This window comes from Gobius niger, assembly GCF_951799975.1.
Source record: "Gobius niger genome assembly, chromosome: 17".
Lineage (NCBI taxonomy): Eukaryota > Metazoa > Chordata > Actinopteri > Gobiiformes > Gobiidae > Gobius > Gobius niger.
The window spans coordinates 15029899-15305982 of NC_136868.1; the positions used below are offsets into that span (position 1 = coordinate 15029899).

General features: G+C 41.4%; 6 protein-coding genes across 7 annotated transcripts; 3 read left to right on the plus strand and 3 right to left on the minus strand.

Annotated features, from left to right (window-relative positions):
• Nucleotides 1-1098: 1098 nt before the first annotated feature.
• ncanb (neurocan b) lies at nucleotides 1099-172238 on the minus strand. Its single transcript, XM_079574668.1, has 15 exons — nucleotides 172160-172238; nucleotides 155893-156122; nucleotides 155631-155799; nucleotides 150572-150746; nucleotides 146863-146990; nucleotides 139895-140188; nucleotides 136243-136992; nucleotides 126612-127658; nucleotides 86933-87049; nucleotides 46544-46657; nucleotides 19665-19823; nucleotides 12844-12926; nucleotides 12001-12145; nucleotides 2451-2633; nucleotides 1099-1250 (listed from the first exon to the last, which is right to left on the minus strand). The coding sequence occupies exons 1-15, from the start codon at nucleotides 172230-172232 to the stop codon at nucleotides 1114-1116; spliced, it is 3804 nt and encodes a 1267-aa protein (XP_079430794.1). The 5' UTR covers nucleotides 172233-172238; the 3' UTR covers nucleotides 1099-1113.
• Nucleotides 172239-247717: 75479 nt separating this feature from the next.
• nr2c2ap (nuclear receptor 2C2-associated protein) lies at nucleotides 247718-248886 on the plus strand. The gene is made up of 5 exons (XM_079574810.1): nucleotides 247718-247762; nucleotides 247853-247943; nucleotides 248028-248133; nucleotides 248202-248269; nucleotides 248603-248886. The coding sequence occupies exons 1-5, from the start codon at nucleotides 247725-247727 to the stop codon at nucleotides 248723-248725; spliced, it is 426 nt and encodes a 141-aa protein (XP_079430936.1). The 5' UTR covers nucleotides 247718-247724; the 3' UTR covers nucleotides 248726-248886.
• Nucleotides 248887-248931: 45 nt separating this feature from the next.
• Nucleotides 248932-251253, minus strand: rfxank (regulatory factor X-associated ankyrin-containing protein). Its single transcript, XM_079575399.1, has 9 exons — nucleotides 251182-251253; nucleotides 250902-251001; nucleotides 250705-250800; nucleotides 250557-250622; nucleotides 250388-250488; nucleotides 249551-249676; nucleotides 249417-249483; nucleotides 249254-249334; nucleotides 248932-249159 (listed from the first exon to the last, which is right to left on the minus strand). The coding sequence occupies exons 2-9, from the start codon at nucleotides 250972-250974 to the stop codon at nucleotides 249107-249109; spliced, it is 663 nt and encodes a 220-aa protein (XP_079431525.1). The 5' UTR covers nucleotides 250975-251001; nucleotides 251182-251253; the 3' UTR covers nucleotides 248932-249106.
• Nucleotides 251254-251255: 2 nt separating this feature from the next.
• Nucleotides 251256-254255, plus strand: borcs8 (BLOC-1 related complex subunit 8). 2 transcript variants are annotated; one of them, XM_079575400.1, is made up of 5 exons: nucleotides 251256-251414; nucleotides 251600-251712; nucleotides 251895-251959; nucleotides 252039-252146; nucleotides 253870-254255. In XM_079575400.1, exons 1-5 carry the CDS (start codon nucleotides 251378-251380, stop codon nucleotides 253922-253924), a joined length of 378 nt encoding a protein of 125 aa, XP_079431526.1. In that variant the 5' UTR covers nucleotides 251256-251377; the 3' UTR covers nucleotides 253925-254255. The 2 variants fall into 2 exon arrangements, with proteins under 2 accessions (XP_079431526.1, XP_079431527.1); XM_079575401.1 differs by lacking the exon at nucleotides 253870-254255 and adding an exon at nucleotides 252394-252453.
• tmem221 (transmembrane protein 221) lies at nucleotides 252949-256166 on the minus strand. Its single transcript, XM_079575398.1, has 3 exons — nucleotides 255097-256166; nucleotides 254389-254474; nucleotides 252949-253647 (listed from the first exon to the last, which is right to left on the minus strand). Exons 1-3 carry the CDS (start codon nucleotides 255399-255401, stop codon nucleotides 253106-253108), a joined length of 933 nt encoding a protein of 310 aa, XP_079431524.1. The 5' UTR covers nucleotides 255402-256166; the 3' UTR covers nucleotides 252949-253105.
• Nucleotides 256167-259888: 3722 nt separating this feature from the next.
• Nucleotides 259889-272668, plus strand: mef2b (myocyte enhancer factor 2b). The gene is made up of 10 exons (XM_079574693.1): nucleotides 259889-260034; nucleotides 264213-264261; nucleotides 266517-266589; nucleotides 267596-267799; nucleotides 267980-268108; nucleotides 269219-269402; nucleotides 270593-270729; nucleotides 271195-271309; nucleotides 271418-271517; nucleotides 272101-272668. Exons 3-10 carry the CDS (start codon nucleotides 266536-266538, stop codon nucleotides 272399-272401), a joined length of 1224 nt encoding a protein of 407 aa, XP_079430819.1. The 5' UTR covers nucleotides 259889-260034; nucleotides 264213-264261; nucleotides 266517-266535; the 3' UTR covers nucleotides 272402-272668.
• The last annotated feature ends 3416 nt before the right edge of the window (nucleotides 272669-276084 follow it).

Sequence of the window (276084 nt, forward strand, 5' to 3'; positions counted from 1 at the left end):
TAATGGTACCCAGCCCTAGTTTTTACTGTGTTGCCAAGAAAAGGGTTAGTTTACAAGAAATACCCTTTCAGTCATCCAGAGATGTTCCATAAAAACAGAGGTTGTAAAAAGTCAATGCAGACAAAGCCTCCTGGTTGAGGGGTGAAATTCAAAATCACTTAGTCGAATCCCTCGCCTCCTCCTGTCACCCACTGCTGGATAGGTTTTCATTTAATACTGTTATAAAGCAACACATACTGTTACTGCTGCTAGGAAACTGTGGTATTTGTCACAACCGTTGTAGCATAATAAGCTAAGTCAGAATCAAGGTTAAAAAGAAAAGTCATGATTGCAAGTCATCCATCCAGATTCTTACTCATTAGAAAACCATGGCTCATTCACAAAACGACGTGGATGAAAACAGAAAAGGGACTGCTGTAACGACAAGGTGCTACCATGAGGAAAAAAACCTATGCAAATCGGAGAACTTCTACGGTATAAAATATAACGAGGAACGATGAAGGGATGAGACATAACATTGTCCATTTACCTCCGGCGGCTCGGCCTCTGATCTAAAAGCAGCTGTCTCACACTGACATGAAAAAACACATCGCTACGAACACTCAAAGAATTCAATCACGACTGCCTCTGATTCAAAGCAAATCTAAGTTACAATGTCTTACGAAGAGCGAGAAAACCTAAAAGCAGCAAAGTCGAGGAAAATCAACATCTAACATTTGTAAAAATAGGCTCGAAACATGGACGCCTCCGGTCGACGTTATAGCGATGTTGTCCCTATTTACAGTCCAAGCATTGGTCTCCCAAAGAGCGTCCGGAATGAGGAGATATTTTCGTCGAAAGCAGGAGAATACGGTACAGGCCCGTGTGTTGGAGGTGGCATGGAGCTCCAGTGGACGGTTCAGACTTGAAGGATGGAAAGAATAGAAATGGGTTGTTATTGTCTGGTGACGCCTGCGAAGATCAGCAGGGCAAGAGGGCGGGGCCAAGAGCAGTGATGGGCGGAGGTACGCAGGTGAGAAGGTGTCGGAGGTGGGAAGGCGGCCGGCAGCAGGAAAGAGGAGGAGGAGACAAAGGAGTGAGCGGTTGAGTGTGATTGGATTATTTTGTTTTGGTTCAGAAATGGCCGTGGCCGTGGCTGTGGCCTTGCTCCGCCCCGTGGTGCCCGCCCTCTCTGTGCCCGTGCTTCTTGTGCTTCCTGCGCTCCCTCCTGCCCTTGTGGTGGTGGCGTCTGTAGCGGTGGGCCCTCCGCGCTGCACACAACGGACGCACAGAAGATTTATTAGGCAGAGATGAAAGCCCAAGACGGGAAAAAGCAACAGGAAAATCAATCACTGACAAGATGTGGGAAGAGGTGAAACAAGGTGACACAAGGATAGTAAAACAACATTGGTTATAAGGATCTATAGTATATTCACTTAATGACGGAATTTCTTATCCACCCACACTGTAGCCATGAGCCTGTTTTTGTGCTGGCAAATTTCCTGTTCCCTTTCTCAATTTTGCCAACAAATACTCAGCCTGCAGAAAATGATAAGGGCCACGGGTTTTTCAAAATACAAAACATTTTTATCATATACAATAGGGCGATGCTTTTGTATTTCATCAAAGCTGTGGCAAATAGAAGTGAAAGAAAAAGACAGAACAAATTACTGAATATTTTGAACATAAATCATATCTTAAAACCTGTTTATAGGATTTGTCGGCACATTACAGATGGATTGGACATCTTTTGTATTCAACGACCCTCTAACCTGTTGTAAAATTTAGCTTCCACTAAGCTCCCTCAAGCAAAATACTTCAAAGGAGCCCCAGCACTTTGAATATCCCCATTTTCAATGGGGCTCCCATTGCTGAAGACTTTTGCCTGCAATTATTAATAATGAGACAGAGACTGAACGTGAAGAATCCTCTGTTACTTACAGGGATAAGCGTATAGACGTTTTAGACTATACTGAGCTATGCACACAAACGACAAGTGACAGGACTACCCAAAAGCCTTACATTTATTCGATTAGCAGCGTTTTACACAAATGGGTAAATATTTCAAGACTATGTGGTGGACAGTGGCATCATACTTCCCAGGATGGAGACTGCATTCGTAAATGTAGGTGTTTTTACAACTTGTGTGTATTGTCTGTTCATTCCAAACTCGGGGATGGTCATGAGGTTGTGCAGCTCTGTATTTTTAAAGTTCAGTTTCATATATTTGTATTATTTTACTCAAATTTCCATTAAATCTTTTTTAGCTTTATGTAAACTGCTTCACCCCCAAGTGACAAATCTAGGCGCTTGCTCAGAAATGAAAAACACTGCTAATGTTTATTTACATACACTACCGTAATTTAAATAAACGTGGAAATAAATAATGTAACAATATGGGAAGTGTCTCCAAAAGAACTTTAAAAATGGAATAATTCATAATATATGACCTTTAAGCATATGGCACTCACATTTTAGACAGATGATTTTGGGACGGTCCCATTTGCCGTTGGCGCGACACTTGGCGGTGGGAACATGGCGCTGCAGAAAGCCGTCCGCGCACTGGTAACGCACGACGGAGTGAATGTCGTAGTGAGAGCGCTTTCGACCAATGAGGAAGGCGTTGTCCACTGGGGGCGGGGCTCCACATAAAACTGCAGAGACAAAATGGAGACATGAATAAATAATTCAGAAGTTTGATCGGGAGAATAATACAGCATCCAAGTATTGTTATTGTTGACAACTTAAAGGGTTCATTAGTTACATTTAGCCGGATTACTAATTCACAATGTTGGAGAGATACTTAGTCTGAGTTAGTGAAGGGAAGGCAAGAGACAGTTTCAGGCTTATCATCATCAAAGAGCAGTCGACAGAGTATAGAGATCATCTCATCAAGTCTGATGATGAAGAGGGTTTATTAACCTCAGCTGTGCATTTATATTACAGCACCAGTACATTGCACCAAACAAAATTTAGTACAATGTAATGTGCTCTGTAACAATCTGTAATAACTTTTACCTATGAGTTAGATACACAATGGAATAACTTGTATTAGTACTTTGTAGGTACATAATATAATAGACACAAGGAACCCTGCATTCTGAAATCTGAGGACCGGACGGTCTGCGATCACGGCCCGTCTGCTGAGGGATCCTTCTAGTCCATGGGAGTGGATCTCTCCTTCTGTGGTTCTCCCCAAGGTCTCTCTTTTCTCCCGCCGGGTTTTTGAGTTTTTCCTTGCCGTGCTCGAGAGTCTAAGGACGGGGGTCACCCGGGCTGCTCGTCGCCACCTGCTGCCAACACTTATTGGACATTATGTTTGCCTGGATACTTCATTCACCTGAACTTTACATTGTCATATTTATTGCTCTGTTTTATTGCCTTAATGTTCGGTGCAGCCCTGTGAGGCAACGTCTGTTGTGATATTGGGCAATACAAAACCATTAAACTTAAACTTAAACGAGACCCTTAGGGTTAGGGCTTAAGGCTAGGGTTAGAGTTATGTCTTATTACATTATGTACCTACAAACTACAAATACAAATTATTCCATTGTGTAACTCATAGGTACAAGTTATTACACATTGTTACAGAGAACATTACATTGTGATAAATTTAGTTTACAATGTGTCAAAGGTAGTGTAAAATAAAGTGCTATCCAAAAGCAAAGTAAAAGATGCCAATGAGTCAGATGGCATAATCAGATCACACAAGGCGTGGATAGACTGACAACATTTCCCAGGAAAACTAATTCTCTATCATATTATGAAATAGGTTTAGACTTTTATTGTCTCATCCAATTGCAGTTTTCTTTCTTTTTGTGTAAAATCTTTAATTTAGCTAAAATCAGCATGAATTAACTACTTGTAACCAGTCACAAGAAAGTTAAAGGTAAGGTCAAGGTGTACGTTATTGTCCCCGTATGGAAATTTGTCTTCTGCATTTGGCCCATCCTTTGATGAACCATCTCCAGATGTGGAGCCCGGCTGATGGTCAGGAACACCTGCCTGGAGGATTCACCTATTGTACATGTTTTAGTGGTAGGGGAAGCCGGACAAGCACAAGCAGTCTAAATGCTGCCTTGTTTTGGGGGGTTATGGCCAAGAAGAAGCTGTTTCCCCAATGAATGAGCAAACCATCTTTAGAATGTAATCTTTTACAGCCCGACATGCAAATAGTCCGAGTCGCATCAATAATTACAGCTTGTTGGACTCAGTAATTACAGCATTCAGATGTTTAAAAACAGACGTTATGAAATGCACCGCAGATCCACAACACTAACAACATGCCGTTTCCCTGTTTGTGTTCGCACTTTGTATAACCCCGGCCTGTTTAAAAAGTGACTCAAATGTCTGGAGGCGAGTGAGGGCTGTCTGAGCGCGTGAGTGAGTAGGAGGTGGTCAAAGTCCAGGCTCTTTTTGACACATAACAACTCCACGACAGAATCAGATAAATGTTCGCTCCGAGCTGACACACACACACACAGACACAGAGCCCGCGGTATGGCAGGCGCTCTCTCTCACGTCTTCACAGTTTACAGTCAGCGCTGCCAGCCTCTCAGCGGAGGTGCCAGGTGGGCCCGCAGTACCACCGCGACCTGCAGATGGCACTCCTGCACCTGGGCCCTCTTTAGCATTGTGTGCCGACTAACATTATGTAAACTCCCACAGCCTAATTGACCTGCTTGTATTTTCATTTGTGCCTTCTGACTTGACATGACACTGAACCTGCTTTTAGAAGAGGAAGCAGATCTCTTGCTAATTCAGGGCTCGCTAAAAAGACAAGGGGCAATTTGGAAACCTGAGCTGGTGAGAAAAAAATCGTTGGAGGTGAAAAGCTAAAAGGGCTTTTGAAGGATGCTAATCACTGTGCTTTAATGAATGACCGTGTTCTGATGTAGAGAGTGAGACACAAAGGCCCGCCTAGATAAACAAAACATCAAGCATCATATTGCTTGTAAATGGTTGGTTCCATCACAATCAATTACTGCTTTTCAGCTTTCAGTATCACAAATCCCTCTGGTGTTCCCGGGGAAACTAAGGATGTACAAGTATGGCAATTGGATGTATGATGTACGCAGACTGAATACTTGTCTGATGGTATTCACTGTCAATAAGTGGCTTCCATGAAAATAGTGGTTTCAATTCAACACCGTCCAGCCCAGTCCCACCTGCCCACTGTCGTCTGCATCATTCATGTCTCTGTATCCAGATCACCCCAACAACTACAAACATGATGTACTCAACGCTACTTTCTTGTTACTCTCAAAGACCTACCATCGGCTAGTGGTATTGTGCTATACAGTGTGGAAATGTACATAATGAGAAGCGCCGGTGAAAGTGGAATTATTTTGTGACATTAGTTGAAGGCAATGCACCAATTAGTGGGTATTAGTTGCAGTAGTGTTGGATCGGCTGTGACAAAGGCAGGCTGCTAATTAGCTCGCCATTAGCATCATGTACCTGCTCCCCATACAAATGCCTGCTGATAGCACAATGAGCCATGACATCCTGAACAATGGTTCTTGAACAGACTTTTCCTGGAAAGGCACCGTTTCTGTGTATGAGGAATTGTTTTTTGTAATAAAAAGTTGTGCCATCAATGTTAACAAGTGGCAGAGCATTTCACAACTAATTGTTAGTTTTCAACCTTTCAGGATTTCTGGACAATAAAAGAGACATAAAATAATCAATTGACTTCACTTCAGTTTGTTAACATGTGGTTGTCGTACTTCGTCAGTTCTTTCTGATGAGAGAAAGCCCAGACTTTCGGATTTCAGCAGGGCCGGCCCTAGCCAATTTGCAATGTTACATGGCTCCCCAGAGGCATTGAAGGACCAAGGAAGGGTCATTTGGAACCTTGAAATTTCAAGTTTTCGACACAAAAAATCTGCAAAACTCTATCTCTTTCTGTTCCAAAGTTACAGCATGTCCGAAAATGGGTGATGTTGTAAAGGAGCATGAGGTTCAAAAATTAAAGTGCAATTTGGCACTCCTCCAACAGATGGCACCCTAGGCGGCCGCCTGTGTCGCCTATGCCCAGGAGTAATCCTGCCTGTATTTCAGACAGCGCAGGAACGTTTTGATCTCCAAGCATGTCACATTAAAACTCTTGTTTTATTCTGCAGTGGTATTAATGTTAATGACATTACACTATGTCACAAGAGCGTATTTAACACAATTACCTTTAGTTAAAAATGTGACCTATACTTTTTCTGCTGTATTGTTTATATTTTGCATCCATCAAAAAGACACAGGATGTGACATAAGAAAAAGGGTCTTCCATGGCTGTCGCCATGGAGCCATACTGTATATAAGGGCCATACGTGAGTCCTAGCTCTATTCTACTGCAAATGTAGACCTTTATACTCGACACATCAACATGATCCACCTAATAAGCCATTCTTTGTGGATCTGTATTTTACAAAAGCACATTTTTAAATTGAGAAAAATGTATTTTCATGGAAATGCCCACTGCGTTTCTTTTCTTTCTTGTGTCTACGCCGGTTACGCTGTGATTTCTCTTTCCACAATCAAAGGTGTGATGCTAGTGTTTAGAAAATAATCCTCTCTCATAGAAGAGGCCCATCACCTTTCCCCTCACAACAATCAGCGGCTTAAACCAAAGCAGAGGCTAAGAGGAGCTTTCATAGGTGCACTTGCTCCGTGATTTGGTGGGAGGACTCAAGTGTATTGAAGAGGGGATAAAAGAAAATGTCACTAAACTTGGGGGATGTGAGTGGGGGAACGATTTTATGGAATGGAAAAGGTGTTTTGTAGAGAAAAAGCCGTACAAGGACAGCGCTGACAGAGGGGCTTATAGTTTTACCAAAATCCACTTTGGGAAATGCGGTTGCTGTATCTTTTCTGAAATGGCTTACAAACTGGAAAGAGGAGGCAGCAACAGCAGCGCATAATAAATACATACAGCACATGGAAAAAAAAAACAGCTAATAATAATAATTATAGGAGAAATCGTTTTTAAGATGTGGTATATGAATAATAACTACAATCACTAGTAAAGGTCTGTGAAAACAGTTAAATTCTCACTATAGAAAAAAGTACAATTCTTCTTTAATGTTGTCATAAAAATGGACCAAACATCACAAATGAGGGTTAAAGTAGTTGCTGTTCCTTCAGGCCATAACAATAAGCTTGTGAACATCCATGCCAAGCTTACATGGCCTTGAGACAAAAGCTGCAGTTCAAAACTAGCACAGATCAATAACTTGTCGAAGACTAAAATAAATAAAAAACAGTGAAGACAGAAGCACTTATTTATAACAAAACCTTCTTGACACAGCGCAGACTGAATATTTAACAGTGTGTGAAATCAATAGGGCATGTGTAGCCATAACAACATGTATGTTCTATAGCAATGTTCACATGTAATTATGCGGCTTATTCTGAATTACATGGTTTGCCAGAGGGGAAAAACCAGTCAGAGAACAGTAGACATTTAAATGTTTTTAGATGGTTCTTGGGGCAATTTGAGGTAAAGGCAACAGAGGTAGCATCACTTGGAAGCAGTGCTGTGTTATTGACTATAAAACTAAGGGGAGGCAGTGGTTGGCTTCAGGTTTTGAATGTTTGCTGCAGAGTCAGTGGCTGTGAGGCTTTGTGATGTCTCATAGTGTCAGTGAATAGAAAAAAAAAGCTAAATTTAACCTTGAAAAGCCACGATGAGAACAAAGTAGTGGGTGAAAGGACAAATGTCATAATGTTTTGCATGAAAAGATCAATGCAAACAAATCTATGGTTAAATATTCTGTTTTTGTTTCCCAGACTCCAATGCACAAATGAATCAAGGTGCTGCATACTCCTTACAAATCGAAGCACCTAAAGTACCTAAACTTCTTGCAGCACTTGAAGCTCAAGTTCAGAAAAAGAGATCATGTCCTTAATACGTATTTAAGGATCATGTGGATAAATCTCAGACAGCGACAGTGTTGGCTCCAAGTGCTTCTCTTCTCTATGCGTCCTGAATAATAATGTGTTTATGAGGAGCAGCAGCACTGTTCTCACCATGTAAACCTACAGTGGAAATATTCAAATTTGACCTAACAATGACTTCATGCATCAATGGACCTGCTTTACCAAAACACATGCAATTTCTCGATATGCATAGTAATGAGAGGGACTATTTCTGTACATCAAAACCCATTTAAACAGTTGAATAATTCCCCAAATCCGCTCTTAACATATTTGGTTAAAAATACAGACTTTATTTTGTAGAATGACAAACCCACTGCCCATTGGATTTAAATTAAACAGTAATTAATTAAACTGACAGTCTTAGGTACACAGCCATTCCAAAGATTAACGACACCAAGCAATTATATTTTCTAAGAAAAGCCTATTATTGGAATGACTGATTCATGACATCCTCTTGTTTATTTGGATGTTTTTATAATATATTTTTTATGTTATTATAAAACCTAAAGCTTGTTTGTTTGTTTACTCTGACTTCAGAACATAAAATAGAACTTGCATTGCCGCCTTAAGTAAAGCCAGGATTAAACCCAGGCCTTTTATTTAAAAGCAAAAACATGGTCACAAGCTCTTGGAAAGATCACGCTAATGGCTCACACTTGTATTGTGGTTTACGAGTTTGACTCAATCGATTCACACAGTCATCAACCACCTTGGTCTTGCCCAAGGACACAACTACAGTCTGCACTACAAAATACAGTTTAAGGCTCTAACATCTGAGTCACTGTCTCCATTTCATAGTTGTAGGACCAGGATCAGTGCTCATCCAACATTAGTTATAAATAAATATAGGCCTCTCTATTTGCACTTTCACAAATGTGTCCGGCTTTAACCTCTTAACCCCCGCCTTAACCAAGTGCATTTTCTCCGTTTCAGCTTTTCCCAAATCTGAAAGGTTACAGGCTTTTTCAACATTTCTTTTCATTGCTTTTCTGTTGCTCTTTTTTGGTCACCTTTTCATTGCTTTAGAGTCACTTTTCTGTCGTTTTTTTGTCGCACATTTTTGTCACTTTTACATTGGTTTTTTCCCCTCACTTTTCTGTTGCTCGTTTGCAGCGTTTTTGTTGCTTTGTCGACACATAAATCCGTCACATTTCTGTTTTTCTTTGGTCTCTTTTGTTCTCGGCTCATTCTTGTCACTTTTTTTCAAGAACCTTTTAGATTTAGACTGGAGAAAATGTGCTCGATTCAGGTGGGGGGTTAAGAGGTTAAACTAACTTCTACTCCTATTCCACAAACGTTAATGGACAGTCACTCCAGTTAATTCAATATATCAAGAAGCCGATATATGTCAAGTCTCTGGTTACAAACACAGAGATTTCAAAGCAATCGTGTTTCATACAACTCCAGCCCACTTAATTTTCAAAGTATTTCCGTGGCGAGCTCGATGTTGCACCAGCGTCGACGCTAAATGTCCCCAGTCCCTGTAGAGTCTTCAGCCTTCTCCTGACCCTAATCAGTCAATTACAATCAGCACTGTCTTTTCATCTCCCCCACTCCCCCGGGGCGGCCTTCTTGTGTTCCTCACCACAACCCCATGTAACGTCGGCTGTTATCATCTCAGCTCTACGGCACCACGCTGGCTCCCCTCTGCAGTCTCACGGCCCGTCGTGTGTTTGCGAGCTCATCAGACACCCACGGGCCTGATGCGGAGATAACTGCGCCGTGTTTCCATACAAAGGCTCATGTAATCATCTGATAGAGAAAGGAGAGACGGCCCAGCGCCATTTATATATCTCTTCAACAAATGGATTCACGGTATAATGTTATTGCAAAAGTTTTCATAGTTATTATGAAGTGCAACTTTCTCTTGCCTATAAATGTAAATGCGATACAGCCACAAAACTTTTTAAACGGGACAAGTGCTGCTCCCAATTTATTGCAATTAGCTTGAAGGAAATGGCGGCACTTTCTGAACTTCTACTTTCATTGATTATATATGGTGTTGTTTTCAATCAAGACTTACTGTGTTCACTACTTCAAGGAAAGGCAAGGCATGTTTATTTATACTGCGCATTTCGTACACAGGGAAACTCAATGCGCCTTACAAAAGAAGATAAAAACGTATTAAAAAACATCAAGACATGTGACATACACAGTACACCAGATCAGGTGTTGGGAGTTTTTCTTTGGGGACATTGACCGGGGGGGTGGAGCTGAGGAAAGACGCAGAACGACGGGCACGTGGTTGGGGGGTTATGTGTGTGCGGTTGTTTACGATCCTGAAAGTCAATGTTATGCAAAATATGAGCCAAAGGAGCTCAGTCCTTCTCTGGTTTTGCTCCGTGGCCTTGAAGGGAAAGTGTTGACAGCGTAGGAGAGATGACAGGTCCAGCTGCTTCAAACCTCCTCTCTCAGGAGGAAGAGAATTTCTCCAGTAATAGTTCATACATTTATAATGAATTAGCTTTTACCTGGCCTCAGCTCATTTGGTCTCGAAGGGAGCTATCTGTTCTCCAGAGCAGGTAGCTCCCTTCACAGTTCACCCCTTTTCCTCCTATAATATGGTCCAACTATTGTCTCCAAAGCGAGCAGCCAGGTCAAATACAACAGTTTACTTTCTGGTGTAATTCCATCACTTCTATTTCAGCATATTTATTCCAGATTTCTGTTGTATTTACTCTTTGCTCCTCGTTTTCAGCCAGCAGACCCTCGTATTGCTTGCAAAGTTCCAGTATCTCCCGGCGAACACACAGTGGGTCTACTGCTGTCCACCTAATTATTAATATACAGTATCCATTTTGTAGCCATTGGTTTAAATCTGACATGCATGCAAATGTATTGCCCAAAGAGGCTCTAACAAGCTCTCAGAGGGGCATGTCGTGGCCTCACTACAGATCTGGAGCTGAAGAAGGGGGGCATGAGTTTGTTTCTGCTTTAACTGTTTTTAAGAAAGTGCTATTACCATTTCTAAGGCTCATACTAGTCTTTCTAGTTGTCTCACTGTATCCCCTCCTCATGACATCATTTTCTTTCCAACTCACCAACTTACCTCTCTACCTTCTGTTTTACAATAACGGTTTTAGGTAATTTTGGGTCACATCACACTGAGCTATTAGTGTATGCATGAGGGATCTGTGCCGAGAGAACATCGTGTAGCATGGCCAATGCATTGTAAAATGTCCAGTGCCCTGTTATTTTATACAAATCAGTACAATACCTCTGTGACTACCTCAGAATAAGAATCAGGATGGATTTCATTGCCATTGTCAGTCAAAGTACATATAGTAAAATTAGCAAACTACAAAGAGCAAATGTGAATGTGAACAACCTGCAGATCACATTGCTAGACAGCGTATGGTTTGATCCAACACTTAGAGAGGGTTCGCAGATGATGTCACAACATGGCGACACAGGCCAATTGAGTGTTGAGTTATTAAATTTGTTATCATTTGTTTTGACACTCAGGGGCTCATTTGTCAAGACAAGTGCTGAATAGCGAGTGAAATCTGGGAAAGAGCTCAATGACAATTTGACATTATGCAAACGAAAGAATGCTGCGTGAGGAAACAAAGCGCAAATGGCTCTGCCGCAGATCCACTTTTGCACGTGCCACTCGTTTTGCACATGAGCAAATACTCGGTACGCGAAGCACCTCAGTCCAGAACATTGAGTGTTCATTTTTAGAATGAAAATAATGTAAGTGCACATCCTCTATCTATGATGATCACAAAAGGAACAAAAAAACCTGATGAAAAGATGACTGTGCACAATGGAAGCAGCAGTGAGTCTGAAGTTCAAACACTGATTGAAGAAACTAAAAATGAATGCCTTTAGTTCTATCTGTTCTATCTATTGTTCCAGCCTCAAAGAAGTCCGGCATTTTCAGGAAACGGTCGTACTCCCTAACTACGTCTTAGCCCTTCCATCTTTGTTTTTTTAAGTTCACTTGCACGGATTTATACCCCGTTTTTGAGTTATGCCTCCCAGAGTCTCTTGCCTTCTGCCTGTCAGTCATCCTAATCACTTATAGAAGCCTCTCTCCCCCTCTCTCCTCCCTCTCGCTCCCCTGTCACTCCACTCCTCTCTCACCTGTTCCCTTTTTGCACACGTAGGGCAGATTGTAGTTGCAGGGCACGTCGTTCCATTTGGCGTTCTCGTGAGCGATCATAACCACGCAGTCTTCTCCTCCAGCGAAGAAGTTGTCGGGCTGGTTTTCACGCCAATTCTCGTATTGCTGCCAAAGCATAATACAGAAAAATACATGAATACTTGCATTTTTTTTGCCCCAACGGATTTTACGCTAAACTTTGGCAACAACAAACTTTTAAAACGGCAACACTGGGAGAAAAAACAAGTTGGCACACAGAAACAGCAGCTAAAATACAGCTTCATCTCCATTTTCAGTAAAGACAGATTCTTGCACAAGACTAATAGGACAGTTTTCAGAAAATGAAGTGAAACCATTGACAGTATAAGGTTGACCTTATACTGTCAATGTGTGAAACCAAAAAGCAACCGATATGCAAATTACTTAAATGTTCTCTCAGTACTCACACTTCTGTTACTTGGAGGTCTGATTCCCCAACAATTTGAAAACTGCTCTAATGTATATTCAGCACACAGACAGACAACAATCTGGACTATTCTTTGTATCCACATAATAAACTAAACATGGCATTTTTCATCATGGACGATAGATAAAGATATACAGTAAAAACAATGTAATCATAGGAATTTCACTAGAGACTAAACAAAGAGCGCTCTGGCACCATAATAGAAGAGTAATTAATGAATTCATTTCTTTCTCTCCGTCGCAAAACCCCTGATGAGATAACGAGCGCCTGCAATCTCTGTTTCTACATCACAGATTCACTCGATTAGAAAGAGAGAGTTTAAATGAGCGATAAGCAAAGTTTTTAAATAGTGCTTTACCAAGTCCATTTTGTCGGTCCACTGGAAGTCATCCTCCACAGTGCGGTCGTTCAGGCCGATCCACGTGTTGTCATGGCTCAGACCTGCAAGACACAGCGGACAAATGTAAATGAGAAAAAATCATCTCAGTTTATGAACAAAATAGCCCAATATAAAGTTTTTGTGGAAACACTTCCTAATAACGGTACATGAATTAATGCATGATTTCATGAAACATTAATGCATTACTAAATCATGACGTCTCAGGGTCAAACATGATCACATGTCAGTTCATGGATGACTTCATCCCTGAATCAAACGTCTAACTAATGTAATGAATGCACCACTTTAGTTTGATTGGACACAATCAAAATGAAGTGATGAAGAATTAATGATTTATTCATAATCATGAAGTATAAATTACATTTATTTTGGTAATACTGTACGGTATATTATTTAGTTGAGGGACACAATCATGAAATCATGAGGAATTAAGGACTAGCAAATGATAAATTCATGATTTTATCCTGTAAAATCATACTTTGTGTTCTTGTCCATAATATGCAAGTAGATTTCTGTCTTATGAGTCTTTATGTTCATGTATGATCCTCATGATCATGATTGGTTGATCATTTTATAGTCATTTCATTGCCGTTTTAGTGAATTCATGGGATTCATGACCCTCATGATCATGATGAATTATGTTAAGATTTTCATATACATTCATTACAGTTAGATGTTTGATTCAGGGATGAAGTCATCCATGAACCAACATGTTTGTTTCTGAGAAGTCATGATTTAGTAATGCATGAATGTATCATGAAATCATGCATTAATTCATGCATAACTTCATGAAAATCATGCATGAACTCATTTAGCATTATTATAAAGTGTTGCTGTTTTTATTTGTTTTATCTTATACTTGTTTTGTTTTGATCCATAATCTTGATCAGCATCACTTATTTGGACTTTAAGTCCACTGTACATGTTTTCAGTGATAGAGGAAGCCAGAGTGCTCGGGGGAAATCTACACAGACTCCACATATACTATACACAACTCAGCTCGTGAATCAAACTCTGAGCCTTCTTGCTGGGATGCAAGAGCCCTGACCACTGTACCGCTGAGCTGAGATTACACAACACTTCATTTTGGGACTACAGCAGATGGGAAAACACTCAAGAGCTACAGTCTGAAAGATGTTCTGACCCAGTTATCGAGCCATCAACATTTTGTCCTTGTCAATCCCAGAGAGACTAATAGCAGCAAGTTGGTCCAGCCCATTCCTTTCTGCTTGTCATAATTTAAGTTGATAAAGTGTTGTCTTTGATGCTATTGCTAACGGACTTAATGCTAGGATTAATCAGTGAATTTCAAGTTATTAGGGAAATATATTGTTGTGATTCTATTGAGCAACAAAATAAACTAGAAAAACTAATTCAACCAAAGCCCCTGACAGCTTATGTAGTATAAGCGTGTCTTGAGCACAGTTTTAACACAAGCAAACAGCTCATTATCCTCCAGTGGACATGCGCTCGTGTGTGGGGCTCTAACAACGGGCAGAGCAAGTGAAGCAGGGAGGTCGCAGCACTGAGCGATCAGCCTTAATGACTTCCACTGTTTCTGCTACTGACGAGATCCTTGTCTGAATATAGCACAAGCTCAGTTTCAGGACAAGATACATTTTGACAAACACATTCTGTTTCATTTTAGTCTTACCATTTAAGAGTTTTTGTTTGTTTTTTCAATCATTATATACAGTAATAGATTTAGCTAGTGTTACAAACAGCACTATTCCAAATCCATGGCATGTTGAACCCTTTAAGACCACACCTGGGATGTTGAATTTGAATACTTGAAAATGATACAATGCCTGCCAGAATAAACAGTCATCCCAGAAAAAGGTCACAAACTCTAGTATTTGGTTAAATCGCCTTTAGCTGTGATTACAGCACCGAGTCGCTGTGGTGTTGCTTCAGTCAAGCTTTTGCAATGTCAAAAGATCCAGTGTTGCATTCATTTTTCACCAATATCTTGTATTGACGATGGGAGAGTGTGACTTCTGTGCAAAGTCTTCTCCAGCACATCCCAAAGATTCTCAATGGTCAAGATCTGGACTCTGTGGTGGCCAATCCATGTGTGAAAACAATGTCTCATGCTCTTGTCATCCTGGAATATGCCCGTGCCATCAGGGAAGAATAAATCCATTGATGGAATACCCTGGTCATTCGCGATGTCCAGGTAAATCACCTTCTTTGGTGTTGCTGATCCTCAATGTTAAGAGATACACGGGTGTCATCTTCTGCACTAGGATTTCCCATCAAACACCAGTGCTCCTCCAGGCCGTAAACAAAACAGTGAAGATGGCGGCCACTGTCTTAAATGAGCTGGACTTGTCCTTAAAGCCACGGCAAGAAGCTGCTCTGAGGAACATTTACTCGACTGGACGTGTGGACTACAAACAATCATGGCAATTCGTAGGTTGTTTTGTGTTTGAATGGTACGCTCTCGTTCAAACTGCGATCTTCTTGAGTCTCGATTTGGAAATTGCGTCCTATTACCATTCCAGAATGTCTTTATATGTATTTATAAATACATAAACAAAGTAAGTCTGGCTTTATGCTAGGCTAGTGTTGCTGAGCCTCGACTTGACCAACTGCAGCAACCCCAGATGATAACACTGCCCCCACAGGCTGGGACAGAAGGCACAAGGCATCACTTCACCTGCCTCTCTTCTTTACCCGGATCACTCTGGAACAGGGCAAACCTGGACCATATCACCCTCTTCCACTGCTCTAGAGTGTTAATGCTCTCTTGCAAATTAAAGCCTTTTATGCAGTTGGGTTTAAATTCCGCGTTGGCAGCTGAAAGACAATCATCCATGGAGCAAACATCCGATAGGAGGCTCGTACCTGTTTGCTTCGGTAAATCCAGGTGGCGACTTTTTTTTGGTCAGGCAGTGTATGATAAATTCCAACCGTTTCATTTGGAGCTTGGATCTTGTTTATACATTTGATTAGTTTATATTAGTCCATTTACAAATAGTTTCTCCTTAAATGACTGTTGTTTTTGTTTAGGTTTGTGAAGAAAACCAATATATTATTTGGCAAAAAGAACACAGTTTCCACGTTTCTGGCTAAATCGTGTCTTCTCTCTGAGCTGCGGAGCCGTGCATGTTTCCTCTCTCACATATGTAAGGGAATTTCAATCATAGTCTATCTGATTAACATTATTAGCAGGCCCATTAATCCCCTTAATGGCTTCCAGCGCCTCATCGCGGGGGCGGAGTCGTACATTTTCAAGGCAATTACACACACTTTTGGGGGAAACTGTGCTTGCGTTGAAGAAGAAAGATGGCCAGTGGATGGATGGTGGCGGGCTGGCAGCTGCTTGAAACAGAAGGTGGGGCTAGAACAGTGAAGCTGCCGGCCCTAGCGAAACACAAGTGGCAGTGGATCAATGCCAGGGGGTAAAGGCAAGAAGCTTTACGGGCGACCAAAGAAAATGTTTGCGGATATTAGCATGCTAATGTCGTTGGCACTGACAAACAGCTATCCATTGCCAAACATTTAAGTCCAGGGGATAACAGAAAGCCGGCAGTAAAACATAGGCGACAACCCGCTTCTGTCACCAAGCCACTTGGAAGCAGGATCTTTTCAAACACAAATCAACAACAATTTAAATCTAACAGCTCTTTGTCCGACATAGTCACTTGGCAGAAACGGAGCTACATCTCGCTACGGCGAAGGAGTCACCTTTTTCCGCAACAAATTGGATTCGAGGAAATAATGTGACAGTGTATTAAATGCAGTGTCGGAGAGGCCCCTGTCAGTGCCTACAGCTACGTTTAGTGACACAAAACGGATACACTAATACCTAAGTACCTCGGGGTATGTTTTTACTCTGGAGGAACTACAATAAATGCATTTGAGAGCAAAAGTCATTTATCACAGGGTTAGAGGAGGCACAAGAACCAAGTGCTGCTATTGGGAGAGAAGGTAACGGTACGCAGTGAGGGGATCCCTGGGGGTTATGAGGGAATTACTTCAGGTTAAAAAGAATGTACTGAATACTATTTCATTACAAGTTTCAAGAGAATGTTGTTTATTATTTTTGTAGGGCACCTTCAAACTCTAGGTAAATTAGGAAGTAAGCAGCCAACAAAAACATTGCTAATGGTTTACTTAACCCTGTATAGGGCAAGAGACTATTCTTGGTAATTTCTGCACACTTTACATATGGCCTCCCTGCTGCACATCAGTAAGGTAAAGAATCATGTAGTCTGAATCAGCCAATCAGAAGAGATCACCCTACATCACTAGTCCCACCTCTGTTGCATTTGACCAATCAGTGGAGACCTGTCGCGCTCTCAACTTCCTGTTTTCTCTGAAGTCTGAAAAAGTCTGGCTAAATTCATGGTACATTTCTAACGCAACTTCAAAACTAGGGTGATGAAACTCACACATTTTATTGGTGAATAATTGTGCTAAGTGATGATATATGTGTTGGTTTTGGAGGACGTAGTGAAAAAAAGTGAAATTACAGCATGAAAAAGGCAGGCACAATATTTGATCATAGCCCTGTTCACTTATACCTTAAGTTCATTCGTTTTGTCCGAATTTAGACATGCCCGTTGCACCTATTATTCATACTTACAGTGTTTTCTTGACAAAAAAACAAAAGTTATGTTATGTTGCCAAAAGTTATTTTTAGTAGAATGTTTGTAGCAATTGGAGGTGACTGACCCCTCCCTCTGCTCGTAAAGCACAATCACATTACAAAAACTCTTACCTATGACAGGTGTGATCCTTCAAACCAAAATTCCATTCAAATCCATATCACAAAACACAACATCTACTGAATACCAGGACCCACCGAGACCTGAAAGTAGTTTTTGTATATTTTATATATACACCTTTTGTATTTTTTTAACACTAAATGGGCAATGAACCAAATATGGTAACTTTGCTCACTTTTTTTTTCTGCATGATGTAGAAAAATGTTGAAAAATGTTATATTATGTCCCCCAACTCTTAATTTGAAATTATTTATTTCAAAGTATTTCAATGAGTGCCCTATAAAAGGTTAATATTACCTACTTGCTTTACTTAATGTAATCGTTTATGTTCAAAATCATCAGGCAAAACTTAGTTAAAAAACACTACAACACACAATGAAAGAGTAATATCAAAATAGTATTCAGATATCTAAAAAAAAAAAAAGTTCCCCCTTGTTTAGTGCTAATGTCGCCCTAAGGACCTATGCACCCCCTGTTGTGTAACACCGCTCTGTAGAATGTTTGAGCATAAAACTATAGACTTTTTGTTTTGAACTTTACAAAAAGGTTAGGCGTTCCTGTGGTATGGCATGAAGCTCATGCAAAATAACAGGTCGGGACACAGACACACTATAGGCAGTTTTAATGCACAGGCAGCAGGTGCACAGGGGACAGACAGCTGCTCACAGAATAAACACTCGATTATTTTCATTACTCAGATGATTGGTGGCTCGGCAGACTGTCACTGAGACTGTTTGATGGCTATGTATCATGAAGTGGAAGGGCATGTTTGTTTCATTTTGTTTAATAAAAACGTCAAAAGCTTTGTTTAGTCTTTCGTTGCCCTTTTCTGGCAGCTTCAGATACTGTACGCTCTGGTGCCAGCACAGTGGACAATTTGATTTTCTTCACTCTTCCATAAAGAATAAAGAATACTACTATGGTTCTGCTTTTTTTGCCATGTTGTCTATTCATTGATCAAGAAATATCCATGGAAATTAGTTATTTAGTATTTATGAAGCTTATGCGTAAATTCAACTTGGAGGACCTACCAGCTGCATTCATTCATCACCTCATCACCGGCAGCGCACTCCAATCATCCAATCACGGACCCCGCTCAAGCCGCCCCTTCACAACAGCCAATCACCGCAGCTGCTCATCCCCTCATCAGCCGTTCATCGCTCAGGATTCCCCTTTTTAAGCTCCCTGGTCAATCACTCAGGCCTCTGCCAGCCGTGCTACGACCCTCCTCCACTCCTTTCTCCGCCTGGCTCCTCCTCGGCTCCGCTCATCAAGTGGCCAACCCAGGTCTCTTCCACCACCACCAGCGTCCAGGCTCGGGGGAAGATCATGGCTATCATTCGTCAAAGCCACGCACTCCATATCGTTCGTTCAGTCTTCCGCCGGGGTCTGAGCCCCAATAATGATTCATGTTCGTTAATAAAACACTCATACCGTCATTCCGTTTCTATGAGTCTTTTCAGGTTGAATTGCTGTTATCCCCAAAAACTCAGAATCCCAATAGATCGACACTGAATATGTACTTAAAAAGACAAAACAATGTCTCTAGCAAACATGATTTTCAATTGAACCAATACTGTATTAACAATAAAACTGATACTTGTTTGTTCAGGCTTAATTTGAGGCATATTAAAGATGATTATGCCAATGCCACCTTTCATCCGCCCATTTCCTCTTTCAGAACTTGGCTGAGAGCGTGAATAATAGCACAACACCCAGAGCCAATAGCCAGGATTTGCATTTTGTTTACACATTCAATTTAAATGTCAAATCTATTCAACCTTTTAATAATCTGATTTAAATTCAACCCACACATACGACGTGGAATAACTTGGGAAATGTAGCCGTCTTGTTCTCAAAGTTTGTCACCTTGAGCGCCCTCTCCGTCTTCAACCCCCCAAAAACAACTCCGTCTCTGTCTTAGCCGCCTGATTGGCACTTTATCAGGCTGATTAATTGAACACTGCTGGGCTGCGCAATCACTTTAGAACAAGGCGTTTAGAGACATTTCCTCAACTTTATAAAGTGTGATGTAGAGATCGGTACCTCTGATGAAGTTTTGCTCGGCGGCGCTGTGGATGCTGGCCAGGTGCCCGCTGTGCTCCCTGCAGTCCTTCTCCGCGTCCTCCCACGTGTGTCTGCGGCTGAAGTACCGGTAACAGTGGCCGTGGAACTTCCTCCACGAATGCTCACAGCCCTCCGTATCTGAAATGAAAGACTGTTCGTGAGAACGCTTTATCTACTGTGTATAGATCGGGGAAAATAAAAACTGGTCTTTTGATGTGTGCCGGCAGTCACGCATCATTACATTTGATTGAGGAATTGTTGAAGAGGGGGTGCAATCCATTTTCCAGTTATTTGGTGATAATCTCAAACACGTCATTATTACTTTGTGGGATAGAAAATGCAATATTGATCTCAAACAGCTGAAACAAAAGATTCAGTTGTTTAATTTCCTGATTTATAACCGATCCCCATATAAGCCCCTCCCACCCTCCTGCTTTCGCTTCCCTTTGCTGCTGTTTCAATGAAGAGAAAAAGGCTGTAGTGAAGCCATGGCGAGTGTGTTTAGTCCGTGAATTAAGTTTGGCAAGAGATCAAGCGGTGAGGAGTGCATTTCCTAGATATGTAGGACCACAGGAGGAGCTTGCCCTGCAGCCGCGATACTAAGAACAGCCTCTGGGAATTCAAAGATTACTCAAAAATGTACAACTGGATCGAGGAACAGCTATAAGTATATTTTTTTATGAGAGAACAACAATGTAACAAGGTAAAAAGCTTTAAGAAGTCGATAAAGCCATAGACCCTTTCGCGGCTCACATTGGGAATCGCCCATATATGGTCATGTTTGAAAACAGTTAAGGGGGAAAACAATTTTGAAAAAATGTAAACTTTCTCTAATTATTCAAAAACTGCTTTAACAAACGCTGAATTATAAATATAGTTTTCTACTAAATTATGATACAAGGACATGGAGAGGAGCAAAGTAGTTCTACAGCCCATAAATACATAAAAAAACGGAGAATGCTAACATGATGCTACATGTTAGCATCGGGCTAATGCTAACGGCTAGCTACAACTGCCGTTTTTTCACTTCTACTGAACAATCTGCTGTGAGAAAATATCCACATGGGCCCGATTTACACTTGACTTTATTTATATGTGATAAATAAGTTCATATTCCACCAGAAAATGGCTAAAAAGAGTGAAAATTGTGTTCCTCTAAAGATTCGATTTTCCCCCTCGGCAAGGCCACGCCCCCTTCTATGACAAGATGCCGTCTGCATCTATCATCAGTGACATCAGCTGGAGGCAGGAAGTGATCCAGAGAAATAAGATTAAACTGAAACTTGCGATGATAAGTGTAAAACTACAACTAAAAAATGTGGTCCTGTTGTGGAGGAATGACATTTGAGACGATAAAACAAGGTTTATCTGATATTTTCAACAACAGTTAGACATTTGTTTATCGTTACTATGGCAACAGCTACAATGGAAATAGATAGGACTCTAGCTTCCTGCCTCCAGCTAAGCCCAGAATGTTTACAAACAATTAAAGGGTCTATACTGCATAACATTTGACTCATTGAAAAGAACATAACAAGCATTTATTCAACCTTCAGGTGCTTTTATGGGTGAAAAATACCTGAAAAAACATGCATCTTAAGCTCTGCCTTAATAACTTTGCTGGGAGCAGGTCGTCACCAGCTCGTCTCCATGGCAATGTTTGAAAAACCGAATTGCTGGGTTGCAGGTTCTAGAATGTGATGATGTCATCGGGCCCAGCGGGGGGCAGGAGCCAGTTTTTCCTATTAACAGCATTACACTTTCAAAAGTCATAGCTCAAAAGAAAATGTATGAATTACAAAAAGGATCATTAATATCATTCACTGGGTCCGTGATCTCTCTGTACAAGACCAAAAATTTCCTCAAAAACAAAATAATTTTTCCTCCATACAATAGTATTGGCCTTTAGAACGCTGTGATGTCACCTGCAACCCAGCAATAAAGATTAAAAAAATAGGATTGTTGATGTCTATTGTTCATTCAGAGCATGTTTGTATAGCGTGAATATGTTGCGTTTTACACAGTTTCGTTGATCTTGTAATGTAATGTCCCGCTGTGTAGCTTTAAGTGCATAAAGTGACAATTTGTGAAGCTGTTTTGTGTTGCTGCACCACATCCCCTGCCTCTCACAGTCAACCAATCACTGTATGCCTCATTTAAATCTCTCTTCTCTCTCTACTGTATTTTTTGGCTTCCATCTCCTCCTCTTAACTACTTCACCACATCCGAAAGTGGTAGCGGTTGTCACAGAACCAACCGTAGCAATAGTAATCGAGGCGGTACATGCAATTACTTCGTTCTTAAGTCTATCTAAGGGTTCGGAGTATGCATTACAAATCAGTAATGTCTCTACGCTCTTGTCCTGATCAAACACAAAACTCACTTCTGGTCGCTCACACTTTGTTCACATCACCACAACAGGAAGTTACCATGACTCCATTGACTCGAACAGAGAAAGTAATAGCTTTGCACAATAAAGCAATAGGCTGCGAGGCTAAAACGCAGACATACCCATTACTTTTTCTCTTGCATCACAAATAACACTAAACTTGTCCCGAAGCAGTCGCTTGTAAAACCTCTCTTAAGTGTCTCTTCTCCTCCCTCCTCTCTCTCGCTCGCTCGCTTTGATTCCACTTTTAAGTCATAGCACCCGCAGTGAGACAGCCCCAGTCCGGCGAAAGGGCATTTTAATCTATTGAAATGACAACAATCCTTTGAAATATCCTTCCGTTCAGTTGGTAATTAAGACCTGTCAGAGTCCTGTCAGCTTCCCCCTCTTTTATTACATCCCCTATGAGGTACAAGCACTAAGTGACACTCTCCCCACATCCTCCACAGTGACTGCTGCATATACGATATCCGCACAGTATGTAAACTAGACTGGTTTTCCTGTCGGCCCGGGTGTTGCGATCAGGGAAAAGGACTGAAGCTCCCTCTCTCACAAATCTAAAGTGACACCAGTAAATTGGCCAGTGCAAATGGTGCCGTATGGGGCAGTGTTTAGTATGCAGCGGGGAATGCGTGATTGGCCGGAGAGTCGTCCATTAGAGAAGGCACCTCTGCATTCTCTGTACATTGAGGAGCTTCCCATGAAGCCACTCCAGACTATTTCAGATTATTACCAGTCCTTATCTCAATTTACAGCTTCAAGGACCTTTTTTAACTCTGTTTCTATGGCATTTTAACAACGAAAGAGCAGAGTTTTAAATCAAGCACTTACATTTTAAAGTGGAAAATATTGCAAAAACTAAAAACTAAATCCTGACTTTTTTCCTGCACAACTTTGAAGATATAAATACGCTTACTTTGGTGGACAGCCACAATACAAAAACACTCTAAACCCCAAGATGCGTCGAATTGAAAGCTGTGAATGAAAATCCTCCCAGACACTTCCCTCTCCACACAAATCCCACAGTGATATGCAGCTGAGGAGTGTATATGTTATTGTGTTACTGTCTCCACAGCTGACGGTCCCTTGACACTTTAAAAAATAGCTTCCATAATATAAACGCCGGGGTACAAGCGCTTCACACCGCACGTATAAAAAGCAATTCTCTGAACATACAGTGGCGCCATGTCACAGTCACACCCAGGAGACGGCGTGTACCTGCACTGTGTGTTCAAATGGGAGAGATAGAGAGATGCAAATATGCTGGGGATGGGTGAGTGAAGGTCCAGTGTCCCATCGCACTAGTTTAAATTCATTATTCATCTGATGGCCTCTATGACACTTCTCTCTTCGCTCGCACGGCGCTGATGGAAACGCTGATCTATTTTCAAAATAAAGTGTCCAGCAGCTATTCAAGCCCTGAAAGGCACCAAATGGCATTATTAGTTTCCAACCACGTCTGTCATGCTCCCACAAAAACACACTGCAGTAAAAGGGCAAAGGGCATCGAATAAAATAAATAAGGACGCCCCCATGTTCCAAATATTCTCTCCTTTTCCTGGTCTTTGTGAGGTTTGTCCATGTGATACTAGGGCATGTAGTATGTTCTTCCTCTGAGTGTGTTTTCTCAATTCAAGTTTCCCCCATTAACCGTCCTAAAACATGCACAGTAGGCCAAATCCTCCCGTCAGGTGATCCTGAACAAGATCTGCAGATGTGTCGCCCCCACTGCTCCTGACAGGTTGCCCTGAGGCACTTGGTCGAATGGAGAGAACATTATTTCCCTATGGGGACAATAAAGTCCACAAATATAAGTATAAGAAATGAATAAATAAAATACTGTATGACTCACGGCGTGATTTTCTAAGGAAAGTTACGTGCTATTCATCTTATTCCGCCCCGCCCACTTTTGCCACTTTTTGCGTTGTCTCTGCACCTCGTTTTCCAGACACTTCCGGTCGAGCGCGAACGAGGGAAAACATTCTCCGCTCAAATCTGATGTTTAGTCGATTGATTTGTGTAAAATGGCCAATGTTCATTTGCACCAACATGTCAACACTGCAGCGTTTCTCTGTGCGGCCTGAAAACGACTTTGTTTTCGTGTAGTGACTGATTTTATGTGGACTTCTCCAGTCCCATGTTAACACATAGGAGAAAAGGGGCGGGCACAATTCATGGTGGCACCCATGCGAACGTCCGGAATAAGGTGAATAACAGCATCCCTTGAAGGTTAGTAACCATGGCAACACACAGAAAACACTCCAGGCAATCCAATCCGGAACAAACATCCAATATTGTCTGAACTGTGATTCATACAAGACTATGTCCTTCTCCTTTTTAAAAAAAAAAAGCCTAGAACTTAGTGAAAGCAGTGCTTCAGACAGTACAGGAACATGGGTATATGTGGAGGTGGAGATATTCACTCATGTCATAACTTTAAAAAAGGCCACATGAAAACTGAATGTGCTGTTTTGCGTCATAGATTTTTTTTGTTCTCAGTTCTGTTTGTGTTGCTTAACCTTGTATTATTTAGGGATTGGGTAAAAGAATGCAGACTAGCCCTGTCAAAAAATAAAAGTGTATAAACCACAACAACATGTTTTGGAATGGGATTTCAGGAATGGCTGACGTAAGCTGCGACATCTTAAAACAACTGAGTCATTTACATCATCGGGATTCACGACATGCAGATCACAGAAAACAGGACCAGGGAAAGAGCTCTGCACAAACATGGATCTACATATATTTCCTGAGTAAAGTCTCGCAGGCCTAAAGCTTTTTGCTCGGAGAAATGCCAAGTGAATGACGCTAATCGGCTGCATTTTCATAAATTATCAAGTGAACTTTCCATAAACTCAAGAGTGCAGCAAATACATGGCATTTTACAATTCAAAGTGGCTTAAGTACCTTCTTTCGTTCTTCATGTTGCAGGATTACACTCCTGCATTTTATGTCCAAGATTATGTGCAAAACTAAAGCTAAAAAAAAAGAAGCTCTTTTAGCATGCAGCAAAAATGTTCATACTGTTCATTTCATATCAGATAAGTTACATTGAGTGGATTTAAAGGGTAAATCGCTTTTTATTCATTGACTCGCAAAACCCTCAAGATTTCACAATAATGAGGAAAAAAAGAAAGAAAAACAGTACTGCATGAAAGCATTTTCTCTCATATTATTCCTTAACACTGTCAATTTGTTTTATCTCGTCGCCAATTTCAAAATACAGCGTGACCTTGTTGCGTTCGCTCCCTCTCTTCGTCTCTGTCCGTTGCCATGGCGACCATTCACAGGGGTTTGAAAATTATGTCATTACTCTACCCGCACTGTTCCGGTCAGGTGGGGACGGCCCCTGATGACCTTGAGACACTAATGACACTAAAACCTATTAACCACCTGAGTTTGAGCGTGGGATGTGTTTGTGGATGCAGCGTAATGAGAGTGTGTGTGACTCAAGGGAAAAGCTACACTCAAATCGCACAATTTTAATTCACTCAGTGGGATGAAATTAGATAAACTTATCACAGTCTGTTTACAAAAATATTAAACTAATTATTTTCATAGCCACCAGATGATTCAGACGAGGACACTAAAACAAACTTTCTATTAAAGACAAACATCTCTAAGTGAACATACGCATAATTGAGGCTTATAAACCTGCGGGGAAATGTTAGAACTTGAAAGGGATGGGAAGGGAAATCTTTTTTGTATAGCGCTTTTCACAAGACACAAATCATCAAAAGTCATCACAATGGGCAAATTTTAATTCCCTCCATACCGTAAGGTGAACCATGAAAAGTCGCTCAGAAAATCGAATCTCGTTCAACGGAAAGGAGACAGGAATTCATAAATAGAGTTATGTTAAGCTACCAAAAAAAAGTTGGTGGCAAAATATCCTGCCAATTATTCATACCAAAGCCTAATGGAAAACTACTTTCTTCAGGTGTAATGCAATATTGGTGGCATGGTCCGTCCCGCCAACAAATAGAATCAACAAAAACATCAACATAAAATTAATCAATTAGAGTAAAAGGCAGGAGTGCAGCTAAAATACTTTCAGTCATACGCATGGGCAAATAGAACTGTTTTCAGCCTGGATTTGAACATTGTCAGAGTTGAGGCCTGTCTCACATCCTCGCGAAGACTGTTCTAGATTTTAGCTGCATGAAACTGAAACGCAGCCACACCGTGTTTATTATTGATTCTGGGAACCACCAGGAGGCCCCTCCCTGAAGTTCTCAGGGCCCGAGATGGTTCATACGGCTCTAACATGTCAGAGATGTACTTTGGTGCTAAACCATAAAAAGACTTGTACACAAGCAGAGCTGTTTTAAAGTCTATTCTCTGAGTGACAGGAAGCCAGTGCAGAGACCGGAGCACTGGACTAATATGGTCGTATTTCCTGGTTCTTGTCAGGACTCGAGCAGCAGCGTTCTGGATGTACTGCAGCTGTCTGACAGTGAGCAGCCGTTACAGTAGTCTAACCTGCTGGAGACAAATGCATGGATACGGATAAGTCTCTCTCAGTCTGGTTTTGACACTATTCCTCTGATCTAAGCAATGTTTTTCAGATGGTAAAAAGCTGCTGATGTTATTACTTTGATGTGGCTGTTTAAGTTCAGCTCTAGCGTTGTCGTCACAAAGCAGAGCAGCCAGCGGCCATTTGTTTCCTCAAGCAGCACAGAGGACGAAGAACACTGAAGAAAGTAGGCAAAACTCAAAAGCAAGACTCCATAAACGATGCTACATGAGCATTACTTCAGGCACGTATTACGCCTAAAAAAAGTAGTTCTGTAATAACTGCTGGGGTATGAATAATGGGAAGTATATTTTGCGACAAACTTTTTTTTTTGTAACTTAACATGACCCGTTAATATGTATTTATGGAGTAGAGATCGTGTAGTTCCCTTTCTGTGGAACGGGACAACACAAAAACATGGTTCCCCTTACAGCCTAAGACTCAGTGGTGGTAACCTGTGTATGTAGCCGCAACTGCCCTTGCCAAGGCTGCCCACATCTGCGCCAAAGGAAACTCTGACCATCACCAACTACTTGCGGCCCCTCAGAAGCACAGTGAGATGCTGATGAAGGACAAGATCATGAAGTAATTGTTAAAGCTCAACAAATCACATTTTGTTTAAAGTATGAAAGCTCTGTTGTGAAGTGTTTTGTAAATCCACTGGAGTCTGGCGAGTTCAATTCAGCAATTTGCAGCTTTTCACTATGCAGAGGGTGGGTTAAATGAAATGTTACAGCTGTATCAAAAACTTCATGGATCTAGAGTCTGGCCTTTTATGCTAACAGGCTGCTTCCCTTCATCATCCCAGCCTCTCAAAGTGTGGCCGATGCATGGAGGGCGCAACATTGTGTTAGCTCTGGGAGGCGGTCCAGTTTTGGCTGTGCGAGGTGCAGAAGGGCTTGTTATCTGCAGGAACAGGGACAGCCGAGTCTGGGTGGGTTTCACCTACAGCCACACTCCAGTGACTTCATAAATAAAACACGCACACACCTTTTGGCCGGGGGTCCGCCGCTTTGGATCCTGGCCCGGACTGTGCAGAGCCTAGGCCTAAGTCCAATTTTATTAAAATGTAAACCAGTCTTCAAGGGAAACAGGAAATTCAATTCTGAAAAGTTGGGTGGAAAGGAAGTAGAAATAGAATCAACAGCTCATCTTGAACATCTTCTCCCGTGAGGAATTCTTGGAAATGTTTCTGGACCTACACAGTTGTCTCCCACGTACAGTCAGATGAATAACTTCTTGGGCTGACTGGCAAAACCTGCTCAAACAACTCCAACAACCAGCAATCACACCCACACAAAAGCACAAACATATGTAAAGTGTCTTTCCCACAGACACAATGAGAATCAGAATCCACTGGTCAAAGCTGGGATTGAACCACAATCTTTCAGGTTTAGGGGTGTATTGCTGCTCCACACAAAAATAGATTTGTTGCTATCAACATGCTAATAAGGGACACAAATAAGTATTATTAAGTACCATCAAATGATATTTATCAGTATGTTCATTGTATGGTTACAGAAGATGAACTAAACACCATACAGTGGGAGAAAAATGTATCACATTTCTGAATAAATTGGTCATAAAATGTGGTCTGATTTTTATTTAAATCACAAGAATGTTTAAACAGTGTCTGCTGAAACTAATACCACCCAAACAATTACATGTTATCATAATCTATTGGTTCTAATATGTAAACATTCACAGGACAATGAGGACAAAGTGAGTACACCCCCTGGCTACGGATCCTAAGAGCTAATGAGACACATTTATGCAGACATTTAGAGTCAGGTGTGACCCAACCTGAAGTCCAATCACTGAGGTGTGCCCTTGCCCCTGAAAAACAGACACTGGTTAAGAATTGTCTCTCTGTTGAGAAGCATTGTCTGATGTGCACTGTGCCTCATTCAAAAGAGGTCTTTGAAGACCTACGATCAAGAATTGTTGATTTGTATAAAGGTGGAAAAGGTTACAGGACCATCTCTATAAGTCTTGATGTTCAAAAATCTTCAAAGAAAGTTTGGCACTCTTGCAGAAAAGCTTGAGGCCATCTGTCCAACAGTTGAAGCTCAAAAGAGGATGGGTTCAGCAACAAGACATTGACCCAAAGCGCAGAAGTAAATCAACTTCCGAATGGTTTCAGAAGAATAAAATACGTGTTCTGGAATGGCCCAGGCGAAGTCCTGACCTAAACTCGATTGAGATGCTGTGGCATGACCTCAAGAAAGCCATTCACACAAGACATCCCAGCAAGTTTGTAAAGAGGAATGGTCCAAGATTCATCCTTATCGTTGTGCACATTAAAACAACTACAGAAAACATCTGGGTGAAGTTATTGCTGCCAAAGGAGTGTCAACCAGAATTGAATCCAAGGGTTCACTTACTTATTCCTCTCTGTCCAGTGAATGTTTACATGATAACATGTAATTGTTTGGATGGTGTTTAAGCAGACACTGTTTACTCATTTTTGGGATTTTAATAAAGATCAGACCACATTTTATGACCAATTTAGGCAGAAATGTAAGAAATTCCAAGGGGTTCCCATACTTTTCCCCCTCACTGTAGATGGTGGACGTATTGTTAAAGCATTAAGCCCTGTTTTTAGGCAAGGCAAGGCAAGGCAAGTTTATTTGTAGAGCACAATTCATACACAAGGCAATTCAAAGTGCTTCACAGTTGCATAAAACAAATACAATCAATAAAACATCAACATAGAATTAATCAATTACAGTAAGAGGCAAGAGTGTAGATAAAATACTTTCAGTTATATGCATTTTTAAGTCTTGTTTTGATTCGCTCTGTCTTGAGCACTATTTTTAAGTCTTGTTTTGACTCGCTCTGTCTTGAGCACTATTTCGCTCTGTCTTGAGCACTATTTTTAAGTCTTGTTTTGACTCGCTCTGTCTTGAGCACTATTTCGCTCTGTCTTGAGCACTATTTTAAGTCGTGTTTGGACTCGCTCTGTCTTGAGCACTATTTCGCTCTGTCTTGAGCTCTATTTTTAATTCTTGTTGTGACTCGCTCTGTCTTGAGCACCATTTTTAAGTCTTGTTTTGACTCGCTCTGTCTTGAGCACTATTTCGCTCTGTCTTGAGCACTATTTCGCTCTGTCTTGAGCACTATTTCGCTCTGTCTTGAGCACTATTTTTCTTGCTCGTTCAAAAGTAAGTTACCTAACCTCTGTTTTTGTCGCTCCTTCTCCTCTGGACATCAATATAAAATTAATCAATTACAGTAAAAGGCAAGAGTGCAGATAAAATACTTTCAGTCATATGCACGGGCAAACAGAACTGTTTTCATCCTGGATTTGAACATTGTCAGAGTTGAGGCCTGTCTCACGTCCTCATGAAGACTGTTCCAGATTTTAGCTGCATGAAACTGAAACGCAGCCTCACCGTGTTTATTATTGACTCTGGGAACCACCAGGAGGCCCCTCCCTGAAGTTCTCAGGGCCCGAGATGGTTCATACGGCTGTAACATGTCAGAGATGTACTTTGGAGCTAAACCATGAAATGACTTGTACACAAGCAGAGCTGTTTTAAAGTCTATTCTCTGAGTGACAGGAAGCCAGTGCAGAGACCGGAGCACTGGACTAATATGGTCGTATTTCCTGGTTCTTGTCAGGACTCGAGCAGCAGCGTTCTGGATGTACTGTAGCTGTCTGATAGCTCGTTTAGAGAGGCCAGTGAGTAGGCCGTTACAGTAGTCTAACCTGCTGGAGACAAATGCATGGATAAGTCTCTCTAAGTCTGGTTTTGACACTATTCCTCTGATCTTAGCAATGTTTTTCAGATGGTAAAAAGCTGCTGATGTTATTGCTTTGATGTGGCTGTTTAAGTTCAGGTCTGAGTCCATGATTACTCCTAGATTTCTAACCTGATTTTTTGGTTTTAGAGAGAGAGACTCAAGGTGACTGATAACACTTTGTCTTTGTGCCTGTGGGCCAAAAACAATGATCTCAGTTTTGTCTGAGTTTAGTTGGAGAAAGTTGTTTTGCATCCACAAACTGATCTGTTGGATGCAGTGACAGAGAGTATCTACAGGCCCATGTTCACCAGCCGTCAGTGACACGTAGATTTGAGTGTCATCTGCATAGTTGTGGTACGACACATTGTTGCTGTTTATTAGCTGACCCAATGGAAGCATGTACAAGTTGAATAAGAGGGGTCCCAAGATTGACCCCTGGGGGACTCCACAGGTCATGGCAATTTTGTCTGAGACACAGTTGCCAATTTCAACAAAGTATGTCCTGTCCTCGAGATAGGACTTAAACCAGTTTAGAGCAGTGCCAGAGATTCCCACCCAGTTTTCTAACCTGTGAAGTAAGATCCCGTGGTCCACTGTGTCAAAGGCAGCGCTCAGGTCCAGCAGAACTAAAACTGAGACCTTACCTGCGTTGGTGTTCATGCGGATATCATTTGTCACCTTGATCAGAGCTGTCTCAGTGCTGTGGTGGGGTCTAAATCCTGACTGGAAAGTATCAAACACATTTTTAGACAGGAGAAAGTAAGTGAGCTGCTGATATACTACTTTCTCTAGGACTTTTCCTAAGAATGGCAGGTTTGATATGGGCCGGTAGTTGTTCATTACCTTGGCATCAAGGCTGCTCTTCTTTAGAAGAGGCTTGATGACTGCAGTTTTCAAGGCCTTTGGAAATGCTCCAGTCTGGAGTGAGATGTTAACTAACTGAGCAAGTTGTGGTAACAAGCTGTTCAGCACAGACTTCAGAAATTTAGTGGGTAATTCATCAAGGCAGCATGTACATGAACTCAGACCGGAGATAACCTCTTCGATTGTTTTGTCAGTAACAGGTGTGAAATGTGTCAGCTCAAGGTGTTTATCTGGTGGCAGAGTTTCTATTTGTGTTGTGGAGATTATGGCATTTTTAATGCTTTGGACTTTGTCATAGAAAAATATTGCAAACTCATTACACTTAGATGTAGAGATTAGTTCTAGGGGCAGTGAAACTGGAGGGTTAGTTAATCTGTTTACTGTGGAAAACAGAACGCGAGAATTGTTTCTGCAGTTTGAGATGATTGTAGAGAAGTACTTCTCCCTTGCTCCACGCAAAATCTGGTTGAACACACAAAGCACTTCTTTGTAAACCTCAAAATGAACCTGGAGCTTTGACTTGCGCCATTTCCGTTCGGCTTTTCGGCACTCCCTCTTCTGTGTCCTGACCGAAACTTCACTTCTCCAAGGTGCCTTTTGCCTATTGTTAACCATTTTAACCTTGACAGGAGCAATAGTATCCAAAACATTTAAGACCCTTGATGTGTAAGAGTCCAACAGATTATCAACATTAGAACATGGGGCATTTTCAAATCTGATCATCTCCATAAACTGTGTCCCTGTTGTATCATTTATGTGTCTTCTTTGAATAACTCCAGGCCCAACCACTGGATTCGGTGTAACACACAGGTCAAAGAAGACACAAAAATGATCAGACAAAGCAACATCAACAACATTCACATTTGATATATTAACACCTTTTGTAATAACTAGATCTAGAGTGTGGCCTTTGTTGTGAGTTGCCTCACTCACATGCTGAGTTAAACCAAACATTTCAAGGACAGCACCGAGTTCTATTGCATGCCTGTCGTTGGTCACATCCACATGCACATTAAAATCACCTGAAATTACTAAACAATCGAAATCAATGCATATAAATGACAGTAATTGAGTAAAATCTTCAATAAAACAGTTCTGTGGTGGTTTGTAAATAGTCATATAAAGTATGGAAGATTGTTTTATCTCCATTTTGAATGACACGTACTCAAACGTTGGAAAAACCCCAAATGACAATTTTTGCAGGAGTAAATTGTCCCTGAATATGGCACAAACACCCCCACCCCTCTGGTTTTGGCGTGTTTCAGACACAAAATTGAAGTGAGATGGACTACACTCAATCAAAACTGCATTACCAGTGTTTTTGTCTAGCCATGTTTCAGTTAAAAACATAAAATCTAGATTATAAGAGGAAATAAAACTATTTATTAAAAAGGACTTGTTTTTTAGCGATCTGACATTGAGTACAGCATGTTTGAGATTTATCTGTGTTTGAGTGGATGGAATCTTTTTGCAGGGGACATGGATTAGATTTCTTTGATTGGACGGTCTGACTGTCCCTCTCTTATCTAATCTATGTTGTTTGACGGTACTAATTGTCTTGTAAGAACACACTCCCTCTATGGACCTCTGGTTGGTTTTGAGTTTGCTATGCATGGTAGCAACGCAGAGGCCCCTAATGTCCTAGACAGCAGCAGTGAAGCTGCTGGAGATAACAGCTGTGGGCGCCGGTGGTGGGGGCCGAGCTGGGGAGACCTTGGTTTGTGGATGCAAGTTTTCAAGATGGTTGGAAAATCCCATAGGTGACTCTGGGGATGGGAACGATTCAGAAAAGTCTCTGGAGGGTGTAGATGTAGTAGTCGGGCTCAAGGCCTGTGGTGGAGTAGGTGAAAGTGCTCCTTCGGCTGAATCATTTAATAAAGGTGCAGGTGGTGCTGAAGCTGAGCTTTTCCCCGGAGATGCAGGTGGTGATGCTGCTATTGTTGAAACGCTTTCTGGAGATGCGGGTGGTGCTGGTGCAGCTAAATCCTTAACTGCAGCTGAGTCCACCGGTGCAGATGGTGCTGCTGTGGCTGCTGTGGCTGAATCCTTAACTGTGGCTGATTCCATAGGTGCAGATGGTGCTGCTGTGGCTGAATCCTTAACTGTGGCTAAGTCCGTAGGTGCAGGTGGTGCTGCTATGGCTGAAACCTTTACTGCAGCTGAGTCCTTTACGGCAGATGCAGATGACGCATCTGCCGTAAAACATTTTAAAATGTTTTATGTGCATTTCTAAATCTGTTTGCCTAAATTTTGTCCTGGTGCATCTAAATGAAACACCTACAGGTGCAACCAACCAAGTTTAAGCCTGTAGCCCTGCACGGAAGAGAACAGAAGATTGCGCTGTGTCCACAACCCATTACCCTGAGGGTGCCTGAAGTTCAAACCACTTTGCTGCCCTGAAATAACTCCGCTCATTAGAAGAAAAAACTGATTATGTCAACAACCATTTTGCCATTTGTTTTCTCTTACAAATCAAACATGGCATTATGAGATTTGCAAACATTCACATTATCCTCGAGCAATTTTGGGGCGGCACACAAGCTGTGATTTCCACTTAAGGTTTCTGTACATTTATGATAAATCGCTGCATGTAAGAAGTATAGACGAGAAGCCACTAAGTGCACGAGTGGGAGGCAGAGGCACAGCAACAAAGAGACAAAAAGCCAGGATAAAAAGCAAACAACGTGTTTCTGCGGCTCTGAAGTCGCAGCTAGTCTCTGCTGATTTGCCTTCCCACTCGCTGCCACTGCGCCTCAAAGCCTGACATCACATCAACTTCTTCAAATATTTAGACATTGCTCAAGACGCCTGCTTTCTTACCCGCTCTCTATCTCTCTTTCACTGTCACGCTGGGGCTGGAGTAGGGGGTACGTCGGAGCGATTAATATTCCCGCAGTCTTAGTGAAAGGCAGTTAGGAAATAAAAGGCCATGCGCTCGAGGCTGACTGATTGGGTCATTTATCCACATCCACCCGTGATATTTCTGCGCCTTTAGATCTGCGACATGATGAAAAGGGCCTGATTTGAATGGGGAGGGCGACAGATCCGTGCGCCATTTGCAAAGAGGCCAGAGACGAGAGACATGGGCAAAGAGAAGAAGAGAATGAGACTTTGAAGGCAGAATACAGACGAGGTCACTTTTATTTTGATCAATGTGGGAAAAGTGGGTGTTGCATGACTGGTTATATATTGCTCTCACTGTTTTTGAAATGGCACTGTTAAAATAAAGACAAGCTTAACCTGTCATATATTTCAATTTCATTACCAACAGGTTTGATCTGGCAAGCTTAAGCATGAGACTCCATGGGCGTTATGTAATTTATGCAATAGTTACAAACAAAATCATACTTATCCTACATTTAAAGGGGCTAGATGCAAGTTAGCCATTTTATAGTCACTACTGCCATCTCAGGTCAGACGTGTAACTGCAGCTTCTATATTAAGCTTGTGCATGACGGCACTTCGGACCCAAATTAACACCTTTTTGAGTGACAGTGCAGGATTTTAGAGGCAGTTGTGGTGAACAGGTCTGGGCTCATTCTACACCTTAGGACATTGTTGGAACATGTAGGGGGAGGAAAACACTTAAAGCAGTACTAAGTAACGTGTTTACTTTAATAAATCCTTTTCGTAGTCCCTGTGAGGGTAATACAAGTGTTTATGGGATGATTGGAGGGTCTTTCATCTCCCCCTGGTGTCTCTGGCCAGAAAACCATGTTTGCAACCTGACTGCCACCGGTCCGGAGCAAGTAATACACACTAATGGAATCACGAAGAAGAAGCTAACATGCTAACGGTCAAAGCTAACTGCGGGCTGACGTCACTTTAAACAGTATTTACAGCCAAGTTTGAGTGAAAAAAATAATTTCCATTGTATAATTGGATGCACAATATCCCTCTCTCCCTTCACCTTTCCTGTCAGCGTAGTATTTACTCTCCAAGACAATGAATAAGTTAAAAAATCGTACTACACATCGCTACTACACCTGCAGTTTCGCTTATGGCCTCTAGGGGGAAGAGGTACTTAGTACTGCTTTAATTTTAACATTTTTAAACTCTGTATAGTCCCTTTAAAAAAACACGAAATAAAAGACTGAAATAGTAAAGGTTACTGTAACAGACATTTACATTTACCCGATGTCATTTGAACACAGCACATTGAAAAAAACTATCTATAATTTATCTCAAATGATAATGATAATCTTTGGTATACATTTGCGACTTACAATATTCGCTTGCTTCTAAGAATGCTTTGCAAATGGTATTTCCTTGGACAGCCACTGACAAAAGGTGAAAATCTCTGCTGAAGTGGCTGAAGAACTGCTAATAGCTGTTATGAGCGCCGCGCTGATTAATGGGACATGGTAATAGCGCGATTCTCACAATTAGCAGTAATGGATGTTACAGTAAAACAGCTCCGGAGCATCGTGCATGAGTGATGCAGGCTAAGGCTGTAATTAGCCGTAGAGGTGCCACTGCAGATGCTGAACACACCGGGGTAAAAGACGGGGCAGCAGGGGAAAAGGCAAAAAACAAAACCTGAAGGACATGTGCAGACGGGTTTGTAATATCGTTAGAAAGATGTTAAGCCAGTCAAGGTGATATCGAGTGTAATGCAGCTTTATCTACTGTACTATTTCTCATTATTCATCAGATCAGTTGGTGGCTATCATCGAAATGTAATGTAATGTAAAGTTTGAGTATCAGTATCAGTAACACTGAGAGTAACACTGAGGTTAAAAAGATACAAAAGGTAGGGATTATGTTTTAGTTTGCTTTAACACTGAGGTTAGTCTGAGGGTATTCTGACAACACTGGGACCAAGCTAAACCTGCTAAGAGAATAAAAAGGTCACCTGTTAAAATGTGTGAAAATTGACATCTGCGAGACTCCAAATATAGATGGATTTCACAGTAAGGCTGTCACTTCACTTAGTTCAAGATGTGACTTTGAAACCTTATGTTTTAGTTATTCAGTGTATTTGCATAAACAACTTCAGTATTTTTGTCCAGATAAAGGTAGAACTATTGGCACTGCTAATGGTACTAATATCTTACATTAAGTCACTAAGTGTTTCTGTTATTGTGCGTAACCTTTTATGGTTTCCTCTGAAAATAATAACGGTACAAAACATACAGCACTTAATTAATAAGATCTAAGGGGCTAAATTGTGGACTAAAGCATCTTCTTTTTTAGCTGAGTCACAAAGCAAAGTGGTGCCCTGACAAAGTCTACAGCCTCACTGTGATCCCCAGTGTCCACTTAACAATTTAGAGGCTTTGTTTCTTGAGACACGAAACACAAAAGCGGAGGGGTTGGGGTTTGCAGTCACTGTGCCGGGTGGAGTGTGGTCTTATAGAAACGCGCAGGCTAAGTAAGGAAGGCATAGAATATTGTTCTCAAAAGCCTTTCGAACAACACGAGCCTCACACTGTATTCCATTTATAACCACAAGCTAAAGCAGAGTAACGGAGCTGAGATTCGAAAACTAACTTGTAACTGCATAAACTTGCTTTTTCTTTGCCAAGTCTGTGATGTAAGACCACAAAAAAATGACAAAAAAACACAATCTGAAAACTATTATGTCACTCGCCAATCAGAGATGAACCTTATTCCCAGATGAATTACTACTGCGTCTCAACAAACATGTGCAATCATATTAAAGGACGAGGCCACCGTTTTTACATACTGAGAGATGTCTTTACCTGAGCTTATAGACGAGTTGATGTGTAACTGTCTGGTCTTTGTGCGTGTGCTCAGTCACGCAAATAGACGTTGCTAGCATTTAGCCTCTCCCAGCATAATTATTCCTATAGCTCCAAACGGGGGTGAAGTTAGAAGCGACCAAACTGTTCCACATTTTCCCCATTTAAATACAGTTACGTGAAAAGTTACATGATCAAAGACTAGTTGCACAAAATTAAACGTAATAATACCTTAGGAGCACTTTACTGCACGGACGTCGAAGTGCTCCTTACAATATAGTGCCCCTTTAAATCCGCTGAGAAAATCGACATGTTTAATTTTGTGTTGCTAGACTTGGATCGTGTAACTTTTCACGTAACTGTATTTAAATGGGGAAAACGTGGAAGAGCTTGGTCGCTTCACTTCACCCCAGTTTGGAGCTATACCTATGCTGGGAGAGGCTAAATGCTGACGACGTCTTTGGTCTATTTGCGTGACTGAGCGCACACAAGACCAGGCAGGTACACATCAACTCGTCTAAGCTCAGGTACGAACATATCTCAGTATGTAAAAACAGTGGCATGTTCCTTTAACCTCTTTACTCCCGCCTGAACTGAGTACATTTTCTCCTTTCGACTTTAACCAAATCTAAACATGAAAGAGTGTCAAAATAGCAAGGAAAACGAGGATGAAAAAGTCACAAACAACCAACAAAAAAGTGGCAAAAAGCAATGAAACAAAAGTGACAACAACGCGAGGAAAAAGATCTGTTTAGATCAGTTTTGCAGGTCTTAGCTTTCAAATGAGACATTACTCTGGCCTGTAGGCTTCAACCATTTAGATTCGGGTAAAGTTGAACGGGAAAAATGCCCTTGGTTAAGTACTGAGTGCATTTTCTCCAGTTGTGCATTAGAGAGTAACCTCTCATTTGAAAGCTAAGACCTACAAAAGATCTATAACGAAGCTTCGTCCTCGTTATGATTATCACGGTTTCGTCCTTTTTGGCTGTGTTTTCCTCGCGTTTTTCTCTTGCTTTTTTGACATGTTTTGGTCACATATTTGTGGCTTGATTACAGTTGCATTACACACACACACAAAAATGAAATGCGACCTGAACGCAACAGAAACCGTGTCAAAAACAGGATGAAAATGCACTCAAAATGACTAAAACGTGATACCAAAAACAAGAAAGAAGCTTACATGAGTTTTGTAAGTCTTAGCTTTCAAATGAGGCGTTACTCTGGCCTGTAGTCGAGAAGCTTTTAGATTTGGGTAAAACTGGAGACAATGTGCTTGGTTAAGGCGGGGGGCAAGGGGTTTACTTGAAAATACTCAGTCCAGGGCAAAGGCTCGATACAACAACGGAAGAAACACTTTCTGGCTAAGTCATCTTCATGAGGGTTTGGAACGGTTTTAAAATATACGATTATGCACGCAGAATGACAAATGGGGAGGCATTAAGAGTACAGAACACATGGATCAAATTGATATGCAAAGTACTCCGACAAAAAGGCAAGGGCTGAAACAGAAACAGCACTAGCCAAAATCTCAGGCTGTATTAACTTTCGTCATTCATCGCGTGCTGTTAATTCAGGCATGCATCTCCATATCAATACCCAGTCGTTTTGTAACTTATTATATCTTATTGAATGGTTTTCCTTTGCTCTCTGATGTACTGCGTTGCCACTGGAGCTCGTACACAGAGCTGTGGGAGTGTGAGCGACACTGATCCGGCGTGTGCAGTGACAGTAGCATCTGCTCTGCTCCTCATTAGTCTCACTGTGCAGCCCTCACCACTCCAGCTCATGTAGTCTCTCCCCAATCTGCGTCGCTTCTCTTATGTCTCCGATGTCCACGTATACAGCAGAGTCCCCACAGCTGCCCCAGAATCCAACATTGCTTCCTCAATCTGCAATTTGTGGTCTAGTTTACTTTTAGGTTGTCGTGTTGTCCAGTTTTTTTTTTTTTGGTTTTGTTTCCCTGTCAAGCTAAATGAGCGTGCCGTGGGTGAGTTTGTGTGACGAGAACTCCCCCATGGCTCAGTCTCGCTGCCCGGAACAATTTGTTTCATGCAAGATTTGTATTGGTGACAATGGATGCTGTGGAGGGATGTCAGGCATGTACGAAACTGCAGTAAACATGTTTGAGAGAAAGTCGTAGGTGCTCTGCATGAACGCCACCAGAAGCTATAAACAAATGTGGAGACTAACGAGGACACACTACATGCACATTTAAGCAAAGGATGAGAATATGAGGATATTATTGTTATTGTACATGAACATTGTAGCATTATACATTAGGTGCATGTACAGAAAAGGTAAATTTACCAAACATAATGACAGTTATGCTAGGGGAAAATACAGCTGTTTCCTCATTTAAATTTTGAAACTAGGCATTTTGTTTTGTTGTTGCCAAAACTGAAAACTGAAAAAGTTGAACGGATTGAGCCCAAACTGTGTTGTGAATGCCAACCCAGGCATATCCAGTCTGTGTGCACTTGGCATTTAATTATTGGGGCTTTATTTTAACCTCTTAACCCCTCCATCCTTAATCTAAAAGTTTCTCGACTGGAACTTACAGCCCAGAGTAATGCCTCATTTGAAAACTTACTAACTTTTTTGTTGAATTGTTGGAGCATTTTTGTCTTTTTTTGTTTTTTTTGTTGTGTTTTCATTTTTTTGTGCCGTTATTGTTGCTTTCCTGGCACGTTTTTGTTGCTCTTTAGTAGTGATGTGTCGGTCTCGATCGATCCGGCTCTTTTGAACGAGTCTTTTTTTTCCCCCGCCTGTTTGCTTCGGCTCTCCTCCGCTCTTGGAGATCGAGAGCGAAATCACCGCCCACTGCCTCCTCTTCAGTCCGACCCGATCATCTCCGCCATTGCTACAGCCCCATGGACAGTGTACTGCAGCCCCACGAGGAGCTCAACGTGAGCACGCACAAAGCAACGAGTTTGAGAGATAAAAGTCCGAAATGAAATAACAAACAACTATTTAGGGGCAGACGAGCCATAAACTCCGTTACAGAGGAGATCGCATTGAAGCTAGGAAATTCTCTTTCACTTTCATAAGTTTTATTCTACCCTCCTGCGCGAGGGAGAGAGAGGGGCAGAGAAGAAGTTACGTGAAGGAGAGCAATAGAAGCTTAATCGGGTCATGTGCTTGTTTTTTGTGATAACAAACTCCAGAGGGAAATATCGATGCTATATTGTGTGAAATAGTGACATTTTCGTTAAAATAAAGTCAGTTCGGAGGGTATTTACTTTTCCTTAAAAAAGGCATAATCGCTTTTTCAAGTGAACGGCTCCCGAATGAATGGCTCCCTTGAAAGAGCCATAAGTCCCATCACTACTCTTTAGTTGCTGCTTTGTTGCGTCACTTTTTTGTCACGTTTTCATCCTCGTTTTCATCGCTATTTGCAGCAGATGCTTTTTCAAGAAGCTTTCAGATTTGAGTGAAGCTGGACTGGAGAAAGTGTGCCCGGTTCAGGTGGGGGTAAAGAGATTAACTCAAAAGACTGCCCCTCCATTTTAATCGGCTGGAAAACAAAGCAAAGCATTGATTTTCATTATAATTCTCATGGTGCTGTGATTGATACTTTGTGTAGGACTCCATGCTCTTATTTCAAAACAGATCCGGGATTGTGTTGCAACTCATTTGTGAAATGAAGTGCCTGGTTGGCTTCAGACCGAGCTGCTGTCCATTATGACTGAATGCCCTGTGAGTGCTACATGAAGTTCACTTATAGTTGAAAGAATTGGTGAAAACATATAGCTGCAAACACGCCTCAAATACAATAAGCTGATGTAGAACGCCTGAAAACTCAGAGCGATACAGTCGAACGGAGTCAGAGCGCGTGACAAAACCTCCCGCAGAGCCTCACAGATGAGAGGCGTCTGCAGATGCGAGAAAAGATGCAAAAGCAGCGACAGGAGTGACAGCGCAGAGAAGGATAAAAAACGGCACGCTGACATGAAACAAAGGTGTCTACAGTGAAGGCAGAGCAAAGGAACAAATACAAACTCTAGCGGCTACACATTATTGTGCCTTTCTCCCTGGAAAGAAATGCATGGAAGAGGCAGAAAACGCATGATGAAAGATAAAGCCCGCTCGCTGTCAGTCCAGACTTCAGAGGCGTCAGGGAGGGGATTTAGTTTTTGCAGCTCCACTGATGAGGCAGCGGGCCAAAAAACTGCAGGACACACGCTGCAGTGAATGCCGGGAGTATAAAGCCCACAATAGAACAAATGAGGGAGATTGTTATTTTCTATTCACTAAAGTCTGTCCGGAAAACTCCAAATGCATCAAAAACCACAAAGGCAATCAAGGCTTAAATTTCCCAGCTGCCCCATGAAATTATGACAAATTGGATTTTTTGGCAGAAAAATAGGCAAAGTATTTAGTCTCTTTGCAAGACTGAGAGTACATTTGGAACTGTGTCATTTCCACCATACGCCACTAATTGCTACAGTGGGAGGAAAAAATATGTGAACCCTTACAGTACATTCCTGCCTAAATTGGTCATAAAAAGTGGTCTGATCTTTACGAATATCACAAGAATGAGTAAACAGTGTCTGCTTAAGCCAGTAATAAGTAACTTGTTTAGCTTAATAAATCCTTTTCATAGTCCGTCTGAGGGTAATATAAGTGTTGATGGGATGATTGGGGGGGGTCTTTCATCTCCCCCTGGTGTCTCCAGAAAACCACAATTGCGGCTTTCCCTGCTCCGACCCGGAGAACCAATACATACTAATGGAATCACGAAGAAGAAGCTAACAGGCTAACGAGCAAAGCTAACTGCGGGCTAGTGCCACTTAAGCAGGATCTACAGCCAAAAAAATATCTCCATTGTGTAATTGGATGTACAATATCCCTCTCTCCCTTTGTCTTTTCTGTCACGGACAATTAATGAGTTAAAAACCGCAACGTGCTACAACACCTGCAGTGGTGCTTTTGGCCTCTAGGGGCATGAGTTACTTAGTTCTACTTTAAACTAATGCCACCCAAACAATTAGATGTTGTCATATCTTTATTGGCCATAACATTCACAGGAGAAATTCCAAAGGGTTCACATACTGTTTCCTCCCAGTGTATGTTTTCATACAGGTTGCACTTATGGGTGGGATGCAAAGTGGGGAAGCTGCACTGGAAAATAAAACAGCCTTTTCTTCACCCTTCATTGAGAAAATGACTGTACTGTATCTCACATGAGGTCTTTCCTAGCGCCAAATAAGCCTAGTACACATCTATTGGCTGCAAAAATAGAAGCAATCTCCCTAAATACATGCACTAAAAGCCCCGTCAACTTTCCTATTGTTGACTATAAGATGGGATCTCCATGGTAACAGCAGGAGCCAGCACTGGACCGGATCTACCAGGACAACCAGCTGTTAGCGCAAAATGCACATCTGAGCAGCAGAAAGTCAAATGAGGCTGAAAAAACTGGGAACACTGCCTTCGTGTGCCAATCAGGCAGGAGCTAATTCGCACTGGCAGGTGTAGTGAATTGCTAAGTTGCTCATCCATTCTGTAAGTGAACATTTCGTCCCCATGTGTTCGGAGGAGGAGAAATAGGCAAGTGTAAGGATTTCAGCAACCTTTGCAATGGAGTGCAACAGTCCCCACAACCACCTCTGATCGGTGAAGGAGATTTCTCATTTATTTTCCCAATAGACAATTTAAAAATCCAGATATTAAGAATTTAAAAGAAGGAAGGCTATTTGAGGTCAATGTATTTCTGAGGTGGTGGTTCTGAGTCATTTGGCCAGCTGACAAAGCTGTACACGCACCCGATCTTGTATTCAATTGATCGACATAAAAAAAGCTGGAAATGAGTTAGGGCAACAGTTTATGCGGAACTACCTACTTTCACTGACTTGTGTGGAAGAATATATAAGAAAGTGCAGTGTTTTGACATAATTTGTGGGCTAATCTCAAAACTTTTTTTTATAGTGTAATTAGAGTGTTTGTTTTTTTATGCTTCCCACAAACTTCAATATAGTGGCTAATCCTTAAAGGCTTGTCTTTCTCTTAGGCTGCTTCAATAACTGAGATCCACAGTGATTTCTGCTCCTTTTATTCCCCCCAAACGTGTCTGGGATATCGCCGTGAAAACAGGCAGGAGCGACACATGCATGAGTCTGTGTCACTGATACAAGCAGCATAAGTGTGACAAGAAAAAGGAGTGATTCCGTTTAAACAATCAGACCTGCTGGTCCCAATCAGCCATGAAGGCGGCAACGCAGCGGGACATAACAGCTCTGGTGCATGTCAAATGAGAGACACACGGTTACTTTGTGAAAGAATGAAGTAGTAAAATATATGAGGTGCTAATGAAGGAAACAATGTTAGAGCTGCATCTATTAGTGAATGAGATTTCCATTTTGAGGGCATGGGAACTAAACCGTTACTTGATTATGTGGGTGTATAATTTATTCTATTCTTGGACATAGAATAAATGGGAAATAGGTACAGAAATCAAATCATATATCCATTTGTGTGATACAAAGAAGAAAAAAGAGAACTACGGTGTATTGTTGATAAATACAATTACGCAGAGGATGATTCAAGTGGTCAAACATTGAATTCGGTCAGAAAGGAAACGAGCCCACTACACTTAAGAACAATAACATATAATTTGAACAAACAATTCTTCACAAACCTCTTCTATGTTTATAAAAATAAGATCTAGACGGAAGCAATCACACAGTGTATAAACTACACATTTGCGGCAGCCTCAGCAGATTGTGGCAATGTTAAACGCCGTAAAATGAAGCTCAAACGAGTCTGTGTTTGAGCCTGTGCACCTGAGCACACTGAAAAGAGTTGATGTTGTTATGTGTAAACAAACATGCCCTTGCTGAGCTTGAGTTTTGCCCAAAACAGCTGCAAAAGAACCTCTGTTTTATAGCATTTACTCTCCCTGCTGCCTTTTCCATTTGTCAGAGAGAGTTTGTCCCGAACGTCCCCAAACCTGCGGCGTAATAAAATTCACATAGTGAGGAAGAAGTCACAATATTCAAAGGCACAACTCTTCGGAGAAAAGAGGTCGAAGTTTATATAAGGGCTGTAAAAATCCCGGTGGTTTCGGCAAATTCTTTGTAAACCAGCACAGTGCAGATAACCAAACACCCCTCCTCTGGTCTTCGTCACTTTATCGCCATGTCCTCTGCCCCCAAAATATCTCCTCCTTGTCAATCTTTAAATTTTAATAGCCCTATTTTAATTCTTGTTTTAGGATGTGTACGCTTTGCATAATTTACTCAGAGTACTCAAAGCTTCAACATCCTGCTGGCCTCTATTTTCATTGTGTTGGGCACATTAAAGGAACAGGCCACCGTTTTCCCCACACTGAGATATGTTCTTACTTGAGCTTAGACAAGTTGATGCGAACCTGTCTGGTCTTTGTGTGTGCGCTCAGTCACGCAGTAATATCTTCACTTTATTGCGCAGACGTCGGAGTTATTACACCTTTTCTTGGATCGTGTAACTACTCACGTAACCGTATTCAAATAGGGAAAACGTAGAAGACTCGCTTCTAACTTCACCCTCGTTTGGCCCCATAGAGGAGAAGAGGAGAGGCTAAATGCTAGCAACGTCTTTGGTCTTTTTGCGTCTCAGTATCTATCTCAGTATGGAAAAACGGTGGCCTGTTCCTTTAAAGCTACCCTCAGATATACTCCTGGAATGTATTTATGTCAGTAGGTGTTGATAATAATAAAGGAAAGGCTGGCTCTTTATTCCATACTATATAGCCAAATGACAGTGTTAGAGATTTGCCTGGTGAGGGTAGCTATTCACTTTACAATAACAATGCTTGGAGGTAGATGATTCATGTAATTGTGTTATATTTTAGAATAGGAATAATCTTATGGACATGCAGTCTATACTCATTTGCAATACCGCTAATATGCCTTTATGATGATGTAATTTCCGCTTAAGTGCTGCATCCCACAAAGATATAACCCTTTCTTGGACAAATGGGACACAATGCATTAAGTCCTCACGTAACGATCATATTTACAACAGCGCTGAAGGGTGCTTAAGCCTAAAAAACAATGAGCTCTATTTAAACAACAGCTGTGGGCGCTCCTCGCTGCCTAGTGCTCCTCTGACACAATGGCCATGTTTTCTGTAAGGTGCGGTTCGTGAACAGGCTTCTTGTCGGCCCCTGGCGCTCACAGGGGAGTTCCCGTAATGAGAGGCGAGAGCAGCTGGACGCAGGTGTGCAGATAAAAACCAATACATAATTCCACTGGGCCTCCCTCAGACAGCTCCAACCTCCACTGGCTTATCTCCGCTAAGCCTCTTTGTTTAGTGCCTGTCCGGTCTTTGTCTCAACCGGGTTTAGGTCCATGATGAAGCTCTCATAGTTTTGGCTTTGTCTTGGTCTGGTCCTATAGTCCTACTCCTCCACTGGCATATCATCTGTACAGCTTCTTTGTCCATCCCGAGTCTAGACCTAAGCTTGTGTAAGGACTAGTTTAGTCCTGTTTTGTCCTAATCTCATTCTGGCTTGGATCTACAATTATTTGGCTTCAGCTAGTCCTAGTGTATTCCCTAGGGCACCTCCAACCTCTACGGTCTTTTCGTCTGTTTATATGCTTTGTTCAGAGTGTCTAATCCAGGTCTAGTCCATGTTTTAGCCCTGAATAATCTAAACTAAGCCTATTTGTTTGGTCAGTGATTAGTACTGGTCCTGGTTTGGTCTGGCTTTGACACATTTACACACATTTAGTAATAGTAAATTAGTCTCGGAATGGCCCAATGTTGGTTTATTCCCTGTTTAGAGCTATTACCGTATTTTCCGGACTATAAGTCACACTTTTCTTTCATAGTTTGGCTGGGAGGGTTAGGGTACTGTATCTGCAACTCCTGTACCAATGAAGACTTAAAAAACGGTAATCGAGAAGCAGAAATAAAGCTAGGAGAGAGCGAGAGACTTGTGAGGGACAGGCGAAAAGCAGAGGTTACTCTTACTGCGATGAAGAAAACTGAAAAAAAAAAGCTAAAGCTAAATGACCACAGCTAGCGGAACGAGTTTGCAAATGAGAGCTTGAACAACGTGATGCCGGGAGAGGCTTGTAAATGGTGCTGTTTTGCCTCCATGCCCAGGTGGTTCCCAAGGCTGGTGCGACTTATACTCCGGAGCGACTTATATATGTTTTTTCCTTCTTCATTATGCATATTTTGGCTGGTGTGACTTGTTCTCCAGACCGACATACAGTCCAGAAAATACGGTATTTTATTTATCTTGTACCTTGTCAGGGTTCAGTTCTAGTCTAGTTCTGTCTTAGATCTACTATACAAAGTCTTGGTCTCGTCCTCGTCTATTTCAATTGAATCCTTGTTCAGCTTTTCTCTCCTTTCAAGCCCCTCTGTCTGCTCTCAAACACCCGTTTCCTATCTCCCAGCACCTTGCCCTTTCTCCATTTCCACGTCCTTATTAGCTTCTCCTCACCCCATGCTCCAATGGAATCATCCCATTCCCCGGGTAACCATCTTTTATTCCTACAGCGCGAGCTTCACCTGGCCCCGCACTGTCACCTCTCCGTGTCTCATCCTTCTACCTCCCGTCGATTGCTCTTTCCACACGCCATAATCCGCCGCTACTTCCATTCTTCACCGCGACAGCCTGCTTTCTAGGCCCCTATAGAGTTACCTTTCTCGCATGTGGCTCCGCTGTAGCTGGGCAGACAAAGGCACACAAAGGAGTTGATCTCGTCGATGCAGGTTCCTCCGTTCTGGCATGGATTGGACTGGCAGTCGTCGATGTCTGGCGAGGGAAAGGAGAAAAAGACAAGTTGAGAAAACAAATCTTTTTTCAGCAGTATAATGGAACTCTTAGCGTGTGTTTAAGTCTAAATGTTTAAGTCTGGCTTGAGTTCAGCGCGCATGAATGGCTAAAAAAAGTCCAAGTATATGATATAGATGCAGTTTTAGCAATGTCTTTGTATTTGTGTACCACTATAACAGTCGGATTTGTGTTTGGGCTGAGAACTCTGCTCTACAAGCGCTTCCAGGTTTGACACCTCCAACTTTTCGTAGATTTGTGGAACATTTTTCACTGTTCAAATCCTTTATTAAAAACCAACCTCAGGCAATATTGCACCTGCCATCCGCTTGTTACTGAATGAGGCCCTGGGAGTTCAAACTTTTGCAGCGATTAGTGAAGTTTTTTAAGAAACTTATAATTAAACACAATTGATTGAACTTCAAATGTGAGTGGTTTGGGATGCACTGGAGCGTATCAGGCTAATTGTAATGTGTTTTCAGGGTCCGCTGTCAAGCTACAGAGCTATGGAGGGTTTGAAAATGGCCATAGAGAAAAGCAGATAAGGCAAACAACACAAAGTTGGAGAGCATTCTTTCTTCTCGTTCAGCTTTTTCCAATTGCAAATACAGAACAATATGCAATCAGAGACGTTTTACAGAATGCATAAACACTTCCATTCCCAAGCTCGACGAACGCGGGGACTAACCATCACACATCCCAAATTTCAACTATACAAAAACATTTTCTGTCACTACACAGACCATGTATAAGCACACAAAATGTGGATCTGGGCCGGGGGGGCAAAATCATTAAAACTACAGCTGGTATCTCACAATCCCCTGCTCCCTTGTCATCACAAAAAAATAGCACCTCTTGCTGGTGCCATGGAAAGAGGTCACCGGAGCACGATTACGAGTAAAGTCTGAAAATGCTGCTGCCTAAAATCATGAAGCCGTTATTATGAAAGTGCTGGAGAGTCCTGTGGGTTTGGCTACTGAAAACCGAAGGTGGGGTTTTGACAAAATAGCATCAGGACAGCTTCAATCTTAGATACGGGTTTGAGATGGACAAAAATGTCAAGCCAGAAAAGAGCAAAATAATATGTGAATAAAATAATATGTTTGCCTGAAGTATTCCCACGTATCAAATCAAATCTAATGTGTCATGTAATCTAAAGTAAATTCCTAGCTCTTCTCATGTTTTACTTTTTAAGTTGTGGGGTAAATTGTCAGTGGTATTAAATATAATTGGGACAACTTGTCAGGTGTGTGACTGAAGTATAGACCCCATGGGCACAGCTCCAGCGAGGTTTGTTCAGTTCTACCATGAATCCAAACCAGACACTTGGGGAATACGCAAACTCAGCACCGAAAGGCTCCACACGGTTCTGTGAGACAAGAGTGTGAACCACTTCCCCAAAATTATATGAAATCAAAGGAAACAATTTGTTGTCATTGCATAATGTGCTTTCCTTAATAACACTATGAATGTGAAACTTGTGTGTTATTCCCTATTTGCAGCCAAAGTACAACAGAGCCGGTAGCTGTGTTTCCTGCTGAAAGGCCATCTGTCCACAGTGGCAGCGAGACCTATCCCTGTTGACCTATACATTAAGATGATGTCTTACCTGTCTGGCCTTTTCAAAGCAACCATAGCACCCTAACACAAACTATCAACAGCGCAAATCGCTGACACTAAATAGATGGACAATTGTAACCAAATATGCAAAACATGGCGTATAACTCTCAGAATAAGACATGAACTGAGATCATCTCCAAGGCATAGGAGAGACGTTTTGTGATGAATGACAGAGAGGGAAGCCTCCTCAGAGCAGGGCCAGATGAGCAGGCTGCTTCTAAAGCTGTCCAAGGCACAAACTCACTGAGAGCCGGATGTAATACCAGCGAACATCTGTTCTCATTAGACGCTGGAGCAAGAGGCCAAAGAGTCCAGGAACACTGCAGTAGGCACACACAGGCCTGATCCATCATTAGAGTTTTTAATACAGACACTGAAGGGCCGCAGCCAGCTGCCCCCTGCCCCCTCCACCTCACTCAAATCTGAGATAATGAGCGTGCAAATACATGAGCAACACAAGAGAGAGCAATCTTTACCTCGGAAGAAGAGGAATATTTATCAGACTGGAGTGTTTCCCGAGGAATTGTGAGGAAAAGCTTTGAGGGAGTTTGATGTGGCAAACTTTTGACGAGCAAAGTCCGAAAATCAAAGCAGAAGCATTATTGCCTTTGTCACAAGGATGTCTTCTGGAAAAATGTGGTCTTAACCATTACAAAAGAAACATTCTTCTTTCTGTGGTCATTTCAGTTATTTGTTATATATAAACTTGTGCTTGGTTCATTTTCAGAAATATGTAATCTTAAATATAATACAAACATATCTGCCTGATATCAGTCTGGGCAGGCCGCCCGAGCTTGCCGCCAAACTCAAATGGATCTGTGCAATCTGATTTGTTTACATGTTGTTGGCGAGCGGCGCCACTCTTGAGACGCAGACGTCCCCTCAATAACAATCTACGGATAGAGAGCATAGAGATTAATCTGCGGTAATGACCAAAAACACATTGTCCGCAGGTGATGTATAACCCTGGTAGGAATATGACCGTGCAACAACAACATGAGTCTGACCTTCACTTTACTCCGCTTTCTGTTTGCTCGCACATGTTCAGCTCTAGAAATGTACTTGCCAACTCTGACCTGAATCACTGGTACAGCAGTGAGTCTGGGTTTTTAAATAACTGTATTGAATATTGAATTAACAATATTAATGCAGCTGAACTAAGTTATGAAAATGATCAGTCATGCTGAACTTTAGCACATTGGTCAATTTAAGGTTAAGATATACTTTATTGTCCTCAAAGGATTATTTGTCCTCTGCATTTGAACCATCCTTCCATGCCACTGGGGAGACCCGTAAGGAGCCGTGGGCGACAGCAGTACCGTATTCAGGGACCATATGCAGATAAGGAGCCAGGCTGATAGTCAGTATCAGCTGGCTGGAGGATTCACCCATTATACATGTTTTTAGTGGTAGGGGAAACCGGAGTACCCGGATTAAACGCAGACACAGGGAGAGCATGCAACCACCATACAGGTGGGAGTCAAACCCCGGACCTTCTTGCAGTGAAGCTCAAGTGCTAACCGCCGCGCTTACAGCAGGTGCTAAACAGCGGGTACAAGCTGAAAAATAAAACATGCTATTTACTGGCCATGATGCACCTAAATTAATATTGAAATTGCTGTATTATTAGAGCCCAAAATCTGATATGTGAAAGAGAGAATGCTGTAATACAATGATTCTGCTGCTGATCCACTTTTGCTCGTACTACAGTACTCGCTGAACGCTTGATTAAAAACCCCCATAATGTTTTTGTTTTAAATCTCAGTCAGAAGGGAGACCTCAGTGATTTTGTGACAGATTGTGGCTTCTTGATATAGATTGAGCATCTACTAATATTATTGTGCTGAACATTATCGTCTTTTATGCATATAGTCCCAGTTCAAAAAATAGTCACTATAAAACAAATACAAATTGACAGTTAAAAGACAAATTTCTACCAGACTCCTTAGCTGCCTTTCACTTCAAAGTAACTTCATAGAACAATGGCTTCTTGAATTTAAGTGACGCGTTGCAAATTTGTGACTTGGATTTGGATCAATAAAACCTTAAACAGAAAGTAGGATTTGTTGTCTGGCAAGGCTACTATTCTCCCCAGTTGGATAGTAGAGAAGAAGTGGTAATGTAAAAAATGTTTCATGTCTATTTGAGTATACGGTCTGGACAGGTGCCATGACTGATCGATGTAGGGTATATCTGCAGTGTTTAAGGACTTATGGAGACAAAGAAAGATGGATCTGTGGGTGGACAGAGTGAGAACGTCCCGACATGGCGGGGGCGGTGTCAACTGACTGAATATGTGGAGGCTCGCTGGAGGCAGGAGTCGAAAATCGCAGCATGAATAATTGAGGAGGGGCAGTGTACGTGATATAGAGGCGTGGAAAGAGACCCAGACAGCAAACACAACTGGGACAGCTGCACCCAGCCTAGGGTCAACCTCTCCCAATCTGCCTCTTGGGGTGATTTGTCAGCCCAATACATCACAATATATCCCAGACGCCACATCACTTTATTCCCACAACATACTGCTTTACCATTCAAAGTCCCACGCCCGTCTTGCTCTGTTCAAAGAGTTCGATAAAGTTTTTAGGGACCACATAGCACACACATTTTTTCTTTTTTTATTAGGAATGTGATTCACATAACATGTAATCTTTTACGTAAAAACAAAGATTTTGTTTAAACTGCACAATAAAGTGTTGAACTGTTGCACTGATCCAATGTTTTGTAACTTCAAAGGCTATTTTCTCAAGATGCATCAGGACCACAATGTGTCCAACAAAGTAGCAGGCACCAAATTTTCCATTCCTGTACATGACAATATTTTGACAATATTTTTTCCCCCTCAAAGATGTGCTGATATCTAATTCCTCACCTGATTTATGGCGTTTATGGTGCGTTCCAGGCAACTGATAACTGGTATCTAAACTGATGACTTATGCTACAACAGTTAGCTCAGACAATGCTAAGGTTAAATTAACGTTTTGCCAAAGCTAGAGGGTCCGGGTTCGATTCCCACCTGGGCCTTTCTGTGAGGAGTTTGCATGTTCTCCTTGTGTCTGTGTAGGTTTCCTCCAGGTACTACGGTTTCCCCTACTACGAAAAATATGAACAATAGGCCTGGATGAATGAGAGTGTGTTTGAGAGTGCGCAAGAGGGACGGCGGATGGAAATTAGTCCAAGGCTTCAAACCGGTGTAGCTTGTTCATTAACATGCACTGTCCCTACCAAATAAACCAATAAACTAACTAAACTGATCATTAGTGATGCTCCTCCACTGGGGGCCGCCATTACTGTCTTGATCTCGTATACGAACTCGGAGCAGTCTGGAGGTGTCCGAGTGGGAGTGGGAAGTTGGAAATTTACCAGTTTCCCCGGAACACACCATTAGAACCTCCAGAAAACAGAAGAAGTGAACATTTTTACAGATATTTTACAGCAGAAAATAGTTTAATAAAATAATCCAAATTCCCCATTGAATTTTTTAAAGATAGAATTTGTCAACAAAGTAGTGATGTTATCACTGCTCGACTGATCAATCTGATGAAGCGAGTGATTCAAGCAGCGTGTCAGTTAAACGCAAGTGTTTTAAAGTGGTTCATGCCTCATGAGTTCTCAAATTCACCGTCTCTTCAACAAATTAAAGCCATAATTTTAAACCTGGCTCAATCCATTATTTTGATTTTGTCACCACAAATATAGATTTTTACGCTAAAATTGCAGCTCGTATATAGGCTACTGTACATGTATACAAAATACAAATAACATTTCAGTGACTACAGGAAAGGTTTTAAAAAATATATAATTTAGGAAAAGTCTCTAAATTATATATTTTCCTATTCACCTGCTACGTCTCGCCTTAATTCTTGTCACAGCCGGCATTGTAAAAACACACCAGACTGCTTTTCTCGTGATGAGCCATTTCGCAGCTCCAAATGCATCGAGTTCAGCCAAGAACGGTCCAGCAGAGTCCTCACTCTGGGTAATAGCGGCTTGGAGAGGAGAATCGATCTCTCAGCCAAAAGCTCTGGCATTTGTCAAAATAGATCCATTGTAAAATCTAATAGGACCAGCAGTAAAAGAGTGGCACAGCCTGGTTGTGTAACTCAAAAAGTCATGCATTATTAAGTGAGCAACTGTCAGCTATGTTTATGCCTCGAATATTAATCTGCATATGTAAATGTACAGTAAATGTTTCCCACGGGCTAAACAAATAAATCTGAAGTGCAAAATTAATCAATGACTTCATCAACATTGGGCAATAACGACACGTAAATATTCCTATTAATCTGTAAACTGTAGACCAGCTTCTTCAATTAAAAAGCTACATTTCAGAGCATTAGATGTTTAGGCGTTTGTTGAAGATGAAAGGTTGCGTTTCTGTACAAAACAAAGCGCTTGAGACTAGTAATTAGCCTCCATTAATATGTACAAACAATACTGCAGTGTCGGTGGATAGCATTTTCTTGGTAATAATGTTCCGTGTTGTGTCCAAAAAATATTGAATAAAGGAATGGAATGACAAAACACATTACCTTGTTCTCTCACAGACAAGTCTGATATACTATTTCAATTCAAATATCTTTAATTATCCCCAAGGGGCAATTTTAAGTGACAATATAAAGCACCATACTCTAAAAAGCCATTAATAAACAATAGTCTTAGCGAAACCCAACAAACGCGTTAATAAGTAGCCAAATAAGTTACCCTACACTGTAAGAAATTGCTGTAAATTTACAGCCAATTTTCAACACTAAAATACCGTTTTCATGTTTAACAGGGTAGTACTGTAGTTTGCAATGCATTGTGGGTTGCTTAACTTGAAGCAACAGGACAGATGCCATTAACAGTATGATGATGTTAAAATTACGGGACACTACAGTATTTTTTGAAAAAATGCGTACTGACGTGGGTATTTGGAGCATGGACAGAACAGAAGCCAGACGTCGTTCAAACTGAAGCTAGCCTACTGCTTTTGGTCAAAAATATAGGTACAACACAGAAATTATTTGCCATCAACATCTGGAGGGATCATCATTCATGAACCATCATTTGGATCAGAATTTCCAGGAGGACTTTGTATGCCATGTGCTACACATCATCGCGTGTTCTTCAACAACATCCAGTGGGTCTTGCATCTACAAATTAAACGGTAATTAAACTCTTATTCATATTAATGTTTGATATGAAACTGGTGGTCAGGAGTTTGCTTTCTAGTGATTATGCCATATCAGTGAGGCTTGGATTTAAATTAGGATTGGATTTTCATATTTTTTTGTTTAATTCCGCTAACATTAGCCTGTGCATCGGAGGAACAGCACTTGTTAACGAGGTACTTTAGACTCAGCACTTTTACCAGGGTATTTTTTCTACCCTAGTGTCAGTACTTAAATACTGAAGTCATGTCAAAACTTGATATCTCTGCATGAAATGGACCTACCACCAGGCAGCAACAAAATGTTCCCCTGTCAGATCTGTTGTTATAACTGTGCAACCATAGTGGCATATGTTAGGCACATGAGAATGCATTAAAAATATGCCTGGCTTGTAATTGTGTTTTATCAGATTGAAGTTGGACTTTTCAAAAGTTTTCAACATTTAAGTGTCACACTCACAGACATAACAATCGTATAGTTTAGCCCTACTTTGCCTTAAAAATAGAGAGGTTGCACTTTCAATTTTGCATGCCAAATCTGTTTAGCAGTTTGACTCATATGCTCTATTTGTTGACTAATTTTAACCTTTTTCATATTTTTTTTCTTGTTAAAAATGCTAAAATTGTAATGTATTTGTACTCTGCAGGTGTTCACCACTGCATTTGACGTTGAGACAGCTCTTCCTCCAAGTCCTTGTCTATTACTGCCAGGTAAAGTAAATATTTCATTTAGATTAATTGATAGACACATAATTTATCATATTGGCCATTGATTGTCAGGTAACATACATTCCCTTGTTGCTATGACTTGAAGTCTCAGGTGCAACAGGACAAGCTACATTTAGAGGTTGGATGATCACCTTGGAGGCCTGCGTAATCTGTGAGGGCATCACACCAACATTTGCAACTGGACTTGCTGTTGTGTTCGCAATCTACTACAGAGGCAGCATGCACGCTGGAATTCATTCAGAGGTAAAACACCTTCTTTGGATATACAATTAAATTAGTTTGGAGTGTACACTGAGCATTGCTGATTGAATAGTGTATTTATTGTAATGATTATGATTGTTGTTGTTTGACAGTGGAAACACTAATAACGCTGCAGAGAGGAACAGCGGCTACCAAAGTGAGTGAACAAGAAGACGTGAAAGTACAAGTCTACCTCACTGGACTATTTTTCAGAAGTAAAACACATGCCAGTACCTCACAGGACATTTTAAGAGGTAAGCTGCAAGTCTAGCTCGCAGTGGCACACCTTACAGTTTCATCTATACATGTTTTATGCTTATTGATGCATAGAGTCAAAATGTTCTACTCTACTACCATAGTTTCAAAGTAGTCTTGATGCACATGTTGAACATTTTGTGCTGTTAGCTGTTCTTAAGGCTTCTCCCTTAACATCTTCATGTTTGTATAAAAATTACAAAATTTACCCTGCAAGATGCTTATTTTATGATGTCTTGTCCGAGAGGGAGCTTGAGGTAATTGGAAGTGTCCTGCACAAGGGGCTCAAGATGATGCTACATATAATCCAAATATGATATTTTTCTCTGGGAGACACTTGCTACAAAAGATCGGGGAAAAGACTTTCAATATTTTAATTTTTTTCATTTTTTTTCAGAGGGATTTTTTAATATCTAAATCCCAGTCTTATTTATTGAGTTTTGAATCCCCAAAACAAGATTTTGTCACTGAAAATAAAGACAATTGTGGCCATTTTGTTAATAAAATATAAAATAACAGAAAACTTGCAAAACATTTTTTCCTCATATTTACAGTATGTCAGTAATGTTCAGCAATTTTTTTTCCTATTCACATATAGCGTCTCGCCTTAAGTTTGTTTTTCAAATTTTGACAATATTTTGCATAATGTTCAAAATGTAATAATGAATGCATATCTTCATGTGCAGCAGAGAATACCTTGCAGATTACATTATATGAATCTTAAATGTATATTTTTTAAGTTAGCTCTTTAAGAGGACATTTTAATCAGAGTGTTCTAAGACAAAACCACTGAGCCTGTGGACATTTAAAAAAAATAAAAATGATTTCATCAGTTTATTGCTATGGTCTAAAGCAGTGGTTCTCAACTGGGATGCTGTCAGGACCCACCATAATCCTAGTGACCCAAATAATAATTAAAAATGTTGAATATATAATGAGTGATGAATAATTGTTAAATAAATCTATATATAAAGCTGACATTAAGACCAAAACAACAGATTCAGATGTCTCTACACCCACTGAAAATGTTTTTTGGGTCCCGACACACCAAGTGAGAACCACTGTCTAAAGCAGATGTTTGAAGGTTGTTTCTGTGTGACTAGAAAGTCAGTCTAATCAGCATCACCCAACAGGGTTTACTTTCTGTTTTTTCTTTTCTTTTGTTCTTTCTTTCCTTAAAGTAGCAATATTGTTAAAAACTCAACATTGTTCTTTGAAATAAAGGATTCTATTTTTTATTGATGTTTTTTGTTGTTTATTTTGCTTAATTAGACTGTGATCGATCTGTGATTTACAGAATACTACTGTAAAGTAATTTTACCTATGAATACCGTAAAATAACGGTATACTGCAGGCGTCCTAGCTGCCAGCTCTTTACTGTAAATTGTAGTAATACAGAAATATACCGTTTTTGTTGTTTACAGACTACTACCGTAAAGTCATTGTACGTTCCAATACCGTAAAAATAACAATAAAGAGCTGGCAACCCTGCTGCCAGCTCTTTACTGTTATTTTACAGGAAAATTATTTACAGTGTACGCTAAACTTGACTAGTACTAGAACCTAACAGGACCCGCTGCGGTTCCACATAACACGCTTGTATCCCGCACGCCTCGGTCTATGTACTCGCCTTGTCACATCATCGGCTCAACCCAGTACACGCGAGGGTTTCCACTACCCAAGGCCTGGTGTGAAAAGTTTTATAAGCCGTGATGAGAACAATGTGGACAAATGCTGCCTGCCAATGGTGGCACGAGGCAGCTGCCACCCCTAGTAAAGGTCTTGCAACCCCAGCTGCCACTGTACCCCATTGATGTAATGTAATGTGTCAAATCTGCTCTAAAAGCTACTTGGGTGCTTACAGAGGCTCACGCTCAGTACTTTTTTGACAGGGCAAAGAATAACAACAACTTTATAGCTAAATAGGGAGCCACGTGCCAACTCCTGTGGCCCCCCATTTGTTTTGTTTTTTACAAAAGTTTAAATATTACTTGAGTTAGTAACCCCCTACTTATATTATGGACAATGCTACTATTTGATCATTTTGGGGAGGCTTGGCCTGCATCTAAACAGAAAAATTGCCTTGCGATCAAGCAAAACTAGCCCCGTACCCACGCTATAAACATTCAACATTGTAAATGTGTTGCCACTCCAGAAATTATGCCTGAACCTGCTTGCCACCCCGTGATTTATTTTCTAGATACGCCCGTGCCACCAGCTGTTGTGCTAACAGTGGCTAAATGCTACTATCGGCAAAATCACCTTTTTCAACGGCGATATGATGTTGTGAAATATTAAATCCGTATGACCTGCATGTTAATAGTGAGGGCTGTCCTCTCTCTCACTAGTTTGTTCATGTCATGTTAGGCTTGGTCCAGCGCGTTTACGCCACAGGTAGAGGTTGGCCTCAAAAGTTGTGCCTGGTCAGACCGGTTTGGCCCTGGCCTCGGCAGTGGACACGCTCGCCCCATAGGATTGACCAGGCACTGGGCTGTGTAGGGCCTGGCAGTGGAGACACCCCAAAAGTGTGACAATACTAAGCTTACACAAAGCCATTTATCCTTAGTAAAAACAATTAACAGTCAGACTGCCTCATCCTGGTCTAGCCTTATCAATAATTTTCTTCTGGCACAGATAAAACAAACTGTCTGTTCTCTTCCCATCGCTGACGCCTTTCAAATTGCAAACTCATAAAAAAGTTGTTTATCAAATGTCCCATCACGCTGTCCTCACACTTAGAAATAATCACTCCTAACATCAAACAGAATAAAATGTCATCCCAGACGCGCCACAGATATTTTTACTTGGCATTTCTTTGCTTTGTCATAAAAATAGCAACAACTTAAGAGGATCGTAATTTCAGCGATCACTATGTCATCTTTTATATCTTCTATGAGGCTCTGAGTGCTTGTAAAGCCGTGCTGTGTCCATTTAAAAAGCCATAACGACTTCAGATACCTATTCAGTGCATCAAAGCACGAGCAGTTTTCATGTCAACATTTTGCTACAGCTGTCCAGACAGTTTTGAGGGACCAATTATGCTTTATTCCGGAAGTTTACTACTTTGGATATCTTAGCCATGGCATAGTTCAAGTATAACTAATTATAATTCCAGAAAATAGTTCAGTTTAGGTGTAAAAGTGCAAGCAGAAGGTAAAAGAATATAATTGGATGCACACACAGTGACTATTGTCAAACATGCTTAACCATTTGGCAAAGCTGTTTGGGATCAGCAGAGGAGGGGATGCAGGCGAAGCTAGGGCTGGGCAATTACATTTCAATCTAATCATGATTATAATAATGGTCGATCATGATATTCGCGTGCGTTTTAATCGTGGAGAATTTGCCAGTCCTGTCGCTGTCTGGGGAAAAAAATGGACAACGCAATGCGGCAGCGCCTGTCTGGTCAATCCCAGGGAAACACTCGGCCCAAACAAACAGGAAGCACAGGATGGCACATGCGGCACAAAGAGGAGAGGACCAACAAAGTTGCGCTAACTCGTCTAATGGGCAAAACAGAAACACGCAAAATAAGTTGTTAGTGCTTCACTCCATGACGCCGTGGCCATTTGAGGCTCCGCACACAAACATACGCTCGTTGCCTGCTTCTGACATTCTTCAAACATTCCCATCTTTTGCGTCTCCTTTGCAGATGTTTGTGTGTTGCTTGGTCAGGTGAAAGGGTGACATGGGGATGTTTTATTGTGACGCTTGAAGTGTGGTGTTTGTTTTTGCTGATGAGTTAACTGCAGTTTTCAGCTTGGCCACAGCATCTGTTTACATGCTCGTCCAGGAAAGACCACATTTATTGTTTTTTTAGTTTAAAGGTACTATACGGAGTTTAAAAATGTTAAAATTATGTGTTTTCCTCCCCCTATATGTTCCAACAATGTCCTAAGGTGTAGAATGAGCTCAGACCTATTCACTACAACTGTCTCTAAAATCCTGCACTGTCACACAGAAAGGTGTTAATTCAGGTCCGAAGTGCCGTCATGAACGAGCTTAATATATAGACTGCAGTTACACGTATGGCCTGAGGTGGCAGTAGTAAGTATAAAATGGCTAACTTAACAAATATGACAAAAGGTCTGCACAAATATATGTTTGCAAGCTACCAGGAATGCTAAAATGTAAGGGCTGATTCTCAATGATTTTTTTGTTTGTTTTTTAAGTCTTCAGCCCCCAAGTGAAAAGATAAATAATAATCTGGACACGCCCTTGCTTTTAATCACAGAGAAGCTCCATATGATGTGTATTGGGAGGAGCTTGTGTGCTAAAGAGTGGAAGAGGAAGAAACACTAACTATGCGGCATCTACTGAAATGTGCAAGGATAAAGCAAAACAGCGCCCCAGCCATGTTTGTGATGAGAAAGAGCCTGGTTTCACAGGCTCTTTAAAGTTAAAACCTTAGAACAGGGATGTGAAGGTGTGAGGGAGACGTCTCAGGAGAAATTTCTTTTGGCAAATGGTGAAAAGTCTTAACAAGAAAGAGCTTTATTAAGTGGGAGGTTGAAGGCGGCAGACAAAGAGGGAGAGAAAGGCTTATGGGGAAAGGATTTAATGAGCAAATGAGGACACACAGAATAAAGAAGAGGACGATATGTTTGTAAATAATTCAATGGAGACATATCGCACTTTCAGAGTACAGCACAGTCATGACCAAGAACAGGCTCAATGAAAGACTCTAGAAAATATTAGCAAAGGTTTTCTCATTAAGGTCGGTAAATGTGCTTATACTACACTAGCGCCGGAGGGAGTTGGAGTAAAACGCTGATCTTCGGGTGCAGACTAAATGCCAGACGTACAGATCAAACAGCGACGCGATCAATTACATAGACGACCTTTGAACTGGTAAATGCCACGCAGAGCCGTCTCCGCTGACAGGGGTGGGCAGAGGGCACCGAGGGCACAAGTGATGCAGCTCCAGGAAGACAACAGGGCTATGTAGAGGAAGGAAACCTGAAGCCTTTCCGACCTTATGAGGAGACAGCAGTGGTAGAATTGCAGTCTCCGTTTTACAAGACATTAATTGCCTGGAAGTGCTGTAAAACTAGGCCACAATTGAGCCAATCCAGCTTTAGTATAATTGAAATAATCAGCATAACAACCAATTAGACTCAAAACTAAATCAGAACCATTGTGTACAAAAGCTTGGCAAGACAGGCTTACAGAAGAACAGAGCACGCCTTAAAGAAGACGAAAACATGTGGCAAATACTGACCTGCCAAGCAACATTACGATCGTGCCACAGCAATTAGCAGTTCAAAAAGCTTTTTCCAAGAGTTGTCGAGAGGGCAGCAATAATAGGGAACTGCCATGTTACTGAAACCCGTAGGATAAGTTTAGATAGGACTTTATTGATCTCACAATGGAGAAATGCATTACATCAGCTCTCAAGAACACTCAGGGGAGGCAAATAGATAATGTGCAAACAAGTACTAAGTAATAGTAAATAGAGGAAGCTTATGAACAATTAATACTAATATAATAAAATAAAAACATTAGAGATTGAAACAATACTAAGTAACTTGTTTACCTTAATAAATCCTTTTCATTGTCCCTCTGGGGGTAATGCAACTGTTAATGATATGATTGGAGGGTCTTCCATCTCCCCCTGGTGTCTCAGGCCAGAAATCCACAATTGCAACTTGAGCATATACACTAATAGAATCAGTGTATCAAAGCTAATCAAAGCTAAGGCTAGCGTCACTTTAAACAGTATTTACAGCCAAGTTTGAGTAAAAAATTTTTTTTTCCATTGTGAAATTAGATGTACAATATCCCTCTCTCCCTTCACCTTTTCTGTCAGTGTAGTATTGACTCTCACAGACAATAAGTTAAAAAAATCGCATCTTGCTACGACACCCGCCGTTGCAGTTGAGTTACTTAGTACTGCTTTAAACGTATCAAAAAGTATCCAAAAAGTCAATGCAGTGCACAAGGACACAACCAAGAATACTTCCAAATGAAACCAGATGTAAGGAAAGCTAATCAAGCTCTTTACTGCTGTACACTGCACTATTCTTTTTTAGACGTCACATTGCAAGACGTGAGGATTCTAAAATTGTGAGCCTGCACTCGACTCGACTGTGCGACGGTTCAAAGAGAGAATTGTACGACCAAAGTTTGTCGTAGTGAGTGTCAGACTCTCGACGGCGTGTGTTTAGCTGAGACAAGTGCCGCATGCCAGCCGTGTTTATTTCCACAGAAAATTGCAGGACAAGTCAAATGTGGACCCGTTCATGCCTGGCCTGTGTTGTGTGTGACTAGCAGTGCGCTGATGTTGTATTTTGTTGCCGAGACACTTGACAGAGATGCTGTATGTAGTAATCAAGGGATAAACAGGCTTACAAGTAAAACTAAAGCAGCAGAGATCGCTCACTGTACAACTGATTGCCACAGTTCATGCATCAACAGCAAAACCACTGGCAACGTGCACGAAGCGGCCCATCCCTGGTCACTTTCCAAACCCTCTTATCGTCTGACAGCAGTGACAGATCAGGTCGCCCATTTTATATTGTCCTGGTTCCGAACCACAACCGAATTTGAATAAAAATAACATGACATGACGTTGAAATGGAAATGTTGACACACAAAGGTTTGTGGCTCAGAGGTTTTTGTGTTTGTCAGCTCTTCATTGTGCGAGACCTCAGATGAAGCTTCCTTGAGCACGCTGAGGGGCACTGACATTTCTATGGCCTTCAACAAAGATGGATACCCTTCTGTTTGGGGCGCAGCTCATCCAAACAGCGTGCCAGCTCAATGGTCCGTGCTGTTCTGTGTAAATAGCCATGAAAACCCACTGTGCTATGTGCCAGCAACTGCAGAAATTATATCCACATAATGCAAGGGCTGCACAATTCTGAAGAAAAAACAACATTGAGATTCACTGCCCACATTGGAGATTTACATTTGAGAGAAGACTGAAATGTGAAACAGCTCAAGACATACAAGCATTTCAGAATACGTTTGTAGCAGGTCTAATGATGATAATAATACCCCATAAGAAACATGTTGTAGTTACAATTAAATTTTACTTTGAAGATAACTGTAATCTTGCCATACAGCTAATTGCCACCATTCAAAGGGTGATTTCAATGTAATGGCACTTGATTCTCATCTCCATTGCTGCGCATAAACACGCATCAGCTTCTCTCTCCCTTGGCACAGCGGTGGTTTTGCCTTTTTCTACAAACTTCATTTGCAGTTTCTGTGTTCCACATTGTTGAAGAATCCTTACTGGCCATGAAGGAAACAGATATTTAAAAAGTACACAAACAGCTAGCTGATGCAGTGGTTCCCAACCTATTTTGTACCATGCATTGATTTATACTCCGAGTACCCCCTAACTCAAAGATCCTGCCAAAATCTTAACAAATTAAGCAACTAAACATAGATTACTCAGTAATTAGTAGTGTTATATTCAAAATATAGCGAAAATACTCTCAACGTCAAGCCTTTTACTTAAAATCATAATTTTCTTTGAAAGTAATATTGAAATTATACTCACTTTCACCACTTTTAAAATCTGAGGTAATTCCAAGTACCCCATGCCAAGTGCTCAAGTAGGGGTCCCTGTAACACTGAGCTAAAGGTAAAGCTGCATTTGAGACCTACATATCAGCAGATTTCTTCTCCTGAAACACTGAAGAGGAACCAAGATCCTCCCACACCAGTAGCACAGTGGAGACGTCACAAGAGGCGCTACAGGAATCAAGAAGGGGCAAACGAGGAGGTATCCGGGGCAAGACTCGCAGCTAAGTCACATCAGCTTTCTATCCATTGTTCTGTCTAATGTACGTTCACTGGAGAACAAGATGTGTTATATTTATCTGCTATGCTCTTTCCAGAAGATGATGAAAGAAAAATGGCGTCAAAGCCAGGGTAGAGGGAGAGGACAAAGACGAAGATGAGAAGGAGAGAGAAGATACTCTGTGGGAGTGGAGGGAGAGGAAGGTTTCCCCTTCATGCAGGTCAGGTTAGCCCACAATGACGGCGCGCAGAGTCACAGTGGCTCAGAACTAACCTTCCAGCTGACCTACGCAATTTTGCAATCAGGCCAAATTTGATCACTCAAGTCAAGAGAAATGTATGGCTCTGTTCTATGGACCACATTCAATAGATAGAGCCAGAAAGACCACATAAGTAGCAATTTTGGCTGATGCTTCTTTTCACACGCTGCCTATTACAGTATGAACCACCAAATACCAGATGTGCTGACGTACACAGTAGAATGGCGATGGACTAAAGCTGAGCACAGACTACACAATCATAAAAGATTTTGTGAAGAATGGGGGGGTCCACACATAGGGGCTGAGAATCATGAGAGTGGCCGAACTAGACGAGTCTGCTGATGCTGCTGTATTATAATATAGCGGTGTGTCCAGCGTCTCTGTCCTCTCTCCTGCTTCATTTTTCTTTTTGGATAAGAAAAACTGACCCCAGATCAGCAAAGATATGCCACTGTTTGGAGCGTGGGAAATGGATTGGTCAACAATGTCATCGGATCACTGTCGGCATAACACAGTTCAATGGCGCAGGTTCTGGACTTGTTTATACACGAAGAAGCGGGATGTATTGACAGGGGATTTAATAAGAAAAGGAGATGGACAGACACCAGCCCCATGACACCGGAGACAGGGGAGAGAAGTAGCAGATTTGTCTGAAGAAACAGTAGGTGCCACAGAATTCTGTTTGGGGAAAAAGTTTGTGGTCTTTGTGGGGCGCGATGTGGCTATTAATTAGTTGTTTGTGCCGCTGTTACGATAGAATAATATTGTATCTAACTCCCTTTTCATTTCTCGGTGTGCATTCTGCTCTGTTGTTGTGCACCACCTTCTTGTTTGTCACTTTTGGATTGGTAAAATCATCCACGCTTCTCCATGTTTGATTCTAACGCAAGTCTAGTCTTTGACCCTTCACACTATGAGACACGATTCTCTACAACTACCTTCAACTTGTCACGACTCGAGACGACTGCACGGTAAAAAAAAAAAGGCAAAATCTCCATCTCCTACGATAGGATTGTGTCATGTTAAGACAAAAATGACAATAATCCGGAGCCTGCCCCCATTTCCTATTGGGCTTCAGCAGCTAATAGCGATGTTACGCCCATGTTTTTCCCGGTCTGTTTGGAGTCTGTATTTCTGTGGTCATAATGTTCTGCCTCATCATGGAAGTCTGTGAGCACCCACTATTTTTTAACAGGTATAAGTCAATTGCGCTATTTTTTTTTTTGCATAAGTAATTCCCTGTCATCATGAGAGCACATCTGCCAACCGCCTCAGGTAACGTTCTATTGATCCCAGTCTTGCATAGATGAATACAATCAAGAAAGTGCTTAGGTTTATAGCTTGCACAAACAAAGGTGAACGTGGGAGAAGAGACATAAATGAAAAGTGTCTAGATCAACTCCTCTCTGACATGTTTATCCCTTAAGCAACAAAAATGAAGCTACTGCCTGTAGAATCTGCTAAGGGGGAGCCCATTAAACTGTTTTCGATTTTCTTTTTGATTTGTGGAGTGCAGAGCTTATGGTTCATATAAAAGATCTACAAAGTTCCCGAGCTCAAAGCCACTGTGACATGGAGGAAATGAATCTCTACAATTGTTTTTGTGGCAAGTGTTTTCCCAAGTTGACATGCACAAGAGAAAGACTAATTGTTGCTAGAGTGGGCAAATTATGCAGTCAAGTCAGCGAATGCGAGCACATTTCTGTCTTAATACAGCCAATTTGGAGCCCAGTCCCAGATTTACTGTTTCCAAAAGCTTAGGTTTTGTCCATACATCCCACAGCAAACACACACATCACTTTTAAACAGGTGAGAACAGCCAAGACAAATGAGAATACGTGAATGATCAATGAACATAACGTTGTTGGCTGCGTAAGTGCTGCCAATTAACCGCAAAACACATTTTATATGAAGCATCATTCTAACAATAAACCTCATTATCCAGCTGCTTTGACTATTTCTGAAAACATCACTCTGAAGTATGAGGGAAATTCACACAAGTAGCAATTAACATTAGTTCAGCCCCCATCAATAAGACGAATGCTTAAAAAGTGAGAAAGGGGTACGTACAAACTTTTTAGAGTAATTGCTGAAACCCATCAAGCCACGGACTGTGTGTTCAAAGACACTGGCTCTAATCCAGGAGTTTAGTGTGAAACATAAGACTGCTTTACATTTTGATGAGTCTGCTTTACTCTAATGCAAAACCGACTGCAGGTGTTCCAGCAGCTCAGACAAGGCGAGCACAAAAGTACAAATATGAGTCTTTAGCACTTTTTATCTTAAAGCCGCAGCATTTTTAAAGAACCTATTATGAAATATATTCATCCTATCAGAGTTTATAGCTCCATGCGCCAAACACTTGGTAAGACCTGGCAGAACAGCGAAAGGCTAAATATACTTAAAGCCTATGTAGCACTTTTGATGGTACCACATGGGCATAATAATGGCCCAAAACTACAGAAAGTAAATGGATCTTGTGGCAGAGTGAGTTTAAGGCAGCAGTTTCCTGAGTCAATAATGGTCGCGATATCCAAGGGGAAAGGTTTGACATTTCAGGAAATGTGCTTATTGACTTTTTGGACAAGAGTTACAAAAAAGATCAATATTAGTGTCATATCTGAGTTATTATTTTCTATAAAGACACTTGTGTTGATGGCTGGGCTTAAACGGTGCTTAAAAGTTGTAAAAAGCATAAGCGTTTTACTCCACCAGCCCTGGCAAGGACATCCCTTTTAAAGACCACTCACCGAGAAACAATTGTTAAAGATTCAGAACACTGCTTTCGGCAAACTTGTCAGTCTGGGATGGTAAGCTTCTGTCAACATACGATAAGTATAAGGGCCAATAAATATAGAGTTTTGATAATAAATATAGAGTTTTGATAAGACATAAGAATTTCAATACGTTACCTGAATGAATAGGGGTGGGAATGAATGGGGGGGGGGGGGGGGGGAGCTAGAATTCAAATAAGTCAGCTCGAGTACTGAATGGGATAATAGTTCAGCACACTGCAGTTGATTCTAGCCTGGTTTTACCATACTCTCACTCACTGCATTTCGTACAAGGGTCTGGACCTTCACAACTCCGTTATCAGGTGGGAGGGGTGAACTCCTTTGAAACGATAGGATCTGATATTTGCTAGCTTTTGGTATGTAATGCGTCTGAGTGAAGCAGCTATCATAACTCTTGGGGGTTTTCCTTGCGCATTCCAAGGCCTTGGAGCCAAGCCAGAGCGGAATGGTAGCTCGCTGAATGGTAGGTTGAAATTCAACCAATGTAGCGCGGCCACTGAGATCAGACCCAGACGTACATGTAGGGAAATTATAATTAACCGGAGTTTACGGATGGCTAAAGCCAGGCTAAGATGATTCATGTTGAGATATGACTTCACTGATTTCAAAATGGAGATGTAATTGGTCCATATGATAGCTGTTTTCAAAGGTGTCAACTGGACAGGGTTGATTGATCTCTTCTCAGAGGCTTCTTCATGTTCATCTGAGCAACCTTGATAACTAAGCTGGTCTATACACTCCTAAAGAGAGGAGTCATAACTGTTACCAGTCAGGGTCACTTTAACCAAACCATTGGCTGTAGTTGGGGGACAGCCCAGGGTTGTTAGATCTCTAATAGCCTTTTTCCACTCTGCCAGCACGGCTAAGTGGAAAACAGCTAAAAAGCCCTGTTTGAATTAACAAGGCGCTGCTACTTCTGTGATCTAGATCTGAGAGGACTATTGTGGAAGATTAAGTCTCAATCCACCAAATTTGTTAAAAGAAGTCTAATATGTTTCAGACTTTCAGCTGTCTCAGGCAGTATCACAGAAAGACCTGAGAAGAGTTTTACTCCACAAGATCTCCTGTAGAGCTGAGGGCTGTGCTCGTCCCCTGGGTGCTCTCTGCAACCAACCACAAGCACACGCCGCATCTGGAGGCAAGCGCTTGAGTTTTGGCTGTGCTAAAACAAGACTGAAAAAGTCTACTCTCCTTTTCTGGCAGTAAAGATTTCGGGATCTACAACCCCCAAATGCAATTACATTCTGAAGCCCGGATGATGCACAGAAAGCCATCATGAAGGCACACATCCAAACAAGCTTTGCCATTTCTCATGTGGGGGACAAAGTGTGCCAAAACCCCTCCATTTTTACCCCCCAAATCACAGCGACACATGAAATGTAAAACAGCGAGCGCTAGTGTTAATTCGTGTGAAAACGGCAATGTGCGTTTCGTGCGCCAACAATGTGTCTTGGACAGGTCTTCAGTTTGGTTGACGGGGGCTGCTGCAAGGTTCTGAACAGCCGGGGGAAAATGTAATGAGGTAAGGTGTCACAACATCTCCCATCGCTCGACTAGCCTTCAGTTCTGACAGTTGGCGTGATGCTCGGCAAGGGTGCGGGCCGTTCATTGGCTGCCTCTTGCGAGTCTGTTTATATTTTGTGTGGGAGGAGAAAGAGAAAGAGAGATAGGATGTGGTGGTGGGGGCTCTGGCCAAGGGAATAAGAAGCCATGCAATCTGCCACAGTGCCACCACTCTATTTCCGTCGTTGCACAGAAGGCCAGAGATTCTGAGTTTTTCCCCCCCCTTTTACATGACAGCCTATACAGACGAGACAGAGCACTGGTATTAATAGATACTCCACTCAGTTTTACTGTCTTTTTTTTCCTCTTTTATTTTGTGCTTCCTGTGCAGTCATTTCCCACACTGCCTCGCATACTTCATTAGGCACTTCCGACTCGCTCCTATACTTTTCTCTCGCAACCTCTGGGGATCTCAACATGGCACCTCTACCCCTCTCGTCTCCTCTTGTAGCTGAGAGGTGCTGGTGAGTTAATCCCTTTAAGTCCAAGTTTTACAGGTGTCCCTTTAGGGAAGGGGCTGTTAGCAACCACCCTCGGAAATTTGGCCTCTGCCCTGACAGCAATACTGTGAGCATTTTAGTCAACTCAATGCAAAGGGGAGACACAGTTCTATGTGCTAAACTTAGTCAGTGTCTCTCCTTTGTCCTAAGGTGTACGAAATTAATGAAAATATGCCAATTTTTAGATCTAATCTGTAAAATAAAATAGTCAGAATGTTTTTATTGAAGTATAGCCATTTTCCTCTACTTCTTGTTTGCTTCCACCAAGACTCCTTTACCTGGCTCCCTCGTTTCTTAGGGCACTTAAAATACATTAAGTATGCTCTTAAAGTGGAGCACATCCCTTGGGGGCAAATGACAGCCTTTCTCTGTGTCTCGTCGCTATTCCTGACACACTTTAAAGCCAAATGGCTCGGCAACATCATCTTTTTTTGTTCTGTCAAATGATCACCAAATGATAATATGCATTAGTCTTATATCGATTTTCCAGATGCTCAAAGTCGCTTTACAATTGTGTACATTATTCATTCACACCAACCTTGGTGATGGTAAGCAACAATTGTAGCCACAGCTGCCCTGGGGTAGTGACAGAAGCGAGGTTGCCAATCTGTTGCATTGGCCCTCTGCCCACCACCAACCACTCAGTAAACACTACATTCACAGGCCCTACCATGCTTAGCTTCCAAGATCTGTTTGTGAACTCACAAACACTGTGAGAATTCAGCTCTCCGGCAAGGTAAAAAGAAGATTAATGAAAACATTGATTCAAACCCCAGGTGCATTGAGTTGCCTTGTGTACGGAATGCACACAAGACGAGACATAACATGATGTCTCCAAAATTCTGTATGAAACGCTCTATAAATAAAGTTTTGAGTGACTGATTGATCAAAAGTGTGATAGACTATACAGTAGCAAACTACAATGATAGAAACAGGCCCAAACAACAGCTCTTTGGGAAAGTTTGGATGTGTTTGGTGCAAAAGTTTAGATTGAGGAGGCTGAATCAGAACGAATGGATTAAGAGAGAAAGGCTACGGCTGTTTTATGAGAACAATATCTCAGATGCGTAACGTAGATATGGTTTGTCATAATATGCAGCAAGAAACGGCTTTTGCTGCTAAAGTAAGGATACAAAGAAACCTATAGCCAAAGACAGAAGCAGCACTATAGTAGGTAGCTGCTTTATTGTTGTTAGTTCTGAGCCGCTGCGATTGAGCCGCGCCACATGTGACAATAAACAACATCATTAATCGCGATGTTGCAATTAATCGATCGATTAATCGATCACCACATTTACCAGTGCCGGTAACTTTACCAGGAGTGTGTACGTCTCCATGGAGATGTGACTAAAGTCAGCCGTATTTAAGGTTTCAGTGGGTTAGTTCCTCATCCAAAGCCATTCATGGACCACCCACTGCAGAAATAGCACTTTCTGTGTCAAGCTGCTCATTAGCTGCATGTTTTGTATTGATAACAACAGTATAGATATATACTGTATATGCAATTTCTCCATCTGTGAGATCAATAAAGTATCATCTTATCTTATCTTATCTTAGTACAACATTTTACACAGTGTGCCTTTAAATACTTGCTTTATGTCTCACTCAATATGATATTTACAGCAGACAATGAAGAGGAATATTTAATAGTTGCCCAATCCCTCATTTTTGTAGTTTCAGTGATTTTTTAAACCATTGGCAAATATCGTGATAATAGCGTTAACTGCAATTATTTTGGCCAAGATTATTCTGACCACAAATTTCATTATCGTCCCATCTCTACGCGCCACCACTGTGGGCCAACCTGACCGGGATGATTTTGGAGGTAGGGGAACCCATAGCTCCCTCCACTCCACAACAGTCACCATGTTCTCCTTTGTCCCTTCCTTGTTTCCTGTAGCACCTCTTGTGACGCCTCCACTGTGCTGCAGGAGTGGGGGTTCTTGGTGCCTCTTCAGTGTTTCAGAAGAAGAAATTTGTGGGTCTCAAATGTCTTTAGCTCATAACTTAGCTGTTTTTAAAAAGCTGTTTTTTCAGGACCATTATCGACAGTAAAAAAAAAATTGCGGAATCCCACAAAACACGGCAAAGACGTACAAAAGCATCCAGCAAAACACTGTGGAACACAGAAATCACAAATGCAGAAAAAGGCAAAAAGTATGAATGATTCAGTGTAATTATAACATTGTTATTACAAATGTCTGTTAAGAGTAAATTATTGACGCTGCTTATCCCGTTGGAATGGAAATATCCAATATCCTGGTAATTAAATGTTTCACCCATGTCTCAAGGTAATTCTTACCCCGTGCAAAAAGAGCTCATGCCATGTATTGTGTAATTCTCAGTTCAATCTGGAGCCGTCTGCTGTGGAGAGGGGAAACTTTACAATTACTTTCTGCAAGACTGGATTGTGCAGTTTTTTCAAAAATTCTTCAGGGATGAAATGGGCAAATCCCAAGAACAAACTAAACAAATAACATGCTGTCTCCATCAGCGTCTTGAGAGAGTGCACGTCCTTCAGCTCAAGCACCGCCTCATGTTCTCCACAGACAAATGACCCAGGAGGCTGATTCCCACATGTACTGCTATTACTGTATTACAACACAAATGCACCCCCACAGTTCAAAAGCTGTTGTGTGTTTGGGGGCTCAAAAACAGTTTCTACCCAAGGCTATGTCAATAACTTAACATAGGCTCACCAGCATTATTTTGCAGACTGACCATGTTAGACAGAGTCGTAATATCAAATCAACGTCCCTTATCAAAACATACAGTTCAATATAGCTGTTCAGCCCCATTCATGGTAATGGCACACATTGCTCCTACAAAGCATGTTCCTAAAAAGGGTAAAAAGGAGGAAAGCCCTGCACTCGCGGGGCAGGCAGGCCGACTACAAGCCTCTACTGTGCTCCAGAGCCTGTCAATCAAAGCCCCAAGCTAAAACTTTGCAATTCCACGTAACAAAAACTTCCTTTTGGACTCACCCCTGGCCACCAGGGGCTGTGGTATTGCAGTAATGAGGACCAAAGAGAAGCGCCATCCTCGCCCATTGGTGTTTCTTAAACAGCTTTGTCATTTTGATTGAAACAGCACAGTGGATTCTGGGTAATGTAGTTTATTTGTTCTGCATAAATATCACTCCTGGTTTCTCCTGTTATATCACTTTTCCATCACACTGCTAGCCTTCCTCTAGTCTTCAGTGTACATTTGTGTGACAGTCCTGACAGAAAAGGGCCATCAGAGATGTCAATCTCCAGTTTCTTTCTGGAACACTTTCTATATTCTTGCATCATGGTTTATATTTTCTGAAGTCTGCGTCACAAGTGGGTGAAGACATCTTCACTCACAATGAGTTAAATTGCCAGTGAAAATATACTCAAGTGTTAAGAAAGGTAAAGGTGGCAGTTAAGTCCGATCACAAACGGTACTGTATGTCACATATGGTCTCTTCAAGGGACTAGAGGGAAATTGTCATTTATTTTGCTCATGACTGCCAAGTCAAGTCTTACGTGTAACTGCAGTCTCTATGTTAAACTTGTGCATGATGAGGAAGATAGTTGGTATTTCGGCCCTAAATACCAATTTTGAGTGACAGGTGCAGGCTTTTAGCGGCATGTGGTGAATAGGTCTGTTCTCATTCTACATTAGGACATTGCTGGAGCAAGTAGGGGGTGGAAAATACATACATTTTAACATTGCTGAAGTCCATCTTTTGAGATCTACAAACATCTTCTTCTGAGACACTGAACAGTGAAGAGGCACCAAGAGCCCCCACACCTGCAGCACGGAGGAGGCGTCACAAGAGGAGCTACAGGAAACAACAAAAGGGACCAACGAGGAGATGGTGATAGACTGTGGAGGGAGCTGTGCAGGAGGAAGAGGAAGGACGAGGTGGAGCTGACCAGTGCAGGACACCACGCTCTGAGACGGGGACAAGCCCAGGAGGCGGTGCACCGTTTCAGATGATCAGAGGAGACAGAGGGCAGCTACAGTTTCTCCATCCTCCAAGGTCACGCGGGTGGAGTGGCTGAAGGACAATGAGATCATCGACCCGGCCGAGGACAGGAACTTCTACATCACCGTGGACCACAACCTGATCATCAAGCAGGCGCGTCTGTCCCACACGGCCAACTAGCCAACTACACCTGTGTGGCCAAGAACATCGTGGCCGAGCGCAAGAGCTCCACCGCCGTGGTCATCGTCTACGGATTTCCCATCAACCAGTGCTCCTCCTGTGACCAAAACAGTAAAGATGGCGGCCGCGACACAACGATCTTTCACCAAAGAAAAAAAAGAGTGGTGCGCACTGAATGGGTGCTGCTGCCGGATGCTCTCTCATCAAATGCAATTTCTCCATCTGTGAGATCAATAAAGTATCATCTTATCTTATCTTATCTTATCTAGTACCTGTCACTGTAACGCCACACATTCCTGTAAGATCCCAACAATCGGATCCGATACTGTATTTGGTCTCCACCGGTTACCAACCTTCTTTGTCACTAACAATGCATTCTTTAAAACAATCTTCACTGCATTTCACCTCACGAAAACCTTTTTACTACGCTGTAGATAATTCAAACACATCTAAACAAGCACATATGTCAACTTTACATCAAACTGACAACTGTCCACCTTTAATATTGCTATAACCTGCATTTGTCAAACTTCAAATCAATTGTGCTCTCCACGTGCCCAGCCTTTTCAAGCCTCACAGCTGTCACCCAGAGTACACGCTGTCATTGGCCCTATCCATCCAGCAGCATCACATAGTGGGAATACATATGAGCCATGCATATTCAGAGACTACACTCGAGCTGACGAGTCAATTACAAAGTGCTAGCTGTAAAGAAGGGGCGTCTGGGGGTGGCCGCGTCATTGTGGCCTGTCAGTGTGTGCGTATGAGACGGTGAATGGAGAACGAGGGGAAACAGAGAGAGTCGGAGAGCTCATTAATCCGCAGGTGTGTTGACGCCACAGAGAGGGGGTACAGCGCAAAACATGCAAACTCTAAATCCCTCCACCTCATTCTCATTCCACTGCGCGGCTGGACGTCCTTTGTCTCTCATTGTCCGCGGAGTTTGGGAGCGAAGTGTCTGTGCTGATTGGAAATGGGAAAATCGTCCTATTCGAGCCCATTATGCGAGCAGTTTAACCAGAGAATATGAAAAAAGTTAAAGTCCCACATGGTCACACGTTCAGTGATGGTGTAGTTCCTGCTTTAGTTCTTTATTTATACCAGTGCTGTTTGATATCTGCAAGGATCTTTGTGCATGCTCTCAGTTGTCCAGGATTTTCTCAAATAAGTTTACTTTATTGTCCCTGTATGGAAAATGTGTCCTCTGCATTTGACCCAGAGGAAGAGCTTTATTTGTATAGCGCCTTTGACAGACATGGTCACAAAGCGCTTTACATGAGACAATCTTACATTCACTCCATACTCGGTGGAGTAGCTTTGGTTTCCCCTGGGGGAGTCTGACAGAAGTGCTTTCGTGATAAACAAACACACATCTGCGCCAATGGTCCCTCTGACCACCATTCATTCACACACACCATTCATCCTGGCCTATTATACATGTTTTTTTTGTGGTAGGGGTAACTGGCTTGTTAGAGTTCTCCTAAGCTTCTATACTCATAACTCAAATGAAACTCAGGTTTGTGTATCGTTTCTAAAATAAAGATGTCATGTAATCACCAATCACAATTTACTTTAAAGGTTTATTACTTGGAGAATGTAACATGTAAAATGTTTAATGAGGTGTGTCTCAAGACCAGGCCGGCTCAATTAGTATTCAGCGCCCACCAGTACACGGGCGAGAGGTCTCTTCTCTCTGTGTCCTCCTGCTCCTTTTGGCTGCTCTTCTGCAGTAGCCTCTAACTTTTTGACCCCAACATCTCCATGTGAGAAGTTCTACCAATGACCCTTTCTTTTCGTAGCTTAGCGTGCTGAAAAGTTTAGGCTTTTCTGCATTTTTTCTTACACTTTTTCCAATGAGCGCTCTCATCGCAAAGCAATTTGTTATTTTGATTGCAATATTTTAAACGTGCTTCAAACCAAGCTGAAGAAGACATCCCCAAATGTGCCTGTTTAAATCCAGCACAATAGAGAGTTGCCACTTGTTTTCCTGAGCAGAAACTTTTTACCCAACTTATTGACTCATCCAGAACTCTTGACTCCGACTCAAACAAACTTTATCCATAAAATGTAATAAATACCTGCTGGCATTAAAGCTGAACTAAGTAACTCATGCCCCTAGAGGCCATAAGCGCCACTGCAGGTGTGTAGCATGCTACGTTTTTTTGAATCATGAATTGTCCGTGAGAGTAAATGCTACGCTGACAGAAAAGACAAAGGGAGAGAGGGATATTGTACATCCAATTACACAATGGAGATCATTTTTTTCACTCAAACTTGGCTGTAAATACTGCGTATAAGTGGCGCTAGCCCGCAGTTAGCTTTGCCCATTAGCCTGTTAGCTTCTTCTTCGTGATTCCATTAGTGTGTATGTTCTCCGGGTCGAAGCAGGGAAAGATGCAAGTGTCGTTTTCTGGCCAGAGACACTAGGGGGAGATGAGAGACCCCCCAATCATCCCATTAACACTCGTATTAAAGAGATTATATTGACTACGAAAAGGATTTATTAAGGTAAACAAGTTCTTCTTTAAGTCCAGGGTGCATTTAATTTCTTTATTGCCAATGAGATAAGGATTCACTTTTCACTTTTCAGGTAAGTTAGACTGACCTACCAGAGCCGATCTAGCCATATATGGCCCTGAATTCATCCTGATCAAGCAGTCAATTGACTGGTGCCCACAAGAGGTTCATCAGACTCCATTTACTTCTTACCTTCATTCATATTAAATCATAAAAATCTCCCCTTTAATTATTACCACAGGACACACAAAGTGGTACATGAGCATTGATATTTTACGTTTTATAATTTGAAATAATGTTTATTTAAAGATTAGACAGTGGCTCTAAAACATGGAGGCTATAGGGCTGGCGAGGAATGACTTTGCAAAGACTAACATTTACTCTGATCAAACAGTGTGCGTAGGCAGCGACTCATTTATGAATCATTTGGACAAGCACAAAGAAATAGACTGGATTCAGAATTTGTTTTCAACACCTTTTGTCATTTTTGGAATAGATCAACTGAAACCATTTTTTTCAATAGTCTAATTTATGTTCATTTCTATCACTGGAAATAAACACTTTGATTTTCCTCAATATTTCTTTCACAGAATCCAGCCCCGTGCTTTGCGAGGCTCCTCTGCAATCTGGCATGCCGTGTGGCGGGATGGGGTTGTCAGTATGGGCGCTGGCCAATCATAATGCTGATTGAAGGCTCCAGTGCCTGTGTATGAATTAATGAGGCATGGGAATGGGCGAGTGTGTGGCGGCGGTGGCAAAGGGGGTGATGGGGGGGTAGACTGCACCAGCCAATCACGTCGCCTGAAGAGCTCCCCAGAAGCAGAAGGAGTGCTGTCCATCAATCACACAAGAGATTAGACTCTGACAGGCGCGTTGTCAAGTCACTGTGCTGACTCATTTGTTGTTCTGTCTCTGTCACACTGCAGTAGTTCTCACTGGAGCGGTGGATCATGGTGTGATCAATGCAAAACATTCACTTCTGAAGAGAAACACATTTGTTGGTAAATAGCAAAAAAGGAAGAAAGACAAAACACATACAGTAAATATTTGCATGTCTTGTAAGCACAATTTTTGACCTGGTATAGTCCTGTTATAGACCTGGTTTCCAGCAAATCTTTGAACACCATCTCTTAGTGATACTTAGTGTGGCAAAGTTGAGAACTGAAAGGAAAGGAAGAGACTATTGGAGACCACTTTATGTGACACATACAATATGCATTAGGATAAAAAAAAGGTTTAAGGGATGAATGACAACCAAATACTTACAAGTGTTTGCTCTTATCAGTGAATGAGGATCCACCTGACTCAAGGCTTATACTAGAACTACATATAGACCTAAAGCTATGTTTATGGTATATACAAAAACTTCTCCCAGAAAACAATGCTTATGAAACATTCGGTACACCATTGCATCCACCTGTCAAAAGTCCTATAGTGTTGAGAGTGCAGCAAAACATAACTTTTTATTCCTTGTTTCTGTATGGTTTTGTCAGCATTGTATAACATGTAAACGCCTCCCCGCACAAGCATTATCCAACAAAAGTTTCATTGAAAAGTGTGTCTGCTGGTGAATTTTTCCTCACCTTTTGGCCAGAGCTGCCTGCAAGAGCCGAGGTGGAAGCAAAAGCCAGGGGGGAAAACCAATGAAAGCCAAGAAGCTGTAAAACTCCACAACATATTGACCTAACTGTGCAGAGTCGGAGGATTGGAAGCCGAGCACATAAATCCATTCTATCATTAATGAAGGAATAAATGGGACGTCCTGAGGGGAGCAGCGCCAGCCCCTCTCCATCTGTCTTTCTCTATGAACTCGAGCATCTCCACCCTCCCTCTCACACTCAAGCACTAAAGCTGTATTTCCCAACTTCACTTCCACAATGCTCCTCTAATACCTTGCTATTTGTTGACCTTGAGGTCCAAGTACCTGCGTTTAGCTGACAAATACCCGACTAGGCCTATGTATGTGCAGTAAAATGGACGTTTATTCTGGAGCTGGCCATTTCCTCTGTCCTGTCTGACCTCATTTCTCATGTGTGGACACTCTTAGGTGGGTTAAGACCCTGTTATATTAATAGCCTGGGCTTCATAAATGTTTTATACTGGATTGTATGAGAGCGTGTGATATAAGTGAGCCCAAGTGGAAGCATGAAACTAGAAAACCCAAGGGCATGGTCTGTCTTTGCTTTATTCATTTTTATAACGTCACAGAGTCCTTTTACCAATCAGGCACCATGTATTCGCTATGATGGCTTAGAAGATAACACTCTTCCCTCACAGTAAAAAGTTCTACTGTCGGCTTATTCCTGCCATGTTGAGATGGGACCTATAGCTTATGATCTAAAGAAGGATCCCTGGGTGGTCGTAGCCCAGTGTTCCTGACAGGTTTCCTCTGTGGGTGGTCAAATTTTACAACAATAAAAGACACCATAGCACAACAAGCTCTTGATCCACACATTTGTCACCTGTTGCTATTTCACTACAATTCCTTATTTCTAAGACTGACAATAGTACTCAAGAGTAGCAGTTTTGGATATACTCCTGAATGTCTTGCCATAATAAATTGTAAAAATTTTGCATTACTTCTATGGCAGTATCACATCAACCTTGCAGAGAAAAGGTTCACTTGTCCTATAACTCATCCTGTTTCTTATAGTAGGCTCTCTATGAGTGTATTTACATACGCTCAAGTAACCTGGTTATTACCCATAATCCGGTAATGGCAGTTTTCGGGATATGGTGTTTATATGAACACTGAGAAATCGGGAAATGATCAAATAAGAAATCCCGGCTTCCCGTATTGAGGCTACATCATCGCAAGTGGATAAATAATATTTTTGAGCACAATACGGCAAAACTATTAAAAGCATAAATATGATTTTACCGCTGTGGCTTATTTAGAGGCTCGTTCTTTTGAATGGCCACTTTGTGCCAAATGTTCACTTCCTCCTGACTCTATGGCAGACGACAGCAGCGGCAGATTGAAGGTAATTCGTTCCCTTTACTCGTCCTGGGTCGGTCTTTGTCATCGACGTGGACCAGCGAGCACTCGGGGACGGTTTGACGTCGGGACTGGAGGGAGAGAGTGGAGCGGATGGAGTTCACTGACAGCCTCTTGCTATTGTTTTTTTTTTAAGGTTTTCCATTGTGAACGCCCCTGTTTGACAGTGCAGAGGAAAACCAGTCACTTTAACGATCGGTGATGGTTTGACGTAAATCCGCATTTTCTTCATCACTAAAATAAAAATAAAAAAAAACTTCAATCTCCTCTTGAAATACCACCATGTTTGTTCAAGAATTAATGGTGCATGAGCCAGAAATGGAAAGTTTATAGAACTGGGAAATAGAGTGTACATGTACCTTTAAATCCCAGTTACTGTTAGAGAATCCAGGTTTCTCATATTAAAAACTCCCCATAGTAACCGGGAAACTCGAGTGCATGGAAACATACTCTATAATAAGAACAAGAAAGAAAGTCAAATACTTTTGCACTCAGCCCTTGTGTTCGCACTTTGTGATGGGAGCGTTCAGGTGAGCGAGCGTGTGAGCCTGAATAAGCTTCATTTTATGCATGAGTACGGAGACATTTCTGTATGAATACATGCACTGGCCTTTGACAGTGGACCGGCGAGAAGGAAGCACCGGGAAGAGGAGACGGGGGAGAGGCGGGGAGAGGTTCGGGGGCGAGGAGGAGTGTGCGAGTGCCGCGGGTAAAACGAATTGTGCACCTGTGAAAGTGACGGGTTGGTCACACTGTAATCTCTGCATCACAAAGTTATGTCAATGCAGAGATACCGAGGTTCGGCAAAAAAAAGCCCATGGGCGATGTACAGAAGGAGGAGGCGGGGAAAGATATAGGGGAAGTGCTAAAGGGAAGTTTGGAAGGGCAAAAGTGATTGAAAAGCGTGAGGCGGAGATGGAAGTAGGCGGAAGCTGAAAATTTAATCAGCCCATACCTTCTGTAAGGACATTGCACTGTGTTCGGTGTAAGTATGTTTTCAATTTATCCTGTAAAGTTTGGCCAAGGATGTTCAAGAAGTCCAAGTGCATCAGACTGTGCCGCTTGAGAGAAAATATCTGAAAACGGCTAGTCTGGGTACAACTCAATTGAAATTACAATCGCTTCGGTGTAATTAAGAGTTCATTTACTTCCCAGATAACGTGAACGGAGTAAAACGGTGCCAAGTCTTATTGTATTTGATGGAGCAGGCAAACTCTCTCCCATGCCACCTCCAAAACAATCAAAACTTATTGCCTCCAGATTATAAAAATACACTTCATTTTCCCACCAACACTGTACAATACTGACAGGCCCATGTCATTTTACATAAGCTAACAATAAAAGAATATGATCTTTGTGATAATGCATTGGGAAATCTAAACACAGTGAGCCTGCTGATTTCCATACAAATGAACACCCTTCTCCCCGGTCTACCTTTTATTTGAAGTGCCTGCTGCTTCTGCGCTGTTTGTATTACGAAGCGAAGCTCCTGAAAGCTCCTGATTGAGGGCTGTCCGCGCCGTCAAAGCTGCACCACTTTCCCCAACTCCAGCGTCGTTTAGAGTCATTGTGATTTGTTGACCCGAACACAGACTCTGACTGGGAGAGGTTAATGCATTTTCTCCAAAACAAACCACAGCGAGAGAGCAAAGGAAACGGAGGATAGCACTTTGAGTTACTAAAGCGGAATAGACTGGCACAGGAAGCGAGTAAATCGGGAGAATGTTAAACAAACAAATCAAAGCAAGTTTCTGCAGGTTTTCTATAATCTGATGAAATTATCAAAGAGCTAAAATTATCAACAACACATGGTTTATTTACATCTTATCTTAATTCCCTAACTTCCCTCTACACTTTCTCATGAAGTGGTGTAGAAACTTGAGTCCTTCTACTCCCCAGCTCTGATACTGTCTCCCTCCAAACATGTCTGTGAAGAAGATTCTTGAGTCATCATCTGTACTCTGTACTGCGGAACGTTTCGCCTCTCATCCAAGAAGCTTTGTCTCCTTCTTGGATAAACCTCTTCACATTCACAACACTGGCCCACTCCCACAAACTCCAATCCATCTGTTTAGACCAGCCCAGTGGTTCTCAAACGTTTTACTCCACCTAAGAATAATTAAAAAGAAGGCTTGATACCACCAGATGGAAAGCAGGTCTATCTAATACAGGAGGTACTGTAGTTCACAATAAGGAATAATCCTATGAGGGCAAAATTATAAGCAGAATGTTCATTTAAATCATCTCACGCACTACGAGTGGTGCGCGAACCACGATTTGAGAAACCCTGCTCACTACTCAGATAGCTGTCCCTTTAGACTGTATGATGTTTTTGCAAAAATGGCACATCTGGGTATAGGTAAATCCTCCCGACAGCGGATGAGGACAGATGAAGAAGCAATATCGGCTCTGAAACACCAGGTGCTCAAGAAGCAGATGTTCATTACATAAAAGATTTTTACTCGCATTAATTTACTCAGTTCATGCATGCTGACTTTATATGTGGGAGTTTGCTCACATTCCTGCTACAGAACAACAACAACAACAACAACTACAACAACAACAACTACAACTGACTTGAAAGAATTGTCACAACTGTCAAAATTCAGCATTGCTTTTGGATTTTTTAATCCTTAACAGCAACCTCACTCATACACATGTTAACTGCTTAATAAGGCTGCACGATTTTAACAAAAAACCTGCGATTTTTCTGCCAGATATTGCAATTGTCAGAAAAAAAATGCTTAGTTTTAATCATTCTCTAATATGTGGTGCACTCACAGTCCTTCTCCCTATTCAGCTTAATTAATGCCTTCTCTGTATCACAAGCTGCAATGCGTGGCTAGTTTGACGAAAATCTACCTCATATTTACATGAAAATGCTGTTAAGATGTTACATTTATGCTGCCTTCATGTGCTCTGGTAAAGATGATCCTTTCCAGTTGTGAAGTGGAAATTACGAGTGCATGGTGTTCAAGTGATTTTGTGTTATAGCAAAGTGAAACATTAAAAAAACACCCATCAATACACCACTATAAACAAATAAATGTACGTGAGAAGAATGTCGTCTACAAACCGCTGACCTACTGCTACTTTGTATCTGCTTTGATCGAAAAAACATGAGTTTGCCCTTTTTCTTTTTACAAGACGGTAAGTGCATAAAAAGATACAAGACTACAATTGAATAGCTAAAAAGCTAAATGCAGTGTCGGCTTCAACAATCTAGCTAAAAACATAAAAACGTATTATCGCTGCTACCTGCAGTGAGACAGGTCAAAGGTTATCTCAGCTCAGTTTCCCAGTAGAAAATACAAGAGGTGGTGTTCATGTGCAATTTTCCACTCGACAAGATTATTTACCATAATTACGAGACCACATGAAGGCAGCATTAGTAGTTTAATACAATGCTCTGCGCGTACGCCCCCCTGACCCGCTCCGCGAACAAATGATGACTCCGTGACACAACCCGACCTGCTGGCCACGAAACACTTGTTTGTTACGAGCAGTGAGAATAGTTTGCAGTCCGGTCAGTGCGAGGCTCGATCATTCTGATTGGCGAACATGTCTATCAATTAAACATAAAAAAAACCTCAGGGCCTTGAGGTTAGGTAATCGCAGGAGCTGATACCTCAATTTTGATTCAATAAAGGTTAATCGTTCTGCCCTAATGCTAAACAATGACTGGAGAGCGCACACCATTTTACACAGAAGGGTAACTAACCTAAACATCTCTACTGTCAACACACGCTATTGGAGTCCTAATTCATCTGGTATTCAATGCATGGAGATTTCCAGCTGTGTGAAAGACAAACATGTCTCTCTGACGTTTGAACACATGGCTATCACTGCGTCTGGCTGAGCACTGCCTCATTAATCACTGATTCCGCTGCCGCTGGATCCAGACTTTACAAAGCGCTGATGATGATCAATGGCATCCTCAAACCGAGCCTCGGCCTGTGACGCTTTCTGACGCCGCATATAACACGCGGATTGAGTCGTCCCATTGAGAATACAGATGAGGATTGTGCACACTTCAGCCCCTCTCGGAGCCCTGCCCTCATAAATATTAACCAGGGACCAGGCCATCAATAATGCAGCGCTCTAAAACGCTGCTCGCCAAATAATTGCTACTAAAAGGCAAAATCCTACAGATGAGTTTCGAGGTTCTGCAGCTGCTTTGGCAAAAAGGTTCACCGTGCCTATAAATATTTGCATCACAAGTGGATACCGGCTAATAAACCTCTTTCCACCAACGAAAGCCAAAATCTCAAACTCAATTAAAACTTAATTAGAGACCTTCTTTAGGGCACTAGACTGTGAGTAGCAAAACACAAGGAAACAAAAGAAAGAAAAAGGTAGATGCTGTAGCTTTCCAATTCCTCGAACAGAGCACTATGTTCTTGTTCTTAGTGTGGTCAAGTGCTAGCCGTAAGTAGCAATTAACCTTTCTGCCACGGGCTGTAATTAATATAAAGCATGAGATAAGCAGCCGTTAGCAACATAATCGATGATTCAGGATTCGAGTCACTTTCCACAAAAACAAAAACATTTTCCAACAGTTTAGATGAGCCAAGTGGGAGGTTAGTAGGTTAATAGCTTCTAAGAGCAATAGAGATAAGGGCAGCAAAACAACAATCAACTATGAACAGGAAAGGTTTAGAATCTCCTAAAGTGTCACACCTTTGTTGCCATAAAATGAAAAGGTGAAATTTTTTCTATAATGACAATCCAGACCAAGTGGAACTGACTAAAAAGTGCAGTTTCATCCACCAGGCTGCGAGGGAGCTGAACTCTCCCCTTCACTCCCTCTGCTGCCCATTTACTTTTGATATTGCTCTCTATATAAATAGTCACTGCTGTTGGTGGCGTTGGTAGAGCAGGTCGTCTCATGATCAGAAGGTCGGGGGTTCGAATCCCAGCTCCTGTTTATGCACACTGTTGTTGTGTCCTTGGGCAAGACACTACACCCAGTGTCTGCATACACTGGTGTATGAATGAGAGAGTGAATGGGTGACTGGTTCCTTGCTGTAGCGCTTTGGGCCTGATGAAGGTAGCAAACCTATATATATAAGTTGAGGCCATTTACCATTCTCTTTATGTATGGTAGAATTTTCCATTAAGCAAACTGGACTGAACATAACATTTAGGTTGTGGTTCATCAATAGTTTGCTTTATTCATCAGTGTTCATTTCTCTTCACTTAAAGGAATAGGCCACCGTTTTTACATACTGAGATATGCTCTTACCTCACTTTAGTCTAGTTAATATATCCCTGTCTGGTCTTTGTCCGTGCGCTCTACCAGGCAAACGGAGCACATACGCAGCCTCTCCCACATGTCATATAGCTCCAAAAAAGCTCACGATAGAAGCTACCAAGCTCTTCCACGTGTTCCCTATTTAAATAAAGTTACGTGAAGTGTTTTCATGCGAAGTATATTTACACAGAAATGTAGCATGTCGATTTTATAAGCAAATAAAAAGGGGAACTATATTGTGAGGCGTAATGATACGAGGAGTAAAACGTCCGCGCAGTAACTCCTAAAGGTTATTGACGGAAGTGAGCGGGGGAAGTCTTTAGGAGTTACTGCGCGGACATTTTACTCCTGTGCATTTATCACGCGTTATCGACCCTTCACCAACGTGTTCATCGATCTCCAATCATATCGATGCACAGACGCGGATGAATGTTGCATAATGTGCGGTTGAGATTTGAGCCTTTAAAGGTTATTGATAATTACACAAAGAGCAATGTGGTTCGGTTCGACCTCCGACCTCTGATCTTTGACCTCCTTCCATAAGTAATGACCCTTAAATGATCGGCGCGGCCTATTGTCCATGTTTGAATAAACCAAATACACAAGGGATGTCAGCAGAGCACTTAAGGGATAAGGAACATTATAAAATACAACGTTTAATAGACTCCTAAAAAGAAAGTAAACATTAATCCATGATGTTTTCATGCCACCAACTTAGTGCCTTTTGTGGGGCCTGTTCCACTCACATTCTCAAATGCACTCAGTGGAGATGGAGAGAATATACATTGCCTCAAGGATAATGTGTAAGCCTTCCTGAAGACCTCCAAGCAAACAGGCAGAAGTGCTGAAACAACCACCGCGCCCTTTGTGAATCTTTTAAGCCGTTCATACTCCAACTATGCAAAATGTTTTCCATAGCATCTAATCTCGTGTTTACTTTGGAGCAACGCGATGATACGATCTTATTTGGAAATGGAAAAACATCAGGGTGTGATTCTGATGCAGCAAACTTTGATGTCTTAAATCTCCCTTGAACCTCGAGGGGCTTAAAGCTCGCGCGTTTCCACAAGTCTATTTCGGATGTGAGAAAAAAAAACATGACTTTGATATTCTTTGATAAGTACATGCAGCACATTTCTTCAGCCTCCTGCCTGAGTCACATGAGGCTCGACTCTGACGCTTTAATCAGCCGCTCCACCTCTCGCTGTGTCCCGGCCTCTCGTTCGGTCTCTCTCGACTTTCTCTCATTCGGTCTCTTTCTCTCTCCGTCGCAGACAAAGGATGCTGAGTTGTCATCTGTACTGTGTAGTTGAAGTGTTGGACGTTCTCGGCTCTCATCCAAGAAGCTTCGGCGCGACACAAATGAAAACTGGCAGCAGGAGAGCTTTATAAAGACCAATGGGAGGGGTTAACTTGTTCTCGTACATGGATCTCCCAACCATTTCCACTTACTCCTGATGAGTCATATTTTAGATGCATTTCCTCTTGTTGATCATGCCGGACATCTACCATCCCCACCATAAACTGTGCCAGTGGCTTCCCTTAGGTATAGCTAAAGGGGCTATGTGGAGTGTCAGTTTTGTACTCGCTATGACTGGTAGAAATGCTACTTGGAAAAGCCAAAATCGTCTCTTCAATTCCCTGGGCCCAATAAAGGTAGTGTCGCTAACTCGTAAACTATGCTTGTAAACGGCCCCTAAACTTTGGAACAGCCTTCCTCTACATGTGCGCTCGGCTCAGTCTGTAGAGGAGTTTAAAACCAAATTAAAAACTCATCTTTTTGCCTTGGCCTTCGGTTCCATGTAGACCAGATACAGTTTGTGCCTTTATATATTACCTGTGTTTAACTTTTATTGTGTTTATTGTACATATTGTTACTGTTCTTGTACAGCACTTTGGTCGACAATGGTTGTTTTTAAATGTGCTTTATAAATAAAATTGACATTGACATTGACATTGACATGTCCAATGTTAATTTTTTGTAGTCGTTTCACTACTAATCCGTGAACACTTTTTCCCCACATATTTAGTAATAATTTCTTACCTTTCAAGCAAAAATGACGCCAGCTGCGAGTGTTTTGTCCTACCCAGTGATTCTCTCAACATTTTCCGATGTTTACTCTTTTGTTGTTCCCCTACGCTGATCAGACTCGACTTTCGCCCTTTTTGTCACACTCGAATAAACTCTTTCTTTTTGTTAGTTGGGGTCTGGGCTGGAGTTTCGCCAGTGCTTGAAGCCAGTCTCTTCTTATTCTCCACTAAATCCATCCTTCCAAAGTTACCTCTCGCTCGAAGGCTTCAGTGTTTATGATGAAGATAACTAACGCTGCAGCTGAGCGTGAACGCGCATGACGTCATTACACTGTTTGTTTGTTCGCCCCGAGGCACTCTCTATTCAAGTGAATTTACAGGCATATAGAGGCAATCGCGGTGAAAAGGCCAAGGTTCATTCTACTCACCAGGGCATTGCTGGAGCATGTATGGGGAAGACATTTTAAATGTGTATATATTTATTTGTTGTTAAACTTATGTATAGTCCCTTTGAGTATAAAGAGAAAAAAACTACAGAGTCCAGATGACAGCTCAAGATACTTTGTCTACAATGGACAACAAGCTCACACAAACATCTCCCTTCATCACCTTTCCTCGCTCTCTTTTCCATTCCGTTTCCCTTTCCTGTATCTCCTTGACTCCCGCTCTCTCTACCCCTTCCCTCTCACTCTCTCACTCTCTCAGTGTAACAGTACGCAGCCTTCCTGACAGACACATTTTCCTATCACACAGCTGAATGGAGAGATGAGCGGCTCACAGCTCCAGAGGCTGCAGCGCTGTGTCACCACTGACTGGAGCGCATGCACACGCCACATTCGCTTTCCCAACTTCATCTAAAACCGTACACTTTTCAGCCCCCCTCCAAAAAAGACTATTAAGTTTCACACTGGAGGCTAAAAAAACACAGAGATGGACATGATGATTGATTAAAGCCATTATTTTTTGTAAGAATAACACTCAATTTCAGGTTAAAGATATTTCACATGCAGTAAATCAAGATTCAGCCTTCAGCATCTTTACAATAACGTGCTATTAACTATAAAACCAATACTAGGCAAAATGATGGGCTCTAGACATCCATGACCCACTGATATCTATGTCACTTGTCATAGCTCATTATAAATTAAGTCACTGCAAAGATGTGCAAAGCCAGCGCGTTAATGAGAGCGATCTTTGTTAAACGAAAGGAGAATAGCTTTCCTTTCATCAACTCAAAGCAAAGAACTATCAGCCACACAGTCATAACATGGAGAGCAGAACAAATGTATTTTCCAGCTCTGTTCCACATTATTGTCAAGAATATTAGACAATATTATGTCAGTATATGTCCTTTGCGTTTCTTTTTCTGCCTTTTTAAAGCAGAACTAAGTAACTCATGCCCCTAGAGGCCATAAGTGCCACTGCAGGTGTCGTAGCATGCTGCATTTTTTACTCATTAATTGTCCGTGAGAGTAAATACTACGATGACAGAAAACACAAAGGGCTGAGAGGGATATTGTACATCCAATTACACAATGGAGATACATTTTTTCACTCAAACCTGGCTGTAAGTACTGTGGTGTGGTGCTAGCCCGCAGTTAGCTTTGCCCGTTAGCCTGTTAGCTTCTTCTTCGTGATTCCATTAGTGTGTATCAGAGCAAGGAAAGCTGCAAGTGTGGTTTTCTGGCCAGAGACACCAGGGTGAGATGAAAGACTCCCCAATCATCCCATTAACAGAGGGACTACAAAAAGGATTTATTAAGGTTAAGTTACTTAGCACTTCTTTAAATCAGCACAATCCACTTATGGGATGATTTTGAGGCAGCATATATGGAATGGTATTGCCCGCAATTCCTAAAAAACACATTGACTGGTATTTTGCTACCAGTCTTTTAGCATTAAGCTGGCTGAAGCATCCGCGTTCACTTCCAAATCTACCGGAGCCGACAGCAGAGCCAAGATCTCGAACAATCCCATAATTTTGGAAATCCTGTCAAGTCTAATCTCACTGTACAGCTTGTGCCTGAGACAAGAATGATGTGCCTTTCATGGCAGAAGAAAATATATTGAATCTTTAATTCTTTTTCATGTGAACAACTCAAACCAGCATTTTAAACTTTTCTTTGTAATGAACAATGACTCAGATCCCTTGTTGTTTCAATCAAACTTTCTGCCACGGTGAAAGAAAACATGCCACAGCAGCTAAGCCAAATCATTTTAAGAGCCACGAGTTTTCACTTCTGCCGTTATCTTGTCTTTGTGCATGTTCAGTCCATATTTGCGTAAAATTGCATGAAAATGGCAAAAAGAGATCGGTCTCTTCTCACAAAGAGATCCATTCAAAATATGAAAGAGGTGTTCTAAAGATCTGATTTGGTCATGTGCCAGTGTAGATCCTCTCTTGTGAGCCCCAGCTGCAGATTGTGTGAGGCCTGACCCGCTCTCAACCCACTCACCGATCTCACAGCTCTCCCCGGAGAAGCCCTGCGGACAATAGCAGCTATAACCGTCGCCCTCCTGCAAACAGCTGCCGCCATGGAGACAGGGGTTGGTCTGGCACGGGTTGTTCTCCCCTGCAAACGCACAAAAAGACACATGAGGAGAGGTTCTTATGACAGTTTTGACAAGGGAAGAACATTGTAAAAGGCAGCAACATTGTGCAGTATAAAAATGAACAAATAAATGGTCCCAATGTGCTTCATCTTTAATCAAAACCGACAACAAAATGCCTGAACAAACCCCTGCTGCTCCTGACCCAGTGGTAATGAAAGATTGGTCAACTGCAGGAGACACTTCCCTGCAAGAACAATAAAGTGTATCTTGCCACGCTGACTTCTGCACACAGATTGTATAAGGAAACACAGATATTAAGTGCTGAATTAGAAAGTTGTCTTTATGGCGTTCAACCTCTTCCAAGGGGAGGAATAAGGAAGATTTAGATCAGAAACAATGGCGTTTACCCCTTTTAACCCCCACTAGAACCAAGCGCATTACCCAAATCTAAAAGCTTTCTTGACTGGCTGCCTCATTTGAAAGCGACAAAACTGATCTAAACTGATCTTTTTCCTCGCATTTGATTTTTTTGACTTTTTATCATCACTTTTTTGTCCTTTCATTGCGTTTTCATCACATTTTACATTGTGTTTTTGTCACTTTTTACATTATTGTTGCGTTTTTGTTTCTCTTTCGTCACATTTTTGTCGCTGTTTGGACGCTTTCATCAAGAAGTTTTTAGATTTTTTTAGTATTCAGTTTTTAGTAGAAGAAAATGTGTGGTCGGTTCAGGTGGGGGTTAAGAAATTAATTAAATTACAATGTTGTGTGACACAAGTGACGTAAAATGAATTGTTATTTGTTTAGTGCTTTACTCAAGGCACAAGTCACTCAAAGCACTTAGGTTAGTTTAGTTTATTTGTTTATTTGAGCAGTAAACATTCTGCTCAAAAGGAGTGGACCGAAGCGAAGAGCTTATAAGCGCCCACCCCAAAATCAATAAAATAAAATTTCTCATTTCACAAGGAACATAGTGGAACAAACAAAGGAACAAAACAACAAGGAAACAACAGAAAGAAAAAAAATTAGATACACACTTGCAGTTTCTGATCATGGCTGAAATGACCATTTACAGGTGGCATTTACATTAAAGGGATACAGAGTTTAGAAAATGTTAAAATGATGTATTTTCCTCCCCCTGCATGTTCCAGCAATGTCCTAATTTGTAGAATGAGCCCAGACCAGTTCACCACAACTGCCCTGTCACTCAAAAAGTTGTTAATTCAGGTCCAAAGTACCAACTTTAATCTGGCCACTTTAAGGCATTACATGACTGAAACTCATGTACTGTGTACATTCCCCAAAAAGGAGTAATACTGATTACAAAACAAAAATGATAACGATATCATATTTTGATTTGCCTCATTGGCAAAAGAGAAACTGTTACACTTCAAAGCGGCTATTTTAACACAGACCAAAATTTCCAAGCACTGTTGGAAATGTTCGTATAGATAACAGAAACGAAGCACAACTACAACAAGTTCACAAAAGACAATCATTCATTCACTTCATACTTGGTGGTGGCAAGAGACATGTAACCACAACTACTCACTCACCAACAACTCAACCAAGTTCATTTCCACACGGTCTCCAGTCCTGGTGCTAATCAGGCCCAACCAGCCTCCGAGATCAGACAAGATCGAGCACAAACCCAAAGTACTGCTATTGTTACACCAGAACTAAAGCGGTGGTGAATGAAAGTGAAAGTTTGCCTCACTATATAATGCCACAAAGTTATAGCTTCTATACTTAGCTCACAGACTTTGATACAACAGCACATAGAATGGACCCAGTCAGATTTGGCAGCCCGCGTTTCCAGCCGACTCTGGCCCGTAGAACATCCTCTTCTCTATGACTTTGTACACAGAGACAGATTGGCTGTTCATACATCAGTCATGGCCCTATTCATCATCTCTTGATTCTGCCAAGGCGAAGGACAGCGCTACCTCCAACTCGCATCTCTGCTCCTATATGCAGTGCCAAGGCCCTCATAAATTACCCAATCAAGGGCCCGGTTATGCATACTTCTTTTACAGCGAATGCCATAAACATTTTTAATATCATCTGGCTGTAACTCAACGCCGCTTTATGGGGAAACGCTTTGCAGGGAGAATGGGGGAGATTGAGGAGATTAAGCAGTAATTATTGCTCTTATATTTTGCAGCGGGACAGAGGGAGGAGAGGGGATTTTGACAAGGACGGTTAGACCAGGCATTCGCACCGCTGCGGGGAACAAGCTAGATTAAGTGTTTTTTTATGACTATAGTCCTGATAGGATTGCAGACGCTGACACAATCTCCCGGGCCATCGAATACACTGCGGCTTCTTCATAATAACGGATTAATGGTGTGTGGGGCAAAAGCCTATGTGTGTGTTTATGGACAGGAATATGTATGTGTGCACCAGCCTGACCCTGACTCCCGACGACGTCCAATTTCCTGCTTAACATTGCGATCGACTGCGGAGAGAGACCAGCGCGGAGGGGAACGTGATGGAGAAGCTGTCTTTGAAAACACATAAAAGTGATTCCCGGAATGAGAAACGCCATTAGGGACAGGCTCATTCCTTAAATCAACAGCGAGTGTGGAGAAAACAGCAGCGCATGTGATTTGAATATGAATACGGTCTAAAGGTTAATGATTAGCTGATAGATATTTGCTGTTTGCTGTGGGAGCCGTGTTGTCTAAAAAATAGGGGTCAAACTAACTATTGGCATGAAGAAGAAAGGGGGACAGGACTTGTACAGCCAAACAATCATATTTTCATGTTAATACTTTTGGAGATTGCTTCAGCTCTCTGCAATAATAGCAGTTACTAACAAGAACACAAAGGACCCGAAGTCTGTTTTCATTATCAGTTGAAAATGACTTGCAGAAACCAAAATATTTTTAGACAACTTTTGGAGTCTGTGTCAGAAGGGGCAACAGGGGAACGATAACAAGGATTTCATTTTGTACCATGAAAAAGACACATTATTATTCCTTTAGAGGGAGATTCAAATAATTAGCTGCTTGGAGCATATCATTAATAAGAGACATAATAATTATCAAAACAATGCGTGAATACAGAAGCAGGTCAGGGAGCTATTGGTCATTGTGTGTTGCCTGATAACGCTCTGTTCTGCAGCGCACAGAGAAGACACATTTAAAGAGAGGTTTTGTATGAGCTGCTAAACAGACGAATCACATGTATTTCAGAAAATGTCTGCAGATGTCGGATAAGTTTTACTACAAAAACAATATTTTGTGGTTGAGGATGGGATGCTGAAGTGGCTTAATCCAATACCATTCAATTTGTGTTTTTTGTTAGACTGCGATTAATTGTACAGCTCTACTTTACACCAGATGCCCTTCTAGACATCCCCAGGCTTAAAGGGATGTGTCAGGATTTTTGACATAAGGCCTCCTTTCTTAGAGAGTTGTTGATTTCTGGAGATACATTTTTTAACTCATGCAGTCCTTACATTTGAAGAGTTCAGTGGTGCTAGGCTAGTGCTCGGCTAGCGCATCTCTATGGTAACTAGTAGCCTGACATTAAAAATCAGTCTGACCCAGAGTGCACCTGCAAATCACTTACAACACCAGACTACCGATATAAATGTCTGTGTTGACTGAATCATTTTTCAAATATAACCATTTTGCATTTAAAATAACTTATATTTGCGCAGCATCAGCTTCCTGGTTGTAGCTACGCAGCGGCGGAGTGATCTGCTAGGTTACCGGAGCTACAGTAGTTTGTTTACCTGCGGCCGGCATTACTACAAGTGGAATTCACAAAGGAGCTTTCTACAAATCAGATATGGCAAGGTTTTTTAAAGAGGTTTTTAATGCAGGCTACAAGTTACCATAGACATGCACTAGCCCAGCACTAGCCTGGCACCACTAAACTCTTCAAATATAAGGACTGCATGAAAAAAAAAAAAAAAAAATCTCCAGAAATCAACAACACTCTGGATAACTAGGAAATGAGGCCCTATGACAAAATCCTGAAATATCCCTTTAAAAAAGACCAGTCTTCCACACCGACACAGCGTGCCCTACAAACCACCTTAACTACAGAAGCACAAATGTACACTAAGCTACGGTACTTATAAAACTTACTTTGAAAGAACAAGGTGACTCTTCCTTCAGTCCCATACAGTATATATCCTTATTTGAATATGGCAGAGGGTTATCATACTCTATGGGAAAGAGCATCATTTGAAAGTTATACGATTATCATGATAATATTTTGAGTTCAAAGCTAAGGACATCCAGTTCCTATATTGCGCTGCCAGCCTGGAGAGTGTGAAGAAATTTATACAGCAACTTTGGCATTAGACCATTTAATATAACAGCGTGTCCAGTTTGAATGAGAGCCCAGATTGGAGCGCGGTAGATCCAGAGGCAGTGGTGCACTCAGCGTGTCTGACAGCCCAGGCCCAGGTTCATCACTGCCGCAGCCAATAAGCCTGGACACCAAAGTGGTTCTCATATCACCACTTGCTCCTTTATTACGCTGATTCTTCTTTATTGCTAATTTCTTTTCTGTTAAAAAGCGTTTTAGTAAGCTCTCAATCTGAGGCAAAAGGGAAGAATACGGTATGTAATCATTAAACACCGAGATACAAATCCCACAAGACTGAGACTGAGATTGGGTTCACGAAAACAAGACGAGATTATGAAACAATTTGCAGTTTTCCATTGTATTTCCATTGTAATTCCATTGTAATATGTAATACAAACATATTACTTTTTTTTTTTAAAACTGTAACTACTAACATGGACTATATTACAATTTGAAAGTAACTTGCCCAGCATTGACAATTTTAGGATTGTAAGGGAAACGGAAGGGAATTCTATTTGTACAATGCTTCACAAGGACACAAGTCACCCTTAAGTCACCGAGTGCTTCTCATGAGACAATTATTCATCTACTCCAAACTTCCAAACTTAGACGGTACTTTGAAAGACCAATATCTTCTCAGCAGCAGAATCACTATCCTTGAGTCCGACCCAAGTCAAGCCCGGGTCTGTTCTGTTTAGGCATGCATGAGTTTCATATCTTTGCATTTCTCTCTATAGAGGTCTGCATACTGCCAGTCCTAATAATGAGATAAGAGGGTCTCTCTCTTCAGCCTGTATCTGGGAGCATTGATAAATGGAGGCTGCTGTGTGCAATGTGGGCAGGGCTGCTGAGCTGTAACAGAGAGAGGACATTGATCCAATCTCCAGACAATTAGTAACGACTTATTAGCCACAAATAAGTACCTACCGTTCCCATCTGCAGTGCTGGTGACGTAACTTGAGGTGAAAAGACTGAGCCAGCAGTTTTGAACAAAGCTCAAGAACGGCACACTTTGCGGATGGCCAGATTCAAACCAACAAACGGGTTCACACACTAAGTCACTATCATGTTAGTAGCTGAATTAAAAGATCCTGCATTATGCTTTTGAAACTATTTTCCGACAGATTAGCCTTGGTGTTGGTTCTTCGTACTCAACGCTAAAATCACGTCCATGTCTACAAAAAATCACCAAGTTATTTTAGTTAAGTTTCATCACATTGAAAACGGAATAGGCTTGTTGCTGAACTAAATGTTGTTTGCTGTCATAATTAGCCTTAGCGGGATGCAATTGTGAAAAAAGGGGATAGGAAAAACATTTAAAGCAATGGGAGGGTATGAATTTAACTCAAGCAAAGAGAAGCATAAGAGGAAGCAGTGGAGGATAGCGAGTTAAGAGAGAAAAATGCCAACTCGGGAGAGCTGAGAGTCACACAGGGAGGCTTCATACATTTCCTGCTCTCATAATGTTTGCTCCTGCCTTATGATTAATTACACAGTGCTTTTAAAATAGGTCGCCTGTTCTTTTATAATGAATGGAAAGAGATCGGATTGAGAAGTCTTTGTAGTGCGTTTAGAGAGATACAACGATATTATTGAAGATGGGTTATTTTTTTATTGCAGTAGCTGTTTGGCTGCACAGATTTGTCATAATACGCTACTGACATTTCTCAGCTCTTTGGGGTCATCCTTAGATTTTTAAGCCTTTTCCGGAGAGAGATTATCTTCACATTTGTGACACATTTGGGAAGCTACTCCCCAGTGTTGATAGTACATCCGTCCAGGATTTAAACCTTAAAAGAGGATTGCAATATAAAAATGTCTTAGAAGTCTAAAGCTGTGGAGTTGGCAAAACGTAGGCGCGGGCAGAAACAGGCATGTCAATAAAAGCGGTTGCACACATAGAGTTTCTGTACCTACACCTGCTTATCGCCTACTGTGCTCAAACGCAGTCAGCCTTGTAATAGCTTTGCTGAGACGGAGATCATGGTGCAGCCTGTAGGAGTGTTCCCCTCCATGAGCACGATAAGCCATCACTGGGCACTGCTGGATCTGCCCCTTTAAAATTTAATGCGATACAGGAAGTCCTTTAAAGGCACCCGGGTGCGAACCACGGTTATAGCCATTTGAGGGGAAATGACAAAGAATCGACAGGAGAACATGCGCATTACAGTACAGTACATTGTTGTCATATAATGACATGCACTGAGGAGTCTAGTGTGAAATATTCATGTGGACACTTGGGCGACAGCTGTGGTGATCATGTGTTTCCTGCATTTAGAGATCATATGAAACAAGAGATGCCCTAAATTATTCATCGGCGCATCAGTCAATGTCTGTAAATGTGAGAAAATGCATCAAAATTGTCTGGAAAAGAGACGTTATGAAGAGGTCAAAACGGTGTTACAGAATAAAAAAGGACTGCTTTGATGTCTAAACAAAATAATGAGGCAAAAATGCGAACCGATGTATCCATCAAAACAAACAGTTTTACAAGGGGAATGCTCGACAGCGTTTGCGTAGGACACTTTGTAGAAGACACTTGTATTTACTGTGGATTAGATTCAATTCTCCGGCCATATGGAGCCATTTGCATGTTCTCCCCATGTCTAAGTGGGTTAACTCCTCGCACTCTGGTTCCCTGCAACTCCAAAAACAATGACAGTAGACGGAAACCACCAGCTAGGTATTCCTGATCAAGATCTGACGATGGGTCCAACTGCTGCCAGCCTGCCCTGAGTCAATAGGGGAAGGGTCAAATGCAAAGAACAAATTTCCCAATGGGGACAACACGTAAATGGTAAATGGACTCAACTTATATAGCGCTTTTCTACCTTTATCAGGCCCGAAGCACTTTACAGCAAGGAACCAGTCACCCATTCACTCTCTCGTTCATACACCAATGTACGCAGACCCTGGAGGCAAGTTGGGTGAAGTATTTGCCCAAGGACACAATGACAGTGTGCATTTGTGGGAGCTGGAATTCGAACCATGACATACTTACTTATTAATAACAGTTGAAAGTGAAAACCATCAGTTCATTGTAATTGAAGTCCCAGACCATAAATGCCAACACTAAATACAACTATTTACCTGCATGACTTGATTTACAGTCTACTGAACCGGGTGAATGCGAACAATAATATGATGTACACAATTACAGCTGTGACAAGGTAAAGTTTAACCAGACATTAATCTGTTTTGCAAAAGTAGAGATCTGAAATCAATTTGCACAAACAAGCAAAGGTCATAGAGGACACAAAGCAGAGAACAGCTACTTTTAAAACCCGCTTTTTGCTGTGAAGGGGAGAATAGTTAGTTTGGAAACACAATCTGCCGTGTGCACAAAGTGTTGGAGCAGGGAATTACACAGTTTGAGCCCAGCAGTGGAGCAGGTTACAGCACAATGAGCAGGTCAGACTACGCAGCCTGCCTCCTGAAACCACTCTGAATTATTTCTCCATTTATCTCACCTGTGTTACACCTGCCAGCCCAGCGCTCGGCAGGACAAAAAGGGTGCAAAAACAAAACAAAACCCGACAAAAATAACAATGTCCATTCACCTGCATGTTTGGGAGCTGACTATTATAAGAGGATTAGGGACCTTGAATGAGAGCGGTACATGGTTTTAATTAGCACAGAGGAAAACACTGAAATGACTGTGGTGTGAAATTATTTTTGTTAAAGGACTTGTGACCTGCCTGAAAAATGCTAGTTATATTATTCCCTTGTTACTTTCCATTACAAATAATACGGTAGTAGAGTAGTTTTAGTTCTAAAAAATATATTGGCTAGTATAATCGGTTACTGAAGGATCCATGTTGAATGCAGGTTAGATGACGCTGATCTATCGACAGACAAGACTGATACAGCGTGGCGTAGTTCCATCCCATTGTGATCCTTCAGCATCCAGTCCCTGAAAGAGACAAATGTCTAATCTACCTGTCTAATATGTCTAATCTACCTAACACTAACAAACAAACACCACCAGGAAACCTCAAGATATAAACCCAGAGCTGAACTGTCCTTTTGCTCTTTTAGGACTGCTTTGAAACATCAGAAACATCCTGAAAACTAATGAACTGAGCTATTTAACAAGCTCAGGGGTGATAATTTGCATAGAACTAGAACACCCACTGATGCGGGAGTTAAAACTTTTACGCAGCCACTGAACTCTCTTTTTCCAGTTTTTGTGGCCGTCTCATTGTAACTCTCACGTTTGCCTCCTGTTCGAATTGGAGAAAGTCCACTCGGATGAACTTCTCCTCCCTCGTAATTTATAAGAAAAGTTTTGTTAGAACTTCTTTTTTCCTTTTTTTTTCTCCGCATATTCCTGCCAAGAAGAAGCGTTGGGACATATATTTTTGTAAACATTCCACGCACTTTTTGGCTAGCCCATTGCTGCCGGCTTGGCCATGGCCACTAAACCAGCGAAGCACCTGATGTTATGGAGCTGAACCCTGCACAGACACACCAGGGAGCTAGATCCGGAGACGTGTTTGGTGGCCGAATTACCCCAAGGAGCTGCTGCCCACAGACCCTTAACACCCTTTCGGCCATCACCTGTGTATCACCGCCAACTTGCCCTTCAAAACAGTAAGACCTCAGAAGTTGGTGTCTTGCTGAAAAGCGTTCGATACCTTTTTGTGTTCATATGTTCACTTCCCAATCTTTCACCCGTCCTAAGTTTGATAAAGAAGTTTTACTCCGCCTTTTATTTACGCTCCAAACTCATCAGGGAATGCACCTGAAACAGTGCTTACTAACCAAATGTTTAAGCGTTAACACTTTATGTGTGTAATCACAAATAAACAAAGTAGCATGTACATATATTCCGTGTGGTTCTTACGTATGAGTTTTTATTGAAAATGAAAAGGTTGAATTCACACATTCAGATTCTTTTCGGTCATAGTGAGCGCGGGCATTGCTGCGATACCACCCCCTAGTGGCTACGGGCGACTCCAGAAAGGCGCAATAATGTGGAATCCAATGGGGACTTCACAAGTGTCAAAAACAATTTAAAAGCCCGGCTCCAAAGACTTCTATTGCTTCTGAAATGAGTATTTCCTCTTGTGACATAATGGATTCTGTCTTGACTGGTGTTATTAATGCAAATGAAGAGGGGTGAGGAATCACGGCCTACAAATAATACGTCTATGTGCATGTGAGTGAAGCAGCAGAATTGGAATATATGCTTGAAGTCAATGTTTAGTAATTTAAATTTAGGTTTAATTGAATAAATGTACATGACATTCCTGTAGACTAAAGTAGAAGTAGTATACAGTACCTTAACATGTGCATATGTGGTTGTATAAGTCACACTCTATAAAATCAGGCAAACTATTACATTATCTCATGTATGATTGCCTTCCACATGAAGAGGATGGGTGTCAAGCTGAGTGACAGGCATAGTGCACTCGTGGGATCTCAGATATGAAAGACTGTGTGACGTCACCAATGGGGTCATGCTCACACACTTATAATGGAGCAGGTGTAGTGATGAGATTACTGCACTGGACTGAGCAGATTGATGGAAACAGCAGGGAGACGGGGCTATTTCTGACTGTCTGCAGCATGTGGTGTGACCTGTCTGCTGCTAACACACCTGAGCGAGCCTGTGTGTGTGTGAGGCAGCCTGACTGAGGTGAAGTCAAGTCTATACTCAAACTACTCAGAATACCACGCAGATGAATAAGTTCAGACAAGACCAACTAGGAAAACAACAGCAAAAACATCATGATACTTAGTTCTGTTTAGTTTACCACCAATCAGCCCAATTCTTGATGTCCTTTCCTAAAACTAGATTACTTATTTTGTCACTTTCTTTTCTTCAAAGCAGTGGACATGAGTATTCTCAGAATTAATTTCATACTCAACTTCAACTCTAAATGAGGCTGATGTCTGCAAACTGGAGTTGAACAACTTTGGACAAATTTGACATTGCAAACCTCCCTCTCTCTCAGTACAGCAGAGTTTTTTGCCTTTATCTGCAAACTACATTTGTGGTTTCTGTGTTCCACATTGTTTTACTGGATGCTTTTATACGTCCTTGAGAACGCCTTGAAGAAAGCAGCTTTTTAAAAGCAAACAAACAGCTAGCTTATGAGCCAAAGACATTTGAGAGCTGCAAATTTCTTCTTCTGAAACACTGAAGGGGCACCAAGAGCCCCCCACACCTGCAGCACAGTGGAGGCATCACAAGAGGCACTGCAGGAAAAAAGGGACAAAAGGAGGTATCTGGAAAAGACTCACAGGTAAGCCACACATGCCTTCTATCCCTACTATTGTGCTGACTAATGGACGTTCACTAGAGAATAAAACAGATTAACTGCCAAGCTCCTCCCGGAAGATGGTGAAAGACTGTTGTGGAGCGGAGGGAGCTGCGCAGGAGGAAGAGGAAGGAGGAGGCAGAGCTGACCAGTGCAGGACACCACGCTCTGAAACAGGGACAAACCCAGAAAGCGCTGCACCTCTGGATCAGAGGAGACTAAAGGCAGCCAGCCAGATTTATTTCGGGTGCTTTCCTGTAGCACCAGCGGCTTAGGACTAACATCTGAACACAAATTCTTTGCACAGTTGTATAATGACAAATAAAGCACTTATTTACTTACATACTAACTTAAAGGGGCTAGATGCAAGTTAGTCATTTTATGCTCACTACGCCCACCTCAGGTCTTATGCGTAGCTGCAGCTTCTATACTAAGCTCGTGCATGATGGCACTTTGGACCCGAATTAACACGTTTTTGAGTGACAGTGCAGGATTTTAGAGGCAGCTGTGGGGAACAGGTCTGAGCTCATTCTACATATGGCTGGAACATGTAGGCTGATGAAAATACTTAGTTTTAACATTTTTAAACTCTGTATAGTCCATTTAAACTTTCTAACAGATATTGTCCTTAGAAAGCAAATTATGTTTTACAATCAATATACAATACCCATTTAAAAAGGTACTAACATTTGAGAGAATATAAACAGCTAAGCACACATGTCTAATCTACAGAGTTGGAAGGTTTCTCCCTGCAGTCATTTTTATTTGTACCACTCTACATTCACAGTCACCCTCGACCTATTACAGAGCTAGCTGATCATTCCATTAAAACTTGGGTGTATTTCCATGCAAATTCTCTCACTAAATGCAAGCTTTTCCATTCCAACTTCTGTTTAGCAGCATAAAATATGTCCCTGCCCTCTGCACGCAAACAGACCAGCAGCAGAGGAGTGTGACACTTGCAATTAGCCACAGTGCCTACAGTCTGTAGCAGCAGAAAGCACCCAGCTCTACCCCACTGAGCTCTGTGTGAATGAACGAGCCAGCGGAGGTCCAAGAGCTGAGCCCCCCAACTATTCAGCACTGGCAGAGAAATGGAGAGTCTATTGTTACGACGGCGGCACTTGTGGCGTCTCTGTCCCATATAAATTACATTATCTGCCCTGTCAATGTGGAGGAAAAGAATCCATCCTGCTTTATCATCACAAACACATTCGATCCACTTTCCGCTCTTCGCGTTTCACAGTGTTTTGAAATAAGGACGGCGAATCAATAGTACCCTGCTTTTATTATGTGTATTATTATCCGCCAGCACTGCAAAATCACAGTAGCAATAGAAACATGTTAGAGTAACTGGTATCAAACATGTTGCCTTCCTTTATAGCTTTCAAACCTATATAGTACAATGTCATGTAAGAGCTGTGTAGAGGAGAGTTAATTAACAGTCTAGCACTAACCGCAGGAAGTAAAAGTATGTTGAGACACCTCTGAAGTGTTGAAATCAGCCGTATGCGGTTCTGGTGATAATTTGAAGAATTAACAGGGAAAATTTAAACAGAGACTCTTTTTTACCGCTTTAAATTGCAGACACACTGACTAGTGTTGATTATTTCAATAGAAAGAGGATTTTCATTCTTAGTAATAAGTACATTTATGGGTAAATGAAAAGCTTGGTACTAAAGAAGCATATTTCCAATTATAGATTTACATGAGAGTCATTTGGTGTACAGTACATCTGCAAATTCCCACCCGCTCCTTCTAATGGTCAGCCTCCATCATGTTTGAATGACAGGCAGTTTTAACCAATCAGAGCAAAGAAGGAAATCTTAGAGGAAGCATGGTTCATGCTTTACATAGAAGGAATACAACTCTGTGCTTTCACTAACACATAACTGAGGGCTGTAATGAGGACTGTGACTTAATGATTATTTGCGTAAATATACAGTAAGATAACGCACTACTCCCACACAAGAGTAATTAGCATGTTGTATAAATGAATAATGCAATCACTGTGGTTATGTCTGTGATGATTGAATTGACATTTACATAAAACAGAAATAAACCTGTGCCTTTGGTTTCACTAAAACCCATTGAGGTCATTTGAACTTGGCAGTGAATGTGGGGCTCGGCTGCTGAAGCGTCTCTCCGGTTCCTGCTGTTACTTTTTGTTGTGTTGGAGCTAATTAGAGAAGTGAAGCGGACTTTTGCACATTAGAATCCCTCGCCTATAAGTTTGTATTCCACTGGGTGACTATCAGGATGCTGCGCTGACAACACCGCAGCGCTATTAGCAACTGAGCTACGCTTAGGACACAATGCTTTTGCCTAGAGACCTGTTTAAAACTTAGCAAAGAAGACAAACTACCTTGCTGTGCCCTTGCTGAGTTAGTCTAAAAAGCAGCACTCATGAACATCCGCTGGGCCTCTGAGCAGAGAATTACAGTTCGCAAACCAGATTGTGTTATTTCAACAAGCGCTTTATTGTGCTAGGAAAAAGAAAAAAGTTTTCACTGCACCGTACAATACCAAAGGCCAGTCACACACAGTAGCGCCATTGGAAAAATGTGATGCAAAGCCCATAGAATAAGCCAAAATACAGTATAATAAAAAAGGAAGCAAGAGAGTTCTACACTTTATAATGCCACAATACTTTTGCGTGAATGTAACTTGACTACATTCTCCATCTGCTCAGTTTCATTGTGGCTTTATTGTGGTCTAACCAGTATACATTACCCCTCGTTCTCCGTTTAAATAAACGGGCTTCGCAATCTTACGGAAGTGCCGAGACAAGGCAAAAAGAGGCATAGGCAGGCGGGGCGGAAGAAGGTGAATAGGTTGCGATCATGTTCAGTTGGAGGGCAGGTGAAAATACAACTCTATGGGAAAGAAACTGCCCAAATGTTTTCCCTAATCATTATTTGACAGTGATTCATAGGCACCGATTTTATGTTCTTCCCAGTGGGTGTCCTGTCAAAAAAGAAAACGAAAAACAGACGGCAGTATAATGCCACCGCACATACAATATATTAATGTAATGGACCAGCATGTGCTCGTTTGCAGAAAAGGACTTGACGGCTTGTGATTTACAGATTATATCTATTGAATCATTGTGTAATTAGGGAAAATTCCCAAAGATGATTGGATTCACAAACCTGTCATATTTTTCTTATGGCTGAAAGTCTTTTCTACTGGCCAACATCACACACATGTTTTTTATGTCTTGTCACCTCTTCTGGGCCCGTATTATGTTAAGTTTATTATATCTATGCACAGTCTTTTTCATATTCACAGTTACGCCATCCTACTTTCCTGTTTACCCTGTAAGAGGATTCAGCCTCCTGGGCCCTCAAGCTAAGCAGGTGTGTGCGGGACGTGTCTTGTATAATACTGCCCCTGTGTTCCTGTCCCGCAGGACACTGTCGAATGTGACGTGACCGGGGCCAAACTGTTTTGTCAGGACTGAGAGGAAACCAAGACAGTCAGGCAAGCCCCAGCTGGGCCCATTCACTTTCTGCTGCCACTCCTCCAGCTCAACAAAATCCCTCCATCTGAAATCAAACATGGGGATGTTAACCTCGACAGTGTGGCAGGCTGACTGATAAACGAGTCTGTGTCGGCAAATGGTGACTGAAAATGTAGAGTGAACAGCTATTGAGGTTATATGCATAATGCTCCCATCTATTTCCACTACCGACTATCAAGTATGTCCTTATAAATATCCCAGCACATCCCTCTTGTTTAGAGCTTTGGCGATGCATGGAGGCAACAGTGTCTTTTGGGTAAAGATGAAAATGATCGTTTCAGAGCAAGAAGGTCCTAGGTTTGAAACTTTTAGTAGAAATGGGTACTTTTCAAGTGTATCTATTTTTAGTACTTAAGTGGTACTTGTTTACAATATCAATACAGGTACATCAGTCTTTAGCTGGACTCATTAAACAGAATGGTAATGTACTACTGTTGCCATCAACACATAACTTGCACCTAATGATCAGCTCAACACAGCAAATGCTACTTCTGCAGTGAGTAATCAAAGAATAGATTTGGATAAGGACCTAACCTAATCTCCATGGAGACGAGCTGGAGACGTACCCACTCCCAGTAAAGTTTACAGTCATATTGTAGGAGAGCTGAGCCTCATAAATGTTTCTTTGTAGTTTTATGAGGTATTTTTTAATGATGAAAAATCTGTCATAAAGTAAATGCTTGTATTTCAATTTTATTTATTGGGTAAGATGTTACTTGGCGTGGCTTTAAATAACGGAGAATGAGGCTTCATGCCGATGCCATCTGTATCTATAACTCTGTATCAGGTTTATGAATGGAATAACCTTTTCCAGCCATTTTGTACTGATCTATTGCACTATGTGGTATGTCCACACTTAGATCTGCTGCTAACACTTAATGCACCTGCACATCTGTGAATACACTCACACTGTTGTTCTGTGTCAAATTGTTGTTATTTATTTAATACAGTTTAAATTTAATCTTCTTATGCATGCCCTTGTAGTTTTTATAGTTTATTATTTAACTAAGTTATGTGTTATATGTTTCATGTTGCACGATTGGACTGAAAAAAAAAAAAAAAGAAAAAATCCTACATGTGAACCTAACAATGGCCAATAAAGTAATTCTGATTCTACAACGGTTTTCCCCCATCAGGCTTGACCTAACCTAGCTCAAAATCTGGTCCCCAAGTGCTGCACTGCCTCCCAAGGGACACAAAATTATACCATAACCTTAACTTTGAAACATCAGTCAAAGAAAGCAAGCTCAAATAAAGTTGCGAAACAAGAGTTAATTCCTTGTTTTGTCTTCTACTTCCAACTCGAACACTCCAACCCCGGTGTTTGTGCGATGCATCTCACACACAGCACCGCCAGATCTGGACAGACAAGTGCTATAGCCTTTCATTAACAGGAAGCACATTGTTGACAGCTTATCTGATAGGGCCTGAACGCTGCTTGTACAGGTTAGCCACCCAGTCCCGATAGAGCTGCTCTTTTCTCCGCACACATTGGATTATACTCTCCGTGGCCGCGCTCTTTCTAGTGCCCTATCTCAATCTATCTTCTCCAGCCATTCCCAATGGGTGGCCCAACAAGGTGATGTTTGTTACTCTGATAAAATGCTCACTGACCCCTAACCTGTAGCTACATGCAAGAGACAAAGGCAAGAGTGGCAAACATGAAATGAAAGGTGTGTGAGACATTGGTGAGACTGTTATGAGGTTTGACGACAGCAAGTGGCAAATAATGAAGCGCAGGAGGAAGTGATGGAGGCAGAAAAGCTAGTGTTGAGATCTTGAAGGTGGAGATAGAAGGATTAGGATTCAGTGGTTGAGATGAACAACTCATTTTTAACATCTATGAGACTACGCCAAGAGTCAGTCCTCCCACTTTGAGAAAACATTCTGATCTCATGTGATCTTGGAAGGTATAAGACAAAGGAACAATAATGACAATTTATGTAATGCATAGAGGAGATATAGTGAATAGAATAAGCTGTGATCTATTAGGGGGCAAGATTACAATAATATAGTAAAAGTTAGTTGTAAGAAGATGCATAGAATAGAGTGAGTTCCTGTAAAGAAAGAAAATGTATAAATAATTATTTTTAAAAAGGCTTCCGTGAGGCTCCTTGTATGTTATGCAAAAGATGTGGTGCTACAAGTAAATTTACGTACACTGGCAATGAATCTGCTGAAAGGTGCTGAAGGTTTTAACTGTTATACCTATTATAACTGTGTCAATTTCCTGCTTCATTTACAGCTATTCTATTCTCCAACGTGACAGCTATGCCATAAAAAGAACTCTTAACGCTTTGGGACAGATGTTAATTAGGCTAAAACACGAGTAAGATGCCTGATTGCTAAGCACTTTGAATCCAATAAAATAGCTGCAAACAAAAAGTACAAGAAAAGCAGAGTAGCAAAAGAAAAAAAAGACAACTCTGCAAATACAGAAGTTAACGCGCCACGTTTGTCTAATCTTTGGGCAGAAACAAGATAAGAAAAAATTCATAAAAGAACAACAAAACTTGTTTTTTCAATAGCGCTGCATTTCCTTGTGCAAGAAACACTGAGGAGATTTCATCATTCATCATAATGGGAGCTCTGGGTCATGCCAACTCCAGCACAAAAGCAGCGCCTGTGATGGGGCTGCTCCAGGCTGAATAATCTCCGGGTTTTGTTGTGGCAGAAAACATAATAAACTACTTTTATGGTGCGATAAAAAGGCCTGTTTAAGACAGCTTTCTGTGTGTTTCTGGGCTCTGTGCGGAATATAAAAGCATAATTCAGAAAGCTTTTTCTTTTTACACAAAAGTGTTTTACATTCACTGCAGCAGTTTTAAATCAAGGCTTTTCACAGCCCAATATGAGCATTACTTTGAAAACAGATACTCGCCTCCACATCCTCGCAACATAAAAACTCTGAATTATTTAATCAGCGGTTCTTGTGCTTTAAATGTTTAAAACTGCTAGCACTTTCCAGATGGCCAAATATTTCCCTTTGATGTTAGGAACTCCAAAATGAACACAGAGAAACTTATGTACTTTCTCTGTGGGAAACCCTTATCAGATCATTGGCTCCTGGTGTGAAGTAAGTTGCCTATAAGTCTGACTGAGATGTAAAAAGATGGATTCAGAGAAATACATTAGGTTAATGAGGGGTGACAGTGGCTCAGATGGTTGAGCGGGTCTGACCGCACCTCACTGTGTGTAATGTAGTTATTTACACAAATGGGAACATTTCATTATTTTATGTGGGGCAGCACTGAACAAGAGTCACATTGTTCAAACTACCATACTTGCTTCTACACAATTGCATGTCTAAAATGTGCTGCCTAATAACAAATCTTCAAATGAGCTGCTCTCAAGCCACTCATAATAGTTTTTCTCTCCCACAACAACGCTTCCTAATTATCAGCACAAATCAACATATGTCCCAGCGTGCATTTCACTGCAGAGCTCATAAGATCTTTTTCAGCACGTCTTTTTTCCAGAGCTTAGCTCAATACAATGAGTCTTTGCTGCGTCTGCACTCACTCATCACATCCAGAGCGATGAGCCCAGTGTCCCTTAAGGCACTCTTTAACAAAACCCATTCTCTTTATAAGTAGCAGCCCATAGCTCATGATAAGACGCTGAAGGAGTGTTTGATATTGAAAAAGGTAGTATTACACAGGGGAAAGAAATGAGTGGAAAACACTAAGGTACAGGGTCTATACGACAGGTGAGTGTCAGAGAGGCTCCTATTGATGTGGAATATTGAATCTAGTACAGAATAGAGTTATATCATTACTGCATCAAAACATGAGCTGACACGGTGATGGATGTCAACTGGTAGCAACAGAGGAGGCTCTAGTTGCTTGGTGTTGCTACATAAATAGTGAGATCCCTTCAATTTTGCACCCTTTCAAGACCCTAATGTAAAAAAATTTACAGAATGTATAGAAGTCCATGGCATGCAATTCAATTTCCATAAAAGCTTATGATGAAGTTGAATATTGAATGAAGAGTGCTTTTCTTGACTCTCGTGCCCTGTGCTGCACAGAGTTTTAAGTATAAATGTATAAACATGCCACACTAGACAGCCACAATAATTACCTGAAGACTTTTAAAAGACATCAAGTGACAGATATTAAAAGGGAGTAGGCTGAAATAGAGACTAGAAAAAACAGAGACATATCTCAGTTTTTACATACTGAGATATGTTCTTACCTTAGCTCAGACAAGTTCATTTGTACCTGTCTGGTCTTCACGCGTGCCTTCAGTCACGTAAACACAGCACGTTAGCATTTAGCCTCTCGTCCTCTCCTCTAAAGCTCCAAACCAGGTGAATACAGAAGCTACCAAGCTCTTCCACGTTTTCCCTGTTTAAATATGGTTACGTGAAGAGTTACACTATAAAGTATAGTTACACAAAATTAACAATGTGGATTTTCTAAGTGGATGAAAAGGGGAACTATAATGTAAGGCGTAATAATACCAGGAGTAGTTCGACATCCGCGCAGTAATATCTTCACTTTACTGTGGAGCTTCTATCTTCACCTCGTTTGGAGCCATAGAGGAGAGGAGGAGAGGCTAAATGCTAACGCCGTCTGTGCTGTGTTTACGTGACTGAAGGCACGCGTGAAGACCAGACAGGTACATATGAACTTGTCTAAACTAAAGTAAGAACATATCTCAGTATGTAAAAACGGTGGCCTATTCCTTTAACATGTCTCCACAGACCAGTGCTGAAAACATGCAGACCCCGTCAACATCTATCTATATCTCTACACAAACGAAAGGTATCTAACTCGCCTCCTATACCCTCTCATTTGCTTTGGAGCAGGCTGCAGGACTTATGTATGTGCCATGAGTCAGATCCATCTTCTGCTCCGGACAAGGCTTTTGGTCAAACGCTCATAACTCAGAGGGATGCTGCGCTCGGTGCGGAGGCTGCCTGACAGAGGATGAGAGGAGAGGGGTAATTTACAGGCTGGACAGACAGGGCGCATACTGTATCTACTGCTGGGATCCGGGGCAGCAAACATATGGGTGTCAAGGCTGAGGAGAAGGATGGGAAGTTGTTTAACAGGTGCAGGAGATGGAACATGCACCTGACTGAACCTGCACAGCGGTAATTGAAGTTTGAGCAATAAGGCGAAGCTTTCAGGTCACTATGGGCTTGTCAGGTTGTAGCCGTAAAAAAAGGTTAATAAAAAGTGGGTTTATCAGACAGATGTTGGTGTAGGGAGGTCACTAAGTAACTAAAGACGCACATTCATGGTTATATGTTGCTACTTCAGAAGTGAAACATATAAACATGTCAGTTAGGGCTGTGCAATTAATCGGAATTTGATTACGATTTTGATTATTACACTTAGCAATTACAAAATAAGTTAAAAAATGTTTCTTTTTTTTTTTTAAATGTTGTTTTAGTATTCAAAAACCCAAACAAAGACAAACAATATGTAAACAATTTCAACAGTTACAAAACAACACTTCAGCACAATGCATTCCAAAAATAAAAAAAATAGTAGTAGCTTTAGTAAATGGTTGGTTGACGATGAGGATATTCATCTTTTTAACTTATTATTAAAAAAACAATGATTAAAGGGACTATAAAGAGTTTAAACATGTTAAAATTAAGTATTTTCCTCCCCCTACATGTTCCAGCCATGTCCTAATGTGTAGAATGAGCTCAGACCTGTTCACCACAACTGCCTCTAAAATCCTGTACGGTCACTCAAATTGCCGTCATGCACGAGCTTAATATAGAAGGTGCAGTTACACATATGGCCTGAGGTGGCAGTAGTGAGTATAAAATGGCCATCTTGCTTCCAGCCCCTTTTAAGGATGCTCTCCCGCTTGTCCATCCGAAGAAATCTCACGAAGCAAAGCAAACTTGCTTTATTTCAGGCCGCTGGGATTATTTTCCCTTCGCATTTCACGTGCCACGGCTCATGCGTTTGCTTGACACAAAAACAAACAGCGCTATGTGATGATGCCATCAGGCCGCGCTGCTCAGTGTATTTGTGCAGGTGTGAGGGCTGGCCAGCAGGGGGCAGGTGTGAAACAGGATCTCTCCTCCATCGAAGCATGCTTGAAATCATTTGTACTTTTTTGACTCCTCAGAAAACAGATAATATTCAGCATAGTTTTTTGATTAATAAACACATAAAATAAAAGGCAACAAATAATCATTTGAATAATTGTGATTTCAATTCTGACAATTATCGGGCAGCGCTAATGTCAGTGATAACACTGACCATGCTACTTTTTAGTTCTAAATAATTTATTTGGAAGAGGACCTAACCTACTATATCAAACCTAATGCTGGCTATGAAGGATGGAGTCATAGCCCGGGGAGAAGGAGGAGGACAAGATGAAGGTAAGAAGGAGAGAGAGGAGGCAGGAGCGAAGGGAGCTGCGCAGGAGGAAGAGGCAGGAGGAGGCTGATCGACAATATTTTAAACCAACAAAAATCATCCAGAATTATTTTTTTTAATCTTATCTATTGAGCATAATATCATTCAGAATGCTTTAATGATTAAATCTGAAGGATAAGTTTACCACATCAAAAGCGTTCTTGTGCAGGACAATGACATAACGGAGTTACGCAAAACGGATTATTGTTGATATACTTTTTTATCAGCCGTGTTTGTTTGGGGAAGGGTATAGCTGGGGGTCTTATCAGTGTGATAAATGACGACATAGTGGAAAGAGAAGCTGCGGCTCCTCTGATAACGAAGGATGAATGAAGCTACAGGGGGGAAGTAAAGAAGGAAGTAAGGAAGGAAGGAGAGATTAGGTGGAACAATGTGTTCGGTGAAGGCTCGCGGGACTTTGTTACTGCAGAGTGTGATCATTGATTAAAGAGCTTTATGTGCTTCTACCTACAGCGCCGGGGAGGACACCATCACCTCTGCCGCTCCACCTGTCCATCCTCCTGCACTCGCTCTCCCTCCCTCCTCTGTCTCCATCGGAGCCGACAGCCAGGCGAGCCGCTGTAATTTTCACTCAACTACAACTGACAACCACGAAAGGTCAGGGGGAAATAGAGGGGGCCGCATACCTCTAATCACTCAACAAGAGAAGACCACTTAGTCCATTCAAATGTCATCACAAAGCTAAGCCTGATAAAGACTCGAATACACTCGCGTCCTCTGTGTCCGCCGCTTCATTTTCTCATTTGTTTGACTGCCGTGATTCATGGCCTCTGAAGTTCAATTGGGGAAAGTTGTGTCATTCAGAACTTTCTTGAGATCACACTGGGAAAACTTCACAGCAGTGTAGTAACATGGCAGTAGTATGGAAATAGCATGGCACCTGCGATAACTCTGTATGTATGGTCATTTCATGGAAAAAGGCCACACACATTTATTTCTCGGGCCAACATTTAGAACTAGCTTGCAAATAATGGAAAGAAAAAGGGGAAAAAAAAGTGTTACTGTATTGTAGCTTAACAAGATGGCTGTACATTTCTTCAATACACATCTTAAAGGGACTATACAGAGTTTAAAAATGTTAAAATTAAGTATTTTCCTCCCCCTACATGTTCCAACAATGTCCTAATGTTTAGAATGAGCCCAGACCTGTTCACCACAACTGCCTCTAAAATCCTGCACTGTCACTCAAAAAGGTGTTAATTTGGGTCCGAAGTGCCGTCATGCACGAGCTTAATATAGAAGCTGCAGTTACACGTATGACCTGAGGTGGCAGTAGTGAGTATAAAATGGCTAACTTGCATCTAGCCCCTTTAAATAACACAGGGCAAATCCAATAGCTTCTTACAATCTCTACCTGCCACCAACATCACTTAAAGAGTCTAAAAATGAAGACGTTGAATCCTTAGAGACCAGCCTTGACAAATGCTCTGAGGCAACGTTTTATAAATAGTTTGATACAGTCTCCAGCAGCACTGAGCACACAATGAGTTCAGTGGAAAAACACAACAAATGTAGTGAATGGTCCTCCTGGGCCAATATCAAACAATGACAAATCCTTCTTTTTGCAGGGTTATGGCCACAGCAAGCTTCTGCAAACAACTGCGAGGATTTTGCAATGTACCACATGCATTCTCATATCACCCACAACTAGGAGACACAAATGAATCAACAGACCATTCAAGCTCCTGTATTATTCAGGCAATAACAAATAAACAATAAACAAAACACCAAGGGCCCCACATCTCAGCCCACGAGGACGGCAACCAAAGACGAGGTGGGTGGGCAGAATTAAGGACGATTTTAAAGAAATCCAGGCCATCTCTGGATGGGACAAAACGGTGCTGTACTACAAACACTAGAAAAGGAGAAGGCTCTTTAAATGCAAGAATTTAACTTCAGTTATACCATGGTCTGGGTGAATACTCGATTCTGATTGGCTGGTGGGTGCTAACAGGCGTGCATTATTTTCGTATAACCGCACACGTAGTCCGGTAGTTAAATCACGTTAAAAACGCTTAATGAGTGACTGGCAGGAACGAATGAGATGGATTTGTTGTTAATTTCAACGATTTTGGCCAAAACTTTTGATTGGGAAGTGGAGGAGAGTACGCTATGTTAGCCTACTGTTAATAAAATATGAGCTTTCCATTTCTATTGAAAACAGTTAAAGCAGTACTAAGTAACTTATTTACCTTAATAAATCCTTTCCGTAGTCCCTGTGGGGGTAATACAAGTGTTTATGGGATGATTGGAGGGTCTTTCATCTCCCCCTGGTGTCTCTGGCCAGAAAACCATGTTTGCAACTTGACTGCCCCCGGTGCGGAGAAAGCAATACACACTAATGTAATCACGAAGAAGAAGCTAACATGCTAACGGGCAAAGCTAAGTGCGGGCTAACGTCACTTTAAACAGTATTTACAGCCAAGTTTGAGTGAAAAAAAATATTTCCGTTGTATAATTGGATGCACAGTAACCCTCTCTCCCTTCGCCTTTCCTGTCAGTGTAGTATTTACTCTCCAAGACAATTAATACATTAAAAAATCGTAACTTGCTACTACACCTGCAGTTGCGCTTATGGCCTCTAGGGGGAAGAGTTACTTAGTACTGCTTTAAGGCACTATTCATTATTTTCAGACGTACATGAAATGATCCCTGCACTTAAGCATATTTGGATGGATTAGTAAAGTCAAACATAAAAGTTTCCGATATATTTTAATTGAATATTGATCTATATCAATATTCAATTATATATATCCCGATATTTTATTGTATATTGTATAACAAAGCTCCGCACGGTGCACATGTAAAAATAGCCTAGAAAATAAAATAGGGCAATCTTTTTCTGAGGGCATAAGGGATAACAAAATAAAGTGCTCAGTTTAAGATAAACTTTTTAAAATCGGCTTGAGATGACCTGTTTCTTTTTGATAACTTAATAGCTTATCTGAATTTGAAATATCCCGATATGCGATATGGTCTAATTCCATATCTCATTTAAAAATATATCGATATATCTTAAATATCGATATATCGCCCAGCCCTAGTATACACGTGTACTGCAGAAGGTACCCGTGATGACACTGTATTCCGAACATGGTCATTTAATTTCTGGGAGACAGCCATGGCTAAAGATGGGAGAAATATACACACACAGGGACCCATTTTCTCAAAATGATCTTCACACTCTTGCAACAAAATCTCCACTTTAGTAGCTCCTACAGACTCCAAACTTTCCAGAGTTTTTTTTTTATGAGGGACTCACCACAACTGCCTCTAAAATCCTGCACTGTCACTCAAAAAGGTGTTAATTCGGGTCAGAAGTGCCGTCATGCACAAGCTTAAAATAGAGACTGCATTTTGGGTTGGGTTATACAATTCTATGTCATAGCCAACCCCGCCCGGCCCACATCACAGTCAGGAACGATAATGTGGCCCCCAGAGAAAAAAAAAGGTTTGAGGACCCCTGCCCTAGAGAGTTATTGCATTGTGTTTCATTTAACTAATGTTGACACTTCAGGTCGGCCTATACAATCAAAACCTCACATTAATAAAGCAAGTTTGAAATACACTAATCTACTTAAAGGGCCTAGACGGAGTTTTAAAATGTTTAAATCATGTATTTTCTACCCCCTACTCGCTCCAGCAATGTCCGAATGTGTAGAATGAGCCCAGACCTGTTCACCACAACTGCACTCACTCAAAAAGTTGTTACTTTGGGCCCAAAGTTTAATATAGAAACTGCAGTTACACATAAGACCTGAGGTGGCAGTAGTGAGCATAAAAATGACATGTTCCATCTAGTCCCTTTAGTTACCATGGTGATCGTTGATATGGCGTCACTGCTCTAGAATGCTTCTCTGATTGGTTGGAACTTCACTGGGACGCTTAGATGTTCCGAGCCACAGCTGACGTGTCTCACTTTGTCAAAACCTTTGCTTTGAGAGACACGTGCGCTTCTTTGCTTTTGACAAAAATCTTCCAGAAAGATTGTATTTCGCAAAACGATACAGATCTTTCATCGCGTGAGAATGACGGAGACGATGGAGGCCGGAGGTGAGTATCTTTTTGTGGAAAACGTGCATGTTTAAACTGGTTTTGTGCTTTTACAGTCGGTTAACATGTTATCTTGTGTTTTCAAAGCAAAAAAGCGTCAAATATGATCTAATTTGCTATTAAAGGTTAATTTGACAAAGTAGTTACGGTCTAAATGTTGTTTTAAGTCATGAAGCTGCTGTATTTGTGGGCACGGGCATGTTTCCTCCAGAGACTGGTTTCCCCCTACCACTAAAACATGTACAATAAGCCAGGACTAACATTGAAGTTTCAATGTTAGGCCATATGAGCAAGAAATCAGAACAATTATTTGTCCATATAATGTGTTTTTTTATGGTGCTGTGTCGCCTAATATCATGGCAATGTTCTTCAACCTTTCTAAGTGCTTTTGGAGTGAACTCTTTGTGTTTTGGTTCTCATTGCAGATATAACCGTGGGTCAGATGCTCCGTGGACGCACTGCCACGTACTCTGTGGTGAGGTCTCTTGGTGAGGGCTGTTTCGGGAAGGTGGTGGAGGGCCTTAACGTGGACACGATGGAGAGAGTGGCTGTGAAAGTGCTGAAAAATCCAGCAGCCATTCGGGAAGCAGAGGAAGAGGTAAGATCACACTTATTTACCAACATCGTATCTTGGTTTAGCTTTAGATCGAGTCAACAAAGATTAAATATAAGTTTAGTCACCGAAATGGAATTGGAAATGCTCTGAAAACAAACCTGAAAGGCAGAACTAGGGTTGAACGAGGTCCCCTTAATTTTCTGTTGACTATGTTTGCAGTGAATCATCGTGATGGACGCTGATATCGTTATAAGACGTTGGCATAGCCTACATATAGACTGCATATTATTTATGTTAGGAAAAATGGATCTAAACTAAAAATGATCTTTGCAGAGTCTTGAAACACCAATTTGCCAACAGAAATGTGCATAAACGCGTGAGTAAAAGTGTCAGAGGACGACTTATTCAGAGCACCATCTTCATCAAGGCTCATATTTCATGAATACAAATGTAAATCAGAACTTATTATTTGCATTTTCTCAGTTTTATCGTAATGTTTAAGAAACAGTTGGACAAAATTTAGCACTTTGCATCATAGCTTATGTTTGTTGGCAGAACTCAACTTCTCTTTCATACATTATAAAATAAAAACATTTAATTACATTGCATTTTTATTTTGTCTTTATTAGTCAACAAAAATGTCTAAAGATTTGATTTGTTACTTTGACCAAAATGATGACATAGTATTTCAGTTGGTATAATTAACACAGGTTTAAGCTACACTAATGAATGCTGGACACGTCTAATGGTGGTTTTGCAGGTGCGAATGCTGGAGAGGATCGGTGAACTGGACAGTGACCGCTGTAACGTGGTCAGCTTCAAAGAGCGCTTCGATCATATGGGCCTCACCTGCCTCGTCTTTGAGATGCTGGACATCAGTCTGTGGGACCTGGTCATCGAACATAAGTGCGCGCTGTCTCCCACTGAGATCCGGCCTATAGCGCAGCAGCTCTTGGTGGCCTTTGACGCCCTGAAAGACGTCGGTGTGATCCACTCCGACCTAAAGCCAGATAACGTGATGATGACCAACAGGAGGCTGGAGCCGTACAGGGTCAAACTGATCGACTTTGGCCTGGCACGACCCATCGCAGAGGTTCGACAGGGGCAGAAGAAGCAGCCTGCTGGATACAGGGCTCCAGAGGTGACTCTGGGCTGCGAGTTTGGTGTTCCCATCGACATGTTTGGCCTGGGCTCCACACTGTTCTTACTACTTCTAGAGGAGCACCTGTTTCCTGCCTCTGGATATCAATCCATGAAGATGATGGTGGACCTGCTGGGAATGCCTCCTGACGACATGATTCAGGACGGACTGTTCTCTAAGTATTATTTCACAAAGGAAGAAGATGACCAGGGGAGACCAACTTGGAGACTAATGACGCCTGAAGAATTCACCCGTGTTACCCGTGTAGACCCAGGGCAACCATCTGAACTACAGAAGCACATGAGGACTTTCGACGATTTGATCGATGTGAGTGTTCAAATCCATGACATTTACTGATGTTACTTTAATATGAGTAAAATTGTATTGTAAATGTGTAAAGTAGCAGCATCAGCAGTATTTACAGAATGATTTAAAAACAATGTGTGGCTGAAAATCTAACTCGTGTCTTTGTGTTTTCCCGTTGCAGATATTTAAAATCGACGACCAAGAGCACCTTGAGGACCTCCGAGTGTTTGTGGACTTCCTCAAAGGGCTGCTGACCGTGGACCCCAGACTCAGACTGACCCCAAAGCAGGCGCTGCAGCACCCATTCATCACCATGACCCACCTGACAGAGGACAGCGATTAGTAAGTTTCACGTTTCAATCAAATTTTACTTCAGTTTTAAAGCAACATTAGTATAGACCAAATCTATGTGTTTCCCTCATCTTTTAATTTCAAGTTTTAATTTAGTCGACAAATAATTTTCACTTTCCCATTTAATATAATCTGCTACTATAATTTACTCAACTAAATCTAAAGTAGACTGTGTAACCAAGTTTAGTGGATGTAAATTACAAAGCACAAGAATATTTAAGTGTTACCTTAAAAAAATATAATATTTCTGGTTATTTTGTGCAAGATATTAATTTCTATATTCTTTGTTTTTCAGCTCAGCGGTTAGTAAACTCGCGATGCAGCGTTTTGTTTCCACTGAGTCTGACGTCCACCACAGAGGACAACCAACCGCATCTCCAGACAGCGCCCAACGCAAAGGTTCGAGTGAGGATTCCTGGACCTCGGCCACTGCGTCGTCTGAAGGGATTTTCGACAGAGCTGTGGAGCCATTCGCTCTGGACTTGGGATTATGTGAAGATGAGAGTTCTTTCAGCTCAGAAGAACTGACCAGTCTCTCTACTGATCACTCTTCTTCACAGCCAGAGGAGGTTTACACCGTCCACATCAACCAGCATTTTGAAGAGGAAATTGAAATCAGTTCAGTTGAAGGGGAACTGTCTTCTAACGCTGATCTGGACATTTCAAGTGACGATGAAGCTCAATCAGGTTCAAGTCAATGGATCATGAAGAAAGAAGACGGCGTAGAAATGCTATTAAGGGTTTCTGAAGGGGAAATCTCAGATACAGATGACATGTCACAGAAAGATACAGAAAGATCAGTACCATCAGAAAGTACTGTCCCGCATGAGGTTTACCCTGTCCACATAAACCAGCATTTTGATGAGGAAATTGAAATCAGTTCCTCTGAAGGGGAACTGTCTTCTGACGCCCAAGAAGACAGTTCAAGTGACGATGAAGCACAATCAGGTTCAAGTCAATGGATCACAAAGAAAGAAGACGGCGTAGAAATGCTAATAAGGATTTCTGAAGGGGAAATCTCAGATACAGATGACATGTCCAAGAAAGATACCTACAGATCAGTACCATCAGAAGGTGTTGTCCCGCATGAGGTTTACCCCGTTCACATCAACCAGCATTTTGATGAGGAAATTGAAATCAGTTCCTCTGAAGGGGAACTGTCTTCTGACGCCCAAGAAGACAGTTCAAGTGACGATGAAGCACAATCAGGTTCAAGTCAATGGATCACAAAGAAAGAAGACGGCGTAGAAATGCTAATAAGGATTTCTGAAGGGGAAATCTCAGATACAGATGATATGTCCAAGAAAGATACCTACAGATCAGTACCATCAGAAGGTGTTGTCCCGCATGAGGTTTACCCCGTTCACATCAACCAGCATTTTGATGAGGAACTTGAAATCAGTTCCTCTGAAGGAGACCTTCCACAGAGTGACCTCCGAAACAGGACCGGCCCGGACAGTGGATATGTTTCTGATCCACTAGTAACATCTGACTCCTATGACGACTCTCCTGTGATACGGGTGTTTTCACAGCCTGATGACGTCTATGTGGCCAGTCCATGTGAGCCCCTGCACATCCAGCAAAATGATGAGGAAAAGACGACGCGTCTAGAGGTTTCTGGTGAGTAGCATTTGTGAAAATGTGCCTCTTTAATCAATTTTGTTTGTGGAAGTAAAAGTAAAGTAGTAAAGAAATGTTATAATAAATGATCTATTTCGAGTTTAAACTTGAATTTGATAACGAGGCCATGTTTTAAATCTTGTTGTGAGTTTAGATATGACTGAGGTTTTGTGTGTGTGTTCAAAATCAATTTGGTTGTTAACTTTGTTCTTTTGTTCTCATTGCAGATGTAACCGTGGGTCAGAAGCTCTGTGGACACAACGCCACGTACTCTGTGGTGAGGTTTCTTGGCGAGGGCTCTTTCGGCATGGTGGTGGAGGGAATGAACGTGGACACGATGGAGAGAGTGGCTGTGAAAATGCTCAAGAATCCTGCAGCCATCAGAGAAGCGGAGGACGAGGTAAGATCGGATTCATTTTCAATAATTTATTCAGAACCGGTGTTAATTTTGACTGAAGTTAATTTGGCTTTAGTTTTAATCTTGTGACTATTATTATATGCAAAAAAAAAGACATTTTTATTTTGTCTTTTTTGTTCAGCAATAAATATCTGGAGATTAACATCATCAACGTCCATTACATTAGTTCTGTTTATTTAAAGTCAGCAAAAACATGACTTTGCCAAAATGATGACATAATATTTCAGTTGGTATAATTAACACAGGTTTAAGCTACATTAATGAATGCTGGACACGTCTAATGGTGGTTTTGCAGGTGCGAATGCTGGAGAGGATCGGTGAACTGGACAGTGACCGCTGTAACGTGGTCAGCTTCAAAGAGCGCTTCGATCACATGGGCCTCAACTGCCTCGTTTTTGAGATGCTGGACATCAGTCTGTGGGACCTGGTCATCGACCAGAAGTCCATACCTTCTCTCAGTGAAGTCCGGCCTATAGCGCAGCAGCTCTTGGTGGCCTTCGACGCCCTGAAAGACATCGGTGTGATCCACTCCGACCTAAAGCCAGATAACGTCATGTTGGCCAACTTGAAGCTGGAGCCGTACAGGGTCAAACTGATCGACTTTGGCCTAGCACGACCCACCTCGGAGGTAAAGCAGGGAATGATAATGCAACCTGGTGCATACAGGGCTCCGGAAGTGACTTTGGGCTGTGTGTGCGACGTTCCCATCGACATGTGGAGCCTGGGCAGCACATTGGCTTTTCCACTTCTCGAGCAAAACCTGTTTCCACAATCCAGCTATCAGTCAGTGAAGATGATGGTGGACCTGCTGGGAATGCCTCCTGACGACATGATTCGTGATGGAGTGTACTCTAAGTACTATTTCACAAAGGAAGAAGATGACCAGCGAAGACCAACGTGGAGACTAATGACGCCTGAAGAATTCAGCCGTGTCACCCATCGAAACCCAGGGGAACCATCTAAACTACAGAAGTACATGAAGACTTTCGACGATTTTATCAATGTGAGTGTTCAAATACATAATAGATATTATTTTAATTATTGTATTGTGAATACATACGGCTTAAAATCTAACTTGTGTCTTTTTGTTGTCTCATGGCAGATATTTATAATCGACGACCCAGAGCAGCTTGAGGACCTCCGAGTGTTTGTGGACTTCCTCAAAGGGCTGCTGACCGTGGACCCCAGACTCAGACTGACCCCAAAGCAGGCGCTGCAGCACGCATTTATCACCATGACCCACCTGACAGAGGACAGTGTTTAGTAAGTGTCACGTTTCAATCAAATGTTACTTCAGTTTTAAAGCAACATTGCCCTGAAGTCCTTCATGTGGTTATTTTAGGCCAATGTTTTGTTCTCTTCTTATCTGGGATTAATAATAATGAATAATTTACTCTTTTCAGTAAGTATAATCTCACTTTTGCCCAATATAACTAAATCCGAAAGTCACACTTTAAATGACAAAGGGCCAAAATATGTCGCAATGTTGCCTTAAAAATAATTACATATTTATAGTTTTTCAAAATGCTGTTGCTAATTCATCAAATCGATTTTTTTTTCAGCTCAAGGTCTGCTAAATCTGTGATGCAGCCTTATAATCCCGCTGAGTCTGACGTTCATAGAGGAGAACAATCGCCGGGGGCTCCAGACGACGCCCAACACAAAGGTTCAAGTCGGGATTCCTCGCCCTCTGCGTCGCCTGTTGGGATTCTCGCCAAAGCTGTGGAGCCATTCTATCAGAGAGATGGGCTACATGAAGAAGACAGTTCTACCAGCCCAGAAGAACAACCGTCGAGTCAGAGGAGCACGAAGCTTGACCATCCAGTTCAGCAGAGACGGGAGCCTCTGCGCAGACAGCAACATTATGATGAGGAAATTGTAATCAGTTCCTCTGAAGGGGAACTGTCTTCTGACGCCCAAGAAGACAGTTCAAGTGACGATGAAGCACAATCAGGTTCAAGTCAATGGATCACAAAGAAAGAAGACGGCGTAGAAATGCTAATAAGGATTTCTGAAGGGGAAATCTCAGATACAGATGATATGTCCAAGAAAGATACCTACAGATCAGTACCATCAGAAGGTGTTGTCCCGCATGAGGTTTACCCCGTTCACATCAACCAGCATTTTGATGAGGAACTTGAAATCAGTTCCTCTGAAGGAGACCTTCCACAGAGTGACCTCCGAAACAGGACCGGCCCGGACAGTGGATATGTTTCTGATCCACTAGTAACATCTGACTCCTATGACGACTCTCCTGTGATACGGGTGTTTTCACAGCCTGATGACGTCTATATGGCCAGTCCATGTGAGCCCCTGCACATCCAGCAAAATGATGAGGAAAAGACGACGCGTCTAGAGGTTTCTGGTGAGTAGCATTTGTGAAAATGTGCCTCTTTAATCAATTTTGTTTGTGGAAGTAAAAGTAAAGTAGTAAAGAAATGTTATAATAAATGATCTATTTCGAGTTTAAACTTGAATTTGATAACGAGGCCATGTTTTAAATCTTGTTGTGAGTTTAGATATGACTGAGGTTTTGTGTGTGTGTTCAAAATCAATTTGGTTGTTAACTTTGTTCTTTTGTTCTCATTGCAGATGTAACCGTGGGTCAGAAGCTCTGTGGACACAACGCCACGTACTCTGTGGTGAGGTTTCTTGGCGAGGGCTCTTTCGGCATGGTGGTGGAGGGAATGAACGTGGACACGATGGAGAGAGTGGCTGTGAAAATGCTCAAGAATCCTGCAGCCATCAGAGAAGCGGAGGACGAGGTAAGATCGGATTCATTTTCAATAATTTATTCAGAACCGGTGTTAATTTTGACTGAAGTTAATTTGGCTTTAGTTTTAATCTTGTGACTATTATTATATGCAAAAAAAAAGACATTTTTATTTTGTCTTTTTTGTTCAGCAATAAATATCTGGAGATTAACATCATCAACGTCCATTACATTAGTTCTGTTTATTTAAAGTCAGCAAAAACATGACTTTGCCAAAATGATGACATAATATTTCAGTTGGTATAATTAACACAGGTTTAAGCTACATTAATGAATGCTGGACACGTCTAATGGTGGTTTTGCAGGTGCGAATGCTGGAGAGGATCGGTGAACTGGACAGTGACCGCTGTAACGTGGTCAGCTTCAAAGAGCGCTTCGATCACATGGGCCTCAACTGCCTCGTTTTTGAGATGCTGGACATCAGTCTGTGGGACCTGGTCATCGACCAGAAGTCCATACCTTCTCTCAGTGAAGTCCGGCCTATAGCGCAGCAGCTCTTGGTGGCCTTCGACGCCCTGAAAGACATCGGTGTGATCCACTCCGACCTAAAGCCAGATAACGTCATGTTGGCCAACTTGAAGCTGGAGCCGTACAGGGTCAAACTGATCGACTTTGGCCTAGCACGACCCACCTCGGAGGTAAAGCAGGGAATGATAATGCAACCTGGTGCATACAGGGCTCCGGAAGTGACTTTGGGCTGTGTGTGCGACGTTCCCATCGACATGTGGAGCCTGGGCAGCACATTGGCTTTTCCACTTCTCGAGCAAAACCTGTTTCCACAATCCAGCTATCAGTCAGTGAAGATGATGGTGGACCTGCTGGGAATGCCTCCTGACGACATGATTCGTGATGGAGTGTACTCTAAGTACTATTTCACAAAGGAAGAAGATGACCAGCGGAGACCAACGTGGAGACTAATGACGCCTGAAGAATTCAGCCGTGTCACCCATCGAAACCCAGGGGAACCATCTAAACTACAGAAGTACATGAAGACTTTCGACGATTTTATCAATGTGAGTGTTCAAATACATAATAGATATTATTTTAATTATTGTATTGTGAATACATACGGCTTAAAATCTAACTTGTGTCTTTTTGTTGTCTCATGGCAGATATTTATAATCGACGACCCAGAGCAGCTTGAGGATCTCCGAGTGTTTGTGGACTTCCTCAAAGGGCTGCTGACCGTGGACCCCAGACTCAGACTGACCCCAAAGCAGGCGCTGCAGCACGCATTTATCACCATGACCCACCTGACAGAGGACAGTGTTTAGTAAGTGTCACGTTTCAATCAAATGTTACTTCAGTTTTAAAGCAACATTGCCCTGAAGTCCTTCATGTGGTTATTTTAGGCCAATGTTTTGTTCTCTTCTTATCTGGGATTAATAATAATGAATAATTTACTCTTTTCAGTAAGTATAATCTCACTTTTGCCCAATATAACTAAATCCGAAAGTCACACTTTAAATGACAAAGGGCCAAAATATGTCGCAATGTTGCCTTAAAAATAATTACATATTTATAGTTTTTCAAAATGCTGTTGCTAATTCATCAAATCGATTTTTTTTTCAGCTCAAGGTCTGCTAAATCTGTGATGCAGCCTTATAATCCCGCTGAGTCTGACGTTCATAGAGGAGAACAATCGCCGGGGGCTCCAGACGACGCCCAACACAAAGGTTCAAGTCGGGATTCCTCGCCCTCGCCCTCTGCCTCTGCGTCGCCTGTTGGGATTCTCGCCAAAGCTGTGGAGCCATTCTATCAGAGAGATGGGCTACATGAAGAAGACAGTTCTACCAGCCCAGAAGAACAACCGTCGAGTCAGAGGAGCACGAAGCTTGACCATCCAGTTCAGCAGAGACGGGAGCCTCTGCGCAGACAGCAACATTATGATGAGGAAATTGTAATCAGTTCCTCTGAAGGAGAACAACCTCCTGATGGCTATGTGTACAGTTCCGATGGTGATGAAACTGTCCCTGTCCCACCTGTAAGCCAAACCACCAGGTCCTTGGGGGAAGTTGCAGACTTAGATGTTTTGGGCAGTGAGGTGTTACTTACTGTAGAGCTCAGGGATATTCTTAAATCTCAGATTGTTTTGTCGCTCTTTGTCAAAGACCATAATATCAGTTTATCTGACAAAGATGTTGACGTGGATTCAGGTCTAAGCAGTGACATTGCTCACCAGAACTCACCTTTACAAAATATTACACCAATTAGAAATCAATCTCATCCATCTCTTGAAGAAATCGCTTTTAGTCCAGTTCCACAGTTACAGGAGAAAAATGCTTTTGACAAGGCCATTGCCAAGAATGGTTCAATTGTCAAGAATAGTCCCATCTCAGATTCAGAATCCCTGCCTGCTGATGGCCAGGCCACCAGGTCGTTGGGTGTAAATGCAGACTTAGATGTCTCATGTGGTAAGGTGCTACTTACCAAAGCCTTGAGGGACACAGCTAAATCAAACTATGTCAAATCCCACACTGCAACCAGTTTATTTGGCGATGCATGCATTGTTTCAACTCTTGAGGGCTTTAGAGAAAGTACTGCAATACTAGAACCAAAGAAAGTAATTAATGACTTTTCCAACACCGAGGAAATCCGCCTTAGTTCAGTAAATGTTGATGCATGCGGTGGTTTCTGTGGAGTATGTGATGAGATGGAGAAAACTGATGCAGCTGGTCCAAGTGGTTTAAGTCGCCAGTCTGACAGTCCTATATCAATTGGGACTTCAGAGAAATCAGTCTTTAACAAAGCCATTTGCATCACCTTAACTTATAATAGCTATATGTCCTGGCCTATGGATGTAGTGACAAATGAAAAGGATGAAACAGAGGAAAGATTAGGTAATTTAGAGGCTCCACGGTTACCCAATCAGGATACAGTCCCAATGCTCAGCCCTCAGAGTCAGGATGAAAAGACGAGCAGAATAGTGGATGTTGAGTGTCGATTAGTCGACAAGGTGGTTCATGGCAGAAAATTGGACTTGGTTGTGGTATTTGTGAGGTTTAACTTATCATGGCTTCAGTCTGGAGTTGTTGCTAGAGTCTTCGTCATCCTCGTCTGGGACCCAGGAGGATAATGGTCTTAGGGTGCATTCACACTTGGTCCATTTGAAGCGAACCCTGATGTGCTTACCAGGAAGATCCTGCTTCTTTTGAGCAGGTCATTCCCAGGAAGTGCAGCAGGACTCACTTCAGATGGACCGAGTGTGAACGCCACAGAACAGAGTCACACCTCCACACAGGTGACTGTTGCATCGAGGCCCCGACTTTCACACGGAGAGGATAGCTAGCTGCTTGTGTTAAGCAGAATGGCATTTAAAGATGGGGTTTAAAGATGTGGCATGCACCTGTCTCAGATGAGGCTTTGTTCTGTGCTTTGATTTGCTTCTCTTCATGGGTTGGCTTGGACAGTGACGGTCGAAGGGTCAATATCTCTGGAAGTTTCTTCAGCTGAGGGCCATGCTAATAGTCATACGTTTGGGGACAACACTCTTCCTCTAAGATAGGAGTAACAACATACACAGCCAAATCATTTCAGACCAAACCAATACAAACACTTACGGGTAAATTAATTGAAGCTACAGGGACCAAACATGTGAACACCTAAAAACAGAGTCACACCTGATCCACAGGTGACTGTTGCATTGAGGCCCCGACTTCCACACGGTGAGGATAGCTAGCTGTTTGTGTCAAAAGCAGAATAGCACTTGTCTGATCCATTGTGAGATTAGGGGTTTGAAAAATGTGGCATGCACCTGTCTCAGGTGAGACTTTGTTTTGGGGGGAATCCATGTTGTATGATTTTCTAAGGTAGGGGTAACATACACTAGATACACAGCCCCGGGTAGAAAACTACACAACTACACAGTCAAGTTCAGTACTTACATACTTGTAAATTTACTAGAGCAGTCTGTTGTATTTGAACCACTGGTGATAACTGGCTTGTTCTGGTGGCAGTCATCTGTAATTTTAGACTTTTTTGTTTTAATTAGTGATAATCTCTTAGAAATGCCTTTCAGGTAGGTGCTATTTCTGGTTTAGTTGTGATTTAAGCAGCTCCACATAGGTCTATTATAGGACCTTTGCCGACATGGTTTAGTCTTGATTTGATCGTGAGCTGGGCCTGGTGGTTCTTGGCGGGGCAAATATTTTAATAAACTAGCAGGGGCTAAAAGTCCCTCAAACCAGTGTTAATTTTGTCGACTAAAATATTTATTGACCTTTATTTAACCAGGATACTCCCACTGAGGTTAAGAATCTCTTTTTCAGGGGAGTCCTGGCCCCAGAGGGGAATCTATTGTGTTTTTAGTGGTAGGGGAAACCGGAGTACCCGGAGGAAACCTACGCAGACACGGGGAGAACATGCAAACTCAGAAAGGCCCCGTCCAGGTGGGAATCGAACCTTTTAGCTGTGAGGCGTGAGCGCTAACCGCTGCGCCACCGTGCCGCCCAATTAATTTTAATTAATTAATTTTAGTCAAAGTGACATTTTTGACGACTAAAATTGGACTAAAACTAGATTAAGAGTTTCTCATGAGACTACAACTATGACTAAAATGTCCAGATATTTTAGTCGACTAAAATAAAACTAAATAAAACTGAAAAGGAGAGACTAAAATCATCCAAACATCTATTGACAGTCTGAAAGAGCCTCATATCATTTAAATTCACTGCCAAATGAACAGGTTTGTGCTTTACTCATGTGGAAGCAGCCCCATGAAGTTGAGGACCTTGATTAAATATGATTATAATGAGTATTATAAATGCAAAGTCTACTAAATTAGTCTTAAATTTAGTCGACTAAATTGACATGCAATTTTCGTCGACTAAAACTAGACTAAAAATGTTTTGTTTTTTTTGGACTAAATCTTGACTAATTACATTTTAGTCAAAAGACTAAGACTAAAACTAAAATAAAATATGTTGTCAAAATTAACACTGCCTCAAACATCTACAGAGCCAGTGTAGTGGCTTCTGTTCTTTAATAAAAATCTTCAAAGATGATTTCGACTTCTTGTATTATGTTTTCATTTACACACAAAAAAAAGGATCTGACTGATTTTTCAAGTGTATGTTTTTTTTTTTTTTTTAAGCAAGTATGTGATTAGTTTCTGTAAAATGTCACATCAAGCAAAAAGTCATCAATCAAAGCTTTGAACTGAGCCGTCATTGAGCTGATAAGCTAAAGCCATGTGAGAGCCATCTTACAGTGTTTGTCATGATTGTCTCATTGAGTCAGGGGTTGGTTGTAGCATCTGGTACAAATGGAGGGTAAAAAAAAAAACTGTTAAAATTAGTGGAAAGAGCACATATGGTAGGGGTCAGATAGTATTTTAAAACGTGTTTAAAGCAAGTGAACTAAATTTATGAAAATCTACCCTGCACATGGGCAAAGTGTCACAATAAATGATCCTGTTTTCGAGATGTAAGAAATAATGTATGTATATATTAAGGATCTATGTAATGGGTTCTGGGTTACGAGACAACCAGAACTAGTCTTCCACACATTTGTCCTGCATCATTGATATTAACTTCATCTCTATTCTCATTGCAATCATTATCATCATCATCATTAGTCCAAAATCCTCAGCTCCAACATGTGTTAAAGCCACACCGCGCAACATTTAACCCAACACACATGAAATACAAGCATGGGTTTTATGAGATATTCTTGTCTTGATAAAAATACCTGAAAAATGACCTTTATTCATCCAGGAAATTATTTATGCAGTGGTCAATGTTGAGGTTTTCAGATAGGTTTCTACATTGACATCTTGGGCCAGATCTTGTGAGTGGCGCAGTCCGTGCACAACTCTAAACGCAATGTGGTACATGTGGCTCAGGTTTTGCGCTTAAGGCTGCGCCACTAGGAGAGGGCATTATTTGAGAAAAAGAGGCCGACTGAGGCGTGGTTCATTACAAGCAGCCCTCACGCTACTCTTCTATGGCAACCGTCACATTATGTTCACATTACTCTTTACATCGCGCTGCTTTGTCTTCTTCCTTAGAATCAACGTCAAATTGAAAACAAAAGCAAAATTGCCTTGAAAAGTCTACTTGAGCGTAGGTTATGCACCGGCTTACTTCCAACGAGCACACCCCTAACACCAAAACAACAACAGTTTTCCATAAATAAACCACACATGCCTTCAACTGCCACAACACCACATCTCATCTGCGTTTTAAGGAGACATTTCCATCGTGTGTCAGTCTTTACCTCCTGATGATGCTCCTTGTGTAGCCACAGCTCAGTCCAAAAGAAAGAAGCGCATTTTACAGGGCGCATAGCAATTTTTTTTATTTTTTTTTTCAATTTAACCGCTCCAAGAATCCTGCAGCTGTAGCTCAAATGTTCCAATACGCTACAGTTTTCTTGCAACTGCTGCATAACTCTGCAACTCCTGCACAGCCAATATGACAGTTTCTGATCAATTAAATCCTGTACATTTCGTGACTTTGCGCATTCGAACAGTGTCCAACGCGGAGGGACAGTTTTATTTCTTTAATCTTTATTAAACATTGCGCGCTGCATCATGCATGTTACGCATGTACAAGAGAACCCCCCCCTCGCAACCCGCCGCCTTCCGCAGGTCTGGGGAAAGCAAGGGGAGGGGGCGGCACCACAACATCGCAATGCGAGTCTGTCCACCCCCCGTCCTGCCCACTTTTTGCGCCAGGTAAGTTTTAACGTCAGAGCATAAAAAAAGATGAAAGTACTCTTTATGATGATGATTCTGTGACGTTTAGTCAACTAGTGAGCCAGAGATTTCAACACCACATTGCACCAGCCAGTTTCCCTAAGCTTATTTATACACAAATATTGGCATGTTTGGTATACACTAGGGCTGGGCGATATGGACTAAAAGTTATATCCCGATATATTTTGGTTGAATATTGATACGCGATATATATATCCCGATATTTTTCCGTTAGTTAGGTTAGTCCTGTTGTGTTGTGATTCTGGCGATGCAGCGTGTGCTTATGCTGTTTTGTTGAGAGAATGGCTCGCTCTGAGACGAGCCTTCAGACAGTGTAAGACCGGCTAAAAACCCACATAAAATAGTCACAGTAGTTTGGCATATTTAGTGAGTTTGTAAATGAAAAAAAAACATTTGTTACAAAATGTTAAATTTGTGGGACGATGGTACAAATTAAACAACTCGGAACCGTGCATTAGATGGTTATAATGCACCAAAGTTTTACAAAGAAAAAATAGGGGGGAAATGCTAATAAATGTACAGACAATAAATATCGAGCCCAAAAGTATAAACGATAAGTCGATGTAGTAATATTCGTGACAGCCCTTCTCCGAGGTGTCCATTATCAGAAACAACTGGACTCCGCGGACGCATTATTTCAGATAATGGACACCTCGTCGTGCATTATCCCTTACATAAAAGACATTTCAGCCCTTACAGGATATTTTGGGGGGTACAAGGATCTCTCTCTGTATCTCGTCGCCGCTCGCCTGAACATGCAGTTGTTGACCTACTAATTACTGAACTAGGCCCTAGTTGCTCTGGCTGTATGGAGCTGTCTGAGAAACGGCTCAGGGCAGGAGAGATGGAGGGAGAGAAGACTGGATTAAGAACACAAGATGAGCACTGGCCCATGGAGCAAAGGTGTTGTAGACTCAAACAGCTAGAGACAGGCACAGTAAAGCGTTGCGTTTTCTGAGCTTCAGCTAGTACAGGAGCAGACTACAACCATATGACACTTCTCCCCGGGACACTGTTAGCATAAATGACAGTTCAAAGCGCTAACATGAAAATGACACAAACTGCCGCTGATTAGATAATCACTTCTAATCAAGGAGCTATTACTGACAGTGCCTTACCTGAAGGGATGAGTCCGAACGCCCAGTTGGGGACCAGGAAGCCAAACGGACCGCTGCTCGGGTCTTTTTTGTCGGTGGTCGTTTCAAGCGTTTTCTTCTCCTCGGATTTTTTAAAAGGCGTCCACTTACTCCCCACCACAAACGACTCGGACACGGCGGATCGCGACTCCATTTCGGTGAAACTATGCCGCACTTCCGATGCCTGCGTGGTGAGCTGGATAATGTCCGTGCTCGTGTCTTGGTCAGGGAAGCGCGTGCCGTCCTCTGGAAGGACCCATGAGATTGATATAGCTTCCTCTGTCGGGACTCTTACGGCAGGGTTGGGTGCCGTCGTAGGGTCAGTCCTCTCCAGTTCTCTGGCTGTGGTCACTTCTGTAGTCGTCAGAACATGGACTTCGGCAGACTTGCTTTGGAGAGTCATTGTTAATTTAGTGTTTTTCGGATTGAAAGCCGTGTCTGCCGCACTGTCTTGCTTGTGTTGTTCAGTCGGTCGACGTACAAACAGGATCTCTCCCTTCGCCTCCTCAGACGGGGGGCCCTCAGGTGCTGTGGTGGGCTGCTGAACTTGCCGCCAATGGGACACCGTGGTGTGTTCGGCCACGGTTACAGCATCATTCATGTCTTCACTCAGGTCAGACTCAGAACTTTCATTGCCTTTCAGCTCGAACATCTCAGCCAGAATGTCCTCTCTTGCGCTCCCCTCGGTGTCTTTCTCCTCCTCGGACGGGGCGCGATTAGCCCCTTCTTCCTCCTCTTCCTTACCTTCGCCCGAGTAGTTTTCCGGGTTGTCGTGTTGGCGCGATATGGGCAGGGTCATCATTTCTAAGGGAGCGGCTTTGGCTTCCATAGGCTCCCAGTGGGGTTGCCGTTTCCCCACATAGCCCATATTTCCGGGGGGACCTAGTTTAGAGGCACGCACCGACTTGATGGCCCAGCGAAACTGACTGCTGGGGCCCGGGCTGTAGGCGGGCGCTCCCCTGGGACCCTGTGGGCTGGACACTTTGACAGAGTGCGTTGGTGGTTCAGTGGGGGCAGATGTGGAGAAGTCTGTAGGGAACAAAGACACAGAGAGGGCATTTATTACTCTGGGTTCATTACAGAAGAGCAGGAGCGGGGGTGGCTTTAATTTTATGCATGGGTAATAAGCTGTGAGACCAAAGACTGGTTTACACTGAATTCATGCTACAACGAGTCAACGTTTACTGTACAGAGCTCCAAAGCAACCATTGGGGTAGGTTGCTCTGGTGCACTTAAGTTTTTCATGTGAGTGCTCCAAGACTGAAGTATAGACTTAGATGCGTCCTAAGTAGGGCTGGGCGATATGGCCAAAAAATAAAATCTACATTTATTTACTCAGTTTGGACGATTACTACTTTAATCGATTTTATTTTAAATAGTCCTGCTCATTAATATTTCATAATGTAGCCTACAATTAGGCCCATTAAGATAACATAACGCTTTATTTAAAAATTGTTATTTCTGTTTTAGATATTGTCTGCTCTCAAAAGTAAAACCTCTTAATAAGCCCATGGAGTTTTCAAAAGTGTTTAAGTTTTATCGTCTTAATGCCTCTGCTGTGATTGACAACCGTCTCCATGGAGACTCGAGGGAAAGGGGCGGAGTTAAATGGTCCGCTCAGAGGAAAAAAAGCAACAAGAATGTAAACAAAAAAAGCAATGAAGGTGACAGAACTCAACAAAAAAGTATTAAAAAGTAACCCAAAAAAGCCACAAAAATGTGACAAAAACAAAACAAAAAAGAGACAAAAATTTACCAGAAAAGTAACAAAAAGATGACAAAAACTTAACCAAATAGTGGTAAAAATTCAATGAAAAAGAAAGTGAAAAAAGTGACAACAACATGGCAACAGCGCAAGGAAAAAGATCTGTTTAGATCAGTTGTGCAGGTCTTAGCTTTAAAATGAGCCGTTACACTGGCCTATAAGCTGTGAGCGTCAAGAAGCTTTTAGATTTGGGTAAAGCTGAACTAGAGAAAACACTTGGTTAAGGCGGGGGGTTAGAGGTACAGCCCTTATATCGCAACTTATATTAGTAAAATGGGTGTGATTGAAGCTCCAGTTCTGAGTGAATGGTAAACCTACTGCCCCGCTCACTCATACTGTATCTGCCAATATATAACCAGCAGTGAAAATGATATCTGAAGTTATATAACTGTAGGAAACCAAAACATTTCACTTTGAGATTCAGTTATGACACAGTGTTAGACACATTGTGTGCATACAAGGTGCTCTACATACAGTATAGGCTGACTTGTAGTACACCCCTGGTCATTTCACTCTCCTCTTCTCCTCTGTGCCTGTTCTAATAGCTTAAGGATTCTTTGCCCAAACAAACTCCTCGAGGAACACTGCGGTGTGTTGTGAGGGAAGCCGTGTGGAAAAACGGTAGACCACTTGAAAAGCGATAAGCAAAACAACTCTCTCCCACTCCATCTAGACTTGTTTATTTAGATAAAGTGGGCCGCGGTTTCTGCTTACGCCGTTAAACCAGACACTGTCGACACCATCAATAATTCAGCCTTTTCTACATGTAAGACACATCAATTTTGCGTATTTAGAGCAATCTACTTTCTCCCATGATCTCTTTGCTTTGTGTATGAATATTATAACATTGCCAAGGGGGAATAACTGCATTAAGGCATGACATACTGTACATACACATACTGTATGCATTAAGTGTTCAAATACATTCATAATTTAGTATGTCTGGTGTTCGCCTTTTGCCTAAGTAAGGTTTATGAGCACAAGGTTCATTTCCATGAAACTACGCAGAAGGGAATAATTGTCCAATTAATAATCCAAATGGCTAATTACATGCTGTTACTACACACACGGATTGTAGGCAGAATAATTAAAAGCATTAATCCAATATTCAATGTAATGACCCATGTAAAAAATTAAATGGGACAATTAGACACAGGTTGGGTGAAACAGGGCTTTTCATGGTGAGCAGTTGGTAATCTGTTCAGTGTACTGATACAGTATACAGTTAATTAAGAGAACTTTTATTATAACAAATTATACAAAAGTTCAGACATAGGCTATTTTTTTTCTTCTTTTTCTGGTTGTTGCTTTTGTTTACTATTTAACCATGCAAGTATTTATTAGTATCTTCTATAGGAGTGTTGTTTGGTTTATCTTTAAACTAATCTGAAAATTAGTTATGGGGCGTAGGTGCACAAGGTGAGAAGAGGAGAGAGAAAAACAAATGAAAATCTGTATACGAGTAATATGAAGGAAATATCTGTTTCTGAGTAATATGATGAGAGAAAAATCAGTTTCGGTTTTTGTATTTTTGGGGGGGTAATGTGAGAAAAAATGTGACAAAATAGGAGAAAATCGGAGAAGGGGAAGAAAGAAGGAAAAAAGAAAAAGATCAGTTTGTTTTGATCAGGTGTGGTTCCTTACTTATTTATTTTCTCTCTCTTTTAAAAAGTTAAGACTGTAACAATCCCTTGGGTATTTTTTTTTTTTTTTCTTTATCCTTGTTTACCTTAACAATTCCTTTCCGTTGTCCCTCTGGGGGTAATTCAAGTGTTAATGGGGTGATTGGGGGGTCTTTCATCTCCCCCTGGTGTCTCTGGCCAGAAAACTACACTTGCAACTTTCCCTGCTGTGACCCGGAGGTCCCAATACACACAAATGGAATCACAAAGAAGAAGCTAACGGGCTAATGGGCAAAGCTAACTTTACAGTATTTACAGCCACAGTTTGAGTGAAAAAAATATCTCCATTGTGTAATTGGCTGTACAATATCCCTCTCTCCCTTTGTCTTTTCTGTCAGCGTAGTATTTACTCTCACAGACAATGAATGAGTAAAAAAACGCAACATGCTACGACGCCTGCAGTGCCGCTTATGGCCTCTAGGGGCATGAGTCATTTTCCATAATTTTCCAAAATGTATTGATTGACTGAAGCACATTGATTCTGAACCTCGAAGACAAGGTGATGATGATTTGTCTCTGGAATAGGGGTCCCCAAAACTTCACAGGAGGTCCCTAGAGCTTCTATATGAACCACTGGTTTGGTAGATTCGTCTGTGTATATCTGTCTATATAAGATATAGTGTCATTTAAAAGAAGTAGTTTGCCTGTGAATTATGTGTGCATCATGTCCCGAGCTTTAGAGGTGGAATGCACTCCTCCTTGGGTCAGTTTTATCAAATGGATGAAGAAGGAAAAACAACATAAACAAAAAAACGTCTGTTGGTCTTTTGTCAATAGTTCAAAGTGTCCAAAAGGCACAGAGAATTTAGCGAGAAAAACGGGTTCTTAGCGGTAGCCTGCAGAGCAACATTAAGGCTGGTAATTCATTCCACTGATGATACCGTAAGAGAAAAAAATAACATCGCTTGGGCACATTTCCATCACGCCAACATAAAAGGACATAAAAGAGCACAGCGTCATCTCTGTTCTCCGGCGGCTGCGCTCCTCCTGCCACACTCATCATTACAGAGCACCTTCAGAGAGCCGCCTCCTAATTGGCTCAGGCAGAGACGGAGGTGAGCACGAGCCCAACCTCCGCCGTAATTGGACACAGGCGTGAATAATGCATGGGGGCTAAAGCTGGGGTTTTTATTAATGCTATTTGAGAGCGGCGGGCAGGAGGGGGGAGGGAGGGGACACAGCGGTGAGTGGTCGAGTTACGGCGAGTGGCGAGAGCAAGCTGAGAAAATCAGTCAAATTAAATCAGTCTTTTGGTTGGAGGATATTTTCATCACAGGTGTTAACAGGTTTAAGCAAGTTAATATTGTTGTAAAATTCTGCAAAATCTAAAAGGACTGGTAAAACCTTCAGATGCCCCGGAATACTAAGCTTTCTACAACTGACTAAATCAGTAAAATATGGATTGTAGAATTGTAAAAAAAAAAACTAAATCAATAGATCAGTGCACACCACTAAGTCTGTAAGCTAAACCAGTATGATACTCGCTGCAAGGCAGAAGCAAAAAGAGGATTTGTTGTTGCATCCACAGAAAAGAAGGCGTTCACCCAGTAAGATGGTTTACTTTGTCATTAAGGAAAAATGAATCAATACTTTCCAGTGACCAGTGACCCAAATATCAGATACCAATGTGAAAGAATCGTTTGCATTAAAACCTCTTAATGCAAACGCCTTAAAGGGGGGGTATTATGCAAAATGGACTTTTTCAAGCTTTACATCATGTTATTAAGTCATTCCCTCATTAAAAACATGCCTGAAGTGTTGCCTTAGCACATTCACGTATTTTCGAGTAATCTGTAGAAACTCTGATGGCGGCCATTTTAGGGATAAAACGCCTGATTCCTTCAGGAAACGCCCTCGACCTCCAGGATACGCCTCCGACCTTTCGTCACCAGCCGAGTAACCAACCACTGCTCCTCAGCAGAACCCCCTGCCCGCAGTGTCTAGCCCTAAGATGTAAACAGAGTCATCATGGAGGATTAGCTTCATGTGTTGTGAACCGGAGCCACAGCAGTTCTGAAACTTTTACAAAGACACACATCAGTGTTTCTGTTACCGAAACACCCAGGATTAAAACCGGTGACAAGAACACTTATTTCAGCGGCTGGTTCTGCGCTGGGCCTTGATGATGCACAGAGCCTCCGGAGAAAGCTAATGCTAAGCTAAACCTCGAGTCATCACGTGAAAACGAGAAATATGCACACATTAAGTCAATAAAACCACCACACACATAAAGAACCGTTTAACAATGATCACACACGGAGCCTGGCTTGTTGATTTGGAAGTTTATTGCTCACATTTCATCTACAATGGGTCATAGCCGAGTGGTTTTCTCCCGGAGCTAACAAGCTAGCCGCGACAAGCTAACGGGAAAATTCACTGAATACAAGCAGCATATTATGCATTGAAAACGTCACTAAACAGGCAACTGCTTGAAGCAGCCTTTATGATGATCACACACGGAGCCGGGCTTGTTGATTTCGTAGTTTATTGCTCACATTTCATCTACAGTGAGTCGTAGCCAAGTGGTTTTCTCCCGGAGCTAACAAGCTAGCCGCGATAAGCTAACGGGAAGATTCACTGAATACAAGCAGCATATTATGCATTGAAAACGTCACTAAAACAGGCAACTGCTTGGAGCAGCCTTTATGACGATCACACACGGAGCCTGGCTTGTTGATTGTGTAGTTTATTGCTCACATTTCATCTACAGTGAGTCGTAGCCGAGTGGTTTTCTCCCGGAGCTAAGGCACTATTAGCCGCGACAAGCTAACAACCTTCACCTTCACAACATTCATTGAAAACAGGCAGCATATTATGCACAAATAACGTCAATAAAGCAGCAACTACTCGAAGCAGCCTTTACGATGATCACACAATGAGCCTGGCTTTACACATTTGTGGTTTATTGCAGACTTTTCATCAACAATGAGCTGTAGTCGATTATAACAAGCTAACGGGTAACCTCGAAAAACCACTGTCCACCTGCACAGATAATGTCCGTCTTTGAATCGTATGGGCTCCTGCAGATCCTGGTGTCGTCCATGGGGGTATAGTTAGAGATCCATAGGGCAGATGCAAAGAGAAGCCTCCAAACAGCAGTTATTTTTCAGGCAAGAGCCTCTTCCAAGCGTCCGGTGTGGAAGGTTCGTCTCCAAATAATATCCTGTGTGGCCATTGTTCACAAAGTGATAAACAGTAGCTCCTTTCCAACAATAAAAAATAAAATGCACCGATCGTAGTTTCAATACTGTGGAGACGAGCGGAGTGTTGTGATGCCACAGACAGCGTGTGGAGGGGGCGTGTCGGAAAGGGTCAGAGGTTCTTAAAGAGACAGGGGCCTATTTCAAGTCATTTGCAACCGCCATTTTGAAAGAGCAATTTTATACAAGGCAGTTATTCTAATTTACTGCATTTACAGACCAACAGAAGGTTTGGTCATCATTGTAGTGTGCTATAGACTGGTGCTATGTGGCTGAAAAAAGCATAATACCCCCTCTTTAAAGGGGCTAGATGCAAGTTTGCCATGTTATGCTCACTACTGCCACCTCAGGTCATACGTGTAACTGCACCTTCTATATTAAGCTCATGCATGACGGCAATTCGACCCGAAGTAACACCTTTTTCAGTGACAGTGCAGGATTTTAGAGGCAGTTGTGGTGAACAGGTCTGGGCTCATTCTACACATTAGGCCATTGTTGAAACATGTCGGGGGAGGAAAATACATAATTTTAACATTTTTAAACTCCATCTAGTCCTTTTAACTGAGTGCATTTTCTCCAGTTCGATTTTATCCAGATCTAGATGATTTGAAAGCTAAGACCTACAAAACTGATCTAAGCTTTTTGCTCGCGTTGTTGTCATATTTTTTATGCTTTTTTGTCGCTTGTTATGTTGCATTTTTGTCGTCTGTTTTGTTACCTATTCATACGTTTTTTGTCGCCTGTTTTCCTGCGTTTTTGTCACTTTTTGTTGCACTTTTGTTGCTTTTTCGTCACTTTTTCGTCGCCTGTTTTGTTGCTTTTTCAGAAGTTTTTAGTCACTTGCTTTGTTGCGTTTTGTCGCCTGTTTTGTTGTTTTTGTCATCACTTTTTTGTTGCCTATTTGTTGCGTTTTTGTTGCACCTTTGTTGCTTTTTCGTCCCTTTCTGTCGCCTGTTTTGCTATTTAGATGCTTTTTTTTTTCAAGAAGCTTTTAGATTTGGCTTATTTGTTACACTACTTCATTGATTGAAACTACATCAAACCCATTGCGAAGATGGAATTTCTCCTCAGAGTAATGCTATGTATGTCCGTGAGAGTTGAACCTTCGTTTTGTAACTCAGATCTTTTTATATTGCATCTACTAGAGTTCACCTTCTGAGGCCATGTTTCTTTTTGTTTAAGCCAAAGCAGCGCAGTGAGAGGAGGACCCCACTATTATCCTGAAAATAGACAAAAATTGATACAGAAGGAAGTCTGTGAGCTGAGAGCTGAGAACAGTGACCTGCTGACCTGCCTCTGCTTGGGTGTTATCAACGTGCACTATTTCCGAAGAAAATGCAGGGTTTTTCACACAGCTGTAAAGCAAGGCTCCTGTACGGCACGTCGAGTCAGACTTTTGAAAAAACCTTCTCAGTTACTTCAAAACCAGGGAAGAAGAACTGAGGAGAAATGGAAATAATTTTAGGACTAATATTACAGTGTTTGAATGTACTAATAGGTTGTGTTTACGATTTATAAGATAAGATAAGATAAGATGGTACTTTATTGATCTCACAGATGGAGTAATTGCATTCGATGAGAGAGCATCCGGCAGCAGCACCCATTCGGTGCGCACCACTCTTTTTTTTTTTCTTTAATGTGATGATGTCATAATGTCAGGTGGAGGGCAGGGGCCAATACAACTCTATGGGAAGAAATACAGTTTTTACAAAAGAAATCTCCAAAACGAAAATTAACAAATGCTTGTCCTCATCAGTATTTGATAGATGATTGGATTCACAAACCTGACACATTATTCTTATGTCTTATGTCCTTTCTTCTGGCCAACGTCACACTCTGTTTTTGAATATTGTCTCCACATATGGACATTAGTTTGTATGTGCTGACAGAGAAGACAATGAACGTCATTCAAAAACTACTTTAAAGGGACTATATGAGTTTAAAAATGTTAAGATTATGTATTTTCCTCCCCCTACATGTTCCAGCCATGTCCTAATGTGTACAATGAGCTCAGACCACCACAACTGCCTCTAAAATCCTGCACTGTCAGTCAAAAAGGTGTTACTTCGGTCCGAAATGCTGTCATGCACGAGCTTAATATAGAACCTGCAGTTGCGCATAAGACCTTAGGTGGCAGTAGTGAGTATAAAATGACCAACTTGCATCTAGTCTCTTTAACAAATGCTGAATTAAGAATAGGAGGGGCTCCGGGGATTTATAAGCAGGACTGACAGTTTGAGCCTGTGGGAGTGAGGGCAACATCTGGTAAAGTGGTAAAAACCAGTATTGGCTGGAGATTTTTGTAACATTTTTTGTAATATCACAACTTGGGGAAGACGAGAGGAAATTAATCATCATAAAATGTAAATTATCGAGGCCATTGTATTTGTGAACAGAGCCCACGACACAAGTTTAGCTTCAATTTTAAGATCGTTTTTGATCAATAAACAATGTCTTATTTTGGCCCTTGATGGCACTTACAAAGCCATTTTCAGAGGTGGTGCTTTTGGAAAAATGTTCCGAATCACTTGTTGACACTAATCCAGCTAAATGTTGCTGCTGGTGAAAAGATGGATTTGCAGATTTCGAATTTGCTCACACAGCACTTAGACAAAATTACTGTTAATCTTTATGATGCGGCACGTTCTGGACAAAGCTCTTTGTCAATAAATCTGAAAATAGAGGGAAAAACACTCTGGGCTGTGACAATTTGTCTATTCCGGCCTGTGCTACCGCTCTGGTGTTTGTTTGCAATTACAGATTAATAAAATTGATGGCTCTACTTCAAATTGCCCAGCGGCAGAATATATTACTGTGACCTCGAGGGGAAGAGACGAGAGCGCTGAATCCGGTGTTTACAACAGGCATGTGAAGGCACCACATTACAAATTAATCTTTCCACATTATTTGCTGACATCACATCAATATTAGGCATTGACATAAACAAGGTGAGGAATCGGACGTACCCTCAGCAGTGGTGCTAGTCGCCCTCTCTTCAGGTTGGATGCTTGTATCTCTTTGCTCTGAAGTTTTCGCAGCAGACAAAAGTTTCATGAGCGGCATCACCTCCCTCTCCTGCTCAGACAATCCCTCTTCTGAAGTTTCGAGCCTTGTAGAAGGAGGGAAAGAGAAACTCCTATGGTCAAGTATTGCGTTGTCCAAACTCCCCTTGTCAGCTTTTGGCTCGCTGAGATTGCTGCTGGACATTTCTGCCAGTACGTGGTTCTCCGTTACTTCTTCCAGGGGAATTGATGTGCTTTGTTCAGCATCCTCGGCCGGCTTGCCTCCGGTCAGGTACCTTAAAGGCTTCATCAAAGTGTGGACAAAGTCAGCCAGCACACTGTTGCTGCTGTGGGGCTGAGAAGCTGAAGACGCAGTAGAGATGTTAGCAAAGCCTCTGTCTTCTGCACTGTCCTCTTCTCCGGCAGCGCCTCCCTGGCTTTCCATATCGTGCAGATCTGGCAGGCCTAAAGCATTGGATCTACGACGGCCTTCAGAGTCCGGCATTAAATGGATAACAACGTGCTCCTCGGAAATCTCGGAGGAATTGTCCGGCCCCACGATGGAGTTGTCCAGGTTGAGCGGCCCGTTCCAAGTTGAGGTTTCTGAATATGGAGAGCGTCTGTGGCCTTCGCTGACTGACGCCGTCGCTTCTTCCTCTGGGTTGGACGTCTGGTAAACAGCCTCCACAGCTTGGACGCCAACTGGCAGGTGGTCTGGAAGCATAATAAACAGTGTTTTACCTCCAGCAAATGTACTATTTCACTTGACCTCCTTTATCCGCCTTAGCTCAGCGGAGCGCTAAATCCCACTCTCTTCCAAAAAACTTGTTATTTCTGCAGGGCAAACTTTACGCATTTATTATTATGCGTTTGAAAGTTTCACCACTTTCAGCAGTTGCGCCAAACTAGCTCCCACACTCATCACCTGTCGATACTGACCATGACAACTTGATTCTGGCCAAAAAAGTTTACACTAGCTTCCCAATGTACTATATCCTATCACTGTCCACTTTCACAGAGTTATCCAACCAATTTGGGGGATATAAATAGCTCTCCTACACACCTTTCCAAGTGCCAAGCTCAACAGAGACCCACAACACAACTTATAAAGAAAAACATGCTGCAAGTGCCATAATGTTAAAGCAGAACTAAGTAACTCAGGCCCCTAGAGGCCATAAGCGCCACTGCAGGTGACGTAACCTTTGCGTTTTTTATTGTCAGGGACAGTAAATACTACGCTGACAGAAAAGTCAAAGGGAGAGAGTGATCTTGGACATTGTGCCACAACTCAATGACACAATGGAGATAATGCTATTCACGCTAACTTGGCGGTAAATACTTCTAAAGTAGCCCTCAGTTAGCTTTGCCCGTTAGCCTGTTAGCTTCTTCATGATTCCATTAGTGTGTATTGGTGAATCCGACCCAGAGGCAGGAAAGTTGCAAGTGTGGTTTTCTGGACAGAGACACCAGAGGGAGATGAAAGACCCCCCGCCCTTGCATTACCCCAGAGGGACTACGAAAAGTTCTTCTTTTATGCATGACTTACTTTACTAGTCAAATGTCTTTAAAGGGACTAGATGCAAGTTGGCCATTTTATACTCACTACTGCCACCTCAGGTCATACGTTTAACTGCACCTTCGATATTAAGCTCGTGCATGACGGCACTTCGGACCTGAATTAACACCTTTTTGAGTGACTGCAGGATTTTAGAGGCAGTTGGGGTGAACAGGTCTGAGCTCATTCTACACCTTAGGACGTTGTTGAAACATGTAGGGGGAGGGAAAATACTTAATTTTAACATTTTGAAACTCCGTATAGCCTCTTGAAGCTAAGTGTCTATATTTATTTCCCAAAGTGAAGAAAATTTTAAAACAGCATTAGGGACAAGAGACTATTATGGACCTGTTGTTGTTTCCTGTGAGGCGTTGATGGTTTTAAATATTTATGCAAATGTACGAATAACATCACTGAATGCGTGGAGAGCTTTATTTATCATGTTTGTTTTCACAAATGCGCTGCCCCTCCCCTCCTGCTGCGTCTGTTTGCTCTAAGTGATTAGGTTATGCAGATGTTTTGCTTCAGTGAAGATATTACGGCCTGACAGCCTGAAAGATGAAACTGTCAGTCTATCTTTACAATTACCATGAGCAGAACTATAGGTTTTCAAGTGGGAGTGTGATTCTGCATGTGAATTAGTAGTAAAAAGTGTTATCAATCAAAAGGAAGCAGTTGGACACATTCTCGCTTTGTTTTCTTACAGCAACATGCAATTTAGAAATAACACACTCCGGCAAAACGTTTGCTAATATGTTGAATTAACCCTTGACATTATAAAATGCCCATAGATTGATAATGATGGGAACATTTGCCATTAAACTGTCAAAATGGAGATGTTTTGACCTGGTTTATTACAAAGATACTGGTACAAGCTGTTAAAAGGTTGTGGGGGTAAAAGGGATATGCACTTAAGCCATGTGGTGTTGCAATGCTGTAACATTGTCTGCATACGCTCTATTCAATCATACAGGTGCGACTGTTGTCAGATAAAATGCCAAGTTTGTGAACCGAGCCACGAACAAGCAACGATGAGGTACAACAGTTGTGGATTTTTTGTTGTTTGGATATTTCATCAAATGCAATATTTAATTGCCCACAGAGCTTTAGAGGCCTCTGCCCTCCATCTGAAATTAATTTGAAAATGTCATGAACGCAGCTAGGTCCCAGAATATATATTGGCAAATTATTATTATCACAATATTAGGTGACATATGTCACACAAGATTCCACAATATACCACAAGATGACTGAGGTTTCCCATCTGACTTTCCCATCAGATTTAAAAATTAAAATTAAAATAAAACGCTAACACTTTACACTACCCTTGAAACATTGTACCAAATTTAGTTCAATGTGTCGGTTACATGGGCAGCCGTCCCCTACCCAAGAAAAGATTAATATTATATTATGATTATTATTATTATATGTATTTCCCATGTCTTGACGTTTCTATGTGCTTTGCCTTAACCTAATTTGATAATGTAATTTCGCATTTCTTCTTTCGTAAGGTGCATTGAGTTGCCTTGTGTAAGAAATGCGCAGTATGAATAAAGTTGCCTTGCCTTGTCTTACACAGTGGAATAATGTGTTTGGAGGAACATAATGACCATAACTCTAACCCTGAGCGAAAGCCCTAAACCGTAAGCCCTTAAGTTTACCCCACTGTGCCTTGTACTTTATTTGGTCAGGTTCAATGTATATCTAAGGTAGTGTAAAATAAACTGTAACTACTTAAAGTACATATGACACGTTGTAAAGTTTTTGTAATTCTTCTTGATTTGGTGGGATAATACCATTATTAATATAGAAATGTGCAAATGTTCTGTTCCAGTCATGATTTGTCTCATTTGGTTCCATTTTGGCCTTGTTTTAGTATTTTTTTTTCTGTCTTGTTTTGACGCAATATACAGAAAGCAGGTCTGTGTCTAAATGGTTTAGTTCAACTCAAGACCAAGACAGTTATTGAACGTTGCAATTCTTTCCTCCTATTGTTCTGCTGCAATTGCACTCAAAAATGAAAAGAAAAACCTGAATGCTAAATCAAATACTTGATTTTACCTCCAAAGCAGAAGGCATCAAACAGCGCAGTGGTGTCAGGGAAGCCGGTTCTGTTGGGATTGCTGTAGACTGTCCGTACACCAGGCTCATCTCCTCCACAGTTTTTTCGGGGGACGTTGATGGGATATCGGACACTGCCGTCTGCCAGCCAGCCCGGGTCGCACTGGTCCAGGCCGGCCTGCCACGCCAAGTACAGCTGCCCCACTGTTGCCAGCTGAGCCCCCAAAGAGTGACAGTGAGTGGAGGCTGTGGCCAGGTTGAGCTTCTCTGGGACTGAGGTGTGGAAGACATCCCCTGTCAAAAGAAAATTTGTATTGTTTAAAGCGGGGGTGCTATACTTTTTGTCTATTCTTAATCTATTTCCGTTTCAATAGATTTTCTTGCGACTAAACAGATTGTGTCTTGTTATTATGGTTGGCTAATGTTTTTAAATGAGTAGTAGTAGTTGTGCCAAGTTTGGACAGTCTTTCCTTAAAATTGCAGTCTCTTTAATTCATCTATCGGCTTTGTGAAGGATTGTGAAGGATGTAGAGACTTACAGAAGAAATGAGATGTAAGTAAAGTTGCTTGCTGTGTTTTTTTTTTCTTTTTGGGATGGAATAATACAGACATAAACTTGTAATGATATCCAAAGAATAAAACACTCTGAGAAAGGCTAATGCAAAACAGGTGAGGAAAAACAAAACACAGAAGCTAAAAAATAATGAAATATGAGAACCATTGCCCTGGCATCACAGAGAAAATACAAGAATAATATGAAGAAAATGCTATAAAATAAAACATTTTTATTTTCACTGTGAACATATGCTACAATGAATCTGCTTCAGACTTGATTTCATTTACTGAAGCCTTCAAAGGTAAAAAAAAAAAAAACTGCCAACAGCTCAAGAGAAATCAATTCACTGCACAAAGACACATCCTACATCCAGCAACTTTACCAACGCACAGATTGTTTTTTAAGTAGTTTTTATAAGCTGCTACTTTTTTCCTACGCCTTGAACCCTGCGGCCAATATGACGGTGTGGACAATATATAGCCGCCAACAGGCACTAGAGGCACTCTCTAGCAAAAGTGCTCTTGGCTGAGGAACGGTAGATGAGTAACTTTTAAAATGATGAAGGCTCACTTTAGCCTAAATGTGGAAGGGCTTTGCTCGCCTGGGGAGCGGTCTGAGCTGGAGATGTGGCCACAACGGGTTACACGTTACATCCTTACACTTCCACATTGAGGTAGGCTACACTGGCCATTTCTGCGTGCCTTTACGCATTTATCACTGCTGTCCCTCTGCCCGCAACTGCACCTTTCTCCGGGATGAGGTGTCTCTTCCTCCTCATCCGTGCCATGGGCTGCTCTGAGCGGATACACAGCATTATGAAAACCTATGGCTTATATTCGAGTGCGGCCTGTATGTGTACAAGGCCGCCAATTTAGCTGCCGCGGCTTATAGTACGATGCGCCTAATTGGCTGAAATTTACGGTAAGTAGGTAAGTGCTTTATTTATCATTGTACAACGAAATAGTGTTCAGGTGTTAGTCCTGAGCCACTCAGACTGAGCTGCGCTGCCATTGTGGGCCAACCTGATCCGCTGATTTTTGGAAGTAGTGGAAACCGTAGCACCTGGAGGAAACCTGGCTGGCTGCCTTCAGTGGTCCTCTGACCCTCTGAAACGGTGCAGCGCCTCCTGGGTTTGTCCCTGTTTCATAGCGTGGTGTCCTGCACTGATCAGCTCCTCCACCTCCTCCTTCCTCTTCCTACTTATACTCTTGTGCTAAGATCTTCAGCTGCTGGTCCTCACCATAAACTTAGTGACGGCATAATTTCAGCTCCTGGTTATATTCAGTCAAAACAACAGCCATCAATGAGATTGTCATTTCCCATCGTTAGAGGGTGATTATCTCCTGATTACTTTAATCAGCAGCTTAATTGCACAGAGTGTAACAAACACAAGCCTACAGGTGTCTGAATCACTGTCACAGAGGGGGTTTCATCTCCCTGAGAAAGAGATCTGTATCAATAACGTTAAACATTTAAAGCAAAACGTTAAACAAACCCTCTGTGGCTTTGGTAGAATCAGTCGGCGCGATAATGTGCGGTTTTAAGAATGGAGCAACATGTGAAGATGCTCTTTTGTAGTATTTTTTTGCTAAATTAAATTAACTTTATTTATACATTTAAACAACAAAATGCTGCACATGAGAACATAAAAACAATAAAACCAAAACAAAACAAATGAGCTCCACCACTGAATGAGTATAAAACAATAAATAGACATTAAAACACATTCAAAACAATAAATAAGAATTAAGCTGTTTAAAAGAATAAACAGAAATATAACAGATAAAAAAAACTAATAAATATCTCCATCCATCCATCCATTTTCTTCCGCTTTATCCGGGGTCGGGTCGCGGGGGCAGCAGTCTCAGCAGAGATGCCCAGACTTCTCGATCAATGCACACCTCCTCCAGCTGTTCTGGGGGACCCCGAGGCGACACCAGGCCAGCTCGGAGACATAGTCCCACCAGCGTGTCCTGGGTCTTCCACGAGGCCTCTTCCCACTAGGACATGCCTGGAACACCTCCTGCGGGAGGCGACCAGGAGGCATCCGGAACAGATGCCCTAGCCACCTCAGCTGCTCCTTTCGATGTGAATAGAGGAGGAGAACAGGGTCCACTCGGACTCCATGTCCCCAGCCTCCCTCGGAATCTGGGTGAAGCTCTTCCGGAGGTGGGAGTTGAAGACCCCACTGACAGAGGGATCCGCCAGACGTTCCCAACAGACCCTCACAACGCGATTGGGTCTGCCAGGTCTGACCAGCTTCCTCCCCTGCCAGCGGATCCAGCTCACTACCAGGTGGTGATCGGTTGACAGCTCAGCCCCTCTCTTTACCCGAGTGTCCGAGACACGCGGCCGGAGGTCAGATGACACAACTACAAAGTCGATCATCGACCTCCTGCCTAGGGTGTCCCGGTGCCACGTGCACTTATGGACACCCTTGTGCTCGAACATGGTGTTCGTTATGGACAAACCGTGACTAGCACAGAAGTCCAATAACAGAACACCACTCGGGTTCAGATCGGGGAGGCCGTTCTTCCCAATCACTCCCATCCAGGTCTCACTGTTGTTACCCACGTGGGCGTTGAAGTCCCCCAGTAGAACAATGGAGTCCCCAGTCGGAGCACCAGCAAGTACCCCTCCCAGGGACTCCAAGAAGGCCGGGTTCTCTGCACCGATGTTGAGCCTGTAGGCCGAGACAACGGTGAGAGACCTGTCCCCGACCCGGAGGCGTAGGGACGCGACCCTCTCGTTCACCGGGGTGAACTCCAACACGTGATGGCTGAGCTGGGGGGCTATAATAATAAATACATCTAATATAATAAAATAAATAAAAAGGGGACCACACAACAAAGCCAGAGAATCAAAGTGAGTCTTAAGGCGAGATTTCAAACACTCCACAGTGAGGGCCGATCGGACGAGGAGGGGCAGAGCGTTCCACAGCTTAGGGCCAACAACAGAGAACGCTCTGTCCCCTCTGGTTTTACGGTTCGTCTTAGGAACCTCAAGCTGGCCCGCTGGGGGGTCGGTACATTTGGATGAGGTCTGCGATGTACTGAGGGGCCAGTGTATTTAAAAACAATTCTAAAACTAACAGGAAGCCAGAGCAAAGATGCAAGTATTGGGGTGATACATATGTTCACGTTTTTTTGGTCCCTGTTACAAGTTGTGCCACAGCGTTCTGGACCAACTGCAAGCAGGAAAGAGTTTTATGGCTGATGCCAGAGGAAAGTGTGTTGTAGTAGTTCAGATGACTTGAAATAAAAGCATGCAGGTCAGGACTTGCTTGAAAAGATTAAAAGATAAAAATGGCTTAACCCGATTGAAAAAAACGCCATTGATCTGTTTGTCAATGGTGATGCCAAGGCTGGAGACTTAAGTCAGTGAGGGTTGATCCAAATACCATGATTTCTGTTTTTCCCTAATTCAGTTTTAAAGTTTTAAAGCAGAACTAAGTAACTCATGCCCCTAGAGGCCATAAGTGCCACTGCACTTGTCGTAGCATGTTGCGTTCTTTTTTACTCATAATTGTCCGTGAGAGTAAATACTACGCTGACAGAAAAGACAAAGGGAGAGAAGGATATTGTACATTGTGCCACAACCCAACGACAGAATGGAGATATTTTTTTCCAATGAAACTTGGCTGTAAATACTGCTAAAGTGGCGCTAGCCCACAGTTACCTTTGCCCGTTAGCCTGTTAGCTTAATGTGTATAGAGCTCAGCAGTCCCACCCACTCCCGGTCACATGTCGGGGTCCAACATAAAGAAATCCCATGTATTATTAGCATTGACTTTTCGAAAAAGTCAACTACCCCGACACGTGACACGCTTCCGACCCGGTGGCAGGGAAGTTGCAAGGGTGGTTTTCTGGCTAGATACCCCAGGGGGAGATGAAAGACTTCCAATCATCCCATCAACACTTGCATTACTACGAAAAGGATTTATTAAGGTAAACAAGTTACTGAGTTCTTCTTTAAATAAAAGCTGTATAGGCTACTGTGAGTGCTGCTAGGAATCTTGTAGCATTTAATAAATTAGTTTAATTATTTGTGTGGGCTCTCGGGACTTATCCATCGCAGTAGAGGTTATCTATCGGCGATATAAAAAGAACTCTGGAACTATCCAGACATATCGCTCCTGGAAGACTATACGCCAAGCATTTGTCATGACGATAAACACAACACCATCTGGCTCCAGGTCACAGACTGTTCTCTTCCTCACGGCAGCACTATGTGAAAACAATATGATTTTATATGAAGGATTTACACTTATTCACTGTTTGCTAATGTTTTGAAGGCACAGCTGTTAGGAGCAATGATACTATAACAAGAAATTGCAATGAGAAAGATACAGCATATCAAAGGGCTATAGTCGGAACACGAGCTGCAGGAAAATGTGTGACTGAAATAGAGCCCGGTTTGTCATACATAATTGGTTAATTGGGTTTAGTGGTCAACAGTAGAAAGGGTGTAAGGTTTAGAAGTATTGAGACCTATGGCTGTCAAAATAAATTGGTTTGGATTTTGAAAAATGACACCATGTCTATTTTTAAATTCAATCTTAGACATGATTGATCGGGAGTGACAAAGTTACCCCACCCGCTGAACATTGTGTGGCTGAACTTGCGGTGACCGGAATGCAACTAAGAAAGCCCAGAGTAATAGGATCATCGAACCACTTTGTCCCTTTTGGCTTTCTCCTTTTTGAAGATTTTTTTTAACCCCCGACGGCCACACTATTCATGGGTTCTTTCACATGACTTTTGTTACGGACCAAGAAGAAGTCATGCTTTGAGGACCAAAAGTCTGTAAAGTATTTTGAGGACTTTTGGTCATTTAAAGCAGTGGTTCTCAACTGGCGGGTCGGGACACAAAAGTGGAACCGTTTTCGGTGGGTTGCAAGCCTTTCCCTAAAAACATTTGTTTTTAATATTTATGTACAGATAAAAGGATAGAATCACAACTTGAGTCTGTTAAAATTACTTATTGGGTGTTTTTTATTACAATTTCAGCGTTTTTGGCTTATTTAAAGGGACTATACAGAGTTTAAAAATGTTAAAATTAAGGATTTTCCTCCCCCTACATGTTCCAACAATGTCCTAATGTGTAGAATGAGTCCGAATTGCCGTCATGCACAAGCTTAATATAGAAGGTGACCTGAGGTGGCAGTAGTGAGTATAAAATGGCTAACTTGCGTCTAGCCCCTTTAATGCTAAAGAAACAAATATTTTACATGATATTTTCCAAGTTACAAGTCTTCAGTCGTATTTGGGTCACGGCTAGTCATCCCAGGGTGATTGTGGGTCCCGAACCCATACCAGTTGAGAAACAATTATTATTACCGCCAAGCCAACACAGTATGAATGAAACAGAGCAGAGGAGAAGAACAAGTCTAATAATATCTGCACCTTTTGTTACTTCACACTTTACACTTCACACTGTTGTCTTTAACATTGATTTAAAGAAGAAGTAAGTAACTTGTTTATCTTAATAAATCCTTTTTGTAATCTGGGGGTAATACAAGTGTTAATGGGATGACTTTCATCTCCCCCGGTGTCTCAAGCTGAAAAACCACAATTGCAACAATCCTGCCTCCGTGGCAGAGGTGCCATACACACTAATAGAATCACGAAGAGGAAGCCAACAGGCTAATGGGCAAGCTCCAATTTAGCAGTGTTTACAGCCAAGTTTGAGAGAAAAAAATGATCTCCATTGTGTAATTGGATGTACAGTATCCCTCTCTCCCTTTGTCTTTTCTGTCAGCGTAGTATTTACTCTCATGGACAATTAATGAGTAAAAAAAATGCAATATGCTACGACACCTGCAGACTTACGCTTACGCGCCTCTAGGGGCATGAACTACTTAGTTCTGCTTTAAAGGACAGAGCAGTGTCGCTTTGTGTTGTTTACTGCTATGGCAGCAATGTGTGTGTAAGCTCCCAGATGTTCAGGAGATTGGCATCGTAGTGAAGAATTTAAAAGATGTCAACTGGACTGAGTTAATTGAGATGATAGTCACCTCTCTCATCAAAGGTGCCATATCCTATCCTAAGTCCAATGTCAACACACAAGCTGGAACTCTCAGTATAAATTGGAATCTAGATTGGTGGCCTTAACATTTGATAGATGCAAGGCTGTGAAATCCTTTATTACTGCGGCATCAATCCTATTTCTTACATCGCTTCACACACATGAGTTGGTTATGAATTTGAACTGCAAGAGAGAGTGCACAGGTTGGAGGAATTTGTACACTGTGCAATTATACCAAAACAACAACTAAACAGTGATTTAGGAAGCTGCTGGCTTCCATGCACCCGGTGGCCAGAAGTAATACGTCTAAATGTGGACGGTTTCATCTCCGTCTCTCCGTCCTCCACAGATCATTGAGTTAAGGTTGAGTTGCCGTGACTCATACCTCGCAGCTGTTTAGCGAAGCAGTAGACATCGAACAGCTCGTCGGGAGACCTATTGCCGTAGTTTCGCACTCCGGGTGAGTCCTCTCGATCGCCATAGCAACCGGGCCGTGGAGACTGGATGGGGTACCTGTGAGAGAACAAAAATCTTAAGTCTATCAATCAATCAAAGTTTATTTCTATAGCACTATACAACTACACATTGGCAGACCAAAGATAGAATAGAAAAACATCAACATTAAATGACATACAAAGTAAAAATACAGGCAAAACAGGAGAAAGTACGGCATTAGGCATAATGTAAGGCCTGTCTAAATGAGAGGGGCATGGATAGAGAGACAGGCATGTTACTCTTTTCCAAACACATAAATGGCTCTACAGTAAAACTAAATTTACAAAATATGGTAAATGGACTCAACTTATATAGCGCTTTTCTACCTTTATCAGGCATAAAGCGCTTTACAGTAAGGAACCAGTCACCCATTTACTCTCATTTACATAGCAATGTACACAGACACTGGAAATATGGAATAGAATTAGAGGCAATTCAGGCTAATGTACTTTGTTTTAAGTTGTGTATGTATTAGTTTTGTTTCTGATCCACTCCCTCAGCAAACTCCACACAGAAAGACCACACCGGGCCTGGGAATTGAACCAGGGACTTTCTTGCTGGTAAGTGAAAGTGCTAATCACTGTGCCATCGTACCGTATTTTCAGGACTTTAAAGGAATAGGCCACCGTTTTTATATACTAAGATATGTTCTTACCTCACTTTAGTCGAGTTAATATATCCCCGTCTGGTCATTGTCCGCGCGCTCTGTCACGCAAACGGAGCACATACGCAGCCTATCCCATATGTGACATAGCTCCGAAAAAGCTCACGATAGAAGCTACCAAGCTCTTCCACGTGTTCCCTATTTAAATAAAGTTACGTGAAGTGTTTTCATGCGAAGTATATTTACACAGAAATGTAACGTGTCGATTTTATAAGCAAATAAAAAGGGGGACTATATTGTGAGGCGTAATTATACGAGGAGCACAGCGTCCGCGTAGTAACTCCTAAAGACTTCCCCCGCTCACTTCCGTCAATAACCTTTAGGAGTTACTGCGCGGACGTTTTACTCCTCGTATCATTACGCCTCACAATATAGTCCCCCTTTTTATTTGCTTATAAAATCGACACGTTACATTTCTGTGTAAATATACTTCGCATGAAAACACTTCACGTAACTTTATTTAAATAGGGAACACGTGGAAGAGCTTGGTAGCTTCTATCGTGAGCTTTTTCGGAGCTATGTCACATATGGGAGAGGCTGCGTATGTGCTCAGTTTGCGTGACAGAGCGCGCGGACAATGACCAGACGGGGATATATTAACTCGACTAAAGTGAGGTAAGAACATATCTTAGTATATAAAAACGGTGGCCTATTCCTTTAAGTCGCTCCGGAGTATAAATCACACCAACCTTGGCAACTACCTGGGCATGGAGGCGTAACTGCACCATTGACAAGCCTCTCCCGGCATCACGTTGTTCAAGCTCTCATTGGCAAACTTGTTCCTCTAGCTGTGGCCATCTAGCTTTTAGCCCGCGAATAGCTTATTTTGTTTTCTTCATTGCAGTAAGAATAACCTCCGCTTTTCGCCAGTCCCTCACAAGTTTCTCACTCACTCCAAACTTTCTTTCTGCAGCTCGATTGCCGTTTTTAAAATCTTCAGTGGTACAGGAGTAGCAGACACTGGGGCACTAGCCTACGTAGAGCGCCCTCTAGCGGCTGTCAGTATGAAAATAACAAACATGTGGAATTATATATTTTGATATAGTGCACCTGAGTGTAAGTCGCATCCCCAGCCAAACTATGAAAAAAAAGTGTGACTTAAACAAACACAGATTTTTAAAACTGGTTTACACTTTGGCGCTGACAAAATTATGAGTAAGTTTGAGATGGCAATTAGAAGCCAATCCCACAAATAGAGCATTTTGTTCTCATTACTTTGTGCTCGGTTTAGACTTCATGCTATAATTAACCAACTGTTTTTTACTTTTAAATTGGATCTAAAAGCATCTAATTCTTGCCTTATCTGCCATGTAAGTCAGCTTCTTGCAGTTTGGGGACAGAGGGAAAAAAAATCCAAAGAGAGTTGTTGGGAGAAAAAAGGTGAAATGTGGGCAGTGCTTTGAGTGGCTTTGTAAGGGCTGAGAAAACAGCAATCTATATTAAGTCTCCAACTGAGCAATTATTCGACAAGTCCATCGATTGCAGCGGCACTGGGCACAGGCAAGGAGGCTGATTAAAAGATTACACCGGGCATGGAGCAGCTTATGAACCACTACAGGCAACACACAGGCGACACGTAACTACAAATAATCTCCGCTCATCTTATGTGTGAAGTGACAAGATAGTGACTGATGTCTGTATTTTTGCCACAGACTTAATTGGACGTTTTTCTCAGGCCCGATTTAAACTCAAAGCCTCCTGGATCCGCACCAATTAGGCGCCTCCCGAGTGAGAACAAGGGGAGCGTACAGCAGGAAGAAGGGGTAAAAAAAAGAAAACAAGAAAGTGAGCCGCGGGATGGAGGAAAAAAATTGCAACAGAAGAAACAGACGATTAATCTGCTTGGCTACAATGATTTGAAATTTAAATTTTGATGCGGAAGACAACATAGACAGTGCAGATGCTAACGGGGGCTTAATGGAAGGTGGCAAACTGAAGCCAGAGCATTTTGACTTGAAAACAACCAATTAGGTTTAATTGTGTGCTGTGGCTTTTCGTTTAAGAAAGGCTCATTATATAAACAGCATTTCATCCAAATTAATTTAGATTATTGCACTCTTGAAAATCTGATGGACAACAGAAAAGGGGCAGTCCGAAAGTCTTCGGAAATAATGGAGTCAATTCAGAGCAATCAGCTGTCAGGAGAATGCGAACCACAATCCCACACAATTTATGGAGCTTATACATGAAGATCAAGCAATTTATAAGGTTCAATTGTATCCTATACATGCTGACGTCGATGAGTCAAACTGTTCAAACGTGAGCATTAGCCATCAGTTAAATGTAAACAAATACATATTTGCAGGTTGATATTACTTGCAACGTAGATTTTTACAAAATGATAAACGGACAGAGATTCAATATTTGGTCAGATTGTTATTAATAGTTATTGATTATTTTTTCTTCATGTACTTAAAAGGAACAGGCCACCGTTTTCCATACTGAGTTATGTTCTAACCTGAGCTTAGACAAGTTGATGCGTACCTGTATTGATACTTGGATTGTGTAACTACTTAAGTAACCATATTTAAATAGGGGAAACGTGGAAGAGCTTCTTTGCTTCTAACTTCACCCCATTTGGCCCCATAGAGGAGAGGAGGAGAGGCTAAATGCTAACAACATCTTTTGCTTTTTGCGTGACTGAGCACACGCACAAAGACCAGACAGGTACGCATCAACTCGTCTAAGCTCAGGGAAGAATATATCTCAGCATGGAAAAACGGTGGCCTGTTCCTTTAAGTGTGGCTTATAAACAAAATGAGAAAATTGGGCCTCATCCAAAAGTAATTTGAACTCCTGCAGTTTTTGGTTTAGAAACAACATATTGGAGTAGCAAATAGCTGAAGTTGGTAGTTACACCTTTAGATGTGTGTTCTTACACATAGCATACCAGTTATAGGCTTTCCAGTCTCACTGATGATAGTGTATTTCTTACCGCACGCTTTGGTCTGACAGCCATCCAGCATCGCAGTTGTCGTAACCATCGGCGAACGTAGCCTGCAGCTGACCGGGGTTGGCAATGACAGCGGAGTTCTCCACACAAACCCGCTTGGCATCCTCAAAAGTCAGAGCGTAACGGTCATGAGGCGCCCTGTAGTGAAACACCACACCTGCAGCGGGAAAAGGTGAGAAGATTTTACAATTATTTCTATGTCAGATTCACGTAACCTTGAACTATTACGTCGCATGCAAGCCCTCGAGACATTATCCTCGTGTAGTGGCATAATTCCATCTGCGCGGGTGGAAACAGCAGTATACAGGTTCAAAAGCCGAGCTGGTGTGTTTCATTTGCATCACACAGTGGCTGGGCTCATCATTACAGAGAACGAACTGTTGCCCTTGGATACAGTGGATGGCAAACAGCAGTGATGTTTATCTTATTGCTTTAAAAGATACAATATAACAGTTCTCTACAGTACTCATAACAGAGAGACCGCAAGACAGAGAATCTTTAGACTACAATGAAGCAAAAGATGGCATTTAAGAAAGAAGTTTGCATGGTGTAGATTGTGCACTATTGAGGTTTAAGGGCATTGTTTATATAAGATCACCACGGAGTCCAGAGCTTTACAAGTTGTAAGTTGAAAAGCACAAGATAAGTGAAGTTGGCAGACTCAATCCCTCGTACAATTTGATGTTTAATTACACTTTCTTATCCAGATAGAGCTGTATGCTACTCGCTACTCTTTTACTACTTTTAAAAGCTATTACTCACTGTAAAGCAGGAACACAACACAATGCTTGACCCAGTTTGTGATACTTCAGGCTTCTAAGACATCAACTTGAATGCAGAGTGTTCACTTGCTGCCAAAGTAATGATGAATAAATAATTATGCACTTTATCTGTCTGGCGTTATAATGCCTGTCTGCAGTGTAACCATCTCATATTCAGAGTATAGATTTCAAAAGTGTCTAATGTTATGACACCCAAGACTGCCAGTCTCTGCAAGCTGCAGTGAGATGACATGTAAGCCCGTGGGTGTCTGGATACAAAGCCTACTATCTCCTTTGGCTTGGTGCGTTAGAGCAGTGGTTTTCAGTTTGTTTAGGCGACAAACTTCAACCTGTTACTAAGAACCACGGCCCAAATAAAACTATTAATTTTCGCGGGATCACATTGTCTGATATCATACACTATCTATTTTGAGTTGTGTTAATTTGATGGAATAAGCCACCGTTTTTCCATTTTGAGATTATGTTTTTACCTGAGGTTAGATGAGTTAATGCGTCCCTGTCTAGTCTTTACACGTAAGCACAGTAATGCAAAAACAGCGAACATCTTGTTAGCATTTAGCCTCTCCTCCTCTCCTCTATGGACCCAAATGGGGTGCAGTTAGAAGTGACCAAGTTCTTTGACGTTTTCCCTATTTAAATACGGTTACATATTTAAATAGGGATAGTTACAAAACGACCCGAGTATAGTTGTGTAACTACACTTGGATCGGTTACACGATCCAAGTATAGTTACACAAAACTAAACAAGTTGATTTTCTAAGCAGATAAAAAGGGGTACTATATTATGAGGCATAATAACACCTTAGAAGCACTTCGACATCCGCACAGTAAAGTCGAAGTGCTCCTAAGGTGTTATTACGCAATACAATAGAGTAGTATGTAGCGTACTATATTTTCTAAGATTTTCCTCTTAGAAAATTGCCATGTTTAATTTTGTGTGACTGTTGGATTGTGTAACTACTACTGTAACCGTATTTAAACAGGGAAAACATGGAAGAGCTTGGTCGCTTCTATCTTCCTCCCTGCTTGGGTCCATAGAGGAGAGGAGGAAAGGATTAATGCTAAAATTTAGGGGAGCACGCGTAAAGACCAGACAGGTATGCATCAACTCGTCTAAGCTAAGGTAAGAACAAAGCTCAGTATGCAAAAACGGTGGCCTATTCCTTTAAGGCTGAAGCAAAATGTCCACAACCCAAGGAAAATTGGCCTCGACCAGCTTGAAGTGGAGAAGCACAGCGTTAAAGTGGAAGCACACTTTATGTAAAGGACTGGGTGGCAAGTTAACAGCTCGAGCAAATGGTGCAAAGTAATACAAACACACTTGCCCTGAACTCAGTGGTGGATCCCAGTGGTATAGAGTGTGTCCAGCGGCCCTGCCTTCCTCTTTACAAAAGTGTAGACCAGAACTCCTGCTTGTTTTTGTCCTCCGAGGTGTTGATGTGTATGAGGCCATGGGACGAAGTGCAAATAGAGATACTAGCAGGCTGGCTAATGCGCTCGCAAGAGACAAATGGGCCTCTTCCATGCTGTTTTTTCACAGTATGGGGAAGCCGGACTGAGGCTATACCACAGGAGACCCAAGTAGCCAATAGCTCATTTCTCTATTTTTACCCTGAGCCTCTTCACATATTGGTCCAGTCTCCAGAGAGGGAAGCAGGAAGGTACCATTTATGACTGCATGATGTCCTCATTGCAGCCCACAACAATCTGGTGGCTCTCAGATAGAAGCAGAAATGCACTGTGCTCCACACTTTACAGTCATTGTGCCGTTTATGGCAGAATCGCATCTGAAATCCACAGGGGTTTACTGTGGTGGCAATTCAGGGGAAACAAGGGATTTGGTCGCAAATACGCATTACTACTAATGTGCTACACTTATTAACTGGCACACAATGATAAGGTAATGATCACCCCAAAAGAGCATCATTAAAACCAGTATAGGAGTTACCCAAGTTGTTAAATTGTTTGTAAAAGTCCAGAATATTCCCTGAATATTAACGTCACTGTGCTTTAGCACTGTGCAACATAAGAAACAATAGTGTTGCAGGATATCAACAGAATAACAATGCAACTTGCATTGATGTAATTTTTTACATTCAGAAATCCAAAGGCAACAATGTATAAATATTAAAAAGCCATGATCAATAGTGTCCAAATACTATTATGTGATCGATAATAACAGTATTCAACCTTTAACCTTTAAAAGGTTAAAATCCATGTACCTCACTTTGGTACTTTTTGTAGGAATTTTCATTGTATGGAATTGAATAACAAAATCATTCTGCAATATTATATACTGGGCCTAATGTTGTATTTCTAAACGCAGACTGTAGACAACTACCAGCAAAAGCACTGGTGCACCATTAACTGTATGCAAGATTCCAACTTCATCTTGAGCAATGCTGCTGCTGAACCAGGCAAAAGATCGGGCCCGTTATCTTTTATGGATTTGCTTTCCTTAATGTGATAATTCATACTTTCTGTATAGCCTAGCCATGCACAAAGACAAGAGATACTGTATTGCGCAAAAAAAACATTAAATCGAGTGTGGTTGCCAAATGTAAAAAGATGGGTTTTGTTTATAGCAGTTATGACAGGGCTTTATACAACTGCGATTGCCACAATTAATGGGGTCAGAGGATCCATCTGTTGTCCTTACACCAGATAATAGCTGGCAGCAATACTTCAGCACACTCCCATCTGACACTTAGAATCAATGCCTGTGTATTCTAATTGGAGAGACAAAGCCAACCCATGGTCAATATATGGTAGAAGATAATAGCTTCAGTATAACTGCAGCAGACCGCAAATGTCAGGTTTATGTGACTGCAATGAGAGTATAACACGATATTGATATAGCTAAGGAGTATCAATATCTGTTAATTAATACATTATGCACTCAGCTGAATTGGTGTGGGCGTGTTGCGTTCTGCCGTGTAGCGAGTCTGCCAATTAAAACTAGGCTCAGGAGATGGCCACTCCTCACCACCAGCGTAATTGGTTTCCCCCAAAAGGAAAGGTTTCTATACCGAGCTAATCGATTGGCCAAGAGCGGATGGACGCAGGGTCTGGGTTGTGAAATATAAAGTGCTCTCATGAAGAAATCCAGGCATTCATGCCGTTTTCATGTAGTGATAACACACAAACTCATTTTCGATGACTTATTTAGTACTTGTGCATTATTGAATAGAAGATGATGCAGCTCAGCCTATGTTAAAGAATGAGGTTGAGTGCTTTTTACGCTTTCTCGTGCCAGTAACATTAGCCCTGGTTTGATATGAGCCAAAAAATGAGTGTCCAAGCATAGCACAATTCCCTGTGGCCATTATGAAAAGAGATTATTATTATTATAAATAGTGTCTGACCTGGAAAAAAGCAAATGATTCGCACTTAAAATACTCATCTAATTTTACAACGGCAAATATATGGTGTCCTGGATTCAGATATTCAGATAAATGGCGGTAGCATACAGCGCTGCTTATCCACCTTATTGGTTTCATTAATGGTTCAGTGCACAAGCCGCGCAGACCAGGCCAATGATGTTTAATGCGTGCTTGCTCTGCTAACCTATTGCCCATCTTCATATATTTTGCAGAGCCACTCGACTGTATGCAAAAACTGTTTAAGGCGGACAAGGGGAAACAGGGCGATTATTATTCATTGTAGTGCAGTGTGAGAGCCATAAGGGAGCTGTACACATGCAAGGCGAGGGTCCTGTTTGCTTAGAACAGCCTTTTTTTTGTGGATAAAAACACAGCTGCGTGGCATTTGAACAAGGTTAATTGGGTTGTTTGACTCCGGCATTGTGGTTAGAGCAACTGGGTACGCTAACAGATGAGAAGGCACAAAGGAAGTGGTTGTGCATATTAAAAGCATTGTATACGGGGCTCTTATTGTGCTTTCTAGCATTTTAAGAGGGTAATCAACATTTGACAAGTAAAACAAACTTAACATACATTTCTACTACTATGTAAAAAAAAAAAACACTATTAGAAACATACGTTGTAAAGCAGGGGAAATGCACAAGCTCATGTGTGTATCCTTATTGCTTTTCTACTGTAATCCTCACAAAGAAGCTCCATATTGCTCTATATTGATTTGGATTTCAATTGCTGGAAACAAATGGCTGCTGCTACAACCTACTGTATAATCAATCGGAAAGACAAAGCATTTTTCTATAATCTAAAGCTGGGCGTGTATATACCGCTAATATGCCTGAATGAAGAGAGTGAAAAGGCACGTCTATTGACTGCTTTTACCTGTGACTTCGAGAGGTACAGTGTCCTGCTCGTCATTGATGCCCACCACGACCTCACAGCGGTACAGCCCCGAGTCACTGGACCTCAGCCCGGTCAAAGCCAGAGACGCATTGTAGCGGTTCTCGTTGTAGCCAGGCAGTGACACGCGGCCCTGGAAAGCCTTTTTTACCTGAACAGAAAAAAGACGCATTGGTGAATTATTCAAAACGAGCGACCACAACACATCAATACACAAATCTCAACATCTTTAGGATCGCCATACCTTGACCACGTTGTCTTTGGCCACCAGCACCGACTGCTCTTTCTGCAGGCCGTCCGAGCCGCGCTGGCCCCACACCTTGGTCCACTTGATCCTCGGGGGCTCGGCGGAGGAGCTGGCCCCTTGGCGCAGTGTGAAGAGGCAGGGCAGGAGCACCGTTTTGGAGAGCTCCTCGGAAATGGTCTTATGGGTCACCGTCCTCATGTTCACCACTGTGTCGCCACTCATTACGCCTGAAGAAATGAATGACAAATCAATTAGCTAGTTTTTCAAATCACATTTTGCTGATTGGTCGTGTGGGATTTTGCAGCAGATTTGCATTTTAAACGGATATTTCAGGATTCTTTTTATTATTTTTTATTCCTGCAGTCCTTAAATTTTAAGAGTTTAGTGGTGCTAGGCTAGTGCTAGTGCTAGGCTAGTGCTAGGCTAGTGCTTGGCCAGTGCTAGACTAGTGCTGGGCTAGTGCATGTCTATGGTAACCTGGTAGCCTGCATTAAAAAATTCTTCAAAATCATGGGGTAGTCCTCCAAACGTTGCCATATCTGATTTGTGGAATTCCATATGTAGTAATGCCGGCCGCAGATAAACAAACTACTGTAGCTCCGGTAACCTAGCAGATCACTCCGCCGCTGCGTAGCTTACAACCAGGAAGTTGATGCTGCTCAAATATAAGGTATTTTAAATGCAAAATGGTTATGTTTCAAAAATGATTCAGTCAACACAAACATTTATATCGGTAGTCTGGTGTTGTAAGTGATTTGCCTCAGGTGCTCTGTGCTTGGGTCAGACTGTTTTTAATGCAGGCTACTAGTTACCATAGACATGCGCTAGCCTAGCACTAGCCTAGCACCACTAAACTCTTCAAATATAAGGACTGCATGATTAAAAATATATTTACATCTCCAGAAATGAACAACACTCTGGATAACTAGGAAATGAGGCCTTATGTCAAAAATCCTGAAGTATCCCTTTAAGGAGATTATTCCCATTATTCATGACTAATATACAGTTGAGCCTCTCCTTTACTACCACAACTACCATCGCTCCCAGGTTAGTTAACAGTTAGGTTTGTGGAGAGGAGAGATAAGACCGTTCACAATAAATCTGCATGTTTTTGTTGTTTATTTTTAGATATGTTTCACCAATAAAAACACCTGTAATTTAATTGATGTGCCAGGCTATTGAGTTTAAACTTACGTAGTATGGCTCTAACTGAGGTGCTAGGCTTGTGATAGTCATTAACTGTGGTTGCCATGATTAGACTTAGGTTTGTAAACTCATACGCTGTTTTTTGCCTTTTAATAAATGAACCATCCTTATGGCAGTGTTTTTATTCGTGGCGGCAGGTGCTTCCCTTCTCTGTATCTCAGCATCTTCCTGCTAAGACTGCAAGAGGAAAAGAGCACATAAGCTCACGACGACGGCCTGATTATTGGTCATTGATCGGGCACACTATTACCGCGCTGGCTCAACAGTGGGAGGCAGGGTTACGCCGAGGACGCGAAGATATCAAAAGCCCTTTCATAAACCATACATCAAACCTGAATAATATGCATTCTCAAATCAATACCTCCTCCAGCTCTTTGTAGCTTTGAGCAGTTCGTTCACAGACACAAATATCACATCCACGGATACACAAGACAGTGAGAGGGAAAGCAAATCCAAGTTCCTTTGAGCAGATTGCAGCAATTGCAATTTTTTCTGTTGTTATTCCAAAACCTCACAAAGCTTGAATATCCTTGGCCCTATCTGATTCTGAGAGTCTACAACTGACTTTTTCCCCTTATCACTTGTACTTTCTTCTGTCAAAACAACCAACTTCCCGCGCTTATTGAGATCGCTTCACATTATCATTGCATATACATTTATCAGTTTCCTATCATCACGGAGGCAGAGGAGAAGCATTTCCGGAGACTGTCTCAAAATAGAAGCAGTGGAAAGGATAATGCTTTTAAGGCTGCATCAAGCAACTGCGGAAATGTGATGTCAAGCTTTAAAGAATGAGGAAAATAGAAAGAAAAAGAAACCAGCGCAGTGTATCAAAGCGTGAGAGTCTGTAACAAGACGCTGCTGCCGAGCAGACAGTGAAGTCGAGAATTAGTCTGTTTGGCTTTCTGTTCATTAGTGTCAGTCCCCGACGCGGCAACACTTCCAACATCCTTCGTTCACAAGCTTCTTTGGACCTTTCCCTGTGTAATTCAATAGCCACTGAGAAGAAGTTGTGACCTAATAGTTTTCATTGCTGTTATGCTGTTCACTGACTGCCAAATACTGAACATCATTAGTTACAGAGGGATTTCTAAACTTCATTTCCTGTTTTCAATTAAACACTGTACTGCAATTTTCATATTTAGTTGCCATATCAGCATCCAAAAAATCTGTGCATGTTTCTCTGGTTTCTCCCATTTTTGATTGTCATTAAATGTCCCCGATAGTGTAGCGCATATGCTGACTGCACAGCTGTGTCATCAATAATGCAGTCGTCTCCACCTGCGCTCTTCTGCTTGATATGCTTATTAAAATCTAAAGCAGCATGGCACAAGATACATCCAGTATTTCCAACTTCCAGTGTCGTAGACTGACAACTTCGTGAAGTTATTGCTAGGTAGCTTTAGTAGAATTAATCTGATTTGACAGTGCATTTGAACTCGCTGCACAAGGTGTCTGAATATTTATATCACAAGAAGCCGTAATGTGCTGCAAAATCATTCCATCAGATTTACAAAATTTCAAAACAGTCTTGAATAAAAACCCATTGTAGCACATGATTTTTTATTTAAATGTAATGGGACATATTGGAATGATTAAGTAAAATATTATCTTTACATTCGAGACAGTAATTGGATATTCTACTTCAATAGCAATCACTATATCATTAAAATCTGAATTCGAAAGACCAATTTGGTTTTCTGTTGCTTTGTACTTGGCCAGCATGTAGAGAAACATAATTCAGTTTAATTTAGTTTAAAACTTATATGAGAACAAAAAAAAAAGCCAAATGGACCTAAAGCATTAACCTCTTCCCGCCCTAAACCGAGCACATTTTCTGCATGCAACTTACTTTCTGAAACTTAAAAGCTTAATGACTGGAGAAGTTACAGCTACAAAACTGATAGTAACTTTTTTGTCGCTTTGTCACATTTATGAAGCGTTTTTGTCTTTTTTGTAAAAGGTTTTTTTCCATTTTAGTTGCTTTTTAATCGCTTTTTTGTTGTGTTTTCGTTACTTTCTGTTGTGTGTTTTCATTGCTTTTTTTGGTTGCTTTTTTGTTGTGTTTTCACCCGTTTTTGTCACTTTTTTTTGTCACTTTTCTAATGTATTAATGTTATTGTTCCTGCACGTATTTAATGCTTTTGTGTTGCTTTTTGATCCCTTTCTGATCCCTTTTTAGCCATATTTTTGTTGCTTTTTTGGGCACTTTTTGCTGGTGTTTCCATCCACGCTATTTTGATTTTTTTTTTTTTTAATTTTCAAGAAGCTTTCATATTTGTGTAAAGCCAAACCGGAGAAAATGTGCTGGGTTCAGGTGGGGATTAAACATAGATTAAACATAAACAGATCCATTGTACTTGTATTTGACTGTAGAACTAATCAACGTGTTCATTATTCCGACTGAGCTTTGTCTGCGCTGTCTTTTGCGAGGTGTGCACTCGGTAATATGCACTCTGGAGTGAAAACATCTCATCTCTCATTTTTTATTCATGGGACACTAAACCTTCCGCATACACTCACCTACAGACGTGTTGCTTAATGCCGCCATTCTTCAGTGCTTGCTAATGTCCCTGTAAGCGCATAGTAGGCGTGTGATGTGTCAGCGCTCACTCTACACACCACAGCTTTTACACCATTTCACGGGAGTGAGATGAGAGCCGCTTGTTTTATGATGTTGAACATGACATTTCTCTCCCTTAAGACAAACACATACAAAGCTTCCTCCTTTCTACGGCTGCATGACTTTTATTCACACAGGTATGGCAAGGCTGATGAGATTTGAGATCTATTTTTAGAAATCAATGATCGATTTTAAAGTGCACACTCAGGAGCATTAAAGTTTGAGAGAAGCTGCTAAACTAATACAAGGATCAGAACATATTTGAAGAACTCCCTCCTCTACCATTCACAGTTCTCTTTGCTGGTCCAACAGGCAGCATCAAACAAGATTTGTACTCTGAACAAGGCCTACGTTCGGCACTTGAAAGTGGTTCAGGTCCATGGAGTGTAGTGACCTGTAAAACTAAATACAGGCGGGCTATCACAGGATTAAGAGGCAGTAAGAGACGAGGTGAGGTGTATACAAGTAAAGGGGACTGAGGAACAATGCGTCCTTCATGCTGACATTAAAAGTTTACAAGGTTCGGCTCGGTCTTTAGAGGCGGACATGATTGTTCGTAATAGTTTTTGTGCATGCGAGATGTAATTGTAATATATTGCTGTAGCAAACTCTTGACTTTTCCCTGGGTTAAAGAGTCAATTATTGGTTAAACAACAATGATAACTTCCCGCCAACTCAGTATTGTGCTCGGTGCTATGAGTAGGTGTGCAAAGATAAACAGTGTAGCAGCACTATCAATTTCCCTTACTGACAAACAGACGACCGCAGGATCAGGAAACGGAAACGAAAAATACTGTATAGAAAACACATAAAATAGGAACGTAACAGAACATGATCATATAGTTCATTAGGCTGCCTTTACAAGAAACATACACGTTTCCACAACACCATAAAAAGGTGTCACACGATCAGCCAGTGTCCACATTTAACTGATTTAAATTAAGAACTAAGTATCTTGTTTACTTTAATAAATCCTTTGTGTAGTCCCTCTGGGTGTAATACACGTGTTAATGGGATGATTGGGGGGTCTTTCATCTCCCCCTGGTGTCTCTGGCCAGAAAACCACAATTGCAACTTTCCTGCCTACGGGTCGGAGCCACCAATACACACTAATGGAATCATGAAGAAGAGTCTAACAGGCTAACGGGGAAAGCTAACTGTAAACAGCATTTACAGCCATGTTTGAGTGAAAAAAAAATCTCCATTGTGTAATGGATGTACAATATCCATCTCTCCCTTTGTCTTTTCTGTCTAATGAGTAAAAAAACGCAATGTGCTACGACACCTGCAGTGGCGCTTATGGGCTCTAGGGGCATCGAAGCACACACTGTTAGCTTTTTCCGGATCGTGATTCCATTAGTGTGTATTCGGTATTGGGTCGGAGCAGTGAGTGTTGCAAGGGTGGTTTTCTGGCCAAAGACACCAGGGGGAGATGAAAGACCCCCAATCATCCCATTAACACTTGTCTTACCCCCAGAGGGACTACGAGAAGGATTTATTAAGGTAAAAAAGTTACCTAGTTCTGCATTAAAGGGACTGGATCCAAGTTGTCATTTTCATACTCGCTACTGCCACCTCAGGTCTTACACATAACTGCAGTCTCTATATTGCACTTCGGACCCAAATTAACAACTTTTTGAGCGACAGTGCGGGATTTTAGCGGCAGTTGTGGTGAATAGGTCTGAGCTCATTCTACACATTAGGACATTGCTGGGGGTGGAAAAGACATCATTTTAAATTTTTTAACCTCCGTCTAGTCCCTTTAAGTTCGGTGTGATTATAGATTTATTTTACAGTAATGATTTTGAATTTCCTTTCACCTCAGAGTGTTGCACAATGAATATATGAGAAAAAGAGCTATATTCAAAAGTTGTTTTTGCAATAACAATATTACAGCGATGTTTAATACTGTATAACGTACTATACGTGGCCTTATACGTGGCCTTTGCTCTGCCCAATCCCGTCAGACCTTGGAAGGTAAGCAGGGAAGGGCCTGGCAGGACTTGGATGGGAGACCGTTTAGGAACACCAGGAAGCCTCGCGAATGGAGTGTGTGTGAGTGGTTGGTTGTGGTCGGAGGGGCCGATGACGCAGACTGGTTGCCTCGCTTCAGTCAGTCTACCCCAGGGCAGCTGTGATACAATAGTAACTTGCCACCACCGAGTATGGAGTGAATGAATAGAGCAATGTAAAGCGACTTTGAGTGTCCAGAAAAGCGCTATATAAAACCAATGCATTATTATTATTATTATTAATAACCATTTCAACAGTATACGTTTTACTTGATTCAAATTTTATTGAAATTTTAAGAAATGTGTTCATTTCATCATGTCAAAGCAACAAAAATAAAACGCCGTCGAATCAAAACAAGTTTAACAAAACAATAGGAAAAATTAATTAAAATTAAACTTTCGCACATGTTTAATTGGCCAACCATGCAAAGCAATCAGTCAGACTGAAGACCTCAATGATTTTGTGATACGGCTATTGCCTGTCTCTGAAAACACACAAAAAAGTGCCTTCTCCCCTCACAAGGAGCTGGTCCACACAAAAACAGGCATATTCATTCTTCAGCCGAGAGACATCAGTAATGCTCAGAGTGGGTGCCAGTTTCTCTCCAGGTTACACCTGAACGACCACCATTTGGGTAACATTATGCTCCTTTTGTTGCCAAGTGCAAAACAGTCGCTCAAATGAAGGCGGCCAAGCTTTACAAGCACACTCCCATTCACACTCTGTCCACTTTATTTGGACAAATGTTTATCTTGTTTTTCTGGCGGCGCCTGCGATTTGCACAACTGAATCCAATGAATTCAATTGTGGATCCCCCGTTTGAATCAGCTCAATTACATCTTAAAGAAAACCTGATGAAAATGAAAAATACACTGCTGTCTCTCCCTCGATGTAATGAATACAATTGCGCAGGTGCCCCCACTGTCACTGCTCAAATCTGCATTTAGATAGAATTGTTATCACATCTCAATCCCCCAAAAGACGGCCTTTTGTTTGGATTCCTGTTTGTGTTTCATAACGCGCATCGACCTTGTTTCCCCTCAAGACACTGCTCATCTGACGCTTGTATAGAAAAAGTACAGAAATGACACGTGACTAGGTAGGAAAAAAATAACTGTTGTTGGCTAATGTGGCTGGTAAAACAATAAGATATACATTTGTAGGGGTTTTTGTTCCATAAGCCTCAATAGACAGGACAGATCACATGACCCCCACGGACTTTCACTGTCTTCTGCTTCTTCAAACCAGGCTTCACCCGGGTTTACTGCAGCCCAGGTGTTTGTTTCACCTGAGCCGACATTTCTTAACACAGTGATCAAATAAAGGTCCGGGGCGCGTGTCAGACAGCTCATCTGCTCTGATTTACGACCTGCGCACACCCTTGCACCGGCGTATCATCGCTGGACTGGAAGTGGCAGCCGTGGAGAGGATGCACTCCCGTCAGTGATTTAGATCTTGACTGTAGATGTGTGTGAACCGAAAACAACGGGACCTTTATCTTTGTATAAAAACCCTCACTGCACCAGAGAGAGGCCCGGAATAAGGAATGATGTTTGCAATTGTGTTCCTATTACAGTGAAAATGCCATTACCGCCCACCTCGTGTCAGTGTGCTGCTCAGTGCCAGCCGCATAAAGGGCTCTCCGACTGTGTTTAATAATTCGAGAGCACCTCTGAGGCACAGACAGATGGGGTAACAATGATGATCACATACTCGCCACTGTGAACCAGAGGACGGAAAATAAGCAAATGTGGGATGAATGTATTATAAACAAATGTTGGATTAGGCGTCCGGTGGATAGGAATATTGAGTCTAGATTTTCCGCTCTGCACAAGAAGAAGTACTTAAAGGAGGAAAATCGACTTTTAGAGCTTTTTACAATGGTTTACAAGGCTTCTTCATTGTTTTACCATCATCAAAAAGATGTATCTAGAGTTGTCTTTTGAGCCACTGTTTGTGATATCTTTGAATCTTCCGTAGCAGCTATTCAATGGGCGCCTGATCATACAATGATCCTCAGAATTCCGCCAGAGCTCCACCCTCAGTCCTACGCAACCAGGACACTCTCCTCTTACTTCCCACTCATCTCACCCTCCATAGTAAGCTCAACTCTCCTCTCAGAGCAGTGACAGTCGAAGAAAACCGATGTCGGAGAGTGAACTGCATCCATTGGCCAGGAAGCGAGGTGATGGGGCTCTTAAAGGAACAGGCCACCGTTTTTTGTTCTTGCCTGAGCTTAGACGAGTTGATGCGCACCTGTCTGGTCTTTGTGCGTGCCCTCAGTCACGTGAAACGACCAAAGATGTTTATTAGCATTTGGCCTCTCCCAGTATATTCCTATAGCTCCAAATGTGGTGAAGTTAGAAGCGACCGCGCTCTTCCACCGGCACTCACAAAAACCAGACAGGTACGTATCAACTCGTCTAAGCTCAGGTAAGAACATATCTCCATATGGAAAAACTGTGGCCTGTTCCTTTAAGGAGGCAGAGATGATTTAAAAAAGGGAACTTTAAATAATTTTACTTGGCAATAGACTTTATGTGTGTTTGTTTGTGCTGCTGTCAATCTCTGAAAGAATTGATCAAATTTAAATGGTTTTCGCAGAGTACATTTTTGGCTAGTTATAATCAAGTCCCTCTCGTGCAGACAAAAGGAATTTTTTTCTAGAAAATAAAACATAATTTGATAAAGGATCACAATGTACCCAGTAAATTGTTGGTCATTTTCATTTATTCATAGATGACTGGACCACATTTCATTCTCCACTTAATGTCTCGCTTTGACTAAAATCAGTCAAGAAAAGCAGAATATTAAAGAATAGTGGCAATCCATGATCAGAAAAACATTGATCAATATATTGCTCATGTAGTATGGAGGTACAATGTCTTCAAAGGCAGCTTATAGATTGAAAACATCATTTTAGATCCATCACTTCTGCTCCATCCTGTGCCGGGTCACAGAGGCAGTAGTCTAGACTTCCCTATTCACACACACTTCCTCCAGCTCTTCCAATGCAATCCACAAGATGTTCCCCGGTCTGCTGAGACACATAGTTCTCCATCGTGTCTTAGGTCTTCCAAGGGCCTTCTGCCTATGCAACGTGCCTAGAACACCTCCATAGGGAGTCGCTTGAGACACCTCAGCTGGCTCCTCTAGATAGGTAGAGCAACAGCGGCCCTATTCTGAGCTCACGCAGCGTAACTGACCACCTACCCCTAGGAGCGGGCCATGTCACTGTGCAGAGGAAACTCATTTTGACCGCTTTTATCCATGATCTTGTCCTTTCGGTTAGGATCCAAAGCTCAAAAGTTCCCATTCAGTTATTGTCACAATGTCACCACAACTTTCTGTTTACTAATTACTAATTTCAGTCAACAGTCGTAAATGTGGCTCTGCCTGACAGCTCGCAACATAAGACAGTTCAATTTAATGCTCTGAAAACCAGATGCCGCTCGACATGAAACAGATGAAAAAAAAAAGTCGACTTTTAGAAGCTTTGTGGAGGAGTCGAATCATTTCATCTGGTGTTGAATAAAACATCTCTGGGAAGGACAAGGACAGACACTGTGGGTTTGCTGTTGTGGGACTCAACGCACAGACAAATTGCTCTCTGTCTCCATTGTTTTGTTGTGGCGTACGGCTGGAGACACACACAACATAGTGACAAAACTTCAAAAGGACTGGGGAAAATATAGGTAAGAAACACGGTTCCATTTCTCCAAAGCCCGTTAAAAACAGTGCACAGCTCTACACCAAGTGATATAGATGTTTGCAGCTCTTTGAAGCACATGCATGTCAAAAATGTCTGTGATACATCATTGTATTGCATATGAACACAAGAGGAGCATCTCATATCTTCTGGTAAAACTGAGTATACTGTATACTTGTTTCTGTCCTATTATTGCTGAAACGGACAGAGAAAGATAAGTGTAATATCTGAACTTAAGCAATAGCAACCATAGTAACAGCAGTGAGAGCGGGAGTTCAGGGCGCACATCCGCACACTGCTGCGCTTTAGGGGCGACCTCTTCAAAGCTCACATCTGAAGCTATATGTGCTGTGTAATGTAAATTAAATGAGGTAGAACTCGTACCACTTTTTTTTCTTTGCACTGTGTTTGATCAGTGGGTTTACTGCGGTGCTCGTCGTGTTCCCCCGCAACAGGACGCTATGTCAAATATACGAAATACACAAACCAATAGACAAGCAAACGGAGACACACAAACAAAGGCACACATTGTTAAGTGAGCAAACATTGTCCGTTGTTTAGGGTTTGGGAAAGATCCGTGTGCGTGCGGATACAGCTCTGGAATTCTCTCCCATTTTGCACAAACACATTTCTGGTTTCTCTGCTAATAGTAACAGCTGCTGTAGCCAATCACAGGCATTCAAGTTCTCTGTCCTTTGTCTTCCTCTCCTTCACTCTATTGCACCTTCCATCAATGTAATCATCTTTGATTAACCCCCAGTTCTAACTATGTGTCCAAAGTATCAGGGCTGAGCAATTAATCAAATTAATTAAATCTGATCAATTTTAATTAATGGCTTTTCTAATCAAAAAGTCAACTGTCAATCCCAGGGTAGTAACAGAGAATTGTGTGAGTGGAGTTTGGATGAGGAGTAAACTGGAGTATCCTACTAAGGAACTTTTTTTAACACATTTTAAAGCAGTACTACGTAACTCTTTCCCCTAGAGGCCATTAGCGCAACTGCAGGTGTCATAGCGAGTTGCGATTTTTTTACTTATTAATTGTGTTGGAGAGTAAATACTACGCTGACAGAAAAGGCGAAGGGAGAGAGGGGTATTGTGCATTAAATTATACAATGGAAATATTTTTTTTCACTCAAACTTGTCTTTAAATGCTGTTTAAAGTGACGCTAGCCCGCAGTTAGCTTTGCCCGTTAGCATGTTAGCTTCTTCTTTGTGATTCTATTAGTGTGTATTGATTGCTCCGGTCCGGTGGCAGTCAAGTTGCAATTGTGGTTTTCTGGCCAGAGACACCAGGGGGAGATGAAAGACCATCCAATCATCCCATACACACTTGTATTACCCCTACAGGGACTACGAAAAGGATTTATTCAGGTATACACGTTACTTAGTACTGCTTTAATTAAACAAAACAATATTATAACATTTTTTTGCCATATCAGGCAACCACACAAAATGCAGCTTTCATTTTTGGATTGACTGAGCAGGACCTCACATGACCTCACTCCCTATGCAAATTTCAGATTTAGATTCCGATGCTTCAATGTATTATTCATTTCCTAAAGTGCATTACGTTCTTCTGTTATGATTAATACACATTTCTGTGTAAAATAATAATAATAATAATAATAATAATAATAATAATAATAATAATAATAATAATAATAATAATAATAATAATAATAATAACAATAGTAATAGTAAAAACATGCAAAAGAAAATACAAGCTTATTTTTAAACGTCGCCAACAGCCCACACCTACAGCCAATCTTCTTTTTTTTATTTTTTACATTGACTGAATTCCCAACCTTTTTTTCCTTCAATCAAAGCCTTCTAGATATTGACTGCCCCTCATGCCCCCCCCCCCCAACCCCCATCCTGTTGTGAGATATGAAGCACCCCGCTGCAGCTCTGTCCCCTCTGGAACAGACTCGTCCTGGGCCATCACACGAGGCTGTCCCTTGAGGCTGCTGCTGCCGTGACTAATTCTGCACCTTCTGAGGCATAATGATACATTTATCACAAGTGGCACGTGGCCCACAGCTCAAATTCCTAAATAAACGCTCACAGGCTGCAGAAATCCTATCAACATGGCACACACGTGGGTAAATACAAAGCATCTTAACCCCCGCAACGGGCCTCCTGCCACAAACCGTCACTGTGTGTCAGGAGGTGAGCTTAAGCAACAAAGATATAACTCCTGCTGACTATTTCAAGAGTGATACAAAAGACATGCATGTGCCTCTTATAGTGATAATAACTTGTAAAAACAAAAGTGTAATGCAAATACATGTTTGAGCGAGTGGCCTATAGTAGTCAGCTGAATATTTGCCAGTCCAGTAGGATTTAACTTGCTATGGTACAACATATATTTTTATTGAACCCTATGCCCCATTCCGATTCAAAGAAGGATTCTTCTTTGTCATTTCGCATCACTAGTGCTGACAAAGCTTCTTGGATGAGAAACGAAACGCCCACACTGAAGCTACAGAGTACAGATAACTGCTTAAAGGAACAGGCCACCGTTTTTCCATTCTGAGATATGTTCTTACCTAAGCACAGACGAGTTGATGCGTACCTGCCTGGTCTTTGTGTGTGCGCGCTCAGTAATATCCTATAATCACACCTCCTAAGGTGTCTATACTTGGATTGTGTAACTTCTCACATAACTGTATTTAAAAAGGAGAAACGTGGAAGAGCTTGGTCGCTTCTTAATTTGCCCTCGTTTGGCCCCATACAGGAGAGGAGGAGAGGCTAAATGCTAACAACATCTTTGGTCTTTTTGCATGACTGAGCGCACACACAAAGACCAGACAGGTACACATCAACTCGTCTAAGCTCAGGTAAGAACATATCTCAGTATGGAGAAGATCTGTGTACATTGGTGTATGAATGAGAGAGTGAATGGGAGACGGGTTCTTTGCTGTAAAGCGCTTTGGGCCAAATGAAGGCAGAGAAGCGCCATGTAAGTTGAGACCATTTACCATTTTTACCATAAGATATACAAAAGAGTGAAATGCCCCGTATGTTGTGATGCTTTTGAGCTTGAGCAGATATTTTCACAGATGACATGAGCAAAGTGTGCACCACCTGCCACTGGATTTATTACTGAACCACAGATGATAACTAGACATCCACAATCTTTACAAATCTTTAGCTTTTTATTTAAGTCACCCAAATACATATGGTCTAAAGATGAGTTTATCCGTTTTTTCCCCCCCACCATAATGTTACACAGAATCATTGCAAGTCAATACAGGAGACGTCATTTGGGGTATTTGGCATGGCAGTCACTTGGATGGTCTTCAGAGAGTGTGTGGGCAACAACAGTTTTGGATGCCTGGTAAACTTGGCTGTGCAGACTATGTGGCAGATGTAACCTCAGGGCTTGCACGCACACAGAAGAGAACAAGGTTTTCATCGTCTCTGCGCCTCTGAGTCCACCGTCGCACACAGAAAATCCCCTTTGCCAGACCCTGACACTGTTTTTTTTTTTCGCTCTGTTATCTATACTATTTAGCCGGTACGATGCGCAGAGCAGCAGACGGTCAGGGAGGCCAGTGCAGCCTGTGAGGGGGCGTGCCTTCTGTCCAATGGTCACATCAGAGCATGAGTCTACACATGGAGAAGCAGCGGGGAGTACAAGCCCAGCTCAGAGGGGCCAACGCTCAGGCCAGAGATGTGACGCTTAGCAAACCGCATCACAAAATTCACAAAGCTGACAGGCAGCGGAGTGGGAGATTTTGAAAATTACCAAGGCTAAGTACTACAGAGATTTGACAGTGAAAAACAGACGGAAGTGAAGGCTTCTTTGGGCTCCGAGTTTGACAAACACATGCAGGTGCTCTTCAGGGATAAGGCAATCGACTACAGAGCTCCTTGTTTTTGCCTGACTGCTGCTTACTATGCCTTTTGGTAGAGCGAACGCAGTAAGGTTTTTTCTTACTAAGATTAATTAAAATAGTAAACTCAAATAAAGCAACAGATTGCTGTTCCTTGAACGCTGTCTGGAATCATAAAAATAAAAAGGAGAAGCAGCATTTGATCCAAACTCATGCCGACAGTTAGCAAGTCCTGGAAACTGTATTATTCCTATAGCTTTTGACATTTACCATCCAAATATCCAAGTTATGAACAATCCAGATGGTGTCAGCACTTGTTAACACATCAGCCACACCAAAGCCTAGTTAGAAACGATTCATAAAAATACAGACCTTTTGAGATTTTCAGTGGTGACTCTAGGTGGCGATGCACGAGGTGTTTTTTTTTCTATCAGATCTACTAAACGTATTTACTACCACTTGTCAGACTAAAAAGAAGCATGTAACCACATATCAGCAAACACCCACGGAACAAGCATGATAAGCAATGCTTATTCCCAGAGCATCAGACCTACAACATGGCAAAAGTTCACTCTATAGACAGCAGTCAAACAGCTCCAAAACATAATTTAAACAGCAGATTACCTAACAGTGCATTTACCCTCAGCACAATGATATGAGAACATAAAGGGGTCGTTTATGTCCTGCTAAAGTTAACAACAGCGCTGAACCCGGACAGATTTGAACTGTGGTGTAAACATGGACTCCACTGTAGCATTGAGGAGCATCGCTGTTTGAAACTGCATAAACACACGGCAACATGTGTCGCCAGCAAAAAGTTCCGTTGCGAGGAGTCGTCCAAAAAACTAAGATTATCCGAGTAATCCACCAGTGTTTGCTAGTTTCCCAGCTAGTGTTTACAGAGAGAGCGTGAAATTTAAGTGAAAGTAACCAATGAGGAGTCTTCAGTGAGCTGCTCTGTGATTGAAGTGTATGTGTGTGTATGTGCTGGAGGCGGGACCTGAGGCACTGTCATCTATTGATCACTGTCACATTCATGTGCGTTCTTGGGTCTAATCCCGTTTTGTTGTTCTTGTGAAAAAATCGTGATCAGATGTATATCAGATGAGTGGCCACACCGCCTATGCTATGCCCAATCCCGTCAGACCTTGGAAGCTAAGCAGGGAAGGGCCTGGTCGGTACTTGGATGGGAGACCGTTTGGGAACACACCAGGAAGCCTAGCGAATGCGAGTGAGTGAGTGAGTGAGTGAGTGAGTGAGTGAGTGAGTGAGTGAGTGAGTGAGTGAGTGAGTGAGTGAGTGAGTGAGTGAGTGAGTGAGTGAGTAAGTGAGTGAGTGAGTGAGTGAGTGGTGGTGGTCGGAGGGGCCGATGGCGCAGACTGGTTGCCTCGCTTCTGTCAGTCTACCCCAGGGCAGCTGTGGCTACAATAGTAGCTTACCACCACCGAGCATGGGGTGAATGAATAGTGCAATGCAAAGCGTTTTTGAGTGTCCAGAAAAGCGCTATATAAAACCAATGCATTAGTATTATTATTATAAAACTACAATGATTTTACACAGACATTAGGGAATTAATTTTGATATATATTTTTTATATAATTGTTTTTCTTTCTTGAGCTTTATTTAACCAGGAAAGTCCCACTGAGAATAGGGATCTCTTTTACAGGGGAGTCCTGGCCCCAGATGGGAACCTATTGTACATGTTTTTAGTGGCAGGGGAAACCGGAGGAAACCTACGCAGACAAGGGGAGAACTAACTCCACACAGAAAGACCCCATCCAGGTGGGAATCGCTAACCACCGTGCCATTTATTAACTATAATAAATGAAAAATACTTTCTTTTGTCAAAAAATTACAGGCGGGGCTTAGCCCACCTAGCCCATTGATAACCAGCCATCCCTGGAGATTTTACTTTTTATATTGGAATTAGCTGTGTTTCTGCTTTTTGTGGGTCCGATACACATCCAGTGGCGTACGTAAGAAAATATGGCAACATCAAACAGTTTATACATCTGTCTATTTGATGCTCAGTATGTAAAAAAAAAAAAATCAATGCTAGCCAGACGTTGTGTTTGTACAATAGGTCCTCCTCCAAATGCTGTATGTTGATATTCTTGGTGCATTAGGAGCACGTTTGGTATGGATGGCAATATGGCAAAATATAGAAATAAAAAACAAAAGTGGAACTGAACAGGGTTTAATTCAGGCTTCCCGACCAAATGGTAATAAAGTTGTATCATGAAAGTAAGTGTATGCACAATTCAGCATGGGTTTAGTGTCTTGGTTGCCATATATCAAATGGAAATAATTAACTGTTTATTAACCCAGTCCTAGTTTATAGTCGTAGTGAATAACTGGAGCATTAAATCACATCTATGAACCTGACAGTCACTCACAAATAATGTACAGCTGTGTTTCACCACTTTCAGTCTAATCAATTAGCAAGCTCAGTGCCATCACGTGGAAATAAGGGGGTTGTGGAAATACAGAACATGACACTATAATCATTCCCTTCCATCGTTTTCTATTGTAGTCGGAAAAAATGATCACTGTCCTAAACTGTGCTTTCTCTAGGACTTCGGGCCCATACTTTGTGACAGGTGAAAGATTGACTTCTATGTGGATGTCATTGGCACAAGTGGCACACATTACATTTTCCAATTGAGGATCTAATTTGTGATTATACTTTAATTTTTATCAGTAATGACAACCATAAATCACAAAGCGGAATAGTGGAGGATAATAGTGGAGGATATTAGCGGAAAGAGCGGCAGCTTTAACTGTAATTTGGGCTGAGACGGACTGATGAAAGGTTGAGGGAATTGGAGTAATGTATTGTGTGCGACTGCCAATGGTTTAATGAGGACTTACCGCAGACCACAGTGTGAAGCAGAAGGAGGGCCAGCAGGGGCGCCAGTGCACACGCTCGCCGTCCACCCCGCATCCCGCTGCACCTGGATACAAGCACATACACAGAGGACAGCACGTCAGCCGGGCAGCGCTCAACTCAACTCTGGGACACACTGTGAGGAGGATGACTCACTCTGAATGTCACCTTTGTCAAAGTCATGGATTTTGGAAAACATATACACAGTGCTATACAAGCAAACAAGTCGACACAGCCAGTCCCGAGACAGTAACAACTCATTGTTTCGAGTTTGAACTTGACAGTGGAAAGCATTCATTTATTGAACAAGCTGAGATTTATTTTTGTCTCCCTCATGAAGCATTAAAGTAAGATCAACCTCTTAACCCCCACCTGAACTGAGCACATTTTCTCCAGTTTGGCTTTACCTAAATTAAAAAGCATCAAAATAACAACAAACGTGCTGGAAACACAACAGTAACACAATGAAAAAAACACAGCTAAAGAGTGATGCCACAAAGCCACAAAGAACTGTCAAGAAACATGACAAACATGACAAAAACGTGACGGTAGCGTGACAGTAATGTGACCGTCACGTGACGAAAACGTGATGAAAACGGACCAAAAAAGCCACAAAAAATAGTCAAGAAACCTGACCAAAATGGACAGAAACATGACAAAAACGTGACAGTAACATGACAGTAACGTGACAAAAACGGACCAAAAAAGCCACACATTTTTTTCAAGAAACATGACAAAAACGTGACAGTAAGGTGACAGTAAGGTGACAGTAAGGTGACAGTAAGGTGACGGTAACGTGACGGTAACGTGACCAAAACGGGGTGAAAGCGTTACAAAAAAGCTACTAAAAATTGTCAAGAAACATGACAAAAACGTGACGGTAGCGTGACAGTAATGTGACCATAACGTGACGAAAACGTGATGAAAACGTGATGAAAACGTGATGAAAACGTGATGAAAACGGACCAAAAAAGCCACAAAAAATAGTCAAGAAACCTGACCAAAATGGACAGAGACATGACAAAAACGTGACAGCAACATGACAGTAACGTGACAAAAACGGACCAAAAAAAGCCGCACATTTTTTTCAAGAAACATGACAAAAACTTGACAGTAAAGTGACGGTAACGTGACCAAAACGGGGTGAAAGCGTTACAAAAAAGCTACTAAAAATTGTCAAGAAACATGACAAAAACGTGACAGTAACGTGACAAAAAAGTGACAAAAATGCAATGAAAAAGCAACAGAAAAACTCTTCAAAAATGTGATAGAACCGCGCCAACAACGCAACAAAAAAGGATCAGTTTTGCAGGTCTTAGCTTTCAAATGAGGCGTTACACACTGGCCTAGAGTCTGTAAGCTCCAGTCGAGAAGCTTTGAAGGGTAAAACCGAAATGGAGAAAACATGCTCGGTAGGGTAAGAGGCTGATATTTATTGTATTAGAGAAAGTGAATTGAAATGTGAGAACCCTCATCCAGCCCTAAAACATGAGATGAGCATATGGTATAAAACCCATGCCAGATCACGATGTTAAAAACAGCATCAGGATGTACTTGCTGCAGCGACCAGCCTCAAACTATATTACCAACTTTGTCTCTTGGCAGCGTCATCTTCCCCAGGCCTTGAGTCAAATCACTTCGTTACTTTGTTGTTATTCAGGGTCACCGGGGGGGTTAAAACTATCCCAGCGTGCATTGGGAGAGAAGAAAAGGTGTTGCTCGACCGGGCTGGCACATTTCCCAGGGCGTTTTACAGACAGATGCTCGCTTTATCGCCGCGCTACAACACCACCTGGCTCACACTGCTATGGACTCAAACATACACTTACCACCAGCCAACGGTGTTATACAGAGAAACACTGCTACTTTAATGGACATCATCAAGGTGGTTAGAGTCTCGGCAGCCTTGTCTTTTCAAAGTTGTCCGTAAAAAAGATGAGAAAACGTTGCCAGGTGGACTATAAAGCCGCTATGTGATGGAGGGCTTTTAAAATAGCATAGCAGCTTATGCAAAAGTACAAAAGTTTTTTTTCTGTTTACAAAGATAGACAATGATTCTGATGCATTGTAACACACACAAAAAAAATAATTGCAGAAGAAAGACTGTGAAGCCAAATCCAACAATATGGACATCTGGGTCCCCTTCCCACACTGCATGCTAAAAATTCCCCAGAGCAGAAAGACACCAAAGCAGCGTTGATGCTGCCACATAAAATATTGAAAACTATCGGTCTGCCAAACATGTTGACAGAAAATCTCCATAAGATGTCTGTGGAGTTTTGACAGGACAAGGATTTGTATGAAATAGTTTTGGAAAAGTCAACAGCCACCGACAATGCCCCTTTTTCATCTTGTTCAAATTTGCTATGGAAGGGATTTTGTTTTTGTTTCAGTGATAAAAATGCAAGCCCAGATTTGAGGGAAAAAAAAGAAAAAAAGAAGACTGCCATGGCATTAGAAATCTACTTTATCATCCAAATATATGTTTGCCAAATTCATTTTTTTGTTTCATTTTACTCAAACACTGCTGTATCATTCAACATCAGCACTGTGAAGACATTACTGCGCGGATGTTGAACTACTCCTGGTATTACTACGCCTTATAATATAGTTCCCCTTTTTATCACACATTGTTTAATTTTGTGTTACAATACTTTATAGTGTAACACTTCACGTAACCATATTTAAATAGGGAAAGCATGGAAGAGCTTAGTAGCTTCTACACCTCGCTAAATGCTAACGTGCTGTGTTTACGTGACTGAAGGCAGGCATGAAGACCAAACAGGCACAAATGAACTCGTCTAAGCTAAGGACAGAACAAATCTCAGTATGTAAAAACGGTGGCCTATTCCTTTAAGCAAATTTGGATGGATAAGTAAAGTCAAACATAAAAGTTTCAGTTCGTGGTATAAGCGGACTCCACCAAAGCTGTTTCGATAAACAATTGAGCTTCAGGTACCTAGCTAGCTTCAGATTAAACAGCGTGAAAGCTCCTGCCCAGGAGTGCCGCGTACTAGCAGTGTTTACTTCCACGTAAAAGTGCTGGGTTCGTCCTGTTGTGATTCGGGCGATGCAGCGTGTGCTTATGTTGTTTTGTTGAGCCTGACGGAGATTGAGCCTTCAGACAGTGGCAAGACCGGCTAAAAACCCACATAAAATAATCCCGGATCTAGCCAGTTTAGCAAATAAAAATAACATTTGTTAAAAAGGTTTCGGGACCGTGGTATAAACGGATTAAACAACTCGGAGCCGTGCATTATAACCGTCTAATGCACGGCTCCTCATCATTTAATCCTTACATGTATTTCATTTACTTTTATCTTACATGTCACATAAAGTCATGCGTTTTTAATCTGGTGGGTTTATAAAAGCTACGGTGTATGTAAGTGCCAATTCCATGCTATGCGATGTAGATAAAAAAAAATCCCAATCTTTACTCTCGCCTTAAGCCCTGTGCACTGGTTTTATTGTACTGTCATTATGTGGCGGGAACAACAGCCTGGGGAGAGTATGAGCGAGGTCAGGTCCAGCCACAGAGCAGCAGATACACTGGTAATGAATACAACCCCTCCGGAGACACAGCGGGCGAGTGGGGAGGGAGGGGTGTTTGGGGGGTGGCCATAGGGCAGAGAGCGCTGGAGGGGAGGATTCACCATGGCGAGAGATGCTGGACACAGATAACCAGTGTCAGTTACAGCAATGCTTGGACTCAATCTCTGCTGCTCAGCCAAGGACAGAAGCGCTGACCTCGTACCAAACAGCACTGGGCAGAATGGAGCAGAATTAAAGGCCACTGGGGCTGGAGGAGGTCCACCATCAGCGTCCGCACATCTGTAGGAATGAATACTAACTAATTACGTCTGGCGATGTAACTACACAACAGAGACATGCCCTTGGGAAATGGAATAGTGTCGCAAACTCAGATGGGGTTGGTCGTTGGAGAGAAAGTGAAGCGGAGGTAAAAGCCATCCACAGTCCATTGTTGGAGAAAATGGAGTCAAAGTCTAGTGAAGGGCATTTGTACTGGAGGCAAATGGTTCACGCTGCTTTTTGTGAAAACTTTCCAAGGACTATATCAACATCGTAAACCTGTGGTCCAGGAGTGGCACTTAGTTTTTATAAGCGGGCACCAGACAAGCCTTTTAAAGCTTCGAGTTAAATTTTCAGAACCAAGCACTCGAACAAAATAGGGCATGAATCAGCATCGCATTAATTGTCATTGTCAGTGGAAAAGGGTTCACAAACACAGATTTCTGAAGGCTTTTGAATTAAAAACTATTTGCTTCTCAGGAGTGCATGGACTAAGCATCAGAACAGCCCGGGTTCCCTCAGGTCAGACCACAGAGGGCCAGCTTCACTGCGCCTTTGATTACCAGATTGTAGGAGAGTATGGACCTGGTTTGCTGTAAGAGACTCTTATAATCTCTTATGGGATTGTAGCAAAGATGCCGGAGGAGTGGATTTATATATTGATAGGTCCCTCTTGAATTGAAAGCTCTTCAGTCCGCGTTGTTCTCTCCTCCACACTGAAGGCATGCAGCTGAGCACAGATAAGGCTGCCCCTGAGAGCCTCCCTGTGGAGACCCATGGGCCGACCCGGGGCGAGCTGTGGGCCAGATCCTGCAGGATGGACAAGAAAAACCTGGAGAAGGGAGGACTATGTTTTTTTGCTTTGTGTCTGATACTGTGAAATGTTGTATAGACATGTATTATATCAAAATGCTCATACAGTTTACAATGATAAAGCATAATCAATTCAATCAGTTCAATTTGCATCAAACTTTTTGATACATTTTAGGATCGATTAACCTTTGTGTTTTAGCCACTCTAAAATTGTTCCGTCACTTTCTCTTGAACATATTGCATTACTAGGCAGGCTCATAAATCACCCAGGCTGCTGTCTGTCACTCCATCACCCTCTCCCCGGCTGTTCCCACGGCCCACATGTTCAAACTCAGCAGCCCCACAATAGCTTCAGTCTCACATCGGGACCAGCACCAATCAAAGCATGCGCCCCGGTCCCTTACAGTGAAAAATGAGGCTTCCCTTCAACGGACAAAAGGGCCCTCTTTCTTTCCAGGAGCACATTACTGAGGTTTAGGCAAGAAACCTGCCAGGCTGAGTTATCCATAAATGGTTCTGGAGACTCGCTCCTCTGCACAGCTGCAGCTGAGAGTGAGTGTGCAGCAAGCTTTTTGCTTTTGTCGATCAAGAGGGAACTAAATGGAATCAGGAGATGAGTGGGTGGGTTATGAAACCTGCATGAGGTGGAACAAGCAACACGACAAAAGCAAAGTTGTTCTTGAAATCTGAAAGCAGGACAGGAAGAGTATGATCGGACAAGAAGACAATAAAAAAGGAATAAAGCATTGACGGACCCGTGTGACAGGATGTTAATATGCACAAGTGTGATAACAGGCGCATAGAGTGACATTCAGAGATGTACCGAGCGAGATTATTTGGGGCTCACTCAAATGTCAAGTCTGAGTAGAGGCTCATAAGTAAGAAGATGCTTTGCAAGGCCTTTGCTGTGTGCGACTAGATGTAGTCAAATATATTATGTAGAAAATGTAGAAAATGTATTAAAGATCTCTCCCAAATTAGCAACGTGATCAAGAGATTTGTGAGTTGGACCACAATAACTCAGGCATGAGCTGTAACGGTGCCAAACAGAGCTGTCCAATCAATCGCATATTAATCAAAGCAGAAATAAGTCTATGGTTAATCGGAATTACATTGATGTGGTACTTTTTAATCGCCAGGTGCACAGCCAACCCGGAGGCCTGAACCCTTGATGATTGATTTTCATAGATTAAATTAAAAGCTCACCACACTCACATCTTTCCCTCTTGCATCAAGGTAAGTCACTTTTGGAAGGTTGTTAGAAAGTAGTACAAATATTATATATATATAAAGCCTATATATAAATACCTAATTGCCCATATCACCCAGCCCTAACCACACTTCTGTTAAGTAAGTACAGAATTGAAATATTTAAAGGTCTGTCTAGAGCTGCGTGGCAAATAAACTGAGAAACTTGCATAAATCAGACAAAGATACTTTAATTCCAAAAACTAATTATGTAGAGGATACTGCTGCTTTCCATGATAAACAATCCGGTTATGAAGAATATTGAAAGTGCAAATGCTAAAGACCCATGAGAAGGTTTGTAAATGACATGGACAGATGTTTGTATGAGTAAATTAATTCATCTCAGCGCCAGCTTACTTGTCTTATTCTGAGCAGATTTTCACTTCGATGCCATCACTTTAATTCCATTGTTTTTCTACCACTCATCACTGCTTAATGTCACCGCCTTGGAAAAAGCATTGTTTAAGTGGGGGGTATTTTTGACAAGTGTTACAAATAAGTTGGTTATTATTATTGAGCCCAGTAAGATATGACTGAAGATCTTCTCTTCCTGAAAGGTGTTGTTAAGGAAGAGTTCGGCAAGTTAAGGAAGAAAAGGAAATGAGGATATCGTTTCACAAACAATAAAACACATGCATGATGGGATGTAAAAATCAATTGAAAAATTTGACATATTTTTTAAATGGCTGATAGTTTAAAAAAAATAATGAAAGCATGTACTGTATCATAGCGCATGATGCTGACCATGGTTGAGATGGTTGAGCACCTTGATGGTGTAAAGGGGAATCGGCTCCAGGCCTGGGCCTGACTGAAACTATATAGAAAGCTATTACTTAAAGGTGAAAGCCACCCAGGTCTATTCTATCCACACAGTGTGTCCAACAGCGGCTGCTCTGAGGCTCCACATTACCTCACTCCCCAAGGCCACAAAGGGTAAGCTGATTGTCCTGTACATGTGGATAAAACTGTTTAAATGAGAGGTGGAATGATGAGAATGAAAGTGTGGAACCAATCGGAGGAAGAAGAATCATTTTGCGAAAGTCGAAGCACAGATAGTGCCCGGGACATACAATACGATTGGGCTGAAAAATGAGGTGACGGAGAGCGTTTTACGTGTGAGAAAGAGAGGCCAGGCAATTTTCGAATGTCTGAGGCTTCTCATTTACTGGCTGCAAAGCCACTTTATACGGTGCAAATGCTCAGCTTGTTCTGGGAACATCAAGGTCCCCTTGGCCCATCGCTTGTCTCGGACAAGAATATAAATGTGCCACAAAAAGTAAAAGGAAGAAAGAGTTTTGACACATAGTACACAAGCATTTAAGACGGCTGTGAGTTACTGGCTCAATGTGCGACGTTCACTTACAGCTGTGCTTCAATCTCATTCTCCACACAGGCTTTTTCATACAATGTCAAACTGATGTAAAGAAAACTTTTACTTCAGAAAACAAATGTTTAGAGAAGTTAACATATCTCGACAGTAGACAGCATTGTGTATTGTCCACATCACAAACTTATTCTCACTATTGTTTCTCAATATACAATAATATTTCATGCAATAATGTTTTCTTATTTGAGACTGGTCTTTCCAACAGATCTTTGAATCGATGGGGTCTTACTCACTACATCGGTAAATGCCGGACCACAATCCCACAGCAAACCTATCATTTCCAACTACAAACATCATCTTCAGCTCCACAAAGGTGCTGAGAGGATCTTATCACATTATTAAAGGAGGTCTTCAGCGGGACGTTCACTGGGACGCCTGCCAGCTCTCCTCTTCCCTCTCTGTTTCTCTCTCTCTTCTTTATAATGTTCCTTCCTGCATCCTGTCTCTATTTCCTGCACATTCTCTTTTGTTTTACAGTCTCACATATCTATCTGTCGGCAGGTTGCAGCATGGGATACAGTAAATCCTGTGGGCTGCAGGTTGTAAAAAACTCCTCAGTTCATCAAAGTCAGCACATCAGCCACACTGAATCATGGCAGGGGAAAGTCAACACACTCCTCGCAAGCGCACCATTACTACAGCACTTCAGAGGAGATATTAGCAAAGGCATGGCCAAGAGCACAAAATCACTACACTTTGAAAAACATTCATTAGATTGGTCTTAGAAGAGGCTATCAAATATCATGGACTAGACTGGGCATGATTTTTTCTTTTTTATAGATTTCTCTGTAAACCACCTCACCAGTGGACCTCACAGTAGAAAGCATATGCCTGGCCTGTCTTTTCCTTTGGCGCTTTCTCATAGCCTTTAGCTACACACACACACGCACGCACGCACGCACGCACGCACGCACGCACGCACACACACACACACACACACACACACACACACACGTCCCAGTGGTGATCTGCCGCTTTGATGGGCAGTTAAATCAGTCTGCATCTCATCACTAAGCCTGCTCCACTCACTGCCAGACACCAACTCCATCTGAGACGCCTAGAAGGACACACGCGTCCACACAAGCCTAAGTGACCGTGATTCGAACAGACAGATGGTGAGTTTGTGTCCTGTCCGTGTGTGTGTGTGTGTGTGTGTGTGTGTGTGTGTGTGTGTAGTGGAGTTGGGGGTATGGAGCTGTTAGCTGGAGCCACCTGAGATCCGCATACTGAGCCAATGAGGTCCCACACTGACTGGCCCGTGTCCTTTCACTGCTGCTACTTGACCGACAGCCAGCAGCTAAACAGTTTGGCTCCTCGGCACACAGACTTCTGAGCCTGTACTGTACCGCCGACCAGAGCAGGATGGCGCGAAGAGCCAAAGAAGAGAGCAAGGGATATTTGGAGCTGCTTGGCTGGTAATTTCATCTTGTGCACATCCTTCCAACTGAAATACAAATACATCGAGACCTTTGTGTAAACTGCAATACAAACATACAATTCCATGACAAGGCTTAACAACACAATTACCCACAATAAGCAACAACTACGCACTGCACAATGTTGTTTGTATATTTGTATGTCTGTTATCCATATTGACTATTTTTAAGTAACTCATGCCCCTAGAGGCCATGAGCGCCACTGCAGGTGTCGTAGAATGTTGTTGTTTTTTTACTCATTAATTGTCCGTGAGAGTAAATACTACGCTGACAGAAAAGACAAAGGGAGAGAGGGATATTGTACATCCAATTACACAATGGAGATCATTTTTTTCACTCAAACTTGGTTGTAAATACTGTTTAAGTGGCGCTAGCCCGCAGATAGCTTTGCCCGTTAGCTTCTTCTTCGTGATTCTATTAGTGTGTATTGCGCCTCCAACCCGAAGGCAGGAAGTTGCAAGCATGGTTTTCTGGCCAGAGACACCAGGGGAGAGATGAAAGACCCCCACTCATCCCATTAACATTTGTACTACACTCAGAGGGCCTACGAAAATAATTTATTAACGTAAACAAGTTAGTACTGCTTTAATTCTGTAACGTACAATACCATTATGTATATTTTAATGTCTAATGCTCAATTGGTAAGAACTTATTCACAGAGTGCTGTCGAGAATTGATCATTAGGCTAACTATCAAAACTATTTATCAATGGTCGTTTTTGACAAAGACCTACGACCAACTAAAAATTGTCTTAATCTCTTAACCCCCATCTGGATCGAGAACAAACTAAAAAGTGATGAAAAAAACACAAAAAAGAGCAACGCAAAAGAGACAAAAACGCATCAGAAATCGGACATAAGAGCAACAAAAACGTGCGGCAAAAGCAACAATAATGCAGAAAAATTTTGACAAAAAAGTGACGAAAAAAAGCTATGAAAAAGCTACAAAAACAGGGCAAAAAACCCCAAAGAAAACAAAAGAGCGACAAAAACATAATAATAAAATTAACAAAAATTGACAAAATCAGAAAGCCTAAAATGTGGTGAAAACATAATGAAATGTGACACAAAATTAAGTAACAACGTGACAAGTTTGTAGGTCTCAGCTTTCAAATGACACACTGGCCTATAGGTTGTAAGCTACCTTCAAGAAGCTTCTTTGGGTAAAACTGAACTGGAGAAAATGCACTCGGTTTAAGGCGGGACTTAAGAGAATATTCCTGACCCACCAATTGTAAATCACTGTTCTCGTTGAGTAAAATATTCAGCAGGACTCCTGTTCAGTACCTCAAAGGAGATAACACTTTCCTTTTTGTTGCTTATACACAAAGAGAAAAGGTCATCATCTCATCAAACTTTTATGACAAAAACAACTCCATTCACTTTTGTACCGTCCTGATCCTATTACAGATACAGTACGTGACCACGAGTGCAGAAGGTATGTAAAAGGAGGATGTGAAAAGAAGTCTCCCTGTTAGAACAGAAATAAACTGAAAGCCCATAACGTATGAACTGTATTGAAGATAAAGCGTGTGAAAAGAACAGACCGTGTCAGTGGTGTCATTAGGACCAGCTGTGAACTGGGAGGAATTCACAAGTCGAAACAGTGTTTAAAAACAAGTTTGACGGCAAAACAATAGACAAGGTGTGATAACTGTGCAGCAAAATACATTATAAGTGTGATACTGAAAGAGGACAGGATCAGAGACGAAGAGTAGCCAGAGGGAGGATATAGAAGAAAGCGCATTGAAGCAGCAGTTGAAGTGTAAACATTTCACACAGACAAAGGACCGTAATTTATGAAAGTGTACGGATGAAAATGTCATGGAAATCCACACACGAACGATCATAAGCAAGAGCAGTTTTGTGTCAGACTTAAGTTCAGATAAAACAAGAACGTTGCACCAGGAAGGACCAAACAATTATTGACTAACTGTGTCATTGTACTTTACATAAAAATGCACAAGAGTCATGTTCATCAATTATTAGCTGCAAAATGGATTAGCTGCATTATTAGCTGCAAAATTTTATGATGATTGTTTTAGAGCATTTGTTAGTTGATGCCATGACCAAAATACACCATGAATAACAAAATATGGTGTTGCGATGGTGGTTTTCAAGGCATACTGGTTGAAAATCCCTGGATTAACTTTATTGATAATGGGTCAAGCACACATTTTCCTGGCACATACAAAAAAACTCCCCACAACTGGTATTTCTGGGAAGGTAAATAAGATATAAGGAGAGTGTGAAAGGTGTTGAATTGGAGCCAAGAGATTCAGGGAGCAAACCACTAAGAGTACAAAAGAGAAAAGAAAATCTCTGGTTGATAGTGCAGCCGAGCGATTTCACCTCTTAAACCTAACCTTTAGTCCATGCATGATTCCTCGGACTTGGAAGTAGACAGGCAGACTGGTTTCCCCTGGGTACCGTATCGATTCGCCGACACACTCATTTGGACGAATCAAAATGGATGAGAACTGCTGAAGGCCAAGGTTTATTTACTTATTTATCAGGAGCCTGAGCGGGCCCTATCGGTCTCAGATCTGGGCACCCCGCTGAGTCCTCCGCTGCGCGCTGCACTGCCCCGACCTGACAGCTAATTTTGACGGCGTTTCAGTGCTCAGTGTTTGTATTTTGGCAAAGAGAGGGGCCACCCGCATCGAAGACCCCGCTCCATAAATCATTCCGAGGCGGGCGACGCAAATTGACATTTTCGCAGAGGGGCGTAGCTTGATCTTAGGTCCGCGTGATTGTTAGTTTAAGGCTGTTTTCGCAATGTCATTATGAACCAGCCAGAGCTTAACCAGAGGGATCAATTTTAAACAAAGCCATTTTCCTGCACTCCCTGCTGCAAAGTTTACTGCCTTTAAATTACACCCTGTCATCATCGGACATCTTAATGGCAGCGGCGCAGTGTGACTCTTTCCCGAGTCCTCTGTACTCTAAGGACGAAGAAAAACAAAGTATTAGTTTTCTTTGTGTGATTCGCAGCGAGCGCCTGGCCTATCCTTCTATCCCCCCCCGCTCCCCTTGTCGCCGCCCTAAACTTGTAAGTCTTCCCGATAATTGGATTTCATCAGACAGTTCAAACGGAGGCATAAAATAATTAGCGCAAAGAACTCGAAATCAATCTGGAGCGCAGCGATGATCCGTCTGGGCCAGGCAGGTGTCTCTGGGAGCGTCAGGGAAAGAAAAATGATATCAATTTTTACACAGATGGAAACTTTGCAGGCGCCCAAATGCCGTACCTCATCATTGCGGGTTGTTTTGTGTGCAGTGCGGTTTGAATATATGCAGGATTTGCATTTGATCTGGACACATCTGTCTGCTGTGCACGCGGTGATGAGGACTGTTTGAACCAGATGTAGCCGGGCGTCTACGCTCCACCATCCCCCCTCGTCCCAGGAGACCAGAACAAAGAGGCCAGAGCGCATCAGGCAGGGCTTTGATCAGAGCGCCTCTATTGGGCTCCTATCAGTAATTGAAGAGGCTCGAATTTTGGGAGAATTCTCATGAAAAACCGTATAAGACATAAGTCAAAAATACAGTATTGATATCTTTATATCTCTGATGTCTCTCTGGATGTATGAACTCCTCACCTGTCCTAAGTGGGCGCTCACAGTTGAAATTATAATCTAGTCTGATGAGGTTCTGTTACTTGTATGAGCACAGACAGTCTGACCGCGCAGCATGGTCACACCAATTTCACACAATTATCTGACCACTACCATAATATCATCATACATCTGACACTGGAATAGTTATTTGATAGCACGGCCACCCAACGCAACGCCAAAGTAATCGCAAGTAATATCCATATCGCAACAAGCCACAATACTGTATAGTCTGACTGAGATTTAAACATTGTTTGCAAACACAGCCAATATCCAAAAGCCTTGGATATTGCCTTGGATATTGCTTAAAAAAGATAATGAAGACCAACATAACATATTTTAACCTGGCAAGAGTCAGATTGATATTACAGTGCCAATAACATTTGCACTGACATCAAGCTGGGACTGCGCCGGCTTGAATTGTCCGGCGAGAGGTTGCACGTTTGGAACAGCGTTTTCTACTGATTGAGTCAAGATCACCACAAAAGAGTTATGTGTTGCAGTAGATCTCGTGTTTATTTTGTGACCGCTGCGTTAATTTGTGTTGGGGTTTTTTTGCCAAAAGAAGATGGATACAGTGGACACACTAATAGAATCACGAAAAAGAAGCTAACAGGCTAACGGACAAAGCTAACTGCTGGCTCGCGCCACTTAAACAGTATTTACAGCCAAGTTCGAGTGAAAAAAGTATCTCCATGTAATTGGATGTACAATATCCCTCTCTTCCTTTGTCTTTTCTGTCAGCGTAGTATTTACTCTCACGGGCAATTAATGAGTAAAAACCACAACATGCTACGACACCTGCAGTGGCGCTTATGGCCTCTAGGGGCATGAGTTACTTAGTACTGCTTTAATATAGCCATATTTTGTTCTCGGCCAAAACCTAGTTGAGTGGAGACAGCTTGTAAACAACGGCATCAAAGTCAATGCCAACTGAAAGCACATCACAGTGCACTCAAAGGCCACTCTCCAACATATAAAACTATTTGTTCTATGATGTTAACAATCGTCTTAACATCCAAACAGAGAGAGTGTGAAATGGCATGAGATACTGAGAATACGCAGAGGGAACTAAATGGGCAGCAGTAGGAATACCAGAGCGCATACGATTTCTTTGTCTACTAATAACGCTAGCATCATCTAATTTTAAGACTGCTGCATTGCAAAGCTCTACATTTTCGACGTTTCTCCCCAGTGTCCTTATCACCCAGTTAATGTAATGAAATAGATTAGAGCTGAAGCCTCACACTTGACCAGGGAAAATTAGACCAGCTCCAAAGTGCTTATTCATCTCCTCTAAATCCAGCCCTCACTAAAGTCCTGGAAAAAAATTAAGAGGCTGCAGCGCAAATGTGAAGTATTAAAGTGATTCAGCTGCCACCGCTGCTCCATCAAAGGCAAATTAACCTGCTTTACCAAGAAGAACGGTAGTAACGGCCTGCAAATTTAATCACATTTATAATATTGCACTCAGCCCATAGAGGTTTTTTTTTTCTTTACAATATTTAACAAATCAGATTTTCTTGAAGACATTCACTTGCAGGTGAGCACACACATTGGGGACTGTCATTTGAAGATCTACGAAGAGGTTTGTTGTTGGACCACCTTTACGTGTTTGTGTTTGTGTTTGTGTATGTGTGCGTATGGTGTTCAGCAGCAAAAAAAAGCAAAAAAAAAATCCTGAATACTCTCAAACCCTTGGTGCAAGAAAAATGATATCAAGCAAAAAGTGGTATAGCAACAGAACGATGATGATACTCATGTGGAAGAAAAATCCGCCCATTCTGATCTCTTTCCAGACTGGAACGATTATCTGGACACAGCTTTTATGTTTGATCCAGAGTTTTCTCAACAACATAGGTCAAGTTTCCTTCAGCTGCCAACCTGCAGGTTTCCCTGAACAGGCAACAAAGACAATTATCCATCCACAGCCTCTCATTCATCCCCAACGGACTCACCACTCTTATTTTTATATATGTACTGTATTTACTTTAAATTGTTGAAGGTATGTGTGTTAGTATGAGATGCCTCTCTTGCACTGCAATCTAATTTACGTTAGGGTACCCATCGGGAGTCCATTTTTCTCACCATGTAACATCATGAAGGATGTCAAGCTGTGAGACCCGATTGTCTGGGACTTGGAGTTTGCATGTTTTCCCCATGTCTGCATTGGTTTTCTCTGGGTACTCCGGTTTCAACTCAAATTGGCCCACATTGTCGTTGCACAGAGCGGCTCAGGACTAACCCAACATCTGGTCTACGCAATTTCATTGTACAATTGTATAATGACAATAAAGTTCATTCATTCATTCATTCAATAAAGGCATGTGACCTAACTCTCCCCTAGCTTGCCTCTATGCACAGAAATCCAATATTACCATACGTTCTATGACAATACACATCACGAGTACACTTGAATATCCTGTTGTGGTGCTGGTCTCATAGGGACGATGGCTCCATGAGGCATTGCATGTGACTCTCAGCACGGCTCAACAACACCGGTCAAGAGCGCCCTGAAGCCTACATGGACCTTTGCCTTTGGGCTCGGGCAAAAAAAACTAAGCTCAACCATCATGAACAACATTTTACATTTGTGTTGCTGTTTTTCTGCCCATTGTCAGTGCAGGGAATGCAGTCGTTTGGTTCCCTCTCCAGCATGTTTACTTAGGCACATTAAAATTCCCATCTGTAATAGCTTAATTAAGACGTTTGGACATATGAATGTACATATGAATGTATTCTCTGTATCAATATGACAGATATGCACTTTACATGCCGCAGCAATAGCTTTACAAGTCAATACATCCTGATGACACGCTGCTATTCACGTCAACTTGTTCCTCTGATGTTGTTTGGTAATTGCTTAATGGTTCTTTTTGTTCGTCTATAGCATTATTATGAGAGCGGACTGTGATTAGCCTGTCATATACCAAGCCCTAAGTGTCATGTGAAATGGCAGAGCGTTTTGAACCAAGAAGCTCGGAGCAGCATGAATCTTCCTGAAGCCTGCTCATTACTAACGACAGCGGCAGTGCGGAGCAGCCACCGTCAATCACCCCTCAGGTAAACGCCGGTCCCACTGCACGGGAGGTGGCAGGATGCAGGCCACTAAAACCCTTTTCGCCAGGAATTAATCAGACCCCGTTTCTAATTTCTTCACCCAGCCGATGTAAATGCCTTACCCGTGTGATATGAGATTAGAGGCAGTGGCACACGCTCACACACCGTTGAACTGCTTACAAACGCTCATTTGAATATCAGAGAGGGAAGTGTCAGCCTAACCTCCTTCAGCCTCTGCGGTAATTACACAGCTGTGGATGCCATGACAAGGGATTCAGGCGACAGGAGGAAATGGAGAGAAATAGGCATAGGCACGACAATACAGCACACAAAAGATCAGCTATGCTTGATTCGGGGGAGATGCAGTGGAGTCTATTTTTCTCCTCTTTATCAGACCAACGAGACAAGGCAGAGAGATGCCGGGTTGTTTCCTCACACCATCTGTTAAGTAAAAACACTATTGCCTGAAGCAGCCAATATCTGTGGACAACTCCCAACAAGTACAGTTGCTCACATAGCTATCTAACAGTATAGACTCTTCCGGGTTTTATACTCTATGTTCAGGCCTCAGAATGAAGCCAGACATGATATTCTTCTGGTATTTTCCTTTTGAGATTGCTGTAGACTGAAGGGCCGCAGAAAACGTTGAAGTTTTTAAGAGCACCCACCATTTTAGCTTAGCTTTTAAGTGACATCTATTTGAAATTCATGTCTGTTTAGGACGAGTTCACCAAATAATTATGAATCTATCATAGGGCTGTATAATATGAGAAAAAGTGGCAATAACTGTCTAACTCTACAATTTTACAAAATAATTACAACACATGTCATGTTTTGACACATGGCACGTGGAACGCTGTCGCATGAAGGTCCTGGGTTTGATTCCCGGGCAGACGGGGCCTTTCTGTGTGGAGTTTTGTGTCTGCGTAGGTTTCTTCCGGGTACTCTGGTTTCCCAACTTTGGTTGGTTGGTGGTTGGTGGTTTGTGGTCGGTGGCCGGCGGCGCTGATTGGCAGCCTCACTTCTGTCAGTCTACCCCAGGGAGGGCTGTGGCTACAATAGTAGCTTGCCAGCACAGAGTATGGAGTGGATGAATAATGACAGTGTGGCGCTTTGAGAAACTTGGTGACACAGGGTTGTTCTAACACAGTCCTCTCGTAAATGGAGACTGTGAATGTGACCGCACAAGCTAGTTCAGACATGATTTAGCTAAGTTATGACCTGGTGTGGATCTGGTGGTTGGCAACTCAGCAAGCCTCAAAGTAGGAACAAGCTTGCTTGTTTTACTTTGAGGGCAGAGTGCTCACTTGCTGTTTAATACCTCTAACAGGTGCCATGATGGAAGAGACAGCCTGTGTTATTGCCTGTCAGTAATCGTTGACTGGTAGAGTTTGTGTTAAAAACCTGAAAATGGATGTTTCCTGTGCAACTGTAAAAAAGCTGGTTTATTTTTAGATAGATCTAGATCTCTTCCTCCATCTCTCTCCCTCTCAGTCCAATTTGCCGATCCTCTCTGCCGTCTCTGTGGGCGCTCTGATGAGTGTCTGGGGCCGGTAGAAGAGTCGCCCCATGGGGTCCATCAGACTGTCCCTGTGCCACCACTCGCTCTCATCATATCTTTCACTGAAGTAAAATGGTCTGGACAATGGGATCCGAGCATCTATCTACTTCCTCAAGCCAAAAAATGTAGAGAAAACTGTGCAGAATATCCATCACACATCCATTTTCTTATGCTTTTCCGAGGTCAGGTCAGAGGCAGCATTCAGCAGTAGCGATTACAATAGTTATGCATATAAATCATGCTCAGAAAGCCAAAAAATACAATTCAACCAAATAATCTTCATCTTGAGCATACGTGACAACAAAAGCTGGTACATTAAGGAATTCAACCGGAATAAAGGCTACAGTTAAAATGGTAGTGACCCACAGTTACAATCACTAAATAAACACAGAGACCACAGGAGCTGCTGCTTATGAACCAATCAATACTCATACAGTCTCCAAACCTCTTTGTCTCACATCAGCTCAATATTTAATGGCTAAATTGGCTCAATTAATTACTGTGATGAGTGATGTTAACCTCCACCTCCTCCACCTGGACTCTTGGCGGTGCTAACAAAGGTGCTCATTCCGCTCAGAAATCCTGTAGTGGTCGCTGAAGCATTTCTCTTTACAGCCGACCAGATGGAAAGGGATTTGTATACACCTAAACTGTGGAACACACACTTCGTATTTGTATATTATCCAGGTTTTCTGCTCAGTCTTAGATTAAACAGTACCTCTGAAATAGTGCCAAGTTGGGCTGGTTTTACTTCTTGATCAATTTCGGATTTGATTTTGACTTAACCTTTCTCAGTATATAGGTGTTCATCGCTTTTATTTGGAACTTCCATTGATTGTAGCACTAGAAGAGGTCCCTTGTCTATTTTTGGTGCGGTATGTTTGAGAACCACAGTAATCCATTAAAAATAAGTGCTTGTGAGACTGTCTTACAATGAAACGCTAAAATATGCTTCCCTGATTTCAAACCTGCTTTTGAATTGCATCTCGGTGCCACAGTCTCCCACTCCCCTGACCTCTCCCTTGGCTCATTTCCCTTTATGTCTCATGCACCTGCAGCATTTTGTCAGACGGCTTTGGCTAATTACACATCTCATCAGCAGCGCACACAGCCGAAGGCCCTCAGCTGTCCTCGCGCGTTACTGCTGTAGTGGGACTTGATTCTGTGGCGTGATTCTGACTGCGAGTCATGCATCGAATAATAGCACCGCTATAACAGCTCAGGGAAATTACAGACACGCTGCCTGATTTCCTTGTGGAAAAAAATATATTTCACAAGCAACAGTGTCTTAGCAACACAATACAACTCCCTTGTTGGCTGCTGAGATTTTATCAAAAGAAAAAAAAAAGGTCACTGGAAGTAAGGTTGTTTTTTTTTAGATCTGCCTCATCATGAAATGTTTTGCAAAAATCTTGGCCTTTTTTTATTGTCTTCAATAATTTCATTTAGTGTACTTTTTAAGTATGTTTTTTCCTGACTCAACTTCCTAAGCTTCAGCTTCAATATATGAACTTTATATTTCCAGATCTGTTTTATTTGCTACTTCAAAGTCAGCACTTTACACTACAGAGACCGACTAACACTTTGACGTCCAGTTCACAGAGGATGGAAAGTGCCAATGCTGTAAAAAAATGTTTTTGTCTCAAGCTGATTAATCACAAAAGAGAGATCCCAAACAGAGGGAGGACAATATGGCAAAATAGCGATAGGGGAAGTGGGTGGAGAAAAGTAGGCGGCATGTGCCTGTGCTTCAACAAATAGCTGCATTTAACGGACGAGAAATGAATCAAACAATTGTGAGTCTTACAGTACATTATACCACACACTCCAACAATAAAGATCTTATCATGGTTTAATCAGGCTTTTTTAATTATTACTTTAGGACACTTTAGCATTAAACTTAAAGTGCATACAGCTTTCTTTAGTTTGGCCATTTTTGTGATGTTTATAGTTTCACTTCCTTATTGCACACAGACAGGAAGCGACATACAAGAAGATAAACAATTTTAAAGAGTCGCCGTGCCAACCATGTTAAAGGGGCTGGATGCAAGTTCGCCATTTTATACTCACTACTGCCACCTCAGGCCATATGTGTAACTGCACCTTCTATATTAAGTGCATGACGGCAATTCGGGCCGAAGTGACACATTTTTGAGTGACCGTACAGGATTTTAGAGGCAGTTGTGGTGAACAGGTCTGAGCTCATTCTACACAGTAGGACATGGCTGGAACATGTAGGGGGGGGAAATACATAATTTTAACATTTTTAAACTCCCTATAGTCCCTTTAAGTCAATGGGAAATCAGTCAAACTGCTCGGGAACTTTACTTTACTATGGCACAGTTTAAAAACAACTTTTCTGCCCTACATTTCTTCATTAAAATTGCTGCTTCAGTGAAATGAAATAATGATTATGCTACTGATGAACTCGCAACTGATGTTATCCATCTAAATAAGTCATATTTTCAAAAGCATTAAAACCTGTGCGTGCGTGCGTGCGTGTGTGTGACCGTGTTTACTACTGCAGTTTATCTCTCTCTGGTCTCATACCTGGTAAACGCTCATCGACTCCTGATTGATGCCATCCCGTCAGTGCAGCCAACTGTTCAAGCACAGACTGCCTTTCATCACTCTGCTGCTATCTCTCCAAACCACTTTATCCAAACAGAGCTCTGACAGCCCCGGGGCATTTGATTTTAAAGGCTTCTTCACACATGTTCAAATTGTTCTATTGAAAAGTCCCTCAGTCATTAAAGCTGGCGATATCTACAAATTAATCGAGAGCTGATGAAACCTTCAGGCATAAAAAAAAGAAGCAGATACAAGTCGGTTCAGAAGAACTGCCTAATATTTGTGGTATTAAGTTTATTTACTTTTTTGTTCTTACAAAATGTACACTCAGGCTATGCATAAAACTAGACCTTTGCATGTTTTGAGATTGTCTGATACAAATATGTGTAAATCTCAGTCAGATGGAATATTGTCTGGCGGTAACGTCTTTCTTGTGGAGAAATAGCTATAGGAAGGTGGACAGGGAGAGAGCGAAAGCCCAAAGGAGACACATTAAGAAATCAGACATGTTTTGCAGCCTGTGGAGTGGATAATGTGTCGCAGACATCAGCTCAGACAGACTTTAAACTTGCAACGAAGGACTACGAGCTCAAACCAACACGACATAACAGCCGGCAAAATGAAAAGGGAATTTCTACACACTGCCACTGGCACCCGAGAAGGAAACGATATACAATCCGCAACTTTTTCAGCAGCACAGATGTATTCCAAAATCAATTTGTTTGGTCTTTTTTTTTCCATTTGGGAAGTTGCCACAGCATTCCTTTTCAAGTATGCAGTAATTTACCCCAGTCCCTCCTGATGCAGTCTTTTTGAATTGACACTAAACTATAACTATACAACATAACTAAAGCTCAACAGAGATGGTTTCAACATTTTTAAAAGGAAATCCATCTGTAAAAGTCATCCACAAATCTACGATTCTTTTTGTATCTTAAGACATGCCTGCCATCGCCTGACAAGACAGGTCGAGGTGCACTGGCTTAAATCTCTTCCGCCTTTTAAACTGTGTGAAAGTCGTGCTTTGTGGTAGGGCAGGGCGATGAGGCAAATACTGAATCACTATTTCTTTACTCTAATCGAGCCATCTCATTTTTTTTTATTAGATTGTATTTCAAAATAGTAACTTTTCTTAATATGGTCCATGCAACAATATGATGCTTTCCAATCCGACACCATTTGATACAAAAAAAACTTTCCATTTAATTCTTCCAAAGTCAGAGACGTGGGAACATGTTTTGGTTGAGGGGTGCTGAGGGTTTTTGTGCTCGTTTCCTATTTCAGTGTTTTTCAACCACTGTGCCGTGGCACACTAGTGTGCCATGAGATATTGTCTGGTGTGCCTTGGAAAATTCTCCAATTTCACCTTCATTTCACTTCACTTTCACCATTCATTATTATCCGCAAATAATGTACCGTTTTCGAGTGTCTGTGCTGTCTAGAGTAGCGTAACCATGTAATAAATACTCCATATTAGGTCGATAATTTCTTTGAGACAAGAGAATTAGTGATGCATGGATGCGGCAGGTGGCGGTGACTGTGGCACGGTGGCTAGCGAGACTATACGGTTTTCCTATTCAAGACACTTTGATGTGAACGACTGAAAATAGGCTACAGGGTTACTTTTTTAAAATATTTTCTGCTGTGTGCCTCGTGATTTTTTCAATGAAAAACATGTGCCTTGGCTCAAAAAAGGTTGAAAAACACTGTCCTATTTGATAATGTTGCTTGCAATACACAAACTATCCACCAGGGGATGCTGCAGCTCCCTTAGTATCCTAGGTTCAAACAATCACTGATACTGCCACATGATTAGCAGTAAACCTGTTGATTAATTGCACTTCCCTACTTTGTGGTGGTTTCGTAAAAATGAAGCCTAAGCGTTAATTCAACCTGGGAGACTAATTTCAGCATCACATACCTCCAGCCAATGATCGCTTCCGAGAGGGCCACACCTCCACCTCAGCCATCAGCGTAACAGCCGCACCTCCATTGCAGCCAATCATCGCCCTCGGTCCGGCTTTTAAGCCCCAGCAATCATGGTTCATTCGCTTCCCAGCTGCACTGCGACCCGCCTCCACCCCATCTCCGCCACTTCCGTCCACGGCTTCTACCTACTGCAGCTTCACGGGTCTTCCATACCACCACCAGTGTCCAGGCTCTGGGGAGGACATCCCTAACTCCAAGCAGTTCATCCATACTGACTTTCATACATCGATGTCTACCGCCGGGGTCTGATCGCCAAAAGTAGTATACATCTCAATAAATCTTAAACGCTGCTTGAGTCTATCCAGGTTGAATTATCATTATTGCAATATTCAAGACCCATACAATTTTTTCTTTATATTGTCTAGCCTAAATACTTCCCTTGACAATGTGCTCCCTTAAAGCTTATTATCACACCAACAAAGAACCAGTCACTGTTTCACAAAAGCTGTTGCATATGTCCCCTGTACATGCCTGTTATTTACTCGACCCTTTTATAATTAACAATAATGAGCTCAAGTCTAAATGCTCGCGAAGCAACAAAGGGGGGTTTCTGTTACCTAGGGAGAAATATCCACAAAGGGGCACTAAAGGTGGTTGAGTGCGTTCGCCCATCAAAGCCATAGCATGTCCCTCTCAAGCATTGTTTCCCCCGCGCATTCACTTCACCAATTCACCTACACAGTTGTTCTTGAAGTGAGCCTCTCCTCTCAAAGATAAGGTGCAAGGCAAACCTAATTTACCTCATCAAACAATGTTTACACACGGAGCAAAAACAAGCGCCTGGCTCTAATTCAAAAAGCACACTTCGACACAAAGGCGCGGCGAGCGTCAGGGGGCTGGGAGGAAGCACTAAGTAAATGATCAGCCGCGAGGTTTAATTGAAAGGAACGCAGGAGGGAGGGGAGGATGGATGAGCGGGGAGGTGATGTAGCGTGGAGGAAAGGAAAATAACAACACATCTGTTTAGTTTCGAGACACAAGAATACAATACAGGGGAGGAAAACGCCATTCCAATAAGTAGACAGAACAAATGTCTACACATGAAACCCAATGCATAATTAAAAATATTATTGTGATCGACTACAGCACTGACACTGAAAGACTACTATTTACCTATCAACTATAACAATGTATTAATCATTCATTCAATAATGATGACAGAGCAGCAATAATGCCCTTGGTTTGATTACTGGACAAGGTTGGTGAAATTCGGGAGACACATTTCCCAACAATAAATATACCTTAAGCTTAATCTTTCTGTGTGATGTTTGCAAGTCTTCCCCATGTCTGGATATGTTTCTGTCATCAACCATCAACCTCCATTAAAAACATAGTCTTGATTAAACCTGGCTCGAGATCTGGAGATGGGTCCAGGGCAATGGCCGCTGGCTGCCCGGCTCCGTTACCGCGACACTAGGGGCCGCCATTGGTCCGCCATTGCTGTAGTACCTCCATATAGCTGCTAGTCTCCCATTAGAAAGCATTGCACTTTAGACACATTAAAAACAACTTTAAAGCCTAGTTTCAAATTGTCCTTAACTTTCTACAGCTAGATATTCAGCTGGTTTGCGTAAGAAGAAATTTAGAAATCTCATATACTAATGAGGGCCGGACTTTGATTGACAGGCGATTAGCATTAGAGCTAATGGCGCGGGCGTTGTTACTACCATACACGTCACGCGAGGGCCCAGTCTAGAGTGAAGATCCCGCACTTATGCCCTTTATAGGAACATGCTCCGTCACAGCAGTGTAGGAGGAGTCTGTAAATGATGATGATTTCCCCCTCCATATAATAGTTATTATGGCAAACGAGGAGGAGTGAGGAGGAGCTGTCTATTATTTTTTACGGTCTATGGTCCAGGGATGCTGTACTGCGGCCATCCAGCTACTTCTGACAGATTGCCCCGGCGGCATTAAAAGGTTTTGTCAAATTCTATGCCCTAAAAGGACAATAGAGTAAAGTAACCCTCACCTTACCATGTTGACAAGCAATCATTCAAGCAGAGGCAACCCTCGAATTTCAAGAAAGTGATCCGTGCGGCTTGTCATCCCAGCCAAAATATTTTCTAGGGTTATTGTTATAGAATGAATCAACTGTGTAAATCTAACACATTTGTTCGTTCTGCACAGAAAAAGCAGGGTGCAAAAGAAGAAACAAAAACGCCTTATATTCTGCACATGTCTGGGCAGGGAGAAAAGTAACGGCTGCCCCTAATGCAAAAGTCTATATGGCTTGCAGTTAATGGGCAAACACATTCATAGCCAGTGCTGCCTTTAAGAAGTGAGCTGCATTAACAGAGCAGCTTTTCCCCAGTGTACCTAGCCTCCCTGACCTTCTGAAAGGTAGGACTCTGCCAAAGAAAAGCAAATACCTCATTTATCTGGCGGTGGTACAAAGAGCAGATGCCATGGGAGGCCTGGGGAGCTGGCACTTGGATCCTCGGCAGCGACAAGATGAGTGGCCTGAGCTGCTGCTGGCTTCAGGGAAAGTTAAGAGCTGCTTAGACTTAGCACCAATACTGGGTGGCACGGAGGTGGGAACGTTTGACAAAACGTAGCTGCCATGAAAGGCAAATATAGGTTATGGTAATGTCAAAAGCCACAAGGAATTTATTTAGTAGTACAATATTATGTAACTTTAGCTTTGTTGCCTACAGAAGACAAAAATCTATATACTGCATATCTTTTAATAAGGTCAAACTGTCATGACACTTCTTGCTTTTTGGATAATCCCAGTGCAGCTGCATTGCTTTTCTGTCCGTAGATGACTGCTGAAAATGAGAGACGCATAATTCATCCTGTTACAAATCATTCCTGGATGGAGTTTTTGAGACATCCACCTTTTATTGCAACTCTGTTAGCAAAATATGTCATTATTCAGAAAGCAGTAGCAAAGATTAAAACCTAAAGACACAAACAGCAGCCAATTAGAGGTGTTTGTCATTGTAGATGAGAAATGGCACTTTCTCCAGTGTCAGGTGTGTCGATGGAGCCCCGTCTGATTAGGAATAAATAGCACAATCAAAGACAGTGATTGTGAGAGAGGAGACGAAACCTGCCAAAGCTTAAGTGTGACCTTGATTAGCTTTGAGCGAGGAACAGAAGGAGGAGGTGAAATGAAAGTGCATGAATAAGAAGCTACAATGCAAGCAATTCTATACCTTGGTTCAAATGAATGCAATAGTCCTGTTATAACTCTAAAATACCAGATATAGTATATGTGCTCATTAATTCATTGCTACGTATTGTTCTTGAGCATGTCGTAAGTGCTTTAAAGGGGACAGTGGCTACTTCAGAAACTGTACTGCACACCAAGAAAAATAATAAGAGAAGCCTCATCTAACACCCTCAGCTATACACACACACTCACCTATGCATCTGTCCGAAATATTATCTATAAGAATATGCACCCTCTGAATCGATAATGCTAACATCATCTTTTTTTTTTTACATGCCCTGGGTTTGCAACTAACTACATACATTTTTAGAAAAGATCCTGCCTCCCAGAATGCACTCTCCAGCTCGTCTCACACCCAGCAGAGCCTGTGGAAATGATTTACTTTAAAACCTGCAAATATCCGCTGGCGACTTCCAATCCACTGGAAATTGCGCTCCTGCTTCCTCAGCACCGCCTTTACAAGAATGTGTGCATCTTATAAGTTGTAACGCCGCATGGTAGACGCGGGTGGTCCAGTGAAACGTTTTCCTAATAAATCACGAGGGAGCGTTTAAAATCAGAGCACAGAATGGTGGGAGTATTTCTTTTACTGTTGCCTTCGAAAAAACACCTGAAGCGGTCTCACAGCTTGACTGCTAATGGCTCTGTGCTAAATCACCTCGCACACACCGTACGGGTTGACACGCTATTTTGGGGCCATCTTTGGGAGTTCTTAGGATGCTTACCCAGCGCTGCCACTGCATGCACAAGGAGCAGACACGCATCGACACAGCGCAGCGAGAGCTAAAACATACACTTTTACAGCTTTGGGCAGATTTGAAAAGGCTTTGGAAGGCCGTTAATGGTTGCTCTTGCACTTTTAAGCTTGTGAAGGGAAAAGGAGAGGAAGGTTTCCTCAGCTGCAGACTGTCTCGTCCTGTCAAAACAATGAAGGTCATGCCAAGACGAGCCCCAATTAGGACTCACCCTTGAATGCCTGAGGTGCTGTAGCCCAGACTGCTTAGAAAAATCCTCCGGTGTGCATAGAGGTGTGAATTTATAACCAGTTTACATGCATGGCTGTACTATGTGACATAGGGTAGCACAGCAAGCTAGGCATCCTTAAGCTTTCCGGTGTTTGTTTAAGCAGAGATATCAACAATGAGTGTCATTTTTCTGCAATTACTTCTTCAGAAACAAGCTGTTGGGTTTTCCCTAGCGCACTTCACGGAGCCGATAGGACAGTAATGTAACAGCTGGACCAGGGCAGTAAACAGAGATAAGAGGAGTAATTATAATGTATTAATGCAACACACATACAGCCTCATTGCAAGCTGTAGTTTCTACATTTCCTCAAACTTTCCGTAGCAACTTCGGCCTTCTAGGTAACACGTTGAGAGGATTCACATATGCTTTAATCTTTATTAATCTCAGGCAGAATCGTAATTTGAATGGTTTCCATTAGCAAATCACAAAACACGGACACACTAACCCTGCAACTCTCCAAACGTCTGAAGACACTAGAGCAAAACTAAGACCAAACCACAAACAATAGAGCTAAACCAGATATAAATCAGTCAAGGAGGTCTGAATAAGTGCTGAACTGGGGTTAAAATTTAAATTTTGCATCCATCTCGTTCATCTAAACTAGGCTCTAAATTTAGACTGCGAGGTATATTGGTTCCTATACGAGTTATTTCTTAATTCCTACTAAATGAAGCCAATGTGTATCAGCGCAGAGCGAGTCAATCATCGCCCACGGTCCTGCGCTTAAGCTCCAGCGTTCATGGCTCATCAGCTTCCCAGCTGTGCTGCGACTCACCTCCACCCCTTCACCGCCTCTTCTGTCCATAGCTTCACCCTGCTCATCCTTCACCGGTCTCCCATACCACCACCAGTGTCCAGGCTCTGGGGGAAGACATCTCTAGCTCTAACCTACCCATCCATACTAACTATATTCCGTATATATCGAAGTCTACTGCCAGGGTCTGATCGCCAAATCGCTGCTTTTGTCTCTGAGTCTATCCAGGTTGAAATATTCTAAACCACCTTTATTACTGTTCTATGGGTTACTCGGTTTTTACTTTATATTACTGAGCTTCTGTGAAAACGCATTTTCCCTTGTGAATCAATAAAGTCTGTCTAAGTCTAAGTCTAGCATGTTATCAGAGGTCCACCAATGAGGCCCGTACCGCTGTTTGAGAACCACTGCTCTGGAGCGACTAAAGCGCAGTGACAAGCAGTGGCCAGTGATCAACAGCTCAGCCAATAGTCCAGTGCAGGGAGCCATCCATCACGACTTTAGCCAATCAATTTGAGCTGGACACGGGGGACAGGCAATGGGCCGGGTCGACCTCTCTATCTCTCTCGCACACAAACACACACAGATGTCCAGGGCATTCACTGTCACTGGAGATGCCCACAGTAACAGGACTAGGAGCAATTGCCAAATTTATCAAAAGAGGTCCAGAAGGGGGTCTCAGGGCTACGGCACAGCTCAACAAGGGTAATTATCAGGCAGGCATTGCATTCAATTACAGAACTGGGCGAAGATGGAGGAAGTAGAAGTTGAAGCTTCCAACTTGAATCAAAGTTTATCCTTATGATAACTACAAGATTTAAAATCCAAGGGTCATTTCGGTTTTAATTAAATTGTAGTTTTAGCGAATCAGAAATAAAAAAAACTGCCGAGGTCTGATTATCATTCAGCAGTTATCATTCTAGCAACATTAATAAATAAATACAAAAAGTACGAGTCACAGTAAAAGAATCAGTAGATTAGTGTACCTGGAAAGCACATGGAAGCTGTGTGCAATGTTTTTTCTGACCTCTACATTCTTTTATAATAATTTTCTGGATGAGATGTGTGTTTATTTCCATATTTTTCATAGAGGGTGGGTAGTTTACTCAACTAACAGCAGCGTTACTTCGTCTATGTTACTAAGTCTTTTCAGTATTTTCAATGACGCCATAAACTGGGTGAAACAAAATAGAATCATGACGAAATTGTGATATTTACAAAGAAAGTTCCAAGAAAATGGCAGAAAATACAAAAAACTAAATCAATCTAAAGATCAAGGTGCCTGAGATGAACTACATCTATTTTACAGATTAAATAAGGCATTTGGCACTTAAATATTTACCCGTACAATTATTTTTACTCAAGTAAGGACAGATACTTCATTATAATTTTAACTCATCATTCAGACCTCCACGTGTTTGTCTTGACATGCGCAGCATCATCCTAATTTTAGCACCCTCAATCCATTCTTAAAGCCTCACCTTGTAGAATTTTACCCAATACAATTGAAATACAAGCATTTATTTCATGACAGATATTTTCATCATTGAAAAATACCTCATAAATGTACAAGCAAACATGAGTTTTTGCTGTGATGACTGTAACTTTTACCAAGAGCGGGTACGTCTCCAGCTCGTCTCCCTGGAGATGAGACTAAACTCAGAAGAATTAGAAATTTAAATAGGTTCATCCAAGTCCATTCTTTGATTACCCACTGCAGTGATAGCTTTTTTGTGTGGAGCTGATCATTAGGAGCATGTTCTGAACTGATGGCAACAGTATAGTCCAAAATGTTACACAGTGTGCCTTTAAGTTTACAGTCTATGGGGTACACACATTACACATACATCCTTTTCACTCTGAATGGAAACATCCACACTCCGTACTGAGTTAAAATCAAATAACAATGCAGACTTAATTGGCACTAATTTAGCTTCTGTTGTCATGCTGTTGCTATGCTATGACATCACTTGCATTATAATTTGCCTGTTTTCAAACTCCACTAGCTGCAATTTGAAAGGAAATAGGTCATGTACAGCCCTGATTGACAGCACTGTAAACAAAAAAGTAGTAATAGTTCTTGTGTGTGCTTTTTTTTTAGGTCAAAGTGTGAACTCGCATCCGCTTCCAGGCACACTTTTGCCCATTTTGGAGTAAGACTGATCGTCAAATCAAAGATGGCAGAAGCACTAGTTATACCACTGGCAAGACATCCCACCCCCTATGAGCTTTATAAATTTCACATTAAAATCAATTTGATGGTGTCTCCAATTTTTCACTCCACTCCCTCGGGCTACGGAGCTGTGAATCGCATTTTAGGATGGGGGATTAATGCGGCGGTTCAAGATTCACCCTGATGCAAACTGCCAAATAAATGTGTCTAGTTTGCCCAGATTTCTCTAGACAGATAAACGCACTGTCAGTCGATGTGTGCAACGCTTTTTACAAAATCTACCTGCAAGTCACGGCACAGCTCATTTACATAGCACAGTCTGTAAAATTTCTTCAATTTTTCACCAATCTTTGCTCCAGGAGTAAAAAAAAAAAAAAAAAAATCATCCCTGACAAACTGTGCTGAATAAATGATGGCACACAAGACACTTCCCTGTAATCTGTTTAATAACTGAAGTAATCATCAGCCAAGCTTTGACTGGTCGATAACTCACGTGGTAATTAACACTGCGAATGCCATTGTGAGGTTGGAAAAGATGAACCTAAGAAGGTGAGAAGCAAATTATTGTTGCCAAATATTCACCCATTATCCATCAAGCTGAAATATGCTTCATTACTTCCAGCAGCAATATCATCTCGCAAAAGGCAATATCAAGGGTTGTGTCAGTTGTCCATGTCTACATTAGCAACATTGTTATTTGGAACCAGCTTGCGTGTGTGCTTTTCCTGTTTGTAGTTCCTAATACTTTTTTTTTCTTCTTCTTCCGCAGATAGAAATTGTGGGGGATTGGGTTGTTTTGAATAGATTACGTGTGTTGTGTTCATAAGAAAGCACATTATCTTTCAGCGCTGCAATCTAAGATTAAAACCTAATATAAGATGAACATCAAAAGCATGAAAATCATTACATTTATTAAAGAAAAAGGGGTTCGATGTATGGCTGCTTGATTATTGAAAAATAATATCAGGATTATTTTAGTCATAATTGAAATCACAATTATTCAAACAATTATTTGTTGCCTTAAAAAAAAAAGTCTATCTTTATTCTATTTATTTATTAATCAAAAAACTATGCTGAATATTTTCTGTTTTCTGAACAGTCATAAAAGTCAAAATGATTTCAAGAAATGCTCGATTGAGGAGAGGTTTGTTTGTATACTTTATTGTCCCCGTAGGGAAATTTGTCCTCTGCATTTAACCCATCCTTCGATGCCACTGGGGCAACCCGTAAGGAGCAGTGGTCGACGGCAGTGCCGCGCCCGGAGACCCATCTCCATGATGTGGAGCCAGGCCGATGGTCAGAATCACCTGGCTGGAGGATTCACCTATTGCACATGTTTTTGGTGGTTGGGGAAACCGGAGCACCCGGAGGAAACCTACGCAGACACGGGGAGAACATGCAAACTCCACACAGAAAGGCCCCGTCCTGGTGGGAATCGAACCCGGGACCTTCTAGCTGTGAAGCGGAGGCGCTAACCGCTGTGCTACCGTGCCGCCCTAGGTCTCTGTTTCACACCTGCCCCCTGCTGGCCAGCCCTCACACCTGCGCAAGTAAACTGAGCAGCGTGGCCTGATGACATCATCACACAGCACTGTTTTATGTCAGGCAAAACGAGCCATGGCAAATGTGAAGGGAAAATAATCCCAGCGCCATGAAATAAGGCAAGTTTGCTTTGTTTCGTGAGATCGCTTAATTTATTATTAAGGACATCCTTAATAATAGTTTTTTTTCTACAATAAGTTAAAAAGATGAATATCAACCAAACATTTACTGAAGATACTATTTTTATTTTATTTTATTTTTTTTAATTTTGGGCACATTTTTTTTTGTGCTGAAGTGTTGTTTTGTAATTCTGTCTTGGTGTTAGTTTGTCAAATGTAACTGTTGAAATTGTCACGTATTCTTTGTTTTTTTACGATTTTAACAGAAATTACACAAAAATGTTCAATTTCAAATGCAATCTGGTATTTGTCAATCTATAATGTTTCGAAAGACTCTAGGAAGCCACATTTATCAATATTCGCCGCAATCAATGAATGTGCTCTGACTCATTCAACCCCATGGCAACAGACAAAGCAGCTGGATAAAAAGAAGCCCTTACATACCAGATCAGCATGACCTGGGTGCACGGGATCTGAATGAAATTAATTATTCTACTTCTATTCTCCCCAATAAATCCCTATGATTGGCGCTGGTAACCACAGAGCGAGATCTCAGATTAACAAGGAGAGCTTTATAATGCTCACACTGGTCCCTAGGCAGCATAAATAGCCCTCTGGTGTTGGATGGAGGAAGGGAAAGGTGACACAAATCACTCACAGCAACAAAGGCTTATGCTTTTCGCTTGTTCTACCTGAAAATGCCTCTGCCAAGCTCTGTTCATGTTTTGAAATAAATCAGTTTGGATCGGGGGGTTGTTTGGCGCTTTGAAAATCAAAACGAATGGTTCAAACATAACAGAGTACCCTTTTTTCCACAGGGAATAGCAGCATGGAAATTGGAATTCACTGGCCATCTGTAGGCCCCTCGAACGCATGCTGTTTACAAGCCCATCACGGTTTGACAGATGCACCCTGTCCAGCAGCGCCACCGTCACAAACTTTTTATACTTCCTCCCTCTCTGGGACAACCTCATGGTCATTCACTGTGTGCACCCTGTCCACTTAAGCAGGACACAAAGTAGGACCAATGACATGGATGAAGTGTCCAGCATGTCCAGTCCTGAAACCACATCACGTCGAGCTTATTGCAGGCACTATGTTCTGAGAGACGTTGATAAAGGCTTGATAGTTAAGAGCATGTCGACTGTAGCAGGGGAAAAAAAGCCCGATAAACAACAGCTGTGACAAAGGACGAGATGCACCCAACTAGAGCACAAAGGGCCAATCTGGACAGGTGACCAATGTAAACAAAATCTGCCCCATGCTCCTTCAATCACTGAAAGACACTCCTCTGCGCCTCGTCATTATTGAGCAGACAAAACTGTTACCACATGTCATTACTTATTGATAATATTTAATATGGAAAATGCGTCTTGTGAATAATACATTTTGTGGGAGAGGGGGGTGCAGCGTTGGTTTGAGGAGGGGAGGGGAACTGATGAATATTCACACACTGCGTCTGGAGGGATTGTGGTAAACTACCTTTTTTTCTGCCTGGCCCTCCCCTTGGGCTTTGTTTGCTCTGCCACTGGCCTTCCGGCACAGCTGTGTGGCTCATTTGCTTCGCTCTCTGGCTGTGCCTAGTTCAATATGGCTAATGCCAAACTATTATGTTATTAGCCAAAGCAAAGCGAGCAGCAGCCCATTTAGAATGCGCTCCATCTGCCTGGTTGGTGTCAGGCTGCAGAAGAAAGAACTAAGCTGTCAATCACACAGACTGACGTCCTCTGGTGGCCAAAGGTGCAGGCTTCATTAAAGGAATAGGCCACCGTTTTTATATACTAAGATATGTTCTTACCTCACTTTAGTCGAGTTAATATATCCCCGTCTGGTCATTGTCCGCGCGCTCTGTCACGCAAACGGAGCACATACGCAGCCTCTCCCATATGTGACATAGCTCCGAAAAAGCTCACGATAGAAGCTACCAAGCTCTTCCACGTGTTCCCTATTTAAATAAAGTTACGTGAAGTGTTTTCATGCGAAGTATATTTACACAGAAATGTAACGTGTCGATTTTATAAGCAAATAAAAAGGGGGACTATATTGTGAGGCGTAATGATACGAGGAGCACAGCGTCCGCGTAGTAACTCCTAAAGACTTCCCCCGCTCACTTCCGTCAATAACCTTTAGGAGTTACTGCGCGGACGTTTTACTCCTCGTATCATTACGCCTCACAATAAAGTCCCCCTTTTTATTTGCTTATAAAATCGACACGTTACATTTCTGTGTAAATATACTTCGCATGAAAACACTTCACGTAACTTTATTTAAATAGGGAACACGTGGAAGAGCTTGGTAGCTTCTATCGTGAGCTTTTTCGGAGCTATGTCACATATGGGAGAGGCTGCGTATGTGCTTCGTTTGCGTGACAGAGCGCGCGGACAATGACCAGACGGGGATATATTAACTCGACTAAAGTGAGGTAAGAACATATCTTAATATATAAAAACGGTGGCCTATTCCTTTAAGTCGATAAAATGACATTGTGACTCAAGTGCTCTCAGCTCAGAGGACAAACACATGCACTTGTTTTTGAATGCTTCGGAGAACTACAAAAGTAGACCTACATTCTCCTGGTTAATGTGAACAGAATAGGATCGGTGCACAGACTGAGTGTTTTACAGCATAATTGGATCATGTTATCACATCTGCAAATTAGTCTCTCTCAGCAGGAGGCCTCCAACATGCCTCCTACTCCTTCTACCATCACAGCAGAAAAAGCAACATTGATCCACAGTGAGCCATACAGCACCTGACGCAGAGTCAAACCAGATATAATACATATTAGTGCTAAAGCCTTTGGTGTAGTTCTTACTGAACACACAGTATTATAATGAACAATCTTTAAAGTGAACCTTTCGGAGATGGAAGCTTAACAAATCAAACACCTGCCTGAGATTCCTACTAGTCCTGATACTGCCTGGCTGCCCTTCTCTGATTAAGTGCCAGAGCTCCTTTGTTTGTTTTCACACAAAGAAAGCAGAAGTTGTTGTTTTCTTTAGAAGAGATAATGACTCACTGTTGCTAAATCTCAGCAATAACTCAGTCTTTGAACCACTTGCTTGGACACTGCTCAAGTGCAAAATTGAATTCTTACCCATTCAAGTTTTTGCTTCAAGTGTCTGCACTAAACTGAGCGCAGTCACGCAGAATGGCACATTATTGAAATATGTGACAAGCGCACCCTGTTGAAAGAGAATAGATAATACTGTAAAAGGCCCAGGGTTTTGGCTCAGCCTCTTTTATGCTCTCAATGCATTGTCGCCTACAGGGATGGCCAAAGTTGGAGCGAAGCCACAAAGGAGCTGTGAATTTCTTTGCTTTTTTTTGCTGCAAGAATATTGTTCGTCCATTGTTACAGCCTCATCAGACTGAAAACTGAAGCACTGAACTGGTAATGGCACGCTGAAGGAGCACATCAACGGAGAACAATGGAGTTAACAGCCTTAGTGTATGATCAACCACTGGAGGAGCGAGAGAGTGCACGCGGAGCAACAACAAAAGAAAGGGAAAAGGTGATGGGGAGTGAAGCACAGGTGGACTAAGCAACGGTTTAAAGAGCAACGTATCCAATCCACAATTTGTGGCACCTGAGCAGAATGTGTGTAACCATGCACCAGGTCATACAACATTGAAAACACCATTGAAAGGTACGACAGTATTTGTTTACCCTGTAGTCGAAACATACCACAAATACAGGAGAGTACAGGAAGGAAGACTACAGTAATCATTCCACAAAACGCTTGGTCGAATTGGCATTTAATTTCCCTTGGGGCATTGGAGACTCACTTCTCCTCAATGCCATTTTTAATCTGACTCACAATCACGCCATAAAAGAAAAGTCAACATACTAAGACTACACATCCAAAACTATTTTCCATTTGATTGTTAATAATAGCTTTCAGCCAGGTAGTGCAGTAAAAAAACAAACAAATCCAAAGTAAAGTAGTCAAATGTAAACGGCAAATAAATATTGAACGAACTTCCTGATCCAGCAACGTCCAAGGGCTCGCTCTTGTTCACTTCCAATTCTCACCCACTCAAAAAGCGATGTTAAAACTACAATGATAACGAAATCCACAACCACTTATGTTAAATCCAGCACAGCCCGCAAAAAGACCAAACTAGAATCAGTGATATCAGTCAGTGACAGTATTGAATAATCCCATCATTACGCCATCTAAATTGAAATATAAAGTAAATTTCATCACCAAAGAAAGCGATAATTCAACGATAATGAGTTGCTAAAATGATCCAGTTTTCAGTCAGAACTTCTAATTACATTAAGAACCTAATCTGGAGAAAATTTAAAGCGATATCTTTAATTATAGCAAGCCGAGAGACAGATTAAGCTACTTTGTGAGAACCAATTTGACTCAACAGGGAAATTTCGATCACAAATCACCTAAACCTACTTTACGTAAAAAAACACTGTCAGAGAAAAGCGTGAAGAATTGAGAAGCGTTCACCTTCCAGTCCAGTCCACAGGAATGCAAGAGTGATGCTGCAGCCTCCGAAGCGCCGGCCGGTCTGCTACAGTGCAGGTGTACAGCGCCACGTACAGGGAGACTCAACCATCCACCGCCACGGGGGTACAAAAAGAAAAGAAAAAAATTAAAAGAGCTGCAGGACCAAATGAAACCACTTCTGGTCAAGGGGGTGCCCAAATAACGCGCCCGCACTAGTCCCGTTGTTGTTGTGGTTGTTCGCGAGAAGAGCCGGAGCAGCGACGAGTGGATGAGCGGCCGAGTGGTGCTCACCTCTCCAGCAGCTGAGCGCTACTGAACAAAAGAGCGCTCCGCAGGCTCCCTATTCAAATACGAGCTGAGAGAGAGAGAGAGCGCGCGCGAGAGAGAGAGAGGGGGGGAGATGGAGAGGAAGCTTGAAAGTCTCCCACTGTCAGTAAAACGCAACGCGAAGTGACAAAACGTATGGGGCCAATACCTGCGGTACACACTCTGACCCTTCTCTCGGATGCGCTTTATGTTGGCTCTGCGTGATAAATCACCAGACAGGAGGACACCACACCCACTCAGCCATTACTCTTGAAGTCCCCTGGGAGACGCGCATGAAGGAAGGCGCTTCGGTTTGGCGGTTTGGCATTTCGAGGCAAAACTAGTACAGCCCGCGTAATCACACTGGTTTTGTTTTGGCGCGCCATTAATTAGGCTTGGATTCCGGCCTGGGCCACGCGAGCAGAGCTGGCTATTCTCTGAGTGCGCTAATTTGATATCAACTAACCCCAATGAAGTTTCGCCACTTTTGTAAAAACATTAAAAGTCTCAGCGAAAAGCACGCGCTTCAGCGTAACGAAGAAGGCAATATAACTTACGGTCTGCGGCGCCCACGCTCCTCTCTTTTTTCCGTCCAAAAAAAATAATGATGCCCCAAGAGATGTTGCCCCGCCTCCTGTAGTTTGAAGTTTGGATTGTTCTTTCTTGTATCATGAAAGGTCGCTATTTAACCAGATGGGGTGCACAATCTATAGGCCATCTATCTTGTTAGGGCTGGACGATGTGGCAAAAAATGTGTCGCAATTTTTAAATTATATTCCTCAATCTTGATTTCCCACTCGATTTGATGTTTTCATTAACAACAAATACAGTTGGCTGATTCATGAACATAGACCGAGCGCGTTTTCTCCAATTTTACCCAAATCTAAAAGCTTTTTAACTGGAGTTTACAGCCTATAGTCCAGAGTAACACCTCACTTGAAAAGCCAAGACGTTTCTGTTGCATTTTCCTTACTTTTTTTTTTACGCTTGTTTGTCACGTTTTCCGTCACGTTTTTGTGGCTCCTTTGCTGCTTTTTAGTCACTTTTTTGTCGCTCGATTTTCACTCTTCCGTGGCTTTTTCTGTGCCTTTTCCATCATTTTTTAGTTGTGTTTTCGTCGCTTGTTTATTGTGTTGTTGTTGTTGCTTTTCCAGCCCTTTTTTTGTCACTTTTCTTTTCCAAGAAGCTTTTAGAGTTTGTTAATGCCAAACTGGGACAAAATAGGCTCGGTTCAGGCGACGGTTTTCGAGGCTAAAGGAACAGGCCAACGTTTTTTCATACTGAGATGTGTTCTTACCTGAGCTTAGACGAGTTCAAACGTACCTGTCTGGTCTTTGTGCGTGCCCATGGAAGAGCTTCAAACTTCACCCCCGTTTGGAGCTGTAAGAATATGCTGGGAGAGGCCAACTGCTAACAACATCTGTGGTCATTTTGCGTGACTGAGCGCACATACAAAGACCAGACAGGTATGCATCATCTTGTCTAAGCTCAGGCAAGAACATATCTCAGTATGTAAAAATGATGTTCCTGTTCCTTTAAGCTACTGTTTATAAACCTCAGCTCAAAGGGGGGAAATAAACAAATGCTTTCCACTCCAGTTCAACACATAAAAATCTTCCATTGTACTCATCGATTATTGTATGTACCCTGTTTCAGATTCGGTTTATTAGCCATTCGCAGTATAAAACCGCATGTGCAAGGGGCTCAAAGTGCAGTGTCAGCACATAAAAGGACACTACACATAAAATCACCGTCACAACAGCCAATTACCGCAGCTGCTCATCTCCTCATCAGCCGTTCATCGCTCAGGATTCCCTTTTTAAGCTCCCTGGTCAATCACTCAGCCGTCTGCCACTCGTGCTATGACCCTCCTCCACCCCTTTCTCCGCCCGGCTCCTCCTCGGCTCCGCTCATCAAGTGGCCAACCCAGGTCTCTTCCACCACCACCAGGGTCCAGGCTCGGGGGAAGATCATGGCTATCATTCGTCAAAGCCATGCATTCCATATCGTTCGTTCAGTCTTCCGCCGGGGTCTGAGCCCCAATAATGATTCATGTTCATTAATAAAACACTCATACCGTCATTCCATTTCTGTGAGTCTTTTCAGATAGAAATGCCACATAATAAGGGGCACTTAAGGGTGAAATGTTGTAAAAAATAAATTTAAAAAAAAGTCCATACAAAAATGAAAGTGCCTTTTTTAAAGTGGTCACAGCTTGTTGAAAGAAATTGACAAAATTTCTATGGCATTGTATGTATCTGCAGTATTTGTACAGTTCATCTTTGCATCTGACAACTGAAGACAATACTGTGAGCTGTTACACCATTGGTCCACGTCTTTGGCAAACTGTGCTTAAATAATGTGTCGTTTTACAACCTGGGGCGAAATGTAGGGTCAAACAAACCTTCACTCTTGATCATCACAAGTTAACATAAGGGAAAATGTAATGACTAATGGAAAGCTTGCAAAAGATTGTCGTGGCTGTAGGAGCTGTCCATGGTGCTACTTGCAAATGTACTGTATACAGTGGTAGAAGAAGTACTCAATAATCTTACTTAAGTAAAAGTGCAGATACAGAACCAAAAATGTACAGTGAAGTAAAGGTACAAAAGTATTCATTGTAAAATGTACTTTATAAGTAAAAAGTAAAAGTATTTAAGAGTTTAATGTGCAGGATTTTTTTAATAATCTGAATCAAACCAGGTCATAACGAGTAAACCACTAACTCAGGTCAAAAACAGGAACTAAACCAGGTTTAAACCCAGACTAAACTAGGTCAGGTCTAAACAAGGTCTAAAGGAGTAAACCACTAAACCAAGTCTAAACTGGAACTAAACCAGTTCATCATAGAAAGGTCACTTTGTAAATAAAATACTTTTAATTTTAACCCAATTTAAAAATGTAGTGGAGTAGAAAGTACAGATACAGGCTCTAAAATCTTCTTACCTGAGCTTAGACGAGTTGATACGTAACTGTCTGCTCTTTGACCAAACGACCAAAGATGTTGTTAGCATTTGGCCTCTCCCAATGTATTCCTATAGCTCCCAACGGGGGTGAAGTAGGAAGCTACCACGCTCTTCCATGGGCACGCACAAAGACCAGACAGGTACGTATCAACTCGTCTAAGCTCAGGTAAGAGGATATCACAGTATGGAAAAACGGTGGCCTGTTCCTTTAAGTAAAGTAAAAGAGTCTATAATTTGTACTTTTTCTTGTACTTGTACTTTTTACTTTGTCACTTTTCACCACTAACTGTATATAATGGACCATTGTATTGGGTTTATAGATATGGTAAGGCTTTGATCCAAATCATTAGAGACAGAAGATAAAAGAAAATCTGTCAGATGTTCTGAAGGATAATACTTCCTCTCAAGGAAGTGGATCACACTGTGTCTGTTTGTTGAAACTAATAGTAAACGTAAAGTAAAAATGCACTCGTCCACCCTGTCAACAACTTCAGTACCAAAAACCATAATGCAAATATTTTCCCTACACAAGCAAATAAGTAAATCTAAAATTGGCTGAACTCAACTATTGGAAGTTAGCCATTGTGTAAATTCTATGCTTTCTAAGATCTATCGAATTGTTTTTAAACATGTCAGCAACTTTGAGACTTTCTGGCAGGCTGCTGAAGGTGAGACTCACAACAAGAAAACCCGCCTTAAGTCCTGGACACGAGCCCAAGATCGGATAGACTCAGAAAATCCTACTAAATCCCTGTGATTCACAAATGAGTCAACACTCGTACCGCTGAATCCTGAGTAGGCCGGCATTTCACCTGAAGCTTTGTTTTGCCAGAGAAGCGTTTGCTCAGACAGTATAGTGAGAAAATCAATAACGTGCCATGAATGATCAAAGGCGATCGCATTAATAATTTATCCCCATTGATATCATTCAGGTCAGAATAGCAGTTAATGCGCTTCGAGGTCACATTTCTATTCACCACTTTGTGTGAGCGCCATTATATATCTCCATTGCATTCACTGACAACATAATTACTCTGCAGTGTATGCGCAGTCCACTTCCTGCTCCAAGAGGTTTTCTTATTTGCATTCACACGATTCAGTGTTTAGACAGTCTCCAAACTTTAAAGACTGTGTCCCTGGCTAAAACCCAAACAGACTCTTCAGAGGATTTGGCATTTGAGAAGCTCAAACCTTATCAGATCCATGCGGAGAAAGTCTCTCGAGGATGATGATGTTGGTGGGGTGATGAAGACCCACAAAAATAGATATTTTTGTCTTTTTCTTCTCGTCTCCTCTGAACCTCGCTGGTCTCTTTGTGTCTGCACTTCTCCGTATGACCCAAAGGCAATCAGGCTACAAACAAGATGAAACAAAGGCACGGCTTATATCGATCCCGGGGCTTTGTAAGCGCAGAGTAAATGTGTTTATCTGGTGCAGGCACTACATTATACTTAGATGAAATACATATTTGATGTTGGAGCTATAAGCGCGAAAGCACACAGAAACGTCCTCTAGCTAGAGTGTGTTAATACCTTAATTAGAAAATATAAATCCCTTGGAGATCCTAAAATACTGTCCAGCCATCCCTGAAGCCCACTGCAATAATCAGGCTGTGTGCGCCTCCCCCTGAGAGGATTTGAAATGCTTGTCTGAGGTTTGGCTTTTATTTGTACAAAGTTTGGAAGTCGGCACAATCACAAAGTTTCCGCAACTTCAAAACCTACAGAAAAGGGCAACATTTCAGAACGACAATACATCTGTCTATGTCAATGTTTCTGCAAATGTTCCACAATTGTACATACATATACAGTAGAAGCAATATATCAAATGCATTTTCAGCCTGCACCTTCTGTAAGATAAGAGCACTGAGATATCCGGTGCCAATGGCAGCTAATGGAATTTTGTTTACTTTTATATTGTTTTAGCTAAAGTGAATATGAACTTTATTGCTTTGCGTCAGAAAAAAGGTAAATTTCTATGTTAACGTTGAATTTATAACATTCGATCCCAAACTCTATTTTAAGCAGGACTATGTAACTCATGCCCCTAGAGGCCATAAGCGCCACTGCAGGTTTTTTACTCATTAATTGTCTGTAAATACTACGCTGACAGAAAAGACAAAGGGAGAGAATGATATTGTACATCCAATTACACAATGGAGATCATTTTTTTCACACAAACTTGGCTGTAAATACCGTTTAAGTGGTGCTAGCCCAAAGCTGGCTTTGCCCGCTAGCCTGTTAGCTTCTTCTTCGTGATTCCATTAGTGTGTATTGGTGGCTCCGACCCAGAGGCAGGGAAAGTTGCAAGTGTGGTTTTCTGGCCAGAGACACCAGGGGGAGATGAAAGACCCTTCAATCATCCCATTAACACTTGTATTACCCCCTGAGGGACTACAGAAGTGATTTATTAAGGTAAACAAGTTACTGATCTAAACCCCCTAAGTTTATTTCTTCATTGTGAACTCAATAAAGTCTTATCTAATCTTATCATGCAAAACTCAAACTATTTACAGAAATTCCAAGAAGTTGCATCTTCTTGGAATGCAACTTTCTGATTTTCTCTTTAATAAAGATGTGTGCATAATCTCCTTCACTGACCTCACACAACCTGATTTCTCGCTCCAACCCTGTTAAACGCTGTTCTAATAGAGAGGAGCCTGAACTCCAGCTGCATAATTTGTAATTTCATAACTGTACTGCAAAAGTAATCAAAATTAAGGAGCACATGACGGTCCTCTGGAGGTTTATGAGGCAATTTGAGCTGATAATAGCAGCGGAAGAGTAAACAACTAAACAAACGGTACAGGAAGGGAGACCGGATTGGGCATATTTCAAAAGACATTTCTTTATAGAAGGCATATGCTGATAACCTTGGCATGCTCTCATTAGCTGCTTTCATTCTTGTTGCTTGTAGAGGGCTTTGATGTTTGAAGGAAAGCAGAGAGGAAAAGAAAGTGAGCCATGTAAAAGCATAAGGACATGATTTCAACACTATAATGGTAAAGAATTCAATTTGTATATAGTGCTCTTTATTAAACCTTGTCCTGACCAAACCTACAGCTCAGTACCATGGATTTCTATATCCTGACAAGCCGAGTCAAACATAGATTAAACATTTTCCTACGGGGACAACCTTAAATATTACATGAACTTTAACAAGTGTTATGAAACCTTTATGCCAGGCCAATTACGTGCCTTAGGAGGTACATCATTTACTTCTAGTTAATTGCCCTTATTCAAACTGGAGGTTTCACTTTGTGTCCGCATGGCTTTTCTGGCTTGTAAAAAGGAAATGGTAGGACAGAACTGATTCGTATTTTTCTTATTTTAATTATCTCCACACGAGGTCAGCAATTACTCATTACACACAGTGAATATTGAAAAACTAGATTTGTTGATCAGCTCTGTAAAACACTGCAGCACAACTGACTTTTATTTTCATTACTTTAACTAAAGAAGAAAGTGCTAGATTAAATCAATGAATGCTGTACTATATCGTAGCCGGTGCGAAGAGGGACTCTGCGGTTCACTGACCCACAAAAGATTGACACCGGCACTAAGAGGCAATCAACAAACTGCACCCCTTCATTTGTTGTCAATGAGGACAGGGCCCGAGCGGGGGTTAAATTACCTAATGGTGAAAATGAGAGCGCTTTGCGTTACGGGGTTAGAGAAAATGGAGCAAATGACTGAAGGCGGATAGGGAGGCCGACAAAAGACGAGGGGAGGTTGAGAGGTTTGAAGGAGAGAAAATTCGGAGTCAGCAGTGCGAAGACGGCCTAAATGAGGAAGTAATGAAGCCGTGCAGGTGGGGGGCAGGTGATCTATTATGGCTGCAGCTGAGAGGGGAGGATACAAGGTGCAAATCTCTGGCCTTTGATTGGTCTTTAACAAATACACAGCCAATTAGAAGCAGCCCACACTGACCTGAGAAGTGGGAGATTGAGGGTCTGATGAGGATGCTTCCCCCCAGGCCGTCGTTGTTAAACAAAGAAGTGGTGCGCTAATAGTTAGAGCACTAAAGCACGCTAGTGGGATATTAAGAGTGGTCTGGAAGAAAGGCATTAGTGGCTGAACTGCAAAACCAGTGACTATGGTTAATTACTTAATAGATGGCGAGCTAATCTTCTGTTCATAGTGTCTATGTAAAGCAACAAAGTAATTTAAACTTCAAATTTCATTGAGCCTCTCAAACTTTTACAAGGGCATTTAAACAGAAGAGAATAGGTTCCAAATAAAAAAGTAACGGGCGGTAAAAATGCAAAATGAAAGTGCACGGTGGCGCAGCAGTCAGTACTCTCACATCACTGCAGGAAGGTCTGAGGCTCGATTCCCCAGGCCAGGAGGGGATTTTCTGTTTGAAGTTTGCTCCTCCCAACAACCCAAAGCATTTACAGTACAGGCTAAAACCACCAGCTTGGCACTTTGCCGTTTGCACGTCCTCACTCCTGCTGCAGTAGAGATACACCGATGCCACTTTTAATCTCAAACCAATGTAAGTAGTTTAATTTGAGTACTCCTTGATACTTAGTACCGATACGAGTACAAGGCATTTTCTTTGGGCATTCACTTTGTTAATTTATTTAGATAGGAATTAAAGGAAATAGTTACAGTATATCTACAGTGTGCACTTCATATCCAAAAGTTTCTCAACTGTGCAATAGTATTTAGATGATTACTTATTATTTTGACTAGATTAACCACAGCATGCAGTAGTCTTACTACAACTAGAATATTCTACTTCTACTTGTGTGGATTTGGTCGTGTTTTTGCACGCTCGTGTTAACCAAACGAACCCGTAGCTGCCTCTGTCTTGAGTTAAAGCTGCAAGATAAGAAAGCATCCCTCTCTTTGCAAACATTCAGAATTCTGCTGCAAAACAAAAGTGGAGTAAATTAATATCTCTGACACGCCAGTTCAGTGCAAAAGTCTGCAAGATCTGTCAAAAATAACGCTGAGGAAGTAGCACATGTTTTGTCTTCCATTTTCAGAGCATTATTTTGAAATCACCTCTTGGCTATGTTTCCACTGGCATCTCTTCGCCAAACGTGATTATAATTCTTCCTCACTTGTGTCTTTGTGCCTTGTCAGGCAGGAAAGTGTGATCAAAGATTTCACACTGGTGCCAGCTACTGTATACAGCAGAAGCTCCTTTCAAACAAAGACAGCGGGCTATTGGCAAAAGATACTGCTGAGTGTGAACACGCAAACACTATATTTGCAAAATTGACATATTAAGCGACCTTGTCAAAGCAATTCCAACTTTATCGAAATCTAAGACACATTATATGCCAATAACTGAAGTGAATTAAGAAATTTCAATAGTAAGCGCTCTATTTAAAGTCTACAATGCTGCCGAATTTAGTTCACGCATTCCATCAATGACAATCTCCTCATCTCTCTCGACTAAATTCAATTTCATGCAGTGGCCATAGGCAGACGAGTGCATCCATCTGTCTGTTATTTCCCAAACTAAAAGCGAACCCTGTCAGCACTAACTCACATCCACAGCCTTCCTATCCAGAAAACACCATAGCAATTCCGTTTTTCATTCCTACCAGCCTTTCTAACCGTTTTAATGTGCTTTGTCGCCCAAACGATCCACTTCCACAAAAGCTATTTGGAGCTTTTTATCCCCCAGCCGCACCGCACAACACCCTGAGTTATACAGCAACAACACAAGGTGAAATAAGATCGGAGGGAAAAGGCCGACTTGTAAAACTATCTTTCACAGTCCAGAGGATCAGAGCTGGATGATAGCCACCGACCAAAACTATAAATATCGGACGGTTTGAGATAAGGTCCAACTTTTCTTTTTTTAATGGTTCTTTGGGGTTGTTGATTCTGAAGTGTCCCTTTATCAGAAACTGCCCCTTCTGACTTTGTAAAATCCAACAAACATGTCTGATTTGTTACAGTGGTTGTTAAACTTCTCACACCAAACACCACCTTCAAAAAGATTTGGCTTTTAGAGTATCACCAGGGAACCAAGTCTATAACAGGGCTATATCAGGTTTAAAGCGGATTTGTTAAAGGAACAGGCCACAGTTTTTCCATCCTGAGACAAGTTCTTGCCTGAGCTTAGACGAGCTGATGCGTAACTGCCTGGTCTTGTGTGCGCTTAGTCACGCAAAAAGACCAAAGATGTTGTTAGCATTTAGCCTCACCCAGCATATTCCTATGGACCCAAAGGGCATGAAGTTAGAAGCGATCAAGCTCTTCCACGTTTTCCCTATTTAAATACAGTTTCGGGAAAAGTTACATGATCCAAGCATAGTCACACAAAATTAAACATGTCGATTTTTTAAGTTAAAAAAAAGAGGTACTATATTGTAAGGCGTAATAACACCTTAGGAGCACTTCGACATCTGCGCAGTAACTTCACCCCCGTTTGGCCCCCTAAGAGGAGAGCAGGAGAGGCTTAATGCTAACAACATCATTGGTTATTTTGAGTGACTGAGCGCACGCACAAAGACCAAACAGGTACGCATCAACTCGTCTAAGCTCAGGCAAGAACGTATCTCTGTATGGAAAAATGGTGGCCTGTTCCTTTAAGCACTTACAAACCGTGAAAGGAGGAGATAGTACACAGACTGCGCATTATGGTGGTAAAAATAAATTCACTCGACAACAAGAAAATAAGTCTACAACTCCAGCTTTAATCAGTTTGAAGAAAAAGAAAAGGACTAAACCCTGATTGAAGATATGCAGATAATGCAAAAGAGGCCAACAACTGATGAACAAAGACAAGCCTAAGTGTGTGTGTGTGTGTGTGTGTGTGTGTGTGTGTGTGTGTGTGTGTGTGTGTGTGTGTGTGTGTGTGTGTGCGTGCGTGTGTGCGTGCGTGTGCGCGTGTGTGTGCGTATGTTCTTGTAATTATAACATTGTGAGGACCAGTTTCAGTTTTTAACCAACAGAGTGAGGACATTTTTGAAAAGGGAGGAGATTTCAGGTGGTCTTCACTTATTTCAAGGACTGTTTGAGGGTCAAGAGGGTCAAGATGTGGTTTTAAGGTTAGGGTTAGAATTGGGTTTAGATTAGGATTAGGGTTAGGATTAAGGTTAGGTTAGGGGCTTAGGGTTCAGGGTTAGAGTCTGGGTAATACATTATGTCTATGAGTGTCCACACTAAGATAGCATTACAAACGTGTGTGTGCTTGTGTGTGCGTGTGTGTGTTTTTAAAACATAAGCAAACATCCTCTGCCCTGCCCAAAATCCAGTCCGGTCTCTGTTTCATATCCAAAACATCTAACATAAACTATAATTTCTAATCCCATCCCCATCACTACCTAAGAAACCTTCAATTGTTCCATCTGTGCCCCCTGTTCTGCCCATAACGCCACTGCCTCAATGCAGCCAATGAATAGTTACAAAATTAAGTTATGGGTGCGTAATGTAAACTTGGACAGACAAACGTTCATTCTCGAGAGGATAGCAGCGTAACATCTGTTGCAATTAAAGATTTTCTCATTAGTTAGAGGACATGTTTGTGTGTGTTGTTTTTCATCCCAAATCACTGATTAAGTATGCACATATTCATAAACTCGGTGGATCTTTAAAAATGTGAAATTAAGGAGAGAATGGTTGGAGAGGCCTGTCCAAATGAAATATTTAAGCATACAAGATAATGATCCAAATACGCAGCAGAAAGGCAAGATTTTCCTTTTTTACTGACGGTTTAGACCTGGAGTTTTGACTCTCTAAACTAAAAGCCAACCCTGTCAGCACTAACTCACATCTTATCAGCAAAACACAATAACAGTGACTTTCCCCCCTTTTTTTTCTATAACCACCAGACTCTCTAACTTTTTAACTCACAAAATATGTGCTTTGTCATCCAAAAACAACTCCCAAAAAGGTCATGTTAGTGTTATTGCAGAAGAAGTGGTTTCCCATTGGCAGAATAAGACTGCAGGACCCTATAGTACCCTACAGGACTCTATAATACCACCGCCACAATCAATACCCATCGTTTGCACAAGTTGCTTCACTAAAAGTACTCATATAGATATAAAACAATTTGTGAGAAGTGCTCTTTGGAATGGGGTTCTTTGTAGATTCAGAAAATATGTAAAGGTCTGGAAGGTAAAAAACATAACCAGGCCACCCTTTCCGTGATGAAACAATTAAAAAGCCTTTGTAAAGATTATTGTATAGGTAGTTTCGACTGATCTCACTTGGACAGCAGTGATCATGTAACAAACTGTAAACGTAACTGCTCGCAGATACGTTTTCAGATGCTAATGACAACCCCAGAAAAAAAAGCTTTGTGTGAACTGTGATCCCTATACAGTATGTCTTTGTGTCCTCTATCCTATTATTATTATTTTTTTCAATATAAAAGGAGCGTGTGTGTGACTCAATGACAAGCGCTGCACAGTTAGTTAAAGCTATAGTTATGTCAGAGGGTTAAAGGCAAGGCAAGGCAAGGCAAGTTTATTTGTAGAGCACAATTCATACACAAGGCAATTCAAAGTGCTTCACAGTTGCATAAATATAAGAAAACAAATACAATCAATAAAAACATCAACATAGAATTAATCAATTACAGTAAGAGGCAAGAGTGTAGATAAAATACTTTCAGTTATATGCATTTTTAAGCGATTTAAAGCGATACTAAGTAACTTGTTTACCGTAATAAATCCTTTTAGTAGGAAATACAAGTGTGTGGGGGTAATACAAGTGTTAATGGGATGATTGAAGGGTCTTTTATCTCTTTTCTGCCCAGAAAACCACAATTGCAACTTGACTGCCACTGGACTGGAGCAACCATTACACACTAATAGAACCACGAAGAAGAAGCCAACAGGCTAACGGGCAAAGCTAACTGCAGGCTAGCACCACTTTAAACAGTATTTGCAGTCACACAATTTCCATTGTGTAATTGGATGTACAATATCCCTCTCTCCCTTTGTCTTTTCTGTCAGCATAGTAATTACTCTCACTGACAATTAATGAGTGAAAAATCACAACATGCTACGACACCTGCAGTTGCACTTATGGCCTCTAGGGGCATGAGTTCAAACCATAGACTGGGTTGAACTCAAACTAACACATCGTCTCAGTCAGTTCGTTCTAATGAGACAACGGTGTGTAGTGTTATTCCCCCGCTTTAAACAAGGAGTTTTCTCCAGTTCAGCCTTACCCAAATCTAAAAATCTCCCTGTAGGCCATTTGAAAGCTAAGACCGACAAAACTCGTTTTTGCTACGTTGTCGCAATTTTTTGGTCACATTTTTGTTGTGTTTTTGTCTCTTGTTTTGTTGTTTTTTCATCACCATATTTTTCTCACTTTTCGTGGATTTTTTGTGGCATTGGTGTTGCTTTATCATCACTCTTTAGTCGTATTTTTGTCGCTTTTTCATTGGGTTGTAGTTGCTTTTTCCGTCACGTTTGGTCGCTCTTTTGACACTTTTTTGTTTTGCGCCTTCATCCTAATTTTTGAGATTTTTGCGCTGTCCTAACAAGCTTTTAGATTTGGGTAATGAAAACTGGAGAAAATGTGCTCGGTTGAGGTGAAGGGTTGAGAGATTAAACCTGCTGGCCTACCAAGCCAACGTTAAGCAGTTAAATCTAGCAGTGGCAGGCAGTAGGTTTTAGTATAACTCTGATAAATAACCCGCTGCCTTTGCAAATTAAATTCTGGACACGTAACACAGTCTGTCAAATTCAAAAGTGATGGTTTGGAAAATGGTCCTCTGTAATTTCGAGTATACCATTTGCGGTTAATGGCCTTAAGCACAGCCACTGGCATCGCCACTTAATAGCGCCGTCTTTAAATTCAACTGCGTGCACCCTTTGTATCCGAAAAATGTTTGAGCCAACCCCAGGAAGAGTCTAGCAAAAAAGATCAACATGACGTCTTAATATGGACAGCTTCACACTCTCTCCAGGCACTTCTGCATCCCTGTAACAAATCTCCATAATGAGGCACAAATCAACATTAATTAGCATATGAGCAACAGAAAACATAGTCAGACATGTAATGGCACATGACACACACACTATCTCCTCAGTCAGCGCCGCACCAATCACCATCTAATCTGCGCTTCTTCTTTTTTTTTTTACAAGGCAGCTCATCATTATTGGCAATCAGTGACTCTCAGCGACTTCCAACAAATTGCACGCGCTGTAATGTAGTATGGGCCCGCCGCTGTTTCCATCCACAAACACACACGTAAACAGATAAATGGAGGGGTTAGGATACACAAGATGAGGCGGTGCATGAAGAAAGACGCGACAAATGAACCGGTATTAGATGTGAACGAGAACACATTGATTTCTAATGAGACGCAGCACTTTAATCAATTGCTTTTTTCTTTCCGCATGGCTTTTGTTGCCTCCTGCAAAGGTTTCCATGACATAAACCCTGCCACGGTGGCACAGTTGGTAGAGCTGGTCGTCTCATGATCGAAAGGTCGGGGGTTCCAATTTCAGCTCCTGAAGAAGAATAAATGACAAGCATAAAACGTGCTCAACTCACAAATGTTCTTCTGACTGGGTGATAATGACTTGTTCCACCACAACTGCCTCTGAAATCCTGCACTATCACTCAAAAAGTTGATAATTCGGTCCGAAGAGCCGTCATGCACAAGCTCAATATAGAAGGTGCAGTTACGATTAAGACCTGACGTGGCAGTAGTGAGTATAAAAATGACCAACTTGCATCAAGTCCCTTTAAGCTCCTGAAGATGCACACTGTCGTTGAGTCCTTGGGCACCCAGCTTGCCTCCAGTGTCTGCGTACACTGGTATATGAATGAGTGTATGAATGGGTGACTGGTTCTTTGCTGTAAAGCGCTTTGGGCCTGATGAAGGAAGACAAACACTATAAGTTGAGATCATTTACCATTTTCATAAAGCAATTTGCAACCCTAGAGTTGGGGATCTAATGTTTGTTAAAAGGCAACCACTAGAGAATAAAATGTTATTGCTATTTGGGTCATGCAGTAGAGTCACACTATCCCTGTGGATCAAGCTTTACAGTCGTAGTATCTTTGTCATAGCATTGACTGTGGTGCTCAGGCGCCCACCCTCAGCCACTGAATGTTTTGCTTGCATATCAATATGACGCTCGACAGAGGGTATTTATCCCCCTTCCCTGGAAGCATATTTCTGGGCTACAGGTGACATCACAGCGTTCTAAAGGCCCATAATATTATATAGAGGTACCCAGTGACAGATATTAATGGTCATTTTTGTAATTCATACATTTTCTTTTTAGATAGAACTTGGGAAAGTGTAATGCTATTAATAGGAAAACCTGGCTCCTGCCCCCCACTGGGTCCAGTGACTTCATCACATTCTAAAACGTACAACCCACCAATAGCTCCTGAAGAAGAACAAATGACGATCATAAAACGCGCTCAACTTACAAATGTTCACTGACTGGGTGCTAATTCCTGGCATAGCGCAATGTCTCGAGTTCATGTCTCCGGGTGCTGCAAGTATCCAGACTCCTGCCTATTTTTCATCTATCCTCTCGGACGCCATTGTTTATTCTCTAACAGCAACAAAGTCCATGGAGTAATATAAGCCAAAACAATGTGGATTTAGAAGTTTGAAGACTATTTTATGTAGAAAAGTACATATTTATTGTGTGAGAATTTGTAATCTAAGGACTTATAAATGACCAATTTACAGAATTAGTGGGCAGACAGATGGAACTGATAGAACATTGTGACGAGTTTCATATTAGTTGAAATATTGAAGTGGTATTGTGTAGAGAGAAATATTTGTCTGAATTCTACATGAGACATACTGTACATCCATGGTTAAACTAATACCAGTGATGCAATACAAAAGTTGTAATCTAGATGCCTTTTTGAAAATGGTACCGTGGTTAAAATATATTGCTTTGTTCCATACGTGCCATAAACACGGTTGTGAACAATAAACAAAGGTAACTATCCAACACACAGCATCAGAATACTTCAATGTGAACGCTAAATTTAATATTTGTTTTTAACATTTTTAAATCTCCAGTGATTTTACATTACACTCACCGAGATTTTATGTGTGTGGTCATGGCAACACAATCCCAATCTCTATTTATTTGTTCGTGGAAGAGGCACAAAGGATACTAGTATGAAATATCAGAGCTGAGTTATTTCTATCAATTCTATTATGTTCCTTGTGTGTCAAAGCAATTTTACTTTTGTAGTCCCTCTATTTCCATTTTCTCCTTGTGTACTTTTGCACTCTACTGTAATGGGGATATTTTGGAGCCAGGAGGAAACATATTTGTCACGGAACAGTTGACAAACAATACTGCACAAAAATAATTATCAATTTGTGAGAGAGATATTAAAGCAACTGTAGAGAAGAATCGACAGTGCAATTTGAACCACTGATATTTGTTAAGTTTCAAATCCTTCCCACAAAACATTGATTGATAGGCCGTGTAAAGAGACCGCAGACACTTCTCCTGCTTCTTTTGTCTGAGCAATTTCACTACTTTTCTTCCACTTTCTCATATCTTCCCCAGCACCCCGCAGAGTCTTTCCAATGGGAGCATTTTGAGCGCAGCTAGTCAACGAGGAAGCGTTTCTGTCGGAGGCTGAGCTGCTGGTCTGCAAACACACAGGCGGTGGACGCCCAGCGGTGATCTGCCTGCTCAAGCAGCTCCAAACACCTCTCCATGTTCCCGGGTTCGGCGTAAACCGCCAAACGCAGCACGCCATTGCAGACCCCCTATATGGGCTTTATCTGAATGGACTATATGTTTACATAGATCAGTGTGGGAGACATATTTTTCATTTTGTAATTGCTGATTTCCAGTAGATCCCACACCTGCCCATCCTCCACTATAAACACAAGCACACATATAGTACATACAGTCCACACTAGTCATGACCGGGCATGTTGTTGTTGTGGTTTTGTTCAAATTGCTCTGGTGAACCAAATGGAGGTTTTAGGGAAAGATTTGAGATGCAAAAAGAAGAACCTGGACCCCCACCCAACACTCTTCTTAGTTCTTATTTTTTGGCCCTTTTTTTAAAATCTTTTTATTTATACATTTTTTTACTTTTTACTCATTATCCCCCTTTGACATGTCTAAAACCTTGGAATAGCTTAGAAATTACACTCGAAACAAATTTATAAACCTAGGGATGGGCGATACCAGGTAATACTTTTATATCGATATCTAATTCCATATTGAGACCAACGCATTTTACATTAAAAAACAAAAGAAATTTCCAAATCCATAATCTTTCATGCTGCTCACCCGCCTAAACACATTAATGAGAAGTAAATTTAATGTGCAAAAGCCTGATGTAACATTTAAAAATAGAAGAAGATAGCAGAAAAAACAAAAGGTTAATCAGTTTAAACCCTAATTAGTTTAGATAAGATAAGATAAGATAAGATGGTACTTTATTGATCTCACAGATGGAGAAATTGCATTCGATGAGAGAGCATCCGGCAGCAGCACCCATTCAGTGCGCACCACTCTTTTTTTTTCTTTGGTGAAAGATCGTTGTGATAAAACAGTTTATTTTAGCTGTTTACATTCATATAGTTATAGACATCATATCATTACACAGTAATGGCATCCAAAAGGAGTAGGCTGAAGCTGAAGCTGAAGCTGTGAGCCTACCCCTATATTCAATACTCTCAGTGCTCGTGCATTTCACATTTGTGTTCCCATTGGGAACTCAACTAATAACTAATAACTGTAACAATTCACAACACATTGATAAAGTTATAAGAACATGTAAAGTTCAAGTATACCTTTTTCACACCCAGGCACACACAACTACGAGCGTGTACCTGATTATGAGTCACATTTTCAACAATACAGTGATACAGACTCTACAATTTGCAGCATTTGACATGGTAAGAGCTTGTAGCTACATTCCACATCAAACATATATTGTCACAGGGTATAACCATTACTGTAGTTTTGATTCAATACCAGCTCTAGTATCAAAATATCGATATGTTGGTATCAATCCACCCTTCCCTAATAAAAACATAATATAATAAAACATTTAAAACATGAAAGCATAACTGCGTAATGACATTTAAGACTTTCAATATCAACATTAGCAGCCGCTCTCTTTTTACACAGCCATTTAGAAGCACAATGATAACCATATGCCACCAGATGCATTTTACTTAACACCAAATAATCCTGCTCCATTAGCTTCATAGAAAGGAATTGCAATAACTCTGTGCATATTTTAGCATCCCAAATGTCGCCATGGGCATAGGAATCCATTGTTTTTTAATGTTGATCTTTTCCCGTCTTGCGGTGTCACACTTCCATTTTTATTGTTATTATTATTATTGTTATTAGCACTTTTAAGAAGACGCAGTGTCATCGTCACTGTATAATATCTGAATCTAATTTGCCCCATGTCTCCTCTAATGAGCTGTTTATGTGATGCGGTTCTAGTGGCGAGGCCTGGAAAATCTTACGTGTTAATGACTCTGAAGAAACATTGGTAGTGGGAGAAGCCATGTCGCACAGTATTTTCAGGCTCTTTCCTGTTGTTACGTCTCTGTTCATGATGTTCTTTCTAAAGCTGACTGTGCCGTCTTGCAGCGGTATTGCGTGTCATTGTTATTCGGCCCTGGAAGCTTCCTCTGTGGCTTCATCTTTGTAACAGAGAAGATCCAGTCTTACAAGTCGATGCAGCTCCCCATACCACCGAGCCTACCTATCATTTTGGTGCTGCCAGCAACTTTCAATCGTACTGCTACATATGGCAGAGAGCCCCACCGGTGTCTTCTGGAGTCTTTATTTAAATAATCGCCCGAGCTGAGTGGTGCTCATGCCCATATGGTGGCCCCCGGCTCTTCCTTTCCTAATGATCCCATTGGAGGATAGATATTTGGCACTCCTCACAAAACACGCACTGTTTCACACAAGTGCTACTGTTGCTTTAGTATAGGCATTCAGTTACACCCCCACTAAACATCAAAAAATTATTCCAAATATATGTATTTAACTTTCCGGACCTACAATCTTTCCTCTCATGGAGTAAAAAGGACTGCGCTTGGAAATGTGAGTAACCATCGCAAACAAGAAATGATTATATAAAGTAAATAAATGGGTAACACTTTACATTACGGGCCGGTAAGTGCATGGTACTTATAGTGGTAATTCTAGATACTTATTGTGGTACTTACAATTACAGTAGTACTTACAGTACTTACAGTGGTACTTATGGTGGTAATTACAGTGGTAATTCTATGTACTTATTGTGGTACTTAAAGGATACTATAGTGAGAATTACAAGGTATGCACTGCGATACTTCTAGATACAGTGGTAACTCTTAGTAATGAAGGTTGTACTTCTTGTTTTCCCTAATGCTGCTTTATAGTGTTTTATAGTCACACAATCCTAGAAATTGCAGAAGTACCACATTTACTACCTATGAATTGCTGCTGTAGTATCCTTGAATTACCACAAAGTACCATAGACGTATCACTGTAGGTACTAGAAACTATCACTCAAAGTACCAAAGCAAATAGAGTTACCTCTCTAGTAATGAGAGATACAGTAATCCTAACCCTAATTATTGGTAATTACCACTGTACCACAATAAGTACCAAAAAGTACCACTGTAATTACCACTGTACCACGGATTTACCGGCCCGGAATGTAAATTGTTTCCAATAAGGGCCATTGTGATTACATAAAAGTCACTCCTAATGCTCATACCTTTTATATTACCAATTAATTACACATTTTTAAATCATTTACTATGTCCTCAATCAAATAGATGATGTGTATTATATAATTGATTGACCTCCAACTATATAGATGCTCATATGTTGATTAGATTAGAAAGATTAGATTTATTTGTCATACGTAGGTCAACACACAGACAACAATGTGATGAAATGTGCTTGGAGGAAAAGAACCTGTTTGTTAAAGAAAAGGGCTAATTAGTGTTTAGATGTAACATAGTTGACAATATATTTCAAGACTCGTACAGATTCCTTTCTCATCTTTCTCAACTATTCGCTTCCACAGAAATCTAACCTATGAAACTCTATTGTCTGGTGTATATGAAGAGCCAGGAATTAATTTGTGTGACGGACAATGCCAGCCAAGAGAAACAAGGCTGATGTATATTACTGCTTTGTGCCTGGAGTATTAAATGTCACATTGATGGCATTATAATCTCAGCCTCTGGAGAACAGATGTCATATTAATTTAGGGCCGTAGATGCCTAGAAAGCTTACAACACCCATGGTCTGTTAAGTTATCTCAAACGCAAATGTATTTATGATGCAGGGACCACTTCAAGAGCCACTACGTGGACTTGTTTTTATCAGGCTCAAGCACCAGGGGAACTAGTTTGTTACTATGGTAATCCCAAATGCCAAAGTAGCACCACGTTTTTTTTTTTTTTTTTACAGCTTTGCCTCATTGTCATTTTGTAGACATGTTATTATACAGGGTGGAATATAGGATGGTTGTTGTGCAGGAAAAAGCAAAGAAATGGCCAGTGATTGACAAACTGGTGGCAGGGTTCACAAAGTGTAATATATGTAGATGTGCTGCATCTCGTTGACTGGTAATGTTTCTGAGAGTACAATCATTAGCAGGTTATACTGTTGAAATACAGGTATGCTTATCCAACTTATCCAATACCTAACCAACCCAGCAAGATGATCCTTAACCATAGTAGAGCCACCAGAACCACCTCCGATGCCGTTGAATTACTATTACTATATAAAACCTGATGTGTAACAAGGCCCTATGTAAGCTGTGTACCTCGAGGCCGACTGATATGTGTTTTTCTATGGCCGATGCTGATATTTTGGGATGTTAATTGGCCGATGCCAATATGCTCGGACAATATTTTTGAAGAACATTTTTGGACGATTTTTCCAAATGTCTGGTCTTATTCCGGAAGTTCGTGTGGACGCCGCCATGAATTGTGCTCGCCCCTTTTCTCCTATCTGTTAACATGGGACTGGAGAAGTCCACATAAAATCAGTCACTACACGACAACAAAGCCGTTTTTCGGCCGTGCTGAGAAACGGTGCAGTGTTGACATGTTGGTGCAAATGAACATTGGCCATTTTACACGAATCAATCGACTAGACATCAGATTTGAGCGGAGAATACAGTACAACGGAAGTGCCAAGACAAAGCAAAAAGTGGTAAAAGTGGACGGGGCGGAATAGGGTGAATAATCTTGGAAAAAGCAATACTTGACCGGTCCAGCACTGGACGATTTTATATCATTCCTTTCGGTGATCCAATCATAGTTTCTGTCCCAGCTTTGATTAGTTGTCTTTGGCATTAACATATTGTTACTAGCCGCAGCCTTTTTTGGGGCGATCAAAAATACAATAGTGTAGGTTAAAAGTAACTCAGCGATTGAATTCTCCAGATTCTGCACTTCAAAAGGATATACATCATGTCCATATTGACGGAGGTTGAGTGAAACTTGTGTTCAGTGTTGGGGAATACATATACCACCGTTACATATTTAGAATACAGTACTCTTTAGTCAGAGCGTATTTATAATACAGTTACTTTGTTAATACCAAGGGAATACATAAGTTGTTAAATTTTCATCATCCAATCACATCATTAAAAAGAATTAAAGTAGTCTAAATAAAGTGCAGGACTTTTATTTTGAAATGTATGCACAGATATGACAATTTATGGATAATATGGAAATATCGGCTTTTATCGGCGCTAGATCAGCCAATATATCAGTCAGCCTCTATCTCTGAGTCTTAAAGTGACAAGATTTCCTGTTGACAAAGGGTTACTTTTTCAGAACCACGTTGGGTTTTCCTCATGTTTGTATGTTCATGACTGTATGTTCCTGTTTGTACAAAAAAAGAAGCAAGATTTCAAACAGAAACACAGTTTTTAACTTATTCCACCCCTTTAAAGTAGTTCACTTTGTAGACCCTTGAGTTTTTTTTCATACTTTTATCTATGTGATTAAACATCTAAAAAAAACGCCATTGCTAGAGGCTTTCTCTGGAGATGGAAATATTACAGTACTCCCGTATATCGCCATAGGGTACAGGCCTGTTAGTGTTTGTGCGCAAGAACCAGTGCTAAAAGGGCAGTTACCTCTTACAGTCTCTCGAACGGCATCAAAGACAAACTGGACCCGGGGCTTGGAGTAGAAGAAGAGTGCGCCGCAGGGACCAGAGAGACGGCCGCGAGCTCAGAATGAAAAAGAGATACAGTGAAGAAAGCCGCTGAGTGAGGAGCGACTTGGGACCTGATTTGGTGAAGAGGAGCCAAAGCAAAGCGGCGCAAGAAGTGGCAGGAGGGAATCCACACTTGGGACTATAGCGCCATCCTTTGTAGTGCTGCCCTCGGAAGCCCTACTTGGATGTGCGTATGTGTGTTGCTTGGGTCTATACACAACTCCAGACAACCTCCTCTTCCTGTCAGTTTGCTTTAATGCTTATGGAGACCTCACTTCACACTGCGTTTCACCTCACTTTGGCATCATCTGTTTGTCAGCGGAGCAGCCTGGTGTGGAGTGTATGTGCCAAACCTTATTAATACCTTGCATTACACTTACCAGCCTGACGCTTTTTAGCCGCTGCCTTATGTATGTGTTATATTTAAAAAAAATGGAATCCCAACAAAAATAACATCTTGTGAACGCAATTAGCGAGCAGCATGTTTAATTGTATGGATCACTCACTTTTGTGGATGTTCCGAGCAGAGAAAGTCTTGGCAGCGCAATTTAGACGCTGCGGTTTTGTAATTACATCAATAATGTTGCATAAAGCGATTTGGCCATGGCCTATTTAATTTTTGGGGCCTTATCTACGGAGCGAGGATATGAGGAAACGCTGCAGTGGTCGGAGGAAATATGCTTTTTTTGGATTATATGGGTATCAAAATATTAGCGCGCCCTCGGCTAGATTTGCCTGGGAAAGCATCCTTCTATCGAATTAAAAAAAAATAATGTCCCGCTTCATTCTTCATTCCTACTAATTAAACTTGCTCTCTAAAGTAAAATGGTCTCATTTAGTGACTCTAGTTTGTGTACACTGGCAGCAATACCACAAGACAGTGTTGCCAAAAGTCTATTAGTCTCGCAGAAGCGCGGTGCCGCTATTCATTTTACTGGCAAGGAAAACGTGTCTGAAGTCGCAGCCATGTAGCAGCATTAGTTGGTGTCAAATTTATAATTGAAAGGGTTGGTGGAGGGGAGGCTCGGTGCTGAAGCTTGACACTACGCTGAAGGAGAGCGCTACTGAGAGGGAAAGTAGAGGCTGCGTGGTTGAGAGAAGGCGCGCGCAGGTAGCATATAGTGCTTGAGAACTGTGACGATCATATACAAGAGCAGAAGAAGTATAAAAAGTAGATCCAATCAAACGTGCTTTTGTTGTTTCCGTAAAACATTGGTATCTCTCAGCATGAGGCCACCCAGACTATGCGATTTCTCATGAATTCTTTCTACCGTTCACTTTCCACAGTAAATCACCCGCCTTCAGCTCACCGTATTCCTGCTTCTCTTTTTTCGTCTTTTGCTGTTCCTCCTTGGTCTTTCAGGCATCTCTCACCTCAGTATCCTTCTGCACCATAGTTCATTATCCCTCATTTTATTGTCATTTGAATGTGATGTCATATCGCTCAGCATCATGGAGATTTAAAAAGTTAAAATTCTGGAGTTTATTGTTATTATTGTTATTGTTCTTCTTTCAGATTGTAAAAGTGACTCATTATTAGCGGTGCCCTTTATATCTAGAGCAATGCCTCCTGTCATACTATTGTAAACACACCATACCGTGGGGTAAATGTCAAAAAGGATGCTGCATGAATCTGAGTTGTGTTTAAACTTAAATTTAATAAGACTCACCTCTTTCCCTCTTCCATATGGTGATCGTTATCTTCGTTCGGGCTTTTGAAGTAGCTATTTCCCCCATAGCTCTTCATGATATGGATATCCACATCTGCTTCTTAACAACTAGTGGCGAAACCTGTCAAAACGCAATAGAAAGAATAGCTGTGAGTATTGTTTTCATTACGCTTTATGGATTTCTAGTGCTAATTCAATTGCATATGAAGGCAATTAGGAGAGCAGTCATAGGCAGCAGTAAAAAGAATATCAGCCTCCAAGCATAATCACCTGTCACGTTTTCTGGAAGATAGAAAAAAAAACACACTGAAAAATCATAGAAATTACTAATACAAGAGTTTATATTTTTGGTTGCTACAAGACTTCTCATTAGATGTAGCAGTATTCAGAGAATAGATTGAAACAAAAGAAAAATCCCAATTAGTCCAAAGAATGACTCAGGCAATTTGCTGTTTATTTGTCAGGTCATCAGCAATAATATTTTTAACAGATAAAATAGCAACAATTCCACACACACTGTATGGAGGGGAAAAGAGTTTAGTAACAGGGTCAAGGTCGGGAACCACTGCTCAAGTGCAGATAATTGATTTAGATCAATTCCCCCCCCCCATAGAAACACACAGAAATGCTTGTACAGTGTTAACATCCCCTACTTAAAGATGGGTTTTTCAAAAGGTTGGAGGCGGTGATGCTGTTGAAGGTCTGTGAGGTACGGAGGGGCCATGTTATGGAGGACTTTGTAAGTGATGATGGGGGGCAGCGAGTGGAGCTGGACAGCTGTAAGTTGAAAGAAGGGAGACCAGAGAGTAGGCTATTGCAGTAGCCGTCTGGAGGAAAAACATGCATGAATAAGGATTTCAGCAGCAGATCTAGAGTGAGCAATGTTCCGGAGATGGAAAAAGGCTATTTTGGTGATACGGCGGATGTAGAGAGAGAGTGGGATCAAGGATGAATAATGACAAACACCAACGCTTTGATTAGTTTCCCCCAGCCAAATTATCCAATGTCACAAAATCACATGTCTTTCTTCAATTCCTGCAAGAATTGTAGCTTTGTGTTCTATACAACAGGCCCAGGTTTCAAACCAAGTAAGTAAATTGAGACTTGATTTTCATTATATTTCAATAAATATACATTTTGAGACATTTTTCTTTGGTGGTTGGGGGAAACCCTGGCCTTGATGATGATAATACTTCTTTGTAAATTGACCTACATGATCAAGCCCCTTTAGGATAAATCTGTTCAAAAAGACCAGCAAGAGCTAGAATTACATTAATAAGAAGTTTATACACAAAGGACATTGTTTTAATCTGTGTATAGTATAACAAATGAGAGATATTACATTTATGCTATGCTTTGTTGTCGTCAAAGTAATAATTAAAGCAGTAATGTGTGCTGCTTACGTGTTGCTAAGTAACCAACTATAAGTTTTCATTCCACAAGAAAAGCAAATTCACTTCTTTTATTAATATAAAAGTAATTACATATTATTTTCTACTGAACATCGCACTCACACAACTAGACCTCAGGTACAATGATGATTTATTTTAAAGTCAAGATCCACAGGGAATTAACTCATACTATTCCTGTATGATAAGTTTGTAGCTGTTCATCTCTATCTGACCCTTCTCTGCAAAACATTTAAACATTTTTCCTTTTCCACAAAACTAGATTATACAATGATAACTTTCCCAGTTTAATTAGTTTAACCATATCCAAGTCACTATTGCAGAAGCATGCATATTCAATGCTCATGATTTCAACCCTGCAGAGAGGATTTTCATTCACAACAGCTGCGTGTGGTGGAAGTGTGCGAAACAGGAAAATAAACTGACAAAGGAGCAACAAAAGGCTGGAATTGTCTTTCAGGAGCTGTCCTCGAGCCCCGCTGTGTCTGAAATCACCTGCCAGAACAAGGGCTTTAACTGAGACAAGAATCGATGCCCATGAAGAGGGAAAAGAACCAGAAAACTCACTGTGCTGTTCCAAAGGTTTGAGAGTGTCTCTCATAATGTTAGAAATGTTCTACAATTAGTGGCGCACTTCCTTTACGTGTGCTCTCTTCCGTTTTGTGGCCCTTGTGCTGTTTTTGCAGCTCGGACATGATCTTAACTGATGATGATCATGAGTGAGACCATAAAAAAAAAGAAGAAGAAAAAAGCCACAACTGTCTGTTCATTAAACATCAACATTCAAGTGTAAAATGCCTAATCCTTGGTACTTAGTTTCTCGTGACTAAACATAATGACGTGAAACAAGCAAAGAGGCAAGAAATCGCTCAAAAAACAGTGCGGCCTGACTCCTCATACGATATTGCGGCTTGCACATTTTTTTGCCTTGACGAGCTGGTATAATATTCTCCGCATTCATAAACTTGCTTCTCTCTGAACTGTGGCGTGTAGCTTTGTCGCTGGAGAGATGAAACAGAAAATCCAATTTCCTTTCTTAATATTATTCAGTAGAACCAGCGCTTGTGTCTATGCATTACTCCGAACCGCGTATCCTTCCTGTAAAGTACATCGGGTTATTTCTAGTTTTCTTTAGCCAGGGTTCGGCAAATGGGGCGTGCGTGAAAAGAAATATAGAAAAATAGTTTATTTTCTAGGGGAACTTCTGTCCATAGAGAAAATCATATTTCTGCAGCGAATCTGGGTCCTCTGACAGTGATGTATTACTCTGGTCCGGAGCATTCCCATTCACAGCCGTAATTGCATTTAGATCCAAACACCTGAAATACTGCGGGACAAATCTGAAATGTAAACAAACTTGAAAAGCACAATTATTCCGCTTGGGGAACGTGCCGTAGGGGTTCATATACGAGCGAACGCAGTCCAAAACAATAACATTCTTGACGGCGGATCACAAAAAAACACTGATTCTCTGTGGCGACTTGCGCTCAAAACCCCGCTCTTATCCATAATACATGAGAAAAACGCAATTTTCTGATATCAAAGCAGCTTGTTATTTGTGGCGCTGCAGTTTTTGTAGCCACTAAATTATGAACCATGTGGTGAGAAATTGCCATTGCTTTTCCCAGAAGACGCGGCATTATCTTGACATTGTTGTTTTGTCCAGTGCAGAAGGACGGACTATGATGCTAGAAATGCAATGTTTCTAAATCTGTCGGTGTACCATATTTTAGCATCATTTTTGACAGGACTGAATACAACCACTGAAAGAATTGAAACAAAAAAAACTTACAAAAATGTATAAAATAAACTATTGCTGTTTTGTCCAACATCCATTATACTGTATTTTATAATGTATTAACATCTAAGCCCCCACCTGAACCAAGCACATTTTTTGTAGCTTGTCTTTACCCGAAATCTAGAAGCTTCTTGAAAAAAAAAGTGGCAAAAAAGCAGAAAAAATTACGGTAGATGGAAAAAGAGGATGGAAATGCAACGAGTGAGGAAAACGTGAAGAAGAAAAAAAAGCCACAAAAGAGTAACAAAGAAGTGACACAAATGTGTGACAAAAACACATCAAAAAAGCAATGGGAAAAAAAAAGACAACAATGCGAGGAAAAAGATTTGACTAGATGTGTTTTGTAGGTCTTAGCTTTCAAGTGAGGAGTTACTCCTGGCCTATTGGTTGTAACCTTTGAGATTTGGGTAAAGCGGAACCGGAGAAAATGCACTCGGTTAAGGCAGGGGTTAAGAGGTTAATGCTGATGTCCTTATTTTGTTATTTTACAACTTAATTTACAACAAGGTAATTTACATGACTACCATATTTGACATTGAAGGCATACTATTAGGGCAGCACAATATACTGCAAAAGCCTCTGAAACATGAGGTGATGCAAAGACACTAAATATGGATTGGCTTCTCTACCAAATTGCATAATCTGTATAAAACCCATTTTTTTATTTCATCGATAACAGCAGAGACTAACTTGTATCTTATGTAAGTTTGAAGACACTGACAAATCACCTCATCCTGAAAATGTGTTTGTTATTTTTTAACTCAGTTTGACCTCTTAACCCCCGCCTTAACCGAGCACATTATCTCCAGTTCATCAAAATCTTCTCGACCGGAGTTTACAGCCTAGGCCAGAGAAACGCCTCATTTGAAAGCTAAGACATAGCAATGATCTAAGGTTTTTCCTCACAAAATTCCCACCTTGTCACTCTTTTGTTGTATTTTTTGTGCTATTTTGTCACCTGTTTTGCTGCATGTTTGTTATTTGTTTTGTTGCATTTTTGTCACCTGTATTGTTGCCGTTAAGCTGCTTTTTGTTGCTTTTTTGGTGCCTGTTTCGCTGCATTTTTGTCATCCGCTTTGTCAAGTTGTTGCTTTTTTTTGGTGCTTTTTAATCACTTTTTCACCCCTGTTTTGGTGTTGTTTTGTCACTCTTTTGATGCCCTATAGGCCCTATATCCAACAAAACGTCAATATGTGACATTTTGACTCCAGCCGTGTCGGTAAAAATACGTATTTCGTCGCATTCTGATTAAATGAGTAAATAATTAGCTTTAGTGCTTTTAAGTCACATTTAAACTTCTTGCCATTTCTTGTTAAACGTATTTCAAAGAACCACAGGGGTCAAAAGGGGGATTAGCCCGCTCCAACCAGATGCAAGTTCTCTTTCTCCAGAGCGGAGCCAGGCTAATAGAGGTTATCTATCAGCACAGACACACCAAGGCATCCCTAACTTTTGCACTTAAACCTTAGAGTGAGTTTGGTGAAGTTTTGCTTGGAGGCGTCCGTTACCTTCGGAGCCCTCTGAGCTGAGCCTGCAGCCTGAGCCTCTCTATTAAAGAGGATTGGTGGCTCTGTGTGGACATGAAACCAGAATATTAGCCATGCTCCACTTCTGCCACTGACACTGTTTGTATTTGTGTATCCTAAATGAGAGGAGACTTAGTTGGATCAGAGATGCAAGTGATAGTATTGGCACTATTGTGGGAGAGACATTTCACTGGAATAACCTTTACACAAATTGCGATATACTGTATGGTTTGGTGCTTGTGCGATGAACTGAGCCTGATGTTGAATATGATTTGTCTTTTTACATTCCTTAACATATTGAGTATTAATGTCTTGGCATATTCCTGATCATCTTTGTCATTCTTATAACCTCTAGAAAGGCCCACCGATTACTAGTAAAGCTCTGTGGAGTACCTTTAAAGGAACAGTCCACTGTTTTTCCATTCTGAGATATGTTCTTACCTGAGCTTAGACGAGTTGATGCGTACCTGTCTGGTCTTTGTGCCCGTGGAAGAACGTGGTCGGTTCTAACGCACAAAGACCAGATAGGTACGTATCAACTTGTCTAAGCTCAGGTAAGAACATATCTCAGTATGTAAAAACGGTGGCCTGTTCCTTTAATGTTCAAGAAGATATAATAGTTTGTTCAAGCAACTAATATTTACTATATCTTTGTTGCTTTTTTGTGATTCATACTCTTTCTACCGTATTTAATTTATTATCACTTTTATTTCATGCTGAATGCTTATCACTTCTTGTTTGCCATCATACACGACAGTCAAACACAATTTCACAGCTGATAAAAAGCCAATTAGGTATAATTAGCTGAGTTGAGCAGTCATTTAAAATCCCATTTGTACCGTCAGTACTCATTCTTTACTGTAACCCCCCCCAAAACAGGTTCTTTTGCTTCCTGTGCAATACAATGCAATAGCTGAGACGGTGTGACCTGGGATAAATGGCTCACTTCACCTTCCACTTGACGAATTGCTAATTTGCTTTCGACACTTCTGTTAATTAGGCTTGACCTGCGACTCTACCACAGTTAACTAGTTTGCACATCTCCACTACCCAGGTCGTAAATCATCTCTCCTGAGATAGACAGACTGTTAGCATGCAACCAGCTCATTAAAAGATGCCAAAAACATTGTAAATCAGCAGAGCTATTATTCATGTTTGACAAGTGAATTGGTGGGTATGTTTGTTTACATATAGGGGCCTTTTTCTGCAGATGATTTTTTGAAGGGATACATTGAAATTGTAATTTGTCATCATTACAATACTGTACATGCAGGAAACAAATTAAATACTACGTTCAGTGCACTGGATAATAAATGTTAGGGCTGAAACGGTCCGATACATATGACACTCAGGGGTCGATGTGATACGTATTGCGATACATTAAGTAATTATGATAATATGTTTTTATTTAAGTGTTAAGATTGAAAAGTGCATTTACACAACATGTAACAAAGTGCTGTTACTGGAAAACAAAGGAGCGTGTGATAAAAATGCCCCCAAACACAAATATTGAAAGTATTGCAATACATAAAGCAAAACTAAGTAACTCATGACCACTGCAGGTGTCATGGCATGTCGCGTTTATTTTTACTCATTAATTGTCCGTGAGAGTAAATACTACGCTGACAGAAAAGACAAATCGAGAGTGGGATATTGTACATTGTGCCACAACTCAATGACACAATGGAGATTTTTTTTTTCATTCAAACTTGACAGTAAACACTGTTTAAGCGGTGCTAGTCCGCAGTTAGCTTTGCCCATTAGCCTGTTAGCTTCTTTGTGATTCTATTAGTGTGTATTGCGCCTCTGACCCAGAGGCAGGGAAATTGAATGTGTGGTTTTCTGGACAGAGACACCAGGAGGAGATGAAAGACCCCCAATTATCCCATAAACACTTGTATTACCCCCAGAGGGACTACAGATTTATAAAGGTAAACAAGTTACTTAGATCGTTTTTAATAAAGTGTCCATCCATCCATCCATCCATCCATCCTCTTCCACTTTTCCGTTGCCGGGTCGTGGGGGCAGCTGTTGGAGCTGCCCAAATCACAATGCACCAGCCCTTTATGGCGCCTCCTGCAGGTGGTGGGTCCACAGAAGGACGGCCTCACGATTCAAACCAGGCCTGTTGGTCTCTCATAAGGAGCTTCTGAACCGCTCTTTGTCTGACCTGTCGCCTAGGACCTGTTTGCCATGAGAGACCCTACCAGGAGCACGAAACCCCCGACAATATAGCCCCCAACATCATTCTAACACTCAAACCCCTCCACCACGTTAAGGTGCCGGTTCCAGAAGGGGTACTGAAGTGTCAATTCTTTGTATTGCAGCACAAATTGTATTGCGATCCGATGCTTTGTCCCTGCCCTAAATAAATGTTCATGCAAGATACTGTGTTCACACATTAAAACACTTGCAAGGAAAGGAATATCTTGTAGCCTTTTCCTTGTACAATATTGTCGAGCACTAAAATCAGGCTCATCGAGAAGTTAACAAGTTTTATGAATGTTCCACACACTTATGTTGGTGGGACAAATACGTAGGATCCAGGACAATAACCACCAGTCTGTGTCACCTCAATCCTACCCCACAAACGCCCCTCCTCCAGGCCTATTATTTCCCCATCTTTCAGATTGTGGGTGACGACCAGCTGCAGCCCGCCCCCCCCTCCCCTCCTTCATGCGGCGCAGCAATTACAAAGCTGTCGGTGCAGATTAAAGAGGCACCCCATCTGACAGCAGCCAAACTCTTCCACACATACAGACAGAGGTGCAGAGTGAACAAACAGTGTGTTTAGCCCCATCGAATAACACAATGTGAACATGTGCATAACCTGACTGCAGCATCGCGCCTCACCTGACAACTTACAAACACGGGAGCGCGGGCTGTCAGAGCTGAACAGTTGACCCGATCGTCTCCCGCAAACCGGCTCTCTGTCAAACGAAGGGAGGAACTGCAGGCAGTAGAGGGGGAAAATAAGTCCTATTGAAGATGCTGTAGTTTTAGTTGTTGCAGAATACAAAGTTTATAGGTTTTACAAAATAATTAATGGTACGAATAAAGATTAATCAATTGCCTAAAAGAAATATCGCCATGTAAATTACCCAAGTCATAAAAATATACATAAACAAATGGATTTGATCAGAAGGTTGAAATACTTCACTTTACTTTCCGTCATTGAGGAAGTCAATAACAACCTTGGAGAAGTTTTCTTTTCATTTATGTTTCATTTAGCAATAATTCCTTAGACATTTGCAGCTATATCACTGAAAAGAAGTAAATAGTTCTCTGACTGCTGCTTTAATAACTGGTGTTGATTTTTTTGAAAGTACCGTACTTTGTGGTCATTCGTTAATTATCTCTTTTCTAGCTATATCTAAAGGTGGCAATAGGCAAGTTGTAGACGACAAATGGAAATATGATTGTACTGGAGGTTTTTCTCATTCATTCATCATTGGGACATACTGTGTAAGTACCAGTGACAATGAAACTTATTGAGGTCGACCGATATATTGGTCGGATGATATGTCGGCTGGACGATATATTGGGCCGATATTTGGCCATTTCACATTATCGGCTATCGGCCTATCTAGCGCTGATGAAAGTTGATATATCCGGGACCGACTGTGGGAACAGAGAAACATGGCGATGAAAATTGGTGCATGTCATTTTGAGGCACAGAACCTGGAGAAATCAATCACTGAGTTAGTTTTAACATCTGCCATTATATTTTTGATCGCTAGCAACAATGTGCTAATAGCAGCATGCTAATGCTAACGGCAACTAATCAAAGCTGGGACAGAAACTAAAGTAATAAAATAAAATCGGCCACTGCTGGAGTGGCCAAGTATTTATGTTTTTACAGGATTATAGAACAGACATTGGAAAAAAAACGTCCGAGCATATCGGCATCGGCTTTAGAAAATCCCATATCGGTCGACCTCTAGAAACTTGCAATAGCCTGTTTCTGAAATGAAAATAGACAGAAATAAGTTTTGTCCGAGCACAGTTACCCGGGAGGAGCTGGGAGTAGAGTCGCTGCTCCTTCACGTCGAAAGGAGCCAGCTGAGGTGGCTTGGGCATCTGGTGCCTCCTGGTCGCCTCCCTCGGGAAGTGTTCCAGGCATGTCCTATGGGGAGGAGGCCTCTGAGCTGGCCAAGTGTCGCCCGGGGGTCCCCCCAGAACAGCTGGAGGAGGTGTGCGTGGAACGGGAAGCCTGAGCATCTCTGCTGAGACTGGAGCATCCACGACCCGGCCGCGGATAAAGCGGAAGAAAATAGATGGATGGATATATTGTTAAAGCAGATATTTGTGGGGAAAAAAACACCACTGTATGATGTGTGTTTGATTTGGAAGCGTTTTATGGATTATGAACCAACAGGGTTTTTGCTCATAGCGTGTCAGTAAACCTCAGCCTTTACTTTGTGAAATGTGAAATGATAGGAATGATCAGGCTTTGCATGCTCTCCTATTCATTATTCTTTTGGGTACCAGGCCTTTAAATTTAAGTTAGTTAATGATAAAGACTCATAGTTGCTCGAGATAAACCCCAACAATGAATATAAGAATTCTTCCTGGAGCATCTCGGGGTAGAATCTGAGAGCAAATTGAGCATCATACTGGGGGTTATTACCGGAGCACATTACATTACCGGCAGCCGTAATGTGAAGTACTGCGGAGACGGTGACGAGTTCAGTACAGCTGTTTGTGGCTTGTAAAACCTTGTCTCGGAGCCCTGAGGTGCAGCTGGTAAATAAAGTTGGAAGCATCTGCGCTTTGCCTGCACTCTTCTACCTCTGACACCAACTATTTAGGAAATCAAACATCACCGCTCCCCGTGAGAGCTCTGGGTGATTTGGTTTGACACACAAAACAACAGCGAGACGCTTTCTACCTTGACAGAGCGGGAGGGAGGAGGGGGCGGCGAGGGGCGAGTCTGGCGCTTGGTTGCTGAGGTTCTCAGTGTTATTGCCGTGAATAAAGTCAGAGAAAGAGATTAGGTGGATGACAGTGGTGTTTTGGAAGCAAGTGAATGGAATAGAATGAGGTTTTTGTTGGTGTGTTAGTGTTTTTTTTTTTAAAGATTGCGTGGGTGAAGAACAGGGTTTCTTCATAAAAATCGTTCAATGGTTTTCAAAGTCTATAACAAATACTTTATACATTACATTAGTTTATACATTTGTACATATTTAAAATAGGGCACCACTGTATTATACTATACTTCTCATCTGATACTTTTACTTTGTGCATTTTCTCCAGCTTTACCCAAATCTGAAAGGCTACATCCTGTAAGCCATTGCAGCGCCTCATTTGAAAGCTAAGACCTACAAAGCTCATCAAAACTGATCTTTTTCCTTGTGCTGTTGCTGTGTTGTCTTCACTTGTTTGACATTACTTTTTTGTTGCATTTCTGTCACTCTTTTGTGTTTTTTTGTTGCATATTGGTCACTTTTAAGTCACTTTTTCATTACGTTCATTGCATCCTTTAGTTGCTCTTTTGCCGCTTTTTCGACACACACAATTTTGTCACTTTTTCATCGCTTTTCTGTCACTTTTCTGTTATTCTTTTGGTTGCTTTTTTGTTGCGTTTTCATCTCATTGTTGACACTTTTATAAGAAGCGCTTCGATTTGGGTAACGCCAAATTGTAGACAATGTGCTCGGTCTCAGTGGGGGTTAAGAGTTTAACAAGTGAACAATTTGAGTACAATTTGAAAAGGCTGAATTAAATTTCTGTGGAACAATGATATGTTTGATTTTTTGCTAAAATTCCTGAAGTGTGAAAATCCGCCCCATGACAAACCCCCAGTGGCCTCACCATGAAATGAGGAGTAGCTTCTCTTGACACTGCTCTCCCATGTGCACCCGCTGGGGCTCAGGCCATTACCACAAGCCCATTTTCAGGCTTCACAGGCCGAGGCGTGCGGCGGTGGTGATAGCATGGTGCTGTTGTGGAGCATGTCCTGTGGGTCCACGGGCACATCATGAGTAAGCAGGGATTTTGACCACTGGAGCATGAAGTCGAAACAGCCACACTCCATAAATCCTCCGCCTCGTGGCCCGGCGCATATGCGGCGCTGCGGAGCCTGAAGGGACAAAGGGAAAATCTCTGTCTACATGCTGCGCTCAGCAATATACAACGCATACACCTGCTTTACTGCTTGATACGACAGTGTTGAAGGAGTCAGGGGCAGAGGTAATCCCAAAACGTCACAGAACTCAGCCAAAACATTCTATTTATATCAAATACATTATCGGAGGTATCAACTCTAGTTTAAATACTATTATTATTTATGAAGCGAAAACAAAAATCGATTTGAAGCTCATTTTTTTCTCTTTTTTGCAACGTTTACTTTTTACTCAGTTTTATCCTGTTTATTGCCCCTGATGTGCATTTTTTACAGAACACTGCACAAAAATGTAGGGAGACCAGGGCTAATTGTCACATTTTTGTTTTTCTAGAGTTTGCTGCTCATCAACAGAAAATCCCACAAACGTCAGACCTGCATTAAATGAAAGCTTGAACCCTTGACTTGAAGGAGACCTCGCTCTCTTTTTTTTTTATCATATTGCAATAAATTGTTGTCACAATGTGTGGGGTTGGTTGTCACTATTGTTTATAATGCTAACTTGATATTTGAGAAACCTTTGTAGCTTTTTTGCTTTTTGAGAAAAAAGGACAAAATACGTTTTAAAACAGCTGCAATGCCAGATGTGTTCATGACACTCAATTGAACTACTGTTCCTCTATCAGGTGTAAAATGTACAAATTCACTAAAATGACCCAAACATACGGCCTCCATAAAAGCTCGTGTTAAAATTAAGTGATCATAAAAACATATTAGACAGAAAAGAAAAAAAAAACACCATGTTATACCCCACGTGACAAATGACCCCTCAGGTTTTGTGACAAATAGCCCCGAGTGTCCACTTTAGCAACAATGTAAGCTAGCTAGCAAACGGATTTAGCATATTAGCTCTAAAACGGCTCAAATCGAAGCTAACATCTGTGTCTTTCAGATCAGTGTCTTTTGTTTAAGGCACTAACTAAAGGAAAGCTCTCATTACAGAAATAAACCAAACATTAAAGTTTGGGAAAAGGCATAAAAACAATTCAAATGTGCCCTGTCCTCATGTCTTCGATCCCAAATTAGAAAATGTGGTATCTTGTTTTAGCTTCTTTCCCTTCAAAATCTTTAAATACAGTACAACTAAACCATTCGCACTCGTAAACAATACCAAAAGACGAAGAAGGGAAAATGTACTTTGATACCAAATATATAAACCTAAAACCCGGAAATTCAGTCCTTCCTCATTGAGAGTGGATAGATTAGGAGTGATTGTGCTTTGTAATGAAGGCGGTGGAGCATATTGTGCAAATGCCGAGCTTTTTTAATGATTTAATTAGAGAACCTCACTCAAACTGGAGCAGAAAATTTCAACCCGGTGATGAGCCAGAGCCGCTGCCAGGAAACCGCATAGACACCGGATTGGGGAGGTGTAATTACTGCAGCGGTCGACAGATGTGGCTCACGTTTTTGCCCGATTCCTGTTTTATTAGAATTAGTCGGACCCCAAAGAGCGCCAAATGTTGCCTCTTCCTGAACTAAATGATTTACAGCCTCTGAGCTCTATCATGTCATTTCGATTTCTGCTCATATTATATTAAAAGGAGGTTGCATGTGGCTTGGAGCAGCTGGGCTTATGGTTATCATTAAACAACGAGAAATTATCCCAACATTAACATTTTGTGCATGGAAACAGGCTTTCAGGGTAAGCATTAAAATCTGGTGCCTTTCAAAGCACGCCCGTCCACATTTTTTATCAAGCGAAAACACCAGCAGAGAAAGTTCCCGAAGTTATGAAGGCTTTTGCTTGAGGTTTGTCATTAGAATGGGAGAGCTTATAGCATGCCGCTGCTGTTAGCTGACACTGCACATGCATTAATCACGGCACTCATTAAAGACAATCTGCCCAAGTGCCCACAGCTCATAAACTCCGGAACAGACCACAGTGGCTCCTCTAACCTGAACATGAGCAACATATCTATACAGCGGACCTGCATGATCCTGATAGTATGGCCTTTAATATTTACCATAAAGTGGTGTTTGGTAACAGATCTGCTTGCCTGATAAAACTCCTAACGTAGAGCGTGCTCATTGACTAGGCAAGTGTGTCCATAAAAATGAGTTAAGTTAGAAGTGAATAAAAAAATCAACAGTTTTGTCCAAATATTTTTCCTCATCTGGACATTTTCTGGCACTTGAGAGAACCAAGGACCCATATGAGTGGTGAGATTACGTTATTTCCCTTTAATTGAAATGTAAAAACGTTTCCAGCATATTAACCGCTTTTCAACCAAAATATTCTCGATTCAAAGACGTGCAGAAAACGTGTCGCAGGGTCACTGGTGTCCCATCCTCGTCCCAACTCAGAGTGAGAGGCGGGACGAGGCCATGCTGCACACCCTCCATAACATCCCCAAGGACAACTAAGGCCCCTCCATTGGATACGACTCACACGCCTAAGACATATAGAATGTCTTTTATCTCTCGAGTTTTTAGATTGTTTTTTCTAATGTGTGTTTGTTTGTATTGGGATTGATACATTTCAGGTCAAACATTTGTTCTTGCCATGTTAATCTTCAATAAATCTAATCTTCGATTAAAATGTGCTGACAAAAAAAATAGTCCAGCCAAGAAATTGTCCGATCAGTTTCCTCATACAAACATTTCTTCCTCTCTAAATAGCATCTAGTCGATTGCTGTGCTGCTGTTTGTAATTTGTCAAAACAACATGTCAACCAACATATTACAGTCAACATAGTTATCGAATTGTAGGGCTGCACGATTTGGTAATTGTTTGATTACGACAACGATATTATGATAGCTAAACCTTCACAATTCTCAATTCAGTACAAGAAGTAAAAGATTGCTTGCTGATCGGACTATGTCTCTGTTTCCCAGTGAAAACGTACATGCTAAAGGCCAATCTGCTTTAAACTGAACATTGACAAAAGGTTGCGCCTGCAGCATCTCTCCTAAAACAATAACACAAACTCAGAACAAGGCTACAAAGAAACTAAGCTTGCAATAGCAATACTTTGCCGGCATACAGTGCAGTCCTAGTGCGTAGTCTACTTTTCTCTGTTTTTGTGTAGCCTCGTTAATGCAGCTGGACTTTTGCAGACCTCACTAAACATATGCAGGCTGTGTTGCCATGGCGATAAGCACAGCATGAAGTAGTCAGTTACTCAGAGCGGCGCAGGAGTCAGGGTTAAGCCCAAAAGTTAAGTTTGTGAAGCACTAATCCTGCCACATGGGACACGACCCAGAAAGAGGGGTGACAAACTGAGGCCTGTCCGCTGCTGTAAGACTGTGAGAGTGTGTCAGAAGACAGCAGCTATACCAGGGTTTAGCTCCTATCGCCGACTGAGGTGCAGATAATCCTCTAACAAGCTCAGCCGGCGAGACGGACGCCAAATGATCAGGCACAAGAAGGCATCTACTGTAAACGAAAGTAATAAATAAGCTTTGACAATGGCACAATTCCTACTGCTGAGTAAAATTCTGCTAGAAGCACAATCGCCCAGAGAAGTGAAGATATTACTGCGAGGACGTTGAAGTGCTCCTAAGGTGTTATTACGCCTTACAATATAGCACCTCTTTTTATCTGCTTAGAAAATCGACATGTTTAATTTTGTGTGACTTTGTACGTGATTGTGTAACTACTCACGTAACTGTATTTAAAGAGGGAAAAACGTGGAATAGCAGTGAACAGGTACACATCAACTCATCAGGAAGAGGAAGGACGAGGTGGAGCTGACCAGTGCAGGACACCACGCTCTGAGACGGGGACAAGCCCAGGAGGCGGTGCACCGTTTCAGATGATCAGAGGAGACAGAGGGCAGCTACAGTTTCTCCATCCTCCAAGGTCAAGATCATGCGGGTGGAGTGGCTGAAGGACAACGAGATCATCGACCCGGCCGAGGACAGGAACTTCTACATCACCGTGGACCACAAGCGCAAGAGCTCCACCGCCGTAGTCATCGTGTACGGATTTCCCATCAACCAGTGCTCCTCCTGTGACCAAAACAGTGAAGATGGCGGCCGCGACACAACGATCTTTCACCAAAGAAAAAAAAGAGTGGAAAAAGAGTGGTGCGCACTGAATGGGTGCTGCTGCCGGATGCTCTCTCATCGAATGCAATTTCTCCATCTGTGAGATCAATAAAGTATCATCTTATCTTATCTTATCTTATCTTATCTAAGCTCAGGTAAGAACATTATTTCAGTGAGGAAAAACGGTGGCCTGTTCCTTTAAGAAATGAAGATTTCTACAGCAATGAATATAGCAAAAAAGGTTTAATAATTTAAGGTCTCTTTTGATCGAATAAGATAAAAATACTTACAGCAGTGGTGCAATGTTGTCATTTCGACATTCTCAATGATCACTATCCCAAAGGCATACATGGACAGTTGGCCAGGTGCAGGTCCCCACTGGCCACTGGCCAAGACATTCGCTTTGACAGGGTAACATCTGAGCACCCTGGAGATTAATTGTGGGGAGAGTAATTAGAAGTGCTACATATGGCATAAACATATTCTTTCCTTTCTGCCTTTCTTTGCTGCACAGCGAATAATCAGGAGTCTACCGTCAGATGATAGGAATATTGATTTTTGGTTTGATCTAGATTGTTTATGCTGAAAGCCTAAACACAGACACTCTCATTTATATTGGCGTGGATATGGGATTAAGTGGTAGAGCAGCATAATATAATGTGAAATTATCGAGATCAGGATATTAGCACAATATCCATATTGCAAGAATCTATACACATTCACAAAGACTCAACAGTTCTTTTTAATCTCACAAAGCCATTTGTGGCATACAATAAAATGGCAAGTTTACGACCTGATCTCCCAGTTTAGTACCAATTTAGTTTTAAAGTTTTTCAGATTTGAACACTGTTTGAGGTGCAGGCTCAAGGCTTTAACACTTTAGTTCTAATTCACTCACTCATACTTTTTTATTGTGAAGATCTACAGGTCAACCTAATCACCTTTTAAAAGTCACTAAATGTCACATTAGTGGTGGACTGCACTATGGTCACATAAGGGCCGGCCACAAAGTCAAGCGCGTGTGCGTTTGTATACGTGTAAATGGATGTTGTGGGTTGATTGGAGCTACTGTGGTGTGTTGTTCTATGGGGGGGGGGGGGGATTCTCCCTCTCTCTCCCTCTCTCTCTTGCCCCAGTGCAATTTTCACGGAGACTGGGTTTCATCAGGTTTTGTATTTCAGACCTATTGATTATCCGCAGAGAAAGGGGCACTGTGACAAAACCTCAGCAGGCGTTCTCCATCTGCAATGAGCCATGTGCCAAATACAGCCTCTCCATATCACACAAATATAGTGCACACACTCGCTCTGCAGCTCTGTTATTGCACTTCCCGGGCTATGAAAGGGACATATAGGAATATTCCTGCTAATAAAAGAGATAAAGCTCATGGCGTTATTGGCTCTTTTATGGCTTCATCCAATCTTCTATGGTGAATCAACAAAACATTCACGACTAAGGTTTATTTTACAGGCTCTCATGCAGCTGAAAATCCCCTTTTGGCGAGATACGTATGAAGGTAGACCTCTGGGAGCCAAATGACATACCTTTTTAGAGTGCCATTGTCTGATGCCTTGTCTTCCTAATCGATCCTTATCTCTTTAACCTTTCAGTTCTCCATTGACATCATTATTGTCCAATTCATTGTCTCATTCCTTGTTGGGAAAAAAGAAAGACAATTTCAGTGTGTTAGACCAAGTAAAAAAATAAACAAATATATGTTGACTTTGTGGCCTGCCCTTATGTGACCATAGTGCAGTCCACCACCAATGTGACATTTAGTGACTTTTAAAAGGTGATTAGGCCAGCCTGTAGATCTTCACAATAAAAAGTATGAGTGCAACTAAATTGGTGCTAAACTTGGAGATCAGGTCTAAAACTTGCCAGTTTATTGTATATACACTTTGGGGCAGGGGTAGACCGGTTTGCTCAGTCGTGGGCTGATTTTAAGATGGGGGGTGGTTTTAATCATACACACTAAACAAGGGGGTTTGTCAAGACATTTGACAACAATTCATGCATTCTTGACTGAAAAAAGTAATATTTACTAAAGGGGTTAGCTGCTGCTAGTTAGCTGCTGCTAGTTAGCTGCTGCTAGTTAGCTGCTGCTAGTTAGCTGCTGCTAGTTAGCTGCTGCTAGTTAGCTGCTGCTAGTTAGCTGCTGCTAGTTAGCTGCTGCTAGTTAGCTGCTGCTAGTTAGCTGCTGCTAGTTAGCATTAATCTCCGCTAACCCGGATGTACCGATTTTGTTAAATATTACTTTTATAGCAGTAGGTGCGGCATTTTTGGCTAATGAGTCTGAGAAATAAGTATGTTCAGTAACTGTCCGTTGAGTTTCAGAAATATTGATTGTGGTACTAAAGAGTTTTTTTGTAGTTTCTCGCACATCTCGGACCCGGAAGTAGAGCTGTGACGACATGTGATTGACTACACACAACAGAGATCTGAAAACCAAGCATGCTGTGCCAACATACCAAAACATTATTATTATTATTATTATTTTTTCTAAATGAGCGTACACGTTTTTGTTCAGCCTTCCATCTTTTGCCTTGGTAAAATAACCAGCAAGCAAACTTACATATTCCTATTGTTAGCTGCCTAGGTGACTTAATTTTACTCACACGTTGTTTTATAATTCTGGGAAACAGAAAATAACATCGGACGTTGGGCAACATTGCTCTAGTTCAACCTCATGGACTTGGATTTTTGGATTGGACGTTTTTGCAGCGCTTTCCTTCTCACTCCAGGCTTCAACAACAAAACAGCACGATGGCTCTATCTAGTGGCGAAAAGAACATGATATTTGTTACCATTGTCGTAAAACTACAGCCGGATTACGGCAAAGATGAAAAAAAAATGCAGCATGGCTTCTTCATTGATATGTCGAGAAACACAGAGCAGGTAAATACTCGATGGAGGTTTTTTTTAATCGTCTTTTGGTGACAATGAGGAGTGAGGAGCCTAAATGATTGTTTTGTCCTTACATTTCAGGGTTAGTTCAGTCCTAAACAGAGATGTGAAGCAGTTTGGTAAAAAATACATGTTTGACAGCAGTGAGGAGACGTGCTGGAACTCGGATCAGGTAAACAAACTTATTATCATGTAGCTTTCAACTTTCCCTCCGTGAGTCTCCTGTCATTGTCAGCTGTGATTATTGCTTTGGCAGGGTGAATACCAGTGGGTGTCTCTGCAGTTTCCTCAGCCTGTAAACATTTCTGAAATAAAGTTTCAATTTCAAGGAGGTTTTGCTGCGAAAGCATGTAGGTTAGAAGGTAGGACTGCTTTTGTTTACTACTCTGTTTCAAGTTTGTCCTGTGTATAATGATATTGTTTTTTGTAGGAAGTCTTCAGGATGGAGAATTCAAAGAAATAAGCCAGTTTTACCCAGAGGATGACAACTCTCTTCAGATATCCTTTTGGATAAGCTGTTTAGCCATGAACTACATGAGGTACATAAAAGCGTGTGAAAAATAAGAATATTGTATGGGAAAGTCCATTATTTTTATGTTATGCTTTTGTGCCTGTTGATTGTTGTTTCTGCTTAAAATATGTTTTGTTCACAGATAATGAAGCCTTTCAGTTCATTAAAACAAATGTTTGCATAATGTCTATATTAACATGTAAATCTAGTTTTGATACTTATAATAACCACACATAATTTGAGACGCTATTCAAAACAGGAGCAGTGTTGTGTTATTGAAGCAGACCACTTTTTGACATTATTCTTAACCCCACACCCACAGTTTTCCCATTCAGGAGGCCCCGGTGGTGGACAAAGTAAAAATAATATTTGAGAATAGTACAGACTTTTTTGGAAGAATTATTGTTTACACTTTGGACATCCTTGGGGAAAAGACTCCATAATGTGTGTGTTTTTTTTTTTGTGAGATGGGAAGTGAACGTGGGCATGGAACAGGACACAGGATGTTGTGGTACATGTCTGTTTTATCACCTTATGACCTTGATGTCAATGGCCTTTTTTGGTATGGCAGTTACTGTCCATCTGTAAACTTCAGCCTTTGAACAGCACAAGCTTCAACATTTTTTTAAAGAAAACTTTAATGGCCTGCATCATCAATCTGCTATCCATTTAGATATCTTCCAATACCAATACAATTGTTCATTTTTGTATTTATTTTTTGTATTTTCTGAGTACAAAATAGTGCAATTTCTACAAAACATAATAATAAAAAAATATATATACACTGGAACTATCGCTTGTCCTTTTTCATAAAAGTCCCAGGGTTATGTCTTTGACTTGTATAACTTTAGGATGTGATCCTCCAACACTTTCTGAACTACAAAAGAGAGAAATCAATGAAGATTTAAAAGAAAAACAGATGTGAGTATAGAAAGTATGTTTAAAACAAGCATGGAATATATTGAACATACTTCTTTTGTGGCCAAGGGCGATGGCTAAGGCCATTGGAGTGTATCCGGAATCAGATTCAACTGTCATATCAGCTCCTTTCGCTGAATACAGCAGTTTAAAGAAAAATGTAAAGATGTAATAATAAAAATGTAAATTATGAGCGATCTAATCATTTAAAAGTACCTAAAAGCGCCTCCACACACTTAACATGGTTTCCACGGACAGCATAAAGAAGAGGAGTTCCACCATTCTAGAATAACAAAAAAAATATATGTTAACACGCTAAGCACGACATTTTATGTGAAATGAAACTTTACCCAGTCATAAGTGTTAATATCCACTCCATGTTTCAGGAGACTCTCCACAATGTCCGCATAGCCTCCAGAGCTGGCAAGTGTGAGGGCACATTCCCTCTCTCGTGCAATAGTTTTAGGATCTGCTCCCTAAAATGTGGAACATGTTACAAAGCATATTTATAATAAAATATGTTTATGATCATCAGATGGCAGTACACAGTTACATTTACTCAAGTACAGTAAGTTTTTGAAGAAATTGTAGTTTAATGATTTGATACTTTTTACTTATAGGCTCCCCTCCTGGAACCGCCACCTTAATGTGGTGGAGGGGTTTGAGCGCCCGAATGATCCTGGGAGCTCTGTTGTCGGGGGCTTCGTGCCCCTGATAGGGTCTCCCAGGGCAAACAGGTCCTAGGTGACGGGTCTTTACTTGAGTACAAATTGTCACTTTTCCACTGTGAGTTAATATTTAAGTGCCAAATGCTTAATTTAACAAAGATGTCGGTTGTCTCATGCACCTTCTTCTTTAGAATTTTTTGTTTTTCTGTATTTTCATGCCATTTTATTGGAAATTCCTTTGGAAATATAATTTCCACATTATTTTATGCTTTGTTTTACACAATTTATGGCGTGATAGAAAATAAATCAGACTTTTGCACTTTGCAACAGTTACTCAGTACTCACAGTACTCAAGTAACATTTTCTCTGAGTACTTCTTTATTTTTACTTCAGCAATTGTTTTAGGTCTTTACTTTTTTTCTTGTTTAGGTCATTACTCTTGAGTAAATATTTTGACTACATACCCTCCTCTGATGATCATAAACAGATGGCCACTATATATAGTCGTCTACTTTTAACCTTTTCTAAAAGGAAATCCACCATGGCTTTTTCACCAAATGCTACTGCCCACATGAGAGGGGTAAAGCCTCGTTCATCTTGCTTGCAGAGAAGTGAGAAGTCTGGAAAATAACAAACATACTGTATTTTGGAATCACGAATTAGCCTAAAGTGACAGGATGGAACATACCTTTATCTATGTGTGCTGCAACTTGTGACACTTCGCCCTGTGCAGCCAGCTGATGAATAGAAAGGTCTGGGAAAAGGAAAGTCGTAATTATTTACATATATTATTATTATGTTTTATTCATTTATTTTTTCTAGCAAGCAACACTTACTGTCTAAAGAAGCTGGAAGCACCGTGACTTCATTCCCCCGATGTTTGTTGGTCAGAGTGGTGGATGCAATAAACAAAGCATCATTTCCCATCTTCTCTGTAGACGTTACCAAGACAGGACCGCATTACGTTTTGCACAGCGTGTAAAACATAGTACTTTGTCTAATTGCTAATACAACAATTTAAGGCAACAGTAACCTTTGGTTTCAGTAGCGGTTGATGGCGATGCAGTACAAGCTTCTGCAAACTCACCATCAGTTCCAATGTCCATTTTCACAACATGCCGGGATTTAACGAACTAGGAAATATACAAACAAACTTTTAAGTCGTGAAAAATACTCAATACTCAAACTCAACATCCTGCTTTAGTGAAAAGCAAAGTGAAAGCGCGGCTTCAATAGTAAAACACACGATTAAGAGACGATTAACCATTCCCAAAACCAATTCACACCTAAATATATCTGTACGTGTTACTTACGTGAAATGAATGTGATTCGTTCAAACGTGGACATTTTAGCGCACGAAGATGAAGGAAGTCGGAACTCTTGCGCTTATTTTTTGTACCCGGATGATTTATGTTGTTACACACAACAAAATAAATACGGAAGAAGGATCGAGTCGAGCAGTAAAAACGTAGCCGTCATCTTTTAGGGAATTATTTTATAGATCAAAAAATGGAGGACCAAGAGATGCAGCTCAAAGTTAGACGAGGTAAATCTACCGTTTAAGGCAACAACGTTATTACAATGTCGCGGCTACATTACGGCTTAAATGCGCTTGCTGAGCTGATTGTTGACGTCTGTATTTGTCACAGCTGTGGAGCACGTTCGGCCTACCAGATTTATCCTTTTCAATTAAAACTGCCACTTCATTTCACACATTTTTTTTCGTTTCAGTGACAGACAAATTCACGGAGAGCATGTATGTCCTGGCAAACGAGCCGTCAGTGGCTCTGTACAGGCTACAGGAGCACGTCAGGAGGTCCCTACCAGAACTGGTACAACACAAGGTGGGCTGCTTAAGGGGGGTTATAAATAAATCACACCATCACGTGTAATTTATAAATAAATCATGCCATAAATGTCCATGTTTTATGACATATGTGTATAAGTAATCTGTGAAAAGTGTTAAATATTGGTATTTCATTTTAATTGAAGTGATACAGTACTTTTTTTCCCCTCTCTCACGCAGACAGACATGCAAAGTTGGGAAGAACAAAGTCAAGGTGCCATCTACTCTGTGGAGTATGCCTGCAGGTGAGCTCCAGTGTATATAACTGTTCTTTACCTAAACATGTCCTTTTTTGCCTCTAACACTCACTGCATCTTGTTCCAGTGCTGTGAGGAGCATGACAAACAGTAGTATGTATTTCAAGAACATTGATGGTTTGCTCCGCCAGGCCATCACCCTCAAGGATCAGATTAACAGCTCACAAGGTCGCAGGTAGGAAGCAGCACCAATTGTACGTTTTCTTACTTCTTATATACTTTTCCATCATGTTTATTTTATATGTGGCAATTAAAACTTAATTTGCTTTCTTCATAAACCCTCAGCCTGTTACCCCTTTTAACTTTCAATAGTGAGCCATTTATGATCATTTGTTTTTATTAAGACCCATTATTATTATTTTGCCATTTGTGTTGTATTCTGCATGAAGCTTACATGTTGTTCATGTTCATCCCTCTTCTAGTCCCCATATCTCTCCCCCTCCTCATGTCCGGTCCACTTCATCATGACCTCTACACAGGGGTTCAAGGTCAGTCAATGATATTATGTATGGCATAATATCAATCTATTATTTATATATATCATATTGGTTGTTATCAGGTTCGAGAATGTGATGATGTCACAGTACCCAGTGGGGGGCAGGAGCCAGTTTTTCCTATTAATTGCGTTACACTTTCGCAAGCTGTGTCTAAAAAGAATTGAATGAATTATATATGAATATATGAATTACAAATTGATCATTAATATCAGTCACTGGGTCCATGATCTCTCTGTACAAGACCAAACATTTCCTCAAAAACTAAATAATTTTACCTCTAATATTATAGACCTTTAGAACCCTATGATGTCACCTGAAACCCAGCAATTGCATACTGTTATAACACTTCATTGTTTATGATAAATAAAATTTAAAAAGGGGCTATTTTTAGTCTTAGAGAAAGTGGACAGAATTACACAGCGAAGTTTAAAATGAAACAACTTTAATTCATACTTCTCAGGCCTTTATAATACACTAGTTTGTAAATGAAAATAAAGGATCAATGATGAATTTTGTGTTATGTAAATACTGAGCTGTATTGTTAAAATGTACAATATAAAACATACTAAATAAATCATTCAGCCTTCACATTTTGGAAAAGCTCCCAGGTATAAAGACCTGTTCAAGTTTCTTAATGTCACACAAGAGTGGAGTCTTTGGCAGAAATCCCAGACTTTCGAGCGAGCACACTCCTCATCTCATTATTGACGCCATTCCATGGTTTTACTTGAGCCTGCAGTAAAGCTGAGTCACTTGAGAGTGTCCTGTTCATTCGAGAACTGCTTCCACCGCTGCTGCAGCCGTCTTTATGGCTCTCCTGGTCGTGCGTTGCCTCAATTGGGGAGAACTGAAGGTGCTGATGTTGTTCTATTGGGGTTTGGTTGCCACAATAAGGGTACGCCATGTTATGCACCAGGTAGGACTGAGTGCGGTGCATCCGGGGTTTGTCCACACCAATCTTAAGTTCACATGGTCGAGAGAGGGGCGCGTTGGTGCTGCTGTGGTCATTTTGGTACACTGCGCCAACATGGTCCTTGCGAAATTTCTTGGCAGTGTGAGAAGCTTTGACCAGGACAGCGATAACAACAATCAGCAAGATTAGTATCCCAGAGGAGAGCACACAAGCACTTGCTACGCCTGTCTCTACTTCAAATATTAGCAGCATAAAGATGGACATAGCTGTGAGGGGAAAAAACAACAAATTAATTACACAGAGTTGCACATTGTTAGTATGCAATTTGGTAAATGCAATGTGATGAAAATGTATTTAAAATAGCTAGAGTACACTGGTGGAAAAAGCGAAACGTTCCATACATCCAACATGTTACTGTAGTACTTAAAAGAAAGCAACTTGAGATATATTTGTATCTGATGCTCAGTCATTTCTTTTCCCCCCTGCAGAAAAAAGCCGGTGGACACAGGAATGCCTAAGGAAGGGGAGAAGCACAACTCTTGAATGTGAGGACTTTTGGGGGCTGGCCATTGTCCTCTATTTCTGCCCCTTGATTGAAAAGTTGCTAAAGTGAGGGTCATTGGGCCAGTGACACCAAGACCTTATTACAATGGGGAGACTTGGCTTCAATAACACCCCCAGTACAAGCTGCCGAGGGAAACAGAGCACCAGAGCGCTGCCAGGTCCAGCATTAAAAACACTCAAGTCTCAGACGCTGCTCAAAGAATGCATTGTTCTCACTGAACAGACCAGAATGAACGTGGCATCGTAGTTTTTGCCTCAGCTGTTTAAAGTCCACAATACTTAAGTCTCAAACCATGAACTTTAGTTTTGGTGTAAACATGAGCAATGAAATTCTTGTGTATTACTCCCAATACTTAATAGTAATATAGTTCTAATCTAATTTTAAAAATTAACCGTAACCCCATCACTAAAGCCTTTGCATGGCAATTATTATGACTGTTTACCTGCTAAGTAGACAGAGATTCCCATACAAAAGAGGCCGATTGCCACATGTCGTACAACACTGCTGTCCAGAAGAAACCAGTCTGCTCTGTGGAGACAAACATCCTTGTTAACTGTGCCATCAATGAAAGTAGTTGACCACAATCAGGGCACTTGCTTGTTATTTTTTCCATGGTTAACCTCGCTGTCCACATCACGTGCATTTAGAAATAATATGTTTACTGACAAATCATTAGGGTGATAAAATGTAAACTTCTTTTATGTGTAGCTGTTGCGAGACGGGTGTCAAATGGTGGATTTGTAAACAGACATGGGAACGAGCCAGCAAGAGGCTGTGTGCCTGGCGCATAATAAGAGGAAGCCCATTGTGTTTTGATGCTGGACATGAGGGGTGGGGGTAACCCAGTGCAAGTAAGAGGCTCAGAAATTTCACCATATGAGGACCAATGGAATATTACTTTTATCAGTAATAAAGAATGAGATCTGCCACAGCACTGATGCCATTGTCTTTTATTTTTTAGCATAATATTAACAGGTTGGTGTGTGTTTAAAAGCAGCGGAGTTCAGGGTTTGGTGACTACTTCCCCCACAAGAATTCATTTTCACAAGCAAAGTGCCCAAACGTTCACACAATTATAGGCGTATGCGTCACATATGCCTAATTTCTTACAACAATTTATGTGATGGATTCAATATTTGCCGACACTTACCTCTCGGTGTCCTTTTCCCCTCTACAGACCTCCGTAGAAAAGTATCCATGTAGTAGGCACACGACTACAGAGCTCAGATTGAGGGTGAGGGACAGAGCGGAGAGCACCGTGGCCACAGGCTGGAGCACGGCCCACACGCCCGCGGGGAGAAGGGACGCCTTGTGCGGGCTAGTGTCCTCCTTTACCGCCGCCTGTTGCGACTGTAGCTGGAAGATTAAAATCACTGACAAAAGGGACATGATGGCGGACAAAACTCCTTGAAGAGACAAAACTATTAGAGCGCGTTGGCTGTAGCTGTTCGCCATGTTAGTCTAATCCACAGGTGCACGCTCAAAAAGTTGGATGAAAAGCGCAAATGCTGTGACTTTATTCGCCTTTTACGCACAAAAAGTGCACTGCCAATCCCACGTATCGCATTGTTTCAAGAATCCAGGCAGCGGATAGAGACGTTTCCTGTCCAGGACACGGGTGGGCTTTTTTTCAGTAGTTTGTTGTTGAGCGCTGTGCTTACTCGGTCTGAGCATGTGAGGTGTGCGTTAAAGCCTCAGATTAAAAGCGATAACAATGAACTTTTCTTTTGGATCCGCGGAAACAATGCACGAGCGTTCCCCAATGGAAAGGGACTCACTGGCTGGACAAAACGTGACGGACATCATGGGATAGGCTACTTTGTGCACGTTAGAATGCAATGTGCACAGGCCAATTAATGCATATGTTATAATAACACAATCATAGACTCCCCGCTCCCCCCCGTTTATAGCTTCAGTTGGCACTGATGCATAACTTGATTAAGCGATTAAAGGATTATTTATTCATTCAGTATGTTGTAATCTTGAAGTGGCACATGTTCATAGCCAATTGCCCACAGCCCACAATAAAGTACTCAATGAGAAAACGATGAGGCTACAGTAGCATGTGTTGTTGTGGAATTCCGCGAAACCTATTAAATAGGAAATTAGTCGACCTATGAGTGAAATGCCAAAAAACGACAAGTTTGTAGGTCTATGTCATGGATACATTCCAAACATCATGACATCACTTTTATCATGTGCATATTGTATATATGGCTGCCACCATAGGCCAGTCAATGTATGATAAACAGTCCTATGGCTTCAGAACAAAGGGGGGGGAAAGTCATTTCCGTTCCCATTCTCTTTTGTAATGACAGGCGAAAATAAGTGATGTATAATGAAGGCAAATGGCTGCCACCTACAGTGGCTGAAAAAAGTATGTGAACACTTTCTTACATTTCTGCCTAAATTGGTTATAAAATGTGATCTGATCTGTATTTAAACTACAAGAATAGACAAACAGGGTCTACTTTTACTAATACCACTCAAGTTGGCACGTGTCAGTGATTTCTGTAAGTCTTCAGAATTCTATTTTTTTATTTTTTTTTCACTTCATTGAGTTGTTCTGCGCTGTGTTCTTGGAGTCATCTTTACAGGACGGCCACTCTTTGGAAGTGAAGCAACAGTGCTGAACTTTCTCCATCTGTAGACAATTTTCTAACCGTGGATTTAGGAACATCAAGACTTTTAGGGATGGTTCTGTAACCTTTTTCAGCTTTATACAAATCAGTAATTCTTGATCGTCAGCCGTCAGAGACCTCTTTTGAGTGAGGCATGGTGCATATCAGACAATGGTCCTCAACAAGAGACAATTCTTGACCAGCGTGTGTTTTTCAGTGCCTAGGGCTTTCAGCTTTAAGCCACACCTCAATGATTGGACTTCAGGTTGGGTCACGCCTGACTCTAAATGTCTGCATAGATTTGTCTAATCTAATTAGCTCTTGAAGGATTCATAGCCAAGGGGTGTACTCACTTATGCCTCCCTGTCCTGTGAATGTTTACATGTTATGACCAATAAAAATATGATAACATGTAATTGCTTGGGTGGTATTTGTTTAAACAGACACTGTTTACTCAATTTTACTTAAACAACAAAAAATGTGCCCCTTAAAGAGGTGCCAGAAAAATAATTATATTGTTTCAGTGGAATATATTAAAGTTAAAAATATTTGCAACTGTAAGACTAGTGTCAGTGGCCTATTTTTATTACCAGCTTACATATTTATCAATATAATAATAATAAATACAAAGTGAGATAGGCTTGCTTTTACACCTTTTATATATAAGAAAGTAAATATATCAGATTTATTCACTTTGGTTTAAAGCTCTTGGTATCTTTGTTTGTTTCTTTATTTCATTTCTGTTTAACTTCTTATCAGAACACCATGCTATAGTTATATATATATTATACACACAGTACGTGTTGCTTATTTGACAGCACTCGACATTAGTGCAGACGTTCTGTGCATTCCACCTGTACAATGAATGTGATATTAATTACCAGAAAACAAACTCAAGACTACTCAGTTTAGCAGCTCGTCCCACAGTTGACGCATTGTTCGGTAAGGGTTGGCGGGGGCTGTGAGGCTAAAAGGTACAACTTCTTTTCTGTTAAGATGCAGATAAGACGACAGTCGCTATAAAGGTACACAATGTGAACAATTGCTCTCACACATGTACACTGACCATGCGGGCTATTTCTGAATCCGACTGCCTCGCCACAGCCTCTAAAAGAGTTGTGGCTGATCTTGTCGAAAGCAGAAGTGAGAAGTTTCAGGAAAATGAAAAAAAAAATTACTTTGTTTCTACTGCTTTAATGTCGGTAAAACTGCTTTCTGAACTGTATGAACTTGTATTCCCATATATAAACAAACTGACACTCCCATGGTACTGGTCCTATAACTTTTACTACCAACAAATCAGATTCAAAATCTACTTTGTTACTCATTTTTCCAATAAGTTTATTTATGTTTTATTTATTTATTTACCATTTATGTGTGCATGTAGTTCATATTGTTGACACGGTCAGACAGTCTGTTTTGTAAAATGGTGCTCCTCAGAAGCTCAGAAGCTTTTAAGCAGGGAAGATTTTTCTTTTCTCTTTAAAAAATACGAATAGGCTCTAAAACAAGGGCATTTTATCACAAATATAATGTGAATGTGACTTTTTTTCATAATTTTCCTAATCATTTATCAGTTTCATGTGATTATGAGTATTTTATATAAATATAAATAATAGCTTTGCAACAATAATGCAATAATGCTTGCAAATGAAGGAGAAAATGTCAAATTCACCTCATTGACTAACAGGTGATGAAGAGACCCTCCGTCAGTGGTCGTAATGTTGTGCATGACTGGGGTGTACTACTATTAATATAACTTGTAACAACTATTACAGTGGAAAATAGAAATTCCCTAGCTGTGAATGTTAAGGCCTTGTATTTACAAATGGGAGTTGCGCCTATTCTCCATAGAACGGGAAAGCGAGTAGATGCAGTCCTGAAGGCATTGAGGCTGTGACTCTCTGTAGGGATGTTGCTAACTATTGCATCAGGAGCACACTTTGAGAAACCTCCAGGGATCCGGACAGGTTCATGTGCCAAGGTCTGTTGCTGTGTGAGGGATAGAGTTGTCAACCATGGATGCCCTGTGCTAATAAATTCTCGCTATTATTTTTAGGAGGGGCTTTGTGTCACGTCCCAAAATAGTCAATAATGTAGCATGCAGTGATTAGGTCTAAATATGCCTATCAAATGAACATGGAGGGATTTTCTTTTTATAGAATGATGGAATACATGCAAGGCTAGACTACGGCATACAGTGTCAGACTCCAACATTTATCTGTAAAGACTTCTTTTCCTGTGTAATCGGTTGGTCGGCAAGTTTTGTTGAAGTCGCAGCTTTGTACTTCGCCAAACCCCCAAACCATTATTTACTGTATACAAAGGTGAAGTAAGATATAGCACCATTGAGCCACTGGTGAAGTGTCTGACGATTACCACATACCACATACACTACACGGTGGGTATGTAGAGGTATACACACATGTATGTGAGAAAATAATTTACAACAGAGGAGATGGGGAAACTGTTTACAATTAGCTATAATATGGATTCAGCTTTTTTGTTTTTGTTTAATATAATAATACGATGTTGTGATAAATGATTTTGCATTGGAATTAATCACATTTACGTATAGGCTACAAAACTTAAAGCCACACCATGTAGCATTTTACCTAATTAATACAATTTAAATACAAGCGTTTATTTCATGACCGATATTTTCATAATTGATAAATACTTCATGAATGTGCAAACAAATAAGTGCTTTTGCTGTGAGCGGCTCACCTCTCCTAAGACATGAGTGTAACTTCACCAGGAGCGGGTATGTTTCCAGCTCGTCTCCATGGTGATGAGACTTCAGTCAGCAGAATTTGAGATTTAAACAGGGTCTCATCCAAATTCATTCTTTGACTACCCACTGCAGAAATAGCATTTTTTGTGAGGAGCATGTTGTGTGCTGATATCAACAGTATAGCCCAAAATGTTACGCAGTGCGCCTTTAATGTACAGTGAAAATCTGCCCTCGCATAAAAGTGTATCAAAATTATATAGAGTTTCAGGCCATTACACAATGTATTATATATATATTGCATTACTATACAATTACACATTTGCACGAGCCTAATAATCTATAGGCCTACATCAAATAATGCAAACTCGGAAAGGATTTTTTTTTTTACATCCATTCATCTTCCTGTGCTTTATACAGATAAAGCGGACACAAGACAGTAGTATTTAAGAACGAGCTCCTCGAGACAGTGTCTTGATGTTTGGCTCGTGGCTCATAGGAGGCGGAGGTGCGCATCCACTGGCGCGACAGAGGAGGCGCTGTGCAGTGAGACGGAGACAGAGCGACCAGCGGTTAGAAAGCAACGCTCATAAAACATCCACTTCTGCAGCATCAGGTGAAATCAACGCCAATCTGCGCCAAGACGAAAGACCAGACGCACATCATTAAGTCTGAGCTTTTCAAGGAATTTAAGAGAGGAGAAAACAAGGACATATCCATCAGAGCGCTGTAAACAGGTGAGTGCGAAATGTTGACGATAACGGGGATATTAAACATGAACATACATTTTCATCTTAAAATCCCGAACATAAACGTTACGTGCGTAAATTTGCGCGAAAGTTTGTAGCTGCGTCCAGTATTTTTGACAGTTTAGCACATGCAACAAGTGTAACTCCTGACCGGACTCGCTATATTTAAACTGTCTATATTAAGAGTTTATTAATTATCCACAAACGTCTATGAAGCTGTGTATTTTACAGATGTTATTTTTAGTGCGCCATACACTACGCTTCAAATGAATTTTCCTCCATTGGATATAGACGCATCCCGTGACTCTTTGAATCAGTTCAGCATTGATGCTTTTCAGCTCAGTTATGATCGCATTTGTGTCACTTTAATGACAATGATTTACAAACACTGTACGAACGGGACAGTTCATTACTTTTCATGAACAAAACAATTGGTATGGTGATATTAGTGCTATTATATTATCTGCATCATCATCCTCATCATCATCCTCATCATCATCATATCATCATCTTCATAGCTTAGTCCTCACGCCCGCGTGGAGTAATGCTATTTCTGTTTCAATCAAAAATAGTTTGGTACTCAATTATCTGCAGTAAAATTAGCCAAATAATTTGTCACCGTTATTTTCCACCTCTTACAAGAGCCCACCCTGTCTGACCCCGAGCCTTTGCCTATAATCTCCAATACAGGCAATCTGACAATGAATCTCACACAGCAAGCAGTATATTATTCTTTCACATTTGTTTTACTCTTGAGTTTAACATTAACATCCACCACAGCCTGACATGACTATTTGTGTTTTGTTACTCAGTGACGCCTTTCATCTGCCATAGCAGTGACATGTCACTCTATCCTCAGCATTTAGCCGCTGTAATTGTTCTCATTATGTAATTAATCCACCAGAGAGTTGAAACTGTCATTGGTTTTACAGGCTACAACCAGTTCCTGTTCCCATTGCTGCACTCACATTGCACAGAATATACTTTGTATTTGCAACAACACATTTAGGACGACAGTGGCACAGATGGCAGAGAGGTTGACAGACTGATTCCCGGTCCTGCAAGTGCAGACTGTCGTTGTGTCCTTGGGCTAAACACTTGAACCACCACTTGTGTGAATGTAGTGTGTGAGTGAATGATTGGTGGTGGTCGAAGGGCTGATGGCGCAGATTGGCAACTTCGCCTCTGTCAGTTTGCTCCAGGGCAGCTGTGGCTATAATAGCTTACGACCACCAAGGGGAATGATAAATGAATGACTGCAGTGCATCGCTTCAAAAAACTTGTCAACTCAGGTTTGTAAAGCACAATACTATCCCCATCATAAAACAAACACATCTTGGCTTGAAATAGAGACTGGATTGCGGTAAAGCTAAATTTTCTCCCCGTTGTACCAAAGTCGTATAACACTGAGTTGTGTGACTTTGTCTTTCATGTGTTTTAGAGACTTGTGCCTGAGCTATCAATGAGTCATAGAAAGAAAACCACTGAGTCAGAAACCGACTTCAGAAATACCCCAATTACATTCCCACCAATCGTGTCTATACACTTTACCACCATGGAACAATTTATAACAAAACAAACAAGTCCTGTACACCATGCTACCTTTGGTATTACTGGGATGGGTCAATATGTTAAATTTACGAGTGGAGAGAAGGCAGAGGTCGGCATAAGGACCCAGGCAGCTCATTTAGCGTTGGAATCTGGCCCTTACCTCTAATCGACACCTAATTTCACTGCATTGGTGAGTGAGACCACTGTTCTCACTGTTTTGTTATCTTTTTCCATGTCATTTCAAGCTATAACAGTCTATTTGTACATTTAAATGAATACGATTGATAACCCCTCTGCCTGCCCTCTGGCAAATATCACAACCGAAGGGGGCCCTCAGATCAAAAAGATGAGCATAATACCTGAAACATGATAATTACATTGAAGCAGGTAATTGTAATATGATTCATCATAACCCTAACCCTGCATCAAAACAGTAAATGACCAGAAAATAATGTTGTTTTTCGTAATGAAATGTTACCATGCTATAGAGGATACAGGGTAATAACGTCCACCTGTGGCAACAACAATAGCTCTTCAACCAAATACCCAACACAACATAGGACAGGTGGGTGAAATATCTTGCCCAAGGACACAACAACTGTATTGCTTCTATTCATAAAATGACCACCACCTGAGCCACTATTATAGTTGTATTTCCATATGAGAAAAAAAAAAGTATCTCTGGGGTGCATAATACATCATTATCATAATATTAGCTGAGGTAAAATCCATGTTGTAAGAAGCCACAGTCTAATGTGAAATCACTGAGGTCCTCCATCTCACTTTAAAGTGTGCAAGAGCTCAGTTAGTCAATGAATCTAAAATAAAGATCATACTAGAATGATGTAACTCATGAAGCTTGTGTAAGCCCCCTGAGCTGCAGGATGGAGACCCCAGGTGTGCTTCCACTTCCACTCGCGTGCTGTAATACTTTGAGTATATTCCTCCACCTCTGGTTTGTCTCTGGTTTTCCAATGTTGGGAAAGTTCCTCTGTAATTCCCCGCAGTGGCCATTATAAACAGTGGTGTACTCAGGTTGATGCTTATGAAAAAGAATGGACATCTTGCAACTATAGTCATTGTAGCACCCAGATGATCAGGCGATTGCGGTGTGATTTGTTGCGCACACAAAACCTGCATTGACTTTTAGATGGAGAATACTTCCAGAATTAGCAAGGCCTTTCCTGTCTGCCTTAGCTCTTCATAAACCACTCTGTGCTCTATAGCAGCTAACCCCGCCACGTTTGGCTGAAAGTGCGCACGAGCTAAATTTAACATGGTTTTCAAAGATACTCGCCTTTTTTTTCTTTTTTTCACTACAACAGGAGAGGAACTTCGAGAAAAATCCCTGAGATAAGATCTGTCTGCCTGTTTTGAATATGTGACCAACTTCCTTCAGTTCTCGCCATTAATATTCACTGATATTAGGTCAAAAGGTGTCACTTTGGTGTCCATAAAACCACTCAATTTGACCCTGTAAGAAGTGGAACCGTTTAGTTGTGTCATTATTAAATAGTGTTTAAATTTCATGCATATAGCGTAAGTTCTGAACATTTTGTTTTTCTCATATTGAGCCTTTTATAAATTTAAAACTACCCCTTGCCATAAAGGTGTTTTTGATAAGAAACGTCTTGGATCTCGCCTTGGATTCTGTTGCCAAACTGTTGAGATCCTGTGACATCAACTGCATACCCTCTATTGCAGGGATAGGCAACATCAGGCCCGGGGGCCAAATCCGGCCCTCCCGCACAGGACCTCTGGCCCCCAAGATGATTTTGAGAAATATTTATAAGCAAATAAAAGATCAAATACCTGTTAAAGTACTCTTAAAATGGGAGGAATAGTGTCAGTATTTAAAAAATGTCCTGTCAGATCATCCCGCTTGGTCATATATAATGCTAAACAGTGATTCTCAACTGGTGGGTCGGGACCCTAAAGTGGGTCACGGAACAAATTTCAGTGGGTCGCGAGACTATAGGGAACTTTTATTCAATATTTTCCATCTGAAACTGCATGGAAACATTAACTGTGTCTGTTATGAAAGTTATGGGGTTGTTTTGATCATGATTTCAGTCTTAAAGGGAAATCTACTGCTTGTTCAACAAAAACTTGCATGGAAAATACAATATTTTATACGATATATGACAAACTACAATGTCATCCGCGGGTAATGGTGTGTCCCAAAGTCCTACCGCTTAGGAACCACTGATATAAAACATTGGCATTTGCAGAAAATAGTTCTTTACTTTAGGCTTAATCTTGAGGTTCGGCCCTTGGATGTTTTGGCAATGATGAAAATCGGCCCTTGGCGACGCAAACTTGTCTACTCCTGCTCTATAGTAGCCCTATGCTTAGCTAGCTTCGCCACTGCCAGTCATAGTAAACATGACTACAACAGTATTTACTCTATCCAAAGGCGGGCCAGGCTATAATGCTTGCTGGGAATCAGAGCTTTATATTATGTTTTAATTATGTTATGCAAAATCACTGTATAGTTATAGACAAAGTATAAGAGAACACGCAACCACTGCAGTTCATTTGTCTAAATACCATCATCATATTGTACAGCATTGGTTTTATTCACACCAGGTCTTGTGTGTGTAGAAAGCAACACGATTTGGAGCAACTGGAACAGAAGATTTATTGGTCCAAGTCTGAACAAGGTAAAAACAATTCACTTATTTTCCTCTGTGGGATATTCCAGCCTGGAGGAGCTTTTCATTTTTTAGTTTGGGTTCAGGTCTGTGTATTTGACTGAAGCTTTTGCGATGTTCACATGGACGCTTCTTGTGTCACGACTTTTGCGCCGCTGAAGGAGTGTGGCTTATCTGTGTGTGCGGATGACACAACTTTATAAGGTAAAAGGCCAAAGAGGTGGATTCCAGCCGAAATGCCCCAGATGCCTGAGTGCCACGCTGATGTGGAGTTGTAACGGGCACTCCAGAGGTCATGGGAACTGGCCCCACATATCCGCCAACGGGACAGGGCACTAAATATAGACATAACCAATAAATGTCCAGGATTCAGGGGAAAACCGCAAAACTCCGCTGGGCTTTGGAGGAGAGTGGGTTTGCAGGGTCAGACAGACATTTAATGGCACTGACAGGGACATTGATACATTGACCATGATAAATATGATTTCGCAATGTATAAGGGATTTCGAAAGTGTCTACGATGTTGTTGGATGGTTACCGGCTATTTTACCGTCACATGTGTTTGATAAAATAAGATAATCCTGTATTGATCTCACAACGAAGAAATTCACTTGTTACGATCTGGACAATATAAGGTTAGGGCTGGGAGTTGGAAAACGCTTCAGTTTAGAAACAGGAAAACAATTAAGGTTAAGGTTGGGAAAATGGTTTGGATTAGGTTTATTTGCGATATACAGTTGTGCTAAAAAGGTTACATACCCTGGCAGATTTTTTGACCATTTTCCAAAGAATATGAACGATAACGCAAAAAAGAGTTTGCTCTTTTTAAATCATAATGAAAGAGGAAAGTGCCAAAATGACCCTGATCCAAAGTTTACATACCCCAGTTCTGTGTATTGCCCCCTTTAGCATCAATAACAGCTTTGAGTCTTTTGTGGTAGCTGTGGAGAAGGTTCTGTATGTAATCTAATTGTAAAGCGCCCATTCCTCTTGATCATAAACTTTTGATCAGGCTCTTTCCTTTTTCATTATGATTTAAAAAGAGCAACGTCCATTTTTTCACCACAAATGGCTTCACACAACCACTAACTATGAGTGAAAAACAACCTTTTAGTGTTATCTTTCATATTCTTTGAAAAATTGTAAAAAAAAAAAACTAAATAAATAAATAAATAATAAAAAATTCTGCCAGGGTACGTAAACTTTTGAGCACAACTGTATAATGAAATGACAGTTTAAAATGAAGTTTGTCTAATAACTAATCCTTGGTTTTATCTCTAAAAAACATGACCAAGTGCATAAAATTAATAAAACATTATACAATATGTTTACAAAATGTAAAAAGTGGTGTGAACACTTGGTTACTGTGTTCTGTAATGAGTTTGTAATGTTGACACTGCCTTTAACATACAGTAATATTAAAATATTTATTCAATTTATTTTTTGGGTATACTTTTCTATACAAATATATTCATACATAAAAAATATAAACATTTGCTGTAAAGATTTTTGTTATTCTTTGAACTGTTGCTACCTCTAGCTAGTGCTAATCTTAATACTGTTATTGCTGCTATTAAAGCTAATTGTACTAATATGGATGATTTTGATGATGTAATAAATCCTAAACTATCACTCGAGTTCTATGATTGATCGGTTTCTGTGGTGTGACCGTTTGGTTTGTGCGTAAAAGGCATTCTGAATGCATGGCCCGATGTCCGTCCACGACCTTGTTATTCATGAGAGAGGAGTGGGTGGCTTTTAGCAAAATCATTTTTTTTTTTTTTTTACAAACACGCTGGTTTTGCCCATGCTGTTTGGATTCTGGACGTTGCCCGCTGATCCTCTAAAATGGAGTGCTAAGCTTTATTTATAACCCTGTCTCTTGGGGCGCAGCGCTGTTGCCGCTGGGTCACTCAGACTGGGAGACTGGGGGTGGTGGTCGGTGAGAGGGGGGGTCAGACTGTGGACAAGGCATGGACCGCTAAGTTTAGAGCCCACCGCTTCATGGCACTAAAAATACACAGCTGGCTCTGACTGAAACTCCAGTCACTTCAGCACATTTCTTTACCTAAACTTTAAGAAGACATGTTTTCATAAACGAGCACCCACACTTAATTCCTGAGTTTGTTTTAAATCAGCTACTGTTTGACTGGCATGTTCAGAAATAATACAATAATCCATATACATAAATTACAAAAATGTCTCTTTATGATTTATGTAATATGCCTTTACATTTACAACCTTTGTCGCTCTTTCTTTAACAGGAGTCCACTGGAAAAGAATATGGGAAGAAAGAAAATACAAATATCACGCATAGTGGACCAAAGGAATCGGCAGGTCAGTCTTTACACAATATGTTCCACTATACAGTATTTTGCGGGGATTGAAGTGCACCTGACAGGTTACACCATGGGGGCTCCGACCTTCTTTACCCAGTGAGCTACTTTTACAGAGCAAAACCATCAGAAACACTTTTGTAACAAAACAACTTCACCCCAGTAGTAGTAGTAGATGATATTTCAACAAAATGGAAGAAAATTACCTGAATTTTGTCCTTATACTTGGAATAATATACCTAAATGTTTGCAGATGCTGTTCAAAATGTTAACCTCTTAATCCCCACCTGAGCTGAGCACGTTTTCTCCAGTTTGGCGTTACCCAAATCTAAAAGCTTCTTGACTTGACAATAGCGACATAATAGCAACAAAAAGACGAAAACGAGGATGAAAATGTGACAAAAACGCAACAAAAAAAAGCAAACAAAGAATAAGAGAAAAGTGATAAAAAATGTGACGAAAAAGATCAGTAGAGCTTTTAGATTTGGGTAAAGCTGAACTGGAGAAAATGCGCTTGGTTAAGAGGCTAAGAACAAAAAGAAAACGCATCTAAATGTGACTTATGAAACGTGTGTAGAAATGTTGAAAGCCTTTGGTGAGCGACCAAGAAAGGGCTGAAGAGCCACTGGTTGGAGATCCCTGGGTTCAGAACATAGTTAGACTAGTACATTTAAGATTGTAGTCTGTTTCTTTACTTCCTTATTGGGCATGGGCAGTGGATGTGACATATGAAGAGGTAAACCTTTCCTTCACTGATGTTGCGCCACCATATTGTACACTCTTTGTCACTTACATGTTACATTTTTATTTTTGCTTCACCGATGTCAGCCTCTAATTAATTATGTAAAACTATTCTAGTACAGTTTGAGTGTTGTAGGTTTGCTTCAAGTGATTCCTTGTGCCATAAGTGCAATTGTCTGCTGCGGTCAAAAAGACATGCATTGTTATGACGGTAACTTGTATGTGTACGTTATAAATAGCCCATGTGTGTGATCGTCTGTGCGCAGGTGACTTTCACCAAGCGTAAGTTCGGCCTGATGAAGAAGGCCTATGAGCTGAGCGTGCTGTGTGACTGTGAGATCGCCCTCATCATCTTCAACAGCACCAACCGCCTGTTCCAGTACGCCAGCACGGACATGGACAAAGTGCTGCTCAAATACACGGAGTACAGCGAGCCACACGAGAGCCGCACCAACACCGACATACTGGAGGTACGGCATCAGAAGATCATCTGCGTAAAGATTAGGATCCGAAGGTTGAACAGTGGCAGGCGATGCATGTGGAGCCCCTATGTTCAGCCATTCCCTTCAGATAAAAGTTTTGAACAGTACAATAGTAATTGCAGCTACATCAGATTGTCATTATCTTCTTATCTTTATCTCTGTGTCCAGACGCTCCGCAGAAAAGGTCTCGGTCTCGAGGGCTCAGAGATGGACAGCGAGGAGAGCATGCAGGTCGCCTCAGACAAGTTTGGTCTGAGTGAAGGGATGGACCTGTCTGTGTCCCGTCAGCGCTTCTTCGTGAGTGCAAACCGACCACAACATGATGAGAGTGTCTAACTATTAATGCAGGCAGTATTTAACAATTCAAAACAGTTTGACTTTAGATACAAGGACTTGTTTGTATCTGAAGTCAATATAATCTAGACCATATAATGTATTGTGCTATGTAAATGTATATTGAATTGAATATGGGGTAGGCACTTATAAGCTTTTTGCTTCAGCCTACTCCATTTTAAGCATCCACACTGTATGAATTTTGAAAGACAAAATGAATGTAAAATTGCTCAAAATAAACTAAACTAAACTAAACTAAAACTAAATATCAGGATTAGTTCACATGGAAAATCCATACAGTCTATTAAAGATTTCTGTAATGTCTTTTTTGGGCAAGTTACTTTAAAACTGTAATATATTCCAATCCAATCCAATCCAACTTTATTTATAATGCACTTTAAAAACAACATAGTTGACCAAAGTGCAGAACACAAGTAAACAGTAAAATTAAGAGCACATAGGTAAAAGAATATTCTATATTAGTAGTTACAGCTTTGAAAATGTAATATTGCATATTACTGTTTCAAGTTCAAGCAGTTACACTACTTTGAGTTACTTTTGGCAAAATATACACTAAATATAGTAATAACACTGAGCAAAAGTGCCGTCAGAGTTTTCCTTTTCCTTCGCTTTCCCCCATTCTCTTGTTTTGTTTTAACGACATTAACTACACACAACTGCAGATCTGCAGATTTGGTGCTGCTTTTCATTGGGAAAGAGTTTGGTATTTTTTCATTCGAACATCAATACAAACCATTTAAATGCACTTGTAGCTTAAGTTACTTAAATTGTAATTACTAATATATAACCATGTTTTGTTGAAGTAATACAGTATGCTTTATTCCTCAGTTACTAAAAAAAAGTTATATATTTCTGCAACTCGTTACTTTTGTAATATGCTACTTCCAACACTGCTTAGATAGTATATTTTGTATATACACACCTAAACCTAATATTAACCAAAAAAGTGTATGATCAGTATTTTATTGCCATCCTTTGTTATAGGTTGAGTATTTGAGTTTATAAAATCATATTGAACTAACAACAGTCCACTTTCTTATTTCTCCCTAAAAGCCTCCCTCCCTGCTCACCCCTGAAGCCCAGTTCCTTGTGTCGTCCAGCTGTGAGAATGGACTCCCAAATCCCCCCAACATGCCCCCCCACAGACCCCCCGGGTTCAAACCTCTGGGCTCCAGACCTGGATCGGCCAGTCCCGCTGCTGCACACGCTCACAGTGCCTTCATGTCCCCACACTCAGGTAATGAGCAGGACTTCTGCCCAGTATAAGTAGCATGACAAACTAAGTCCATACAAAATAAAACTACACATTTTTTTCACCGTTGTATCTGTGGCAGTGGATCAGTCCAGAGATGTTAACCATAAACCAGGTCATTTGCAACATCTGCATTTCGCCAAGTGATACAATACTGTGCGGCATATTAGATACTATTTTTGTGCCCAGACAAAAAGACTGAGATGCTTTTTACATTTAAAGCAATATGCTGTACTTTTCATATAACACCGCCCTCCACAGAACAGGAATCACTGGTAAAATGTTTGCTGTTGAAGCTACATTTGAGCTGTGTTTCTGGAAACTTTACAATGCCACGTTATGATTGATATATGTCATCTTCCTTGGCACTCAAGTTTACTAAAAGTGACAAGAAAGTAAAAGAAGTTTGGCTTAAAAATGCAAGCGTAAGGAAGCTGGTCAGGATCGAATGCTTTCTGGCCAAAATCCAAAAGTCCACAGAGTAAAAATAACCAAAGCAAAACATGGTTAACTGCAGGGTCACTACTGGAAGACATATCAGATGCACTATAGCATTAATATACTTTCATATTACCGTTGAATTAAGTATTTTACACTTGGAAAAATATTGTTGTAACAGAGAATTTGATTCCAACTTTTTTTGGAGAACAATCTAATACAGATTTGATGATGAATAGATTTGCCTGAAGAACTAATATGATCCTTCACCATCATCTGAATGAATGAATGACCCCTTCAGTGCGGTAGCGTAATTGACACAGTAATAGTGTGATGAGCGAGGCTCCCAGTGGGCCGCGCAGCTGCTCACGAGCTCACAGGAAACTCGAGTGTGAAACTGGCCCTCTCTTTCTGTGGCAGCGGCTTTAACTAGTTTATTCTGTGGTTTCGTCGATCTATCACACCTGCCCCCCATCTGTACCCCCCTTAACTTTGGTGTACAGTAACACAGAAATACCCAAGCAAAAGGACATGGGCCAACGTCAGTCTTAAAACAGTTTAGTGGGTTCATGTTACGAGGAATGTCAGCACCAAAACCTTGAACACTGTTGTCCCAGATTGAACTAAAAGAGGAAGCTGTTTCTATCACAGATGGAGGCGAGGAAAGTGTTTGAGCTCACTTCTTTCTTTTTTTTCACTTCCTGCTCCACGTGTCGGCGCTGGGTGGGTTTTGGCAGGTATTGGCTACTCGATGTTCGCCCATGGGAACCTGAATCGAGCGCTGGAGATGAAGAGCCCCCCTCCCGCTCTGGGCCTGGGTCCTGAGGGGCTGAGGGACCAGGGACAGGGGCCTCGCAGCAACCACCACCATGCTGTGAGTCCTGGAAATCTTTTTTTTTTTTTTTTTTTAGAATGCCCCTACATTGAACACGCCTAGATCACGCGACTATAAAAAAAAAAGTAATAAAAACATGCAGATATGTGACTGATGAATCATACTGATACAACAAAAATCCATTCAAAGTAGTAGTAGTAGTAGTAGTAGCTATGTGCAGTTAGCCCCTAGGGGTTAAAGTCACTGCTCTTATGATACCTACCCTCTGACTCTTCACCCCGTTTCATGCTATGCAATCCTATCAAATAAAGCATACGGCCCAAAATGATTTTAAAAACAAACTCGTAAATAGGCACAACCAGAGTCATGGTTGTTTTGTTTTTCATGTTGCACTAATGGTGATTTAGGAGAATTTGTGCTTTAACGTAAATTGTATGTCTTCTTGTGTTCTCCAACCTAAACCTGTGGTTTGTTGTTCGCTGTTGTTCTCCTTATGGCCACCAGAGGGGACACTTGTACCAGGGATTACACTCAGGGACCTCCATTGTGGCAATGGGCAAGACTGGACTGCTGGGCCACAGTCTGGGAGGATACGGTCTGCCTTCTCCCTCAGCATCAGGTGTGCCCTTCGTTCAGCCGCCTTCTTCAAATGCATTTAATATGTCAATTAACTATAAAAGTCAAATAAAGATTAATGCAAGTTCTAAGTCATTTTATTTGCTTACAGACTACAGTCAGCCTGGATTTTATCTTCAGCGTGCAGCAGTGAACCACTGGCAGACAGCGCAGCCACTGCAGGACCCCCACGGGAGCCATATAAGTCAAGGGTAGGAATACTAAGACGCTAACAATGTCTCATGTGAACAAGACCTAACCTCGAACATATTGTCCTTAGGGCATCACAAACGCCCCTCAAATTGTTGTTTAAAGATCCGCACATTACTGTAAGACCTTTGTGCCAGAGATGCCAGAAGTTTTGATTGATGCCTTTATTTATGTATTTATTTTGATTAGGGCAATGTATATCAATCCATCATGTCAGCAATGAACATCAATGTAAATATACCGGAGTTAGCACAATAGTTAAATTTTATCTGTTGTCCAAAGGCAGGTAAACATGCCTGGAGCTATGGGGGTGCAAAAGGGCAGCCTCATTGAGTTGTAAAATCCTCTTCAGTGCCTCTCTCACATCTAAAACCATTGATATTATATATGAATTAACAACATTGTACTTCTTTTAACTGAAATTGTAAATGTTGTATTATAGAAAGTCTCGTTCTCTCATTGGGCCCTCCTTGTATAAATAAAGACAAATACATACATTATAAATAGGAAACGCATTGGATGATAAGGGAATACTCTGCCTATGATGAGCACATGGCTGATGACATATTTTCTCGCTGTCCCCAGGATGTCCAGCGGAGGGTGCTCATTCCCCTCTCAGCCCTGCTCCTCCACCTCCTCACACTTGGCCTCCCTGAACCTCAGCATCAAATCGGAGCGCGCCTCTCCGGACCACATGCCCTCTCCCTCCTCACCTCCCCTCATCCAGCTCAAAGCCCGCTCCCCAATCAGCAATCCCGATTCCACGCGGCCTAGCCCGCCTCACACGCAACCGGCCAATCAGAGGAAAGAGTTTCCCAAAGGTTACGCCCACAGCGAGGAGGAGATGATGAGGCCAATAGAGCTAAGTGACAATTGGCAGAGATAGCTCTGTCTCATGCCTTTACATATTTCCAGTGTGACTGCAGTTTGGCCGTCAAACACAGAGCTGGTCTCTCCTGGGAGATTTTACTGCACCGGGTTATTGATAAAGATTGACCACGAGGGAAATGCCTGGTCACAGTATCGCAATGATACAATAAAACCACGTTAATAACAAATAGAATTATGTAAAGATACCAAAGTTAAAAACATAATTGGTACTAATATGTAGATGTATGTAAGTACACGTTACCAAGATGAGAAATATTAACAAATATAGCAGGGGTCACCAACGTGGTGCCCGCGCATGTCCAGTAGCCCTTGGGACTTTTTCTAAAGTGTAAAACACTTCATTTTCTTGAATCTAATTCTTAAAATTACAGTTATTTCGGTTCTTGTGACTCAGTATGAGTTTAAAATAAAGCTATTTTAATATAATATGGGGTCAATAGCCTATAAGTGAACAGTGTACATTTAAGTCTTTAGGATTTGTTTTTAACTGGTAGCCCTCGAACAACTTAATGCTCTTAAAGTAGCCCTCAGCTGAAATAAGGTTGGTGACCCCTGAAATATAGTATGCAAAGAGTATACTATACAAGAGCTACTGTGACCGGCTTATCAGCTCAGGTCACAGTTACTGCTTTTTGTGATCTTTATCAAACGGTCTTTATTTGCAGAGGCGGGTAGTACAGTAGTAAAACGAAAGTACATGTAGTTCAGTAACTTTTTGAAGTAATTGCACTTCTTACATAATTTTTCCACATAATACTTTCAACTTAATGTCATAATGACGTATCTGTACTCTTACTTGAGTAAAAAAGAATAGTTACTCGTTCCACAGTGAGTAAATCTTTAAGTGGAAAAAGCGTCATGTGAGACATAAACTATATGTAGTTTGTGTTTCATGTACTTTATTCTTCAGGAAAATTATTATTATTATTATTTTAATTATTTCATGTTTTGTTTCCCGTAATTTATGTCACTACGGAATCGTAAATCAGACTTTTACACTCGAACAGTTACTCACAGTACTCAAGTAGCTTTTTCCCCAGGTACTTTTTTTTACTCTTACTTGAGTAATTATTTTGGTCACTTTTGGTTACTTTTTTCTTCTTAAATTATTTCAAAGAAAAGTTACTCTTACTCTACCCGCCTCTGTTTATTTGACATAACATTACACCCGCACCGCACTGCCTGTTTTTTTTAATTCTCCTTCTGAAACAATTTTAAGGGCAAAATGTTGCTGAGTGTAATGCTTGATATTACACCCATTAACTGGGGCCTTGATGAAAAGATCCATCCAATCCATTTTATCTAATGGTCATAATTTTATGCCATATCAGTTTAACCTTGGTCCAAGCTAATCACACAGACTCAGAGAAAGCAGAACATTTATATTTTAGATACTCAAAAAATGTGCTTCTTTTTATTCGAACTATACAAGAAACTAAGATGTTCACAGTGTTTTGTTTTTTTTAAGAATTGTCGAGTTCAACAATTGCTAGAAGCCGTTTTTCTCTTAGGCTCACTTTTGTAATTTCTTCAGAAAACTAGCAGCTTTCTGGTGATATTTGGGTAATGATATAAAATAGTTATTTTTATGTAATTTTGTGGGTATGTTTTGTTATAAATGCATTTGGTTTGCAGCTAACTGAGATAAAAAGCACAGGTTTGTATTTACATGCAGCAATTCTGAAGGGCTAATTATTATAACATATTTGCCATGTTTTTTTTGCATTTCTCCTACTGGGCCACAAGAGGGACCCTGAGTGTAGCTTTGCCTTAGTTATGTGAGACAAATGATCTAATGAACCTGTGTGACCTGACTCGGCTTGAGCTTTCACCCAAAATGTATCAAGCTGTTCACCAGGTCTGCTCATGTCGTGATGCTTTCATTAACAATGCTTTGAAAATCGGGTTGAAAATATTCAGTATTATGTGTGGCAGTGTGGGTTTTTTCTATATCTTTTGCTCATTTGATGTGATTGCTTTATTAGTAATTAAAAACAACATTCAGTTGTTACATATCTTTGTACACTGTCATATTTCTGTCCGTGTTTGAGATAAATTGTGGTTCCCGGCGCTGCCATTTCCCCTTTTATGTGACCACAGATGAAATGATGTCCACTGTGCGCCTTTCCCGCTTTCATGTGTCCATTTATTTAGCGCATACACACCTCTGCTCTCCGCACACTCGCTCTCATTATCTTGTCTAGCCCCTGTCAAAGTAACCCGGCATGCCGCCAACCAAATGAGAGAACAAAAAAATGGCCGATTTTGAAAGGCCTTCACGTTTCGCCTGTGTGCCAATGGTGATGGTGCTCTTACCCCTATGGCGCATTTGACTGCCCTTTTCATTTCATCAAAACCGGGGGAACAGAGCGGAGAGGATGCCCGCGCCGTCCCGGTCCATCTCTGTCGCCTGCTCCGTAAATGAAAAGAGAGTCAGACTGGGGGTCATGTCTGGGCTGCTCCCCTGGGACGTCCCGTGTCTGGGTCCCACACACACACTCACACACTCACGGCCTGTGGTCTCTGTAGTGGGACCATAGTGGGTCTGATTCAGGCCACTGCGGTCCACTGAGAGGCCTCCAGCACTCAAGCATATGATCATAATACACAAGAAAAGGAAGGTTTCACAATGTTAAATATTAGGGATGCACAATATTGGTCAATTATATGGTTATCGCAAATTAGGTGACAAAATACTCATGTAGCAAAATCCCTAATATTTTAATCACTACACCTTACTTAGCCTTAATAAATGATTACTCGCATAGTTAAGTGTGAACTTTTCATAACTACTAGGGCTGGGACAAAATATCGGATCGGGTTTGGATCGCAATACTTTGTGCAGCAATACCAAGTATCGCAATACTTTCAATACTTATACGTGTTTGGAGGCATTTTTATCCTGCACTGCATCCTTGCAGTAAAGCACTTCGATCATAACACTTCAATAACTGTCAAATGACATTGGGTTTATAAACTTTAGACACATGACTGTTTTCTTTTTATACATTTTAAGGTAAACAAATTACAAATCAAATTACTTATTGTATCGCGATGCGTATCGGATCATGACAAAAGTGGATCCTAATAAGTACTTACTTAACAATGAAGAAGTGAAGTATGTGAAGAACGGTTCATTATGAGTTAGGCATCAAAAATGTAGTGGTTGAGTAGTTATTAAGTTTTAATCACACTTAACTAATGGATTGTTCATGATGAAACAAGTGTTAATTCATCATTTAATAATCGGCTAAATAAGGTGTAGTTATTACAAAGTGTTACCCTTCTTTAATAAACAATGCCAAACAAAAACTTCAATTTGTGCTAGAGTTCATTTTTGTTTACTTCCATTTAAGCCTGTTTAAAGAGACTATACGGAGGTTAAAAATGTTAAAATGATGTATTTTCCTCCCCCTACATGTTCCAGCAATGTGTAGTGTTGTAGAATGAGCCCAGACCTGTTCACCAGAACCGCCTCTAAAATCCTGCCGTGTCACTCAAAAAGTTGTTACTTCGGGTCCGAATTGCCCTCATGCACGAGGTTAATATAGACGGTGCAGTTACACGTATGACCTGAGGTGGCAGTAGTGAGTATAAAATGGCCAACTTGCATATAGCCCCTTTAAGTCTTGTTTTCACACAGTCTGAAGACAAAACGAATTGCTCATGATTTTGTGT

Coding starts and splice junctions, on each gene's coding strand:
- tmem221 (XM_079575398.1), bottom strand. CDS start 255,401: ATGGCGAACAGCTACAGCCAACGCGCTCTAATAGTTTTGTCTCTTCAA. Junction 254,475..255,096: donor GGGGAAAAGGACACCGAGAG/GTAAGTGTCGGC, acceptor TTGTCTCCACAG/AGCAGACTGGTTTCTTCTGG. Junction 253,648..254,388: donor AATCTCTGTCTACTTAGCAG/GTAAACAGTCAT, acceptor TTCCCCTCACAG/CTATGTCCATCTTTATGCTG.
- mef2b (XM_079574693.1), top strand. CDS start 266,536: ATGGGAAGAAAGAAAATACAAATATCACGCATAGTGGACCAAAGGAAT. Junction 268,109..269,218: donor TGTCCCGTCAGCGCTTCTTC/GTGAGTGCAAAC, acceptor TCTCCCTAAAAG/CCTCCCTCCCTGCTCACCCC. Junction 270,730..271,194: donor GCAGCAACCACCACCATGCT/GTGAGTCCTGGA, acceptor TATGGCCACCAG/AGGGGACACTTGTACCAGGG.
- rfxank (XM_079575399.1), bottom strand. CDS start 250,974: ATGGACATTGGAACTGATGGTGAGTTTGCAGAAGCTTGTACTGCATCG. Junction 250,801..250,901: donor AACCGCTACTGAAACCAAAG/GTTACTGTTGCC, acceptor TAACGTCTACAG/AGAAGATGGGAAATGATGCT. Junction 249,335..249,416: donor GTGTGTGGAGGCGCTTTTAG/GTACTTTTAAAT, acceptor TGCTGTATTCAG/CGAAAGGAGCTGATATGACA.
- borcs8 (XM_079575400.1), top strand. CDS start 251,378: ATGGAGGACCAAGAGATGCAGCTCAAAGTTAGACGAG. Junction 251,713..251,894: donor CAGAACTGGTACAACACAAG/GTGGGCTGCTTA, acceptor TCTCTCACGCAG/ACAGACATGCAAAGTTGGGA. Junction 251,960..252,038: donor TCTGTGGAGTATGCCTGCAG/GTGAGCTCCAGT, acceptor ATCTTGTTCCAG/TGCTGTGAGGAGCATGACAA.
- ncanb (XM_079574668.1), bottom strand. CDS start 172,232: ATGCGGGGTGGACGGCGAGCGTGTGCACTGGCGCCCCTGCTGGCCCTC. Junction 156,123..172,159: donor GCTTCACACTGTGGTCTGCG/GTAAGTCCTCAT, acceptor TCATTTCTTCAG/GCGTAATGAGTGGCGACACA. Junction 136,993..139,894: donor TGATGCCTTCTGCTTTGGAG/GTAAAATCAAGT, acceptor TTATGCTTCCAG/ACCACCTGCCAGTTGGCGTC.
- nr2c2ap (XM_079574810.1), top strand. CDS start 247,725: ATGGCTTCTTCATTGATATGTCGAGAAACACAGAGCAG. Junction 247,763..247,852: donor TGTCGAGAAACACAGAGCAG/GTAAATACTCGA, acceptor CTTACATTTCAG/GGTTAGTTCAGTCCTAAACA. Junction 247,944..248,027: donor CGTGCTGGAACTCGGATCAG/GTAAACAAACTT, acceptor TTGCTTTGGCAG/GGTGAATACCAGTGGGTGTC.